The 288,358-nt window shown below is 46.9% G+C and overlaps 1 protein-coding gene across 1 annotated transcript; it reads left to right on the plus strand.

Moving 5' to 3' along the window:
* The first annotated feature begins 52,957 nt into the window (after window positions 1-52,957).
* On the plus strand, window positions 52,958-242,982 carry ALAD (aminolevulinate dehydratase). Its single transcript, XM_069609792.1, has 12 exons — window positions 52,958-53,093; window positions 118,861-119,006; window positions 128,157-128,207; window positions 130,157-130,253; window positions 151,781-151,916; window positions 155,135-155,218; window positions 190,714-190,802; window positions 191,131-191,186; window positions 218,169-218,256; window positions 235,865-235,951; window positions 239,430-239,559; window positions 241,748-242,982. Exons 2-12 carry the CDS (start codon window positions 118,894-118,896, stop codon window positions 241,804-241,806), a joined length of 990 nt encoding a protein of 329 aa, XP_069465893.1. The 5' UTR covers window positions 52,958-53,093; window positions 118,861-118,893; the 3' UTR covers window positions 241,807-242,982.
* The last annotated feature ends 45,376 nt before the right edge of the window (window positions 242,983-288,358 follow it).

Consider the following 288,358-nt stretch of genomic DNA (forward strand, 5'->3'; position numbering starts at 1 on the left):
GAAATTAATGCAGAACATTCTTTAGTACATGGTATGAGTGAAAGAACTTTTCTCTGGATTGCGTTTTGGTTAATAATCGTTTTGGGAATGTTTTGGAAATATATTCGTAACCTCAGTTTCATTGAGTATTTCTCAATGTATTCCAACATAGCACCCATCCTTTGAGTGGCTGAATGTAATGGTCTAGTGTTCAGGATGTATTCATACTGATTACCCTAATGAAAACGTTTTAATGTATTCCAACATGACATCCTCTGAGTAGGTGGATTGAAATGAGAGTAATGGTCTAGTGTTTTATTTGCATGACTGAGCATGTGTGAATGTATTTCAACATGGCACTCACTAAGTGAAGATTTGAAACTAAGAGCAACAGTCTAGTGTTTTAGTATTCCTGATGTGTGAACAACAGGAAGCTATATAAACATTCATAAGCAGTTAGGTAGGTTTGCATATTACAGTATTGGCTCAGTTGTACCTGAAAAGCATACAAACACGTATGTTAAGGCTGGTTAGGCTGATTGAGTGAGATGCTTATAGAAATTGGGACTTTTGGAACTTAGTGTTATAGATTTGGAAAACATATTTAGGACTACATTTGATTACTAGTGAAGTGATGTTTGTGGAATATAAGTATAATCGCACAGGTGCCCACAGGCTTGGTGTGCTTTACAAATGCTTAAACAAAATAAATAAATAAGCTAGGTTTTTAGGATATTCTCTTAAGGTACTGGGTGGAAGAATGGGTCCAAACTAAGGTAGGCGAGAGGATTTATAATATGTAAGGTTTTTTGTTTGAATCTTGACACAGTCTTATCACAAATGTAATTCTAATGTTGGTTTGTACAGTGTTATATATACTGAATGGAGGTAAAGGAGTGTCTGCTTGTTACAGTGGATTTGAAGTTGGTAAAATACAGTCTGTGCAGGAAATATATGGATTCAAGGTTAGTTGAGAAAAAAAATTGAAAAAGGACTGAGTGTTAATTTGTTATATTAGAATTTGTGACCATTGATTACTTATACCATTGTAGACTAATTATCAAGTGAATGATCTGCACTCCCGATGAAGGGCAAGTCCCGAAACGTGTAGAATTACACAGGACATCAATTAGTCTTGATTTTCTATCACAACTGAATTTGAATTTTGAGAAGAGGATGCTTTGAGTAGATTTGACTTCATGAATTTCAATTTTTTTCTTTTTTATAACTTGAAAGATTTGTATTTGTTTAGTGCAAGAATACACAGTTACAATCTGAGTTTGTGTGAGCCGTAAATTACATAACACAGCTTTAGGCTCATAAAATACAATTTGTGGTATAACAATTAAGAACAAATACAGCCTGAAACTAATTAACTTTGAAGATATCTTATGATGTAGAAACTAAGATATAAACAGTGTAAGATTTTTATCATATGAGCGAGTTACTCAGATTGACAAATAGAGAGAAAGGGGGATAATAGGGAGGGTAAAAATTGAGAGCGAAAAACAAAATGTTCAACAACAATCAGATGAGTAACAGAATAAAGGGAAATAGCAATATAGTTGTAAATTGGACTAACAATATATCAGTTAGGTAAACTAAACATGTGTGTTATTTAAGTAATCAACACAAAGATGCCATCTTTTATCATTTCTGAGAGAGAGTGAGGATGAATTGGCAAACATGTTTTCCATTCTATGAACATTGCATATATTATTCCACCAACCTTTTATAGAGATTTTGGTCAAATCTTTCCAATTTGATGTAATTAAGTGTATTGCTAGAAGTACAAACAGATCAAATATAACAAAGAATGACCTAATCTTGCCATCATTGAAGGCCAGACTTCTAAGTAGGATGTTGATCAAATTTAAGGGGATAGAGATCTTAAAGATTTGTTGAAGGGAGGCTCATACATGGTTCCAAAACGTGTTCACCATGGGACATTCCATAAGCATATGGCTAAAGGTCCCAGAAGCGAGATGACATGACCAGTATAGATCATTATCTGCCAATTAAGATAGGAAAAGCTTCCTAAGAGTTATAAATACTATATGGATAAAAAAGTAATGGTGGGAGTTAAATTTGCTGATATAGATATCATTTTAGTCTTCGACCAATTTGATGAATTGTGTGACCACATATCATCACCAAAGTGAATTCCACAGTCTCCTTCCCATTGTAATTTAGTTGACTATGGGTTATTAGGAGTTCGTTTAGACCGTATGACTTTGGAGATATTGGATGCTTTGATTTCCTCGGGGGAATATATGAAACGCATTCTCGGAGTGTCTACAAATAATTGCTGGGGGTCATCCCTACTGTTGGCATCCAGGCACGCAATCATTAAATTAAGTTATTGACTAAGAGGGAATGCTGGCAATGAACATTTCTTTTCAATTCTTCTGCAGAGAGGATATTGCCTTCCACAATTATTTGATCAATGAATTTAATTCCTTTGTTAATCCATATTTTGCAGAAGATACGCTTCTCATTTATGGTTATATGATTATTACACCAGATACAGGGAGGGAGGGCACCAGTTGATTTCTTAATTTTATGGAATAGAAAGTCCTTCAAGTAGGAACTAGTAGGACATGTTGGGCCTCATTACGACCCTGGCGCTAATGGGTTAAGGGCGCTGTAAAAGGCTGCGGCGTCGTTAATCCATTAGCGTCTGATTACGAGGTCCCTTTGCGGGACCCGACCTTAACGGCTGGTGTTCACCAGCCGTTAAAGTAGGGACCCGCAAAGGGACCTTGGTACTAAGTAATTATTTAGTACGCTACCGCAATTTGCAACCGACTCCCCATGTGCGCATCGAACGACAATCAGTTCATCCGTCCTCTCTCCAGGGTTTGCTAATCTCGGGCAAATCACTAGACAAATGTAAATTTGATCCGGTTGCTTGTACACTGCATGCGTGGAAGAGAGCCCTGAAAAGGTTGGGGGTGGACTGCCCGTTTGACCCAGGAATCTCACTCTGGAATATAGAAGCCCTGGCGCCTGTTAAGTATTTGTTATGCCCCCGAGACCCCCCCATTAGCAGGCCCAGCCCACCCATATCTGAAGAAGTGCACAGACACAGGTCAGCTCGTTATGGGTACCCGGCGCGCTCTGCCTGCCATGGGCTGCCCCTTTATTAAACGCGCATTCGCAACAGCGAACATTGCCGACACACTCGCGCACACACACGTGACTCTGTCACATCCCTCCTTTTTCATAACAAAACAACATATACATTTTCCAATAAACTTGTCAACGTGACATATATAACAGGTACCTAAAACACCAAACTGAATCACATCCCAACGTGGGCAAGTACCGTCCACTTCTGGTCGTCGTTAACTTGGGTCCAAAATGTAGTCCATGAACCTGGCCAGACACCTCCGGCCCTCACCGCGGGGGTAGCGCTCTTCCTCACGTTCATTGTCAGGGCTGCTTCCCCCTGGTTCAGGGTCCCAGAGACCTCTTCAGGCATCAGCCCCCTTGTCGCAGCTCGAACCGGAGACACATCTACGGCAGGCTCTTGCCGTGGATCTCGGATGTCAATCTTCTTGAAGAAATAGGAATTTCTTGTGACAGTTCACTGTTGGTCTGATACCGTCACCATGGACCTATTGACATGGGTTACCCCTATGGGGTAGGCTCATAGTTAAGGGACAGTTTCCCCTCTGGGTGTTGGTTCCTCACTAGGACAGTATCCCCTACTTCAATACCCGAGGGTTTCAACCACCGCCTGGCGTTCTCTAGCTCATTGTGCGCTCGCCGGTCTTCCAGTGTCTTTTGGTCATTAACGACACCTGGCGGTTGGCCCTCAGTCTCTTGTAGCAGCCCCCTCGGGCATCTGTTGAACAGGGTCTACGCTGAGGCCACACCAGTAGATTGATGGGACATTGATCGATACTCTCGAAGGAACTGATATAGGTTTCTCTTCCGTCCCCCCCCATGGCTCTGTGAGATCTGAAATATTTTGTTGAGGGTATGCATGAACCGCTCCACCTCCGCATTAGCTCTTGGCCAGGCAGGATTCACTTTCCTGTGTGTGATACCACAGTCGGTCATGAATTCCGCGAACTGCCTGCCGTGAAACGACAGTCTGTTGTCTGAACATATGACCCGTGGAAATCCGTGGGTTGCAAAGATCTTTTCCATCGCTTGCATGGTCTGGTCGCTTGATGTTTATTTGACTATCTCCACCTCTGGGTAGCATGACCACTGGTCGATTAATACAAAAAGGTACATGCCCCTCCCCGTGGACCCAAAGCCTGCATGCACTGCGCTCCATTGGCTTCCGCTCCGTACCATTGATTCAATGCACAGCTCTTTATTCACGGGCGCAGCCGCTTGGCACCAGATGCATAGACAAATGTATTCATCTACTCTTCCTTCGAGTTCCGGGAACCATACCTTGGTTTTCAGTCGTGCCTTGGTCTTGGCAGTGCCCTGATGGCCACTGTGGGCTAGTTCAAGCACTCATTAAGATTTGTCTCCCACGAAGTAGCAGGCCTTTGTCCGACCTCGACAGCTCGTGTTGGGCATGCAACAGCGACTATATATCGTGCTGAGTGTCTTTATGCATCCGGGACATGTCTCAGAGCGGGAATTCCCAGTCCCCGCTGTCAACAGCATTCTGGACCAGTCGGAAACATTCATCAGCCTGTGAGGCCTCAGCCAGTTCATTCAGTGTCAGGGCTATTGGCATGGCTGCATCGATCACTTGGCGGACGTACTCCTCACAGTCCCCAACTGACTGCCGTACCTGAGATCCGCTGCCACTGTGATGGCGGGATAGGTAGTCTGCCGGGTTGTGTGTGCCCAGCCTCTATTTCAGCTTCACACCATACCCCATAAGGGCAAACATCCACCTCTCTATCCTCGGTGGCGGTTTGGATGACAACCCCATTAGAATGGGAATCAGAGGCTTGTGGTCGGTGATGACAGAGACTGGTTTGCCCAAAATGTAAATGCGAAAATGTCTACAGCCCCACAGTATGGCCAGTGCTTCTCTCTCAATTTGGGAGTATCTTTGCTCCATGTCTGCTAGTGCCTTGCTGGCGTATGTGATGGGCTTCATTTGTCCTTGCAGATCGGGTTGGAGTAGCACAGCTCCAAGCCCCACTGGGCTGGCATCCACGACCAGCTCCAACTCTTTCTCCTGGTCGAAGAAAGCCATAGTCTTGTCGCCCGTAAGTGCAGCTTTAAGGGTGTCAAAGGCTGCTTGTTCGACAGTCAACCAGGTCCAGGTTGTATCCTTCGTGAGGGCCGTAGAGGTTCCGAGAGGGAGGCCAGATTTTGAATGAACCTCCCACAATAGTTCACCATCCCTAGGAAACTTTGCACCTCGGAGGGATTTTCTGGTGTTCTTGTGTCCCGAAGGTCCTTCATCTTCTTTGGGTCGGGTGAGATCCCGCCAGGGTGGATAATTAACCCACAAAATACAATACTCCCCTCAGAAACTCACATTTTTCACGATGTAAAGTCAAACCCAGATCTCGGATTCTCTCCAGCACCTTTTCCAGCCGGACCATGTCTTCTGTTTTGGATGTCGCGTACACCAAGATGTTGTCACTTAGGTTGATTACGCCCTCTAGACTGGCAAGGGCGCCCCTGATGACATTTTGGAATACCTCGGCGGCTGAGGAGATCCAAAGCTCAAACGTTTGTACTGGTATAGGCTGTTGTAGGTTGTGAATGTGATTATATATTGGGTGTTCAGGTGCAGTTCAAGTTGGTGATAGCCAGAGCACAAATCGAGCTTCGAAAAAACCTTGGCATCCTGTAGTTTACCTACTACATCGTTAAGCGTTGGTGTCAGATGGTATTCCCTTTTGATGGCAAGGTTGGGTAGCTGCATGTCCAGGCAAATGCGTACAGCTCCCGGCTGCTTTGGCTTGACCGCCACCACGATGGGGGACAACAGTGGGGTAGGGCCATCAAGCTTTTCAATAATGTCTGAGTCTACTACATTTTGTAGCTCCTGCTCCACTTGCGCTCGTAGGTGGAAAGGTATCCGTCTGTGCTTCAGTGCTGTTGGGCGCACCGACTCATCTATGTTAATTTGACTGTCTCTCCTTTTAGCTTCCCAACACCCTGAAAGATGTCCGCAAATCTGTTGGTAATGTCTTGGATGTCCGCTTTATACAGCAAGAGCGCAAAATTCACAATGTCTAGCTCCTCAGACGCGGTGCAACTCAGGAGCGTTTGTGGGCTGACGTCGGTCATGAAGAATTTTGCCCTGATAGTGTTATTGGCGTGAGAGACTGATGCTACAAACACCCCTTGGAGTGGAAGAGGATGGTGACCTCCAAACGAGTAGATTTTTGCTTTCGTTTCTGCCAGAGCCGGCGGCCCTGGTATTGACTAATAATGTCTTATCGCCATCACACATACTGATGCACCTGTTTCTATTAATACAGGAGTTGGAGTCTCACAAATGTCCACCATGCATGCAGGGTGCCTTCGTTTTTTTGTTTTGGAGTCAATGTTGGCTATGAAGAACACTTCTTCATCCTCTTCTTCCTCTGCAACCTCCAGCTCCTGGAACTCCTGTTCCCCCACGGCCACATTTCTCTGCTTGCGCTGCCCCACATTGTTAGCTGTACTCGGGCCTCTCGGGATAGCGACTGGATTTGCAGCCTGGCACATTCTGGCAAAGTGGCCTGACGTCCCACAACGACCACACACTCTCCCTTCTTCTGGGACCACCTCTGGTGTGACGGGCCGGTGTTCGCTGCCTGTCCTATGGCTCTTCTCCCTTCACCGACTTGACTGCAGCGTCCATCCTGGTGGCGCGGCTGTCTCCCAATTCATAGGACCTGCCCATGTTGAGGATCTCTGACAGCGTGAGTCCTGGTTCCCGGAGAACCTGTCACCGTAGCTTCCCCTGTTGCTCTGAAATGCATTTCCAGCTTCTTGACCCATAGCAGCCACTTCGGACCCAGTTTCGATGGAGGGCCTGACATATCAAATTCTGGCATGGGGGCCAGCGTGCCTTGGTGTCTGGGCATCATCCTGACTGGAAGATGTTCATCGACTGGAGGCTGTGCCAGTGCCCCTTGGGTGCCATCTGCACGGTTGCTCATGGCTGCGGACCGCACAGGCACCCATCACATTCGTGGAGGCCACAAGTCCGCAGAGGCAATGACTTCCTGAGGCCACAGAAGGTCCTGGCATAGCTGTGTCCCTCAAGGCACTGCGTAGGGCGTCCCTCTTCCTTGGCAGGAGTGGCAAGGAGGAGTGAAATGCAAAATGGCACTGTACTAGGGACGATGGAACCAGAGCGGAAGAAGAGAAGCACCCAATGAAATGTAGGCACTTCCTTGGATGTGCATCACCTGTGGGTCTTCACTACCGCATGAAGATGAGAAAAAAATAATTTGTTTTATTTCTTTCTAAAAAGTCTGAGTGCCCCTCAGCCCCTCCTGGTGGCACCACCAGCAAATGTCTTACTTTCGCCTTAGAAGGCTAAAGGCCAAAATAATGGGCCAAGACGGAGCACGAGCACCCCTTAAGGGGCCGCAACCGTCTGTGACACAAAATAGCGGTCAAATGTGCCCCGCACGGGTGATGCACCTAGTAGGCGTCAGGACAACCTTCCAGACACCAATCATGGAATCAGAGGTTGTCTCCCATACTCAGCGGCATCCCCCCCCCATGAGCAGGCCCAGCCCACCCGTACCTGAAGAAATACACGGACACAGGTCTGCTTGTTACAGGTTCCCGGCACGCTCTGCTCGCCACGGGCTGCCCCTTTATTAAACGCACATGCGTGCCGGCGAACATTGCCGTCACGCTTGCGCACTCACACGTGGCTCTGTCACAGTGCTTACCTGCGATGAGGCAATCATACAGGACTGGAGGGGGGCAGGCATTATCCGTATGGAAGATATGTACCCAGAAGGGACGTTTGTCACTAGGGAACAGTTTGTGGAAAAGATGGGCAGTGGTCTCCAATGCACGTTACAATACCTTACAATGAATGCAGCTTTTAAAGAATGTTCACCAGTGTTCCCGGATATTCCATGCACCACTCCGCTGCTACAATATATTAGGAACTCCCCCCAGTGTACAGGGATGATCTCAGCACTATATAAACTGCTTCAGAATGATACACCTCAAGGACCCTTAAAGGGCAGGAATAAATGGGAGAAGGATGCCAGGGTACAGTTTACGGACAAGCAGTAGGGGTGATTTGCGACACCACACACAGTGGCACCTTTAATTCGGGGCTACAATTAATCCAACTTAAGGCACTGCACAGAGTGTACACCTCCCCAGTATGCTCACACAAATACGACACCACGAAACCCTCCAACTGCCCGAGATGTAAGGCTGATGGGGCCGACCTGATACACATGCTTTGGGCCTGCAGCAAATTACGCTCCTTCTGGGAGGGAGTGGCAAGTGCCATGTCGGAAATGCTGGGGCAACTAGTGCCGTGTGAATTGATGTGCAGCATGTTTGGGTGGCTCCCTGGGACACCAAAACAGTACCGAAGGTTCCTCTCGACCTGCATGATAGTGGCAAGAACGTGTGCCTTGATGATGTGGACGAGTGCAGCGCCCCGGGGGTGAACGGGTGACTGAAAGATATAATATGGTTAAATAACGCGGACACGGAATATGCAAACCTATGTGGGTAGCAAAACCGTCCAAAAAACATGTGGAATCCTTTTACTGCATACCTTTTAACCCGAGAGGACTCCCCGGCCTGTCCATCCGATGCACTGTAATCCCCCTGTCAATCGCAAAAGTTCTATGTGTGGTCACCAGCTTGTCAGAGCGCTGTAATGATGGAAGTAAACTGGCATTTTGTAATTTAAAGTGTAGTTAAGATGCAGTGTATCATAACTGGTATCCAGTCATATTTTCGAAAACACATTTTCGACATGCCATTTTCCTGAAACAATTATGTAAAAAAAAAAAATCTGAATGTATTCTTTTTTTATTTTATATGTTTTATGTATGTTTCGGTAGTAAATAAAAGTGTTAATAAAAAAAACAGGAGGTTTGGGGGTTCCCCCATTAAAAAAATGTATTAAAAAAAAAAACATTCGAAATTTTTTTTCCCGACATAATTGTGTCGGAAAATGGCATTCGAAAATGTGACGTTCTAAAAAGTCACTATAAACCATCATAACTATGTTTGGCTATTATCGATGTGATGCGAATTGATCAATAAAGAAATAGATAAATGTACGTTGGGTGATGCTGTTTCACCCTTGGATCCCCCTCTTCCGGGCTTAGATCCACAAACAGTTCCTATCGCTATCATGACCTTCGGTTGTTGACCTTTCTTGCTTATGAGGGCCAAATATAACAAACAAAAAGTTCCTTTCGAATTACACTTGTGGTGATGATTCTTCACCCCTCGGTCCCCCTCTTCTGGGCGCAGACCCCTCTCAAATATCAGCCTCCCGTCGGGTTCACTCTGGCTTATATTCAAAATGACTTCTTGATTGCGTTTGATCAGCAGATAGCAGGACTGCATCTCCTTTCCTCCCTGCCTCACTCTACCTAGCTGACTGATACGGCGAACACGAGGAATCCAGCCAGTGGGCCCATTCCACGCAAGTGCATCTATGTGCACTAGAAGATGGCCGCTGTTCTTTACTGGAGGGAGAGTGCCTCGTTTGTGTGCCTCGGAGCCCTCCCTACAGCCCGATTGGCTGCTTATCTATCATGACCAATCGTGGGAGCCAGCGAGGCGAAGCCGCCCCCTGCTCGAAGGCCCACTGTAAGGCCTTTGTCTCTGTCTGGCCTATCCAGCCTGGATGGAGAGCCGTTGTAGTAAATTAATACTTGAAGGAAGACAGGAGCCAGGCAGGGTTTTCACCAGGGCTTTATTTTCCTGATAATGCTGGAACTAATCTTGCATAAATGCTGTCCAGAGTTACAAAGGCCAACGTGGCCAACTGGGGCTGGGCTGCAGCAGGAGAAACAGTGCAGCTGTAACATTAACTTTGTCCCGTGCTCGGAGGAGCCGGGAGGACGCAGCTGTCCGTGTCCTCAGCTCGTCCCGTAATGCGCGCGTAGCGCGCGGGGGCGGAGCCAAGGGCGCGAGCGAGATCTCGCGAGAGCGGGGCTCTCGCGACATCTCTACACACCTCCCCTTTTCCAATGCGGAACGGGTTCACTGTAACACATAGTCATTGTATCTCACCGGTCTTCTGTGCTCCCTTCGGGGCCTCTCACTGGTTGCAGGGCATGGTCTCTGCTGATCCGGTTCTGGACTCACATTGGGTTCTTCTCGTTCTGTTTCGGTCTCATCTCTTTCTCCATCGCTTCCTTCTGGTTCTCGTTCCTCGTTTCTCCGGTCCTCTCTTTCAGTCTCTAAGTGGGGTGTCTCTGGGGTTCTCGCTTCTTCTTGCCTTCGCTGGTATAATGCTACCCTTTCAAAGTTCCACGTGCGCCCGTCTTCTGTGCGGACATGATTTGTTCCTGTGTGAGTTACCTTTATGGGCCGACTATACCGGGATCCCTTGGCTAGGTCCTTTCTTGGCAGTTTGATTTTGACCCAGTCTCCTTCTTCTATGTTGGGCGCTTGCTTCGTCCTTCTTCTTTCATCACTCCACGATTTCATGCGTGTCTTGTTTCTCTCCATGCGCCATACCACTTCTGTCATGTTAACAGCTTCATCTTCCCTTACTTTCGCCAGCCAAGGTGGAATGAGGGTGGATGCCGCACTCCTCCCTCTCAACATTTTGAACGGGGATATTGGAGTATTTCCATTTGGCGTGAGCCTGTGGGCCGCTATGGCTTCTTTGGTGGTTTTGAGGGGGTCCATTCCCGACGCTGTTGCCAGTTGGATGGCCCCTTTTATGAACCTGTTCGCCCTCTCCACAAGTCCATTTGCTTGGGGGTGATACAAAGCCGCCTTCTTTTGTTTGATGTGGTTCTTTCTTAAAAATGCTTCCATGTCTTTTGAAACTAGTTGCACTCCATTGTCTGTGACGACTTCTTTGGGGAGGCCTTCCCTTTGGAATATCTCAGTGAGCACCTGTATGACCGTCTCTGTGGTTATGTTCGGGACGAACTCGGCTTCCACCCACTTGGATAGATAGTCGACCAGCACTATGCCGTATTTGTGTTCCGTTTCCATCGCCTCCAGGGGCCCTATGAAGTCTATGCCCACTTTGGACCATACTGCTTCTGGTATCTCCGTGGGTATGAGAGGTGCTTGTCGAACCTTCAGTCTTTTGTCACTGTTTAGGCATTCATGGCAGCGCTCAATCATGGCGCGTATTTCATGGTCCATAGACGGCCACCAGTAAGCTTCTCTCACCCTGCGGCGGGTCATCGTGTTCCCGAGGTGTCCTGCATGGGCCCTGCAGAGAATGGTGCGCCTCATTCCTGTGGGGGGGATGATTTGATCCATTTTCATGATTATCCCCTCCGTTTCCGACAACTCATCTTGCACCTTCCAATATGGTCTCATGCCTTCCGGCAGCATTTTCTCATTTGGCCAACCTTCTTTGATCCATTTGCGCATCTTGGCCATGGTTGGGTCATTCACGTCTTCTTCTTCCCAGTGTCTCTCACTGAGTTCCAGGTAGTCTGGGGCCCTTATGTCTGAGATAGATGCGACGATGCATTCTCCGTGTAGGAATGTGGTAGCCCTTTCCTTGTTTTCTGGCAGTCTCGACATGCAGTCGGCTTGCGAGTTTTTCCATCCAGAGATGTGATGGATTTCAAATGTGTATTCCTGTAGTTTCGCTGCAATGCGAGCTAGTCTGGGAGTGGATGTTTTGGTGCCTCCCGGGCTAAGCATGTGGATGAGCGGCTTGTGATCTGTCACCAGCTTGAATTTTGTGCCCCACACATATGTTCTGGAATGTTCGACTGCCCATGCGCATGCTAGCATTTCCTTTTCAATGGTGGAATAGTTCTGTTCCGCCTCCGATAGTGCCTTCGACGCAAAGGCCACCACATGTTCGGTGTCACCTCTCCTCTGCGTTAGCACTGCTCCTAGTCCGTACGCACTGGCGTCAGTGGTAATGACCGTATCCCACTCTGGGTTAAAGGGTTGAAGACATGGAGCTTTCATGATGTGTTGCTTAATGGTGTCCATCGCCTTCTTCTGGGGTTCACTCCACAAAAATTCTGTCCCTTTTTTGAGTAGATCGCGTAGGGGTGAAGTGGTTTCTGAAAACTTTGGTATGAATTTCGCATAGTACTCAGCCAATCCCAGAAAAGACCTCACCTCTTCTTTGGTGGTGGGTTCAGGAGCTTTGGTGATGGCTTGCATTAGATTTTGTTTAGGGCTGATGCCCTTTTCCGAAATCTTGTACCCCAGATATTCAACTTCTTTTACTCCAAATGAACATTTCTCGTGACGTAAACGCACTCCTGCTTCTTGTAGTTTGTTGAGAACCACTTTGAGGGTGGTGTCGTGCGTCTGCTTGTCCCTTGCATAAACCAATATGTCATCCTGAAAATATACCACATTTTTGACTTTCCTTAGTAGGACATCCATCATGCGCTGAAAGGCCGATGCAGCAGATGACAAACCGAAAGGCATTTTGGTGAATTGAAACGTGCCAAATGGCGTGATACATGCCGTAAGGGGTTTCGATTCTTCGTGGAGCTGTATCTGATGATATGCATTTCTCATGTCAAGTTTTGAGAATATTTCGGCCTCCTTCATTAATAATATGAGTTTGTTTATGCTTGGGAGCGGGTAATTGTCCGTGATGACTTCTAAGTTTAGGCTGCGTAGGTCTATGCACACCCTTAATTCCTGTGATTGGGGTTTCTTTATAAGGACGACTGGGCTCAACCATTCGGACTCTTCTATTTCCTCTATCACTCCTTCCTTCTTCATTTTGTCTAGCTGTTGCCTAAGGGTGTCCCTTGCTGTGGCCGGTACTGGTCTCACCCGGTGCTTGACAGGGACGGCATTTCTTTTGAGCACAATTTTGTGAATAAAACTTTTAATGTGCCCCGGCTCCTCCGAGAAAAGTGTTGGGTAGTCGCTCTTGACGACGGATTCGCTCCTCATATGGACTGATAGAACTTGATCTTCTGTGCTGGGATCCAGTCTGATTTTTAGTTTGTCTTGATCATCCCAGCCCAAAACAGCAGGCCCTTCATGGCTGAAGTAGACTCTGGTGATGGTTTCTCTTCCTTTGAATTTGCCGTTGATATACCCTAGCAGTTCGACTGATGCCCCCCCAAATACCGTGGGCTTGTGTCGTGTGGTGAGTACTTCCACTTTCTCTTTACCCAGCATGTCTTTGTATGTCTGAAGGGGTAAGATGGTGAGGTCCGACCCGGAATCAGGCATGACCCTTGTCTCTTTTCCATTGATTTTGATCACGCAGTGGGGCTTCTCTCTCCTGGCTCGTGTGCTGTTCACCATTATGACTGTGGGTCTACCCTCCTCATCTGAAGAGGATTCCCTTTCCCTTATGTGTTCTGAGGTGAGGCTAGTGACTTTCTTGTTCCTCCATCGACACACTATCGAGAAGTGTCCTATGCGTTTGTTTGCAGACGGAGAACTCCTTGTCTCTGGCTGGGCACTCTCTGTCAAATGCCAGGTGTTTGGTGCTGGTGCACCTATGACACTTGAGGGGTTCTTTCTTGCTGTTTCTTGCTTCTCTCGTGTCTGGTGCAAACTTTTCCTTTCTTGGACGGAATCCCACCGCTTGTATTTCGGTGGGAACTTGGGCCCCTGTAAACTCTTTCCTTCTTCCCGCTGTTTCCTCAACTGCTCTGGCAATTTCGACAGCTTTTTCTAACTGTAGCTCTTTTTCCAGGATGAACTTATCTTGGACTTTCCGACTGTTGGTGTGGACGACTAGCATGTCGCATATGCGGTTTTCCGCATTGGTGCCGAAGTTACACAGGGCTGCTAGTTCCCTTAATTTCGTGACGTAGTCATCGACGGGTTCAGACTGTTCTTGTTTTCAAGTGTAAAATCTTATTCTATGGAGTACTGTGTTCTCTTTGCTGGCGAACCTCTTAATTATTCTTCTAACGGCCTCCTTAAACACATCATCATTGTCGTCATCTACTAGTATCGGGGTAAGGCCCTCGAATATTCTTTGCCCTTCCACCCCTAAGGCATTGAGTAGCATGGCCCTGCGTCTCACCGCTGAAAATCCTGATCCACCCATAGCCTCCACGTACGTCGTGAACAGGGGCTGCCATTGTGGCCAAGGAATGGCAGGCCTACCTGGCGTTTGCAGAAAGGGTGGCGGCGGCGTGGCTCCCTGCATGTTTCTGCGTGGTTTCTCGTGGTGATCCTCGTCGCCAATTTATGTAGTAAATTAATACTTGAAGGAAGACAGGAGCCAGGCATGGTTTTCACCAGGGCTTTATTTTCCTGATAATGCTGGAACTAATCTTGCATAAATGCTGTCCAGAGTTACAAAGGCCAACGTGGCCAACTGGGGCTGGGCTGCAGCAGGAGAAACAGTGCAGCTGTAACATTAACTTTGTCCCGTGCTCGGAGGAGCCGGGAGGACGCAGCTGTCCGTGTCCTCAGCTCGTCCCGTAATGCGCGCGTAGCGCGCGGGGGCAGAGCCAAGGGCGCGAGCGAGATCTCACGAGAGAGGGGCTCTCGCGACATCTCTACAGCCATGCTGCAACCTTCTCCCCCGACCCACGGCCCTCTCCCTCGATTCTTCCCCCTTCTATGCCACTGGTGGCTCTCCTTCAAATGCCCACTTGCTGCCTATGTGCCATCCTGCTGCATCTCTAGCACTACATACCCTCTCCTGCATGCTTTACTTTTCACTCCGCCTGCTCGAGCCGGCAGCCTGACTACTTTTAACGGAAACAGAGGATTGCATTATGAGGTAATCAACACCATTGGGATTTGTATTGCATACATGTACTCTCCGGATATCTGAATTGTGGTGTGCTTCTACACCCTGCACCTTCCAATTTGTATTGCACACGTGTACTCTCCAGACATCTGAATTGTGGTGTGCTTCTACATCCTTGCACCTTCCAATTTATATGCACACGTGTACTCTCCGGACATCTGAATTGTGGTGTGCTTCTACATCCTTGCACATTCCAATTTATATTGAATATGTGTACTTCTGGTCGTCTGAATTGTGGTGTGCTTCTACATCCTGCACCTTCCAATTTCTATTGCACACATGTACTCTCCGGACATCTGAATTGTGGGGTGCTTCCACACCCTGCACCTTCCACTTTGTATTGCACACATGTACTCTCCAGACATCTGAATTGTGGGGTTCTTCTACATCCTTGAACCTTCCAATTTGTTTTGAATATGGGTATTTCTGGTCATCTGAATTGTGCTATTCTTCTACATCCTTGCACCTCCCATCCATTACTTCATATGCATGCTCCTACTTTCCTTTCCACTACCTTCATCTGCTCACTATCCATACATCCCTCCCTCCTTCATTCCTTCCTTTATGACACAGCACTTGCACTATCTGTATTGTCGTCAGGCCTAGTACGGTGGTCCTGTTCCATGTTCAGTCAGTTGTTTCCTCAATATCACCTTCTGTGCTGTTCCATGTTTTAAACGTTTTTAACACTTTAGCTCGAGCTCAATCTAAATGACTCAAGGCCTTGTAAGATTGTTGTTCAGCTGCATTTACCCTTGTCTCCTCCCCTGCCTTGAAGCGCCTTGAATCTCTTCTCTTGTGTATAGGTGCTATACAAATAACTAATATATAAATCCTCCTCCCTTTCCGTTTTCTCATCTTCTTCTATGCTCATGTACTGTTTGTTCTGACCCCCCCTATGTTTTCCACCCTGCTCCCTTTTTATCTCCCCCCTACCATCACATCCCTGTATTAGACTGCTACCTGTGTACTGCTTGAGTAACTTTGAGCGTAGTAGGGCCATGTACTCCACCTGTTCCCGCCTTTCTGCCTGCCTCACCCTTTCCCTCCGTACCCTAACCCCTTACCCCTCTTCCACCCTCCCCCACTCCCTGTCTTTGTCACACTGCCTTACAAGAACTGTCTGGCCTACTCTAACCTAGTATGTACAGTAACCATGTCTGTGCTACCTTTCACTTCCCCGCCCATCTTTATTGGCATCCCTCGGTCGGTTTCATGCTTGCCACTTCACAGTTCCTTTTTCTTTCTCTTGCTGTGGGATTCCCTTCCCTTGCGTTTCTCTATGGTTTGTCGGTCAAAGACTTTCGACTGTACAGGGATTTTGGTAGACCCCTGTATGACCACTTAGACCTTTCTTGGCGGCTCTCCTATGGCCTTCTGGTATCAGTAATTTCAATCAACACAGGATCAACCATAGTCTCTCGAGTGAGCACCCACGTGGTGCCGGACCCCTCTGCAGCTGGTCTTGGCTAAACAATTTACAGTTCTTTGAACTTTCCTCAATGTGCCACTTTGCGACTTTTATTCAACGCAGTTAGGTTTCTTAATCGGTTCTCACCTCAACTCACCGGCTGTGATGAACCGCTTGGATTTCTATGTATCGGGAGTCAAGGCCGGTACCACTGTAGCAGGCGTCTCCCTTAGTCCTGCTCATCAGCATAGGCACGCTCTGTGTACCGTTGACATCTGCTGCAACACACTTGGGCTATAGTTCGCAGTTTTACAATTCCTTCCACAGAGGTCTCACCTGTCTAGGTCTGAAAGGGCAAGGTCTTGTCTCTCCTTGTCAGCCTTTCGATTCTCACCACCTTTCTCCTCCTCTTGAACTGCCGTGCCTGGATAGCTGTCTCCTCATGCGGTCTGCTTTGCTCGTCCTGTGCTCTTGTGTTCCACCTTTTATCCCTGTGGGGGAGGGAAAGACTATCAGGTGTGTGAGGTTCTGGTCAATTGCCCAACTTTAACTGACCCCTGGGTTAGGACATATCAGGTAAACAGTTTTATTAGTCTGTTATCTTTCATGGGGTAAGACAGTGTTTGTGTCGGAAAGGGGGGGGGGGGGCGTTAGTGTGTCTGATTGTCCTATGCAGTAGGATGGGGAAAAGGTGCTAAATGGAATTACAACCCTCGTACCAGGGGGTTTGATAAACTCAGAAGGGTGAGATTGATAAGGTTTGTGAGACAGACGGGAATGACTGGGATTATTATCGTGAACGGAACAGGGGGTGTTGTGGGAACAATAGTGTTTATTCAAAGTAGACTGGGTGTTCGGAATAGAATAATCAAAGTGACGTGAGGAAGAATGATTGTGAACATTTGGATCTAAAACAGGAAAACCGGGATTCTGGGAATTGTGGTTTTTGAATGTACCAGGGTTTGGGGTCCTAGAGAATTTACCAGATATGGAGGGGTCGTTGGATTTGAATAAAGGAGATTCTTTAGGTGGAAGGGAGGTTGATTTGGTGTAGCCTATAAAAGCTTCAAGAGGCTCGTCTTACACATCCCTTTCTTCAGTATAATACCGTGCCTCACCTTGGATATTCCCCCCAAGCATAACCCCAGGCTCCCCTATCCAGGTGATCCTCCCTCGCTCGTCCATTCCCAGGGTTGGGATCGGAGAGTGGCACCCCACCCTGGCCACCTGAATAAGGGATTCTCGTGGTCTACTTGGGAGAATACCCACAGGTTTCTAACAGAAGGCACAAAGAACTGTCTGTGAAATCTTGGAGAGTAAAGAGGGATCCAGGGGAAGGGAACCTTCTGGAACAAGGACCTCTATCCGTTTGTGTTGGAGCCATTGTGTTGGAGCCATTCATTCTTCTTTTGTGAACACTTTTCTAAACCTCCCAAGGTTAAAGATATTTCCTGCTTCCCCTTAGAGTTTAGTTTGAGTGCGAGGGTCAGAATGGGAACTTTGGACACATGACTATGTTGGTTTTGACATCCTGACACAGACAGATCCTTAGTTTTAGTTTAGGTATGGAAGTTCTTCTTGGAGCAGGGCCCGGGAGGCGTTTTCCCACCCCTTTTATTTTTAATAAAAGGCTTTTACCAAAAACATGGCTAACTTGTCTGCGAGTTTCATTCCTGACTCCTCACAGTAGGGATGGATTATGGGGTAGCTTTGGGGGAAGAGGAAAGCAAAGGGGAAGAGGAGCAACACCAAGAAATCAACTTGGACAGAATGGAGAGTACCTACATTCTCTGGCCTGCAATTACTACAAGCAGGTGGTAAACCAGAAATATTACTGTCCATATAGATCCCAGGACAACCAGCCCCTCCCCTCCTAGGTAGAGCATCTTCCCAACCCCTAATGCACAAGATTGTACACCGGACAAAACAACAGCCCCAACCAGAAGGAGATCACTACAGATTTAGCCTGAAAGAACACATAGCTAAGTACCCCTTGATACCGGTAGATCGGGATGGACCATAGGTGCAGTGTGACGTTGATAGGCAAGTTGTCTCTTCTTTAGTAGGGCCAGTAGCCAGTTGATGCACTATTCAACTTGTCTGCATCCCAGATATTCTTTGTCCTCAAATATAGTAAATATGGTGGGCATTTCAAACATCCCATGTTCACATTCTGTTTCTGAACCAGTATATTTAACCCTTTGGCCAATTGCTTACAAACACACATCTCCTTAGTCCTCTCACACTTATCAAGACTGTTAAGGAGAGACCTGTTATATAAACTAAATTGTACCATTTACTGAGCTCTGGATGGAGTTTTCTTCAATGTTCCCAGAAAGAACACAGAGGCAGCCATGAATCTCATCCAGATAGTAGCTGGTCTCCAACCCTGCAATATTTAATTATTACAGTTCCCAAATCCCTTTTGTCATTACTCAACAATGAGGAAGGCTATATGATATGATAGGATATGATATGATAGGATAGATCAGTCAAAGAGGCTGCCGCTTATTCCCCAGTGCCAATTGCAACCAGAAGCCAAAGAGAGCAAAGGGCCCGTGATGGAGTCCTTGCTGAAACAAGGTGTCATAGTACCTACCTCTAACCCCAGTAACACTCCAATTCTGCTGGTCAAACAGCCAGAAATTAACATTTATAGATTTGTTCAAGACTTGAGGGTTGTAAATATAGCAGTTATTACTGCTTTCCCAGTGGTACCCAATTTAGCTACGATGATCTCCTGCATACTACCATCTGTTTGACACTTCAAGGTGGTAGACCTGTGTCCTGCTTTCTTCTCCTTTCCAATACACCCTGAAAGCTATCTTTTATTTGCATTTTCCTTTTGTGTAATTCAGTATACCTGGTCGAGGCTCCCAAAAGGTTACACAGAATCGTCCACTCTTTTCATTACAACTCAAGATGGATTATATGATATTAAGCTCCTGGATGATGAGCTTTGGTGCAATATACAATCTGTTTTTAGCCTCCCCATCATATGAAATATGCAAGCAAGATACCCAGGCACCATTAATTGCATTAGTGATGAAAGGACACAAAGCATTCAAACAGAAACTACAATAATGCAGGGAAATGGTACAGCATTTGGGACATGATATTGTATTGGGTCATAGGTTCATAGTTTACTTGCAAAAGGAAACGGTGGCTAGGATTCCTAAGCCTCAGGCTGACACAAATGAGTGCATTTCTAGGCATAGTAGATTACTGTAGACAGTGGGTGTTAGGCTATGCTGATATAGTGAAACCATCAATAACACAATTTGAATGCCAATACACCGGAACCACTTAAATAAGTTGATACCATCAAGAATGCCTCAACCTGTGCCCCTGCATTAGGCTCCCTGATTGAGAATGTCATCTGGTATGGTCATGAAAGAAATTGGTCTGCATCCGCAGTTCTCACACAAACACATTGTCAGCATCAGAGGCCCATTGCATATTATAGCAAGGGGTTAGTTACAGTGGCAGCAGGAATGCCTCTGTGCCTCCACACAGTAGCTGCTGCAGCCATTGCAGTGCAACTTTGTGAAATCATAGTCCTGGGTTCCCTTTTAGAAGTAGAAATTCTCCATTCAGTGGTTTCATTACTGTTGAAATCTAAAATGCAGAACAGGTCTGTATCACAAGCAAATGAATATGAAGTGTTCATGAGTTCTTCCAAACATAACCCTAACCCATTGTTCTGTGTTCAAAAATGATAGTGAGCCTCGCAAATGTTTAGTAGTTACTAATTATATTTTAACATCTAGAACGGATTTGTCAGACACACCGAACACAAAACGTAATTAGTGTTCTTTGTGGATGGTTGTTGTAATACGGATAAAGGGGATGAGTTGGAACCTGGGTATTGTGTGGGGTCATACATGAAATCCGGACACAATGGTGTCATATTCTTGTTATAGACTTTTATTAAACTTAAATGCGTAGGGAAACTGCCTCTCCGACTCTATAGGAGTTCCCTACCTAGAGCCAAAAAATAAGGATCTGTCTATGTCTTTGTCAGGATGTCATAAATCAAATGCTGTCCTTGTGTCCAAACATTCTATCCTGACTCCCACACTATAAACAAAATAATAAAGTGAAAAGGGAAATGCTTTTAACCTGGTATTTGCAAAAAGTGTTCTTAAATAAAAATAGAACAGCTCCAATGTACATATTCTCCAAAATGGAAAAGACCTTAGTTCCAGAGGGTGATTCCCTTCCCCTGTATTAAGTTACAAAGAAACTTTAACAATGCAAACTAAAACAAAACATTTCATTAGTATCAGACAATTAATATCATACAGTATCATACAGTTGCACGTAACACGTTTTACACTTACATTGTTCAACTATTTAATTCATTACATCATTTCATTACATCCTTACATCAGACTTTTCTAAAATTCTCTTAAAATAATACAGAGTAATAATAATAGTAGTTGCCCATTACACACATATTATCAACTCTGTTTTTTCCTACAATTATTGACCATTGTCCCCCAAATATTTCAGTACATTCAACCACACCCTATAAAGTGATATGTGAATTGTATTGGAGTCCGTATTAATGTAGTATGCCCAAAATTCTGGCGATTTTATACACACATAATTATGAGTCATCATCCCCAAAATAGTCATATAGATGGAACCTAACCTCGGGCATTCGGTTAGGAGGTGCTTCATTACTGGTCTGTAGATGACAGATTCTGCAGAAGCGTTCTTGGTGGGCCAGCTTCCATGTTGTCCCACAGGTTGGCTGAACCGGCAACTGGTTAGTACGTAGTTGTAATCGGAATGCATGCATACCCGGGGCTGGGTATTTCAAAAGATATAATTGTAGTTTCATATACTTATGCACCACCTGCGATACCTGTGGGTGGTTATGCACCTTCACCAGATGCTCAAAGTTCATCCCCCAATCCCATTTTACAATCCTTTTGCTAAATGCCCTCCTGAGTGTGGGATAGTGCTTGCTACGTTCAAAATCGGGGCGCCAATTCAACGTATCACACAACTCTCTGAACAGCGTAGTATAAGGATCACCCACATAAGGTGTAGATGATAAGTTAAAATTGGCTCCTATGATCCCTAGAAGGGGGCACATTGGAGATGCTTTAGCTTTCAGGAAAGATTTGCCTCCAGGTTTCAACAGCTGAGCCTTCAGGGAAAGAAGGCCCAGCTTGAGACGTATATACTCGATCGGGTAGAGCTAGGTAAACATAAAACTGTACGCCAAAAAAACCCTCAATAATATTGAGCCATTTCACATCTTTTAAACCAAATGCATCCAAACCATACAGCGTGGACGGGCAAAACCACTGTCGATACAGGACTGGTATACCCCAGAATGAAAACCCAGCATATTAATTTGCGAATCTTCGAACCAGCAGTGCGACCTGTTTAGCCCCCCTTGTTTAATCCTCTTATATTCTTGTGTCCCAGACCATTGGACATCTGGAGGCCCAGGTACCTGTAGGTATCCGTATATTCGATTGTGCCCCAAGTAGTATTTAACAAAGGTCTGTTTATCCTTTTTGGAGAAACCAGCATACCTTTGGTTTTAGACAGGTTAATCATTAAGCCATTTTCCTCTGCATAGTGACCCAGTCCCTCTAACATTGCTTTCATTCCCATAAATAATTGATCAAAGAGAACCAGGTCATCGGCGTTGAGCATGGATGACACTGTGGTCTGAACAATCTTTGGGGGACACTTTAACTTCACAGCCAAACGTGCAGGTAGGTCCGCAACATACAGGTTAAAGAGCATGCACCCTTGCTTTATGCCTCTATTTATTCTTATTGAATTACAAAGCAACCCCTCGAAGTTCAATCGAATCTGGCAGTTGTGTCGGAGTGCATAGCTTTAATTATCTGCAGCAGCCAGTGTGGGCAGCCCATCTGCCTTAATTTTATCCAAAGGACGTTGCAGTCCACCTTGTTGAACGCTGCCCTGATGTTGATAAACACAATGGATAGTGATGGACCGAGTCCTGACCTTGCACGTGATATAAAAGTGTCCAGTAATCGAATATTGTGTGTGATACTAAAACCTGTGCGAAACCCAGTTTGAAATGGGTAAAGAATGTTGCTGTGAGTAGCTCAGGCTTGAAGATGATCTAAGACGCAAGAGGCATGTACCTTACTAGTGGTATCTAGAAGTGACAACAATTGGTAGTTCTATGGGAGTAGCCGATCACCTGCTTTGTAAACAGGGACCAAAATTGACCGCCTCGACGATGCCGGAACCTGGCCTGTTTCACATACTTTACTAAATAATGTTACGAAAACTCTTGACCACAGCGCAAGGTCCTCTTTCAGCACTGCGCAGGCCAACACGTAAGGCCTGGGCACCCTGGAGTTTTTCAACTTTATAATGAGTAGCCTCACACTTTCTATACTGAATTGCAGTAGCCATGCTTGTGTTCCTTCAACTGTCATTGGCTCATCCCTACATGGCTGAAACATTCTAGATTCAATATACAACACCCAGGTCTCATCAGCAATTGGATTTAATACCCTGAGTACCAGTTCACTCAGGCAAGGTTCATTTGCTAGGGCAAGCTTCCATACCTTCCACATTGATCTAGAGATGCCGCTACTCATAGCCGTAATCATACGCTGCCATTTTCCATTAAGGCACTGCATGTGTCTTCTTTTCACAGAGTTACAGTATTTATTTTGTATTCTCTTTGCCTCAGCTAATTTTAATGATATAAGATTGTTATTCTTACCAATGTGCCTTAACTCTCTATGCAATGTCCACTTTGACTTCCAAATAACTGGGTCATAGGAGTGGGCAGCCTTCTTGCCCTTAACAGTTCCTATTCTATGTGCAATATGAGCCAGCCATAGCTCGATTTCTTTAGCTGTTAAGAAACATCTGGTATACATAACGTCTTCCACATTGCTACGCAGTACCCTACACACCTTAGGTATATTAATTGCTGACCATCAATATTATCTCAGGGGGAAATAGTTGCAATCTTATCAAAGAGTGGTCGCTAGAAGGGGTATCAAACACGTAAGTCTTTTACCACCTCCATTGTGGCCGGATTGCCACATAAATAGTCACGAGTGGCCTACTCATTTCCAGATTTCCAAGTAACCTTGCCAGGAGTGTCACTTAGAGTCCTCCCGTTTATGGTTAATAGATCCCACTCCTCTTGAAACCTCATACACCTTTTACCCCTCTTGTTGACATTATTTTTTATCGAAGGTGCTTTTGGATGCAACAGATTTATAATGACCATTAGAGGTGGATTCGCCACACCATGCGTTCAAATATTCCCCCGTCAGCAGTATTTTATCATTCTCACCATCCTACCCCAAGTTGTTACAATAGTATCCACATAGTCAAAGACCTTGACAGTACAGTGCTCATCAGGTGGATGGTATACATTGTGCCTCATTACAAGAATGGAGGTAATGAAAACAGGAAGGCGGAATGGTATTACCGGCATCGTTAACGGGTCCGGGCCATTACGACCGACAACCCGCCAATACCGCCACCGCCCGTACCGTTCCCCTTCATACCGGCCTGTGCGCGTACACGCGCCCCTTCGCGGAGGAAATACCGGGATGCCGGTAATAGGAGGACATCACAAGTAATGTGGGCATGCACTTACCGGCATCCCGAAGGCAGTTAATAGGGCCTGCATGACGGCGTTAATACAGGCATCGTGGACCACCCATAAATAGCAACCTGCAGTGAAGGCAACTGCCACAGGTGCACACAATCACCACAGGTGGAGTCAATGGAGCCTGTCCCAGCATAAAAGGAGTATACCCACACACCACACCCCTTCCCACACCAAAATGATACTGCTAGCTGTTGCAATCATGGGGCTGGAGGACACGCCTGTACTGCTATAAATACAGCAACAACAACAGCTACAACAACTACAGCAGCAACAACAGGCAGCAAAGAGGGGACGCAGGAGGAGAAGGAGGGTGAGACAGGCCCAGCAATTACCACCAGTGCAGCCAGTAGTACCCCGTAGGCAGCCACCAATCCCTCACATCAGACCCAGTCCATTCAATCTAACCCCAGATCCACACCATGTACCGGTTGGACCGGGCCACCATCACCTCCATTGTGGACATGATACATGATGACATTGTCAGCCTCATTGAAATACGCACTGCCATCCCCCCGCTACTAAAGGTGGTGTCTGTGCTCCACTTCCTGGCCACAGGCACCTACCAGGACACAGTGGGCCAGCTGCAAGGTATATCACAACTACTCTTTTCACGCATGCAGACCCAAGTCCTGGATGCCCTCCTGAAGCACGCTAGCACCCACATATCCCTACCACGGACTGCCCAGGATATTGCCGACACCAAAGTAGGTTTCCATGCACTGGCAGGCATGCCCAATTGCGTCGGTGCCCTCGACTGCACCCATGTTGAATTGGTAGTCCCTCATGCCATAGAGGCGGTGTACAGCAATCGCAAGCAATACCACTCCATCAATGTGCAGATGGTATGTGACTCCAGCAAGATCATCAAACATTGTTGTGTCCGATATCCCGGATCGACACATGATTCCATGGTGCTGCGTAACTCCACGCTACCCCGTCACATGGAGCGACATGCTGGACGACGTGCCTGGCTGCTTGGTGCGTTGCCAGCTGGCTGGCTCATGGCAGTGCATCTGGGTTGTGATGTGGTGGGATGCATATTCCACCTGGGTGGGAATGGGGCGGTGCATACTCCACCTGGGTGAGAATGGGGGGGGATGCATGATCCACCTGGGTGGGAATGGGGGGTGCATACTCCACCTGGGTGAGAATGGGGGGGTGCATGTTCCACCTGGGTGGGAATGGGGGGGATGCATACTCCACCAAGGTGGGAATGGGCGGTGAGTGGACAATGCACTCAGAGCTAAACACTTCTGACCTGAACCTCCCAACCCGAACATGATACATCACTGCCACACATTGGACCAATGCCGTACATCAATGACAACATGTAAGATGCACAACCAGGCCACGATGGGTCTGTCAAGCGATGCATGACTGTACACGATTACAACTGTGCCAATGTGGCTAGTGTGATTAGACACAATGTAGCATACACTGCAATCATGGGAGGCAAGACACCGCATCCGCAGTACATCCGCATCAGCATGCAAGTTAACACCCTGCATCATCTGTACAATGCCATCCAGACTAGCAGACCATATTGCAGTACACAATGCATCCAAATAATTTTTGTGCATACGTACAGGGACACGTGCATGTCAACAGCAAATAGTTGCGGCCATGGCTGTGAATCCTGAAGGTGGCAGCTCAGAATGACTCACACAGACCTCTCTGTACTCCCATGCAGGTGATGGAGGATATCCCTTGAAGCCGTGGCTACTTACCCCCGTGCGGAACCCACGTAACAGCCATGAAGAGGAGTACAATGGGGTACATATCCGTACTCGAGTTGTGATTGAGCAGACCTTTGGCCTTTTGAAGGCGCGATTCCGCTGCCTAAGCAGATCTGGCCGAGCACTCCTTTATAGGCCTGAGAAAGTGGCAAAGATCACCATGGCCTGTGTCATGCTGCACAACATGTGCGTCCGGAGAAATGTACCACTGCCACCTGACATTGACATGCATGCACCGGGTGAGGATGATGGGGATGAAGATGGAGGAGAAGCAGCACCCCGTACCACTGGCACCGGACATTGACATGCATGCACCGGGTGAGGATGATGAGGATGATGAGGATGAAGATGGAGGAGAAGCAGCACCCCTGCCAGTATGTGATGCGCAGGATGGCCGTGCTGTACAGCAATCACTGATTGACGAATACTTCTGACCCACAGGGACATTGATGGATATGTGTCAGAACTACACTGAACACTGGGTCCATGTGGACATGCACACAGGGAATGTGGGGAGTTGGGCACTGTGCATTGTCATGAATTAAATGAATACACACGAAATGAACAATGTCCAGGCATTGAATGATTTTGTACACAACGGGTGTATTAATGTAAACAACAGAAAAGTGCCTCACCCCTCCACCACTCACATCCCCTCCCCATTGGCCATTCCCCCAACACACCAAAACTCCCCATACCCCAATGAACTCCCCATACCCCCAATGAACTCCCCATACCCCCCATGAACACCCCCTTATTCCCCTACACACCACCTCCCCCACGCCCATTGTTGTCCCACACTATTTTCGTGCTTTCTTAGTGTCCGGGGGCAGCATTTCCGACTGCCTCGCACTACGCCTTGTCTGTTGCACAGGGCTGGAGGGCGCAGAGCATGCGGGCGTGGTGGATGTGGTGGATGCCGTAGTGATTGGCACGGCTGGCGCCGGTTGTTGCTGCTGCATTTGTTGCAGTATTGCGGTCAGGACCTGCGTGGCGGCCCCCAGACTGTCGTGCATCATTACTGCTGATGCATTTATGGCGGTAGTGTTCCCTGCTATGGCCTGCGCAATCTCTCGCCTAGTGTCCTCTCCCTCATCCACATATTGCCTATCAAGTTCCAGCATGGAGTCCTGCCTTGCCTCCACCCTTGATAGCCGTGCCCCAAAGTCAGTGGAAGCAGCAGAGGTTGAGGCTGCTGCGGCTGGGCGTCCAATTGCAGGGCTGTCCTCTGGGGTGGTGCTGAGGTCTGAACTGTGGAGTGCAGGATCCGCAATGGTGCTGGAGGGTGTGACCTGAGTGTGGGGTTGGGTGGGTGGACAGGGGGCTTGGGGTGTGTGGACATGGCACATGGATAAGGCCTTCCTCGTCCACATGCTCCTCCGCTCCAATGTCAATGTCGCTCAGTGGGGCTGTGGCTGCTGCCTCGCCCACGGAGCTTGTTGCAGCAGAATGGGTGCCACTGGCCTCCCCTTCCGCTAGTGTTGCCAGCTCTGTGGTTCCGGTCTCTTCCATGGCTGTGGGGCCCTCATGTGCCGGCATGGCCTTTGGACTCGCCCTGGCTTGTAGTGTGGGCTGCGAGGCTGCCCCGGAGGTGGTGTTGCCAGTGGCAGTTCTGGCCCGGACGTGGATGCCCTTGTGGCTGGATCTTCACTGCCATCTTCTCCATCAGTGCCTGGGGGGGTAGAAGTGATTCAGGGCATCAGTGATGGTGTTACATGCAATATGCATTATATGGTGTTGTGGAGATTTTCTTTTATCATGCATTCATATCTTACAGGTGTGTTACACAGGGTAGTTTGAAGGGGGGCATTTTGGCATTTGCCGTGATGTCTCAATTCAGGGATGCTGCATGGCAGGTGGCATGCCGTTGTATTGGGGTTTGTGTGATGTGTGACATGGGAATGGTCCCTGTGTGTTGGCTGTCTGTTGATAATGGGATTTGCACTCAGCATGCATTACAGTGTGGCAGTGTTTGGGCCTCCATCAGGACATGGATATGTTGATGTGTGTGTGTTGGGACATGCATTGCCTTGCCTAGGCTCTATTCCAGAGCACTTGTGCTACGTCATGGTTTGCCCTAGTGGGGTCTGTAGGGTCACTCACCTCCATCTCCAGATGTTGCAGCACCCGTCTCCATCTCCCCGAAGCCCTCGATAGACTCCATCTGGATGAAAGTACTACATGTCTCCTCCCAGCGCATTAGTTTGGTCGGGGAGTGGGCACCCCCGCCTGTGGACATGGCCTCCCTCTGATTGCTCGCCAGGATGTTGCGTACCCTAAGGCAGAGGTCATCCCACCTTTTCTTGCAGTATTTGACTGTCTGTGAGGTGGTGCCGACTGCAGATCCCTTGCGGGCTCCCTCCTCCCATATCTCCTTCTTCCTCTGCTGGGCCTCCCCTTTGAGGTTATGGGTGTTTATCTCCTCAGCATGGGCAGCAAGGGTGTCCGCCAACATGTTAAGTTCCTCATCAGAGAAAAGCTTCTTGCGCAGGCGGGGGTTGGATTTTCTAGTTGCCTTAGATATGTTGATTTGAAAGGCCCTGGTCTGTCCTGTGCAACACTGGTGGTTTGGGAGGAGTCCAATGGATTGTGTTTTTAAAGATGGCCGCCGGCGTATTTCCCGTTCCGACGCAATGACATTACTTCCGGGTCCGGTATTACGAGCCCGGTATTAGCATGATGTTATTACCGGGTCGGTATTAAGGGGTGCCTCCTAGGTGGAGGCGGTATCGGCGGGTCCCGTGATGGCGCTATCATGGGGTTGGAGGGCCTTTAGCGGCATGGCGGTATGGCATTACTGGCATGGGGGTTCGCGTGTGCTCGCGCACTCGTAATCAGCCGCTATTTGTGGCGTCAAACGAGCACGGACCCGCTAGTTCCTCCATGCCGGTAATGACCCAGTTTTTAGCGCACTTCTCGTAATGAGGCCCATTGACTATTAACATCCAGTGGACTCTAGCCAAAACAGTGACCCGTACTTCAACTGCAGGCACGTTCCCACAGGGATCAGGAGGTAGTATCATGGAGGAGCACAACTCATTGCGAACCCTCATAAACAAACCTCCATATAGGCGACCCTTTAGACCTTTTTTTTGCCAGAATTTGATATAACACATAGCCGTCCACATGAAAATTTGCACGCAACCATGTTTCCTGCAACATAAACACTGAACATTTAGTTAGCAAACTTAGAGAAGGCCCCTCCTTTATAACATATGAATGGCCTCTGGTGTTCCAAGAGGCCAATGGGAATTCTCACTTTTGCTTGCCCTGCATGCCTGGTAGTTAGCTCTTAAACCAGTGCAATCCCTTTTCATTATCAAAGACCTCTGATTGCACATGGTCCGGTGTTGACACACTGCTATTGCTACTAGCGATATTGCATTTTTTGCAGTGTATACACTCACCCACCTCAAGAAAAGAAGTGGGGGCTGCTCTAGCCAAATCATAGCCCAAAAAGCTGAGGGATTCATGTTGCTCTCTGATTAATGCGGCTGCTGCAGGTAATATACAATGAATATGGGACATTACGCCGAAGCCTAGCTTCAGGGGTTCAATAAATTCAAAGTGGCAGGATGTCAAAATCCATAAAACAGGGATTTTAGCAAACAAGCCAAGAAGTTTTGAACGGTGTATATGTCTTTATGTATGGACGTCCGTTTTTTCCCTTGTAGTCCATATCCGTGCATCCAAAGAAGAAGAGTTGCTCGTAGTTTTGATAGCTGCCAAGGGTGTTCCTGATGTTATGGAGGCTAATTCAATTGGGGGCAAAACAGGTTGCAAGACCATGGCCTCGTTTCCACCCCCCACCACTAGACAGCTGCTCGGGTAGAACACTTAGATTAACCATATTGGTTTCAACACCACCGTTCTGATTTTCCCTCAATAGCCAGCTGGTTAGCCTGCCAACTCCCGTCGGACACTTTTCCTGTGATGGGCCTCTCTTTTCTTAGCCTGCTTTGTTTTTGAGCACAGGGAAGCAACGGATGGAATTGTTGCATTCATGGGCTGGTCTATTCCTCCATTTATGGAAATTAAGTCCAATGCTATTAGTGGGGTAATCGTTTTTTTTGTTTTTGTTGTTGCTTCTTTCTCCTTCGGATCTCTTTATGCGTGCACATTATGTGAATACTTCTCCCTGCTGTCAACAAGCCAGCCACGAGATGCGGCTGCACTCGAGCTAGCCCCTAGAATGCAGGATACGTACTCGTGACTGAGGAACGCGAGCTAATTCGAATGACAACAGACAATGCAGCCGCCAGTTGGTGGGGCTATATATATATATATATATATATATATATATATATATGTAATAATAAATACGCCACTTATAAACATACCGCGTCAATCGTAATCCTTATCCACCACTTCAAGTGGCGACGAGGATAATTTCGAGCCCCACTGCCTCCTTTCTTTCGATCTGCTGTGCTTCGGCGATCCGGCGACCCAACGTTATCGCTGCCGCCCTGCTCCAAACTGTTTCCTGAGCGAATTGGGAACACCTGGCCGCTCCGTTCATGTGAATGTAGCAGCGGCCGCAACGGATGCCAAGTAAGTCGGCGCCGCATTGTTGTTTATGGACTCTATCCCTCCCGGCTTTCAGCCTTGCCGCACTGCCCCAGCCTTTTACGGCTCTTCCTGTGCACTTCCTGTGTACCGTAGTATACGGTATAGAGGCGCAGCCATTATCACCTGTCAGCAGAAAGGGAGAAGGGCTTGGAGAAATTATGTTATAAATTTCTTTTATGCATGACGCCACGGGGCAATACAAATGTTGCAGCTTGAACAATATCAATAGCTGCATGTTCACATTGAAGTATAAACAAAACTTGGCAATATAAAGGAGCAGACAAACACATATTGAAGATTGTTGTGCTGTGAAGACACCTTCATTGCCATTAGCTGCAAACTCATGAAAGAGAAACCTGTGAACTGTGCAAGCAATTTCACATTATAATCTGTTCCTACATAATTTCTTTGGGCACTTTTGAATCAGAATCAACAAATCCACTATGTCTTTTAGTGGTGTTCCCCCTCCCATGTTTTTCCTGTTGGATGTGGGAGAAACAGCTATTCCGTGGAAAAGGTGGATCAAGTCCTTTGAACATTATTCAGGCGTTGTATGTGGTCAAAATTGTAGTGTGGAAAAAAGAAAGTCACTATTATTACATTGTCTCGGCCCAGCTGGACAGGAGAAAGTTGAAGATTTACCTGATTTGCCTCCTGAGGAAAGTGCAGATTTAAATGAATATGAATGTTCTGTAAAGAAAATGAGCAAACATTATGAGAAGAAAGTAAGCACTATTCTTGAACGTTACAAATTTGGGAAAAGGGTACAAGAAGAAGGTGAGAGCGTCGAACAATACATAACTGAATTGAGAAAATTGGCTAGAACTTGTCAATTTAATGCACAGTTGGATGAGAGGCTATGTGACCAATTCATGTTGGAGTGCAGGAGTAGTAAAGTGAGAGAGAGGCTATGGACTGAGGATGATCCACCTCTGGGCATTGTTTTACGGATAGCCAAAGAAGTTGAACACACTGAAAAATGTGTTAAAGATTTGGAAAACAGGATGCATACTGTTGAAATTAGACAGGATGTCCCGAAAAGCAATGTTTCGATGATGAATACTAATAAAAGTAATGAATCTATAGCCCAAGTGGCAGAAATAACAAGCGGAAAAGGCAAGTCGGAAAGGACTTGCAGATCAACATGGGTTGAAGACAGGAAAGGCAGAGGGGTATCCAGGACGTATGCAAGGAAGAGAAGCCCACACAGACAGAGAAACAGTCCAAGGAGGAGGAACACTGGCAGGTGTTTCAGGTGTGATGGTACAGATCATTGGGCAGACAACCCAGATTGCCCGGCTTTAAACATTATATGTGGAAAATGCAAAGGCAAAGGGCACTATGCCAGGTGTTGTAGAATACAGAATGCCTCTGTGAATTGGATAGGTGATGACAACCATAGTGATGGAGATGAAGACAAAAGTGTATTTGTCATATCAGATGAGGAAAATGAAGAGATGGAGAGTCCCAAGGCCACAGTATGTGTGGATGGAGTGAACATGCACATGATGATTGACTCCGGTGCCAAGTATACTCTCGTGCCGCAGGCTATGTGGGACAAGAACAAACATGAATACCTGCATGAACCCGACATAAGGCCCAGAGTCTATGGTGGAGTTAAAATAGATGTCATTGGCTGGTTTTGGAGCACACTAAAATTCAAAGATAGAAAGGCGAATGGAAAAGTATACATCACAAGAGCTGGAAGGTCACCTTTATTGAGTTGGACTCATCAAAGCAAACTCAAAGTAAAATTGGATGCCAGTGCTGATGAGTCAGTATTGAATATTGAAAGTAATGCTATAAAATCTCAGATGGGCAAGGAGGCCAAGAACATTGACGAAGTAATGAAAGAAGGCGTTTTCAAGAATTAAGTTGGGTGTCTGTGAGGTTTTGCACATGAAATAAGAATGAAACCTGGATATGTTCCCGTGGCACAGAAATTACGCAATGTTCCCCTCTCTATGAGGGAAGAAGTAAAGAAGGAGATACAAAATTTAGAAGAACAGGGTGTCATAGAGAGTATCGACACCAGCGAATGGGTATCTCCGTTAGTTGTTCTAAGGAAGAAATCTGGAAATTAAGAATATGTGTGGACATGCGGGAGCTCAATAAGTGTGTGATTCCAGACAGACACCCGCTTCGTAATATCCAGGAAATAGTGTCCACTATAGGTCCTTCGAAACATTTCTCCACCCTCGATTTAACTTCAGCGTACCACCAGGTGAAGTTACATAAGGACTCTAGGAGTATGATAGCGTTCATTACGCCAGATGGGTTGTACCAATATAAAAGATTACCTTTTGGGTTAATATCTGCTGCCTCTGTTTTTTAGAGAATTATGCACAAATTGTTTGAAGGGGACCAGGGCATCATTTGTTTCCAGGATGACATCTTGGTGCATGCCGATTAATCAAAGATCACATGATGAAAGACTGCAGTATGTGTGCAAGAAATTATATGAGGCAGGCATGACTTTAAGAAGAGAGAAATGCAAAATGGATTGCCATGAGATTCAGTCCCTGGGACATACAATATCAGCTAAAGGCATACGGCCAAAGAAACAATTAGTAGATGCTATAGAAAATATGCCAAGACCCAAATCAAAAGAGGAAGTGCGTACTTTCATTGGTATGCAGAATACTACTCGAAATTCATACGAGATTTTGCCACACATACCATTCTCCTACGTGAACTTTAAAAAAAGAAAACATTTGAATGAAACATGGAATGTGTAGAGGAATTTGTATGGCTCAAACGAGAATTGAATAGAGCACCATCTTTGAAGAATTTCAGGAGTGGCAAGAAAACCGTGATCACCACAGACGCCAGTAATGTGGGTCTTGGAGCAGTCGTCACGCAGGAGATTGATGGGAATGAAATGTTGATTGCCTTTGCATCTAGGCTATTAAAAGGTGCAGAACAGTCCTATGCTGCCATAGAAAAGTAGACATTGGCCATTAAGTGGGCAGCAGAAAAGTTCCTGAACTTCATCTGGGGTGCAGAAGTAGAATTTCGCACGGATCACAAACCGTTGGTCCATGTCATTATGAGCAAAAGTTTAGATAATGTGTCCAATCGCATAAGAAGATGGGTGATACTCCTGCAAGAATATAATTGTATGGTGAGATATGTACCAGGCACAAGGAATCGAGCTGCTGACTGTCTATCATGGCTTACCAACATCTCTGAGATAGACGATGATGATGAAATGGAATCTGAAGTTGTTTTGAATGTTGACGCCCTTTCCATATCGGAGAAGGAATGGGAGGAAGCATAAGAGTCAGATAGTATGTTAATGCATTTGAGACAGATCATTCAAAGGGGAAACTCTTTAGTGAAGATCAAATATGAGGAGAGTAATCTCACAGAATATTGGAGAGTTGCTAATGAACTCAAGGTAGAAAATGACAGAGTTATGAGGAGCGACAGAATTATTCCACCTGCAAGCCTACGCCAAATAATCATTGAATTGGGTCATGAGGGCCACCAGGGAATAGTGAAGACGAAGCAAAGAATACATGATTAATTCTGGTGGCCGGGATGTGACCTGCAGATCAAGAGAGTTATATGAGAATGTATCCTTTGCAGGGAGAGTGATAGAGGTTGTGTGAATGTGAAGTATCCCATGGTAGTCACAGACATTCCAGGAAATATCTGGGATGATCTTGGTATGGATATATTAGGTCCGATTTACAGTGATGGTAAGCAACAGTATTGCTTAGTGGTTATTGACCTTTTGACTAGGTGGGTGGAGGTTATGATGAAACCATGTATGACTGCTAAAATGGTTGTTGAATTTCTATCTGAAATCTGTGGAAGGGAAGGTTTACCGAAGAGTATATTGACGGATAATAGAGTTCAATTCCGCTCAAAGGAAATGCAGAATTTCTATGCGGAGAATTCTATTATACACAAGAATTCTATTATACACAAGAAAAGTGCCATATATCACCCACAGACCAATGCAATGGGGTGGTTGAGCGCTTCAACAGAGTACTGAAGGAGGCCATACGATGGGCATGGGCAAATGGGTTGAAATGGGAAGAAAATGTCAAGCAGAAGATAAATGCTCACCGTTTCACACCACATTGCACAACAGGGTTATCTCCTTTTGAAATGAGTAGAGGTCGCAAGGCTAACACCAAGTTGACTCCATCTTGGATGAAGAGAATGACTGTTGGGAAGAAGGATTTTGGGGATGCATGCAAGAACATTAGGGCAATGCAGTTAAAGAACAAAAGAGCTTATGACAAATCTACAAGTGGTAACGTTAAGGGGGCATATCCCACAGTTAGAGGATTTGTGAGGATCAAACTTCCACCTGTTTTGAGGGATGGTCCGTGCAAATGCTCAAAATCTGTTGGTGTGGTTGAAGTTTTCAGACATGCAGTAAGGGTTGAGGATGGAAGAATTTGGAACATGGAGAGAGTATGTGTGGTGAAATCACTTGGAGTAAGTACATCAAATTATCATGGTCATGGAAGCTCTAAAAATATGGGTAGTGATGAAGGTGTTGGAGATGGTGAAGATTGTGGCAGAGATGTGGTGCATGGGAAAAGCTTGTCAAAAATGTCCTTGCCAAAACCCAAACCAGATTCTTCATGTAAATCAAAGAGTGGAAGAACCATTTACAATCCTCACCACATGAAAGATTTTGTGTGGGAACACGGAGCATGCAGGAAGACTGCAATGTAGATGTCTTATTGTTCAGAGAGGTTTAAGGAGGGGAGATGTGTAGTATGCACATTATGTGAATACTTCTCCCTGCTGTCAACAAGCCAGCCACGAGATGCGGCTGCACGAGAGCTAGCCCCTGGAATGCAGGAGGCGTACTCATGACTGAGGAAGGCGACCTAATTCGAATGACAACAGACAATGCAGCTGCCAGTTGGTGGGGCTCCACGTATCACCTCCTTTTCCCATATAGCTTTATATATATATCTATATATATATATATATATATATATATATATATATATATATATATATATATATATATATACATAATAAATACACCACTTATAAACATACCGCGTCAGTCATAATCCTTATCCACCACTTCAACCATGGCCTCGTTTCCACCCCCCACCACTAGACAGCTGCTCGGGTAGAACACTTAGATTAACCATACTGGTTTCAACACCATCCTTCTGATTTTCTCTCAATAGCCAGCTGGTTAGCTTGCCAACTCCCGTCGGACACGTTTCCTGTAATCGGCCTCTCTTTTTTTAGCGTGCTTTGTTTTTGGGCACATGGAAGCAACAGATGCAATTGTTGCATTCATGGGCTGGTCTATTCCTCCATTTATGGAAATTAAGTCCAATGTTATTAGTGGGGTAATCGTTTTTTGGTTTTTGTTGTTGCTTCTTTCTCCTTCGGATCTCTTTATGCGTAGGATATGTGAGCGGAGAACAAACTGTTGCCTATGTATCGATTAGGTCCTGTGCTGCTTGCTGCAAATCAATCACTATGGGCCTCAAGCTAACTTGATTTTCCAAGCAATATTTAGGAGTGCGAGCCCCTGTGTCTGGTGCAGCTTCTAGATGTAAATGAGAACATAGAAGATCTAACTGTTTGCCATGCTTTTGAATATTTGTGTGGATATGACCACAATGTTTCAGCAGGATTTTGATAGCAAAGTGGAGCATGCCTGGTGAGGGGACCACACCCAGATTAGATGAACATTCTGAATGTGAAGTAATCGCTTTTGTGGCTTCTACTCTTGACACATTAATTTGAAAATCATGTACTGAAATCTCCCAGAGGACAGGAGAAGAGGGAGCACAGTTTGACTCCGGGAACAAATTTGGGGAAACTGACAAACATTGTCATAAATGATCATTTGGCAATCATTTGGCGATAAATTAGATTTGTACCCTGTGGAAGAGTTATTTCGTTAAGAGCGGGAAGGTGGGCAGAATTACATGTAGAATAACATCATTTCAGTAAATAATTGTCATCTATGTCCCCGAACGATTCCCAAAAATCTGGACATAAGACTGTACCACTCCATATATCCCCTTCCTGGGCCACTGTGGTTTTTCTGCTAGGTACTACGGGGTGGTCATTCATAATGTAGAATGCAATAATGTCGAAAGTCAAAATGTCTAAAAAACATTTTAGAAAACAATAATGTCAAAAACCAAAAATAAATAAATATATATATAATTAAAATGTGTTGAGTATGAGGGGTGAGAGGGTGGTGGGGGGGTGGGAGGGGTGGCCGGGCGGTGTTGGGTGAGGGGGGTTGGGGGCGGACCCCCCCTAGTAAATGATACTCTACTTGTGTATGTATTTATTGATAGTGCTAATTGACATTTTTGTTTCGACATTTTTTTTTCTAAAAATTGACTCTTTTCATTATATGTATAGGTTTTCGACATTATTGTTTTCGACATTTTATTTCGACATTTTTGTAAGTCGACATTTTTTTTTCGACATTATGACTATAAACCGTACTACGGTATGCTACGGTGTGTGAAATACCTGAGGGTATCTCGCATAATGAACCTCGAGAAACCCTTATTCGGGTGGCCAATGAAGGGCTGAATAAGAAAGGCTCACCGTGATGGGGGAACCCGAAGTTGTACTCTGGTTAATAACCCAAGGTAGACACGGTATTGTACCAATGAGAAAACAGAGGAGAACGAAATCTCTGAGGCTTTTGTAGGATATAACACCTCTACTTCACCTCTTCAAATTAAATCGGTTCTACCCAAATCAAAAGACCCTCCGTCCAGAGCCAGTCCATAAGATCTCCAACCCGCTTGCACCCGATTATCCATCTCAGACTCCCTATTTTCCTACACCCTACCCAAATACTCCCAGTCCTTTTCTGTCCTGTCCCTCTGATTTTTATTTCCCGCACTCCCAACCTGCTCAGGCAAAATACTACTGTTCCCACAATCCCTCTTGTTTATTTTATGAACCTAGCTATTCCCGTTTGCATCACAAACCCTCCTACTCATTTCAAAATCCCTCCAAAACCCACCCTTCCCAGTTTACCAAAAACCTCTGTAATCCCATATAGCACTGTTTCCCCATCCTATCCCATAGAACAATCTAATACTCTAACCCCCCTTTCCGGCCCAAACACCTTTTCCCCCCACGAAAGACGACTGACTAATAAAAATGTGTACCTGACATGTTCCGACACAAGGGTCAGGCAAAGTCAGGCAATTGACTTAAATCACACACACCTGACGGCCCTCCCTTTTCGACACATGGATAAAAGGTGGAGCAAGAGAGCACAGTATGAGCAAGACAGACTGCACGATGAGACAGATATCAAGACCCAGCAATTCAAGAGGAGGAGAAAGGTGGCAAACATCGAGAGGCTGACGAGGAGAGACACGACCTTGCCCTTTTCGACAAAACCCTGCGAAACCTCTGCAGAAGGAATCGTAAGACTGAGGACAATAGTCCAAGTGTGTTGCAGCAGATGTCAACGGTACACGCAGTGTATCAACGCTGATAAGCCAGAGCGAGGAAGACTCCTGCTACCGTGGTACCGGCCTTGACTCCAACTACAAGGAAAGCCAAGCAGTTCATCACAGCCAGTGAGTCGAAGGGAGAACCGATCAACCACGCTGTGGTGAATCAAAGTCGCAAAATGAGAGAAGTTCAAAGAACTGTAAGATTGTAAAGGGGAGACCAGCTGCAGAAGGAGACCGGCACCACATGGGTGCTGCTCCGAGTAACTCTGGTCAATCCCCATCTGAGTAAAACTACAGATACCAGAAGGCTGTAGGAGAGCTGCCAAGATAGGTCAAAGTGGTCATACAGGAGGTCAAGCAAAATCCCTGTACAGTCGAAAGCCTTTGATTTAAGAACTATAAAGAAAGCAAGTGCAGTGAATCCAGCCACATGATAAAGCAAGGGAAGTGAATCCTGTAAACATTGAAAGTAAATGTGAAAGTGAAATTGGCAAGAGTGAACCATAGGGATGCTGATGAGAGGGGGCAAAGTCAAATGTCCCGAGAAACAGGGTGTTGACAAAAGTGAACCTGGCAGAGGGATGTCCACGAGAATTTTTTGAAAAGACATTAAGTCTGCTGAAAGTAAAAAGGTGCAAAGCCATAGTGAACCCAGAAGAAGGAGGCTGAGAGCCGAGACAAATATTCAAATATGCACACAGAAGAGGGGCGCCGAGGGGTGATGAATCCTCACCTCAAGTGAAAAAGGCCAGAGGTATTGCAAGACAAGGGGAAGGGCAGTGACCCCCTTATCATTTAGCCCGGCAGAGGGAGATCCATGGGTGGAAAGTTATCACCCAAAGTTCACTGAGAAAGGAACTGTCTTGTGGATTTGTTGAATATGATAGTGTGAAGGGTCTACGCTCGGAAGAAGGGGACCCAGGGGTGAAGCTGTCACCCGAAGTCTACGTGAAGTCTACGTGAAGCAGATCTTTGTGCTTGTTTGTTGAATACATCAAGCCTCGAAGGGAAGAGACTTTTATTGAAAAGACACTTTACCATCGAAGAACCTGATAGCTGGAATGGACCTGCCAGCTTGTGCTGAGAAGGCTTGAGTGTGTGCTCTGCCAGCTGGAATGGAACTGTCGGCTCGTGTTGGGAAGGCTCAAGCCTGTGCTGTGCTCCAAAGTCTCACTTTGTCTGGTGCTAAAAGCATGGGGAAGGGAGACATCAAGGCAATTACATCCTGAATTATTATTTGAACACTGTTTCCTTTATTTTGATACCCTAGCCAGCACTCTTTCTGTGATTAGTTTTAAGGATTTGGCAATAGATTTTTCTTAGTACAGGCCCTTTTATTTGACACAGTGCCACTGGGATTGCTTTATTTTCATTTGATGGTTGACGCTTGCTCCCATTTTAGGTTTAGGTTTAGATTAGGCATTTTTCCAACCTGCATACAGTTCAATAAACACCCTTGAACTGTGATCACTTGTGTCTGTATTTACTGTTGCCACCATGAGTTCCTTACAGGTGGCATTTGCACGTTTGTTAGGCTTTAAAGTAAGTAGTAATCTGACCCCTGACTGAGGCCGGTGGGAGCGGAGCCGCAACAGGGGTAATCGTTTCCTGCACCCGTTCCCCCTTGTGTGGACTCTCTAAACCTCTGCCACTCCGCACAGTCCTTTGGTAGCCATTTGCTTTCCCAGATGGCTTATTGTTACTTAACTAGTATTTTGATGCTCTGCACAAGGCCTTCCCAGGCATATTTTGTAAACAAAGGCCTTTGAAATGCAGTGGTAATCATTTTGTAAATGTCAGATCTTACCTTGCTTGTAAACTTTAATGTGTGCCGGCCTTCACCCCCAAACCCGCTGCCAGCAAACAGCCGAAAGAACTCAACCAAGCACTCGAGCCAATGTGTGCGCGCCAATGCGCATGTGCCGGTGCTTTTGAAGAATTTCCGGGATTGTGGGCGGGAGGTTCGTTAGTAGCCAATCGGATGAATAAACTCTGTGCACACAGCCTATAGCAGCACTTAGAGAGTGTTTGTTGCTTGTAAACACTGAGGTTTACTTCGTCGAAAGGATAAGCACCCCGACAGCACCCAACCGAGTACTTTAGCCAATGCGCACACCTTTGATGGAGGCACAAGGGTGCGAGCAAACTGATGGTAAAATAGCTCAAGCCCCCGTTGCATCAAAAATGAATGGGCAACTTGTGCTGGAATAATGTGGCTTTACCACTTAAAATAAGTCTGTTATTTCTACTAACCATTTGGGGCTCATTACAAGTTCCCTGGTATCCTGCCCATAATTCCAGAAGACTACCGTACCTTCTCTGCCACCCGATATTCCGGTGTTACCGGGATATTATGGGTGGCGGGGACGCCGGTAAATCCCCATTCCCATGGAGTCGCATAGTCCCATGGGATAGGGATGCCGCAATCACTATCACTGGTAATACCAGTTGTTACTGGCACCTCATTTCCGGAACGGCAAACTCATAATGAGGCCACCCAAACCTAAGGTATAGGGCTCCAGGGGCCTACTGGTTGTAAATGTCATGTTGTATTGGATGAGCTGGAGGCATTGAAGAAACTATCCTCTGTAAGGTTGCAGAAGGAGGAGACTGGCACACAGGTGGCTTGGCTGTTGGCATTAACTTTTATTGTACCAGAAATAAAGAGAAAACCCACCTCTCCCTAACTTTAAGAGGGGTTTCTCTACCTCAACTAAAAATACTAAGAATTTGGTCAGGGTGTCTGTGTAAATCAAGAGTCCACCGTCCTGTGTCCAAAACCTACTTCTGTCCCTTACACTTATAACTAAACTAAAGAGGTAGTGGATCTTCTTGGTCCAGAAGAAAGGCTCCCTTCTTCTGGACAGCAGAGCACAGTTCCAAATGTAAGGTTCAAACTTTACCAGAGGGAATTACTTCCTTCCCCAGGTCTCAATCCCTTCCCAAGGTACAAAACAAAATTCCAAGTTCTAATGCCAAAACGTAGTAAAGTTCTCATTCAAAATCAAAAGGTAAAGTTCGATTTTAAAAATCAACATTCCTTATTTCCCATAGTTGTTTCTTCACTAGTGGTTTCCTGGAGAATGCCTCCCTTCTCCAGGTATCTTGCTCTTAGTGTTTTCCCCACACAAATTCAGGGGTATTGACTCCCTTCCCCTCAACTCTCTTTTCACTTGGCTACATGATTTTACAATATCAGAGGAAGGACTCCCTTCCCCTGGCCTTTCTTGGCTTTGTTCTCACACTCTCCTGGCTTTCACTTTCACAGTTCACAACACCAGGGGCAATGACTCCCTTCCCTTGGCCCATCTTGGCTTTAGTTTCACAATTCACAATGCTAGGGAGAATGACTCTCTTCCCCTGGCCCTTTCTTGGCTTTACTTTCACAGTTCACAACACCAGCGGGAATATCTCCCTTCGTATGGTATTTTCTCAAGCTTATTTCACAGTTCCTAACACTAGGGGGAATGTCTCCGTTCTCCTGACCTCTTTACAATATTGGCACAGTTCACAATACTAGGGGGAATGCCTTTATTCCAGTGGTCTATTTCTATGATTTGTACACTTCTCCCCAATGTAGACTTGGCTCCCAGTCTTTTGGGTGTGGGTTCACTAACCTGCCAGGTACTGCAACTATGAAGAGGACTGATGAACTTTTCTTCTTGTGGGTGCGGGTTCCAGACCCGTATTGCTTAACACATTACTTCCCCACAGTCTTTCTGCCGGGCTATTTTCTCAGACCTTCTGCCCAGGCTATCTCCGCCCTTCTTATCTGGACCACTAGCCTCTCTTCTGTCCCCACCGGCCGGCCCGTGTGGCCCTTAGCTTCAGGGAGCTTTGCTCTGAGCTCCATTCGCTCCTGGGACTCGCCTTTGGTCCTGTCATGCCTTCCGCCATACTTCGATGCCAAATATGACAGCTCTGCAGCTGTTGATTCCCATTGGGCTGCTCTACTGATACAGACCCCGCAGTCCCTCTTCTTCCATCCGGTAAAACAGCTGCTTTTCAGTAGGGAGAAGGGTCTTTCCACTTCTGACCCTCGAGAGATGCTTCGTCTTCTCGCCTCATGTTCCGGTCCGCCCTGCTTCTCCCCGCCGCACTGCCAACTTGCTTGAGGCTCCTCCTGGGAGGGCTGAACTTCCTTTGCTGTTTTCCCTCTTCTATTTTGAATATGACTTGATCAATAGGAAGTCGGGAACCACTAGAATGTTCACTAGTGGTTCCAAGAGTGCTCTTCATGCTTCTGCATTGCCTCCTTGTCTCAGTACCTGTGCTATAGTCCTCCCTTGGATAGAATAGACTCTTCTTCATCCCAGTACTTATGTTTTGGCTACATTACACATGTACATGGAGTGGCAAGGCAAGGGTAGGGTAGGCAAGGATGATTGGAGTGGAGTATTCTGCGTTCTCCCTGAATAGTTATCCCTGCTCCTACAGGCGGGACCCATCCCCATGAGATCCTCCCCCTGAGTACCACCCCTCACCTACCTGGCCTCAAGGGAATGGACTGCCCCTTGGGGAGGAGTGACTACATCCAGGGAATCATACCACCTCCATCATTATTGAAATTCAAGGGACATTTTCCATGAATTCGGGACCGGCCTGTTGTACTAACTGCAAAAAGGGAGTACTTTTAAGTACAGGGCCATACAAAGTTAAATCCTTTCATGTTAGCATGAATACTTCATGTTTAGGCCCCTATCTTGGCAACCTGGGGAACACATTTCATGGGTCCCAGCCTTTATGAGGGCAGCAGTGCTCTATTGGCATGGCATCTTTTCCTCATACTATAAGGTCATTGCAGCATACAACACCTCCTAATGTTGATAGTGACACGGAAGAAGGTTATGGCAGCTGGAGCCCTCACCCCGGTTTGCTCTAGTACCCTAACACCATACATGTCAAACCCCAGGGATTATGTTAGCTTTGTCAATTGTGGAGTCCCTAAGCCTCTGCATAAACTACAAGATGTCAAACATACATCAGAGGCAAAGCCCATGCATAGCAAGCCCTACTTGCACAGTCATAGATCCCATAATTTCAGTAATAGGGTACTATTCTTGAACAAAGACCATAAATTAGCTTCAAATCAAATTGAAACAAAGAAGGGCCTAGTTAACAAATACATTTATTGGATTTGTTGTGTGCGTCGTTGTATGTCTGTTATACGTGATGATTTAGTGTCTTGCAATAGACCACCCTGAAAGTAAGATAGTGCCTTGGATTGCATCCAGATGGAATTTGGGTAAATGACTGTAGTCCAGGGCTTATAAGGTACTGATTTAAGATCCCTTCTGCCGTCTAACTGTACTATAGAAATTGAAGCCTATCCCCTGAATAGAGACAGTTACTCCTGAGCCACGGAACAGTGCCCTCCTCTGAGCCCAGCTAATTTGGCCCCCATAGGGAGGCGCAGATTGGATCACATCAACCCAGCTAGTATACTTGATTCTGCTGGTGGGGGTCTGGATTCAGTCGAGAAACTAGGGACTAGCCCCGTAACGCGTCCCCCTCTATACTGGTAGAACAGTTACCAGAAGAGGCAAGAGGGGCAAATAAATAAATATCCTGGAATATAGCGGGTTTGGCAAAGAATTTGGTCAACATCGAATGAGTAGAGTATATACGAAAATTCAATATTATCTGTTTGCGGGAAACTTGGGATGTAACTGAACATCACTTGCAGAGGTTCAAACCCTTTCATATTCCATGGGACTGCCTTACCACATGGGTTTCACACTAAATTTTATTGTGATATTTCATCTTTTCCTGCAGTCTCAGATGAATTGCAAGAGATCCATTTCCACAGGAGCTTTGCATGAGGAGAGGATTACCATTGTGTTTAACATTTATAATCGGCTGACCAGTAGAATAGGTAATTGCATAATCAACCTTTTAAAAAATAGAGTATGGTTGGCTAGCAATAAATATCTGACCAATCCCTGCATTATTCTAGTGGGAGACTTTAAATTGCAATTTGAGACTCTGAGGCCACTTGAGCATTTGCTGGAGGAGGAAGATGCCGCATGGGATTTTCCCACCTTGAAAGCTGATTTACATTGGCACTCACATATGCTTGCCCTCAGCGCCAGTCGAGTGCTTATCAATTTGGAGCTGAGGGCTAGCAATGGTAGGATGCCAAGTGACCAGCTGGCAAGGAGCACATTTGTTGGGGTATATGCGTTTTTACCGACGGACATTACAGAGTGGTACTTTTAATCGCGGTCAAAACACCGAAAAACACAGCCCCCCCATTTTGCATCCTTATAACGCCACCCCATCCCCTTCCCGGCCAATTTTAACCCCTTACCCCTCTACCTTTTATATATTTATTTAATGTTTTCAGTGTTTTTCGGTGTTATAATCCGCTTTGTTATGTACCACTCTGTAATGTTTTAGATAAATTGACTGGGTACCATTTGTTAGTGGTACTAAAACTTCACTCATAGATTATGCAGTTTTGAATATGAGGGGCTTGACTCTGTTGAAAGATATGTGAGTCGACACTAGATCAGATAGTGATCATAGGCCGCTATGCTTCATTTTATCTCTAAACGAGAACATTGCTGTTGGGACTCCACGCCATTTCATGGCAGAAGATGAAATGGCAGGAGATAGCTGACAAATGCCTCGAGCCCACCATTTACGAGAAGGTGATACCCAAGTTAGAATTGCTTCTTAATACGACAGTTACAGCGGACCGCGTACCTTTCTTATTTGAAGGAATGATGAGGAAGATAGCCCCACTGATAACAAAACCCTAAATTGGTTAAGGCGCTCTTTATTCGCCCTAATGCTTGGAATGACAAGGAATGCCGTAGGCTGAAAAAAGATATCGACTTAGTAAAAAAAGGGGCAGCCTGTGATATTATCGCGCTCCAATTTAGTAGGGCTCATTATAAGGGTTTACTTAAAACCCAAAAATATAGAACCTGGTGCTCAAGTTTGGCAGGGTCAAGTTCTGAAGATGGATCTCCGAGGCTAGATTGTATGTATGTATGTATGTATGTATGTATTTATTTATTTATTTAGTTATTTATTTATTTATTTATTTATTTATTTATTTATACAGAAGGAGCAATGCTCTTTTGATCACAAAAGAAGGTACAGTAGATAATAACTCAGATTTGACAGGAAACAGTGAGCTTCTTACAATGGGGTGAGTTTGAGGGATTTTCTTACTAGATTGTTGAGTGGGGTAAATGGACAATATGTAAGTGGGCATTCATGGATTAAGGGCCAGGTGTAATACTAATGCACATATGCCCTGCTGTATCTCTGAACGTGAATGGGTACGCCACTTCTCTAACCTCTGCACCTTCACTTCAAGGAGAGGAGGTTCAACATGCTCGGAGATCAGAGTATCCCCTCATTTACTGAAGTAGAAGTTCTGGCAGCCATCTTAAAGATCAAATCGTCCTCTCCTGAGGATTCTATTCCTGCCTCTATTATGAAGATGATTGCACCTGACATCCTGACTGATATTACATTGGCAATAAATAATTCTTGTCAGTCTGGGTTTGTTCCCCTGGAATTGAAATCCGCAAGGGTTATTCCTCTCCTTAAGAAGCCTTCTCTGGACCCTACTAACCCCACTAATTTCCGCTCCTATCTCTTTGCTCCCGTTTCTGTCTAAACTTCTGGAATCTTTGGTTACACCTCTCCTGTCTTCCTTTCTGGAATCCTCCAAAATCTTTAATCATGCCCAGGCGGGTTTTAGGCCTGGGAGAGGTACGGAAAGTGTCCTTGTCTCTGTACAAGATGACATGTCCAGACTTGTCGATGCTGGCGGAGTTGGGGCTCTGATCCTGTTAGATCTCTCTGCCGCATTCGACACGTTGGACCACTCCATCCTTCTCTCTCGCCTTTCACAGATTGGGATATCTGGCTCTGTTCTTGCTTGGTTTACTTCGTTTCTTTCAGATCGCACACAGACCCTTGCTATGCCACCCTTTCTCTCTCCTTCCTGTTCTCTCACCTGTGGTGTCCCTCAGGGATCCTTTTTATCGCCAATTCCGTTTAACATATACATCTGGGCCTTGATTTGTCTCATCCGCTCTTTTCGGCTTAATTGTTACTCATATGCGGATGACACACAAATCCTGATCCGTTTGGATCAGGATCAATCTGAGGCCTCAGTTTGCCTCCACGATTGCCTAAAGGCAGTCGGGATCTGGATGGATCAGAATTGGCTAAAGTTAAATGGTGATAAAACGGAGGTATTGTTGGTAGGTTGCACCCCTAACCCCTTACTGTGGACTTCTGCTTTCTGGCCTTCTTTCCTTGGCCTGTTACCTAATCCAGTTACTAAAGTACAGAACCTAGGCGTTACCCTTTCCGCTTCTTTGTCTATGTCTAACCAGGTCACGGCCGTGTGCCAGTCCACCCATCATCAGATCCGAATTCTATTGCAATTCACTCTATCTGTCTCAACCTATCAGCCTTATATATCATCTTCAGCGTATGCAGAACCTTGCTGCTAGGCTGGCCACTGGCTCCCCTTATGGTGCCCATATCACGCCAGTGCTTCGCCAACTACATTGGCTCCCGGTGAATCAGCGAATTCATTTTAAATCACTGTGCATTGTGCATCGGGCAATTCATGGTCAGGGAGCCGAATTCTTGCAGTTTAAATTGACCCTATACATCCCGGATCGGGACCTCCGTTCTGCTACTTCTAACTTTCTCATTGTCCCTAGGTTTAACCGGGAAAGGCTTGGTGGTAGAGCCTTTTCTGTTGCCACGACCAAACTTTGGAACAGCCCCCCTTCACCACTTAGGGCCACTACTAACCATCTTGGATATAGAAGAGCTTTGAAAACTAATCTATTTAAGTCCGGCCTTTCCATTGGTTTTTCTTTGACTGAGTAGTTTCCTTTCCAGCGCCATGATGCCTTTGGGGACCGTGCACTTTACAAGTGTTAATAACATAACATAACATAACATAACATAACATAGCATAACATAACATAACATCCCCCTGCCCTGAGATTCACACTGTTGGAGATTAGGAAGGCTATGGAGCTGCAGAAATCAGGCAAGGCCCATGGTCCTGATTTGGTCCCAATTGATTTATTTAAGAGTGCCCCAGATATTTGGGTACCGGTCCTGCATCATTTATTTAATGCAGTTTGCGAATCTAGCATGACCCTGGTATCTTGGACAAAGGCCATAATCATTCTGCTTTAGAAAAAAGGCAGGCGTGAATATCCTGGAATTATAGGCCTATCTCACTCCACAATGCCTCGGGTAAAATATACGTCAAGGTCCTACTGCTACGTTTGGATAAAGGGTGCTCAAGCAGAATATTATTAGTCCCCTTAAGGCCAGTTTCCAGCCTGGTCTGAGCACTGTAGATCCAGCTTTTAGATTCGATCTTCTAATACAGAAGTATGAACATTTGAGAAAGATGTGTCTGTACGCCACATTTATCGACCTTAAATGTGCTTTTAATGCTGCTCCAAGGTCAATGCTGTGGAAGGCCATGCAAGATCTTACTATCCACCCGCAGCTTCTCTGCAGAATTCAGGTTTTGTATGACGGTAACACAGCAAGCTTTAGATGGAATTCAGCAGGTGATTTATCGGCGTCAATTAATATCAAGCAAAGGAGCGAAACAAGAATGCGTTCTTGCACAAACCGTATTTTGTGTGTTCCTTAACAACATTATCCTCAGGCTTACAGATCTCCAAACAGACCCGCCCAAACTGGGCACAGATAGAATACCACTTTTATTATCTGTGGATGACACTGTTTTGCTGTCAATGACCCCTATGGGTCTTTACCACTAGACGGATACGTTTCATGCTCCCAGTAAGCAAAGCGGGTTGGTTATTAACTATGAGAAGACAACGTCCATGGTCTTCTGCATGTCTGGGAAGAGAGGTCCTACTAGGTTAAGGATCATGGTAGTAGGACATTCCATTGAGTAGGTGGACACATTTGTGTACCTGGGCATAAACCTTTCAGGAATTGGTAGTTGGGTTAGTTAGATGGACAGGGCTATGCTCATCTTGAACGAAAGAGTAAGGGCATATTGAACCTCGGCCAAAAGGATGGTAATGGCGCATACTCAGCAGTCCTACAACTCTATCATTTACAGGCCACAGCTTCTGTCACTGTTTATCTATGTCTAGGCTGGTAACATTTGAGAATAGTTTTGTTAAAAAGGGACTGTGCCTTCCTGTATCAACCCCGAATTCTATGCTACAGATGGAACTCAGAGTTCCATTTCTGATCTAATTGCAATTTCCCTAATTCATTACTGGCTTCGGTTATGCCCCCCCCTCACCCTCCACTTGGGCAAATATAGAGAGGCAATAGCAGACTTGCAGACTTGCTTTTGCAAAGTGGGGGCCAGGACCTGACATAGTGCTTTCATGTCTGCCCCCTGTTACAGGAGTTGGATTTAGAAGAGCTTAAGCTTTGGAAACATCCCCATCAAATAGTTCTAAGCACATACTTGTACGTAGGCATGACCTTGTACTGGGAGTGAGGGCAAACATAGCATAGCTTGGGTCTAACCTTTTGACCGAGTACTGGGCGATCAAGGTGGATTGTAGCTATCAAAATCATTTAGACCAATTGACACCTAGGTTTTCTTCGGGCTCTATATGTCACATTTCGGCTAGGTGCTTTACCACTGTATGATAGGCTGTTTATATGACGCAAGAGCAGTGCGTATCTTTGCCCTGTAACTCAGCTCCATGGTGAGAACTTGGCACATGTTCTTTCTTATGCCCCCTTTATAAAGAATTTAGGGCACACTTTCTCAAGCCTCTTTTGCGGACGTGTGCCATCCATAACCTTAAGGATGCATTGGCCCTATGCAAATCTACATCCAGCCTCTTGAGTATTTCTGAACTGTCTTCTTATTTGCATAAGGCCTGGGCCAAAGGAGCAGGGGCGCTGGTGGTCTTGGCTCAAAGTACAGAGGGCAATGGTGTTTCTCAGTGTCTTGTAGGCAGTCGTTGTGCTACATATGTTTTTGGCGAGCCCAACTAGTGATACACAGGGGAACATTTACTTCATATTGCACCCGCCCCCTTGGGGTGCTTTTAAAATGTACTTCTTTTATGAAATGTTATCGGAATGATACATTCTATGTAAACCAGACAGATATTAATATTGATATGTCATGTTGTACAGCTATAATGATTCTTTTAGTCTATTTTGTGCTTTTTTAATTCATGAGTTGGCTGCCCTTATGCTTTTATGTGATATGACAATATGTTTGCACAATTATTTAAATTGTGGTATATATCATAATTGTATTTGAAAGGTTGCATTTCTTGATTTATGTAAGGAATTTGGCCGTATATGACGAGGATCTATCACTTTGTTGAAATTTCTGTTCACGGTCTTTCTTCAATATAACATTTTGACAAAACATTTTAGAACCTAATGGTGGAAGTCTTACCTGGTGTGTTAAAGCCCCTCAATCAGGAGGATGGGTGAAATACACAAGGGTGGTTCATAAACTTGAACCGGGTCAGCCAACCCAGCCCTTTAAGACGAGGTAGCAATACTTTGAGATGAATGGGGATGCAGAAGATACTCAAACATCAATAATCAGATTAACTCAGAATGTTGGCAAAAGGTTGACTGTTTAAATGATAATTATCTAAAACAGGGAGTACAACAGGCATCAACGGACGTCTCACAGCATGATCTCAATTAAATTAATAAAAAACATCACTTTTATAACAAAAACTCGTCATTGCTGACGTTAACCTATGTATTTTCTAACGTCATAGTTCGTGGCAAACTACAAAAACCTAGTAGCAAATGTGATTGGGTCTACATGAGCATCTAAGTATACGTTCCATACTAGTCTAAGAAAGTGATAGGCTCTTTAACATTAGGTGGGGCAACTAAGCCCTCCCCTCAAACAGGTCAATATGAATGTCACTAAATACATGACGTCCTATTGGTTATACAAGCTATAGTCCCCTTAACTACACAGTCCCCTATGATTGGTTGGCACTTTTACATCCGTCAGTACTTTTCCACCTACGCTAGCAGCACGTAGGCTGGTCTTCCAGGTGCTGGTGGGTTGGTCTTGACCACAGCTTCCCACCAATTAGCAGATCATCCATCATCCCCTCAGTGGTCTGCACGTCAATTAAGCCTTTGAACTCGGCCTTGGAAATGTTCCTTGCTCTGGCGAATTTGAGGGAGTGGAGTAGGTGTGGTTCATCATGATCGTCCATTTTCATCCGTCCTCATGACTGAAGACCACAAATTTGAGCTCTGGTACATTTAAAATACTATTTTTTTTAATGAACCTCTGACGTCTTCCTTGTTTTTATGCACGTCTTCTGAACAGGAGTTTTGTTCTTTCACACAATTGTAACTAATGTCTGCTCATCCCAGCCTAACACGGCCTTGGCTTCCTGGGGCTGGTCCAGCCTCACCCTTCTGAGATTCACTCCTGTAATTCAATTGCTTTCTTAACTGCGGCACACTGGAAAAGGACTTCTTTTTCTGGTCCAGCTCTGCTATCATGCATTGTGGAATCGTACACAATTCACTCACTCGTAAATATGTATACGTTGGCGCTTGTCGCAATGTATTCACTATATTGATAGCCTCAAGAATACTTTGTCTGCTTGCGTTTCTTTGGATCTGTAAAGGTGTAAAATAACTTGATATCTTCATCGTTTCTGCAGCATAAGCCTCTTCATTTCAAACCCAAAATGTTACTTATCTTCGATGCTTATAGAATATCTATATTCTCTTGTCTCTGCATCTCTTCTGAGTGCATCAGTCTTGCTTCATGTGATGTCACCAATCTGCTCTTTTGCTCATCTCTGACTCTTCTTCTGGGATTTCATTCAAATGACGTCATAATGTCTCATATGCAGGTATGGCTTTCTTAATGGGAACCTTGCTTCCAGGATTCTTCTTGGTATTGGTATCTTTACTGGTACTGCACGTAATTTACACTCTGGTTTCCAACATATAGGCAATATGGGCGAGATGCTTGAGGTGGAGTTACTTGGCCCCTTCTCTACAAACTCATAGATGTGGCACCAGGGACTGGGAAGCTTCATATCTTGACCTGCTGGAGAAGAACTGGACACAGTGGCGTACCAAGCAGGGGGGGGGGTGTTTGAGAGCCTGATCGGGATTTTTGTCAGTGGACCACCTATCCTGTTCGGCACCTCAATGAGGGTGCCCAATGGGAAAGGTGTCCCGCTGGCAGGATGATGTGTGCTGAGCAATTCCTGCTCAGCAGGGTCATTGTCCTGGCAGCAAGACACCTTACCCTTTATGAAACCTCTGCCAGGACAATGTACCGAGGAGCTCCGAACAGCAGCAGAGGAGCTCTCAAGTTGCTCTGTGTCAACAGAGCATTTCAATGTGAGGCATTAGGCACTAATGGGAGGGAGGGGGGCCTATTAGCAGGGACTTTTGTCCCTTTAGAAATGTGCATGGGAGGGAGTGGTCAGAAGTGAGAAAGGGTGCATAATGCTGCAGGCTTTATGACTATGGCTTTACCCAAGGGGTATTTGTTAGGCTCACTTTAATCTGCATGATGCTCTTGTGACTTTGCATGCAGGATGGGGAGAATAAAAGTAAAGCCATCCTCTTATTACTCAACATATTTCTATGACGTATATAGTGTAAATTTAATTATGAGAGGCTTTGCTTCCAAGGCATTCCTATAAATAAAGTATTATATAAGCACATAAAATGCAAAGGGAAACCTCAATAAATATCTATTGCTTAAATTTTGCACATCCCGGTTTCACCATTTAATCAAAGTGTGTGATCCTGGGCAGATCATGTAATCACACTGTGTTTTATCTGCAGCTCTGTTAGTGATTCACTTCAAAGCGTATGTGTTAATATATCATGTTGTTACTTTAAAGCCTGACTATAGAGTTGCTCCATATATAATAGTGCAATTTAGGTATTTTGCACCACAAAATTATTTGCCACTTGACTTACTTATGGCAACTTATTCTAAAGTCACTTCCATGGGGCCTCCTAGTATCAAGGACTGATGATGCTCCTTTTCTGTGAAGTGATTTCCTTTGGAGCAATCCATATGCAAATTAGGAGGTTTGTATGTATTTTTCCCCAGAGCGCCTGGACAGAGCTGTAAAAGACGAGTTCCCTGCATCTGTAATGATTCTGCAGTTTTATTCTTTTGTTGTGTTAAAATGCCATATCATAGCTTTCAAGGTTTTGTCACCCCATGGCGGGGGAAAACACACGATTTTGCTTTTGGCGGGTGAAAGCCCATTCATTTACATGGAAGGGTAGAGAGCTTGGCGGGTGAGATAGATGCTTTCCGTGCGGGTGACACCCGCTGAGTTGAGAGGTATGCCATATGCCACTAATGTTACCAAAAAAGATTGGGGCAGGGGTGGGCGGTTTGTGGGCATGAATGTGACCATATGGCATAGCTCTCAACCATTTGTGTGGCCAGGCGGGTGAAAACACCCGATTTTGTTTTTGGCGGGTGAGAGCACATTGCCTCGACATAGCTCTCAACTCACACGCTTTTGGCGGGTGTCACCCGCCTTGTAAACAGCTGCCTCACCCGCCAAGCCTCCAGCACGCCCATTCGTTTCAATGGGCCTCTCACCCGCCAAAAATAAAATCGGGTGTTTTCACCCGCCTTTGCAACACAAATGGTTGAGAGCTATGCCTCGAATGGGCATTCAGGAGGCTTGGTGGGTGAGTCAGCTGTTTACAAGGTGCGTGATACCTGCCAAAAGCGTGTGAGTTGAGAGTTATGATATGGAATTGCGCACAGCATTTGGGGGGGAAAGTGGCAGGACTTTTATTGTTGTTCGACCCCCAGAAGCCCACCCCCCCCCCCCCAACTCTTGCAATGTTGGATACTCCACTGACTGGTCAATAGGATATTCTTCACCACTAGGAGAGAATCTATAGTGAGCCTTAAAAACATTTCATAAGCTGTAACTTAGTTGTCTTTACCACAACGGAGCGCACGTTTTATGAACGGTAAGGAGTCATTAATGGCTTTCCCAGTCGAAGCCTAGTATTTTAATGACGAGTTACAGTTTATGAAATGCCGAGCTTTGTTCCGTTGTAGGTATAGATGAAACACTGTTTATTATTCAGAGAGAAAGCTTAACACCAACGGCTTCCTCCGAGGTAGCCTCGCATTTGAATACAAAGCTTTCTCTCAGATAAATGGTGTTTATCTATTACTAAAACGGACTGGACGCAGCTGGCTCGGTACTCTGCTGCCTTGGTCTGTGACTGCTCGGAAGAGGGGCCGGTGCTCAGGATCACGGGGGCGGTGCTAAGGCTTAATGCAGCCAATCAGGAAGACCAGGGGATACCGGAACGGCATGGGACACCAAATAATACATAACACCGGCTCATGCAGTGAAACGTGGGTTTGGCTCCCGAGGCTCGCAGTGGTTCTTGCTCATAACTTTCCCAGCGCGCTCTTGTCACGACTGCAGAAGTTGGATTTGTGGCTCGATTTCAGGTGAGTACCCGGGGAGCTGCACGCTTTGGTCAGATGGGAGCGCTGATACGGATCCCCGCAGTTGAAGTTATAAGTTAGCTTCCGGGTGCCAATTCATTTGTGGTCAAGGTCGATCGTGCCCAAAAGCAGCATGGGTGGCAGCAGTATTCGTGTTGCTGAGATTACATCACTTCAGAGGCTAACGCTCAAAAACAGAAGTGGGCTTGACTGTGGCTGCTCGCATTAGAATGCTCAATAATAAGACAGGACTATACGTTTGGTAATTGTAATTGGTTATTTATAGCGCTTAATACCCAGAGGTTTCTATGCGCGGACCCGGGGATCGAACATGTGTTACTCCACGTCGTTTTGCTTCTAATGCGAGCACGTTACCCCCAAGCTATCCTCCTGAGACTAATGACAGGTTTATTTAATATCAGTTAATTCGGTGTATGCCCAGTGCTGCATATAAATTAGCCCAAATATGTATTGTTTGGCCAAGTTCAAGAGGGTGCATTGCAATACCCACCACCCTCATTGCTTGCTTTCCTTATGGTCTATGGGTAAGATGGCTTCAGAATCAGAGAGTAGTGATCTCAAATCTGCAACAAGCTTGAGGATGTCAATTCGCACTTCGGTGAGTAGTAACAACACACTGCTTAATCCTTTTCTGTTGCTCTCCATCAAGACGAGATGTGAACACTGTGTGGGGCTCAAGCCCTGCGGGTCTAATGGCACTGCTCCATGTGGAAAGGTGAAGACATTTTCAACATTGGCATACCTATCAACTTGCCAATTCCGCAGCGTTGATGATATACAATGGTTATTCTGGATGAGAGCCCACTGGAATCTCTGGAAGGCTTTCTATGAGGGTAAACTGAGTACAGGCAGCACTGCAAAATCTTCCACCAAATAAACAAACAAAAAAACACAAACCCAGGATCACTGTGTAATATGATATTGCCTACCTTTAGACAAAGCATGGTTTTACCAAACAAGTGGACATAGGCATTCTAAGGCAGTTTAAGGGTGTCAATCCCTCTGCAGTTTAGGCACATTTTTTATCAGTTGCATTGGCCCATAAAACCCAAATCCCTGCAAACCCACAGAGCAATAAAAACGTCGAATAGGATAAGCAAGTGTGCCCATCAAGCAGGAATTGCAATGTTCACCAGCAAGCAAGAGATCAGTGACAGTAACAGCAGCCAGGGGTTTAGCAATACAGACCTTAGGTAAAATTGGCAATTCTGATGAGCTGCCAGCCAGTATACAATTTGCAGAGGATTAGCAATATTGTTCTTATGCAACATTTATTAATAACGACCACCAATTTGGATTAGGCATACAGATCTCATGTTTCATTAGCAATAATTATGACTCCGCTCAGATATTGTATTGCAGAAGTATCCAGCTCTCCAACCCTTTCGTCCTGACAGAACTCCCTCCCACGCATACCCTGCACCTTTACCAAGAACCCCTCATACACATCTCTGCACTCTATCCAACCTATCCCATGGACTCCGTCCAACATTCCACTGACTCGACACTAACCCCTCGGATTTTTCCCCACTCAACACTTCCCACCACACTCCAAAGGCATAGCACTAAACTCTGGCTATACCTCCCAAGCACATTTGTCCCATAACAGTACCACATACATGCAATCCCCAATCTAACCCTTAGAGGTGCATCACCGCCCTTTATCTAACTGGCAAAACTGCCAGACGAAGCACCACGATCCATACATGTTCGCACATGGGAATAGTGGGAATCAAGGAGAGAATGGGGGAACTCGGACGAAAATAGAGAGATGTGGTAGATACGTTGCCATGTTTAGAACCTGAAGATGAGTGTATTATCGCTGGCAAATCATTTGATCTCATCATTATGCTTTTTGTTTGCATATCTGCCAAATGTGGGGCGAGTGGGTGGGTTAGACATAAAACAAAGCCTTAACTTGAATTATAATTTCTACCAAAGAGAACATTGAGGCAATCTAGTGGGTAAACTGCACATTTTGGGACAAGATGAATGGAAATAAAATCCAGGCATTAATACCCAACCAAATGTGCGTTGTCCAGGATGCACCTCTAGCTGTCTTCCAATTTCTGTATCTGCCACATGCATGAATGCACAGAGATAAACTTACCACCAGTATAATGAGCATCAATAAATCAAATGGAAACAAGACTGATGAAGCCTAGCAGACCAATTGCTGACTTTAGAATGAGAAACACCAAATTCTAATCTCTGCTTCTTCATTTGACCAACACTGTTTGATCCTGGGCAAATCACTTAATCTTCATGGTTTCAAATATGTCTTATTTTAGAATGCTTAGAAACAAACTGAACATCATTATCAGTCTTTGTTATTACCATACCGAATCTTTAAATTACAAATAAACCTTGTTAAAAGCATACAATTGCTGCTGATTTGGGGTGTAAATTATTAGATGCCAATTTTTGTTAAGGGATTGACAGATCAAGGGTGTGCAATGTCAGGTTTGCTTTTGCAATGATTTTGGTTAAGTAATGCAACAATTTATAATCTTGGTTTCAGCAGCTGCTTGAAATTGTTCTACTACGTGAATATCTTTTCCACCTTCTTGTTTTCTTGTCTGATAAATACCATGCATTGTAATAAACTGGACATCCTGTCCGAACTGCTATATTAAATTGAAATTTGCAGAGTAAAGGAAGATTTGGTCAACTACCAAGTTAGTGATTTTAAAAGCAGAATATCAACACTGTAATTTCAGTTTTCATACTTGACCAGTTTGATATCGTGCAAATAACTCCGTGATTCAGTTACCTTATCACTTTTTCCCGTGTAAAATAAGATTTATTTAGTGCAATTGTAACCTCTGAGTTTTACAACAGTCGCTCTCTCTAGGAACAAACCCATTCAGAGGTGAACATGCATTAAATTGGATGCTAGCTAGGTTTTCTGTCTTTTCTTTATTTGATGACACGCAATGTGTGATTTTGCTCATACATTGCCTGTGTTCCTTTAAATCCTGGAGTCCAAGGGTTGACAAACCTGTGGAATTTCTCACGAAACTGGTTCACGTGTTGAGGCATATTGTGCACACCTGCCAAATGCTGGTGGGTGCAAAGGTATGACTTGGGTGTCCTGCGTTGAATCATGCACATGTTGTATCACAGTGTTCTAAGATCCCTCAAGGCCACACTTTGTAGCCCATTACAAGCTCAAATACAGTTTTAAACCAACATGAGCTCTCAGAATAGGTGTAAAAAGAGATCATTAAGGGGAAATGATGAATGTTACGAAGGTGTGGCAAAGGGATAAGAACAAAAAATTTGGCGAATCGGGGTTAAATGAACTCCCCCTCCCCCACCCTCGTGTCTATTCAAAGAGGAACTGTTATGATGCTAGAATTCATTCTCACCAACTCTTGGGGCCATCAGTTTTTTTTTTTAATGCAGTCTTACTGTCTGCAGGTCAGAAGTTTGGATCAGTATCGTGAGGCCCAAACATGGTCACCTGGGACCAGATTGCAAAGTGTATGTAAAGTTACACAGTATTCTCACTAGGGCAAAGTTTGCCCTATTTTTAAAAACAATGGGATACATTAGAAAACCATTGCACCATGACAAGTGCAGTTTGGCATATTGTAAGCACCTGGGCAAAAATTGCTCTAGTGCAAAAAAGATGCATTTTCACAGCTTTTTTGCTTCAGGGCAAAGTTTGCCCTAGTGCTAATATGCAATGGCTTTAGCACTAGGGCAAACCTTTGTATCTTTTTTGCACTTGGTCAATTTTTGCCCTGGTGTTTATACCGTGCCAAACTGCACTTGTCATTTTGCAATGGTTTTCTAATGTGTCCCAGTGTTTTTAAAAATAGGACACATTTTGCCCTAGTGTTAATACCGTGCAACTTTGCACTTGCCCCGATGCAATGTTTCTGTAATCCAGCCCCAGACGTGCCTTGCCATTTCAAGTGCCGTGGCAATGGATTCGAGACTGGGAGCTGGTGGCCAAAGCTGGTCTATTCTGTATGCCTTATTGTTGGCTAGTTTCCAAGTTAGTCATTTTACCCACTTCCCCAACGCTTTTGATTTTCCTCTGACCTCGGTAGTCGGATGATATGTTGTCTGCCATACGTTTACAAGTCTCTTACCTCCTTGCTGCTCTGTTCTAGCACTAATCCTTGTTCTATTGGAGGGGCCCCGAGACTTAAGTGGCTAGCTCCCCCTGGAAACGGTCTTCTCTCTTCCTCCACGCCTTAATAAGGTATCCTGCATTTGCCTTGCTGATATGTAGAAATCCCTCTTATGTGGGTGTGGTCTGTGCCTGACTCTAAATAGTGGGCTTCTGCCCAACCAAAGCATGGCACTTAGTCAAAGTGTCCAGGGAATGGGCACCTCAGTAAGGTATGACTGTTGGCACTAGAGCAATGCCGGGAAATGCCTGCTAAAGGCTAGGACCCCTTGTGTGATATTGGGAAAGACTGTGTCTCATTGTGAAAAGATGCTGCTGATAACTTCTTTTATCTTTGTGCAAACCTGCTCTTGATGACACTTGGGCTTGTATGTCGGGCTGCTGGCAGTGACCAGCCGGTGGGCTGCCCAAGTCAGGATTTTGTGTTTGTGTTCACAGCTGGGCATGGTAGGGAGTGTTGAAAGGGGTATTTATACTCATGTACATTCAAGTCCCAAGAATCTAGGGTGGATAATACCTAATATTCTTGGGACAATATGTACAATGGGTTTTGGACACTATATTTGCCAATGTGTGTATTTCTAAAAATGTGATTTGGACCATAAGATTTTACCAGAAAGTTGAACATTTTTTAATGTTTATATAATAAAAATAATAGTATTTTTTGGGGTAAATTGATACTGTGAAAGTCCATTATGTCAGGAAATTGAGTGGGACACCTGGGACACCTGAGTGGCTAGTGTCATTAACCTCTCTTTTAGATGGTATACACAGCTGGTGGCCACCATTTGAGGACCCTGTGTGCCAGCCAGCTTGTACCCACTTGGGGTCGTCCTGTTGAAGACTAGGGAATGGGTGGTTGTGTTAAAAGCTGCCAGTGTTTAGATTGGATCGCAATGTGCATCTCCTCATAACCAAACTTCTAACAACATACATATTTATATGAATGAAGCTCGGAACCTTTTGTGCAGTCACTCTTGGACCTCCGCGACTTGATATAGCATAAAAGTGTTACAGTGTCGCATTGGTGGGAACGGAGACATAGAGTTCCCCCACTCCGTTTGCAAAAAGTGAAAAAGGGTTTCTGTGCCCATCTATTACTGCGCCACAGTGAAGTTCAGGTATCAACCAAAACCAGTTTTTCTTAACTCATCTTATATTTATTGATAGCCCATAAGGATGACACGTGTTTCGGCACCCTAAGTGTGCCTTTTTCAAATCTGGGCATTAAGGGTCGCTTGATAACTATATACAAGATAGCAGAATTTAAAATAAAATTAAAAAGCAATTTTTGTGATGTATAGATAAAACAGATTCCCAGGGGTTCCCAAAAGACCAAATGCATATCAATCATATTATCCAGCATATGACCAGAACAGATCAGCATTTTTGTTAATAACACAAAGCAAAAACCAAAATATATCACCCGTTTGTTTCCACACCATTATAATTCAGAGAAAACGTGTGTAAATCCATCAAAACATAAAAACATAGAACATACCATCATGGCGCCCAAACGTAGTGACGGGACATGAGCAATCACCGTGGGAGAGGAAGGGGAGGAGGGAAACATTGGTAGAACAGGAAAAAAAAGAACAGAAAAGAACTAAAGATTAGTTTATATTTCTCTTGCTAGTTAAATTTAAAATAGATCTGTCTCCAGATAGGGCTTACCTATCATCGGAAATGCGTGCACTGATCTCGTGTTGTTAGAGAGAGTCCCATCAGACTCATAAGCGCTGCAAGCACTTCAACAAGAAAAAGAAGACAGTGGGAGAATATGTTAATTTCCCCTGCTTGATACCGTATCGAAGTTTTAATTTTTATGTTGGAGTTTTATTTCTATCAGGATTTGGCTATCTGACAATCCTCCTGTTTTTTATAAAATGTTTAATTGTTCATACTAAAGTGCCCGACCTGGAGATGTTGCATTTAGATCTTAACTAGGTTACGTTTTCTCCAAGTTCAAAATAGGAGCAGAAACTCCAGCATAACGATTAAACTTGGTCATTAAAAGAGACGTATGTTCATAAAGCATGCATGTCTTGTATTCCTCATTCAGGTGGATGAGCGTTCATGTAGTAAACGAACACCAGGAGTTGTAACAAGTGTTCCGTGCGTATGCATATCGCAGCGTCCACAAAACAAAGCGGCATTAGTAAACCCGCCTGTTTAGCTGCGGACCTGTTTGTGATTGGGAGGCTATTTGGGTGGACTTCAGCTGCCCTTCAGTGCTTACCTTAACAATCTGGTTTCCTGCTTCACGCGTCGGGTTCTACTAAGAGCCCTTTACGGCAGCCGCAGAGCGCATATGTAGTGTTGCCTAGGCAACTGTGTTGTCCTACTTTCACTTCTGTCTCGGTAGGTCAGTCGGCCATGTTTTGGGATAAAAGCTCAGTGAGAGTCTAAATTGCATTAAGTCACAGTCTATTCTTTACCATTTGAGCATACACTTGTCCTTTTTGATATTTAAAGGAAAAAGGTGAACCAGAGGTGCACGGGTGAGAAATGGGCTCCCGTAATTTTACTGCCAGTGCCACATGTATTTAGGAAAAATTTCTCCCAGAGATACATGGGAAATGTAGTTTTCCACCGAGGGGGAGAGAAATTAAGCCAATATCAAACCGTATATCTGACTCTAGATATGTCCTCTAAGTCTAATTAACATTTATTCGTGCTCCTTTCTGAGGTTTATTATCCACTTATTTCATAATTAATTCATTTAATTGTGCACATGTGTTCAAACCAGTTTCTATGCATCTAAAATAGTTTATAAGTTTAGCTTCTTCCTGACGAAGTCGCAATTCTTGATTTCCCCCCCTGCGTCCCAGGGTCACCTTCTTGAGTCAAATAAATGTAACGTTTTGCTTGAGTTCCATCTGATGATGCCTCTGCCAGTGTTCAGCTAGTGGCATATTTCTGTCTTGGCTTCCGATAGCTGCTAAGTGTTCCCGAATCCTGGTATGGAGTTCTCGAATTGTACTTCCAATGTACATTTTCCCGCAGGTGCATATGATAGCATATATCACATACCTAGTACGACAATTGATCTGTTCTCTTATTTGCATCTGAATTCCATTCTTGTTTTTGAAGTTATCTGTCATAGTAACCGCATGTTTACACAGGGAGCACATTCCAGATTTCCTGAGACCTGGTCGAGATTCGTGAAGCCAGGTGCCTGGCGTTTCTTTGTTGTCGTTGGGTAATAATGAAGGGCTAAGGCTCCTCTTCAGAGTTCTTGCCCTTCTGTAAACAAATGAAGGATAGTCATCGATAAATGGTCCTATATGAGGATCCAGTTTAAGCAGATCCCAATGTCTTTTAAGGGTTTTCCGAATCACATGGTTGTTAGCACAGTAGGTTGTAATAAATTGGACCTTATTTTCTTGGGTTGGTCTGTCTTGCTGGCTAAGTGTTTGTAACCTAGGTGTCTGTTTCGCTTTGTTGTGGGCCGTTAGAATGCTTGTTCTAGAGTAGCCACTGGCTTCAAATCTTGTAGACAGAGTTTCACATTCTTTCTTGAAACTCCTTTGATCGTAACAGTTCCTTCTTGCTCTAATATACTCTCCTTTGGGGATGTTACGAATTATGGGTTCATAATGGCAACTGGTGGCAAGTAATGTTGAATTTACTTCTGTACTCTTCCGGTACGTTCTGGTTTCGAGATGGTCTCCTGACACATAGATTGTCAAATCCAAAAAGTTAATCTCTGCATTGCTGCATTCTCCTGAAAATTCAATACCTAAGTCATTATTGTTGATTTCTTGCCTGAACAGTTCCAGTTCTTGTGGTGTGCCTTTCCATATGAACTGGACATCGTCAATATAGCGGGTCCATTTTACAACATTTTGCCTGTATGTTTCCTTAGTATAAATTTGTAAGTCCTCGAACATGCCCATCACCAGGTTTGCTAAGGCTGGTGCATACTTCACACCCATGGCTACTCCACGTTTTTGCTTGAAGAAGGTGTTATTAAACGTAAAAATACTGTTGTCCAATGTAGCCATGAGCATTTCTTTAAGCATACAAACGAACAGGAAATGTGATGCCGATTCTTGTTTGAATGTATAGTCAATTGTGTCCAGGGCAAGGTCATGACCGATGGAGGTGTACAGGGCCCTGACATCCCAATTTGCTAAGTAATAAGACGGATGCCATTGTACGCTTTCAATAATGTTGATTGCTGAGGTTGAATCCTTAAAATATGCCTGTACCATTTTTACCTTGGGTCTCAGTATATTATCTATATACTCTGAAATGGATTCCGTGGCCCAGCCTATTCCACTCAGTATGGGTCTGCCTTCCGGGATGGTTGTGAATGGTTTGTGTATTTTAGGAAGAAAATAGATTGTAGGTAATATTGGTTTTGGTATAAACGGGAATCTTTTTTCCTCATCAGTGATGAGGCCTTGTCTGTACCAGCCATCTATTGAGTCCTTAAGGTCTTCAACAATCTGAATCTTGGGATTGCCTGGTAGTATTTCATAGCAATTTGGTGTGTCCAGATGGTTTTGAGCCATTTTAATATAGTCTGGGCGGTTCATGATGACTATATTTCTGCCTTTATCAGCTTCTTTGATAACAATTGTATGGTCTTTCTCCAATTTCCTTAAAGCGGTTTTCTTCTGAGCTGTTAGATTTTCCCGTTCGTTGTTTCTGCCCATCCTCTTCTGATTGTCCTCTATTTTTTGTAGATCTTTCGTTACTGATTTATAGAAGGCAACAATCATATTGTCCGGCGAAAATTGAGGTAGGAATTTAGAAGTTGGTTTGAGTTCTTTTTGGGTTAAGCTGATCGGTGCAATTGTTTTTTGCATTGTTTGGTGAATTGGAAAAGTTTCTGTCTCTTGTAATGATCTTAAGAGATGAATATTACCTAGTTCTTCAATTGTAACTTCGCTCCTTGTGGGTACATCTCTTGGTTGTTTATATGTGGTTATTTGAGTCGCAAAAAACATTTTACGTTTAAGTTTGCGCACAAATTTAAAAAGATCAATATGCACCTGCATGGATTCCATGTATGCTGTAGGAGTAAATGATAGTCCTTTATTCAGCAGACTGATTTCATCTTGATTTAGTTCAACGTCTGATAGGTTCATCACTAGGTTAGTTATTGACTCTTCTTGGCTGCTTCCCTTGTTGCAGCTCTTGTTAATCTTTGGTAATCTTCTAAGTTGTCTGGGTTGCCTTTTTCCTTTAAATATCAAAAGGACAAGTGTATGCTCAAATGGTAAAGAATAGACTGTGACTTAATGCAATTTAGACTCTCACTGAGCTTTTATCCCAAAACATGGCCGACAGACCTACCGAGACAGAAGAGACAGTTGTCTAGGCAACACTACATATGCGCTCCGCGGCTGCCGTAAAGGGCTCTTAGTAGAACACGACGTGTGAAGCAGGAAACCAGATTCTTAAGGTAAGCACTGAAGGGCAGCAGAAGCCCACCCAAATAGCCTCCCAATCACAAACAGGTCAGCAGCTAAACAGGCAGGTTTACTAATGCCGATTTGTTTTGTGGACGCTGCGATATGCATACGCACGGAACACTCGTTACAAGTCCTGGTGTTCATTTACTACATGAACGCTCATCCACCTGAATGAGGAATGCAAGACATGCATGCTTTATGAACATACGTCTCTTTTAATGACCAAGTTTAATCGTTATGTTGGAGTTTCTACTCCTATTTTGAACCTGGAGAAAACGTAACCTAGTTAGGATCTAAATGCAACATCTCCAGGTCGGGCACTTTAGTATGAACAATTAATTAAACATTTTATAAAAAACAGGAGGATTGTCAGATACCCGAATCCTGATAGAAATAAAACTCTAACATGAAAATTAAAACTTCGATACGGTATCAAGCAGGGGAAATTAACATATTCTCCCACTGTTTTCTTTTTCTTGTTGAAGTGCTTGCAGCGCTTATGAGTCTGATGGGACTCTCTCTAACAACACGAGATCAGTGCACGCATTTCCGACGATAGGTAAGCCCTATCTGGAGACAGATCTATTTTAAATTTAACTAGCAAGAGAAATATAAACTAATCTTTAGTTCTTTTCTGTTATTTTTTTTTCCTGTTCTACCAATGTTTCCCTCCCTCCCCTTCCTCTCCCACGGTGATTGCTCATGTCCCGTCACTACGTTTGGGCGCCATGATGGTATGTTCTATGTTTTTATGTTTTTATGTTTTGATGGATTTACACACGTTTTCTCGGAATTATAATGGTGTGGAAACAAACGGGTGATATATTTTGGTTTTTGCTTTGTGTTATTAACAAAAATGCTGATCTGTTCTGGTCATATGCTGGATAATATGATTGATATGCATTTGGTCTTTTGGGAACCCCTGAAAATCTGTTTTATCTATACATCACAAAAATTGCTTTTTAATTTTATTTTAAATTCTGCTATCTTGTGTATAGTTTATCAAGTGACCCTTAATGCCCAGATTTGAAAAAGGCACACTTAGGGTGCCGAAACACGTGTCATCCTTATGGGCTATCAATAAATATAAGATGATTTAAGAAAAACTGGTTTTGGTTGATACCGGAACTTCACTGTAGTGCAGTAATAGATGGGCGCAGAAACCTTTTTTTACATATTTATATGGCGGGGAGCTGGATAGCAAAGACTCTTCTCTACGCTAATGCAGGGTTTGTAATTGAGGGGAGCTGGAAGGTATTTAGCTCCTGCTTGTAGCTTCGAAGAGCCTGGTTAGCTTGACAGCAACAGCTATCAGGAGCTACTTTTGGCTCCCTAGGCACGCAAATGCTGAACAAGCGCACCTATCTGAATTTAACTGTGTGCATTTGGGACAATCTAAAAATAAACATTAGGACACCTCTATACACCATTTAAATCAAAAGTGGTCATAAAATGATGCACACAATGACCCGTTTACATCGTATGTGGACGTTAAATTTCGGGGAACGCTGTGTACTAGTTCCTTGTTCCCCAGTGGTAGCTCGTAGTCACTGGTCCATGCTTGATAATCAGGCGCTGCTTTTTGCTCCTGCTTGTCCAAACTTAATTTCGAGACCTGTAATGATGTTACTTTAATGAATGCCCCAGATAATTACTTGGCGCAGCTGCTGCATCTTCTAAAACGCTTTTTGGGGAAAATATATGGATACAAGGTTACGAATAGTGGGGTATTACCATTTTGTAAGACCTGATCTAGGGGATGTCTTGAGAGGATAGCTCAGGGGTAATGTAAGACGACACGCAGCAACACAGGTTCGATCCCCGGGTCCGCGTTTAGAAACCTGGGTATTAAGCGCATTATAAATAACCTATCATATCATATTTCATACTGAGAGATTTTAAGTGGTGGGAGGGTGGTCTGAAGTACTTGGGAGGGACAGAGTTGAGGGACCTGGTCAGATGGATGCAGCTGGATGTCTTCAGAAGGTTGAAAGGTTTGTGGAAGGATATTAGTAGGTGGTGTAATATTTTTGGGGTAAGATCGGAGTAATCAAAATCATAATCCTTCCCATTCTTTGTTATGTTTTCAAGGCTTTGCCTCGGAGTAATAGGGAATGAAGGATGATATACTACATATTTGGATGGCAATTGTTGAAGAGGAGTGTGCTGAAAGGTGGATTTGGCTTGCTAATGCTAAAAAGAATTACCACATGGCGTACTTGCTGCATGCTACCAGATGTTGGGCTAAGCCCACTGGGGGAAATGATCCAGATGAGATAGCTTGGGAGAAGAAGCACGCTAGGCCCTATGAACTGGAACGTCTTTTGTCAATGCAGAGTCCCATATGTCAAAGCACAGTCCCCCCCCACCCCCCCCCGATGCTATGTTCGGCTTTTAGCTGCTGGAATGAGTGCATGCCTTTGTTGGGGCCTATCTACCATATGCATGCTGAGGCATTCCTAGGGGGTAATCCGACATTGCGACTGCTTTAAAGTAAGTTGAACTGGAAGTAATGGTGGAAAGCGAAGTCTTGAAGAATGACGATGTCACCACAGGGCTATCAATCCAAATGTTTGAGGTTATGAAATTAAAATATAGATATTCGATAGGGAGGGGAAGGGGGTACCACCAATTGAAAGACCTACTTTGTGCGTTGAAAGGAATGTCCGCTATAGGAATAGGTGATATTCCCCAGATATATCCAGCCTTCGAAATTTCCCTTGGCTAGGTATAATCTCATGTTGTGTAACAAAATGGGGGTCAAAGGGGGGGCGGGGTGTGTGTGTGTGTGTGTGCGTTTTTATACCTGGTTAGGAGCTCGCACCTTTCCTCCCTTTATGTGCTCTTTAGGTAGGGCTGATGCCTTGCTTGCACTCTACAATTAATGTTGCTTTGTGCCCATGACCATTCTGAATGCGTGTGTAAACCTGCGAGAAGCTTAAGTGCATATGCGTTGCTTGTTTTCTGACGATTTGTTGTGCTTTTGCCCCGTGTGTCCCCCAGCCACAGCCCTTTTTCAGTCGTTTCCCTCTGCCTCCCCACCCCGCTCCCACTTCCTGATTCTCATCCCTCCCGCCTCCCAGCCCGCCCACCACCCCCGTGATTGGCTGAGTGGCCAGCCCTGTGCAGGTCTAGCGATCCGTTTCACCCTCAGCTCGCTTCTTTGTAGCTGAGCGTGGGTGAGTGAATCTCATGGCCGCAGGCACCCGTGTGCCTTTGTTGTGCTTTTGCCCCGTGTCTCGCCTAGCAACAGGCCCTTTTCCAGTCGCTTCCCCCTGCCTCCCCACCCCGCTCACACTTCCTGATTCTCATCCCTCCCGCCCCCCAGCCCGCCCACCACCCCCGTGATTGGCTGAGTGGCCAGCCCTGTGCAGGCCGTGCCCTGATTGGCTTGCAGGCCCTGAGTCACCAGCCATTACAGACCCTCCCAGGGCAGCCCTCTGCCCGGCAGCCCACTGCGACTAAGGACCCTGGGACAAAGGACAGCTCATACAGAGACAGCTCCTGACCGTATCTGCAGGTATCCGCAGGAGAAGCAAGAAGCCAACAATAAGTGTGGGAAGGGCAGGGCCTGAGGCAATCACCTCACGCCATACTACCCAACCACGCATCTAACAAAGCATTACCACTGTAATCCAATCATAGCTGTAGCATATTTGCACTTGGAATCTCTAATCTATACGTATGAGTAGATTTAAATGTGCGCCCAATAGCCTCCCTTGAAAGTTACTAGAAGTGTGCCCAATAGCCTATCTGAGAAAGTTGAATTTAGAAGTGTACCCAATAGCATTTAGAAGCTAAAGAGTTGCTGCAGACCTTCCCGAGCGTGTCCCTGCTAAAACCCGCCCACCACCCGTGATTGGTTCTGTTGCTTCCATGTTTGGGGTCTAGCGACCCGCGCTGCAGGCGCTCACTGCCTTCCTCCAACCAAGGCTCCCCTCCCACCTCCCGACCCACCCAGCACCGCTTTCATTGGTCCCCCCAGCCTTATCACCGGTCCCCCCAGGGCAGCCCTTCTGCCCGTGCAGCCCTGCGGCTAAGGGCCCCAAGGCCAAGGGCAGCTCCATTATTGGCGGCTCCAAGATGTGTCTGCAGGTGTCCGCAGGGGACGCCAAGGAAGCCAGCAGCTAACAGACACCACCAAAACCGTGAGTGTGGGATGGGTGGGGAGTAGAGCAATCACTCCACTCCAGAAAGCCCATGCCACTCTATCTTACCTCCAAATAACATAGACTACCATAATATTAGCATGTCCGCACCTAGATGGAATTGAGAAATGTTAGCATGTCCACTCTTAGATGGAATTGTGAATGTTAGCTTGTCCACACTTAGATGGAATTGTGATATATCAGCATGTCAAATCTTAGATAGAACTGTGAATGTTAGCATGTCCACACTCTTAGATGGAATTGTGAATGTTAGCATGTCCGCACCAAGATGGAATTGAGAAATGTTAGCATGTCCACTCTTAGATGGAATTGTGAATGTTAGCATGTCCGCACCTAGATGGAATTGAGAAATGTTAGCATGTCCACTCTTAGATGGAATTGTGAAAGTTAGCATGTCCGCACCAAGATGGAATTGAGAAATGTTAGTATGTCCACTCTTAGATGGAATTGTGAATGTTAGCATGTCCGCACCTAGATGGAATTGAGAAATGTTAGCATGTCCACTCTTAGATGGAATTGTGAAAGTTAGCATGTCCGCACCTAGATGGAATTGAGAAATGTTAGCATGTCCACTCTTAGATGGAATTGTGAAAGTTAGCATGTCCTCACCTAGATGGAATTGAGAAATGTTAGCATGTCCACTCTTAGATGGAATTGAGAAATGTTAGCATGTCCACTCTTAGATGGAATTGTAAATGTTAGCATGTCCGCACCTAGATGGAATTGTGAATATTGGCCTGCTTCGCATCTAGATGGAATTGTGAATGTTAGCATGTGAAAGTTGCATTTAGAAAGTGTGCCCTATAGCCTCTCCTTGAATTTTAGAAATGTGCCCAATAGCCTCTCTGGTAAATGGAATTTAGAAATGTGTCCAAGATCCTCTGTGAAAGTTGCATTAGAAATGTGCCCAATAGCCCCTCTGGTAAATTGAATTTAGAAATGTTCCCAATAGCCTCGCTGGAAAACTGATTTTAATAGTGCACCCAATAGCCTCTCTGTGGAAAATTGAATTTAGATATGGGCCCAATATCCTCTGTGAAAGCTGCATTTAGAAGTATGCCCAATAGCCACGCTGTGAAAGTTGCATTTAGAAGTGCTACCAATAGCATCTGTGAAAGTTGATTATAGAAGTATATCCAATAGACACTCTGGAAAGTTGCATTTAGAAGTTTGCCCAATAACCTCTCTGGAAACTTGAATTTAGAAGTGTGCCCAGTAGACGCTCTGTGAAAATTGCATTTATAAGTGTACCCAATAACCTCTGTGAGAGTTACATTTAGAAGTGTGCCAAATAGCCTCTCTGATAAATTGAATTTAGAAGTGTACCCAATAGCCTCTGTGTGGAACATTGTACTTAGAAGTTTGCCCAGTAGCCTCTATGGGAAAGTTGCATTTAGAAGTTTGCACATTGAAAAGCATATAACCCATCATATCTCACCACCACGCTTACTCTCTCCTTTACATCACCACTCAACTGGAACACAGAGATACTATGACACCATTCGGTTTAACTGTTCTCATACAAACATCCGCCACTTACTCCACATCATTCTATGTAAACCCTGCTGGTCTCACACACCCAGCCAGGCGTTTTCCTCAGGCCTAACGCAGCCACATCGGTTCCGGATAAATCCTGCCAGAACAAACACATTCTCCTGATCTCTCAACCACCACACCTACCGATGAGAAGCAGCTATTACACGAGTACCGCACGAGCTGCACACACATCTGGTGCTCACGAACCTTTTGACTCTCCCTAATCTCTCTACTGATCTGAACTTCGGTTCCCAAGGGCGTTCAACCTACCAGCGCCTTCAGACCATACCAATGGTATATAAGGCGCAATATAAGTGCAAAATAACATAACATAACATAAAATAACAAGGAAATCTAAGGTTGAACCAAAGTCTTAACACGGTTCCTGATAAAATCAATTTTTCTCCACCACTTCACAGTTCAACCCAGAAAAGGTCCTTCTCCTCCAGAAAATATAGTTCACACAAAAGAAAAGTTATAACTTCAGTGCCAATAGACTTGCATAATAGACTGGCACTTAAGGGGTAAACAGTGTGTCTTGTTTTTCTTGCCACACCACGGAACACATTAACTTCTTGATTCAGAAAACACTCACAGTGCTTGTCTCCGGGCACCATGAAACATAACTCCAACTGCAAGGCTTTCTCCACAGTGCTCTCTCCTGGCACTATGAAACACAGGGTTCTCCTCACAGTGCTTTTCTCTGGGCACCATTTATCCCCAAGAACTTCTACTGGGGTGGTCCGCTGTCTGTGTGATACCTCCACTTCTGTCTGGTCCACTCGCCTGCCAGGACTAACTTCTTCAGATTGGCTTCATGCCATTTTTTTCTGCTTGGCATTTGAAGTTTCAGTTCCACTGACACTTCCAAAGACTAGTACTTCTTCCACTCCAAAGACTACTACTACTTCCATTTCAACCAGCTTTAAACATTTCTTCACAGCATTTTAATAAAGACATGATGTTCACCAGTGTCCCTTTTAAGTGTCTCTGCTGGTTGTGAGAAGGCTTTGTGCAACAGATGGAATTAACTTGATGAAATGTGGAATGCACACATTTTATGACTGATGATGCCCAAGTGCATTCCTTTTATGTGGTGCTTCCAGAGCGTAATTATACTGGAAATCTATTTATCCCCCTTCCTGTCGTCGTCCTGATTATGTGTCCCTGGACAAGATGTGGTCTTCGAGACGAAAAGTTTGGTTGTGGACCAAGCCATCATGTCCTGGTCCTGTTTGTCCTACCTTTCTCTTGTGCTGTCCTTTTTTCTGTATGCATTTGAAGGCAGGTTTTGCAGAGTGCTGGATAAGGTATTTTTTGTTGATGAATATTGTCTGTGGTGTTACTTTTCTAATGCGCTGCATTGATGGTAGCTATCTGTACTGAGATGTTATCTGTTGTCGTGTATAGCTTTCAATAAAAATTAGAGTAAAGGAATATTTAAATCCTCACACAGGCCTCCTTAATCGATCACCATCAGATGCCATTTTAGACTTATGAAGAAGGCACACACATCAACACCCACTCATGGACACAGTATCAAACTCTTATCTCTGGGCTGTGCAACCTATGCCTGAAATGCTAATGGTCGAGATGTTATTTTATGTTCTGGGGATGTCACCTGTAAACCACTGCCTTTTGCTTTGTCTCCAGGCTCTTTGGTGAATCTGAAAGAAGTGGAGGGTGGGAGGGGTGGCTTAGGTTAGTGAGGAAGAGAGGCAAACAAATGCAAGATAGCTTTGCTGTTGTTTTGATGCATTCAGATCGGAAGTGTCATGGCTCTGCCTGAAGGTATGTTCGCAGGTGTCCTCTATCAAAAGCATTCAGCTGTACAGAAGGGCGCTTTGTGTGCCTGTGGTGCTAGGGTGCCTTGGCGGGGACTGTGGTATGTAAGCTGATTTTTATCAGTGTAGCTCTGTTTGTCTGTCTCCTCTATTTGTGAATTCAAGAGCAGTTCAACAAAAGCAAGAGAAGCTGCAATTGCTGAGTGTTAATGGACCAAGAGGTTGGAACAAAGTTAATCCTGTGCAGATGGGCCTCTAAGCAACTTAACCCAAAGCAGGCCCAACACTTAAGAAGCGAGTACACGTTCGTACATAAAGCAAGTTTATTGTATAATTAGTTGGGAGGAGCAAGATGACACCATGGAGTCAAACTAACCCGAGTCTCTCTGAAGAACTCGGGTCTCTCTGAAGAATTATATACATTTTTGCAACTGTTGGACACTCCCATCTATTTTGTTACAAACCACACCCCACACATGATTGGTTAAAACCTATACAAAGAAATCCAATCTTTCTTCAATTCCCCCATTCTCATTGGTTGCAGTTATCTTAACTACCATCTTCAGCTCATGTGTACAACACAGCCATTTTTAGGATTTGTCTGTGCCAGGTCATGACCTAATCATACAACTAGCTACACATTCACACACAAACATAATTCATTACAAGTCCTAGCTGGCCTCAGACCTCCTAACCCTGAACGTAATTGCACGTGGTTTTCAAGAGTACTTCAAACAATATGAGGCAGAGATGAATAAACAGGTTCCCTTTGAACTGGCGATAGCCATCTTGCCCACCCTGATTTACTGGCGTTGTTGGAACATTCTAATCTAAACGACTACCAATTCAACATGCATGGCCTCTGGCCACACCCTGATAAAACAATTGAAACACAAGGAGCATCTATCAACTCTGGCCTCAGGCGTCCTTCACTCCAGGTTTATTGCTGGTGAAAAAACAAATCATTGAATCCCCCTGAACAATCCATAAGAAGCTCCCATGCACTTATCAGATTACATCTTCCTCCCTGATCCTGCCAAGCCATAAAAACCATGGGCCCGCCTGTTGGCTAACTGTCTGCTAAGTTCCTAGTTACTGATTACCTCTCCTCTGCCTTCTGAAACCCTGCAAACCCAGTTTTTCTCAGCCACTCAGAATTTTCCCCTTGCAAACCATGACTGCAAAGTTTTACCAAATTATGAAAAGAGCACATTGCATATAGATTAGTAAATTCCCCATGTATGTAATATGAGTGCATTTCATGTTTTAAAAACGATTGTCTCCTTCACAGTGGGTTCTTCGTGACTAATCCCCTTCCTCGCATGAACATTATGAAGCTCCCCGTTGCCCAGCTATCAGGTGCTTCGTAACACACGAGGTCCAGATAGTATTTATATTTCATTGGTGATTTTGATATTTATCTTGCTGCGCACGTGCACATCTTAAATGTATCAATTTAAACACAAAGTAACACATCCCATTCGCAATAACTATGCTAGATGCATATAAAATTGCAACACCGCTACAACTTCGCGCTCCCCCAGTCATAAATAAGGTGTGCGGCACACAAACCCCTCTTTCTCATTGGGACCTTTCCTGACCACCCACATTCCACTCAGCATTGAGATTTCATGAAGATCACTTCAGATTCTCAAATCATTTGAAGACTGTCCTAGTACATCAAGACCTAAGGCCCAGAACTAGATTATTTTCTGGAGTCCCAATGGTGGACGCCTACGACTGATGTTTGGAACATGTCTGAAAGAGGACTTTCAAACTTATAAAAGGATTGCCTTTTTTTATATTGGTAACTAGTTATTTCCATTTCTCTATCTTATTACCAAAACGTGCCCTGGAAATCTACTTTTGTTTTAGCTGCGGTTGCTAGTGACCCTAACCTCTGCTTCAGTCTTCCTTGTTTCAGTGCCTCTATCAGATGAACCATTTTACAACCTTTTTTTGTTTCGTCCCTTCACCCTAATGGAGATCTAAAGGCTTCCCGTATCCCAAGATCCCTTAGTTAAAGTGTAACTTTTTTTTCCAGAAAGCATCAGGCAAAAGCAGGGATACGGCAACCACATGAAAAAAAGTTCCCTAGCATGGCGGAGCCCTGCAGGTCTAGGGTCTCGCTGGAATTTCGGAACATCCCCCTCTTGGAATAATGGACGGATTGTTGTGGAGCCCAGAACTCGGTAGCCTGTCTCTCTGCTATGAACCTCACGGGCTTCACAGCAGCTGACCACCTGCCTCAAGTCCCTTGGGTCGGCACCGACCAACCTTTCTCCTTCAAGCAGCACATAGCAAGGAAGACACAAACGACTTGGTACTAACTTTAGATCCTGTGGAAAATCAATCCCTTCACCCCATAAAACCACTTCAGATCTGCTTTCCAAGCCTTGGGCCCCTTCCACTTGGATGGTGGTAGTGCCCTTCCGGTGACTCGCTGGCACCCTTGAGATGTGCCCTACATGCTGCAGCACAATTAGTCAAAGGATTCCTCAAGTTCATACACATCACCCAGACTCATCGAATTGCACTGACTCCCTCTTCACATCCTCCTGTGTCATCTATAAGGCTGTAGCCCTGAAGCTACCTCAGTGACAAACTCTGCATTTCTGGAGGCATATGACACACTAGACGCAAGGATGTGCAGACTTGAACTCCCCCGCTGCAAAAAAGGAAAGAACAAGACAGGGCATCTATATACACCCCAGACTCTGTAAACAAACACCACCATGTCCCCGGGTCAACACCTGACTCGCTCACTTGCTTGCGTCTACATTACATGAAGGAGCTCAAGATCCTTCTCTTCAAGGAATGGCTCCTCCCTAACATGGAGGCCCACACACTCTCCACTGCCTTCCTACCCTGAGACTAGGCAAACTGCTCCCCCTGTTTGCAGAGCCCTTGATGCCAAATTGGCTGCATCCCCCCTTTAGCTCCATACTCCCGTCTGTCCTTTTCTCCCTGTGGCTGCTAAAGCGCTCCGTGGCTTCTCAAAGTTAGGTCCGCGCTGGATAAACACTCCAAATAATTAAAAAAAAAAAAGCCTGGAACAAAGAATTGCTCCCAGTTCAGGCGCAGGAAGGTGGAAGCATGTCCACCTCAGTAGAGGATATCGGCAGGTGATTGTGACATGCGTGCATGGAATAATATTCTGGCCTCTGACTTCTAGGTGAAGTCCATGTCCAGGCGGCTGACGCACGTGGGGGTAGGCAGGAATGTGTGAGGCAAGCTTCCTGAATAGCGACTCTGCCTGGGATATAGAGAATCCTATGTTGCAGATACAAACAAATGAGGCACTGCTAGGAATGTGCGCAGTATAATCCTGCATTGGAACATGTATGTGGGCACAGAGAGAGCATAAAAGCTAACTTTTCCCCCATGCTGTGTTGTGGCTCGACAAGGATGGCTACCGCTGCTTGGCTTCAGTCTCTCCCCGGGTAAATGACCGGTTAAGAGCGTAAACGGCTGAGACTGCAAAATATGTAAGGAATCTTCTCTGAGCAGCATTGCACCCTGAACAAGTGTGCACCCTTGTTGGATTTGGAATAATGAATATTCTCTGAGCACTATGCAGGGAAGCTTAAGTGGTCAATATAATCTGATTGATAACACTGAACAGCTGGATTTCGTTCAGTGTTGCAGTGAATGTTCCAGAGTGTAATGACTCCACGGGGCAAATATAGGAGGTAAGTTCTTTTGCAGATACTGATTCCTTCTTGCCTCTCAGAAATTGAAGGCAAGCTGGGCCAGTGCCTCAATGGACTGAGGCATTCACAGTAGTGATCTGTGCTCCACCTCTGGAGCATAGGTTCCAATAACAGTGGGTCCTCCCTTCCCTTCTGAGGTTTGCAGGAATCTGCACTATTGAGTTGAGTGAAAATCTTTTATTGGTACCAAGACTTGCACTTTAAAAGAAAAGTTGAATTTCATCTCCATGGGAAGGGCATTATGTTAAACTCTTTCCTCCTCTTAGTCTTGCTCCTCCATCATCGTCTGTTTCCTCCAGTGAGACAAAGTCCTTTTTAGGGGCGGCCTGATGAGAAGGATTTGGCATTTATGAAGTGGAAGAAAAGGATGAGTTAAGTTCTTCTGTTTCTCTGGGAACTGCTGGAAAGTTCTCGAGAATGGGGCCCCGATTTGTGTCACACCCTATCCTTGCAGGGAAGAGGTAATAGCAAGGCCAGGGAGTTTGCAGATAGAGGACATCTACCTACGTAATGGGGGAGATACTTGATGGCAGACTAAGTTGCAGCAGACGTACACAACCTATATCCTAGGCGATACTCCACGGCTTTCAGAACCTTCATCGGACAGTTTATGAATGGTAAGATGCGCTCTTATACTGGGAGCCATGCAAAGGCATGTGGCGTGTCCCTGCCCTCCCCATCGAGGTAAGGGGCATCAGCTATGTCAGTGGTTGCAGCAGTTTTTGGTAGACTGCACAACTAGCTTGCAATGCATTCTTAGATGTCTTCTGGTGTGAACAAGCCATTGGACACTATTATGTGTTGACTACCTAGATGTGTAGGCGGAGCCAGTAAGATGGCTCTGGACTAATGCATCCATTCCAGAGATGTGTGTGTAACCTGAAGGTTAATGGTTTGGATCTTTGTAGCTTTGCTTAGCATTTCATCCTTCCGAGGTTGATGGAGTGAGTGCCATTGAGTTGGGTTAAATCACATGCTTCTGATCTAGTCTGTGTCAGATGCTCCGGTGGGAGTGAACTTTATGCTAAAGCACTCTGGCAAGCTGTGAATAAAACAAACACCCCTTGAAACCAAACCAGTGAGCTATGACGGCATTACTAAGGTTCCATCCCTTCCATATGAGGTTTCATCGGAAACCACAAGATCAGTCATGTTGCACTCCCAGCAAAGCAGCTTCTCTGCAAAGTTATGAGTGACGCCAACAGCTGCAGAGATGAGGAGGAGGATGACCAGTGTGGGGGGGCTTTCAGAAGAACTGGGAGCTGATAATCAAGAATCGGGGAGCTATAATTTACTATCCTAAAATTGGGATTCAAAATTGAATTCCTGATTTCCCCTTCTCCAGCCAAGGAGATATTTCACCTTTGCTCAAAGATGAGGTTTTAAGTACAAAACTAGTGATTTTGGCAGTTTCTAAAGGGGAGCAAAGGGTAATGGTTGAGATTTCAGGAGGGATTATCTGGCATCCTTTGACCTCCAAGATATGCACTGCACATTCCCATAAGAAGGGCCTATCCCCCATCTTTCATGGATCTGGCTCCCCCAGGATAGGGCGGAGAGACGCTGAGGTCTCCTTTTTGGAGTATATTGGAGATGGAATACTTGAGGCATGATGCTTAATCCACCTCCTGCAACACAGACGCTTATGTTCACGTTGCACCGTGGGTAAAATGGCATCTCTGGTCACTTGTGGACTTAATCCACATACCCTAAATTCCAGCCTCAGTGGATGAAGACACTATCCATGGTGGGACACGAGGAACATTTGACCAAAGGGTTCCTTTGAGCAGGGCATCACTGATCATTTTTACAACAGATGGCAGCAGATTGGGACAGGAGGTGGGCAACCCTGTAACTGGCATAACAGCAGTAATGATGTGGGTCAGCAGTGAATCTTCCAACCTCTAACTGGTAGGTTCTGCTGGGTCTCTCAGACGAAAAACCATACTAATAGGTGAGCGGGTGGGGGGGTAATACCTCTGATATGCCCACCAAACAATATATGGTAGTGAATTAGCTTCTTGACTCCCACCACTTGTCTGATTTCCGATCACTTTATGGAACGGAAACTTTGCTTGTAGCCGCCTGGGATGATATCCTCAGATATGCGGATGAAGGCGCCTTTGCCCTGTTTCTCATGCTAGAGCTATTGGCAGCGTTCAGCATGGATTATCTAGGCCGACTGAAGTAGCCTGCATTTCCCAGAAGTCCCTCAATTATTGGTTCAAATCCTTTCTAACGGACTGGACTCAGCAGGTTAAGATTGGACTCTGTTGGGACTCGGCAGGTGAGCCTACTTATTTTTTTATTTTTTATTTATTTATTTGCAGTTGGTTTACAACAAACCTTTACAAAATCGAGCTCGAAAAACAAATCAATACATCCTTCCAGAAATGCAAACATATTGAGCACAAATATTGTTAAAAGGTCCAAACAATGATTACAACCAAAATGATAAAGATCCCGCTGATACAGAAGAAATGAGAATTAAAATTCTGCCGCTGCCAAACCCTCCCTTGCGGAGTTGATGTTTACACATCTGTTCCATATGTAGTCAAAGTTAATCGACCACCAATGACTAGCTTGACTTGTTGCATTAAAAAAATACTTCCATCTTAATGAATTTAAAGTTGTGCAGTCCAAAACCAAATTTCGGGCGGTCACAATCTGGTCAGATTTACAAAATCTGCAATTAATATCCACAGCTTGCAGTCTTCCCCTTCTTCCCAAAACTCCTTTGTCAATAGGAGGTATTGTCCTCCTAGGGGACAGGGCAAGCTGGATTCCACTAGAAGTGAACCCCCTCTCCCCCGCCCCAATCCCCTCACTTAGGGACAAGGAATAAAGAAAAAAACGACATCTCCATCTTCCCGAAAATCCCAAGTATTCATTTGTTACATAGGGGTGGAACAATTTGATAATGTACATACCCCTTTAAGACTGAATGTATTAGTTCCGGACCCCTTTGGCTCGCAGGGGAATTCTAAGGAAGCATGGACTGCATTAAAGATAGACCGCCGAGAGCGGGGAAACAAGGTCCTCAGGACGATCTTGCCTTTTGTTCCTCTGGAGTCTTGTGCTAAGGTAGTGACCTCTTTTATTATGCGGTCCTTGAATATCTGTAATGGAATCTACCTGGGCCAACCATCTTCTCTGATGCAACGTATGCAGATCCCACAAAACTCTGCAGCTTGTCTGACTTTGGGGGCATAGAGGTTTTCTCATTCTCTGGGTCTTCTACGCCAGCTGCACTGGCTTCCTGTAAGTAGCCGGATTGATTTTAAGGTACTTTGCATCACGCACTGTCAGTGCTCCAGATAATATTTGGAAGTGGGAGTATTTTACCCACTATTTTTTAAAATTAGGGGTAAAATGATTTTTAGGGAGTAGAAATGTAAGTCCAATTCTCAGTGGGGGTATTTTATAAGCAAGTACAAATGTTTTAACTGGAGACGGAAATGTTTTTGTAATAATAATTTCTTTGCACCTAGTTATTCATACACATTAATAGATACATATTTACTTCTTCCCATCAGGCAGTAATAACAGTAGTTTTGTCATCTGGTACTACATGCACTGCTGTTCCAAACATGGTCATATAGCTGTGTGAGTGAAAGCAGCTGCAGAAGGTCCGACGCGTCTGTTTCCCATTTTATTGTTGGGAGTATTTTTACTCCCTATTTTTATCTTTTGGGAGTATTTGCCTATTTTTGGGGAGTAAATGTGGCTGATGCGCACCTTACCTGTATGGCTGCGCACTGTGCCATTTACGTCTGTGCCAATTATCTCAGCTCTAAGCTGACTCTTTACAGTCCCGCAGAACTCTTCATTCATCTTCACAAGTTTTGTTGCGAATTACAAGTCCTGGACCCTACTCTGTGGAATTTTCTTTTGCCAGGAAGATGAACACCCTACAAAGGGTTACAGAATTGATAGACAGAACTGATTGAAGTTCAAAACTAATATTTAAGACTGGTACCGAGCCAGAAGAGACATTGGGGAACTCATATGTGAGGAGTCAGAAAACCAGTCACCTCCTGATACACTTCACGGGAGCAACGACCCCTGTTATCCTTGGAATTTATGCTGTTTCTTTGTATAGTGGTAGGATAAATGTTAGGCTAGATAGCTTTGGACCGAGGACTGTTTTCTTTGTATGACGTTCGGATGAGCACCTATTTGTTTTTTTTTTAGAATAGGGTCATGCTATATATGTATGATTTAGATGAGGCCATATTTAATTAGAAATAGGTTTTCTTGGTCCATCTTTTATCTTTGACCTACCATAGTATCTTCGCAAAGTTACTGTTTCAACAATGGGCATCTTCGTTTTTCATCATGGCCGCCGAATCTGTTTGTCCTCCAGGTACCGGAGTGTCTCACCATCGTCGAGCACTGCAGCTGCAGGGTTTGGCTCATTTTTCCCCATCAAAGGGCCAATGGAGAACCGGCAGGCGATAGTCAGCCCACCCCCGAAGTCCCACACAAAGTCCCCTGTCTGAGCCACTTCCCCTTCTTCACTCCACCCTTCTACTGGTCCTGCTTCTTCTCCTCCGCCATCGGGCTCCATGAGGCAGCATCGGATGACTTTGAATCTATAGCACAACTAGGTAAGCCCATCTGGGCTTTCTGTTTAATTTCACTGCCTTTTGCCTGCGTTCCGTTCGGGAGAGCATTTGGGGTCATTATGTGCTGTCTTGAATCTGTGCACATTGCAATCACACACAAGCATGTCACAACCATTTCCATTGCTGTGTGCATTTTCTCTGGTTAGCTGGGCCTGCTAAAACAATGGGCACTTAAGTTTTTCATTATGACCACTGCATCTGTTTTTCCTCCAAGCACCGAGTGCCTCACCATCCTCGAGCACTGCAGCTGCAGGGATTGGGCCATTGGGAGAACCCACAGGTGTAAGTCCCACACAAAGTCCCCTGTCTGAGCCTGGCTGGACTAGGTGGACCCCCTCTCGTCCCCCACCACTGCAGTACCTCCAGATGAAGACTCCTGAACTTGGGGGTGACAGTGATCCCTCGCACCTGGCCCACTAGAACGTCAGGCACCCATACAGATTGTCTTTTGAGTAGGCAGCTCAACTAATTGGGATTACCCTTGACTTTACATCTGCAGTCACTTCGTTTTTGTTGTGTTTAGCTTGCCTTGCTTAAAATCGAATTAGGTGACTTTACATCTGCAGCCACTTTCGCTTTTGGTGTGCCGCTCCCTGAGACCCTTCCTCTCCTACCTTGTGTCCCTTACACTTATCTTGCTCTGTTCGCTTAATCTACCCCCCCCCACACCATCTTTCCCTTGTTCATGTTTAGCTCTTGCATTATTGTAACGACTGTCCGGCATGTGCAACAATTTGTTGTCATATGTTGTAACAATTTGTATTCCCCCCATGTCCTATGTTGTGCCATTAAACGCACAGCACTTGTCCATTCTGAATGTTCCAATGCCTATTATGAATGTAATGTTTTTTTTGCTATTCCCCTCCCTGCGCTTGGGCGCTTTGAAACGCTTATTTAAGTGTATAGGCGCTGTATAAATGACCAATAAATAAATAAATCTGTATCAGCAACTCTTCTGATTCCCTTCAGTGCATGGTGGATTGCGCCTCTGAAGAAAGAAGCTGGATGGCTTTTTTAACAGACTGTCATGAACTGTCGTCTACATCCTTTCTGGACTTCGTGGTCCCTGAATCATAGGGGATTGAATGCAGTAATCCTTCCAACATGGCCGCCTGCTACGGAACGCTGCTTGCCAGTCCTTGCGCTCCACGCTCTGCATTCTACTAAACAGACACGCCCCCGCAGCTCTGCGCGTCTCAACGCTACTGCTTGCTGTAGTTGGACATGTGTTGCCGGAGTTCGCTCGGGGCTTTCTTCTGAATCCTGTTTCCCGGTTCCTTGAACCCCCACCCCTTCCTTCCTTCCTTCCTTTCCTCAAAACTTATCTTCGAACTTCCTGGATTTTCACCCACGCTCAGGTCACGGCGTTCCGTGTCTCCGAGCTCCGACATTGTTCCTTCCTGGTCTCCGTCCTGGACATCTGAACATATCCTGGAGCTGGATTGTATTCCTCACGTTGGAATCCGAAGACCAGCACAAGGGTTTATACAAATCCCGGACCGTGCGAAAGAAGTCACAAAAGAGGTCTCAAGCAAACAACAAAAACAGTTGAGAAGGGGAGAGACTTGTGATAGATTGAGACGCCTAAAAAACGATGCAGATACAGAGATGGAAGCCGTGGTTCAAGACCTCATGCCAGGCATGCAGGAACTAACCGCAGAAGTTCAGAACCTTAAGGCTGAGAATGCTGCATTAAAGCAGCTAGTCTTGTCACGTGACTCTGCAACTAAGGAAAGCGTGTTATTGGGAGGAGTAGTGGACAAATTTGATGGTTCTTCAAAGACCCTCCGTGCCTTCCTCGATTCATGTTTGGTACACTTCACCTTCAAGCCCTACTACTTTTCCACTCCTCGAGCAAAGGTGGGGTTTATGATCTCACATCTCACTGGTAATGCCTTGACCTGGGCAACCCCCCCTAGTCAATTCGGGCGACGCCCTCCTGGATAATTATGATGGGTTCGTGGAAGCCTTAAAAGCCATGTTTGATCGCCCAGAGCGGGTTTACAGCGCTCAAGAACGTTTACTTGAATTTCAACAAGGATCCCAGGATATTCTTACCTTTGTGACCCGCTTTAAACAACCTGTGAAGGAAGCTGATTGCTCTCAAGAAGCCAACTTCACCCTCTTCCGAAGAGGCCTGAATGAAGAAATAAAGGACGAGTTAGCCAGGGTAGCTCGCCCAAACTCCTTCCAGGCTCTTATGGACCTTTCCTTGCAAATCGACTTTCGAATCCAGGAAAAAAGGCGTAAAAAAAGAAGTCTAAGTCAACCTTCCAAAAGGCTGCCACAGACCACTCAACCAGACCAGAGCCCACAGCTTCTCCAACCTCGGATCCAGAACCCATGCAACTGGGGTCCTTCTGTGGACCCATTACCCCACAAGAAAGAATGTGCCGGATTCACACTGGTCTATGCATGTATTGCGCCTCCGATAAACATCTCATGAGAGAGTGCCCTATTGCTCCTCCACGGCGTTCGGGACACGCCAGCTCCCGATCCTAGATGGGGCACAGTTTCGGGAGAGAGATGTCTGCTCCACATCAATTCCTTCCTTGAACTCTCCTGGACAAAATAATCTTGTGATTCTACAGGCATTCCTATCGCCTTCCAAGAAAGAATCTTACCCCATCCTGGCATTAGTGGATTGCGGAGCCATGGGCATATTCATAGATCATTATTGGGTCACTTCTCACAACATTCCACATGAAACTCGAGAGACAATGCAACCTGTAGAAGCTATTGATGGAAGACACCTGTCTTCGGGACCCATAATCCTTCAAACTAAAGAGATCCTACTTTCCATAAATCACCATCAAGAGAGGATTAAATTTGACATTATAAGATCGGCCCACTATCCGATGGATCTAGGCATGCCCTGGTTACAGAAGCATAACCCCTACATCAATTGGACAGCAGGCTCCTTGTTTCTTGGTTCTGAACATTGTATGTCCCATTGCTTATCCTTAGATACCTTACCAAGGTCCTCTGAGGACTCTCAAGAAACTCAGCAAATTCCAGTCCCTGTTTCAAACATCATCTGGATTCCCAGGGCCTATCAGGCTTACACAGATGTATTCTCGACAGCCATTGTTCAAGCTCTTCCACCACACAGACCTGAGGATTGTGCCATCGATACTGAACCGTCAGCAGTAATCCCTTTTGGGAGAATGTTTATTTTGTCAGAACCCGAAAAAAGGGCCCTCTGGGAATACGTGGATACCAACTTGGAAAATGGAACTATACGACCATCCAAGTCCCTGGCGGGCGTTTCTCTATTTTTTGTTCCCAAGAAGGATTCCAAGGAGCTTAGACCATGCCTAGATTACCGTGGCCTTAACCAGTGTACTCTCAAGGATCGTTACCCATTGCCTCTCAACTCGGACATCCTGGAAGCAGTCAGAGGTGCAGTCGTCTTCACAAAATTAGATCTCATGGGTGCCTATCATCTTATTCTTATAAAGGAAGGTGACGAATGGAAAACAGCCTTTAGAACACCCTTTAGCCACTTTGAATACTTGGTTATGCCCTTTGGACTTGCTAATGCCCCAGCGATCTTCCAACGTTTTATGGATCGGGTGTTTTCTGATATGCTGTTCCTCTTGGTCATTGTATATCTGGACGACATACTGATATACTCCAAGGACCACCTGAAACATGAAGAGCACGTAAAGACATTCTTACAACGTCTACGTGAACATAAGCTCCTGGCTAAACCCGAGAAGTGTCTTTTCCATGTATCAACTGTTCACTATCTCGGATTCGTTCTTAGCCCAGAAGGAATTGGAATGGACCCCTCAAAGGTTAATTCCATTCTATCCTGGCCTGTTCCAACCACTGTAAAACAAATTCAATCCTTCCTAGGGTTTGCTAACTTCTACTGGAAATTTATACCAGCATTTTCTGAGATTGTGCATCCTATTGTTACATTGTTAAAGAAAGATACCCCCTTTCGGTGGACCTCAGCCCAAGATTCAGCGTTTCTGCAGTTGAAGTGGGAGTTCACACAAGCTCCCATCCTAGCTCAACCCGACATTGATCGACCTTTTCTTGTCGAAACTGATACCTCCAACTACGCCATTGGTGCAGTCCTGAAACAGGAACTTGGCGACAAGTTAGAACACCCCATCGCCTATCTCTCTCGCACCTTGACCCCCAGTGAAACTCATTATTCCGTCCTGGAAAAGGAATTGCTAGCCATCCGTCAAACCTTCACTGATTGGCGTCATCTTCTTTTGGGAGCCAAACACCCAGTACAAGTCCGCACGGACCATCGGAATCTTCAAGTCCTGCAATCCCTAGAATGTAGAAACAGTCGTCAAGCCCGTTGGGCCTTCTTTTTTGCCCACTACCAATTTCAAATCCATCATGTCCCTGGAACACAACATTCTCCAACATGGGATCTGGCATGGATTCACATGCTCATGAATATTCCCCGTCGTCAGGCTGGGAATCCTCGGTAAAGAAAAATCAGTATCAGTTTCGTTTCTGATCTGTCTTTCGTAGCAGTAACAATCACTGATCTCTGCGTCATACTGACCACAGCCAATGACTGCCATCTCCCTAAGCCCCGCCTCTGGCAGCCATCTTTAGATTTTTACCGCACGTTCAAGTGTTGGGATCCTCGTGCTATTGCTCTCGAGCGTTAGTGCTTTTTTCGCACTTTTTCTTAGGAAATGTTTCTCTTTTTCGGTCAAAAGAGCCTCAAGCTCCACCGTTTGTTTATCCGATCGGGGACCCATGTCGGATTCTTCTACGCCCCTCAAAGGTGAAGATTTCGTCGAGCCACGCTTTTGGAGGACTCCAGAAGTTTCTCAGGCCCTTCTCGAGCATGGCCCAGGAGAAGGGAAGCTCGACGCCCGGAAAGCTGTTCAGGGTCTGCCCTGGATGCCAGCTTCAGAATGTCTTTAAGGAGGACGAACACTCCCTTTGCCTTTACTGCCTGCATGAAGACAAGACGCACATGGAGAAGGACTGTGCGTTTTGTGGCAATATGTCGGAGCGGACCATGAAGGACCGCCATCAGCGTCGCACCAACTGGCTGGAAGGGAAGAGCCTGTCAGGTGAGAAGAAGAAGAAGTCCGAGCGGTCTTCTAAGACCTTTGAGGGCGCCCCGGCAACGGGGGTCCAACAGAAGGCCAAGCACCGCGAGTCCGCTGGTACCGGGAGCACCGAACGGTCAGGCTCTACGGGCGCCAGGCAGGGCGCATCCTCCCCAGCGCCATCAACCACGAGCCAACGCTCTGGCTCGGGTAAGAGAAGGCCGAGCACCCGGCGAAGCTCCTGGAGAGACCCCGGTCATGCTCGAAGGCCCCATCGGAGGGGGAGCGAGGTGGTGACCCTCCCCCCCCAAGGAGAAGGCGGTGAGCGCACCTAAGGTGGTGAAAGCCTTGATCCATCCAGCCAAGGCCTCTATCGAGACAGTCGCGGCGGCCCGGTCTCAGCCTGTGGAGGCTTCACCAATGGTGGCGACCTCGGGGCCCAGAATCTCCCTGCCACCGCGGATGGAGTCCTCTTTCATGCCCATCGACAGGACCCCCGTGAAACCTCCGACGGAGAAGAAAAAGGGGGGGCAGGAGGTCGTCGTGGATTCGGCCTCAACCTCTGAGGAGGAGCTGATCGAAGTCTTAGGCCATGGCGCTGGTCTGGAAGAAGACCATCCTGTCGGGAGGGACCCCGACGTGGGAGACGACGAGAACGTCGAGGGTGCCGACGGGGCTCCTGATCGCCCATCGGAACCCCCTCAACCAGTGCCGCAAGACAACTCGGCGGCCATTTTGTTGGCTATACAGTCCTTATGCTCGGAGATAAGGACGAGACTGCCGTTACCACCAACGGAGGAACCGCTCCCGACGGGGGACCCGGAGCCAGGCCCTTCTGGGAGCCCTCCTCTTAAGAGAAGGATTCATCCTCCACCTCCTTTTCAACCATCGCGCCCTGCTCAGCCCTCCTCCCTGTCCACGACACGTGGGGATGATACGGGGACTGACACGGCCGCGACGGGTACAGACGACGAGGTTTACGACGAGGATCTCCTGTCGTCACCTCCCACCCGGGCTTCCCCGCCCGACGAGATTGGATCGTTTCACACCATGATCGCCGGGGCATCTGAACTTTTCCAGCTCTACCCGGAAGAGAAGAAGGAAGGTTTCCTTTATCAACGGCGCGAGACCAAGAGGAAGACGGTCCTCGCTGTACCTCTACTGGACGATATCTGGGATGAGGGTCTCTCCCTCCTCAAGAACCCATCCACAACGCCGGCTAGAAGGGATCGGTACGAGAAGAAGTACCAGGTCCCGGACGCGGCCCCCTTGTGCCTTCGGGCACAGCCGACCCCGGACTCGGTCTTCTCCGCGGCGGCCAGGAAGAACGCGGTGGGGGGGCGCGGCCTCTACGTCAACCTCCCCGCCGGACGGCGAGGGAAAGAAATTGGACACGATGGGACGCAGAGTCATCTCATCGGCAGCAACGACAATTAAGGCTGCCAACGCCTTGGCTATCGTAGCCCGCTAAGACAGGGAATTGTGGTACAAACTCGCCCCCCTGCTGGACTTCCTACCAGACGACAAGTGGGCGGAGGCCCTAGAGATCTTGCAGGAAGGAGAAGTGGCGTCGGACCACACCATTACGATAGCGACGGACATCGCTGACACTGGATTTCGCCAGATGGGCAACGGCGTGTGCCTTAGGCGGCGTGGATGGCTCAAGGCTACTGACTTCTGTCAGGACGTGCAGACCAGAGTCTTGGACATGCCGTTCGACGGGAGCAACCTGTTTGGGAAAACCGTGGACGATTCCCTACAAGCCATCAAGGCGGACACGGAGACGGCCCGGGCTCTTGGTTTCTTCAGCAACGCCGGCCGCCCTTTCGGAGCGGCGGAGGCAAACAGGGTGCCTCCAAAGGTTCCAGCGGCGGATTTTCCACCTATCGTCAAGCGGCCCATTCGTCGTCACAGGAAGCCTACAGGGGACGAGACAAGTCGGGTGGACCCCGCCGTCGTCGCCAAGGAGGACAAGGCGGCAAAGCCTCGTCGAAGCAGGACTGAACCGGCCGTGGGGTCGGGCCCCCACCGAAGCACCCTGGTGGGAGGCCGGCTGGCGAGCTTCGTCACCTTATGGGAGTCCATCTCCACCGACCGTTGGCTGCTGGACGCCCTGGATCAGGGTCACGCGCTCGAGTTTCCAAAGAGGTGCCCGTGCGTCCCCCCTGTGGCCAGGAAGGAACATCACGTCCCTCAACTTCTCTTGGAGGTAAAGGCGATGCTCAGGAAGGGCGCCATTGAGCTCGTCCCAAAGAGGCTTCGGGGCTCCGGAGTTTACTCAAGATACTTCCTCGTGAAGAAGAAGATGGGAGGATGGCGTCCCATCCTGGACCTACGACGACTGAACAAATTCATCAAGGCACAGAAGTTCCGAATGGTCACCCTCCAACACGTCCTGGGTCAACTGGAGGAGGGCGATTTCCTGTCGTCTTTGGATTTGGAGGATGCCTACTTCCATATCCCCATCCTAAAGGGACACCGAAAGTTTCTCAGATTCGTGGTCCAAGGGCATCACTACCAGTTCAGAGCCCTTCCCTTCGGATTGAGGTCGGCACCCAGGGTGTTCACCAAGTGCCTCGCACCGGTGGCGGCGAGGCTGCGCCTAGAGGGGATCCACGTCTACCCCTACCTGGACGACTGGCTCATCCGAGCAAAGACGAAGGAGCTCGCCGTGGAGCACACGGCAAGGACCGTCCAACTACTCCCGGACCTGGGATTCTCCATAAACTACGCCAAGTCCCACCTGGTGCCCGCGCAAGACGCACTGTTTCTGGGAGCGAAGCTCGACACAGTGTCGCTTCTGGCCTCTCCGTCGGAGGAAAGGACGAGGGCCATCTTGGGCAAGGTGCAGCGGATGCTGATTGCGGACGCGGCCAGGGTGAGGTCCATCAAGTCCCTCCTCGGAATGATGTCTTCTTGCATTTATCTCATCCGACTGTGCAGGCTCCGGATGCGCCTGTTGCAGGAGTTCCTGGACGCGCACTGGATCCAGACGACGGGCAGCTTCGAGGAGAGGATCACACTCGACGAGAGTTTCCAACAAGCGATCCGGTGGTGGGGCACCCGCGCGCATCCGACGGCGGGCATGGACTTCCAGACCCCGGGCCACCAGAAGACAGTGACCACGGATGCCTCCTTGGAGGGGTGGGGAGCGCACACCGAAAACCTGCACGCGAGGGGTCTTTGGCTGCCGGCGGAGAGGTTCCTCCATATCAACGTCCTGGAACTCCGTGCAGTGTTTTGGGCCCTCAGGTCCTTTCTTCCGTCCCTCAAGGGCAAGGTGGTGAGGATCTTCACCGACAACACCACCACCATGTTCTACATCAGGAAGCAGGGCGGTACCAGATCCCCAGCCCTGTCCAAGGAGGCACAGGATCTGTGGCATTGGGCCGTCGCCCAAGGGATGTTTCTGGTGCCGTTTCATCTGGCAGGAATAAAAAACACCATCGCCGACTCGCTCAGCAGAGAGCTGCGCTCGTGCCACGAGTGGGAACTACGACAGGATCTAGTGGACCGCGTCTTCCGACGGTGGGGCACACCCCAGACGGCGACGAACTCCAAGTGCCGGAGGTTCGCCAGCAGGTTTCCCCAGCCGAGGAGCATGGGCGATGCTTTCTCGCTCCCCTGGGAGGGCCTGTTCCTATATGCGTTCCCTCCATTGCCGCTGCTGATCCGGCTCATCAACCAGCTCAAGAGGTCACGGTGCAGGATGATCCTCGTCGCACCTGCGTGGCCGAGGCAGATATGGTTCCCGGACCTTCTGGACTTGTCAGCGTCCCCGTCAATCAAACTGCCAGTGGACGCGGATCTTCTCTCCAGGGAAGGAGGCGCCATCCTCCATCACGACCCGAAGTCGCTGAACTTGCAGGCCTGGCTCCTGCAGCATTAGAGTTTGGAGGTTACGACCTACCGGCCGACTGCAGAGAGGTCCTTGCAAAGGCCAGGGCGTCCTCAACTCTTAAATGCTACGGACACAAATGGAAGAGGTTCTCTGTCTGGTGCCACGCACAGAAGATTAACCCTCTACGGATTACGGCTCCCCAAGTACTGCCGTACCTGCTGACGCTGGCCAAGGCTGGACTGGCGCACGCTTCCATCAAGATTCATCTTGCTGCGATCTCCCGATACACCAGAACCACGGGACGGTCGTCTTTGTGGTCTCATCGTCTGGTGAAAGAATTCATGAAGGGACTGTTCAGATCGTTCCCGCTGGTGAAGGCCCCGGCCCCGGCGTGGGTGCTCAACGTGGTGCTGACCAAGCTTATGGGACCTCCGTTCGAGCCTCTGCACTCGGCTCCGTTGAAGTTCTTGTCGTGGAAAACAGCGTTTCTTGTGGCCATCACCTCCGCACGATGGGTGGGAGAGATCCAGGCCCTTTCCTGCAAGCCCCCGTACTTGACTTTTCACGACACGAGGGTAGTGCTCAGGACGCACCCCTCCTTCATACCCAAGGTGCCGTCGGACTTCCACCTCAACGAACCCTTGGTGTTGCCTGTTTTCTTCCCGTCGCCTTCGTCGCCGGCTGAAAGGACTTTGCACTCGCTGGATGTGGCTAGAGCGCTGAAGTTCTACGTGGACCGCACAAAGTGTTTTCGGAAGACGTCACAACTTTTTGTGAACTTTGGACCTGTCAATCAGGGGAAGGCTCTCTCGAAGGCTTCCATTTCCAGATGGCTCTCCGGGTGTATCATGTACTGCCATCGGTTGGCAAACTGACCGCTGCCTGGCCGTCCGAGAGCCCATTCCACCAGAGCGATCGCAGCTACCACGGCGTTCCTATCTGGTTTGCCCATGCTGGACATCTGCAGGGCTGCTACGTGGAGGTCGACGCACACCTTCACGAAATTCTACTGCGTCGATTGGGATTCCAGGGAGGAGTCCAGGGTCAACCAAGCAGTGCTGCGCAACCTGTTCGCCTAAGGTGAGCCTACTGAGGAGGTAAGAATTGCTTAATGTTGAGTTTTGATGTAATGCTTAATGTTGAGCCTTTGCCACCTCCCGTGGTTGTGCATGTGTGTACTGCTATGTATTCTTTTATTCATGAGCATGTGAATCCATGCCAGACCCCATGCTGGAGAAGGAACAAGTTACTTACCTGTAACTGTTGTTCTCCAGCATGGGTCTGGCATGGATTCACATGCGAACCCTCCCGCCTACCCCTCTGTGGCTCTTCACTTGGACATACTGCCTCTTCACGTGCTACCAAATCTGAAGATGGCTGCTAGAGACGGGGCTTAGGGAGATGGCAGTAATTGGCTGTGGTCAGTATGACGCAGAGATCAGTGATTGGTTACTGCTACGAAAGACAGATCAGAAACGAAACTGATACTGATTTTTCTTTACCGAGGATTCCCAGCCTGACGACGGGGAATATTCATGAGCATGTGAATCCATGCCAGAACCATGCTGGAGAACAACAGTTACAGGTAAGTAACTTGTTCCTTATAGCCGATGCCTTATCCAGACATCCTGATTATGAACCTCTGGAAGATCGGACCTTTCCTAAGATGTTTCCCCACACAATATTTGTTGCCCAAGCAATTACCCTCCTGGAGGATATTCAAATTCAAACCCAGTCCTCTGAACCTTGGAAGGAGTTTAAGAGAAACAATCGATGGAATCTCAATGCAAAGGACGGATACCTGTTCAAGGACAATCGCTTGGTCATTCCCACTCCTGGACTGAGACAAAAGATCACAAGCCTATGGCATGATACCCTCCATTCAGGACATTGTGCCATCACCAACACTCTCCATCTAATACAAAGACAGTTTTGGTGGCCAAAGATGAAGGATGATATCAAGATCCATATCCAGACATGTGCAGTCTGCAATCAGAACAAACATGATAACAAAAGACCAGCAGGCCTCTTCCTCCAACCAGCAATACCAACAAGACCCTGGGAAATCATTGCCACGGATTTTATCGTGGAACTACCCTCTTCCAGGGGCTACACAACTATAATGGTTACCATTGATTTGTTCCCTCATATGGCTCATTTTACACCTTTATACAAACTGCCATCCTCATCTGAACTTGCTGGAATTTTCCTGGAACACATATTCCGCCTTCATGGGCTACCTTCCAAGATCATTTCTGACCGAGGACCCCAGTACATATCCCAGTTCTGGAAACAGTTATGTCGTATACTGGGAATCCAACGTGCCTTGTCTTCGGGTTATCACCCACAGACCAATGGAGCCGCTGAACGAGTAAACCAAACCCTGGAACAGTATCTTCGTTGCTTTGCCACCAAGGTCCAGGATGATTGGTCACTCTTAATAACTGTGGCCGAATTTGCATACAACAATTTGGATCATTCAGCTATCAAAACCAGTCCTTTCTTCTGTAGTCAAGGATTTCATCCTTCAGTCCTACCGTCCATTCTTCCACACCCTACCCCAGTTCCTGCGGTTGAATTGAAACACTTATCAATGTGCACAAAGAAGCAAAGGAACACCTAGAAAAGGCCCGAAGAGACGTTAAACATTATGCTGACTCCAAAAGAAGACCTGGGCCTTCCTATTCAGTAGGCGATAAAGTCTGGTTATCCTCGAAACTCATTCCCCGTCACCTACGACCAAATAAATTGGCTCCCAGGTATTACGGGCCCTTTTCTATAAAAGAAATCGTCAATCCAGTGGCCTTTCGACTCCGACTACCAGAATCATGGAAAAGGATCCATCCAGTCTTCCACACCTCTCTGCTAAAACCATATGTTCAGCCCTCTCGAACTGCTCCAAGATCTACCCCAGTGATTGTCAATGGCCAACTCGAATATGAGGTCTCCAGAATCTGTGACTCTTAAGTACTGACGTGGTCAATTACAATATTTGGTCGAGTGGAAAGGTTATCCTCCCAGTGAGCGCACTTGGGAACCCGTGTCAAACATGAATGCCCCCAGGCTGATTCGTAGATACCATCTTATCCATCCAGGCAAACCCGGAGGACCTGGGCTTCAGAGGAGGCATACTGTCATGAACCGTCGTCTACGTCCTTTCTGGACTTCGTGGTCCCTGACTCATAGGGGATTGAATGCAGTAATCCTTCCAACATGGCCACCTGCTACGAGAATGCTGCTTGCCAGTACTTGCGCTCCACGCTCTGCGTTCTACTAAACAGACACGCCCCCGTGGCTCTGCGCGTCTCAACGCTACCGCTTGCTGTAGTTGGACGTGTGTTGCCGGAGTTCGCTCGGGGCTTTCTTCTGAATCCTGTTTCTCGGTTCCTTGAACCCCCCCCTTCCTTCCTTTCCTCAAAACTTATCTTCGAACTTCCTGGATTTTCACCCACGCTCGGGTTACGGCGTTCTGTGTCACTGAGCTCGGACATTGTTCCTTCCTGGTCTCTGTCCTGGACATCTGAACGTATCCTGGAGCTGGATTGTATTCCTCACGCTGGAATCCGAAGACTAGCACACGGGTTTATACAAATCCCGGACCGTGCGAAAGAAGTCACAAAAGAAGGTCTCAAGCAAACAACAAAAACAGGTGAGAAGGGGAGAGACTTGTGACCCAGACTGTAACTTAATCCTTAAACTGTGATAATGCCCTGAAGCTACCAATAGCATATCAAAGCTCTCTGCACTTTACCCTCTCAAACCCACTAAGCCCTGTTAACCCCACTTCTTTTTCAGATCCACCAAAGAGCATGGACACCATGAAAATGGCAGCAGTGTGCGGTATAAATCACAATAACATAACACCATCCTCTTAGGCCCAACAAATTGTTTGAATGACTCATCACGGCATCTAGCTTGCCCTATGTTTGACCTTTCATAGATTCTATTTACAGAAGGTAACAAATCTTGGCTGCATCTGACAATCTAATTTGGATGGTGACCTTCGGGTAGGGGAAATGGTTACCTTTCATGTCTGCCTCGGTCTTCTACGGCCAATCCTTTTTCTTATCCCTGTGGCAGGCCAACCATTTCTGGTTGGATCACTGATTAATTCCATATTAGCACCCTGGGTGGGGGAGCCAGCCAATCAGGTGACTAGGAATGTGGGCAGACACTACCAGTGAAAGCCTGCGTTCCACGCCGCCTGATGGCTGGTAGGGGTCCCTACCTTTGTTTTTGGCTCCCCGGCTAACTTTTTTTTTTTCCCCCTCTCCCTTTTCCCCCATGCGTGGCCACCATGGAAATGGAAGAGGGGCTCTGTATGGAGCACCACCTTGCAATTCCCTGGTGGCCATGTTGGTATAGTATTTTCTCTCCGAGAACAGGACCCTGCGAGGCATTATGTTCACGGAGAGAAAATACTTCTTTTTTTTTTTTTAAAGCATTTAGCACCCGTGTAGTGCACTACACAGGTGCTAATGGCGATATGCCCCTCGGTGGCTGGGCCCAAGCTGTGGGTAACGGCCCGCCGCCCTCTTGGCATTGAAAACTTGAAATGGCACCTTTTATAATCTTCCTTTCATTTAAACCCTCTTGGGCGGCGGGCCATTACCCACAGCGTGAGCCCGCCACCTTGGGGCATATTGCCTCATTAGACTATGGTAACACTATGCTAACAGGAATCTCAGAGAGGCAATTCTCAGGAATACAAATGGTATAAATTGAACTGTTTGGCTACTGTTCAACTACCAAACTTGTTCTCGATCTCACAATACCATAGGTCTCGGCTGTTGGTAAAGGAGAGCGAAGCTTTTAAGGATCCCTGCCTTGTTCTTAAATGCATAACTGGACTTGCCCCAACCTATTTAACCAATAAAATGCAACTATACCACACTGCCGTTCTTTACAATCCTCAAATCAACGTTTGTGAGTGATTCCACAGAGGAGACGGGTGCTTTTAGGTCCTGGGTGCTTGCCTATAGAACCTACATCCTAAGGAACCTAGACTGCCCAATGCATATTAGCTGTTTCTGAAAATATTTAAGCAATATGCCCCGAGCCGCGGGCCATTACCGAGTCAGGTAATGCCCCGGGGCCCATAGGTACAGGCCCGAGCGAAGCAAAACAAGTACCTGAATCCCTGGTGGGGAGAATGGCAGCCTACAGCCGTGTGGAGCCTCTGAGCGGGGATGCCCTGTTTCGAGCCTCCTCATTGGCTGAGGGGCTACAATGCCCCCTGCTGGGGACAAAGGAATGGAATCCCAGGCGAGGGATTGCCGGTGAGGTATGGACCTGGCGAGGTCCAATCAGAATGTTTGTTTCATTTGGGTTGACCCTTGCCGGTTACTAATAAAACTTATGACTGAATAATATAGTAGCACCTGCATGCAGGTGCAGTTCATGCGCAAGACAAATGAAACTGGATGTTTTTCAATCTCTATGGAATTGACATTTCATCCCTGAGTCTTCGTGGGAAATCTGCTCAAGATTCGGGAACCCTTTTCTGGACAAGTTCACATCCCGGGAGAATACAGTACGTCCAGGCTCTAATGTAGTGAAGCGTGGGTGGTGGGACCAATGTTTATGGCATGGATGCCACCTGTTCCATCTCTTTTGCCGGTTTTCTGGAGAAACTGTAATTCCGTGGCAGAGGTCATGTGGGTGGTTCCTCATTGGTCAGGAAGGACTTGGTTCCACTGCTCGTGGATGTGGCGGTAGCTCAAGTCTGCTAGATTCCATGTATCTTTTTCAATAGCAGGACAGATGGAAAGGAAGAGCTTACATAATGGGGTTCTTTCAGCACAAATAGCACTATCGGTACAAAGATTCTTGTGGCTCTGAGACCCTAAATAACGTGCATAACGTGCTATTAAAACTGGCCAAGATGGGTTCTCGGAGGAGGGGAGGTGGTAGTAGTTAATTCTCTATAGAAACACTGGGCAGCTAATTAGGCTATCCGGGATTCCTAGAAGGAGTTTTGCAAAACGAGGGTCTAGTGAACCGCATTTGGATCTTTTTGTTTTGTTCTCAAGGCCCATTCGACATGATGGGGTTTCTCTATTTGGCTCATTGGCCCGTCACAGTTTGATAATCTGACCCCTTTTTGTTCAGATTGATACCTATGACCTAAAATGTCTAACACTAACCAGGAGTGGCCATTATGTTTGCCTGGTGGTTGGGTGAGATGGGGGGCGGAACTCTTGTCTGTGGACCTACCTTACTGATGGCATTGGCAGAGGCGCTCGTACTACATACAGGTGATTTTGAATCCATATATCGCGGGACGTCATTTTAATCCCTCCCCCGCCTCCCATGCACCCCCTCCCCCACCCACCCACCATTGTTCGAAGAGCCGGCCATACCGGAAAATATATGTGCTGGGCAGGTCTGCCTTTACAGCAGCGTCGTAGACGGGTGTTTCCTTAGAATAGGCTATGGCTTCGAAAAGCAGGGCTGCCCGCTGGAGAGGCGAGGCCTGGTTATCTCAGAAACCAGCCCAGAGCGCGACCCCAGAGCTGGGTGTGGAGCTTCTGGAAGCGAAGCCGCCGAATGGTCCAAGGGATTCCTGTGGGTCGCAGCAGTGACCAGATACGGTTATCAAGGGCGTCTGCGTCACGCGGCTGTCTCCACATCTTTCCCGCCATCTTCGCAGCCTCTGCACCTTGGAGATATAGGCTGTGTCCAATGCGATAACTGCAGCTGTTCCCTCACACAGAGGGCAGGACCTCGCCTCACGTATAAGGAATGCACGAGGCTTAGCATTGCTGTGAATTAATACCCCCCCCCCCCCCGCCAATCTCTAATGGCTGTCGTGTGACGTGACACCCACTCACAACCTGGTTGAGCCTGGCAGCACTGCTTACGCGCCCCTCCAAAACCCATGGGCTTGCCATTTTTTTTTAACAAAAAAATCCTTAGGAAAGTTACTGGTTTCATTCTTTACTCAACTGTTAGAAAACAACCAAAAAGAGAGCCCGGAATCCTAGGTACACGCGAGGGCATACTGGTACAGAAACATTGCATTGGGGCATTCATGTTTGCAACGTATGTAATAAAAAGAACGGCGCTAAACCATTGTGCGCCTCCCACCCATTGGCAATGCCACTAGTTTTGGCGTGAACTGATGTTCTTTGCATATTGCATTTATAGGTACCATGGTGCAAGGAAGAGGGTGTAAAGTCTTAAAGGAGGATACGATAAGGGGCGCGTGTGTGCTAGAGAAGGGAAATGATGTGGAATGGAGCAATAGCCCAATATGAAATTACTGTAGCTGGGAAATGGAAAGCCAGGCGCCAGACTTGCTTCTTACAAAGCTGCTGATTGTAGCAAATATTGTTAGGGAACCTTCTCAAGTGCCGTACATACATGTTCATATACAATTATCACCCCATTCACAACCGGTAATCATTTAACAACCTCGGAAAATTGAAAGGCTCAGTTGTCTTTGCAAGGATCTGAACCTGAGATCTACTGATCTCACACACATGGCTGCAGCAAGCACTTAACCCACTGAGCTATCTCACCTCTAACAAAACCCTGCTGTTCCCCAACCTCAGCATAGAACCTACGTGCACCAACCCTGGTCAGGGCTTTCACACACCACAGCCAGTGCTCAACCCACTGAGCTATCTTACTGCTTTAAGTAACTACGCGTTTCCTAAACACCCCAGCACATATGCCAGCGCACTGGTAAGCTTTTCACACTATGATCGATTCCCACTAATTTGATATTGAAGAAATGAATGCTTAGGCGGTGCATATTTTACGGTATTGCTCCAAGGGCATAACTAAGAGTGCCTAGTTACAATGGATGCTCCATTGGGCTTGTGTCGTGATAAACCCTGCAAACAGCAAAGCATCCTACAAATGTACACCTTCTTGCTTCAGCGGCTTCTCAGACGCTGCCCCAAATGTGCTGCAAAGCAAAGCCGGCCCGATCTGATTGAGAGCTAATTAAAATCAGCACTGAAAACTTGAAATGCCACCTGTATAATCTTCCTTTCATTTAAACCCGATTACCAAGGGATTACAATATAATAAAAATATGCAGTACCAACACAAACCCAAGGACTGTCGAACACACAGTTTGCATATTTTACATATTCTGTTTGCTAATGTAACCCAAGTTGCCAATCGGCAACAGTAGAATGGCACAATAAGGACCGAATGGAGCTTTTGGCCTGCCCTGGCCAGTGCATTACGTGAGGTGAGAAATGAAGGGGGGCGGGAGGGTGGGGCAGGGACGTAATTTCACCAAAATGCCGGGGGTAGCGGAAGTGACATCACACAACCCTTGAGCCCCTGATGACATCACAGGAAGTGATGTCATTTGCCCCTAACCCGAAGTGATATCGGGGGAAGCGATAGAACACGACCTTTCACCCGTTGACAAAATAGGAAGTGGCATCACATAGCATTGAACACTATGAAAAATATGGTTATGATATCACTATAATGTGATGTACATTTCATATAAGAATGGATCACCATATGCATCGTTAAGCTCAGTGTGTATAGGCCCATATTACCAAATGACTGTGAATGCAAGCAGACATCCATGACCAAATGATAATGATGTGTTATTATATAGCACTTATGCTTAAGCCCTTTGTATAGAAAAAATATATACCCAATATCACCCAACCTGTGTTGGTTCTCATTTATCGACCTCCGAAGAATGAAAGATTGAGTTGAGGCGTTTAAGAACAGACTAAATCAGTAACTCACCCCCTGAAGTGTGCCTGAAATAAACCTTTAATGAGTCTAGCAATTATTGTATAGAATTCCAGGAAGACACATTATTTGGTATTCCTATTCTTTCTTATTTAGGGTCAGTGCTGAAAGTGTTAGACTTGGGTCACAACCCCCCCCCCCCCAAAAAACAATTTAAAAAAAATATATTTTAGAGGTTGCAAGGGAGACCACAGAGGTCGCAAGGGAAGGGAGACTTCAGAGGTCGCAGTTGCGACCTCTGGCGACCCCTAAATGACATCCCTGGGGGGATGGCTCTAATGAGGGGCGTGACCTAAAAGAGTTGTGTTACAAAAAGAAAGTGGCTTTTCTTGCCGTTGGGTTGCTTTTATGCTTATAGTCCCGCGCTGGGGATGCTGCAAACCAGGCAGTGCCCCCGTGCGCTGTTCTATTTCATCAGTACTCGGTTTCCTTTGTTTCATTTAATAGACTATGTGGTACATAGAGCTCGTGAAGGGTTTTACGTGGCAAGCAGTTCATTAAATGAAACAGAAGAAATCGAGTGCTGAAATATCTCAGTGCAATGAAACATTGGCTTGTTATTAGCTGGCCTCTGGTTCAAACCCCCACTACGGGACAATCATTTTTTTTTCCTTTCGTCCCGTCCTGGGTTTTCCAACCAGAGCCCTCCGCTCACTCGCCAGTGTCATGCATTAAGATGGTCAATTAGTTTTTTCAGTAAACTGCTTGATACATATAGCCCGTCATTGGCGTTATGTGTCAAACTTTCTATCGAATGAAGCAACGAACACCCCATACTTCTGCAAAAGCACAGTGCTACGTGACCCTGGCTTAGAAGTGGAAAGGCTGGGAGGTCAAATCTCCCCCACGGATTTTTTTTTTTAAAGTGACTTTCCTCATGGTGGGCCCATTGCTCTTTTGCTCCCCGTCTGCAGGGGTGCTCCGGCACGTCCATAGCAGGGAGCAAACCGCCTATCCAGCGGTATTTCTCTTCGTTGCAATCTATCCACCCCCTGGGGGCCTGAGACTGTTTTCCACTCTAAGTAAGGGGAAGGTAGGGCAGCCATCATGTTGAAATGGGCCCCACACATCTTCAACCAGGCCAGCGTGAATCCCTTCAAATGGCTGGTTACTACAGAGCAGTAGGGGGGATTTCCGGCAACCTGATTGCGTGCAGCATATTATCTGCCAGATGCTATTGTAAAGTAACACCTTGTGGATTGTATGGTGTGTAAAATCTTATCATACCTTGCATACTATCATTGTTATTTCAGTCGTTTACCTGGTAGAAATCCGTAATATCGCCAAGTTATTGGCCAAGACGTAAAAAGTGTTGCCATGTTTGAGTTTCATGTTCAGAGAGAACTTTGCCACGTTGATTTGGACAGCACAGAATAACCGCAAACACAGGGATGTCATTTGGGAGCCGCCAGGGGTTGCAGGGCCCTTCAGGGCCTTCCCTCAAAACCAAAGGAGAGCCAAACATGCAGCCCCAAAGCTGCCAGCACACCAGGCATGGAACACCGTCCACCTGGTACCCGGGGCGAGGGGGGGGGACTTTACACATGGCTCACAGATTGATTTAAAAGGCTGGGCAAATACTTTCTTTACATGTGTCTTTTCTCATATGTAAATGTTTTATTAATTGGAGTTGTGATGGAACCTTTTTGGACTGAAACCCAGCACAGAGCTCCAGTTACCTACCAAATTCCGCCACTGGAAGAGAGCAATACTAAAACGCCCCTTTTAAAGGTGCTATGACATCTGCTAGTTTGACACGCAAAAAAGAAAGTCGATTTTTTATGGATATTGAAATTTGCTTGAAACAGTGTTTAACAAGAAACTGGGAGTTTGTGTGAAAGATTCCCAAATGTACTGCTTAACCATAGTGTGTGCTCCTTGGCAAATCATTTAATTTAATTTCATTGCATTGCCTGCAAACACTGTCCCAAAGCCTGCCATTTTCATACATATCAATACTGGTGTAAAAACAGGTCAAAATCAGTCTGTGAGTGATGCATGTCTTTGAGAGATAGTTGCATTGGATGCACAGAATCAAATTTAAAGGTAATGAGTAAACAATTCTACTCAGATTTCACTTGGAAACACTGAGGTGTTTCAGCAGAGCATTCTCCCAGGGCCAGACTCCACAGACAGTAAATGAGGATGTAAGAAAATAACTGAAATGGGAGCGTGGGGAGAGATGTATACAGAAATGGACACAGAAAGAGAGTGAGACCCAAAGAGCGAGACAGGCATAGAAAGTGAAACAAATAAAGAACTAGGAAAATGGAGTTGGAAAAGGACACACAGAGTGAGATTAATTGAAATGGGTCTTTGAGCCTCGGCTGGGCGCCAGAGTTGGAGGGATTTTAAGACCCTCCCAGTCTGAGCCCCATTCCACTTAAAGTCTAGATTGGTGAGTACCTGCACTTCTTTTTTCCCATTTAAAGCACTGGCTTGAACCCTAGAGTGTGGCAAGCTTTGTAGCTCAAGCTCCCGTGTTGAGGAAGAGCAGCTTTGCGAGGGGTTAGGAAAATGAATAGTGTTTTTAACTAATGCCCTTCTGCTGGCAGAGCAAGGAGCTGGCAGTCGCCAAAGCTCACGATGGGGTCATGGCAGTGAGGGTGGATGTGCCCCTGGAGTGCGAAGAAACAACCAGCGACAGCAGTCTAGGTGGCACCTGCTGAGTGAGGCAGTGAGTGACCATCTCAGCTCACTACGCTGCAAGCTCATTGGCTTCAGAAGCTCGCCCTGCTCCGACAATTGCAGATTCAATGTGGGGTGCAAAGAAGCAGCACGGGGGCCAGCAGAACTTCTACTAGAAGCGCTATGCATTAGAGTAAATATAACAAATCTGCGGCAGTGGTAAGGACACTGCAACACAGAATTTTGACACTGGCTGATTTTTGTACATTCTGGACAGAATGTTCTTTAAGGATGAGAAGTGAGGGAGGAGGGGCAGCTTAATTTGAGCACAGCTTCTGTGGTAGCTATCCCGGCTGTGGTGGCCACAGCACATCGATCTACTGCCCCTGGGGTGGGGGCAGACTACCCAAAGTAGAGCCACGAAATCGGTATGAAAATGTTTAATGTTAAGTATAGTTGGCTTGGAGATGGCCAACACCTGCCTCATTGATATTGAGGCTGTCAAAACCCTGGGAGTCTTCCTTGACTCCACCCTCAACATGTCACGACAAATCAATCCCAACGCCTTGTCCACTGCCTACACCATTAAACGTATAAATGGCAGTAAACCTTTCCTCTCCACACAAAACCGCCCCTTCATAGCTCGTGCCACCATCTGCTCAAGGCTTGACTACTGCAACGCCCTGCTCACGGCCACCTCAAAACTGTACAATAATAAAACTCCAGGTCATCCAGAACAACGCCCTCCTTGCAGCCCTGGATCTCCCCTGATGTGACTGTGGTCACAGCACCCAGTAGAGAAGTCCACTGGCTCCCCGTTCAGTACTGCATCAACTTCAAAACCCTCACTATTACACACTGCTACCTCTCCAACTCTGCCCCCTCTTACCTTGCTCAAAGGTTCATCAAAGCCACCTGAACTCCACCCATACACTCCACCTTCTGCCATCGCGTCACTGAACTGAGATACAAACGCAGCAAAGTTGGAGGCTCCAGCTTCCCTGTCACCTCTGCCACCCTCTGGAAATCGCTACTACCGGTACTATGTGCTGAATCATCTTATTGGCCCTTCAGCCGACAACTACAATTTGGCTCTTCAATTCATTTCTCTACTGGACCTTTTTGCCTATGACTGTTGCACTTTCTCACCCGTCCTCCATACGCTTCCCCCCCTAAGCCGCACCTCGTGTCTCACTATGTAACTTGCGCCTAGCTGCCTCAGGGTTTTAGCACACTTTATAAATGTAAAAATAAATCAATTAATGGCCCTGCTCCTCCATTTTCATGAATGATTTTTTTTGAGCCAACAGTAGGCAGCGGGCTGTAGCCGGTTCTGCACTTCTGTGCAACTACTGCTGCGGAATAAGAAACACCATTGGCAAGTGGCTGCATTGTAGCATACAAAGGATCGACTTTTTAATTTAATGCATGTGCTCATTCATATTAATATAATACTGCATCATTTTGAAGTCAACCTTATTCTTTCTTCCAACATCCTGCAGTAGTTAGTGCTCTTTTTATTTATTAAGTGCAAACACTATCTCGCACTTTAACCCTATTCCATGCCTCGTGTGATGGGCCAGTGTGTATGGGATAAATTATCCTAACCCTAATTCAAATACTAACTTCTAGACTCATTTTGACACGAAGTAACAAGCTATTGAAAAAGCTAAGCTGGTCATCCGCAAGGGTTGTCCAACTCCAGGCTTCGAGGGCCGGAATACTGGATATCCCTCATAAAACATTCACGAAAAACAATTTGCATACATTTAGACTCATTGTGTGCACATTTACCTCATGAATATTAATGAAGGATATCCTGAAAACCCATAAGGATTGCGGCCCTCGAGGCCTGGAGTTGGACAACCCTGCATGGTACTTCAGATGTTTGATTTGATTCATTTGTAAACGTGCACAAAGACGAACCAAATCGTATAGAGGTGCAGATGATATCGGTCAAGCAAATGAGTGCATATTAAGAGGGGAATTAGAACAGAAAGGAGGGCTGAAAAGGGGGGACAGAGATTAGAGCATCAAAGGTCACATTATCTGAAAAGGGAGGTTTTCAGAGCTTTACAAAACCTATAGATCGTTTCCAAGGTCTTGATTTCTCGGGGGATGCTATTCCAGAGCCGAGAGCCATAGACTGCAAATCACACCTCCTCGCAACTCTCTTATCACCCCTTGTCCCACATCGAGAGCGGGGAATATTCAGCAACAATTGGGCCGCTGAATGCAGAGGTTTAGGTGGTTGATGTTGGCTGAGCTTATTTACCAAATATGTAGGAGTAAGCCCATTGAGACTCTTGTTTATAAGACATGCAATCTTAAACGTAATCCTGTCTCCCACCGCCAACCAGTGCAGAGTGACGTGCACCAGAAACATGATCATATTTTTTCAGGCCACAAATTAATCTAACTGCTGCATTCTGGGCCCTTTGCAATCTCTGGAGTTGTTTGGTGGGAATTCCAGCAAGGAGACTGTTACAATAGTCCAAATGCAAATTTATCAGTGACCCCACCACCTAAGGATGGTCCCTGCTTGGAACATATGGCAGTACTTGTCGTAGCATACAAAGGGAGTAGAAAACTGCCTGAATTTTGTCACTAACCTGGCTTTCACTTCCCCAAGATTTCTTATCTTGGGGGCAAATTTAAGATCGACCCCCAGACAGTGAAACTGCTGGGGGCAGTTATCTGCCCTAAGCAGATGCTGTGGTCCAAACAGGGCAACCTCAGTCTTTGCTGGATTTAGTAGTAACTGGTTAGCTGACATCCACTGGCTGACTTCCTCCAAACATTGAATCAAAGAAATGTCTGTTCGCCAGCCCTCATTTTGATGAAGACCTGAGTATCATTGGCGTATGAATGAAAATGAATCCCATGCCCTCTCAGAATATTCAACAGAGGCTGCAGGTAAAGATTAAAAAGTAGGGGCGAGAGGGAAGAGCCCTGAGGAATCCCACATCCAATGTAAGTGGGATCAGAAAGGAAACCCCCCACATTTTCACCTGCTGATAACGATCAGACAGAAAGAAGGCAAACCATTTCAGGGCATGATCAGACACGTTGCCAATTACCTTAAGGCGGCTGAACAATATAGAATGGTCGACAGTGTCGAAAGCTGCAGAGAGATCCAGCATAACAAGTAATGAGAGATCTCCATTATCCGCTGCTTCCAACAAGTCATCCTGCACTGCCAAGAGTGCTGTCTCAGTCCCAAATCTAGGTCTAAAGCCCGACTGCAAAGGGTCCAGCAGAGACTCCTTTTCCACAAAGGGCTGCAATTGATTAACAACAACCTTGTCTAAAAGTTTGCCTGGGCAAGGAATACCAGCAATTTGGCGATAATTCTGCAGAACTGATATATCCAAATTCAACTTTTTTAGAAGTGGTGAAATTACCGTTCTTTTGAGATCTAAAGGCACATAACCTTGTTCTAGTGATTTACTGATAGTTTGTCATAGAAGGACCGATCTCCAAGGACAGCTCCTTCGCTGTTCAAGCTGGCAGTGGAAATAGCAAATCGTTTGTCGGTTTTAACTGTGCGATCAGTGCCACCACTTCGTCCTCTCACACAATTCTGAAATCAAAAGGCACCGAGTGAGCCCTCTGTAATCATCAAAACTTCCAATGACCCCTGTTCCACTGCATCAGGGTTCTTATCGGGGGATAGGAGGCTCATGGAGATGTTTCTTTGAATATTTTCTATCTTCTCCTAAAAGAATATGTTAAATATATCAGCCTGCCTCTACGATGGTTCCAAAAAGGGGAGATGCATATAATATGGCAAAGATTTGAGACAACTTGATATATCTCTCTAGGATGATTCTCTGCAGTGGCAATTTTTTCATGGGTATAAGCTGATTTGCCTGATTTATATATTTTAAAAGACATTTTTGACCTATGATGACTATCCCGAGTAATAGCCTCTCTCCATTTCCGCTCAGCATTTCTACTTTGTCTCCCTAAAATCAATAGATCCTGAGTAAACCATGGATTGGAATTTCTTAATTTAGGGATTTTCAATGGTGCTGCTGTGGAGCAAATATTTTCCAGAATGGTAGCACCGCAAGCATAAAAGTCGTCTCAGTGCAATGTTGAACCAACAGTAGCTAATGCCTGTTGTACTTCCACACCCAAGATGTTTGCTAAATCCCTAGCACTGCGAACGAACGCAGCTGGAGTATCATGTAAAGGCTGTGAATGCTCAGCGGTATGCTCCAGCACAAACAGCCGACCATAGTGGCCTGACCAGTAAACTGGGATAGTATCCTTCAGAGTCACCATATTTCCACGTAACAATAGAATGTCAAGACAATGGCCCATAACATGGGACGAGGAGGAGGTCAAAGAGAGAAGGCATGATTGTCCATGATCTCCCACAGTTCCCTGGGATCCAAGTTGGTTTGATCATCCAGCCAAATAATAATAAAATCTTGCAAAAACAAAATCTTTGTATTTACCTCCTGGTATAGCAAGGAATAGATCTAGCTGTTCTAGAAAGCAATTTGCTGGGCCAGGGGGTCTGTAACCAAAAACCACTTTGGGTAGTCCATATAACCAACAGACCCACTTGAGACACCCCATAATGAGGACTTGTTTTAAAAACTGTATTAAGAAACAGTCGGGGATCCTATTATGAAAAGAAGCTTGAGAGCTATCTGGAGACAATGTCTCTGTCACAAATAGCATCTCATGGGCGTGCTCCTCCATGTAATCATGGAGTTCTGTGCCATGAGCCTTTGCCGACCTGGCATTGATCAAGGCAGCCCTAATAGCTCCCTTCCCAAGGTGTATGTATTGTGGGCTGTCCATCATCCATTTTCAAAATCCCCTGCGTGCGTAATTTATCAAGCAGGCAAAGGGAAAAGAAGTTGTTATCATTATTAAGGGCCAGTAGGGCTGCCCTTCCATAATGGCAACACATGGTGGTCAATACTCCCTTTTAGAAGGGGCTATAGTAAAGAAAAAAACCTGGCTGCAGACAGGAGAGATAAACCCCTCTTCAATCAAACCGCCAGCGTTTCTGGCCAACCGCCAACTCGGGCCACAACAGGCCAAAACAGGCTTCGCACTGACACAGGCCTGTTATGCCTGCGGCGCGGGGTGCTTGCGTCGCAGGCTGTGGGCCAGCAAGTCACTGCTGGGAGATGAAGTCACGGAGTCAGTGGAAAGGGGAAACGTTCACACGCGGATGAACGACGCGGGTGAGCAGTTACTCTAAGTCACACTTTAAACAGTACAATCACGAAACAAGTAATGTGGTCAAAAGCCTGACAATACTTTAAAAGCTAATTTCGCTAAAGGCTGCAACTAGTATTCAGCAGTAAAACCAAAGGCTAATAGAAGGGAGTATTCTATCAAATTCATGGAAGGCGTGCTCATTCATTATATTTATCAAGGTCTAGATGTGGGGGAAGGTTGTACTCACTGCGGTCTATACGAAATTGTGTTCCAAAAAAGTTGATATATAAAGGTACATATTTCACGTTGCAAGCTGATAGGCAGGCATAGCGCTGCTTGCCCCCTCGGTTACTCACATACACACAGCATACCATTTCTTACTTACCAAAAGTAATTTACCACTTGCCAATGGATGGCTAGTGGCAAGTGCACGTTTTGAACCCTGTTCCAACGTGTCCAGGAGGAGGCTAATCATTTTGAGAAGGTACATGAACATTGCTGCTAATTAGGGGTGTCCTAAACTTTAGGTTAAAGTAAATATTTGGTCTCAATCTGGCTGCAAAATGGCTGTTTGGCACCTCCTTAATATTTGTTTGCTATTTGGCTCCAGCTGAATTCTTTGTTTTCCCATTTTAATGTAATGTAACAGTTCAGAGAGGCAAATATCAGGTGCAGAATTCCAAAGGGAATGGAATTAAACCATGTCTGAAAGCATCCCTGAATGAGTACGACACCCAGGTGCATATATTAGTGCATTGCAGAGGAGTGGTGAGGATGAGTGAGAGGTGAGCATGGTTTGTTCCTAGTGGAAATGCCTGCTGAGAAACTTGCTTTCATAACAGGTAGTGGAGAGCAGGAGGGCTGGGATAGTCCATAATATGTTGTGTAGAGTGACATGCCCCACCCAAGAGTCCTCTGAGAAACTTCATAATGGGGAATCTCTCCAGGTCCCCTCTGCCAGAGGAAGGATGGAGAGATGGAGAGATTGGTCTGAAGACTCTGTATGGGGCATAGTCCAATACAATGTTTGAGCTGGAAGGTATTTTAAGAGAGCCTGTGAGCTTGAACCCAACAGCTACCAGGAGCTAAATGTACCTGCCCAGGCTAGCCTGTGTCTTTTTAACATGCATATATGACATCAAATTTAAGTATGTGAGAATGTTAATAAAGAAGAATTAGGAAATATCTAGTATCCATTTAAACATAATGGATCATACCTAATGGGCAAAAATGTTAAGTGTGGAAGTTAGATTTGCGGTGTACTGGGTACTCGCTCCTGGTTGCCCAGTGGCCCCTGCCTATTGGGTGATGCCAGACACCCAGGAGCTTGTTATAGCTCCAGCTTATCAAATCAGAATTTCGTACCCTGAAATAGCTATGCTCTGTTCATGAAAAGTGGAGAATGTTTGGAGTTTTGGAAATCGGAAGACTTCCAAACAGGTGGGCTGTCTTTTTCTATATGAAAAAGGTCTGGGGACGAGCCAGTTTCATGTCGGGCAGCTCAAGATGCGGCTGACATTTCCCAATCCATTTTGGCCTCTTGGGGGAACTTGCCTATTGGGAAGTGCCTTGAATAACATCGTAGGCCAGTCTTTCCCTACAGGGAATGACTGAGAGGACAGAGTGGTAGAGAGCACTGGTGTTGTGTGATGGAGGGGTGAAGCGTGAGAGCACCCTGCATCCTCCCGTGGGGTGGGGAGGAGATGGGTTACGTGGATGTGGATTGAGATTTGGTGGAATTGAGCTGCTGCCCAACAGGCTGGTGCTTTTAGCCTTTGTACAGTTTGGGTGGAGTCAGTCAAATGCCCGCGCTTCCTATTGCTCCACCCATATCTGTCTCTGGCAGAGTCCTCCCCAGAGGGGTAGCCAGGGTTGTTTAACAAGTTGTAATTTTGCCCAGCCTAAGGGGAGCCCACAGAGGGAAGGTGGGGGGGGGGGGTGTTCTGCATGTCTAATAAGATGAGGGCACAAACCTTTAGTCACACAATCGGTTATAAAAAAAAACCCATCAAAATCATAGTTTAAAAATGATTAAATGACCCCGGTTTGTAACTAGACTATTTGCTCTGCAAATGGAATTGTGCGCCTCTACTTTTCCTGGGTAAAAGGAGCAGAATTTTACACTGAGCAGTGGTGGGTAGTGGCCGCCAGTGGTGTGTTTTTAACAAAAAAAATCTTATTTGTGTATTGGAGTGGTGCTAAAAAAAGAAATCCATGAATGAGCAGGAATGCCCGCACATCGCAAGGGTGCCAGGATCAACCAATGGAGGGAGCGGGTGGGGGGGGCAAGGAGGGGGCCGAGGGTAATCGGTTAGGTTCTCCCTCAGAGAAAATATTTTAAATAACGTATTGAAAGGGTGCATTTTACAGTGCACTTTCATTAGACAATTGGGTAAAAAGCCATTCACTTTACTATCTGTCTTGAAGGGTAAGTCCCGAAAAAATGCCAAGTGCCCAACAGTGCACTGGAGTATTTCTCAATGCATTTCCACAATGCCTTTTCTCACTATATGCCAATGCAAAATTGTCATGCTCAATGTGCCCGTACATGTCAATGATGGCGGCACCAATAAATGACAGTATTTCCACATAAGAACATGCTCCTGTTTGCTGTGCCCATAATGCCAGTAATGATGTTCTAAGAAAACTTGTCCATTCTTTCTCTGCCAATATATGCCAATATACCCACTTAAGAACATACTCCTATTGATTTTCCCTTAATGTGAATAGAACATTCTATGCCACAGTGAGAAAACATGTCCTTGCTGGCTGCATAAATGTAATCCTGCACCAATGTAAGAACACTCATCATGTTGGCTTTGTCCTTAACGCCAGCAAAAAATGCCATGCCACAGTATGAGAACATCTGCCTGCCCCAATGTAGTACCTTCCTGCACGTAATAACTAATAATAATATAATAATTCTTTAATGTGATATAGTATGAAAATAAATTCAAACTTTACACATAATATCAAAAAACCAAAAAGTTATACATATAAAATCATACATAAAAATAAAAACTCATAAGATCAACAAGCATTAGTCACTAAAATAGCATCTAATACAAAATACACAATCTAAGTTCGACGAAACTAACTTCCTTCTTTACTAATATTTACAACTGCTTTCACAAGTTAGCAAATGAACCTACGCCACTTTATGCTAATTAATAGTGGGGTGAGCTAAAATTCCCAATCCAAGTTCTATCTGTTGCCAGACGTTATAGAGGGCTATGAATAGGTGCATATTGGATGTATTAGTACAATACAGCCAAAATGAAAATTTAGATATAGTACAAGGATCATGCACGCAGCCAAAAACTTAACAATAATCGTCTTAAGTGCAGTGCATTGAGTTAGAACGTGTCTGGCTGTTTCAGGGCACAAGGGAGATTTACACATGCGGCAGGTTCGCTCTGCAGTAGGAATGTTTTCCCTAGCTCCTGTGATCGACAAGGTAGGTAGTTGGCCTAGACGGAACAGAATAATGAATCGGCGGAGTCTTCTGGTGGGACAGAGAAAAAGGTAGTCCTGCGGTTTCATGAACTTGAATATTCTATAGTTCACAAAACGATAAGATTTAAGAGTATCCAGATGGGCGAAGTTCTCCAGCCAATCCCATAGGTCCACCTTTTTCCCTAGGACATTTAACATTTCCTTGGTCACCGTAGACCCTTTGTGTATCCAGCCAATTTCGTTGAGGAATTTTCCCATGTCTTTATACAGAGATGAGGAAGTAAGATTTTTACTAAATTCCTGATGTAAGACTGCTAAGAGGGGATTGGCCGATCCACTTGTCATTTTCAGATAGAGCCCAGTTCTTCTTTTCAATACCATGGCCTTCAATGATGGCAGGCCCAATTCTAATCTTATCAGGGCCATCGGCACCCCCGGGGGAAGCCCCAAAATGCGTCGCCAGAACTTTCCCTCTAGCACTTGGAGCCAAGCCAGGTTCACCGTCAGCAGAGATTCTAGTCCATAGATGACCATTGGTGCAAAGACTTGCATGTAGAGGTGACGTGTTCCCCACAGAGTGAAACCCCCTTGTTTGCTGGTGAAAGATGCAATAAGTGAGATCACTTGGAGGGCCCTGGTGGTACGGCCCTGTTTACATAGTTCATAATCACCTAGGGGCTCTATTTCCACTCCTAGGTAGCGATAGGACGGAACATACATAATTATGTGTTTGAGTACTGTTAGATTCACACGGGTCACCCTTTTCCTAGTGAATCGCAGGACATTAGTTTTCTCTAGGTTAATGGTCAGGCCATTGGTCTTTGCATATTCCCAGAGGGCATGGGCAGAACGCCTGAGGCCACCGATGGTGTTATCGAGGACTACTAGGTCGTCTGCATACGCCAAGACCGCACATAACATATCCCCTATTTTTGGTGGACAGTTGTTAACCTCCGCTAGAGTCGCCGGGATGTCGTGTACATACAGGTTATAGATGAGAGGCGCTGTAACGCAGCCCTGCTTTACCCCTCTATTTTGTGGTACATTTTTGAGTCGATTGGCCCTCCTGATTAAGACGAAGGCGCACTGAGGTATCACAGTGCAAAAGTCTGAGGTAATACAGCAAACCAGGGGGGCACCCCAATGCTTCAAGCTTGTTCCAAAGCCTTGCTCTTGGGATCGAGTCAAATGCGGCCTTAAAGTCAATAAATAGTGCATATAGAGGGGGCTGATCCCTACTAAGTGCCCTCGTACGCAGTACGTCCATTACAAGGAGATTATGCGTTGTTGAGAAATCCCGCCTAAAACCGCACTGGAATGTACTGAGTATTTGCTTATCATTCACCCATTTTTGCATTTCACTTAGCAGAAGTGAGGCAAAGAGTTTCCCAGTGACGTCCAACATGGATAGGAGTCTGTAATTATTTGGATCTGTGCGATTGCCTTTTTTAAACACCGGGATCAAAATAGCAGTTTGCCAAGTTCGAGGAATTTCCCCCGATGCAAAGACCTTATTGAACAGTATGGAAAGTAACTCTGCCCAGAAGGGCGGGTTGCTTTTTATCACCACATTAGCTAGCCCATTGGGGCCTGGGGCTCTCGATGACTTAAGGATAACAATTTTGTTGAGAATAGCCCCCGGGGAAACATCAAAAGGTTGTAAAATAGGGGGCTTCCCCATGGGACAGCTTGTAGATCCATCCTCTTCCATATTGCGATTTAGGAGGAATAGTTCCCAGATTTTCTCATTGATAGGATTGACAATAGTGCCTTTGCCCTTGGTTCTATTCTCATTTAAGAGTACCCAAATGCTACGCGAGTTTTTAGAGCAGATAGTTTTGACAAGTCGCTGGTAACAATTGTTCTTCTCAGTTCTCCTGATACTCTTCACCTCTGCTCTATAACGACTTTTAATCGTTCTTAATTTCTCAAGATATAAAGCTCCTGTGAAATTCTGGTATTTTAGGCTGCGTATCCCTTTTCTAAGTCCTCTCTTGGCATCCCGGATTTGCCCGTTATATCGAGGAGGGGCGGTTCCTTCTTTTATGAGATATCCCTTTTTGATAGCTGCATGGTGACCTGAGAATCCCAGTATCCATTCTTCTATTTCATTAGCAGTCATAGCCAGAAAATCATTACCGCCCTCTTCTGTGACCAGTTTAAGAGCTTCTGCGGCAGCTCTAACATTCTTCTCCGACCAAACTATTCTAGTTCCTGGGCAATTAGTTGAAATATTTCCAATATTCAACTTCGGAATGTCAGGAATTAAGGTCAGGAGTGAGCATATTACTGCCGCATGGTCACTCCAACTGTTAGGCTTAACCCACAGGTCCTCCACTCTAGTTCGCATCAAGGGGCACATGAATATATAGTCCAGTGTGCTCCGAGACGATCCATTGGACCAGGTATGCTTCCCCGGCCTATCACCCAGGGTGCGGCCGTTGATCATTGCCAAGTCCCAAGATTCAAACAGTTGCAGCCACCCCAGCCCTTCCTTCTCTCTCTTTTTATGTGTCATCATACAACTGGTGCTGAGGCCCGGATTGGAGGAAATAGAAGTTTCGTCGGTCATGTGACAGTTAAAATCTCCAACAACCACAGCTGCAGTATTACTAGATCCCAATGACCAGGAAGACAATAAATTCTGTAAAGCCTCTTGGAGAGAGTCTCTTGCAATTGCTCCGGGGGGGTTATATAGGTTAATAAGAAGAAACTTAGTACTTCCCTGATCTTGGGGGTAAGCAACTTCTACTGCCAGTAGTAGGTCCTCAGCTCCACATTGAATTTTACGCGACATCAAGGAATTGACGATCCCCGTAAGAAGGCCGCCAAATGGGCGTCCTTTGGGTCCACAACATAGCCATCCATAAAAAGAGGGTCCAATGCCCAAGTCTCTTGTAGACAGATACAGTTCTGCTGGAATTGAAGATCAGCCGAGCCCTCCTCTCTCAGAAGATGGGAGAAGCCTCTGCAATTCCAGGATAATAATGATAAGCTTCAATGCTTCTGTATCAACTGGGGAAGGGACTCCAGTAGGGATTTGATTGCCTGTTGCACTTCACACAGTAGGGGATTCTCCCCTAAAACTGACTTGTTTTCAATTTCCAAGTTCGGTGTAATCTCTGGGGCCTCGGGGATTGTTGAGAGGTCAATTTCTTGCAAATCCACATCAATGGCGATATCCACTGCTCTCAGCTCTTCTTTATGGTCTCTTAGTAATTGTGCTGTGTTCAAAAACACACAGTGTAACGCAGATACATTCGGGTTAGGCCCCGATAGTGGCTCAAGAAACAGAAAGTCATCTGATTTTAGCACTCGGAGTTGCGGGATATGATAGAGCCTGGTCAATAGCTCTGAGCGTACCAGCCAGGAATGGTTATCCCTAGTATATAGGTTCTTTATGAAGACGATGCGGTTAGTATGATTTTCCTGTGCATCCATCGTTTTCTCTGGTAATAGCGGCTCCGAAAGTTCACTCAATGGGTGTCCCTCATATACAGGCTCTGCCGGGATAAGCAGGCTTAATTCACCCTCTGATTCCGAAACCTCCCCCTTATTGGAGTCTAGGTCCACCTCGCTTTCCTTTTCTTTGGGCATCAGCCATCCTGTAAGAGGGCCTTTTTTTCCTGCCGCCCGGGCTGCTGCTCTCATCATCCTTTTCCGGGCTTTTTTTGAACGGGTTTCAATAGCGGGGCCACTTCCTATAGAGGACGGTAGGGGGCCCGTTTTTGGAGGCATATTTTTAAGAGCCTTTTTCGCCCGTCTCCTCTGTTTCCGTGTGCAGGGGCTCCGAGGGCTGAGGTTCAACTCAAGGTCTACTTCCTCAATGGGAGCCTCTAGAATCGAGATGTTAGTCTCCCGTGCCTCTTGGGCCCTGCTCTCCTCCCTCTCGGCTGCCTTATCTTCCATCTCTTTGGCAATTAGGAGGGCATCTGATAAATTTTCTTCCGTCTCCTCTTGCAGTGTGTTCTTCATATCCAGTGCTAGTGCAATGGCATTGGAATTTGCCAGAATACGCCCTGTCATCTGTAGCAATATTTTTAAAGCAAATTGTAGAGCTCCGACAGATGTTTGTAACTCTGCCAATTGAGTGGAGCTAGCTACTGATCCCGTGCCCCCGTTTATCTCATGTTCCGGCTCGTCCTCCATCGAAACCATTACCAGATTTGGAGATGCAGAGAGACGATCGCGGTATCCTGCCGCAATGTGCTCCTCCACTACATCATTCAGGTTGTTGTCTTTCTGGATCGGTAGACCACTTACAGTGGGTTGTAAGGTATACGGCTGCATTCCTCTCTTTATTGACAGACACAGGTCCAGAAGGGAGTTGTTATCGATGTCCTCATAGTTGGAAGAAGTGATGGATTGACAATCCCTGGGCACTTGTACTGACCCTTCTGACCCTTCATCGATTATGGTGGAGTTAATCTCGGGAGGAGGGTTCACCGGAAAGAACTTGGTAATGGCACCTTGTACTACGGGAAGAACGTGTTTGGCGTTTTTCCTACGTTTAATCCTCTTTCTGTTGGACTCCTTTTGCTCCTTTTGCTCTTTCGAAGCTTGCGGCTTGTTGTTCCTCAGGTTGTATATAGAGTGCGTGGCTCTCTTCCCCCGATGCATCTCTACACTGCTGCCGCCTTACTAAGCTAGGTAGGGTTTAAGGGCTCCTTCCAATCACTTAACCTACTCCGTTGAGCCCACAGTCTGTAAGCAGACAAGGTACCCCGGGCCACACAGACACAAAGTCAACAGGCACCCTGGGCAAGTCAGACACTGGAATTAATCCCAGGCCAACCTTGGCGAGACCCTAGGGCACAGCCAGAACCCGTGGCCCCCTTGGCCCCTCCACTTACTTGTCCACAGTCGAGGAGCCGCCTTGGAGCTGCCGTCCTAGCCCCTCCGGCTTCTCTGGTGCACACGGAGGCGGTCACAGCACAGACACGCACGCCACAGATGTAATAAATAATGGGGGGAAGCACAGCTTTCCGTGCACTGCTGTCTCGCCTTCCCAGGGCACCTCTGTGTCACACCAGGGGGGGATCCGGTATCCGGTTAACACCGGACAGCACCTCGCACTCGCGGGCCCTGCTGCCGCTAGCTCCGCTCGCCTCTAACTCTTTCGGGTCCCGTGCTAGAGGAAAGGACCTGCCGGCGCTTACTGATCACGCACTGTCGGCTCGTACCGTGTCAAGCCGCACCTCAAACTCGTCTCGTCACGTCTCTCCTGAGGCCGCTTCCGACACTCATCATGTTGGCTTTGCCCAAACATAAAAGTAAAACATGCCATGTGATTGTGAGAAAAAAAAATGTCCATGCACCCTGCACTGGTGCCACCTAGCCACTCTCTCACTCGGTCTCCCTATCTCTCACACATTCATACCCAATCTCCCACCAGTCACACACCCATACAGCTCTGTTTGCTCATACATGCACCCAGAACATTCACACTGCACATGCATTCATATGCAAATACGTTCAGAACTAAACATGCAGGGAGGTGCAGAATCGCCCCCACGCTGATTTGGGCCTGCACTTCCGCAGCTTGCATCCTCTATAGGCCATGCAAGGCTGAGGAAGCCAAACTCCTCTGCCTCGCATGGTCCATTGGGCATGCGCCATGCGGGCTGGGGCTGCTTGAGTGGGTGGGCATTTAGAGACTTTGGATGGCCCCTATTATGTCTATGCCCCAAGCACTAGTGTATAGGCGCATAACAAATGAACAATAAATGCAAAATACAAGGTTTAGTGGATGGGGCACTATCTACTAGTGCCCCATCCACTAAACCTAACCTTGCATGTTTTCTTGACTTGCCCCTTGCATTGGCAGACAGAAACCATTTATGCGTTTTTGTGTGAGATGGAGGGAAGGTTTGAAATAAACTTTGTCAAAAAGCTACCCTACAACTTACAAGAGATGAAAATGTTCGATTGCCAATGGCAAGTGTACATTGCACTATCAAAGTTGTTAATTGCAATGTACCACTTTGCATTCGTGAAGCCTAGTACTTTTTAAGAATCACTGGTTAGTTTGGGCAAGTGCCACCTACAAGCCCAAACAATTGGATTACAGTACAGATGGGGAGAAATGGCATATGATGAGGGACACAAAACTTGTAGGTATTGTTTGGGTATTTTCCCACCCATTGACTGCCCATTGCCATGCTAATCCCTATGGCAGTTCTCACTCAGTTCCTGCCCCTCCCCGCCCAAGCACTGCATCTTGAGTTTGCTTTAATCAAGCCGTACCATCAAACTTTGTACTGGAAGTGCCTACCACGTTGTTTTTCAAAGCTGTCTTCTGAGAGTTATTGGAGCTGTAAACCCGCTACGAGTGCAATAAAAATGTGTATTTATAAGCACTATGCACGTTCTTCACCGAAGTCCTGTTAAAAACCAGCATTGGCAAAGCCAACCGTTTTTGGCTTGTTTTATATGTTTTGGGCATTTGCCAGGCACTGCTTTTAAATGCCAGGTATTCACACCCTTTCTAACCTGCTACCATTAATGGCCAGTTAATACCACCATGGCATTGCCTGCAAGTGCCTTACCCATGCCTACACAAAGGCCCAAACTGTTGGCATTATCAATGCTTGCTTTTTCAAATGTAACCGCCTTCCATAAATATGCTCCTGGTCCTTTTGTTAATCTGTTCTTTTCTGGATTGTGTCCATCAAGTAAAGAATAGATATTGACTATATTAAAGAGAAATAAATGAAGCATTCGAACACATTTAAAATAGTGTTTTTTATCTTTCCAGATTGGAACATAATTTCTTAAATAAAACAATTAGCCAAATACTTGACAAACTAGTCGTTATTCGGCTAAAAACTAAATATTGCTTTTCGGTACACCCATAAGAAAAACAGGTTTCATGAGAGGAATTTGTGGAATTTGGGAAGAGCTGTCTACAATCTGGCCTTCCTGACTGCACTAAGTGCCTGGGTCTGCATGCCCTCCCTTCCTTCCTCCCTTCCGCTATCGGGGTGCATTCCGGCTGTTTTGACTGCCACCTCGTGAGGAAGTCGAGGAATGTGTGTAGGTTGGACCAATGACAAGCCTTCTCTCGTGCTGGCGGCCTCTTCACCGCCTGTTCTGAAAGCATTTATCATTTCATGAAATTCCAGAGGATCACATTAACTCTCCTCAGGACAATAAGGTTAGAGGCGGCAGACCGAGTACACATCGGCCATCTAAACACAGGCTGGCCCACTCAGCACTCTGAAGGTCGGCTATACTGCGAGCTAAAACATGTTTGGTTTGTTGTGCCTGCGCAGTTTGGTCCATGATTAAGTGCCTATATTGCAGTTACGTCACCTGTATACCTAGGCCCCTGGCCATAATAGCTGAAACAGGCCGGTGCAAATGAACTGGAGACGCTACTCATTGCAAGCCCTTCTTGATAACGTCACAGGCAGCGTTGAATATTGTTGCTTTGGACAAAAGTAACTATTATGGACTCGTGACCACGTTTCACTGGATCGAGCGGTGCATGTGGTCACCGAGAATGGCCCGAGACTTTGCGACCACAATGTGTCCATAGTTGTGTCTTCGTGTACACGCTGTCTTGGGGTATCTGCTTAGAGGCCTTGGTGAGGTTGGACTCATTACTAGAGGCAAGAAAATTGACTGATGAATTAAATATGATGTATAGACAGGCGTACACATTTCAAGTTGCAAGCCATAAATGGCCACTCTCCGCCGTAGTTATATACATACAGACAGCACATCATTTCTTCATCCCAAAGAATCATTGGCTAGTGTCGAGTGCACATTTTGCGTCCCGATGTAGGATCTAACTGCATATATATGAGAAGCGTAAGCTGGGGATCGCTGCCTCTTTGCGCTGGCTATTGTACTGTAATTTAGGTTTTTGCATCCTAGAGACATTGTTTCTCTCATGTGCAATGAAAGTGTTCCTGAAAGAGAGACGCCTGGTGCTTTACGGACACTAACCTGGACGTTTTAGGTTCTCATGTAGCATGCAGGGAACCCAATGCAGTCTACCAACATGGGGACTTTTTTTTAGTTTGGGCTATTGGTCTTTAGCCCTTAGATCCTCTCTGATGTGAGCATTGTCCTGTGTGTTCGAGGGATTTTGCTTGCATTCAGGATTTGTAGTTCCCCGCTGCTGGCACCGCGTTGCTGACAGCAGGGAGCTAGAAATCCAAAGTGCAAGCAAAATAATGCGAACACAGGGAGGCAGTGCTCACTTTGGATTTCTAGCTCCTCGCTGCCGGCAACATGGCACATGCCGGCAGCGGGGAGCTAGAAATCCGAAGTGCAAGCAAAATCCTACGAACACACAGAGGACAGTGCTCGCAGATTTTCAGCACTGTCCTCTGTGTGTTTGCCGGATTTTGTACACAAATCACATTATAAACTGAAATGACAAATATATAAATACTTATGTGAACGTAAAATAGTATGACAGTAACTTTGTTTTCCCTATTTGGAACAGAAGATTACAAGTATATGACTGCAAAATGATGTCTGCCTAAAAGAATCTTCTATGCGTTATGCCGCTTTTCAGTCAAGTCCTAAAGACCCACAAAAACAACACTGTGTGGCAATTCTATCAGTTGGCAAACATTATGTACCTTATTTGAAAAAGTGTTTTCAATGGGATAATCAATGTCCATGCTTTCAGAATAAATTAACTGCTTGTAGAAGTGCTTTCTTACCGCTTGCAAACTGTCATTTAAACATTCCACCTGCTTGAGAAATGTTAAGCAAGCATTTCTGTTGATTTAGGGCAATTTTGACCTTATTGGGTAGCTCCCCTTTTCTCGGCAAGTGAGCTCCCCTTTTCTCGGCAAGTGGGTCTGTTGGCTAGGATGGCTTTTCACCTGTTCAGAAGCACAAAGACCACATAACGGAGATGCAAGGTGTGGCTGTCAGTCTTGCAGGTAGGGCAGGACAGCCCTGGGACATGTTTGCAAGTTACGCTTGATTTTTGTGTATCATTGATTAGCCACCTCCTTGATTGAAACATAATAGTGCTTAAATGTTCATCTTCCCCTTGCCCCTCCCATGGTGAGCAAGGTGTGTCCCTCCACGCCCAACCCCCCGGTGACTCTGAGAACCCGACAAAGACACGAGGTTGAACTCTTGTTGTGTCTTCACTTGAAGACACAGGAGACTTCAACTCTCCTCCAATACCCTCCACGGGACAGTAGAACAGAATGCCAGTATGTGTGCGGGCTCAGCTCCCAGAAAGTATTTCCGGGTCAACCAAAGGTGGTTACTTGTCCTTTCTGTGATGAAGCTACGCTTTATGCCAGTTACCTGCACTAACAATCTGCAGTGAGACTTGAGTGTCTCCCAATGCGCCCCTCCGCCCCAATCTTATTGGCTTGCTTGTGCAGCAGTTGCCTCTGGTGAAGCGCTTTCCTGGAAGAGACACTCTCGAAGTAGGCGCTACATGCATCTTGTTTTTTCCTTGACAGGAGAACACTCAGGATTGCTTTTGTTCCAGTCAGCAGGCATTGCTGGCCAATCTGGAGGCTTGTCAGCGTTTTAGGCTTATGTCCAACCCACTTAAAACGAGGACAAGAATTCCCCCCACACTACCTATGCACCTTAGCTGCTGCTCCAAGACCGCACCCCGATAAGTGGACATACATAGATTAAGGACAGCCAACATTGGACATTTGTAAGTGCAGGTAGGCAGTACGGCCAGCTGCGCTTATGTTGTGACCATGATGGGAGAAGTGCTAGAGTGGAGGCAGAGTGAGTGAGGGAGAGACAGAGGCAGGTTAGAGGCCAGGGGAAAATGTTAGCTTTGCTTGCTAGGATAGATGGCTGGTCTGAGCGAATGCTGCTGACTGAGCACAGAATGTAATCTATAGGTCACATGTTTGAACCCCATTGAGGTGGAATCCGGATGTCATCCATCTGTGATGGACCAGAATCAGGACAATCATGTTTTGGAATATTTTTTTCTTTTTAGTAGTGCAGAGCTGAAACATATGTTTTCCTTGCAGGCACAGTGGCAGGTACTCTTTTGGTTGCTAGCTCTTGCAGCCAAGCAGAGCACAGAACTGATTACTTGAAGTTACGGGCACTTCCGTTTTGGTGTATTTTGTTGTATCTCTTCGGATTGTGTGAGTACCGTTTCTTGGAGACGGCACAACATTTGTATGTGTTTGGTTATTTGCCCACCCGCTGATTGGCCATGTGTATAAAGAATTAGGCATTTCACAGGCACACAGATACCCACAAAAGCCCTAACTGTTGGCATTGCCAATGCTTGTTTTTCTTGGCCAGGAGCTCTTGTTTATTTTCTTTTCTGTGGAGGGAAGGAGGAACGATTACGAGAGATTCATTTTTCAGTTTTGTAATTATGAAGTTGTCAAATTTGTCCGTATGTTTCTTAGCCCTTCCGGTCCTTTAAGTTTACATCCGCTTTTCTGCCTAATCTAGGCTTTACCAATCTTTGCCCCTTTTTGGAGGCATCTGCTGTACCGTTGTTAGGCTTGTGTCTGCCTCTCCAGGCGTAGGGCATGAGTGAGACTCCAGCTGTGGCAATGGTTTCCTCGCCCTCTTCCCACGCTCTTTTGCATGTGCAAGAGTCGGGAGAAGCCCTGCAGGCGCTCGGGAAGTTTCACCATCTCCAGTGGTCTCTTCTGTCGGTTCCTAAACTCCAATGTCTTGCTGACTGCCCTGGCCTTCTATATGCTCCTGGGATTTTAAACCCACCCTCTTGTGGCTTCATAATTTGATGTCATCGCAGTAGGTGGCAGACATGAAGGGATTAAAACTTGTGCATCATTTTCGATTTCACTCTATATTCTTAACCAGCAGCATTCAGGCTCCCAGCTTCCCACTCTGAAAGCACAACTGTGACCCTTGGCGCAAAGCATGCTCTGTGCGAACCACACCAATCCCTCACGTGTGTCTGCATTTTTAGGTAAGCGCAGGGTTTTGTCATTGTTGTCACCACTATACTTTGCTTATTTTGGTGCTGCACTAGGAACATTTTTTTCCCACTTTATTTGTATATTTATTAATAAATCGTCCGCTCCATATAAACCTTAATGAACAGAGAACACGCGGTGAGTTTTTAAGAGAAAGGGTGGAATCTGCCTTATTGTTGTAATGCAGTAGTTTTGGGTCGTGGTCTCTATAATACTCACAGTCGACTTCTGAACTGGGTTTTGTAGGGGTTTGCGTCCTCGGACAGTGCAAAATGGTGTGATACCTTACCAACCCCCATGCCCCAAAAAAACTCTCGACTGCATCACTACAATTCTAGATCAAAGGCACACCTCTTAAACAGGAAGTTTGAGGCACTGTATTCTTACGCCAACTCAGTGAGCTATGCTGGATTCAGAACCGAATTCTCAGGTGATGTAGGGCACCTGGGGGTGAGGGAGAGGGAGACCCCCTCACAAGCACACTGTTAATGCTGCCTTGCCTCTGTGTTCTACTCTTTGCTTAACCCTTGTCCTTGTTTTCTTCCGTAGTGTTGCACACACCGACAGCGCACAACTTGAAAGATGCAGGCCGAGTCTCTCCTGCACAGTGGCTACTTCCACCCGGTGCTGAGGAGCTGGCAGACCGCTGCCACCAGCTTTGATGCCAGGAACCTCATGTACCCAATCTTTGTCACGTAAGTATGCATAGAATAGACCCTGCAAGGGGCTGGCGGAGGGGGGGGGGGGGGCATCTTCATTGGTTACATAAGTTTGTCCTAGCCAGAGTGCCACAGGTGCTACTGCACATTTCCTAAAAAGCCATGTTGTCATTTCATTTGGACTGTTCAATACCAGTGCAAGAGTGAATGTCATACCATGCTACAGGTCCTGCCGTCCCCCAATTACAAACGACATATCCCAAAGATATGTCTTGTCATTAACCAAAGGTGGATAGTTACACGAGTACAGCGTTGGTCACTGACATGAGGGCATTTTGCACTTCGCAAGTTCGAATCACGAGGTAGGGCCTAGTTGGTCTTTCCTCCTTGTAAAGTTATTCCATGACGTGCCCTTCAGAATGGGGGTAATAACACCTGTTACTACATTTCTTAGCTGGAGGAGTCCATAAAACGACGATATTCAGGTTATGTTATATCTTATATAGCTTGATCTTTGCCTATTTCATGTCCTTTTGGGGCCTAAGGACCTAAACAGGGTGGGATAGGCTTTGGCTCAGGTGTGAAGTAAATAAGAGTGGTAGGAGTTGTGAAGGCATCATGAAGTAGACACAGACAACCGATTCAAATGTGTACTAAAAAGTTGTATTTAACTTAAAAGGCAGGCTGGAGTAAGAAATTGCCCTATGCTAAGGTGGGATTTCCCTAGCTAAAGAAAACTTAGGCTAGTCTGTGTCGGAATGCCCAAATCAAATGTCTGTCTGTGTCCAAAACCTATACTTGCCCTCACAACTAACTGTATACAATGTTTAGGGTTATCAGCCTCAAAATGATAGTGTTCAAAAGAAAGTCCAGAGCTTCTTCCCACTCTCTGCTTCTAATCAGCTTCCCGATCCCCAAGTTCAAGACAGTTCACAAGATATTGGGGTTCCCTTCCCAAGAGTTCAAATCGTCTAGCTTTTTTAAAACAATACAATTCCTTGGGACACTTCCCAGCTCTCTTGCCATCAGTACTTTTGACTGGTTCACAAAAATAAGGTTGTTTCTTGACTTTAACATCACATAAGCGGCTGATGCAAAACACAAGCTTTTTTGATGGATACTTTCATAGGCTTTATCCATAAAGGGGTTCCCTGGTCTTGGCGCAGTTGTTGGACCACACGGTCCACCCATAACAGGTCACGCAACCAATATCCCTTCTTTCTTAGCTGCTTTTCACCAACAATTGTCCACTGTTTTCCTCTGTCAGTGAAGCTTGTCTCTTTCATCACTGTCACACTCTTCCAACACTTTACCGTTGCTTGGTTGGCCCCATGCACTTTGCTACACCTTCTGTATTCTGCTGGCGTTTGCCAATACAAGTTTTCCCTTAACCTGCAGTTCCTTGTATTGTGTTAGCTTTGCTCAATACTTGGTTTCTTCTCTCATACCCTTCTTGGTATTCTCTTGGCTTTGCCAACACTTGTGTCCCAAACAATTAATTCTGTGGTATCTGCTACTTGCACCACTTGGCTTCCATTGTATTCCCAAGTACTCACAACTTGCTTTTGCTGTGTGCGGCATTCAAAATGTGCTTATGTTTTCCCATTCATTCGGTATTCAAAAGTATCTGTTTGAGCCTTCAATATTGCTAATAACTTTCAGTTTGTTCAATTCTCTAAAGCACTTGTTTCAGCATTCAAAAGTGCTTTTCACCATTTTCAGTTCATTCGATTTTCAAGAGTGCATGTGTCAGGCTCCCGGAACGCCCTGGTAAGAGTGTTTCCCTGTTTTCGCTCGCCGGCTCCACACGGCAGCTCCCTTCAGCCTCCCTCGGCTCCTCGCACTGCTTTCTAGCTTCCTGTGACTCTGCTCTTCCTTTTCAGCGGTAATGGAGAGCACTTCTGGCTCCGTTGGCACTTCTGGCTACTGGAGTGCTTCACCGCCAGCCAGTGCTTGCTGTGTGTGCCCGCCAGGGAAGCGTTGCAGGGTTTCCAGACCCTTTTGTAGCCAGCCTCTGTCACGGCATCCCTCTCTCCTGCTGCACACGCCTCCTGGTTCCTGTGTCTCCCGCTCCTCTTTCTCCAGCCAGCTTCTCTCCAGCCCGCTTCTGTGTTCCCTTTCTTGCTGTGTGGCACAGCTTTTAATACTCATTAGAATTGTAAAATGACCACAGATGTGGGTCATCAAGTTCTTTTGCTTGACCATAGTGACACATATTAACTGGACAAGCCTGGCTGTTCCATCTGTGCAACTCCATAGCCCTCTTCCTCTCAGTATCAGAGTGGTGTTTGAGGCTATCTGAATTAAAGGAAGTTTGTATAACTCTGTGTAGATTCTTCCTTGTCATGGTAGTATTTGATATGCGTTTGGATTTACGATATAAGGCTGACATGTGTTTCTCTCACCCAAATGAGCACTAGGAGAACCTAGTTGGTCTCTTTCTCGTCCCAGTGTTAAGGTGGTGCTTTTGGAGGTCATTTTAGAAGGAAGAAAAGAGAAAGGTGTCAGGTTTTTTGCTCACCTCTGTGACGGAGCGTGAGGAAGATGAGGCTTGTCTCTGGCAGTGTTTCTGGCATAAATTGAAGTTCTGAAGAAATTGACGTCCCTCTCCAGTTGCCACACTGCCCAATAATAAATAGCAGACCGTGTAACAGCTGGAGCAGGACTCTGTAGAGTGTGGGGTGGGGGGAACTTTGCAGGGAAAAACCCACGGTAGTGATGTTGATTGCCAAATCCCGGAAAATAACACAGAAGATCCTGTTCCGAATATGGTCTGAACCGGGCAAGAAACGGCAAGAAATGGAATAAAAGTCTGAGAAGTTCGGGAGCACAAAGTCCACGCAGGGCCACCGGATAACAGATGCAGAATGAACATTGAGGTAAGTAGGTAGGAACAAATTAATAACAAGAGGCCGAAGACAGAGAACGAGGGAAGGGATGCAGCGAAACAAGGAGGGACAGGGAATCCAGCAAGGGAAAGGGGAGGCACGGAAGGCAAGAAAACTAGAGGACAGCTGAACTAAGGTTCAAGCAATTACTTCAACGTTGAGAGGCACTGCGAGTTCTGCGGCAGTATGCTTTGCAGCGGGCACAGAGAGGGTTGCTACGGATGACAAACCCTTATTACTCTGCACATTGGCGGCCATCTTAACAGGGAGTAGCTGAGATGATCCGGCGAAAAGGGAAACGCCATCTATTCCACAGAGACCAGGAAGGCCGAGCCATAACAAAAGGGCTGACCATAGCCTACAAAGGCTTGAGGGATAGAGGGTTCAGTCTGAAATGGGAATGGGGATACCATGTCACATCTAAGTACGTCCTCTCCCCACTCCCCAAGTTCCCCTCTATCCCGGTGATCCTCCCTCGTATATCCACCCCTAGGGTCTGGATCCAAAAGCAATGGCCTTTCCCTGGCCTCCTGAGGGGAGGATCCTGGGCAAAAGAAGTGAGGATGCCCTTAGCTTCCTCACAGAGTGCAAGGTAGCTGTTGCTGCAGCGTTGATGCGTGCATAGTAGAGGGAGCAAGGCTTCATCTGTGGGTGAGCATCTAGGTGGTCTTGGAGATGCATTGTCCTGTGAGACTCGGTACCGTGGGAGAGTGTTGGGTAACTAGTGAGACTTTGTGGTGACCTGGTCTGGTTCATGCCTGTTGTGTGCTTTAGGATTGGGTTTTTGGGCGTTTTGCCTGGAGTATTATGGATGGGATGGATGGAGTGGTTAAAGTGAGAGATTCATTGTTCACAACCATCAAATAAAGAAATAAAACCACTTTCTCAGGAAATATTGTTTTTTCTTAATTTTCAACAGATTCATCTTGCTAGCAAGGAATGCTCTTGCATACCGGCGCCTTCACGTTACGTGTTTTGGGTTCCTTTTAGCCTTCACCAGGAGCCTTTCTACCATACCTTCCAACCTCAGATATCCCTCCTGCAATTTCTTTAAAGTGTTCGAGTTCCTCACTTGGTATTTCATTCATTTTCATTGATCCTTAAACGATTTGAATCTTAAGGTGCCTTTGGTATTTTCCCATTTTGTTTCAGGGTGTCACTAAGCAACGATTCCAACGTTCAGTGAAGGGTGGGCTTTGTGTCTGTTTGGCACACCTGACTGAGTGTTGGTTTACTTGCTTGGCGAAAAGTGAGATGAATTACAAGCCAGTGATACTTGAATCAAACACGAAGTGAGGAACGCCATTGATTTTGCGAATTGGAGGAAGGATTTTTGAGGTTGGAAGGCATTGACGATTAGAAAGTTGAATTGATGAAGAGTAAGGAACCCGAAACGCATAGAGTGAACGCAGCTGTACAAGAACCTTCATTACGGGCAAAATCAAACTGGAAAAACCAGATTTGTACCAAAAGGAGTTTTATTTCGTAATTGGATAGTGAACAAAAGTTTTACTTTATCTGAAACATTTACTTAGTGCTTTGTGACTGCATCAAAAAAGTGTACGTTTACATTGTATGTTTTTATATTCAGTACCATATTCCTTTACGCAAGATGTATCATTGGGATTGTTGATGAAATTGAAATGTTAGAAAACATATTTTTGGGATCAAATTGGAAGATACTAAAACATTGAGTACATACTAGACTCTAAGAGAGTAGTGTTGAGTTGGCAGGGAGTAAACGACTTGCAGAATGGTGAACATTTGGCATGTTTATACCTCGCACATGGCCATGTAAATAACCTTGCAACGCATGACACATGGCAGAACCTAGAAGACTACCCTTTCCCCATGCTTGTGAGCATACTGATGCTGCGATGACGATGTTTGTGCTCAGCTTTGTCGATTACTAGTATACGTGCACGTCCTGCTGTGTTGTACTGTCAACACCTGTAAGGCTGAGGTGTGCTCTGCTTGAAATATCTGACGGGTGTTATTTGGCAATCAGATCAGAGGCCCACAAAGTGCCGGCCCATAGTTACAATTCAACATAGTCTGCAGGCTTTGGTTGCTGCTCTAATAGATCCTAGTAGCATCCCCCCCCATCTATAACGTGTGTCGTACCTTAGTAGATGGCGTCTCCCAGGCGGGCTTATTCGCGCGGCTGTGTGTCAGAGGGACAGACCATTGCCTGCGTCGGTGCATCCCAAGCGGCTGCGTCTATGCTCAACTCTCTCATCCCGCTATACACTGCTCCGTGCCAGGTTGTGGTATAATCGCCCGGTCTGCCCACCAAGCTTCGATTCTGGGTCCCTCAGCTGACTTCCAAGCCATTGCAATTCTGCGTTTGGCTAAGACGCACACATTGGATCCTTCATTCTGGTGAGGTGCGCAGTGTGTTTTTTCCCTCTCGGGAACAACGCCAGCAATTGGGCATCTGGGGGCCAGGTGTGCATCTGTATCCCTCCCCTGACCACTTTGTCTGCAATCACCAGCCAGAACTTTCTGATCACTGGGCAGTTCCAAAACGTGTATAAAGGCAGCCATGTCATGGGCACACCTGGGGCAATTCATTTCCCCGCTCTTCGGAACAGTGATGTCCTGTGTGATGTACAATTGTATAAGTTTAAATCTGGAGTTCCTGCAGGCCTTTTTAGTGTATAGCAGAACTCTAGTGCATTCAACATCTGTAAGTAAATGTCTTTCCCAGGTTTTCCTTCAACTTTGAGTGTACAGCTAGACCATATGCACTGAGTTTATTCATAAGTAATTTGTAAAACCTAGTAATCGCCTGGCCGCCTTCTGCCACTTCGTACATGGTCCCAAGCACCGGGTCACTCTCGGTGCCTTCGGGAAGGTCTGCCCATCTCGCTTTTATTTCTCTTACTAAGCCAGAGTACATCAAGAATTGGCCACTGTGTAAACCAAAGTCCTGTGCCAATGTTGTCAAGTCCATTAGTTTCCCTTCTTGCAGTTGCAGCAAAACCTCTAATGCGACTATGCCTTTGTTCTGCCAGTACCTCCTCTGGAAGATCTAATGGTATTACTGCCTGACTTTTAAAGGAACTTCAAGGTAAAAACACATATTTTGATTTGAATTGGCACCTGAGTGTGCGGGGGCAGGAGGGCTGGTGCCAGCTGATCAGGAGGCAAGGAACACGGGCTTGCACAGATTGTATGAGCCAGCATTCCTTTTAAGCCTACGGCTCCATTTCCCCCAGTGCTACCTTCCCTTACCCCTGTCTCTGCACCCCATTTCACCTCCATTACCTTCTTCCTGCACCCTAATTACCTGCTGCACATCACTCCAGTACCTTGTAGCCCACTCTGGCCGGACGCGAAGGCAACCATCAACCTAGGAAAGTGCCTTAGGCCCTTTTCTATGTTGTGTGGCGGCCATCTTCCTTTTTTTTATTATAATGAAGGAAATCTGACTTGCGATGTCCGTATGAGCAGGAATCCCTAAAAAAACGGTGAACACTGCAGGCGCGTTCTCTGGGTTCTAGTACTGGGCTACTGCTGGGATCGGCCCGTTAGAGGTGTAGCGAGTCGTGGGGAGTCCTCGCTTCACTCGGGAACACCATGTCTTGGGCTTGCAGGCCTTTAGCAGGTGCTTAACTGTACACGAATTGCTCTGTGCTGTGAAACCTGGTTTACAAAAAAGATATTGGTTTTTTAGATAACTTTTTTTTTACTTGTCTGAAAGGATCAATGTTGAAAATGGCATTCTTCAAACACCCGCAACCCCCATAATAACATACTTCTATTCACAATCCTATTCGCAGCCCTGGCGTTACCTCCATATTGCTCTGCTCACTGCTGCCATGTTCACTGGTTCTGCTCGTGTCGGTCCCTCTTTCCCCAAATTCACATCGTGTCTTTGCCCTGCCTCATGGAGATGCAAGTACTGCCAGATCTTGCTTGGCTGGCATAGTGTAGACAATGTGTTGCATGTGGGATCTGGAGTCTCGGGTGGTTTTGCAGGCTCTAAGTGCTGTGGAGCTTTTTCTACTGCCTCTGGGGATTCCCCTATCAGGATTGATTTTTTTGGATCATCTTTGAGTGTAGCCATGTGTCGTTCTGGTTCTTTCTTCTCTGGCTGGTAAGATAGCTCAGCGGGCTAAGCGCTCGCTGCTGGGATCTGAGTATGATCTGCAGGTCAGAGGATCGAATTCCAGCAAGGACAACTCAGCCTTTCGTCCTTTCAGTTGGGTGATGTATGTAAATGTGTGCTCTGTAATGTGCTTTGGATTAAGCTGCTATATAAACAACCACATCATTATCGTTAGTGTGTTTACTTGTTGATTCCTATCGAGAGCAGTGTAAGGGAAGCGGGCCGTGTTTTCCACCAGCCACATGACACATTGACAGAGCTTCCTGTGCAGCCCCATTGCAGTCCCGGTCAGTGACCTTGTAGTTGGTCTTTGTCTATAACAAGCTGGTGTGCCACAGTGTATCTTCTGTTCAGTGCCCTGGAGCACATTGTTTTGTGCCCGAGTCTGGGCATCCCACTGGGTGATACCTGTTTGCTTCTTCTGAGAGTAGGTCTAGGTCGAGTGAATCCGGGCCCCTTACCTTTCTCTGGATGGCAGGGGTTAGGGGGGTAGGGGGTTTCTGATTCTTCATTGGTAGGAGGATTTCTTTGGGTTACTTTGCAAGGGGGCATACTTTCGGTGATGCTGGTGTCCCATTTGGTGTAGTCTAACTTCACCCAGAGTTTCACCAGGGGACGTATGCTATGGAACTGGGATTTGATGGTCAAGAGCTCTCGCTTGGCCTGTTCCTGCAGTGACATTTCCAGATGCCTTGAGTGTTATTCCGAGGCAGGTGTGTGTAGACGTTTGTTCAGTGATGTTGGCTGTGGGTCTCATTCACACATTGATGGCTCTCGTCCCATATGCACGGGCAGGCTGCCTGACATTGGTCACTTCAGCATGGAAAACAGATGAAGCTGAAAGGACATGCATGGGGGTGCAGGCGATGCGCCTCCATTCTCTCTGGGTCCGCTTCCTGCGACTACCAGCCATTACGGTCACACGTTCAGTAGATCTATGAATAACAATAGGGAAAGGCATGAATGCGACAAATGAGCTCAACAACTATCGCACAAAAGGGAGTCCCCTAAATGAACCACTTCAGATTCTGATTTACTGAAGCCACTCCCTTGCTAGAGCACGTGGCTGTCATGAATTCTACATCTGTTGGAAGGCACACAGTGGGTCCTACAAGCATTCATAAATAAGTGTACTGTATTTCAAATTATACAAGTAAAGCAATTCAGTAAAAAAACAATGATAACTCCCACCTAGAGCTTGTTGTTCGGTGCAAAATCTTACATGCTGGTAGACACCTATATAGCGGTCAGTTACACCTATACATGATTGATGCCAAATACAAAAAACAAAGGGAATCGACCCTTCTATGTTGTACAACAGGTTAGAGTGAGGATATTCAAACAGACAAAGTAATTTATAAGCAAACAAAAAATAACATGTTTAGATTTTTGTGGCTGTAGATAAAGAGTGAATCCAATTATCACAGGAAATTGGACCCAATCCTTCACTGCGGGCCCTATCTAACTACTTGAAACAGTACCACATAAAGGAAAAATGTAAACTATTGATAGAACGAATACACCTCCCAGTAGAGCTATGAAGCCACTGTTGGCAGCTCTTCGTGCCATTGTCTGCAGAAGCGCGTGATTGGCTGGTGTTGCTCCCCTTCATTAATGGGCATTTCTTTTGTGTGTCCAAAGTATTGGGTGTTCAGTTACCGTCACAGGCCAATCTTTTGTTGAGAAAGATGGATTTTTAGATCCATTCTGAACCCGGTCCGGCGGTGCTAAGTCCAGGAATGGGAGTGTGTCTGATACAGGCTTGTCCATTATCCCGGATCGGCCTAACTTGAGAGGCCCCCCTCCACATAAAGCCATGGGCAGGGGGCAGGATGAATCGGTGTGACGTTGCAAGCTCTGGAACTCCATGGCTCTGTGCCAGGTAGGAGCACGCAAAGCTTTGGGTCATGGGTGCGATGGCACAGTAAGCGTTTGTCATCACACATGCTAGTCTCAGGAGATGTTACTGGGGGACAGGGGTCCACATTTAGCAGTACAGAAACGTGTGATTTTTAGGACCCTTTGACATTGGCCGTATACACTCCTTAATGACAATCTGTTAGATAGAATTATAAAGTCATTGTTCTTGGAGCATAGCACTCCTTGCTGACCCCGCTAGACCATGGGCATAGCGACATCGATGCATTTACTCGCTTTGACTTGGTCTCCATTTTACTCTTTCAGGGACAGCCCGGACGGAGTGGAACACATCGCCAGTCTCCCCGGACAGGCCAGGTATGTAGTAACGGGAATCTGCTCCACATGAAGGGAGGGGGCTGGCTGAGTGGCGTGCTGTAGCCTGCCTATCTATTGGCAGTTCCTGGGAGCACTGGGAGGTGCCCGCTGCAGTGTGGGAGCGGGCGAGTGAGGCTACATGTGACAGTCATTCTGTCCTTCCATTTCTGTCCCGGCTTTAGTGTTTTTTGTGTGTCCATTTTGCATTGCTAGGTTATCCCATCGTGCGAATCTACACTCCTCTCACTGCACCTGCCCCCAGCACCCCACGAGTTGAAGGCCTTCCATATTGTGTAATCCTTCAGTGGTTTTGTTTGCTCTCTGTGCTCCAATGAGTCTTCTTCTTTGACTCCCACCCACCGACTGTGTGGCAGTGCCTTGTTTTACAGACCAGGCCATCGACTTCTTGGCAGGCTCGGACTGGCCCATAGGGCAATAGGCCCATGGTCGAACCAAAAACACAAAATGATGGTGTGGGTCACTTTTTGGAACAATCTGGGCCAGTTTGATGAGTTAATCCACTATGCGGCTAGTAGTTTTGACTACTGTTGCTGAATAAATGATCTTTAAAATGCACAATTTACATCACACTTCATCAAAAAAACACCCCCTTGGGTACTATGCGAACAGTGTCCCAAAGGGAATGAATAGCCGCTTGCAACTGTGGGCCACGTTTTCATTGGTGCCCAAGACAATTTTATGGCCCAGCCCGACCCTGCTGCTTGCCATAGATAGAAGGCCTCCTGTAGCTCTGAAGGAGTCTCGGCGCACCTAGGCGGGGACCTGCTCCTCTGCTCTGTGCTTCCATCGTTCTCTGCAAGCCGAGTGGGCCCAGCCTGTCTGTGCCAGACTGGAGACCCTTAGACAGCAGCATGACACAAGGTGAGACCTAATGGCTAATGCTCGTGAGCTCCTGCATTGGCACTTCCCCTGATGCTTCCTCAAGGATTGGTCGGTAGTGACTTACTTTGCCACTTTGAGGTGGAATGTGGCGGGTGGTGGGCTGTTTGAGCATGAGGGTTGGCCTGTTTGAGGGGAGGTGACCATAAAGGGTGGCCACTTAGGTGGGTGGCTAAGCTCAGAGGTTGCTCCTTGAAGGAGGGAGCTCTTCCTTTCAGAGTATCCCCTTTGTGTACTGATTGTCTCTTGAGGTGTCTGAAGTATTGCCCCTTTGGGGTGCGAATGACTATGAAAGGAGATTGGTCCCTCTGGTTGGGGCTGGTAACTGCTGAGTGCACAGGGTGGTCCTTTTGAGACTGGTTTGAGCACCTAAAATGGCCGCTTTGGAGGCTGGGGTTGAGCGCAGAGGTTTAAACTTGTGGGGCATCTTTGTGGGAGCTAGTAACGGCTCCCTTGCAGAGGGTGAGCGTGTGGATTGGCTCCCTCGTTGCAAGAGGAGGGAGTGGGCGCATAGGTTCTCGTTCTTTGGGGATGGCATGCACAGGTGAGGCTTGCGAATTACGTTTGAGTGGGCTGAGGGCGGCCCAGTGCTGCTTTAGATTCCCTCCACATGACGGCGATTTCCAAACGTGCGCAATCGCGCGAGACCCAGGCGCTGTCACTTCGGGAGGTTCACAGGCTGCTGACTGTGCAGAATACTTTGGCACCAGCAGGTGTAAGCGCTCTTGGTTTGGCCAGTTAATGTTTTCCAGCCACTGAAAGAATGTCCCATGCCAGAATCGATATACTCTTTCTCAATCTGATCATACAAATAAGCGAGCTGTTTCGCAATGGCATGTCTGATTAACCATTGCGTTGAAAATGCATATGTGTCAAGAAGAATGGAGATTTTTATGAACTGTCGACATTGAGGAAATCTCTCTTAATAACAAGAGGCAGAGTTTCGCCCCCAGCCTGCTGTTTTTAGGTAGTGTCATGGGGAGAGAACAGGCCACCCCGTTAGTGGCGAAATCTAACGTATGTTTTCTACCTCATTTTGTTTTTTTCAGATACGGTGTCAACAAACTGGAGGGGATGCTGCGCCCCCTGGTGGACGAAGGTCTGAAATGTGTGCTGATCTTTGGCGTTCCAAGCAGAGTGACAAAGGTCAGGCAGATAAGCTGACACTCTTTTGTTTAATAAAGTGGGTATTTTTAACATGGAAAAAGGGCAGGGGAGTGGGCAGGAGGTTGGGTGTTTAGATGACCATTGTTGTACTCCCTCACCATGGGGTACATTGGATGCAGCCCACAGAACCACAGTTGAATTTCATTTCCTGTTCTGCCGGTCAAATGTGTAATTTGAGTGCCGCATCTGGACTGCTCAAGCATTATTCAGTTTGGAAAAGCCTAGATGTCACTTTGTCTTGCAAGTACAGGGATCGAATTTAAGATTGGATAAGCAGGAGCTAAAAGCAGCTCCTGGGTATCCAGCATTAACCAGTGACCAGGAGCTACGACAGGGGCATAAGGAGCTAGTACATCGCACAGGCGCGCAACGTCATTCAGCTGACCGCGCTGCATCCCCTGAAATGTTAGCATAGGGACGGGGCATCCGTGCCCTTTAACAGTTCCAAGTATCAGGAGCATGCTGCTTCTGGGCGCATTTTGTTTCTTCCGAGGCAAATCTACTATCTGCTCGGCCTGAATTAACAAGCACTGCCCGGTTCCCCCGGTCACAGCCCCCTGAGATACACGGTCTACGTCCCTGGCTCTGCAGCCAGTGCTGTAATGAACTTGACAACACCTTTCTTGTGTCACCAGCAGCACAGCCTTTCTAATGCATGATGGTGAATTGCCAACTGAAAGACCACCAGTCACCTTGCACATCTGTGACAGTTAAAGCGAGCAACACAATAACGCACCCTGTGAAAATGTGTTCATATCCATCATGTCTAGTAGCTTGATGTGCTAAAAAGTAAAGTTTACTTTTATGTCCTTAGTTGAAAGTTCTTAAAACCATACATAACACGCTTGACAAATCTCTAAACCTAAGCGACTTTATGACGCAACTTATTTTATTGACTGTCTTAAAGCGCTGAAAATAAAGGGGGTAAATAAATATTTTGCCTTTTGCATCTTAGTTTGCCATTCAGGATGTGGAAAATAAAGGTACACTGATATTATTTTGGCCCAAAATGCTGCTATAAGGATTTACATGTTGTCTTGATGCTTTACTATGCAATTTGTGAATTTTGAAGTAAACTCTATAGGACAGTATTATTGTAGGTCTTGACACCCAAAACTTAAATATTTCTTCCAAGTAAAGCGTGGAAGAAGGTGGCCGTGCCCAAATTGCAGAGTGGGTTAAAATCCCTGCATGGCTGTTTACCTTAAGTGTGCGATCCTGGGCAAATAATGTAATCTCACCCTGACTTCAACTGCAAAAATGGGAGTGCTTATAAATGATTACGTGTACACCCTTACAATAGGACAGCTTTAATAAGTGGAGGGACAAATTGGTGTACCCTGGTGCTCCTCGATTAGTGGCTCCAATAAGCTACATAAAATTGCATTATTGCTGCACTGGCCCTCCCCCAATCTCGTATCACTTGATTTGACAGGTAGACAGTCTCACCATCCAGTGGGTGCACCAGAGATTCTAGTATAGTGGACTAACTGTGGTAGAACCAACATTACATGTTCTCCCCTGTTGCTCCCAGCAAATGAAGTTGCTTGGGCCATCCCGAGTACTGCCCCCCCACTGCAATGTCCTGTTATGCTATGATATTGAGTCTTTCATAGCACGCCATCTGCCATTTTCAGACTTTCTAGGACCTTCAAGATCTGCAAGAAATTGGTGTTTTCAGACTTGAAGGAGAGAGTTAACTGATTGTAACATTGATGCTGCACTAGAATAGTCTCATTACAATGAGTAATGAAGTTAGATGCCCCTACACAAGTAAGTTTGCCAATCCTCCACTGTCTCTGAAGTTAGCACCTCTCCCAACATTTGAAGGGTTAGCTCCCCGCCTAAATTTTAGCCTAGTAGCACCCCTGGATGTGCGCACTTGCATTTGGTTACTCGGAGAGTTCAGAAAAATGTACTTCAACAAACCCAGTAAAACTTTAAAGCTGCTACTTTCAAGAAAGACTTCCATCGCCACTCTGCATATTGCACTTTCAAAACTACTATTTGATAGTTGGTCCCCACACCAGACCATGGCGGGCGGGGGGAGAGAACAGTGGGGGCAGAACCTCTAAGTTTGCCCTACCTATTTTCTGAAGTGGCACCTCCCATCACCACTTAGCCCCCCCAAAATGTAGGTTTTGTTCCACCCCTGACTTGGCGTTCCCTGACTCTAACTTCCCAATAAGATGCAAACCTGTCATTGTGTTCATTATGTATGACCCCCTTATGCTTTACATTTCATATAGCGGTCTCCCAAGGCCTGTTTATGGATTATCCTAAACGCACAGTGTTAAATTCACATATGTGTGTGCATTCAGCATCAGTTGACCTGGGGAGCCAAAAGTAGCTCCTGGTAGCTGTTGGTCCTAAGCTAACCAGGCACTTGTAGGCTACAATCAGGCGCTATAAACTCCCAGCTCCCCTCATTTTCGAACCCTGAAGTCTTTTTTTCTGTATTTTGTACCTTTGCAGCTAAGCCCTTAATGGTTCGTGCTTCTCTGTCCTTGCATTTCAAAGTTCGGTTGTTCAGTATGTTGCATGTCCAATCTTCAGCCTCGTGATGAACGGTAGATGCAGGAGGGTTGAGGCTATTCTTAACTGTTATATGAGTGGGGGGCCTCCAAAGAGGGGTTCACAGTAACCACTCAACTGAAACAGCATATACCCAAGTCCCTCACCACCTCCTCCCATTCTAAACTCTTTGAAATTCTCATCCACTTCAAGCTTTCTGCCGCTTTTAGTGCTGTTCGCCATCCTTATCTCCATACCACGCTCTCCTGGGCTTCCATAATGCTGCCCTTGGAAAATATTGGCTACTACCTGCCTATCCCCCCGTCTCCCTCCCTCTGAACCGCAGACCCTCCTTTGCAGTGCCCTCCCAGTGGAAGTTCCCCACAAGGGTCAGTCCTTGCCAATACTTGCTACACCTTCTCTCCCTCTCCCACATTCACCCTCTCCCTTTCTCTCTCTAAGCAAGCGTGTTGGGTTCTCATATCACCTTTTTTTGCTGACAGCACCCAGATGTTTTTCTCCTTCTCCTCCCTCATCCCTGAACGATCTAATCCTGCTTCTTACTACCTCTTCATCACTGGATTACACTCTGTTCTGCAATACCCTACTCTTTTCGGAAACTGAAGTGCTCTTCCTCCGAGCTCCCAATATTTCAACCGTTGACCCATTCCCTGTCTCATTTGTACGTATTCTATTCTAACCCATTGTCCAACACTTCCAACAAGAGGGTTCTCTTTGATAGTGGCAGCAAACTCCAGCAGTTCAGCATCTCCATGGCAACAGCAGCCTGTCTTAACCTACTCACCATCTGAAAAGCCTTCTCCACCTCGCCTTTATACTCTGCTAGAAACCTGATTTCCTGTCTGGTCCTCAGCAGGCTTCATTAGGGCTGCAGCCTCCTTATGGGTACTCCACTCTCCTCCAGTTCTACCCAACTGAACCTTTGCACACACATGCTGTCCAACCTCCCATTATCCGCCCCCACTGACACCCATTGCCTCAGTATTGTCTGGCTATTCAGCACCTCTCCCACGTTTAGTTCCTCCTTCTGGTTTTAGATCTATCAATGGGATGCACCACCCACCTAGCTAATTATTTATGTCACTTACCCTCTACCTTGTGGTCGCAAACCTTCCTCACCCACTATGCTCACTACCTATCCTGTGCTGCCTCCCACTTTAATACCCCACCCTCCTATTTTTGGAACACAGTCCTCTCTGAAATTGAACACATTAACAAACTAACCGACCTTCAGTGCCTTGTATGTATATTTGCTTTGTTTCATGTATCTTTTTTTCCCCGATCTCCCCACAAGTGTAACTGGTTGCAAAAGGGCCTTGATCCCTCAGGGTTTAGGCGCTTTACAAATTCAAAAATAAATGAATAACCTTCAACATGGCCAACATTCCTAGAAGTGGGCATTGTTTTTGGTTATTTATTTTGGTACCTAACAGTGCAAGGCTATATTGTGCTCATAGTCCACACATGAGTATCCTGCTAGAAGGCCTGGAGGCGTCCACGCTTCAGTCAGTCAGTCTGGCCTCACTAGAGACTCAGAGACTGGCTTATGTAGTCCTTCTCTTCTGGTGCCTGTTTGATTCTGTATTGTGACTTCAGTTCCTTGGGAGGGCGAAACATGTTAAGGTGTCTTGAGGTTGTGGGTTAGGGTAACATCCTCTAGTGACATGACATGATAGGTTATTTATAATGCGCTTAATACCCAGAGGTTTCTAAGCACAGACCCGGGGATCAAACCTGTGTTGCTCCGCATCGTCTTGCTTTCAAGGCAAGCTCGTTGCCACTGAGCTATCCTCCCGAGACAAAGTGCACCAGTCTGCAATCTTGGGCTCTCCTAACGTCTTGGACTACAAATCCCATCAGCCCCAGCAGCATAGTCCGTTTGCAGGGATCATGGGAGACTTGGTCCACAAATTGTCCCTGCTCTAATGTGCAATTCCATCAGTAGGAGACCAAACTGCTAGCTTTTCACTCTTGGTCTGCTAGGTTTACACTAGGAGTTATTTGCCAATTTCTTTTGAGCTATTTCTACCATTAAACTCTTTTAGGCTCACTATGACACTCTGCGTGTACTTTGAATGTGTCCATCTTGCTTTCTTTGCGTGGTCTGTGGAGTGTGTGTGTGTCTCCCAGTGTCCACAGAGCTAGTTCCGATCTAGTCTTAATGCATATGCGACACGGCCCTTTAAGGTGGAGGCGCAGTGTTTACAGGGAGCAGGAGCACGCTGACTGCCAACATCTCAGTTGTTTATGCTAGGCCTTGAAGCACTCTCCGCCAGAGGATGCCCCCTGGCTTTCGCCTCCGGCTCCGCTACGCTGTAGGATATCAACTTCTGCACACTCTCGTACAGTGGATGGTTCTCTTTGGGATCTGGTTATGGCTTGCTAGGCTCACATGCGCTCCACGGTTTGGCTGCTTGTCCCTGCTTGCAGAGCACTGCTGGCCCTAGCGGAGCTCTCCCACAGCTCCATTTTTCTGGCCAGCATGACCAGACTTTTTTACGAGGGCCTAGTAGCATCTCCTTTTTACTGTAGCCAAAGGGCAAGCACCCCTGCTAGGATGTTAGTTTGATTTGCCTGAGATCGAAATGGAAGTGTGCGTCGTGCCGAATAGCTCCTGCCAGAACTAATGAATCCACCTGGCTCTCTGTGGAAGAGTGCATGCGCTCGTGTGAGCACGTGCCATATAAAGTGCAATGTGTAGTGCAAACAACTGGCAGCTTCGGAAAATGAAGTTAGGCCAGCGTGGGAGTGCAGCCGGAGGGGAGCTGTGAAGAGCAGGAGAAGTCACAGCAGTGCAGAAGTGCCCACCGTTCTGCCATGAGTCCACTGGGTCAGGAGACCTTTGGTGTGGGCTGAGTGGAGGGAGCTACTATGTTTGTAGACAGCACTGCGGAGGGGGCACCCCGCAGCTAAAAAGCGGGGGCCAGCAACCTGTGGGGCAAGGAGGTCAGAAAGGGAGAGAGGTAGAACACTGGCAGGTAGGTTACCAGGCAAGGACACAAAGAAAAGCACAACACCTCTCCCTCTCACCTCCTTCAGACTCCTGGAGCCAGTCAGGAGAAGGGACCATGCAGGTACTACAACATAATGGGAAGGTGCAAAGCACCAAAATCATGGAGTCAGGAAACACATAGGCAGGAAACAAAGAGCCGTCAAGGTGCAAAATAGCCGTCTGCACCATCAGGCCGGGGCTGGACATGCCCCCACACAGGTAGACGGAGTCCAGGGCTAGTCCATGGGCAATATAAGGAGCTGACCAAGCAGCAAATAAGTACAATTAGTTTGGTACTCCGCACGAAGCACCAAACAAGTAGTCTGCGTACGAAGAATACTTTTTTGTTTAGGAGACATTGGCCTGTTTCCCATAACTCTTCGTAGACCGTGAGCTTTGCCTTGCTCCGGTTTCAAGTGGCTGTTTGCAAAGTTTTGTTCTTGTTGGTGGCGGGACCGCAAGCTTTGTTTTGCTCCATGGTCAAGTTTGCATAGTGCGACAAAAGCCCAAGGCTGTGAGCTTCACCGTGCTCTGGCGAAAGCACAGAAAACGAAGAGAAGAGACTTGCTGGTGGTCCTGCGAAGCGGAACGGCAGCCGGGAACCACAGCTAGCGAAGCAGGGAGCTGCATCTTGGAGGAAACTAAGGGCCTCATTACACGGAAGGCGGTGATCCAGGGTGCTATTAGCACCCTGGACCATACCGGTAAATTACCGGCACCGCCTTGGCGGAAAGGGGATTTACCGCCCCATTCCAAGGTTGGTGGGGCGGTAAATACCCCTTCAGCCATTGCCCTTCCCCATTCCCATTTCTGCCCCATAGAGCTCTATGGGAATGGGGAAGGCGCTAATTACGGCACCGCAATTTTGCGGTGCCGTAATTAGCTCCGAGGTCCCTTAGCGGGTTGGTTTTTAACGCCTGCAAAAAGCAGGCGTTAAAGCACCAACCCGCTAAGGGACCTCGTAGTAAGGCGGTAATGGTTAACGGTCACCGTTACCATTAACGGTGGCCGTTAACCATTACCGCCTTCCGTGTAATGAGGCCCTAAGTCTGGGCTGCGAGGGAGGAGCTGAACGCAGAAAGAAGGTACCAGCTAGGGGGTTGAAGCAGCAACTATTTAGTAATTGACACAAGGGGCCTCATTACGACCCTGGCGTTAAGGGTTTAACGGCGCCGTAAAAGGTGTCGGCGCCGTTAAACCCTTAACGCCTGATTATGAGGTCCCTTTGCGGGACCCGACCTTAACGGCTGGTTTTTCCAGCCGTTAAAGTAGGGACCCGTAAAGGGACTTTGGTGCTAATAACGGTACCGCAATTTGCGGTACCGTTATTAGCGCCTTCCCCATTCCCATTGAGCCCTATGGGGCAAAAATGGGAATGGGGAAGGGCCATGGCGGCATGGGGAATTACCGCCCCACCAACTTCAGAATGGGGTGGTAATCCCCCATTCCACCATGGCGGACACCGGCATGGACCATGGTGCTAATAGCACCATGGTCCTCCGCCTGGGTCGTAATGAGGCCCAAGTTTTGCGAAGACAGGTGACTCAGTTGCAATTAATAATCCTTCTACTACGAACTCCACGGTGCACGCAGAGCACGGATTTGGTGGAATGTATAGCACAGAGGCAGCATTTGATATATTTGCGCAAATAGAAAAGGCAAACTCCAGAAGGGGAGTAATTGACACAGGCTGCTGATAGGGAGAGAAACCTGTGGCTTGCAATCCCTACGGTGCTCGCAGTGCTCAGAGTGAGGGCTTTTTGGTACTTTTTGATAAAATAAACACAAACAAGGAAATAAATAACACTTGCCATGAACTCACAGCGACCAGAAAGGGAGCCGACGAGAAGCCCGAAGATCAAGGGAAAGAAGTTTTGGTCACATAATACGGGGCGCAGAAGCAATTTAATAGAAAACTACAGGACTGCACAGCAGAACAAAACCATGGAAATTACAGGCAAGAAGAAAACGAAACTCATGCAATGGGCGCATGAAGCCGAGCTCATACACGGCTGGCCATGGGTGAGGAAACGCTAAGCTCCCATGAGGAGGAGTTGGACATTGCTGGGCTCGAGGAAACGGCGACACCAGCAAACAAGAAAGCCAAAGGGAAACCCAAAAAACAGCCACAGGCGAAAAGCAGACCGCACCAGGACCCGGAAAGAAGAACGACAATCACGGTAAAAAGAAAGCTTTCATGACTGAAATGTTGGATGAATTTGCAAACAAGTATGAAATACAGCAAGAATCAGTAGTAAATGCAAAATTTGATGAGTTGGAGCAAATGATGGCTTATTTGGGGGAGAAACAACAACAGCCCATAGAGGCGGAACTAACTGTGGAACAAGGGGCAGAGGGGAAGGGCCACTAAGGGCGTGGTTGGGCCCCAATCCCACCCTGAGCCAGACAGACTTGACAGGGCCCAGCGTTACAGGGCCCCTAGTGACAACCCCAGCAATACAGGGGGGGGGCTTTCAGCAGCAGACAACAGTGATACAAGCAGTGCAGCAGCAGCATCACAAAATCAGCACGCGGTGGTCACAAACACGCAGTTAGTGGAAAGGTTGAAAGCACTAGAAAGTGGCATTTTAAACAGGCTCAAGATGTCACTAGTATGGAACAATGAGCACGCAGTCAAAGAGACAATGTGGAAAAGGGGATATATGGAAATATTTTCGCTTCTAGAAGCACAACGGAAGGGGTATGATGCTTTTAAGGACCACAGAAAGATTGAGGAGAAAGTTCTAGCAAGAAAATCTCATGGGGACAAATTCTGCGCAAGCATGGGTATTCACTTCATTAAGCATAGCGCAATATCCCTGGCAAACCCAGAGCTTTTTCACAAAGATGGGACCCATCTATCTGAAAAAGGGATGGAACCGTTCTACAGAGAAATAATAGACTACCTGGCGGAAAGAGGATGTCGGTAGCAACTTTTGGGGGGGAACCTGGAAGGCCGGTAACCATCCAGGTGTGGCAGCACGGGCCAGAAGCCGCAACCCTGGACCTCATGCCAAAAAGTGTACATTATGTATTATTACGTGATGTGCAATAAAAACTATGGCCTTTTATTGCCAACACTTACACAATGTGTTTTTGTTATCTGGAGGGAAGAGGGGCCGGTCACCAACCTCTTAGGTCCACAGGTTGTAGACAGTGCTGCAGAGGGGGCACCCTGCAGCTAAAAAGCAGGGCCAGTAACCTGTGGGGCAGGGACGTCGGGAAGGGAGAGGGGCAGAACACTGGCTGGCAGGTCACCAGCCAGAGACACAAAGAAAAGCACAACACCTCTCCCTCTCACCTCCCTCAGACTCCTGGAGCCAGTCAGGAGAAGGGACCATGCAGGTACTACAACATAATGGGAAGGTGCAAATCACCAAAATCAGGGAGGCAGGAAACGCATGAGCAGGAAACAAAGAGCCACCAAGGTGCGAAATAGTCGTCGGCGCCATCCGGCCGGGGCTGGACATGCCCCCACACAGGCAGACAGAGTCCAGGGCTAGTCCATGGCCAATATAAGGAGCTGCCCAAGCAGCGAAGAAGTACAATCAGTTTGGTACTCCGCACGGAGCACGAAACAAGTAGTCTGCGTACGCAGAATACTTTTTCTTTACCCAGGAACCCTCCCACCCAAGAAAAAGGGAGAAAAGATAAGAAAAGAGATACAGGGCAACGAATGGGGCCCACGTCGTCGTGTGAAGAGGAAGGCGGCACAGGCCAGAGGGTGCAACCCTGGACCTCATGCCGAAATGTGTACATTATGTATTATTATGATGATTGTGTATTATTACCTGATGTGCAATAAAAATGACATCCTTTTATTGCCTACACTTACACAATGTGTTTTTTGGTATCTGGGGGGGTGGGGGGGAGTGGCCGGTCACCAACCTCTTGGGTCCACAGGTTCCAATAGCCGCATGTAGCTGGAAGACCGTGCCGCAGCGGAACTCCGATATCCTATTCCCTGCATGCAGAGCCCATGATGTGGCTCCTGGCAGCAGCATTGTCTGCAGTCTCGTGAGCACTGCAGCCGGTGGGAGGGGGTGGAATTTCCTTACAGTCCCTGTTATACAACAGAGCGAGGCTTCAGAGCAGGCTCTCGGCAGCACGTCCCTACAGTCCTGGTACGATGTTCTTAGATCATCAAGCATTTCAAAGCCTGCAGTTTAAACATGTTTCACAGTTCATCTAATTTTTTTGGGGGGGTGGGAAAGGGCAGCTAAGTGGTTGGGGGGGTTGGGTATAGGTAAAATAGGTGCATGATGGGGGGGTTTGAGTGGGCGGACCCCCCCCAAAAAAATATTCGATGAACTGTCAAACACGTTTAGATTATATACTTTGAAATGCCTGATGATTAAATTACATGGAACCACAGACCTGGCTGCACAGAGGTCCCAGCTTGGTTCCAAGCCACGCCCTGATTGGCTCATCTTGCACCTGCATTGTGAGCCTCTGGACTGCATTTAAATGGGACAATTAAGGGCGCAGGATCCAGCAAGCAAAGGAAAAACAGGACTGATTGCACCACTCCTGCAGTGCGTGTGAAAGAATGAGCACCGAGGCGCACCACACCAGACCGATGCCTGTTAAAACATGTTGCTGCTCTGTGCCGCAGCATGAAATGACTCGCAGCAGCACGCCCTGTAGTTCATGCTGCGCTGCTTCAAATGGCATCCCGTGGCAGTAACCCCCCTGCAACTCAAATAGCTAGAAGATGTCCCTCTTAGAACAGGCTCCCTGTTTTCCCTTCTGGGCTTTTACATGGAGAATGATTTTCAGTTGTATTCGTCCAAGCGTTTTACGTGAGTTGTTCCAACGCGCCGTTTTCCAGAGGTGGCGCCTGGGTGACATGACGGTGTCTGGACCAGGGCTGCATGCAGGAGGCGGGGTCTCGCACGGTGCACCATAACGCTCCCGTGGTGCCTCCTGCCTGCCCCCCCCCACGCCAGGCAAGGCTTCGGAGCAGCGGGCCTTCTATACACCATGAAGACTGACCCCTTCAGAATAACCCCTCTCTGGTCTCCTTGCTGTCATTGCATCTAATCGGACTCGCACATAACCCCTGACATTCCTGCTGTCCCTGCCCTTGACGGGGTGACGTACAGCATCGTACACGTTGCTCAAGTCTGTTCTCTGGAGACTGCAGGGGCGGCTGCACCGCCGATGCGGGCGGGGAGTGTCTAGCATGCGGGCTTCTTCAATGGCACTGATGTCAGAATTATGTGGTTGCGTCCTTCATTGCAGCAAGTCTTTGAAATGCTGGAACTATAGCGCTTCTACTAACTGCTCTTTAGCAGTGCAGGTGTTGGCAGCGTCGTGCATTATTTTCTCTCCAGGTTGTACTAAGCGACATTGAGTTAACTTGTCAACATCTAATTTTTTGATATTTACACACATTTATTTTGTTCGTTTCTTATGTCTTAAAGTGCGTCGGTGGGGAGTTTGGAGAATAGTGATGCACGCGCCATCAGAAAAGATGTAACACAAAGCTAGTTTACGTTGGATTTGCTCAAAGATGGGATTAAGATGATTCTTAAGCACACCTGAGACGGGTGTGTTTATGCAGTTAATCTTGACATGGGCACCGGAAAAGTGACATCAACAAGGTTCAATTTCACCTCTTCCCTGCTGTGTGGAGATGCGACCCTCATTTGTTGCTGACCCTCTGTCGCCAGGCCAGCTCCCACACATTCAACTTATATTGGAGACTTAGGGCCTCATTACACGGTAGGCGGTGAGCCATGGCGCTATTAGCGCCATGGCTCATGCCGGTAAAATACCGGCACTGCCTTGGCGGAAAGGGGATTTACCGCCCATTCCAAGGTTGGAGGGGGGGTAAATCCCCTTTCCGCCATTGCCCTTCCCATTTCTGCCCCATAGGGCTCTATGGGACTGGGGAAGGCGCTAATTACGCCACCGCAATTTTGCGCCTGCAAGAAGCAGGCGTAAAATCCTCCAACCCGCAAAGGGACCTCGTAGTACGGCGGTAAGGGTTAACGGTCACCGTTGCCATTAACGGTGACCGTTAACCCTTACCACCGTCCGTGTAATGAGGCCCTTATTGTTTTCTGTTGGGCACATGTGGGGGAAATTCTGTGTGGATTTCATATGTGTGTATGTGACGTTTCTTCACGTGTTAGCTTGTTTTCAGTTGGTATTGGCAAAACAGAAAGGTGATGGCTGGAAGGTTTTGAATAAATCATAACCACGGGCAAAGCTCTGGGCAACCCTACAGACCATCGTTTTTCAGCCTGCCAAGCCATTACAGAAGTGGAAAAAACCATATGCAAATCAGGCTTGGTCCTACCCCAAAAGGGGCAGTCCAACCCGAACTGCTAGGTCACATCCCTTCTGTACGAGACCACAAGCATCCCCAGACATGTTTCAGCCTTGTTGGGCGTCATCTGTGAGGAGTAGCTTGGGTCTGGCCTAGCAGTTCGGGCTGGGCTTCTAACATTGGTGGCAGTACCTGACTGATTTGCATATGGCTGGACCCCTTTTGCAATGGTGCAGATGGGCTAAAAACAGTGGTGTGGAAGGTTGCCCAGAGCAATGCCAGTGGTTCAGATTCATTCAAAACCTTCCACCCATCACTTGTGTGCTTACTGTTTGTCTCACTATGTGAGAGAGGGTATGCTCAGACGTGGGTCCCTTGCTCGCTGCATCATAGTGAACCAAGCTGTACCTCACTGAGGAGGCCCAACGAGGCCGAAACATGTCTGGGGTTGCTTGTTTTTCCGTGCAGGCAGTAGTACAGTCACCAGTTTGTGTCGTCTGGTGTTGACAGTGCATCCAGTGTGAGATGCCAGGAGGGAGACCAATGTAGACTAAGTGCCAGAAAGGAGCTACTGATCAAGATCCTGAATGCACACCGTCCTATTGAAAATCTGAGATCCAGGAGGAAAAGCCATTAGGTGGTCTGCAGTCTGGTGCAAGAGGGCAGACCAGGATAAAACAACCTAGTCCATGAAGCCAGTCTAGGGTCTGGCAACAAATGAGCAGGCAGGTGATCGGGAGGCAGGCAAGATTCCTTTATCAGGTGATTGGAGGTCTGAACGCAGCCAAGTATTGCAGAGAATGAGTAAGCCGACTGGCCCATGAGGATTTCCAACATGTGTCAACTGGGGAGTGTGCCAGCAGACTAGCAGTTACAGGATGGATACAGAATCGATTCAAGAAATTATCGCTGTTGGTAGGGAGCACTTGGAGGAATAACTAAACACCCTGAAGGTGATCTCACCGAGGAGCATGGCACTGCAGGAAAGGCGGCAGAAATATATCCAAGCATGTAGACTTTACCTGCGGGTCAATGGGAAGACCCGGAATCCCTGCGGCTGCAAGAAAAACGAAAGACTGCAGTCTTCCCCGCAGACCCAACACCACATATAGAAGGGCTGGACCTCTACCACCTCTCCGCTGAGCCACGTGACCTGGAACAATGACAGCTGAATTCTTGTTTGCTCCCTTTTTCTTTAAGGTGTGATTACAATTTTTCCTGCTTCTGCGTCCAATGCATTAGTCTAGACAATGAATGGTAAACTGTTGTGCAGATCTTTGCTTTCTCTTCTGGGGCATCACACAGGGCACCCTTCCGCCCTTGTTTAGTACTCCTGTGTCCAAAAGCAAAGTTTTGCAAATTAGTTGGGAGGCGAGTGCAGCTCAGGGTGTGGCTCTTGTACTCCAATCAGCAACCAAGTTCCTGTAGTACACCGCGTGGTCAATAAAAACATTTACTTGGCTCGGTTTGGTAGATGATTCCCATTCACTGATTGGACCTTGCGCTGCAGAGGCTAAGCCTTCCCCCATCAATCTAATTTCTAAAGTACAGCACTGAGCTCAGACCTATTTGCTGCTTGGCTGCCTTGATGGTGAGCTTGGCCTGCAACTCCTTTAAGGTGGCTAGGTTGCCATGTACGTTGGCCACACAGTCCTTCAATCCATAGAGGGCAGCTTTAATCAATCTTTGAAAAGTGGAAGGGGCATTCTTCCAGACAGAAGGGCATTGCACTGAATGGCTACATGCCCTTAGAGTAATGAATTCAGTCTTCTCTTTGGCATACTTGGTAAAGGCATTCTTCCAGTAAGTAGAGGTCATATCAAAGGTGCTCAGAAACCATCTCACTGTGTGTGGGTGATCTGTCTTCCTAACTGCACTAAGCATTCTGTAGGTAAGGTGTAAAGAACCTGAGCTCTGTGGTTTCTGGATCACGAGGGGACTGGACAAAAGACCTTTGGGATGGATAATAACGTAGGAATAACATCCTTCAAAACTGGGGAAAAACATGGAAACTGGGGAAAAACGTGGAAGCGCGCCATTTTCTGACATTCATCCAGTTTCCGGAACAAGTTATCAATGCAGCTAAGACTGCCCTCTCAATCCTCTGCTCTGTGAAAGACCCTACTCTTCAAAGAATATCTTGCCAATCGCTATTTCCTCCACGTAACCCTACTTCTCCGCCTCTGGAGCTCCCCTGATTTCTTTGCTCCCTCTTCCTGTTTCAATTTCTCTGCTACCACAGCTCCTTACCTCTAATCCCTAGGGTGTGTCCCCTATGTATAAAGCTTTGTACACACAGATGCCTCCACCGTCCATTTGTACTTGTTCTGGTCACTCTCGTTGAACTTCATAATTGCATCAATCCGTCTCGGAGTCCAGCAACTGATTAAGCATTTAACGTGGCCTCCCGAATACCAAGTGCACACCAAATCAAAAAGATAACCCAAGAAAGGCTCTATGTACCAATCACATTTATTCCCACCAATTGGTTTCAGGCACTTGGGAGAGTAAGGAGAGCCATGCTTGCACTGTTCGCTTTGGCTGCATTCATTTCAAATGTCCATCTGATGTGCACACTCCTGCACGCTCTTATCATGGTCGGAGTCCCATGTGGTGCCTTTCTAATTCTATATATTCCTGGTATAGCTCTTGTCTGTTCTCTGTTCAAGCAGCTGGGCTCCAAAGTTCCAGTTCACTCTTTGCATCCAGGGTGGTTATGCAGTTTCTGGCATGGTCTGGCCCGGTTAGATCTTTCCAGCCTCTTGTCAGTCCCACACTGGCCATTGTGGTTGCTTATTCACAGTTCTAGGTGTTTCCTGAGGTCTTATCCAATGTCCAGCTGCTGCCTCTGCCGCCGCCAGATGCACTGACTTGGTGCTTGGTTGCATGATTTCCCTGGCTTACCTAATGGTGATGATGGCGGAGCAGTGCCGGCCACTTCATAGGAGAGATGAACATAGTTCAAGATACAACAAAACATTAAGTAAGGGAATGTCCACACATGTATGTTAATAAATGTATACCCTATTGTCTGAAGGCAATAGAAAATTGTACATGTTACTGGTATGAAGTCTTTTCAGAGTTTAGAATTGTGATCCTATCTGTTAGGTTCACAAGCATTGTCCAAAGTCAAACTGTTCCTTCTGTTTCAAATTTTTGCTAGAAATATCTCTGGGGAACTTTGTGACCTGTATCTGCTAATCAAAATCATTGGGGGTGATGGATTTATTCTGATTGGCTGGGCAGGATACTGGTCTTGTTGTACCCACAATGTTAATGGTGGGGACGAGGTTTGGTATTTTCGGTGCCTCTTGTTGAAAGGACTTTCCTAGACCCTACAGTTGCGGTACAGGAAGACCAAAATACATCTAAATGGCAAGCTTATCTGTTTATGCCTTACTTCTCCCAAGGGTAGGCATGTCTGAGCACTCACATCTATATCCTCAGGAGGGGAAGCAGGGCAGTGAAAAGGCACAACATACGATAAGGTAATGGCCACACAGTACATGTTATAAACTCCTTATGCTGTGCAAGCCTTTATATAGACTTTAAGGCAGGTGAAATATGCAGTAGGTTACAGTGTAGAACTAGTTTGTATAGGGTAGTCACTTTGCAGAGGTCATAATCTAATGTTCTAGATAGTCAAGAGGATGTGCCATGGTTATTGGGAAATATAGCCGTCAACGCTTTTCATAGTCAGAACAGGTGTGGGTTTTGGATCTCTTGGACCCAATTGTTTTCTATGGGCCAAATCCAAGTTGAAAGCCTTGCATGTGTATCCTGAATAGCAATTGCCAGTGTTGTGGTTGAGCAACCAAAATGTATGGCGCACAGGGGGCAAACCGCAGCAAGGAGGATGAAATCTTCCAGCTGGGGCAGGCATGCCGCAAAAAATCATGTTGGTTTTTTATTCACTGACCTTTTTTCTTGAACACTCTGACAGGGGAATTTCGTAGAACTAGTAGCATTATCTGCGGGGGATATCTTCCTTGTCTATGCTCTTTGCAGTTTTGTTTTATTGAACTGCAATCTACATGATTCGTGAAACCAAGCTTTGTCATACCGATGTTTCAAAAAAGGTAGCAGGCGCTCCTCTCCAGAAAGAACATTTCATGATAACCTGTTCTGAGATGAGAGTTTGTGGCACACGCTTTTTGCTCACTGTACCTTTCACAGATGGGAAATATCCATTTGCATATCAGTCTTTGTCCCGCTCACATGGGCAGTCCAGCACCGAAATGCTATGGCAATTCCTCTCTGAACAAGAGTACCAAAAGCAACCCCATACACGTGTTTCATCAATTCCATACCGATGTTGCCTCGATACCTCCACCTTCATCCAGACGCAACAGATTTAATTGTCCCTGGAACACCCATCACTACTAAACCCCACAAGCAGATCGGATATTGTCCTATAACCAGCTGCCTTTGTATCAAATTTGGTCTCTGCTGGACAGCGAAGAACTTCCGAATTGTCTTCTTGGCAGATGAAACACTTGTCCACTCTGTTTTTGTGATTTGTCTAGAAGTATCAGGCTTGAACAAATTCATCAGCTCAATTACTTTCGCCATATTTTTATCTTTTCTTCTTAAATTGTCATAAAAATCTCCATCTGTGAACATAAAAATTATATTGCACTACTTTTATTTCGCACCCTTGTTTTGTGTGTGCATTTTTATGAACTATTGGATGTTTTGCACACATTTATAGCATAAAGGCAATGAAAATCGCACATTTAATATGGAATTAACAGCCTCAAATAACATACAAAAGAGCAGATTAACAATTTTCTGAGGCCGCCATTATGAATGTCTGCCATTCTGTCTGCCATTCGGGGAGGGAAACCTTGAATGGCCTCATAGCCAAAATAAAACCTTTAAATATGCAATATGTGTGCCCCAAGTTTCATGCTTCTATCTTCAATAGCACAATTCTTCCAAATATTTGACCTATCGGCTGAACTAAATCAATGTTGCTTAGAGCACAGCCCGAGGGTGAATTACAGTGCAGCTCCTTCCTTCAAGTTGCTGCATTGAGTATGTCAAATCTACTTCCAGTTCTTTGCAGGAGATTTGAGGTTCCAGGCACAAGATGAGCCATTTGGGGTCCAAAAGGTGCTCCTTCAGTGGAAGCAGGAATCCTCAAGGTAAGTAACCCGGCACTGCCCACAGAGTCAAATGAAGGAAGCCATGACGTGGTTCCCTCTGGTCATGTGGAATGAAATCTGGATTGAGCAGAACACAGCACTACTAGGGTTCCAGATGGCAGCATCAGATTTTTCTGTGGATCCTTAGTATTTTTTGAGAAAGTTCTTCATCCAGCTGTTTCGAGACAAGTCACAGGGATTGATAGAGGTATGGTGCAGGCACCCTAATTTCAGTTCTTGGAAGCTGGATGTGCAGTGAGTTTCCAATCCATTTCAATGCACCTTTCTTATATGTGGTGGTCACTCTGAGAATTGGTGTAGACTTGCGAGAACTAGAGCTTGGGCTAGGTCAGTATTCTGGTGCAGAGTTCGTAGAGGTAGATGTTCCTTGAGCACTTGATTTTGTTTAATTTGTTGAGCCCCCCAGTTGAATTGGGGTGGAGGGGAGTCAGATTGTTGGCAAACACAATGGCCAGTGTGCCGGCATTGTGGGAAGGTGCAGGGTATCCCAAGAGGCAGGAATTTAAAAAGGAAGGGAGAACGGAGTCGAGGTATCAAATCCGACAATTTCAGTTTAGGCAGATTTAAGCAAATGTTGGCAATGGTCCAGGGACTTCTTTTTGTAGAGGAAGGTATTTATCCAAGTCTTTATCCTCCGACTCCAGGGGAGCCTGAGTCATCAGCATAAATCTGAAAGTAAGGGATGAAGGCATTGATCAGATAGGCAAAGGGGCTGACCTATACACTAAACATCAAATGTGAAATAACACTATCTTGAAGAACAGCACTTGGGATGTTGGGGAGAGGAATTGCCTGTTTTGACATGGTGAGAATGTTCCTGAAGGTAGTCCGTGTCCAGTCGAGTGAAGCAGCCCGATGCTGGTGTGCGCTCTGTTTAGGGGACTATTGCTGTGTCGATCCCTGTAGAGATGGATGAGAGAAAAATGGGTGTTCTTGGCTACTGCTTCAAGGATGTTCTCTTACCGACAGGAGACTGGATTTAGTACTTCTCAGTGTTAGGAAGCCGGATTGGTCATCATGAAGGAGGCCGTTCATCTTGGTGCACCATATGCCATGTGTTTGTGGTTTTCTACAGGATTTTAACCCAAATGGACAATTTTGGAGGTGAGATGAAACATTTCTATAATAGTGGGCCAACCTGGTGTTTTTAAAATGTTGGATAGAAATGCAGTGGAAGGGGCCACGTAGTGAGGAAACCAGTTTTGCGGTTTTAATTCTAAAGGCGGGAAAGGCTGAACATGTGAAAAGCAGGTGAGTGATTGCTGTGGAGGGCCAGCTGGACAAAACTGTCCAGCTGGACAAAGCTGTGAACATAATGCGTAGCAAGCGCACAGGACTGTTGTCAGGAGCAGTGTGATGTGAAGGGCGTGGGCAGTACTACAAAGGAGCAGCTAGAAAGCCTTTGGGGCGATCTGATGCAAGTCACAGGCATGAAAGCATCGAGAATTAAGTGTCATTGACTTCCATATAGGTTCGCAAATGGAGCGGCACACTGGTCGCAGGCAAAGTACATAGAGAAGCTGTTGATGTGAACCAGAGCAAAGAAATTGTAGAGCATTTATGCCTGTTTAGTATTACTTAACTGGTATTATTTAGTATTTGGTACAAGTTTATGTAAAGGTGGACTGGTTGCCTGTAACAGAGGAAGTGCCGATGGATTGGCTACAGTGTGGACAGTGGAGATGGAACAGTCTAATAGGTACAATGCGTAATGATGCAAGCAAATATCAAGCACTGCATAACATTTGGAGGTGCTATTTTAGGCACAGGAGATGCGATCATAAACGATGAGGATCGGTAGCACATAAGCTAGGTGTGGAGAAATGACGCAAACTATGCAGTTTAATGCTGAAGATATAGGCACTGAGCCCAATATACGGCAACGTGTGGCAAACCCAGTGGGCTAGTAGCAGAAAATAGGAGGTTAGAGGGAAATGCAAACCCCACACAACCACCACATGCACTGTGAACCATCGTGTTGGTACCATGGGGCAGATACAATAAAGGGTAAGACTGAGGCGGGGCAGGAATAGCGCAAGGTAGGAGTAGAGGTAGGAGGAACAGAGGCTCAAGAAGGGCAGAAGTGAAAATTGCAGGGGGATTTTGGCTACGAGGAGGAAGCGGCAGGGCATGAAGGCAATAACAGGAAGTTGGTGGGTGAGAGGGCAAGTGCTGAGAAGATTGAGAGAAGAGAAGGGACTTACTGCTCAAAGACTTAATGGTCAGCGGCGTGAATGTGAATTTTGCTAAGAGGCTTTACACTTTGCTAGGTCTCCGTGGCAGAGCGGTCTAGGTTTCCCCTAACCCCAGTGATTAATTGGTAGCTATAAGCTGGACCACGTGGCTACCTTACACCAATGGGTGGGGGAGCAGCAGTAAGGAGGCAGAAACCCTCATTTAAAAGTTGCCATATTGGCTCCTTATTTCATGTTTTCACAAAGACACAGGTATTGAAATATGATATCCACTTTTCAATCTGGTTATTTTCCAATTTCTTAGTATGATTTTCTTATACATCACTAAGCCTCTGGATATGCATGAAGATCACTTGATGACCTGGCATTTAGAATGACTTTGAGGGAGGCCTGTATTTTTCCTAAGGGTATGAAAAGGGGAGGGGGTGAATTTATTTAAGATGCCTATATCTCAAAAACCGAAGATGTTACAGGCGTGAAATTTGGTATTTAGATTCTTCTTCAAAAAGTAGATGAACACTTGTTTTACCATTTTTTTCGGAAAATTCAGTTAAGGGAGGTGGAAAACGGGGTGAATCATTTTTGAAGGCTACCCATATCTCACAAATGAAGACGTTAGAAAAGTAAAAATTCACATTTTAAATCTTCATTATTAAGTTAGTTTCCGAACTTCTTCTTAAAATTGGTAATGGAGAGTATCCTTTATTTGAGAAAAAAAACTGTCACCCCTTCTGACATAGGCACAATTGTCAATTCCCTAGCAGACCTTGGATCCAAAATGTACCCTGACTTAAAAAATCAAATGGAGAAATCGACAGAATGGTTATGTGAGCGTGACATTTTAACACCAAAGAACAGCATGGCTGCCGTAATCAATAAGATACTTATTAATTCTTTCGGAGGAGTCCATATGGAGTACAAATCTGTAAACTCAGTGGTTCAAAGTGATGACGCAGTCCACAACCCTGTTGAGTTCTTGAACACTTTAAATCCTCCTGGTCTTCCCGAACACAAACTTCTTCTCGAAGTGGAAGCACCTGTGATATTATTGCGGAACCTCAACCCACCTAATCTCTAATTGCACCGGATTGTGAGTGAAAGCTCTCCACAGAAATGTGATTGAGGCTACAGTGCTAACCGGTTCTGACCAGGTTGAGTCCGTGTTCTTACCATGAATACCTCTTATACCTTTAGAATATCCGTTTGAATTCAAAAGACTTCAGTTCCTCTTAAAGGTTTGTTTCACCATGACATGACCTACAACACCTTTTAGGGGCAGTCTTTAAAGGTAGCAGGCATTTACCTAAGGGAAGACTGCTTATCGCATGGGCAGTTTTGCGTGGCCTGTTCCAGAGTGAGCTCACGTAACTCTCTGGTAATCCTAGCACCCGAAGGGAAAACCACTATTGTACCAAATCCATGAGAGCGAAGCCACGGGCAAAAGCTTGTATAATTATATATTCACTTGCTTAGCTTGGTCTGGTTTTAAATTTGTATCCATTGTAAATCCCAATAAAATTAATTTAAAGTGGCAGTGTTAACTTTTAATATGAAATGTCCGTATACATTACAGGAAACTACATTTTTAGGGGCAAAGAATGTAATGGTGTATCCTTTTATTTAAAAATGTTTCCCAATCCATGCAAGTGGCAAATTCCCAATGAAGTTGGTACTAGCTAATTAATAACTAGGGATATGCATAGAGGCTCTCAACTTTTATGCCACCTCTGTCCCATAGAAACATTACGGGGTGATTGCTACCCGAAATGGACTTCCAATAACACATCTGCTGCCCTTTCATGTTACAGGGTTTTAAATTGACATCTTTTTGGAGGAGTTGTCTTTTAGTCGGTCTTCCCCACGGTGAGCTGTTCAGCTGCAAATGTTGGTCTTCAGATGCTTCGGCCTCCCTTCCAGATTGCACAGTAACCCATTCTTCCCTTATGCTATTATTTTGCTTCAGCTTAGACTCCTTTTAGTGCAGCACCTCAACCTGCTCTTCTGGCAGTGAGCAGAGTTAACCTGCCATTCCACTGATGCAGCACTTTGTCCTCCCCTTCTTCCGGCGGTGGACCACTGTGGCTTTTCTTCCTGGCTTTGCCATGCTGCAGAACTTGCATGACCTGCCAAATGGTCAGCAATAAGCTCTATTTATAGGCTCACTCGGGATAAGTAACTCAAGGTTTTTATTCACGTTACTGTGTCCATTTCATCAGAGCAAGAGCAGTTCAGACCTGACTTATGTCCTCTTCCCTCTACTGTTGAGGTGGCCATTGTTCTCCTGGCTGTTTTCATGCATAATTTCACTGTAAACCATTAATGTTTCCATCGTCCTTTAGGATGACCGTGGTTCGGCCGCTGACTCTGAGGACACACCAGCAATCCAAGCTGTGCGGAAGATACGATCAACGTTCCCTGACCTGGTGATTGCTTGCGATGTCTGCTTGTGCCCCTACACGTCCCACGGTCATTGTGGTGAGCACGATCAACTCCTTGCTCGTGGAACTCTATTATAGTGACATGTTGACCAACAAAGTGAATATCCCCGTTTTAATTGAATCTGGTGGAGTGAATCATTCATGAAAGCCCTTCCTCTATCTAGGAATTCTCATCAATCTGTTATCCTTCTCCTCTGTTGGTGAAAGAAGGTTGAACGCTCACTTGCTGGGCTACGTTATCCTACTCTGGCGTCCCTGTCACGCTGAGTGTGGGCTTGCTGGTCAACGGCTCAGCTGGGAAGGCATCCAGGGTTTGATCTGCGCATTTTTGAGTCTTATTCAACTGTAGTAATGGCATTGTCCGATTGCGAAATACCTTGATGGCCTTTGATGCTGGCAAGACCCTTGTACTTAGTCATGAATTAGACATGTTTCACCAACAAAATAATTGTTAAATGCTTGTCCTTCATCGTACTCTAGCTTCCTTCCATGCCAACGTCTGTAGCGTCAAGCTTTAGTTCATACCACGTGCCCGTTCTGTTGGGCTGTGCTATTTTGAACAGCATGGTAGGTTGCAACACTAGCCTTGATGGCCTCACTAGACCTACAATTAGATGCAGGGAGGTTGCATTTTAATCCTGGCTTCTCCCACTTGAACAGAATGTGTGATCCTGAGGTCCCAGAAACCCAAAACATGCAGATTGAAGTGCTATTTGAATAATGCGACATGTACATGGGCATTGTCTACATGCCTCTCCTCCTCCTTGCCCAACTTCAGTGGCCCCAGTGCACAGATTCGTTCCAGGCCAGTCCCGTCGGAATTGATAGTTGGGATAAGAAGAGAAGATGGCCAGACGGCTCTGCGGTGTTGTGTAAAGCATGCCGGCCACAGCCCATCCAGACCGTTCCCACTCCCTTTTGAAATGTATTTGTGAGCCACAGTTTACACACTTCTCTCCGTAATTGTCCAAGATAGCATTACCCTCTGCTTCATATTATTCAAACTCGATTTAAAGTTCATATCTCCAATATTTAAATTCAAAATTAAATCTTTTTTTATATACTTTGACTTGCTGTGCCTTTAACTTCGAGTTTGATCTGAGAAAATAGCACTTGACATCCCTCTCCCGTCCCATTCGCTTTACTATCCTCTGTTCATGTGCCCCCTCACTTTGTAGTCAGGTTGATTTAATTAAATTTAACATTAAGAGGGGACAACACCAGTTGCTCCCCTTTTACCCTACAGACATACCGTCTGCTTTAGTCGAAACTGTCCTACTGCCCTTTATGTAAAAAAACTAAACAAAAAAAACAAAAAACTGTTAATAGTAACATGTTTATGCAACCCCATGACCTATTTCAATTATTTCTAATACTTGCTTCTTTTTTCCTCACTTTCTTTTCGCATTTTGTCTTAAATTCTTTTTTCACAATCTGACTTTTTTTATTTTCTCATTCAAAATCGGCTCTACACTGATTATGACCACCAGTTTCAGTGGCACTCGGTGCCTACATTGCTACATTACACTCTGTGCAGACACACAGGTGCACCTTTTGTTTACATAATCATGTATTCTACTTGTTTGAGGTTTATGTGGCCCCAATGTTTGCATTTGGGGAAGGGACAATTGTGCTCGTTTGAAAATGAAATTGTTAAATGTCCACAGTTTCTGTGTCGAAAGATAGGTTACAGAAAAAATGGACTGCCTGTTTTCTTTTGTTTCTTTGTTTTTCTTTTTGTACTTCTTTAATTCACATTCTTATCTGCCGTCCCCAATAGTCACCTATGCCCTCCACTTATCATGTAGTCCCTACATATACCCGGACCCCCTGCCGACTTGTTTTAAGTAACAATATCCACCCCTCTTATGCTGGTGACCCCCACCCCCTGCATGCTTCCATGTAGCAAACCAATCTCTAGACCTCCCTTTGCAACATACATAGTTTTTTTTTTTTAAGGTGAATTTTGTAGATCTTTATTTTTTGGTCAATCCTATTAATAGATGTGGTTGTATCAGGTGACCACAATCCACACAATTGTCCGGGTGGCTTTGCAAATGTTTTGGGATTGCAGGAACCACACTTTCTACGTCATCACCAGAGGATGCATTCACAGAGGATCATTCCCTCAGGAGTGAGCCCCGAGCAGAGTTTTGCAAACCAGAACATGCATGCCCTGTTGCAAACAATATTGGGAATATTTATTTGGTGTTAAAAATGGGAACCTCTGCAGGTCCAGCATATTTAGGACGGTCTATAAATGCACGGTGTATCTAAGCTCCACCAGGTCTAACCTGAAATTCCAGTTCTCCCAAAGACGGAGCAGGTCCTGAAAGCGGTGGGAAAGGAAAAAGAAAGGTTTCCCTGGAGCACTTCATGCTGCTCACCCTTCGATTGCGTCATTTCTTTTTCCTTAATCCTGCCAGATTGTGTTTCTTGCTCCACTGACAGAATGACAGATTTCCTGCTAGTGGAATTCAAATGCAGTAGCACCCGGGCGGGGGGAGCCAGCCAATCAGATGACTAAGAATGACTAGGAACGCAGGCTTGAAGCGCCGGTACCAGCCTACGTTCCAAGGCGTGTGACGGCCGGCTCCCCCGCCGCCATCTTCCCCCACCATGCTCCATCCCATTTTTTTGAAGAATCCCCCCACCCCCTACCCACCTTATTTCGGCACTGCAACCTCTCCTTTCCTTCACGTCCCGCATGTCTCCATGGAAAGGGAAGTGCGGCTCCATTTTCCTTCCTACAGCGGGTTGCCGCTCGCGTCCTGTTGTAGGAAGAAAAAACGTTTTTTTTAGCACCCAGGGTTACCGCCTTGGCAACCTCGGGTGCTAATGGACTTAATCCCCCATTCCAGTGGCTGGAGCGGGGAGTGAGCACCACATTAGCAAATTCCTAACACGAAAGAGGGCCCCAGCCGTACTGTTCATTCAGTCAGTGGTATGTTGCAACCTCTCCCAGTTTCCTTTTAGGCCAATCTCCTGTCTGCTTCTATGAAAGGGCGCAGGTAAAAGTGCATTTATTCCTTGCTTGTAGGTTCCATATTAAGTGCATCATTACCAGTTGTAAAGTCCAGGTGCTCTGGAGCACATCCCAACCCCCTAACTCATTGAAGAGTTCCCTTAACCTTTCCCACTTCCTCCACAGCTGGTTGTTCGGATCAGTCCTTGCTGTTTGTGTTCGCAATTTCAATAAGGGGATAAAGAAAATGTAAAAGTGACTGGTCCCATCTATATCCGTGTGTTTTCTAGGAATTCTCCGGGCGGATGGGACGATCCAGAACGAGGCCAGCTGTCAAAGGTTAGCGGAGGTGGCGCTGGCATACGCCAAGGCAGGTGAGTCTCTCTCAACAGACAGACATTGGTGTGTACTGTGTTGTTTTGCCATCTTGTATTTCATGCTTTATATGATCGAGTGATTTTTGTATATTTGAAGCATGGATTTGTTCTGGATTCACATTAGTTGTCTGGTCAAAATCACTTGTAAAAGTTAGAAAAACAACCTATGAGGAATGACTGAGGGTCGGTTAGCATAACCTGTTGTCATTCCGAAAAAGACTCCAGCCTCCTCCTGGACTGAACTCCATTTTCAGAGGTTTTTGTCTGCCCTCATGTCCGGTTGAAAAAATGAGCTGTGCTTTTCATACATTGAGGTTTAGTGCTAATTATATTTTTGTTTTATTGCTGTTGGATCAGAAATGTTAAGATTCCATTTGAATGGAAACTATTTTGCGTGGCAATTAAAGGGCACGTTTCCTTTACATCATGTGAATCTCGCACACACTATTTGCAGCTTTAACTGCTTAAAGACCCTTGTGTTCTCTCTAGCCAGTGTGATGAATCAGGTGGTGTCTTCACTGCTTTCCCAAGAGCGTCTTTCTCGCATGTGGCCAGGGGACCACAGCCATTTCCTGATCGTGACCCTGGGTGTGGCTATATGAGGGAGGATCACATGGGGTGGGGAGGCAACTCACAGGGGAGTCTCACAACATCATTGGATGAGTCATGGAATTCCCCTTTTCCTTTTAAAGATGTCCCTTCCATTCCTCATTCCTTAATGGCATGCTGTTTTAGTTCTCCTCATCCTCCCTTATTCCTACTAAAGACATCTCCTCAGACTCCACTTGTAAGTTTTCCCATAATGACTTTCCTTTTTCTAATCTTGGAAATACTGCCACGAGGAAGAGGAGCAGAACAATGAAGATCACGAAAGACTGGGAGCACACGCCATCTCTAGTTGTTGTGAGCGTGTAATTGGAGGCGGGACATTTAAACAGTAGAATCGGCTGACGAGCGAGACCTGTCCGGAGCACTTCTGGCTGCTCAGTGCTGACCGAGAGACTGCCGGGGCTAAGCGAGGTTCGTGGAGCCGACTAGCTCGTAAAGGGAACCAAAGGAGGCAAACCACTGAAGCTGGTGAACTGCGGGAATGCCACAGCAGAGTAAACTGCTTCCTGGCGTGCAGCGATAATAGAAAGGAGCGTCCATGCTACAGAAGCCCAGAGCAGTATGCAGCAGACGCGAGAAAGTCACGAGGCAGACAGTGAACCACAAGGTACATGCAGCAAACCTGAAAAGAGTGAGCGCGTCGCCGACAGGATGCTGTAACATTCCTGTAACAGAAGCCCGGTGAGTCTGCCCAAAGGCAGAGGGGATACGACGGCGTACCGAAAATGGTGCCATAAGGATACCGAATTAAATGTTATGAACAAGACGAAGCAAAGATTGCTGTATGTCTTAAAGAAGCAAAACAATATAATGCAACGAGACTGTCAAGTTTGCAGGTGTGCGTAGAGAACACGTGGACAGTCCTGGCAGGGGATACTGCAGGCATTTCAAGTCACAAGTGTGTGAGAACAAGTCAGAACATTTGAAATAAGCCCCGGCAAGAGAGTATGCCAGGCCAGATCAATCTGAACAATATATGAAACAAGGTTACACAAAAAACTCCTGACAAAGAAATGAGAAATAATCAAAGAGTGTGAATGAAACATATCCAGAAGTGGAAGAAGCCTGGCAGGAAAGTACACCAGGCAGCCTACTAACATTGCAATTGTTAACCGAGTTACTTTGTATTCTAATTCTGTTCCTTCAAGGCAACTCAAGGAACTGATACTGAATGAAGAGAAATCCAGGGTATTGAGTTACCCCGAGCCTGTGACTCGTATCTACCTGGAACTTTTGTGTTGGAGTGAAATATTTTTTCTTTTTAACATTTCAACCCTTTTCAAGGCCAGACACTTTTCTCGTGCACTTTAGAGTTGATTTTAGCATGTGAGGGTCAGAATAGGACTTTGGACACTTGGCTGGTTGTTACAGACATTCAGACAAAGGAACGACCCACTAGTTTTGGTTTGATAGGGAAAATACCACTCGGAGCAGGGTAAGAGAGGTATGTCCCAAACCCCTTTTTGTTTAATAAAAGTCTATGGCCAAAAATATAAAACCACTGTGTCAGTTTCATTCCTGACTCATCACACCTGGTTCTGTTGGATCACGTGTTTCGTTCCTAAAAAATACAGAAAAAGTCCTCCTCCCACTTTTGGCCAATTACCTTCATTTCGAAAGCTTAATTCTGCATCATCAAAACTATTGTGCATTCCATTTTTCAAACCATTACTTTTTGTTTCATGTTCTTCCTTTCTTGGACAGTAGCTTTCACTGAGCGGAGATCGGTTTGGGGTTAAGAGCCAGTGAAGTATGCGTTCATAAGCCTTTCAGTTTTCCACCTAGTTAATATTTGATCCCACCTGTCCTTACCAATAGCCGTTTTCACAGTGATCAGTGTCTTTCTGCCAGTCTTCTTGTGCCTGCAGCTCAAAGCTCCAGGAATTCTACACGCGGAGAATTCTAACTATGCACTAAGGTGCGTTACCAGAGCTCCTTTCACAGGAAGCCGGGCCCCACCTAAGCAGGGTACCTGCAATCTTAAACATCAGGTTATTGCTCTCAACAAAGGGAAAATATGGATGAACAGGTACACATGTCTGACCCTTGTTGGAATCTGCTCTGCTCTGCTTAGGTGTCCAGACCAATGGCCCGTAACACCTTCTGCAAAGCAGACTTCTGCAATAGTGCGGCCAGATGTGCAGAGGGCCTGTTTCATGATCATGCTTCAGGACTTGCCTACCTACATAGAATTCTGGAATTACATGAAAAACGCCCACGTTTCAAAAGGATGAACACATTTTTACTTGTATAAAAACACGCCTTTTGGGTATACGGTCCATGTTGTTCTTCCCAAGTAAAATGAAACATCTGTTGCTCCTAACTGCACGAAATGGGGCTAAGTGCTCTTATCTCAAATTATGATATTGAACCCTGAAAGTGTTTATTCCTTGCTGGTTTGGGATGCGTTACATATGCAGAGCAGGCTGGTTCCAAGCACTAGCGGTGGGAGATAAAGGGAGGCTCTAGGAGTAGGGATAAGGCTAAACGTCTTTCACAGCCAAGCAAAACGTGCATCCAAGATTCAAAAACAAACCTACACGGGAGTGGTGATGATTAACTGTGTGTAACCCAGCAGCATTGGGATCTAGAATCTGTCTATTTAATGTGTCCATCAGGGGATGGTTGTGGGGCCTGAATTGGTCATTATTGGATCCTTGGTGCAGAAGTTGACGACGTGGCACCTGAATGAATGAATGAATGAATGAATGAATGAATGAATGAATGAATGAAGGACACTGAGGAGGTCTATTAGTCCCGAGTAAAGGCGGCCCTCTGAATTTGGCGTGGGATGGCCTTTTGAAATAGACATTTTGGGATGGTTTAAAGCATTGGTGGTTTATTTTCTGCCCTAGGCTGTGTGTATTTTGGAGCTGTGACCTACAGTGGATGTTGAGGCCCGCCCTCTGCTATTGTATTGGATAAAGACTAAAGCTCTAAGACTAATGAAGAGAAGATTAAAGGTTCTCTCCTTTATGGTGGATGTCAAGCGGAGTAGTATTTTCTTAAGGTGCGAATCTTATAGTGGACAGATTTCAGTTTCCCAGTGTCTTTTCTAGGGGTTGATGGTTAAGCCTGTATTGAGAAGGACTCCTCGACTCCTTGTTCACTGTAGGGGTGGCGAGGGAGCAGGGCCCCATGGCCATGGAAAGAGGCCTGCTTCTGAGGTGGGCATTCCACACAGGTTACACTTCAGCTTTGCACCTGTTGAGGCAGAGGCTGCCGATGATCATTCAGTCGGCGCCTTCCTAAAGCGCTTGGGTTTTGGTAGGCTGTTGCCACTGTCCAGGCGCATCAGGTTTTGAGTTGTTCATGCTTCGATGGAAGGGCCTATCGAACTCTGAACAATGCAAGGGCCTGATGTAGGCATTAAAGAGCCACGGGAATGGAGCAGAGTCTTGTGGGAGCCCCCTTATAGCTGGTTTCTGATCTTTGAAGTGGCCCAATTGTGAGGTCTGGTTTTGTAGGAAGGAGGCCGCACTTTCTAGTTGGTGAAAATCACTCAAAAGTTAAGCACTCGCCTCTAAGGGAAAGCCTGTACGGCATGCCTTTTGAGATTGTTAAACCGAGTGCCATTGAGTTGGGTAAAAACAGCTAACATTACATTACTTAGAATCTGGAGGAATCTACCATGAGGGCCTATATAAAACCTGTTATGTTATTTGTTATTGGGTGTTGTACAGGAATTGGCCATTAAGGATGCTGGGAATGATGCAGAATCTTCGGTCACCATGTCAATAGCAACTCTGTGTCTAGAAGAATGTTGTCATCTGCATTTCTTTTCTGGTGCATTCATGGGTTGTTTCAGTACCCGATTGGTCTGAATGCACTGGTAGCCTTGCAGGAGAGACCTTTCTCTGTTTTGCTGTTAGGCAGTGACTAGTCATTTCAGAAAGGCTTGAAGTTGGATAGATCTTTTCTGTACCCGTTTGGTTTCCCAAGGATTTGTCTGATGACCGCTGTTTCCAAAAGGACCAACGGTCGGGGGAAGTCGGCCAGAGCGGCCTTTGGTATTAAGCGATGATTCGTCGGCCTGTAAGGCATGGCACTCTTTGGGGGCGCAGTCACTTACTGTTCTTGTATCGTTTACCGGGGTCAGAATGGAGGTGGTGAAGTGTCCCCTTGTTGCAAGGGAAGGTAGCGGAGGAGGAGTGGGATTTTAGAGCTGACGTCTGTCTTAATGGTTTGAATTATCTTATTTGAAATTGAAAAAAGGGGAAGATGTGGTCATCTAATGCCAATTCCAGTTGCATTTGTTTACCATGTAGTACGGAGATTAAAATGTGGCCCTGTTTCCTTTCTGACAGGAAATTGCCTTCAGTATTTTTTTAACAGTTGCCAAAGAGTAGCAACGATTCAATGTAAAATGGCTCCTCGCACGAGTCAATTTGAGGACCCATTTTGGGGTCTGATGTACATATATACATAGCGGCTGTTCGTGTTATTCATCTTTCAACTTTATGAATTACATCTGTGTTTTTAAAATAAAGTTATGCACAGAACCACTACTGGGCAGGTATATGGTAGCAGGTATATGGTAGCAGGTGTAATACTGAGCTTCTCATACACCTTCTAATTTGCGCCATAGCAAATCTTATGTCGCGCAGTTTGCATGAAGGTAAATTGGGGTTTGATTTCCCAGCTTTTTGGTCTATCCATGGCACCCTCCTCAGTGGGCAAACGTATCACCTGCTTTGGTTTCTCCTACTACCTATTTATTAATACCCACATAATCACTTTCCTCCCTCCTACCCTCACCCCGTAGCCTTCCGCTTGCTTCTCCAACTGTTTTCTGCCACCCGTCCCAGGTTGGCACTTTTCTTCCTTAGCCTAAAGTCCCCTGGGGTTCTCACCCCCCACCCCCGCACCACAAGTCTCTCAACCGTGGAGGGCTCTTTGAAAACAAACATAAATGTCAACTCTTTTTCTCGCCACCTCTGCCATGGCAGCCAGGATTAACCTTGTGAACCTCTGCAAAGTCTGTCCCCACCTCGCTGCCTCAGAGAGGCGAATCACCAATCGGGAGGCGATGGGGCGCTGCTCCTCTTAAATGCTCCAAAAAGTGTTCCAGCCAGAAAAAAGTGCATTATGGAGCAAGTGATTGCCCTCGTTCCGTAATGCAAATGTAGTGTTTGCATTTGCAAAGGATCTAATGCAAAGGTTGTCTCGCGCAGAAGGGATGTGACCTAGCAGTTAGGGCTGGACTGCTCCTTTTGGGGTGGGGCCAAGCCAGATTTGCATGTGGTCTTTCCCCTTTTGTAATGGCTAGGCAGGCGAAGCACGATGGTCTGGAGGGTCGCCCAGAGCAACGCCAGAAGTTGAGATGAATTCTAAACCTTCCAGCCATCACCTCTTGTTTTGTGTACTCCCCCCACAGCACTATGCATGGTTACTTACGTGCTGGTGCATTAGATGCCCCTGCCTTCACTGAGCACAGCTTTGCAAACGCGTTGGGGAGACCTTCCTTGGCGTCCTTCAGTCGCCTCAGGACCGCAGGGAAACCGCTTCAGAATGCTGCCCCTGACCCTGGCCCTGGCCCAGCTCAACAGCAGGGAGCGAGGGGGGTGGAGGGGTGAAGGAAGGCTCTGCATTTGTGGTGGGGGAGAGGAAAGACAGCCTTGTACCACGGAACCGTGTTTTACAGGCAACACAGCGTTATTGGGGACATCCAACACACACATCTGTTATTACAGTTCTCATACTGTCAAGCAAAGACCAGTATTTTCTTGGAGTGGCTGCTACTGCCAACATGGCAGTACTGGTTGTGTTCCCCTTGGTCAAAGCCATCATTGTTGTGTTCTTCTTACAATGGAAATTGTGGCATTTCCTCGCTTCCTGAGCAATCCGATTTTGTTGTTGTGGGACTCACGTGCTTCGTGACCCCGGCTTGGGGGCTGGGAGTAGGGTGTATGGATGCTCAGAGGGATCCGTGTGTTGTGAGTGGAAGGATGCGGTCAGGGACAGCACCTACAAGACGGTCTGCATAAGACGTGGCACCATACACACCCCAAATTTTCTTTCCTCTAAAAAGTGTAATAAGAAAGGGAACCTGTTCAAGCATTGTCCATGGGCCTCATTACACGGATGGCGGAGAACCATGGCGCTATTAGCGCCATGGTTCATGCCGGTAAAATACCGGCACCGCCTTGGCGGAAAGGGGATTTACCGCCCCATTCCAAGGTTGGCGGGGCGGTAAGTCCCCCTTCCACCATTGCCCTTCCCCATTCCCATTTTTGCCCCATAGGGCTCAATGGGAATGGGGAAGGTGCTAATTACGGTACCGCAAATTGCGGTACCGTAATTAGCTCCCTGGGTCCCTTTGCCGGTTGGTTTTTAACGCCTGCAAGAAGCAGGCGTTAAATCCCCCAACCCGCAAAGGGACCTCGTAGTAAGGCGTTAAGGATGTACCGGTATTTTACCGGTACCGGTAAATCCTTACCGCCATCCGTGTAATGAGGCCCTATATGTGGATTGTCACGTGGTTAAATCCCCCATACTCTCCTACACTTTCTTTTGGCCCAGAATGTACATGAGTTTGGCAATCGCTACACCCAGACTAGCTTTTTACTGTCCTCATCGGGCTAGCTGGGGCCACTGCCGCCCCATCTTTTCCCCTCGCGTGCTCCTGGTTCTTGTTATGCCAGTGGCTGCCCTGGCTGCTAGGGAGGACTTGGTGGTCACCGCTGTTGGCACCAACTCCCACTGCCCTTTAGCACAACTTGCCCAACCCACCTGGGCACAGTGGGGTGGGGGGGACAGGAAAGATAATGTGATTGCAGGTGCGCTACCAGAAGTACTGCGCTACCAGTACAATGTGCCTACGGCAGAGGGAGGAGGAGCAAAATGCAAGGCAAAACACACTACTCGTGTCAGTAACGGGGGCTAATGGGGTCACTATAGCGCAGAGAGACTGTGGCGGGGTGAGAACATTTCAAATCAAAATGGTGGAAGGGTGGGTAGTCCATGCACCAGTGTAATGGGTCTCTCGGTGTAGAGAGACACCTCGATCGTAAGTTGTCTGTAGGAGGGTTCTTTATATGTAGTGGAAGAGGGGATTTGAAAAAATGGGTGTAGGACACACCGCTGCACTCCGTAGTAGGCCTGGGGGTAACATGCCGCTGGATGGCTTAGTTGCTGGGGGCGATTGAGGTACTCCAGCATAGAGATGCACACTATAGGGGTGGAGGCGACTGGAGGATTGGTTGAAGTTTTCCTTCCAGATGTCACATGGCCGGTTGGTATTGTCGCTGGCTGGGGTATCACCTTAAAGGGGGCAGAGGGGAGATGACGCAGACTGGGCTAAGGGCGACAACTTGCTCAATTTGAGGGTTCAGTACGTCCGGAATGGTGTTGGCTGTTTTCAGGAATGTGGGCAGAGAGGCCACAGCTCAGTGTAATGAGAAGAGTGCAACAACTTCCTTCAGGGATTTGTGGCGCAGTTACAGGGGTGCATCCGTTCCAAAATAGCTGGTAGGAATCACGAGGAGCTGCGCAGTCCCAAGCTTTGAACAATGGCCAGTGGCAGATATGAGACCTCTGATGGGCCTTGCTGCAAAAAAGACACAAGATGGCAAAGTGTGACTTAGAAATGGGCACGAAGCCTGAATAAAGAATGAAATGAGGAGGTAGGGACACGAGGGCCCAATAAAGAAAGTAAGAAAAGAGAAGTGGCGGGCACGAGGCCTCGTCACTAAAAGATTGTAGGTGGTCATGTGACCAGGGGCCGAGTAGAACGACAATTTGAGAGAGATTTTAGGGAGGAACTCTGGGTAAAGGTTAGCGGCTCCATGGTCAGTGTTTGTGCACCAACCCGTGTGACTGAGAGGAGTTTCAGCTAGGACCCCAGCCCAGCGTAGAATCCTGAGAGTGTGCCGTCGTTGTGACTGAGCACCTGTAAATTAACCACCCCTGCCGGAACAAAGCAGTTGTGGTACCCTTCTGCCCCCACACAGAGTTGTCTTGTGTTTTTTTTGGGGTTGGTGAAGGAATGGAAGGTGGAGTTTGACGAGTGGTGGAAGGCCTGGGGCTGTTTGGTAAGACGCAATTTCTGCTAATTGTGCCAGGGACTAAGTGTGGGGTGTCACTGCAATTAACTGTTTTGCCATTGGCTTGCCCCCCAGAATAGCAGGCTACCCCTGTTAGTGAACTAAAGAGACCTTCTCTCTGCAGATTCCTTTAGGGGGGCCTCAGGCTTGCCTTTCTAATTAGACCGGCTTCATTAGGCAATAAACCAAAACATTTAAGCTTCCATCTGTTTTTTCACCCTCACAGACTTCCCCGACTGCACAGAGCCCAAAAGGGGGAACCGAGGGATGACGTGTTCTGTCGGTATCGAGCACAGGCCCGAATGCTTTGACCCGATCCCACTAGTGCGCCTGGTCGATCTATTCCCTACATTACAGAGGAGCGACTAAGTACACGAGATCAGCGCCTCGGAGTCACTCGTGTAGACCAGTTTCTTAATAACACCTTTTAAACATAAATACAGTGTTCCCAAAATCTACTAGCCCCCTTGCCTAGGTGTGGAGATTTTAAGATAGTTTATTTTAGGGAAGTAAGTAGAAAGGCTCTGCTGTCTGTCTTCTTGGGCAAAGCTCCGACATGCCTTGGTTCTCCATGGCACTGGAAGGCTCAAAGTCTGACCACTGCAGAGCCACAAACAGGCTTTGCATCCTTAAGCTCCTTGCATAGAGGTGTAAGCCTAGTGTTTTGCCAAAATATCCTTTTGGTAACCACGACATAAATGAGGAAGCCCCAAAAAAGTCAAGATTGTTTTTGCTTGCTTTTCAGGGACCTTTTTTTTAAACTTGGCAAATCCAGATTTCTGACATGCCACCCCTCCTGAATGTTTGTCGGGGGCCCTATAAGGGCTTTGCCGTCTGCTACTTGGTCATGGATTCAACATGCCTTTGCTCACCATGAGATGAGTAAATTCCATACATACTCCCTGACGTGGCGAGCACCTCTTGTAATTCAGCGCTGCACACGACGGAACACAGTGGAGTCCCGTGATCAATTCGGTCCAATTGGACACATAGCTCCTTTCCGCCCCCTTTTCCTCCCCATAACTTCCAGTGCTTCTTATCTATCCCTTACACTCTTCCCAATGATCTACCCATCTTTGCTCCTCCCTACCACTACTGAATGTTCTAAAACACTCCCCCTTTGCCTCTCTGACAGGAAAAAAGTGCTTTGATGCTATAATTCATGGCAGGAGGCACTATACAAATGCAAGCTAACATAGATCATATTTCATGAAGGGCAAGTAGCATTTGCATGGTACTTGACCTTCCTGGGGAGTATTGGGATGTTTTCAAATTTGTATTTTTCATTTACTGCAAGCAAACTTTGCTTGCAGAAAATGGCAAATGCACGTTTGCTTAAGTGTACTTATGGTTACATCCACCATTTTACAGAAATCACTGGTAAATGTAACTTGTCAGCATGGGGCGAGTGCATTGCTCCTAGGTCGACTATGTAAACTAAGGGACTTTCCCTGGAGGTCTAGTGTGAATTATTAAAAAAAGTAAAAAGAAAATATATATATATATATTTTAATCATTTGTAAGCCCTGACACATTAAAAAATGGAATTGTTTGCAGTGCTTGCCTGAGATGCACTCAGACAATGGGTTGCTCCTTTGAAAAACCCTTTGGATCGGTACCAGCAGATAACTCTAAACAACTGTCATACAGCAGCGTCATGAGTTAGGCGTGCCAAAGAGACTGTTGTTCTCTGTGTAAGGGTAAAACTGGAGACCATATACTGAGGCAGGCAAGACTCCACGGACTAGATGAAGGCAAAAGAAGTCTTTTCCTTATCTGATCTCAATGAAGACCAACCCAGGGTCACACTGTCAATGGATACAGAGCGGAGGCACAAAAGTGGACCAAGGTGTAATCCAAGCAAAAAGCAGCATTGAAAGAAATAACCAGGTAAAGGACAGGTGAATAAAGTACAAAGCAAAGACTGGAATATCAGGACACACAAAGCAATGGGTTTAGACAAGACAGATCACTGCGAATACATGTGGTTCAGGAAACTCGGAGCACTAAGAACAGGCACTAGAACTCTGGTAATTATGCAAGTAAGAAACAACAGGAAAACTTCATACTGGAGTGAGCTACTAACTCAGCACATTTGTGGTGTAGAGTAACAGGAATGAATGACAGTAAAGCAAAAGACTGGAATTGTGAGAACACCGTTTAGACAGAAACAGGACAAGTCTGTGAAGCAGAATTGCATCCAAAAAGACAGGGTGTTTGCAGAAAGGCAGAAAAGATATCAGTATAGAACTGGATGTCCTTGAAAGCAAAACACGACAGGTTGAAACACAGGAGCTACGGCAGGCAGGGTTCAGAAGTCAAAAACAGGGTTTCAAGGAAAGGATAAATAACAGGCAGGCTTTAAAAGAAGACTGGAAAAGGCGCTGCAAGGCAGCAACAACAAACCAGATTCAGAAGCGAAGATCAGGAAAGAGAAGGTTCAAAAACTGGTCACAGAAGCACGAACTCCCCGCGGAAACAGTTGACTGAACAGCTGCTTCTGTTCAAAGTGAGCTTATAAAGGTCCTCCAAGCCCACAGCCCAACAGGGTTGAGCTGATTGCAGTCTCAGGCAGCTGTGTTAAATCAACCCTAGTCCCAGCTTCAGTAGCCTGCAGCAGTGGATTGTAATTAAGGCCTGTAATGCTCCCAGCAACCTAGCTTGCAGTAGTTTAGAACTGGAGAATGCAATCAGGGCCTCTCTAGTTCTTAGTAGCTTGCTGCAAGCAAATGTACTTTGTATGCCTACTCCAGCCCTCTTCCTTTTGGAGAGCATACATATCCAAGAGCGCATCTGCTGGTTTAACCCAAAACCTGAAATAGCAAATGAAATTAGGTTGGTCCAAAACTGCAGCAATAAAGGAAATGAATGCAGGGGCAGTTTTCTAGTTTTATATTCACAATTATGCCAAAACAGTCTCTGAATGTGCGCATGTAGCAGTACTGCGTGGCAGATGGGTAGGATCCTGACACACACTTACGTTCTGATGAATCTGCTATAGACGTCAAACGTTTGTTAAGTGGAAGTAAATTTAAATGTATCTTTAACACAGTCCTATGACTGGATGGGGATCTGGTTTGGTAAAAGTTGACAACTGACAAAGGAAAATCTCGAAGCTCAGAGTATGTCCTAAAAGAGGCCAGCGTGTGTATATTTTGCATATCTAACTCGTTGACCCTACAGCCCATCATATCTTTAATAGCTGATTTAAGATTGGTCAATGAGCCAGGATTCAAAAAGGCCCCCTCATGACCGAAACAAAAAGTATTTAGAGTATTATCCCACTTGCATTTATTTACTGCATGGTGTGTATTTCATCTATAGGAACTCCTTTCACATTGTGGTTAACTCAAAAATATTTTCGAGAAATAGGTTGGGTAACACACATACAACATAGATTCCATACTCGACAACCCCAGCTTGGTCCTAAGGGGCACTCCCTGGCGTTCCTGGCAGGAGACCTGTTATTTTACGCAAGGATATATTCTGGACAGACTCCAACTTTGCAGTTCTCATATCCCCAAAGTTCACTGCCATAGAGCATCATAGAAAAACTTTGGACTTATACACTTCCAGGCACTAATCCAGTCTGTAACCTCTATACAAGCAGTACAAACCAACAAGTCCAAGTGTAGCTCTCTTGGCAAGCTGCGTTATATGTCTAGCTCAAGATCCGTTGCTGCAAAACAGTCTGAGGCACAGATAAGAATCAACCTCTTTATTCGGTATCCCATTTATGGACCACTTCAAAGGTTTATGTGGCTTGCCAAGAACCGCTATTTTAGTCTTGGGCTTACTTCATTTCAGACCATGTTTCTCTAGGTAATTATTGGCACATTTGACCCCTTGTTTGGTGTTGGGTCAATAATGGATGTATCATCCACATAGAGAAGTGCACTGTGTTCAAAATGGGTTGATACATATCTGCTGGTGCCCCAGAGAGATCAAAATTGAACATAAATAAAATAATAAGGGGGGGGTGCTAACAGGTAGCCCTGTTTATCCCCCTGGTTGGTAGAAAATAACGGCTTTACAGAGCCCGACCTGGAATATTTTACTGAGGCCTCGGTGTCCACGTACCTCGCTTGGACATGCTTCAACAGGCCACCTGGCATGTCTATTTCAGGGGAGCCGACTTATGAATTTCCCGGGGGAGTGCCCAAATATAGGAAGTGATATCACCAGCAGTTATATGACCTCAGTTGCACGTAGTCGCCAACTTGGTGCGAGGGGGGGCAGGGGGGCGCAGTACAGTGGAAACATTGGCTAGCATATACTAAAGTCAAGTAGAAGGAGGTTTAAGCCTTCCAGTTGCATTCCAGTAGGCCAGCACTGCCCCTACTCCACCCCTCTATAGTCATCCAGGTTGTAGTAGCCCTCAAAAGGCAGAGCAACACAACTAGGATGGGAGAAGCAAATGCCATCCCATCCTGTGAGTATGTCAAACATCAGAGCAAAGGCTGTGCGTGTGCCTCCTACCTTGGAGCACAATCTCACTCATTTGGTGCAAATCTCGCAAGTGGGTGCATGGGAATCCCATGCGTTTGTGTGGGCTACAGACCGCGGATCACATGCTCACTTCTTCAGTGTGAAACTCTTGCCAAGGCTCTTTGGGCAAGCATTCAGGATGGGTCTCACACCTTTAAACAGTGTGATATATTGAGGGGGCACCTCACTCCGTGCAGCATATTATCACCTGTTGCTGCTAATCTCACAACTGAACGTACAGTTTCACTCTTGGTCATTTGAGTGACCCCATATATATTAATGGAGTCAGTCTTTCATCTGGGAAGACAATTATATTGCTGTTAAAAACACTCTAATCACTCCAGTTTTCTCGATCTATAGATCCATACCATATTCATTCATTGTGTGTGCAGGGGTGATAACTTGTGTCTGAGGGAGCTCATTCTTTCATTCAGGAGAGATAAAGGGGTAATAACCCCTGTATGTGGGATCAGGCTAATTTTGCCTCATGGCCCCGGACTCCAGAATGAATGAGCAGGTTTTAAGACTCTGTTGATTCTGCTATACTACAGGCTCGAGCCTTCTATCCCTTGCCCCATCACGGCTTCCAACATTCTGAGCGGCAGCTTATGTACAGCAGGCAGCTCGGGACATGCCTGTTGCCAATTGAATGTAGCCAGATCTACTATTTCGACACTGGAAGAGTGCCATGAACACACATTGGTTGTGAAGAAGCACTCAACATACAGAATGCAATGGTATAGTGTTGCAGTCCTGCTGAGAAATGACAATTCGGTCTGTTTAAATGTAAAGCAGAGTGGCTGAGAAATACATGCACTGTACCATTAAAAATAAAGCAGCTGTGTTGGGTGGAAATGCTGCTTTGGAAGCATTAAAAGTATGCAATTCCCTGCGTGGTAGTGTTGGTCATTTTCCTATTGAAGTATAGCAGTCCTATTGAGAAGTGCCATTAAAAGTGAAGCTGTCCACAAGGCTGGATCAGTGCTTCCCCATAAAAGTTGTAGACGCCTCTGTGAGAAGTGGCAGTACTGTCCCAATACTGAGAAGTGTAGTATTTTCACATTAACTATGTTTAAGCACTTTGGGGTAATGAATAGGGCTGCTACATTCTGAGTAATTCCATCCCTTTAAATATAATGGGGGTCATTACAACCTTGGAGGTAACGTGCGGCATGGTTACCCCCTTACCGAGTACCGGGTCCAGGTTCCTTAAATGAGGAATTACTGGGCCATTCCAACCTTGGAGGACCCGGTAATTCCTCATTCGAGGAACCCGGACCCGGTACATCCCCCATTCCCATTCGAACCCCCATAGGGCTCAATGGGAATGGGGAGGGAGCTAACAATGGGCCCCTTAATAATGGGCCTGTTGTTAGTTCCCTGGTCTGCTAGCGGGACCCTCTAAGGGCTCCTGGTTTTACCAGGCGCCCTTTGCAGGTCACACGAGCAAACCTCGTAATGCAGCGGTTTAACGGGGCCCGCAGCTCTACCGGCCCCGTTAAACCCCTACCGCCAACCTCGTAATGACCCTCATTCTCCAGCATGGGGTCTGGCATGGATTCACATGCTCATGAATATTCCCCGTCGTCAGGCTGGGAATCCTCGGTAAAGAAAAAACCAGTATCAGTTTCGTTTCTGATCTGTCTTTCGTAGTAATAACCAATCACTGGTCTCTGCGTCATACTGACCACAGCCAATGACTGCCCTCTACCTAAGCACCGCCTCTGGCAGCCATCTTCAGATTTTTACCGCACGTTCATGTGTTGGGATCCTCGTGCTATTGCTCTCGAGCGTTAGTGCTATTTTTTTCACGTTTTTTCTCAAAAACTTCGTTTTTTCGGTCAAAAGAGCCTCAAGCTCCACCGACTCTCCATCCGATCAATTGGGACCCGTGTCGGATTCGTCTGCGCCCCTCAAGGGTGAAGATTTCGTCGAGCTACGCTTTTGGAGGATTCCAGAAGCTTCTCAAGCCCGGACATGGCCCAGGAGAAGGGAAGCTCGACGCCCTGGATGCCAGCTGCAGAACGTCTTTAAGGAGGACGAACACTCCTTTTGTCTCTACTGCTTACATGAGGACAAGACGCACGTGGAGAAGGACTGTGCGTTTTGCGGCAATATGTCGGAGCGGACCATGAAGGACCGCCATCAACGTCTCGCCAACTGGCTGGAAGGGAAGAGCCCGTCAGGCGAGAAGAAGAGGAAGAAATCCGAGCGGTCTTCTAAGACCTTTGAGGACGCCCCGGCAACGGGGGTCCAACACAAGGCCAAGCACCGTGAGTCCGCTGGCACCGAGAGCGCCGAACGGTCTGGCTCTACGGGCGCCAGGCAGGGCGCACCCTCCCCGGCACCTTCAGCCACGAGCCAACGCTCTGGGTCGGGTAAGAGGAAGGGCGAGCACCCGGCGAAGCTCCTGGAGAGGCCCCGGTCGAGCTCGAAGGCCCCATCGGAGGGGGAGCGAGGCAGTGTCCCCCCCCTCAAGGATAAGGCGGTGAGCGCACCTAAGGTGGTGAAGGCCTTAATCCATCCGGCCAAGCCCTCTATCGATAATGTCGCGGCGGCCCTGGCTCAGCCTGTGGAGGCTACACCAGTGGTGGCGACCTCGGGGCTCAGAGTCTCCCTGCCACCTCGGAGGGAGTCCTCTTTTGTGCCCATCGATAGGACCCCCGTGAAATCCCCGGCGGGGAAGAAAAAGGGGGGGCAGGGCATCGTCGTAGATTCGGCCTCAACCTCGGAGGAAGAGCTGATCGAGGTCTTAAGCCACGGCCTTGGCGTGGAAGAAGACCGGCCCGTCGGGATGGATCCCGACGAGGGTGCCGACGGGGCCCCTTATCGCCCGTCGGATTCCCCTCTGCCAGCGCCGCAAGACAACTCGGCGGCCATTTTGTTGGCTATACAGTCCTTATGCTCAGAGATAAGGACGAGACTACCGTTGCCGACGGAGGAACCTCTCCCGTCGGGGGATCCTGAACCGGGACCTTCTGGTGTTCCCCCGCCCAAGAAAAGAAGGATTCACCCTCCACCTCCTTTTCAGCCGTCGCGCCCCGTCCAGCCCTCCTCCCCGTCCACCCGAGGGGATGATACGGGGACTGACACGGCAGCGACGGGTACGGACGACGAGGTATACGACGAGGATCTACCGTCGTCACCTCCCACCAGGGCTTCTCCGCCCGACGAGATTGGATCGTTCCACTCCATGATCGCCAGGGCATCCGAGCTTTTCCAACTCTGCCCTGATTCCTTTATCAACGGCGCGAGGCCAGGAGGAAGACGGTCCTCGCGGTGCCTCTACTGGACGACATTTGGGATGAGGGCCTCGCCCTCCTCAAGAACCCTTCCACGACGCCAGCTAGAAGAGACCGGTACGAGAAGAAGTACCGGGTCCCGGACGCGGCCCCCCTGTGCCTCCGGGCGCAGCCTACCCCGGACTCCGTCGTCTCCGCGGCGGCCAGGAAGAAAGCGGGGGGGGTGCGGCCTCCACATCGACTTCCCCACCGGACGGCGAGGGAAAGAAATTGGACGCTATGGGACGCAGGGTCATCTCGTCTGCAGCGACGACGATTAAAGCGGCCAACGCCTTGGCTATCGTGGCCCGCTACGACAGGGAGCTATGGTACAAACTGGCACCCCTGCTGGACTTCCTACCGGACGACAAGAGGGCGGATGCCCTGGAGATCCTACAGGAAGGTGAGGTGGCGTCGGACCACGCCATCACCATTGCAACGGACATCGCCGACACTGGGTTTCGCCAGTTGGGCAACGGCGTGTGCCTTAGGCGGCGTGGATGGCTCAAGGCTACGGACTTCCGTCAAGACGTACAGACCAGAGTCCTGGACATGCCGTTCGATGGGAACAACCTTCAGGCCATTAAAGCGGACACTGAGACGGCCCAGGCCCTTGGGGTTCTGCAGCAACGACGGACGCCCTTTCGGAGCAGCGGAGGCAAGGGCGCCTCCAAAGGTTCCGGCGGCGGTTTCTCCACCTACCGTCAAGCGGCCCGCTCGTCGTCTCAGGAGGCCTACAGAGGACGAGGCAAGTCTGGCGGACCCCACCGTCGTCGCCAAGGAGGTCAAGGCGGCAAAGCCTCGTCGAAACAGGATTGAACCTGCCGTGGGGTCGGGCCCCCACCGAAGCACCCCGGTGGGAGGCCGGCTGGCGAGCTTCGTCAGCGTGTGGGAGTCCATCTCCACCGACCGTTGGGTGCTGGACGCCTTAGCCCGGGGCCACGCGCTCGAGTTTCAAAGAAGGTGCCCGCGCGTCCCCCCCGTGGCCAGGAAAGAGCTTCACGTCCCTCAGCTTCTCCTGGAGGTAAAGGCGATGCTCAGGAAGGGCGCCATCGAACTCGTCCCAAAGAGGCTTCGGGGCTCCGGAGTTTACTCGAGATACTTCCTCGTGAAGAAGAAGACGGGAGGATGGCGCCCCATCCTAGACCTGCGACGTCTGAACAAGTTCATCAAGGCGCAGAAGTTCCGGATGGTCACCCTCCAGCACGTCCTGGGTCAGCTGGAGGAAGGAGACTTCCTGTCGTCGTTGGATTTGGAGGATGCCTACTTCCATATTCCCATCCTAAAGGGGCACCGAAAATTCCTCAGGTTTGTGGTCCAAGGGCGTCACTACCAGTTCAAAGCCCTCCCCTTCGGACTACGGTCGGCACCCAGGGTATTCACCAAGTGCCTTGCACCGGTGGCGGCGCAGCTGCGCCGTGAGGGGATCCACGTCTACCCCTACCTGGACGACTGGCTCAACCGAGCCAAGACGAGGGAGCTCGCCGTGGAGCACACGGCAAGGACCGTCCAACTTCTCACGGACCTGGGATTCTCCGTGAACTACGCCAAGTCCCACCTGGTACCCGCGCAAAACGCACTGTTTCTGGGAGCGAAGCTCGACACAGTGTCCCTTCTGGCCTCCCCGTCGGAGGAAAGGCCCAGGTCCATCCTGGGCAAGGTACAGCAGATGTTGGTTTCCGACGCGGCCAAGGTGAGGTCCATCAAGTCCCTCCTCGGAATGATGTCTTCTTGCATCTACCTCATTCCCATGTGCAGGCTCCGGATGCGCCCGTTGCAGGAGTTCCTGGACGCGCGCTGGATCCAAACGACGGGCGGCTTCGAGGAGAGGATCACACTCGACGAGAGTTTCCGCCGAGCGGTCCGGTGGTGGGGCAACCGCGCGCATCTGACGGCGGGCATGGACTTCCAGACCCCAGACCACCAGGAGACAGTGACCACGGATGCCTCCCTGGAAGGGTGGGGAGCGCACACCGAAAATCTGCATGCGAGAGGCCTTTGGCTCCCGACGGAGAAGTCCCTCCATATCAACGTCCTGGAGCTCCGTGCAGTGTTCTGGGCCCTCAGGTCCTTCCTTCCGTCCCTCAAGGGCAAGGTGGTGAGGATCTTCACCGACAACACCACCACCATGTTTTACATCAGGAAACAGGGCGGAACCAGGTCCCCAGCACTGTCCAAGGAGGCGCAGGACCTGTGGCATTGGGCCGTCGCCCAAAGGATGTTTCTGGTGCCATTTCATCTGGCAGGGATAAAAAACACCATCGCCGACTCACTCAGCAGGGAGCTGCGCTCGTGCCACGAGTGGGAACTACGGCAGGATCTAGTGGATCGCCTCTTCCAACGGTGGGGCACACCCCAGATCGACCTGTTCGCGACGGCGACGAACTCCAAGTGCCGGAGGTTCGCCAGCAGGTTTCCCCAGCCGAGGAGCATGGGCGATGCTTTCTCGTTCCCCTGGGAGGGCCTGTTCCTCTACGCGTTCCCTCCTTTGCCACTGCTAATCCGGCTCGTCAACCAGCTCAAGAGGTCACGGTGCAGGATGATCCTCGTTGCACCTGCGTGGCCGAGGCAGATATGGTTCCCGGACCTTCTGGACTTCAAGCTGCCGGTGGACGCGGATCTACTCTCCAGGGAAGGAGGCGCCATCCTCCACCACGACCCGAAATCGCTGAACTTGCAGGCCTGGCTCCTGCAGCGCTAGAGTTTGGAGGATACGACATACCGGCCGACTGCAGAGAGGTTCTTGCAAAGGCCAGGGCGTCCTCGACTCTTAAATGCTACGGACACAAATGGAAGAGGTTCTCTGTCTGGTGCCACGCACAGAAGATTAACCCTCTACGGATTACGGCTCCCCAGGTACTGCCGTACCTGCTGACGCTGGCCAAAGCTGGACTGGCACACGCGTCCATCAAGATTCATCTTGCTGCGATCTCCCGATACACCAGAACCACGGGCCGGACGTCCTTGTGGTCTCATCGTCTGGTGAAAGAGTTCATGAAGGGACTGTTCAGATCGTTCCCGCCGGTGAAGGCTCCGGCCCCGGCGTGGGAGCTCAACGTGGTGCTGACCAAGCTCATGGGACCTCCGTTCGAGCCTCTGCACTCGGCCCCGTTGAAGTTTCTGTCGTGGAAAACAGCGTTTCTTGTGGCCATCACCTCCGCACGACGGGTGGGAGAGATCCAGGCCCTTTCCTGCAAGGCCCCGTACTTGACTTTTCACGACACGAGGGTAGTGCTCAGGACGCACCCCTCCTTCATGCCCAAGGTACCGTCGGACTTCCATCTCAACGAACCCTTGGTGTTGCCTGTGTTCTTCCCGTCGCCTTCGTCGCCGGCTGAGAGGACTTTGCACTCGCTGGATGTGGCTAGAGCGCTGAAGTTCTACGTGGACCGCACGAAGTGTTTTCGGAAGACGTCACAACTCTTTGTGAACTTTGGACCTGTCAATCGGGGGAAGGCTCTCTCGAAGGCTTCCATTTCCAGATGGCTCTCCGGCTGTATCATGTACTGTCATCGGTTGGCAAACCGACCACTGCCTGGCCGTCCGAGAGCCCATTCCACCAGAGCGATCGCAGCTACCACGGCGTTCCTTTCTGGTGTGCCCCTGCTGGACATATGCAGGGCTGCTACGTGGAGGTCGACGCACACCTTCACGAAATTCTACTGCGTCGATCGGGATTCCAGGGAGGAGTCCAGGGTCGGCCAAGCAGTGCTGCGCAACCTGTTCGCCTGAGGTGAGCCTGGTGAGGAGGTAAGATGCTTAATGTTGAGTTTGATGTACTGCTTAATGTTGAGCCTTTGCCACCTCCCGTGGTTGTGCATGTGTGTACTGCTATGTATTCTTTATTCATGAGCATGTGAATCCATGCCAGACCCCATGCTGGAGAAGGAACAAGTTACTTACCTGTAACTGTTGTTCTCCAGCATGGGTCTGGCATGGATTCACATGCGAACCCTCCCGCCTACCCCTCTGCGGCTCTTCACTTGGTCATACTGCCACTTCACGTGCTTCCAAATCTGAAGATGGCTGCCAGAGGCGGTGCTTAGGTAGAGGGCAGTCATTGGCTGTGGTCAGTATGACGCAGAGACCAGTGATTGGTTATTACTACGAAAGACAGATCAGAAACAAAACTGATACTGGTTTTTTCTTTACCGAGGATTCCCAGCCTGACGACGGGGAATATTCATGAGCATGTGAATCCATGCCAGACCCATGCTGGAGAACAACAGTTACAGGTAAGTAACTTGTTCCTTAGCTCTTGTATAAGCACAACAGTGTTGAGTTGTTCTGATGATGATGAAGATGATGTTAGACTTGCTCAATAGTTCTGGTTCTGTATCATTGAATGTACTTCAGATCTTCAGAGTCTCGAAAGGATAGCTCAGCGGCAACGTGCTCGCCTTGGAAGCAAGACGACATGGAGCAACACAGGTCCACGCAACACAGGTTCGATCCCTCAGTCCGTGCTTAGAAACCTCTGGGTATTACGCGCATTATAAATAACCAATAAAAATAACAAAATCTGCTGAGAAGTGCTGGGGCCTTGTCAGTAAGAGTGTAGCAGCTCAACTGAGAACTGCTGATGTTGTCCCATCAAAAGTATAGCAGCCCCACTAAGATGAACTAGCATTGCCTCAACAAAAGCATAGTATTAAAATTATAGAGAGAAGGTATAGAAGCCCTGTTAGCGAGCTAACTGAGGAGTACCAGCATTGCCCCATTTCAAATATGGCAGCTCTAGTAGAAAATAGATTACACAGCCCTGCTGAGAAGTGCTGTTACTGTCTCTTTAAAAATATAGAAGCCCATTAGTTCTGCACCATTAGGCTCTGCAAGTACTGTCCCATTGAATGCTATTACACTGAACAAGGTCAACAGTATGGCAAGGTCCATACTGGGTTCTTTGTGATAATTCTGCATTTTGAAGAACAAATGCAAAAAAGACAGATTTATTTCAGCCGATTTGTGTGGTCTTCAAAAGGCCCGATTATCACAATCTAATGCCCTCCACCCCGCTAACCCCACCCAAGAAGGTGATCCCACCTCACCCCACACTCCCACCCTCTCCCATGCTGTTACCTTCCTTAGAATTCAGGGGAGTTACCTCCCTCAACGCCTCCGTTCCCCGCCCATAGCATAGCATTCACCCTCACCATGTACACACTCGGATACATGCAAACAGTCTCATTTGCCCTCTCCCTGCCACCTCCCTCAGCAGATGCAATGCAAGAGGGGTGCACAGATGTAAAAATACATCCAACCCAAAAAGATTTTTAGAAATTGAAGGACAGGCTTGCTTTGCATCTGTGCCTCCATTTCTAAAAATCGTTTTGGGTTGGTTGTACCTCTACATCTGTGCACCCTTCTTTCCAAGAGAGGTGCACAGATGTACAAATACACCCAACCCAAAACCATTTTGAGAAATTGAGGGACAGACTTGCATCTGTGCCTCCATTTCTAAAAATTGCTTTGGGTTGGGTGTACCTCTACATCCGTGCACACAGATGTAGAAGTATACCCAAACCAAAACGACTTTTAGAAATTGAGGGACAGATGCAAATCAAGAGCATCTTGCTTTGAAAACGTCCCTCAATTGTTAAACATCGTTTTTTACCCTGGCCAGAGAGAGACACAGTATGGATGGAACAAAGGGCCATCCATACTGTGTCTCTTCTCTACGGCCCGGCGGGGGGGGCGCTCAGCCCCGACTTCATTCTGCCAGCGGGTGCCCGGGGCCTGGCGCACCCGCGTACTCGCCGCCCCATGTCTATTTCATGGAGTTTACGCATGAGATATTTCCATCAATGCAATCAAATGCCTTTTCAAGTCGGAGGAATGCTGTGTAGATTCCAACTCCTCCTTAATCCTACAGTATTTCTTGATTAAAGGAGTGAAAATAAAACAATGATCCAACTTACTAAAACCACCTATAAGACCGTCTGAAACCTCCCTGCAAAAGTTTCAGAATGTTGTGAGCCAGTGCCCGCTTCTCCACTCACCAACGTTTTACTGATATTATCCAATAAGGAAATGGGACTATAGCAGTGCGGGTCCTCCAAGGACTCCTTTTTTAACTATTAGACTATCACACTATGTCTCCAGGACTTTGGAATCAAATCTGACTTTACAACAGCTTCAAAAGATCTTGCTTCAAAGCATTTTCAGAAAAATTGGGACATTTCAGTGTTTTCCAAAAGTTTGTTGAGCTAGGGAGACATCTTGTGAAAAACCGGGACTCTCGCCCACAAAACTGGGGCATCTGGCCACCCTGCTTTAGGTCCCTTTGAGGGACACATAAATCGCTGCCACATTTTGGATGGATAGGCGACCAAAGAGTTTTCAATATTTTTAGGACTTTGGCCTAAATATGTTTGAGGTCCTCCTAGGAGTGTGCTGTGGGGGAATGCCGGTTTGTGCCCCATGGCTTGCCCCACACACTGCCCTACTGAGACCTATTAGGCAATGCAGTGCAGCTAGGCATGTTGCTTTTTTCCATTTTCAACACACTTCTACCAGAATTACAAAGGGCTTCCTATTTTCAGCCCAAGCAGGTCTGCTTGCACTGCAGAAGAACACCATGCAGAAGGCACTGCAACCAAAAATATGGCGTTTTACATGTAAAGCATTTTTCCCCAAACAGGCTCAGATGAACATATCGCAGTTTCCCCATAGTCTTGCCCTGAAAAATCTTTAAATCCTACCAGATCTGTTAGCCCAGTAACTTAGTTTACTTAGTCGACCTAAGAGATAGTTTGATGGCATCATATTTATTTGTATTGAACAGACCTGGCGAAACATGAAGAAACACTACCAGCAATGTTAATGTGCCTTTTATATACTCTACTCCTCCTGCACACACAACACAATCCCCTACATGTGAAGTACAATTAGGCGAGGCTAATATGAGGGTTGTTATACATTTGGGTGACAGGATTAGACTTTACAAAAGCTTGTTGGTTAGAGTTCAAATAAGTTTAAAAGCTAGGATTTGGGTTGGGGTTAGGATATCCCATACACGGTTGACCATCAGCCTAGGCCCAGGATAGTGTTAGAGAAACAGTTAGTGTTGCTCCTTATTAACCAAAAGGAGCACTAAATAGTGCCAGAATTTACCAGAAAGAATATGGTTGACTGAAAACTGATGTAGAATGATATATATGTGTCTTATTGCACACCAGTGGTGGCAGAGACGTGCAGAGCGGGTTACATCCCACTGCATACTGTTCGCTCAATATACACTCATGAAAATGGATAAGCAGGGCTATTCATGAGAATAAAGGAACTGGGAGTCCGATGTCTCCAACAAAACTATACTTGAAGGAAAAAAAGGACATAGCTATTTTGATTCTCCACAATGGGTAACTCGTCTGCTCACTACCCGCGGTGGGGACCTGGTATGTTGTGGCCACAATAGACAGGGGTAGCACAGGCACTGGATGCCAAACCAGCTGCCTCTCCTCCCCAGCCCCTCACTTCTCATCTATCCTGTCATGAATGTATTCAAATAGAGCCCACATGCCCAAAGTCCATCAACATTGCCTTGTCCTTTCCGCTGCCTCAGATTTCTTCTATTCTCACTATGGAATAGTACTTCCGATGACAGCTCAGCTCGCCTCCACTCTGGGTCCTTGCTCCCCACAATGAACCTCTAGCGATTGATCTGGTGCTTGTTGCTAAAGCTGTTGAGCTTGGAGCCTAGGGAACTGAGATTGCCACTTTATGCCTCACTCAGGTTCTGTTCAATGCCACCTATATTTTTCCACCTCTCCCTGTTAGGTAAGAATTTGGTGCAGTCGCACTGTGTGAGACTACACAAAACTTATCGGCTTGGTATTAGGTAACCCACCTTTTGGTATAGGTCTGTACTACACAAGTTGGTAGTGTGACTGAGCAGCCAGGCCTATCTCAAGAGGGGTAAATGTGAGCTGTAGAGCTGTACAGATGAAATCATCTGTCAATACAAATAACCAAGTAACACTTAAACTCACGGTTTCAGTCATACATAATGATGTATTTTATTAACATCAGTTTTAAATAAGCATTCTTTAAAAAGGCAATTGGTTGTAACAATTCAAGTAAACTTTGAAATTACTTTTCAGAATAAATAAAGCTAGTGAATAATCTTTGGATATGGTTCATATACTTTTCTTACAACCGCAGATGGCTTCAATCACAAGGATAGTATTTGTATTTATATATCACACAATACACTTTTGTAGACTTTGAGTTGCAGAAAGGAAGGATTAGGGAAGTAAAAAGGTTACAACAGTTTCTCAGAAAAATGTGAGGAAAACTGAATCCTCCAATGAAGCCTATATAAGCCTTTCCCAGCAGTAACAGTATACAACAAGCTACAACCTATGAGGGACAAGCAATGCCAAAGTCAATGGATTTAGAAGAGTGCCTTTAGGGAGCCAGGACAAAGTCATCTGGATGAAGTCTATAGTTAGAGAGTTCAGAAAAGTCCCTTGTAGGAATACAAGTTGTTAAACCTGTGCAAAGGGAGTTGAAATCAACTCAAAGTAATCAGGTGCAAGCCTCAAGTGTGACAGCACGACTTCAGGCTAGAAGGTAAGTACCCCAAGCCCAGAAAAGTACCTTTGGTAAGAAGAAGGTGTTCCAGCTGGATTCCGTCTTGCTACAGCCAAGCAGGCTCTGGTTCCTGAGCCTCAGTCTTGGGGACAAGAGGGAGGTTGTCTAGAGGGCTCCTGCGGTGGTACTCTGGATAGTCGTCAGCAGCTACGGGTTTTCTTAATTTCCGCTGCACTTTGCGATTTCAGCGCTTCGCAAACAGCACTGATGCATAATGGTGGACACTGGTTGAACTTTCCTTGCTCCCTCGGTCCTGCACTCTGGTGAGGGGACTCTGGATCAGGATTTCCTGCTTTTCGAGGGCCCTTAGGAGGCTCCTGGAGCTTTTGTCCGGATTTGTTCTGCAGCAGACGTTGCACTCCGTTATGGACACTCGACCCCTGGCATTGGGCTTACACAGCAACGGAGAGACACAGCAAGTCGGGATGGCGCCCAAGTGGAGTTCGTCTCACGGTTAGTTGGTCCCTCTAACCCAAGGGGAGAAGTTGTTCCATCCGGAGCTTCTCTGTCGAGGTGAAATAGGAGGTCAGCACAGCAGCAGGGCTTCACCGGGCAATTCAAGGTCCAGTAGGTTGCAGCAAGCTTGTCTTCTCAGTTTCTTCATTGGATGCTTCTTCCAGTGGTCGACTCTGCCTGTAGTCCCAAGAACCTCGCCTTTTAAGCAAGCTTTTCCCATTCATGTACAGCCTAGGCTGTCCATCACCCAGCAGGGTGGCTGTCCTTGCAGGGCAGCCAGCCAGCCGATCAGGACTAGTTTCGTTCAGGCACACCTAGAGACAAAGGACAGGGGAGTTTCGGGACCCTCCCTTACACCCTGTCCTTCCAGACACACAGCATCCAGGTGCAGGCTACAGGGCTGAAGCCTGCCAAAGGCAGAACAAAGAAAGGGCTCAAAGCTGTCTCAACGCACAGAGTAAAAGCTAAGAAAGACCTCACAAACAGAAAATTGTGAAAAAAGAAGACAGGGGCCATTTAGACAAAGTAGTGAGGGTAACAAAAATGTTAAGAAAGTAGGATATGGGGCTACAAAGAGAAAAAGGTAAGTAAAGCCAATTTCACCTTACTGTTCTTGGGAACTGTAGTTCACCCAAGAAAAGGTATTTAAACCTTAAGAGAAATCCAAAGGACTTCTCAGTGACACTTCACTGAAGGTGCTGTGTCACCATACAAAAGCACATGCCTATGGAGTTTGTCAGACTCCAAAAACAGTGAAAACACAAAATCCAAATCGGGTAAAAACACAGGAGAGTGTGAAAAAGCTCTCACTTACTCCAGGGTTAAAATAAAAAAAGTCCTAAGTCCAGCAAAAGAGCTGGGGGTCTCTAAGGTGTTTTTTTGTCTTCTCAGTGCTAGAACATGACAAATGTACCTCCCTGAAGGCCTGGCTCGCATAGCCAAAAATGCCATCCAGCAAGTTGCAGTGTGACACTGGGGGTCTGCTGTGGAGTTTGACATATTGACTGCTTTAATGTAGGATCTTCTTTGTACCACACCAGTTCTAGATAACATGGATACCATTTATTTGGTGCTCACTACTTGCAGGTCTTAGTGACCACTCATCTGGGATCTTTTTAGATATAGCAGAAGCAGGCTGACCCTCCTGCTGGTAGACTCCTTAGTTCATTTTCAAAGCTACAAGTTGGACAATGATCAGAGCAATCTTTTTTCTTTTACTTTTTTTTAAAACTTGTGGGGAAGCAACCTTTTTATCACACAGATAACAATGAAGCCCTTGGGGAAAATATAAAGTTGTCCTATTTACCAACTACACCATTAAATAATTATAATTGATTCTGGAACCATAAAAAAATTGGATATTTTAATTTGATGGCAATTGGGTATTCCAAATTTCAGTTAACTCTGCTATTCTTTAACTAGACCATGCAATCACATGCTTTTGAAAACTTTGCATTATGGGAGTAGAAGTGACCTTTCCCCAATAGAACTTGAACGGACCAGTGTTTGTTGGATGATCATTGGAATACAAAGTTATTTGATCAAGGAGTGTGTTCGGATCTTCTTCAATAAGCAGCTACATTTAATTCTTCAGTCTTGTAACTTTGGGAATCCAATAACTAAATTGCTATTTTTTGTATACATGGTCCAGAAGTAAATACTGTAAGAGGATTCAATTCAACACTACAGCCAAGTCAACGCCTAGTCTATAATACTGAATGAAAACCCTTATTGATATATCTTTATGTCCAGTTCCTGCGTTCTGGATGACTACCCCTATATAACACCCCTCTCTTGGAATCCCCCTGACCCCACTGAGCCAAGAAGTAGTTCTGTTTTGCAAGTTAAAAGGTTTATTTGATAATTTAAACAATAGATATATATATGTCACACCTTATAATAAATTAATAATTGAATAGCACACTTAATCTGATATGATAAAGATCAACAACGGAGAATCTGGCACTAGCACACTTCTTATAATCACTAATGAGTTGACATGAAATGGATAAGGTAGCACACTGGTAAATAGGAACAAAAGTATAATGTGGTAGAGGATGCTTTATGTAAGCTCAGGTGGATGCAATATTCAATGAATGCAGTACAGAAAATACTCAATATGATTTCAACCAAACAATGTAATCACTTTTCTCTGGCAATACCCTCCCCCCCTTGATGCAAGGCAAGGAAATGGAAGGAAAACACACTTCTCAGAAATGCAATCAATGTAAATCAGTTCACCCCAGCAAGCTTAGACTACAGAAGTTTGAAAACACAGGCCCAAATTGCTTTGATATGTGCTGGCAATGAATTGAAAAATATGCTAAAATACTTTTAATTCCCTTTCAGAGGTTCAGGGTGAGTGGTATCTAGTTAATATTAGTCCAGGCTCACTCATGCAATGATTCAGGGATACTTAGCAGGTTAAACGAATTTCTGGCAAATGGAAGGCAAGCAGCAGCAGTTTTTACATGTGAAGAAATTTGCAAATCGCGGTAAAATTCGCGAATGCGTGTTCCGCGATTGCGGTAAAACTATAAGGGGTATGAATGTGGTTCTAGGTTCGTGGGAAAGCCACGATTCTAACCTTTCAGATGAAAGTTATTGCAAGTCTCTAGCACAAACGGTTGCGGAGATATGAGCGATTTTGTGAAGGTCGTTTTTCAGATTTGCAAATTTTAAACGCAACACTTTTTCAGCTTTAAAAATGATGGCAGAATAACACAATTTCTAAGATGCAGTTCTACTTAGATTAAAATAGGATTGAATTATATTATTTTAACTAGGAGATTGGTTCTGCACAGTTTTCTAGGTACTCACACTATATTCTTGAGTGAAATGGGCCTCGCCATGGATCTGGTCAGGTTTTAAACTCGCCTCTGGTCTCTGCACTTCACAGTGATCTGGGTCAGCTCTCTCTGGTTCTCTGGTCTGGGTCTCTAGTTCTGGATAGATTGAAGTCTCTAGTTTGGCTCTCTGGAGGTTTGATGGAGGTAAAGTCTGGATCTCTGGATGTTGTATGGTCCGGCAGAGCGCGTTGCAGCAAATGGAATTGAAGGTCCCTATCTGTCCTGTCTGTCTGCTTTTATGTGTTTAGAATGTGGGTGTGTTCTAGCATCACTGACCCTACCTCTCTCTCAGCTTCTAATTGGTCAAACTTCCGTTTATCATTTGATTGGGGAATGAACTGTGAGTCAGAGGGATGTCATTTTATGGCTTGCAGATAGGACACTCCCCTGTCATCTGTGCACCCAAATCTATATATGATCAAAATCCATATTTCAGAGTTACACAGTTGTTTGAAATTACATATACATGGTGTGGCTGAATTTAGCTATGTCTCTGTCCAAATCTGCTGTTTCTAAGAGCTTGCATTCAGAAATGGCACATAATTGACTTTTTAACTGATTTTTCAATTTCTGACATTGACCCAACTTTACATACATGTGCGCAGGGGGTAGGGGCATTAATTGATGAAGTTTCAGATTTTTAACATGCATACATTTAGAGTAATATCCACTTTTCCGCTGACACCCCCCTGAACACACCACCGGGTCGAAAAACCTCTTAAAATGTGGGCAGAAAAATCACAAGAATTATGGTATCATTTATAAAATTTTCACATGTCCGTACTATGAGTTATTCATCTTTTTCTAAACAATATTCTGGCTACAAAGGGGTGTGGTTTTCTCTCAGCACAAGGTAGAAATACTGGTTAATCCAGTTCTGCCAAGCCAGCTTGCTCTCACAGGCAGTGCCCCTCCCAGCTCCTGCCAAGAGGAAGCTACATTTTACGACTGCGTAATAAAACCTTTGCCTGAGTGAAGAGGGCTTTGTTCACTCTCCTGCAGAGCACAGGTAATTCAATTATCAGATAGATGGCATATCCTTAGTGTGAGCAGCAAAAGGGCAGCTAGGCCTGGGAACACAGCTGTGACTCAAGTTTCACTCCTGATGGGGGTAGTTGCCAGGCAAATTGGAATCTCTTTAAGCTGTCATTTCTGTTCCCCAGTTTCTGCATTCAAATAAAACTAAACATTTTTACATATGCAGCTAGAATGCTGATTCTAAGTGCAAAACTATGGCATTTCAACAGTTACAAAGGCATGTGACACCAAACATAGGTCACTCATTTAATCTAAACATTTTCGATTTTAGTGTCTTTAAATCCAGTGCAACTTAAACTGCTGACTCCATAGCAGTTTTGTTATAAGCATTGTTTTGGGCTCTTCATTTCCCAGATTTTGTAGGCACACAACACTCCATTCTACCAAATGTCTGCTGGTGTCCAGTGAGTTTTTAGATGTGTTGCAATGTTTAAAATAGACAGTTTGAGCCTGCCTTCAGAGAAACACAGGGTGGTTTTAAACTGCCGGCTTTTGGATAGTGGTGAGTACTGGTACTGCACCCATTTTTGGGATTTAAAAAAATGAATTCCCAACAGTTATGGGTTTGCTTTTGGCAATCAGCATTGCCATTCCCAATGGTTTCAGACTACTGTGTGGGTAGTCCAATGGTGGTTTTAGGCAGTTTCCTTCTGTGCCCATAACATCGGCAAAAATGAGTGGCAGCCTATTCTTCATGCATTTCCCTGTGCATTTTCTGGGAAGCTCTGGCCATCATGAGGTTTTCCATGTCAGTACTGCACAGTTTTGAGGTAGGGCTCGGATGCATGGGTAAATACATCCCACAATACCTATTCAGGGGAATGTAACATATATGTGCTATTTCAGTTTACATCACATTGAGGTATGAAAATGTCCGAAAATAACCACTAGATGGCAGAGTGGACCTTGCTTTTATTTTTCATTGAATACAAGAATGCATGTGTAGCAAGGTTAGAGTTGCTGCCTGGTGGACATTTTCAGATAAACCGCTTGAAGGGAATAATTCTTTCCCTGGGACCGAAAATAAATTAAATCTGATTTTACTCAAATGAAAAAACCTAGTGGTAAAAAAAATTTGATCAATGCAAGGTGCTTACTTCATCAGTGCTATGCTGCAGCTCCATGGATATGTTCGGTTCCAAAGGAGAGACCTTCTTTGGCCTTGTGATCAATTTAAATCTTTTTTAACTGCAAGAACTCCAGGGTTCTCTCAATTCCTACTTTGTGAAAATCAAAACCATCTAACCTGCTGTCTCTGCCATCTCCAGACTATTGTGCACCACTCACTCCCTTCTGGCATTGACAAGTCAAACCAAAAAATGGTGATTGTTACCACCCTTATAATGATACCTGGCCTGGAACACACTGACATCTCCACTTTTTGACCCATTGTAAATTCCTCTTTCACTGCTAAGATCCTTGAGCCTGGTGTTTGTGACAACCTGAAAACAGTCTTCAGAAGCAACGTCCATGCTTTACTGGCAGGCTCCCACTTCAGTCAGCCAGAGAATCCATCTTAGTTTCCTTACTGGACAATCTTAGGATGGTAGCAGATGCTGAATGTGGCCGTGCTCTGGCACTCATTGACTTCTCAGCTGCAGGAACACCGGCGACCATCAAATCCTTCTGGAACATGGTCTGCTCCTACCTGATCTCCATGAGTCTACCCCAAAACATGCAAATGTCTTTCCTGACAATCCCCTCACAAAAAGGCTACTATGCCCCTTGCTCTTCGCCTCCCACATCACACATGGAATTCCTCAAGGCCCCTCCTTACTAAAGGAATGCCACTTACACCAGAATTCTCCTTGGATTCCAGAGAAATTCCAGAGAAATTACTGTAATGCAGTCTCTTAACCTCTCAACTCCTGTCCCTGGACGTTTTAACTGGCTTTCAATTGAACCGTTACAACCCTCCTTGGCAATGGTGCTTCAATCTTGCCTTCAGCCAGCCAAATGCAAGAAAGAAGTTGGATTATTACCCAACAAATAATCGCAGCATCCACATAGCCACAGCACATATCCACACAGCACATATCCACAGAAGCTCTCCTAGGAAGGAGCCTCTATGGCACTGAGCACCTGGAAGGACCCTGTGCACCCGTGCGTTCCAGTTTACTAAGGTAAGCCCCCACAGGCAATTGCTAGACGGCAACCTATAGTGCATTTCCAAGAATCGTAATTTCTTCATTTATGCTCACTGGAGCTCGTCTTTAATTACTGCAGATTTATACAGTAGTAGTGCATAACCCGAAATCTGCTGCACTGCAATAGAATATGAAAGTTCTATTTGATCATTTCCAGCACAAAGCTCCTCTTCAAAATGTCCACTTCAACGGCATAGAAGTGTTACACCGAAGGCCCCCACTTGAGGCCCTGTTTGCCCCTGTTCGCCTCAGAGAGCGTTTCTGGAGCCACGTAACATTGTAGACCAGCTAATTGCCTCCACTGGCACTCCTCATTCCCAAATGTCCTTCTCATCCACGCATCTATATACCACTACCAAAGCAGAGCCTGCTCATGATCGAGCTGTGCCTGTAAGTCACGTGGCCTCTCCTATCCTTCTACCATTTATCTGCCGCCATCGACAACTCACTGACTTTCACAATGGCTTCATTCAGCCAAAGTCCACCCCAATGGACGCCTGTTACACGTGTACCCAATACGCGCATGTCTCCATGTCCGTATATCCCGCCCTCTACTGTTATTATTGTTGTATAGCTGTGTCGTTTTCCCTTAACAATCTGAGTTTAATGTCTGCAACTTAAGATGGTATATTCAGCATCATATTGCCTATCTATGTGCACCACATGCTGCCCACTGTGAAATTAGCATTGTACAACCTATCCAAGTGTACCGCATTATCCCATTGTGATCTCGGTATTGAAATTGCCTAATTGTACCTCATCTCAGCACTGAACTGCATTTTTAGTGGACTGTATCTAACATATAGTGCACCTATCACTGAACTTCATATCATTTTATGCCACACCTAGCTCACAGTGTTATACTAAGTTTCTCACTGTGTACATTCCATAGTGCTGATCCAAAGGACCCTGCACCCCAACCAAGGTCATCTTACTCCTGTCCACATGACCACCCTATGAAGAGTTACGCTCACTATTTCTACCATCTTACCTTTGTTTCATACAATTGCCCCAATTAACTTCCTACCTTCCGCTCACCCATACATACATTACACGGATTTCAACTCTGTCCCAGAGAATAATAACCCTTGTCCCTTCAGCCTTGCTAATGGATCCGGCACTTCGCCTCCCCACCCACGCCACTGGTCCCATGCTCATTAAGTTCAAGGAATGAGAGACTGGTTTCTCGCTTCCTGAGCATTAAGTCCATAACCAGGTCCCATGGTCCGCCGGCCCTGAATAATCCGACTACTACCCAGCCTTCTGCCCAACCTATAGTGTCCTCGGAATCCAGCAAAAATCTCAGCCCAATTTTATAGACAACTCACTGACATGGAGCACCAGATCTAGATACTCCAGCAATCAAAGGAGCTCTCATCAATGCACGATCTGTTAGCTCATGCACTTGACATTGCCAACCTCCTCTCCATTAACCAATGAGACTTCCTTGCCATTACCGAAACGTGGCTACACCATGCAGCAGGTCCCGCCCTATCCTTAGCTTTCCCCGATGATTACACTATCATCCGAGTGGATAGAGACATTGGCAAAGGCGGGGGAGTGGCGTTCATAGCCAACACATCTTGACCTCAGAGCCGTCCCCAATTCTTGCTTCCCCTACGCTGAACTATTTTTCAGTTAAACTTCCCCTCTCAGCTACCTGCACCATTTTACTTAACTTAATATGCCAGCCCCCTGGCTCTATCTCCTCCTTTGAGGCAGATATTGTCTTCCTCCTGACCCAAAACACGAATCCTGGGTCTCAAATAATTTTTTGGAAGACCTCAATTTAGGCCTTCATGACCCTAACAACACTAACGCTAGCTTCATTGAAAATTCTATCTCTCAGCTAAGCTTTAAACACTGCATCAGTGGGCCCACTCACAACAAGGGCAGATCTTTGGATTGGCGGCAGACCTTAACTGTACTACCACAATCCTTAATCATGAGCCTTGTGCCTGGTCAGACCACCACTGTATTACCTTCACTGTACAGGAGAGCGCTCACCCTAATACCAGCATCGCCATTGCCCCACAAACCCTATCCAGAAATAACCGGAACATAACATTAGATTACCTACGACCCTTACTCCACCCTATCGCGGACCTACCAAAAAACCTCGAACTGGACCCTACCAAACTGGTTGACCTGTACAACGGTACTCTAGAACAAGCCTTAAACAATATTTCCCCCGTCAAACTAAGAAAGGCTAAACCTGCAACTCGCCTAAATAAATGGTTCACTGCCAATCCAAAAACCCTCTGTAATGCCAAAAGAACCGGTGAAGCCACTTGGAGAAAATCACCCTCAACCCCTAACAAGGAAATGTTCTCGTCTGCCGCTACTACATATAAAACAGCCAATCTTAAAACAAACTTAAAAAGGCATGGGTTATGCCCATCCTCAAAAAACCCAATTCAGACCCTAACATCCTGACCAATTACAGACCTATTACAACAGTCCCATTCCTCCTACACATTCTAGATAGAGCGGCCTATCTACAAATTCAAAAACACCTGGAGGATAACCTTCTAGGTCTGCGCTAATCTGGCTTCAGACCTAGGCACGGTACTGAAACGGCTCTCCTGGACCTAAAAATCCAAATGGATGAAGCAAAAGATAAAGGCAATCTGGCCACCCTTCTCTTATTGGACATTTCAGCAGCGTTCGATCTCGTTGACCATCAGATCCTTACCAAACATTTGACTGTAGATGCTGCGTTCTCTACGAACGTCGCTAGCTGGATCCAATCCTTTCTTTGAAACCGAACAACAAGGGTCTTTGAACCTTCAGCATCCGCAGATCCAGTCCCTATCTATTGCAGAGTTACACAGGGTTCTTGCGTCTTACCTACGCTTTACAACATTTTCACAAAGCTCCTCTTTGATCGTCTTGATAACATGGGTGTCACCTACACAAATTATTCAGATGACACCCAGGTCCTCATTACGCTCACTGGCTGCTACGACAAAGATTCTAAATTGCTAAATGAAATCTACTTAGAAATACAGGCGTGGATGGCTGCCCACAGCCTTTGTCTAAATGCCGATAAAATGGAGCTTCTGATCATTGGCTCCCAAACACGTCTAAACACATTTGACACACGATACAAGACGTTCAATATTGACGGGAACATCATTATAGTTGCCAATGAGGTCAAAACTCCAAGCCATAGCGAGCGTGGTTGTTCACTCCGGCTTCTGCCTCCTCATGGTACTCCAGTGCATCTGCCCTTCCGAGGCAGTCACAACCATCTTCAAAGCATTCGATAAATGTGGCCCGACTTGCGTTCCAAATTATCTCCATATACCCCACAGACCTCTTTGCTCAGCAGATGCCACTCTCATCAGCATCCCACACATCACAGTTACAACAGGAAGCATGTCTGTTATATCCTGTACTTCTAGTCTCCCTGAGCAGATGAAAACCTACATGCATGAGGTGTTTGTAGGGTGTGGTTTGTGGCTGTGGATTCTTGGTTTCTCTGTTCTAAGTCTCCATTCCAGAGGTGACCATTACAACATTTGGATCCAACATCTCTAGGGTGAGAATTCCTGGCATCTTCCGCCTTATGTTTACCTCTCTGCCTCTGTCCTGCTGTACCTTGGATCCTACAATGAAACCACCTACTTTCTAAGAAGCCACCTCCTGTTGTCCTTAACTCTCATCTTCATTTACAACAATCGCCTGCTCATGTCATCGGGCCAAGCTGGGGTACTTACTACAATCTCCCTAAAACATGCAATACCTACAAAAAAAAAGAGTAGTTTGAAAATGCTTATTTTAATCTTTGATAATTGGAGGGGTTTAATCTTTGGTAATTGGAGGGGAGAATGGCAAACAGGTGATGCCAGACTGTGCTGTATGTTTTTTCTAGTGTTGCCTTGCTCCCCTTTGCCATTTTGTTGCAGATGTTTGACACCATTGATTCTCATTGGCTCTGGAAGTGTCACAATAGATTTATGTTTCGCTTTTTGCCAATTCCAGGATGCCATATCGTGGCCCCATCTGACATGATGGACGGGCGCATTGGTTCTATAAAAAATGCTCTAATTTCAAATGACTTGGGAAACAAGGTAAGATACCAGGAGATTTCTGTCAACAAATTTGATATTTGAAACACTTAATTGAGAATTGTGTTAATTCAGATTATAATATGAAAAAAAGAATGGACAGAATTATTGGGTTATAATAATAAACTGTACATTTCCTGAAGTAGATGCATTTCAAAAGGGTATATTGTCAGATGTGGTAATGTGGCAAGGCGCGGGGTCATTGATTTTCAGCATAGAAATCAAGATGAAATTGGAGCCTCCCATTAATACAAAGCTAGACTGAGAGAACATATCTTTTTTGTATTTTTTTGTTTGTTTTTAAAGCATGCTCTCTTCCCCATGTGTGCAGGTTTCGGTAATGAGCTACAGTGCCAAGTTTGCCTCCTGTTTCTATGGACCTTTCAGGTCAGTGATGTTGGCCGGTTTGGCCATTTTACCTACAGTTGTCAAAGTTGCAAACATACCTTTCCTATGATTTGTGAGAGATGGGGTGGTGGCTAGACTAGCCCCGGTACATGCTTTAACATTGACAGTATTGCATGTTTATTTTAGTGAAATGCTGAGTGAATCCGATAGTTGGCTGCTTTGAAACACAATTCCATGATGTATAAGCGCCTTACAAATGCACAATAAAATGAAAATAAAAAATGGTGTTGCTATGTTGATCAATTTCTGTATCTAACTGGGGTGTATTGCATTGATAACTCTGGGATCTCATGTACGGGGAACCCCAGTAGTTTTTATTTTTTTGTATACATTAAACAATTGAAATTCTCACAAGTGATCCATGCAGGGTAAGACTTGAGATCCTAATAGCACAGACTGATGGAATTTATAAATCACCATGTACTCGCCATACCAAAATGTCGACACCTCTTGGTATTCAATTGGACAGTTGACATTGCCTAGTTAATAGAACAAAATGGAGATACCCTAAAAGTCATCAATTCATACACAAGACTTCAAATTGTGATCCTAAATGTCATCAAACCGAGCATTCCCAAAACGAAATGGCAATAAAGCACAGAATGCTTGTCTATTAAAATTGTATAAACAATGAGAACCGTATTTGCTTGTGAGTGATTGGAGCCAAGAGAGAGAGAAGGCGAGAGGCAGAATGCAAAAGAGAGAGAGAGAAAGAAGGAGCGAATACGATGAAGGGTCATTTAGATGGGAACAAAGCAGGATCCAGAGGGATCAAAGAATAAAAATGTGAGTAAAGGAAGTGACTGATAGAAGCAACAGACAGATTGAGATACAGAGGGAGAGTAGGTGTTGCATATTCTATGTAATCTTGCAAGGTAATTCAAAGCAGGCTCTTGTAAGGGTGTCCCTAATTATGCTCACACCAGAAAAAATACACCCTCTCGGGGAATAAGGCAAAAAGTCCATCTTGTAAGGATAACTAGTTTAATTTTACAAAATGAAGATTTATTTATTTGCATTTGTATAGCCCACTTGCAGCCCAGAGGCATCAGGGCGCTGTTACATGAAATTGTACGTAGGCTTGATTAAATGGTTACATATGACACAGGTGGTCCCAAAGGACTCTGCTGCCTGAACTGTCTTCTCAGGTCCCTCTTTCGTTCCTTCCTGCCAAAGTGGTGCCAGGCAGGGGTTTATTTAGTCCTGCCTTGCTGTAGTGGCGTCACTGGATATGGACCATAGCTTCATCCCAAACCATCCTTCTTCCATGTAAGGGATGCTCCAAAGCCGCCTTTACTTCATTATCAGCGGTTTTGTCAGAACATGCTGCTCTAAACTTTGCTACCTTATTCAGAAATGCACTGCAGCCCTGCAGACTTTTACAAACCTTGAGGCCTAGCCCAAGAAAAAAACTAAACATTTTTATAACTAATTTTCATCCATTCTGTCCATATTTCACTTTTCCAGCTAATGTTATCTTGGACGAGTAGTTTCATTCAAACCTTATTTTCATAATCTGTCCCATTCTGCATTTTGTCACACAGAACATATAAAACCCATGTTTAGCCTGCATGGGCCCTTGACGGACAGTAGACAGCTGGTGAGTCACTTCGTGTGCTACCAGTGCTAGCCTTAGTGACAAACACAGTGGAAGCGCCTGTGGTCCGTTTTTTAGAAAAGGCCACATTCTTTCCGGGAAAGATGGGGAGTTTGCATCTACCGCACTAAGATTGTAGAATGCCTAGGATCTAACATTACAAATCTATCCAGTTAATAGTTCATTGTGCTTTATATTTAAACAATATCTGCCTTTTCCAGTGCCTGCCCATGTCTGTGTATATGATTATAGTTGCATGAGAGAGCCTTCCCAGTGCCCCGGCCCCCTAGACCATTATAGCGCCTAAACAAGGTCTTGCCTAATTCTACAGTGCTTGGGGGGGGTGCGGGAGGATCCTGGTTCCTTCCCAACACTATTAGCATGAGCTTAGGGAATGAACACTATTGGTTGAACATACTTTAACACACATACATGTCTGCTGCTATTGAAAAGTTCCAGTTGGTTGGTTCAAAATGCTTTTTTAATACAGGCTCTGCTGAACACAACACAGATTTGAATGTGTCCTTGCTCTTCGGTTACACATTGTTTCGTGAGCTGTGCCAATAGAATATGCATTTGGTGGAAGCTGTATCTTCATTTTGTTAAAACTGTTTACAGAATCAAAGCCTAAACTGTACAAATATGTGGGTTTTCACCTACAAGCACTAAGTACGTGAACATCTTTTTAGATTATTCATTCCTTTGGAATAGTGTTCTATTTTAATTACCAGTGGTAAAGTAGAACACAGACACATATATCATTATCATCTTGTAAATGTGTTATTTTTGTTTGTTGTCGCATTCATAAAGCAAACTAAATAGTTTTTAATTTAACACAAATAATTTGTGGCTTTAAAGAACTCAGCTGCATTTTGATGACTTGATGCATTGTTTATATTTCATAAAGCATCCAGCTCATGCCCTTGAACAGAACACATTTTAATGTTTGCTGGACTTCCCCATTTAACAGATTCATCTTAAGCTTCAATTTGATATTTTCACTATTTTGGAATGTTCACTGCATAGAAAAACATGTTCATCAGATTGGCTATGATAACTGTGGGATTTCTCAGAGGAGAAAACCCTAGATTAGACTCTGACATCATCACGATTGATATTTTCATTGTTGGCTTTCCAGTGATTGCAAAAATGATGTGAGGAAAAATACATCCCAGCTGCTTATGTTTTTGTTTGTGGGCAGTCTGAGCTTTGCTGTGAGCCGGCTCGGTTTTGGGATAGAAGATTGGTTTTGGAGAGGTGATTCCAGATTACACACCATGATTGACATTTGCCATGTTCATTTTTTAAATCAATGGAAAAGAAACCTCCAAGCTGTTTTTAAAGACCAGAAGATTAAGACACTGACTTCCCCCAGCTGAGCAGGGGACAAATGGGGTTTAAATAAACTTGAATGTCAATTTATTAAGCCAAGTTCCAAAGAGCAGTAGATCTACATTTCCTTTACTGCCTGGTGAGCAGATTCCATGCGGGACGGCAGAGCTGGCAGGCAGACCTTATCCACGTGGCATTAAAGGATTGCTGATTGGCTTTGATAATTGCTGCTGCGGCTTCTTCTCCTTATCTATTGTAATACATTTACCAGAGCAGAGTAAATCTGCTTTCTGCGATTAAATGTCATTTTTTGTCTGCATCTGTTCTTTTAGGCTGAATTAAGCCTATGTGCGGCCTTCTTAAGCCTTTTAAGGAACATTCTTCTTACTGTGGTATGTGATAAACACTAGGGACCCTGATGGATTTTTATCAGACTAGCTTCCAACTGTTGCCTAGAGCATGGGTTGACACAGCGTTTGGTGTGTGGTATTGCTGGGCAGATCGCACTGAGAAGGGAGCCCAGACAACGATCCTACTAGGCCAGGTGTCATTCAGATCGCAAGTGCATGGGAAGGGGGGAGGAGGAAGGAAAAGTGTGCGGGGGAAGGGAGAGGGGAAAGTGCAGTACATGGGGAAAGTGGAATAAATATGATAAACGGCCAGCTGGTGGCAAGTGCAAGGAAGTGCAGACATAAGTGCTGGTAGGGGTACTGTAGGGATACAGACAAACGGTCCCCAGGTGCAGGGGTTGCCGGGGAGGCAGTGCAGGTGGGTAATTGACGGGGCCTGGGCCAGGGATCAGAAAGGGTGGCCAGGTAACCAGTGCAGTTTCAGTCAGGAATTCAGCAGGGGAGAGGGGTAGAGGAGGAGAGAAAGCAGAAGCAAAGAGGAAGGTTTTGAGGTGCTTCCTGAACCGGAGATGGTTCTCCTCGAGTTTCAGGGAGGCAGGAAGGGTGTTCCAGAGAGAGGCCCCTGCCGAAAAGAGTGATCTGCCACCAACTCGTTGCTTGGAGAAGCGACTGACCCTGAGTGAGTTGAAGGCGGATGAGCGAAGAGCTTGAGAAGGAAGATATTTAGGAAGAGAGAGTTGAAGGTATTGCGGCCCCAGACCCCAGAAGGCCTTGTGTACAGTGCAGAGGGTTTTGAACTTCATCCTCGCAGCCACTGGGAGCCAGTGCAGAGATTTCAGTCCTGGAGAGATGCGATACCTGGGCTTGAGGCCAAGGACAAGTCTCGCAGTCCTGTTCTGGATAAGTTGCAGAGGGCGGAGAGTAGAGGCAGGCAGATTTAGATAGAGGCTGTTAGAATAATCCAGCATAGAGAGGACCAGGGCTCTGGAGACAGTGAGCTTCTAGGGGAAGGAGAGGAAAGGAAGAATATCTCTTAAGGAGGTGCAGCTGGTAGTGTGACTTTTTAGAGACGTCAGAGATGTGAGGGGAGAAGGAGAGTGCGGAGTCGAAGATGACCCCGAGGTCTTTTGCCTTGCAGTTGGGAGTAGGAAGAGGGCCAAGAGAGGCCGGCCAGAGAGCTGCAGGGAAGGAGGGAGTGGGTGTGCCGATGAGTAGAATCTCAGTCTTACTGGCAGTAAGGCAGAGGCACACACCTCCTGTATGGCAGACAGACAGTCAGATGAGGGAAGGAGAGGAGGAGGCCGAGGGTAGCCTGAAGATGAGCTGGGTATCATCCGCATAGCACTCAAAGTTGGGACAGTAAGCGGCGATGCGTTGGGCAAGGAGTGCCAGGTATTTGTTGAACAGCCAGGGAGAGAGGTTAGACCTGGGGACACCATAGCTAGAGAAAAAGATGTCGGAGAGGAAGGACCCAAGTTGGACCTGGGAGGGTCGCTTGGAGAGGAAAGAAGTCAGCCACGCCAGAGCCTGACCAGTGATAGCAGACGGTTGAGCAGGATGGCATGGTTCACAGTGTCAAAGGCAGAGGAGAGCTCAAGCAACATGAGAACGCACAGGGTGTTAGAGTCAAGGTTGTTGAGCAGGTCTTTGTGGATGTTCAGGAGAGCAGTTTCCATGCTTCTGGCAGCTCTGAAGCCAGACTGATGGTCATGAAGACAACCAACAGATTCAGTGTGGAGATTGAGCTGGGAGATGGCCAGTTTTTCCAGGAGCTTGCCCAGGAAGGGAGTGATGGAGATTGAGACGAGGAAGACGGATGGAGTAATGAAGAAGACCAGAAGCAGTAGGCCAACACCACGTTCTAGTCTTTGGAAGGAGTTCCATTGTGCTTGGAGGTTTAAAGTTGACACAGCTGAGAGAACACCAGAAGGAAGAGCGAGGTAGAGGCTGGCTCTGTCTATGACTTGTTCTGACACCGGTTAGAACGCGGAAGACTAGCAGACTGTCAGAAGCAGTGCTGTGGCTGACACAAACAGTGTTCAGGAGAGGCGAACCAAAGGAAGCTTAATGCTTGAGTGCCCGAAGCAGCGAGAGCCGTGCGCAGCAGAGGAGGGCAAAGCAAAAGTTTACCAGCTCACATGAAACACTCTTGAGTCAGCAACCCGCTGAAGACAGAGAAGGGAAGACCCGAGGAACACCAAAGCCGCCCGGTAAGCCCACAGAAAGCGAACAGGTGAATGCTGTGTCGTGTTAATTAACACCATTGAAGAAGTTGATGCGGATGCAAGCACTATTAGAAAAGGGTCAGTGACCCAACGGTTCAAAACAGGAATTGGTGCGAGTGTGAACAGTGGTGGAAAAGGGTTGAGAACCCCATATCTGAAGGAAGAAGTGAAAACAGAAACAAACTGTAATGAGAAAGGGCCAGTGACCCAGCATATGAAAAAAGATTGTTTTGTGGATAACAAAAAAAATAGTTTGGAGAATGGAAAAGTCTTGGCAGGTTAGTGAACCAGGCAAATGGTGAGTCTGGGGCTGAAATCCTCAGTAGAAGTAAAACTTAAGAAACAGTGTGATATCCTGGCAGGAGAGTAAACCAGGAGTGAACCTGAAGTTGGGAAAAGTGTCAAACCGAGCCACCAGGGGGCGCCAAGATGTTCTGACGCATCTCCGTCGGTCTCCTCCCTAGGGCAGGTAAAAAGGGACTTGAGTACCCCCTAACCTCCCAGGAGAGTGACCTTGAACCCCCCCCTAACCCTCCTGGGGCTGTGTGAAACCCCTGCGCATCGTCCGAGGAAAAATCTCTGTCTTCAGGGTTGGTGTATGACCAGCGATCCAGCCCTGTTTATCTCAGAGGAGGTGAGCGTATCCTGTCTCCCGCCTGTGGCTCCATGACTACTGTGCTGCTTCCGAGGTGGGGGAGGGGTCGGAGGCCTTCTCTTTGCCTACGCGGTTGATCCCCCTCGTTGTAGGCCGTGTGCCCCACGGTCGCCGCCCTCCTCCCATCTCCACCAAAACGGTCATGTTCGCCTGTTTCCCCCGGCCGACCGGGGTAAATGAAGCCTGATCAGGGTGGCACTGCAAGTACGTGTTGTGCAGCGGGAGACGGACCGCAGCCGCTCTCTCTGTGCATCCGGACGGAGGAGCCTGTCACCCGCTTGGCTGCAGAGTCCCTTCCTGTCCTTGAGCCGCCGAACTGCGAACCAGAGGAGATGCCGCAGCCGTGCCCCCCCTACTGCCGTCAGGGTTTCCTACCGCCCCTGGGGTTGCCCTGCTGTTTAGCCTCTGAGGATCCTGACTGGGCCCAGGGCCGCCTCAAACCCCCGGCCCAGATTGATGCCAGAGGCCTCGTCTGCAGGGCCAGGGGACTCTGCCTTCAGGAGAACAACATTGTCACATTGAGGAGCTGCCGGCCCCCATCGAGCAACAGGTCAGTGCTCTGGCCCCCCTCACCCTGTATCGTCCGGGGGGGCTCTCCTGGCCTCCTCAACACCTGCTGCCTCTGGGGTGGGGAGGGGCCCGGGGTCGAGGCGCCTGTCCTCTGCCGGTTCTGTGGGGTCTGGCCCCCATGGTGGAGTCACTACTTTAGAGACGTGGAGAGGTACACAGCGTGGGCAAACCTCAGTGTACCAATACCGCTATCAATGCAGGAGTGCTGTGCCGTATGCCCTGGGATCCCCGGCACCTACTCCACTCCTGGACTGCAGCCCTGCGGCCCTGTGGAGCGTGCTTTACCCCTCATCCAGTTGGCCTGCATAACTTCTCCTGAGCTCCTGCCTGTGGGGCTGTTCCCCTCGCCACCTCTTCCTCCCCGCCTGCTCTCTCTCCACCTGGCGATCCTCCTTCACTCAACCACTGCCCCGTGAGAACTTTTAAGGTCGGAGAGGCTGTGTTCTTCGTCCCTCCCCGGTCTGAGGGTCCTGTAGGAACAATAGTGCCTAGTGCGCCACACGCCTGCGGAGGGACCCCCCCCACCCGCCCAGAGGTGACGTATTTGCCGCTCCTCCGATCTTGCTTTTCCTGATGGTGTGGATCCTTCTTGGGCTGTCTTGCTACTCCTCCATTGGCCTGATCAGGCCCTCCACGCCGTTATCTCCCGCCGGCACTCAATAAGAGACCTGGTTAGCGTTCTGAGCTGCTGGACCTTCCATGAGCTGGACTGAATCTCTTCAGAAGTTCCGCCGTACGCCAGCCTGCCCACCTCCACCCACCAGTATGGCGACCCCATCGTAGTCGGAGCCAATGGACGCCAACTCGGTCGCCAAGGGCATGGCAGCCCTTCTGGAGGAAATTGGCGGCTTTAGAGCGGACATCGCTGGAAGGCTAGATACTTAGGACAAAAAGGTTGATGCCATTGACGATTGGCTTAAAGGTCTGGAAGCAAACATATCATCAATCGATATACTTGAAACCCAGTTTGATATGCGTCTAGCGGAACTTGAGCGAAGGGAAGAGAAGTGCACTCTAAAGCTTGATGACCTGGAAAATCGAGAGCGCCGCTGTAATCTACGATTCATGGGCTTTCCTGAGCAAGAAGGCGAGACGCAGTTGGACATTATCAGAGCTGTCAACGCTGTTGGGTCACTCTTCGACGATGACAACACTAATGAACCATCTTTTGCAGAGCACACAGGGCAGTTGATTCCAACAGGGGTCCCAGATCTATCGTGGTGAAGTTCCATTACTTGTCTGAGAAGAGTAAAATCTTGGAGCTGGCTCGGAGGAAGGGCACGATTTGCTGGGAAAATGCACAAATTTAGATCTATCAAGATTTGTTAGCCTTTATCTTAGCGAGGCGCTGACTTTGTGCCCCACTGACAAAAATGCTCCAATCTAAGGGGGTGCAGTACAGGTGTAGATACCCCTTTTCGCTCTCTTTTGAACTGGAGGGCCATAAATATGCCTTGGTCACGGAGGACGACATACACAGAGTGTCTCAGGAGCTTCTGAGTGACCCCGGTATGGAACCTGCTGAGGCTGGTCGGGGGAGAGAATTGACTGGTCCCTGAAAGACTAATATCCCCACGGAGAGACGTAAGGTTCGGGGCCACAGAAAGTTCAGAAGGGTTGCACCAGCATCTCCAAGATCTGCTAATGATGGATGAGCTTACAGCTGCGGCCTGATCTACCCCATAGGGTTGAATGACTTCTTCCTGTACCTGGTTGGCTTGTTGACCTTTGTGGGGTCCTTACGACCTAACTCCTTCAAGCTCTCTCTGTTGAAGAAATTATATTTTTTCTCTTTCACAGTTTTTTTGTTTCTTCCACTGTGGCACGCGGCTGAGATGGGAGAGGGGGACTGAGGATTCTGTCTGTGTTAACTGATGAGGGGCGCGGGAGGTTCCCGATGTTGTTATTGTGGAGCTTAGTAGGCCAAAGGTGGCCTGGCCTAGCGACAGTGATTGCGTTCTTTCGAATCCTGCCACTCTGGGAAGGGGGGGTCGGGGATTTCTGCTTTGATTAGTTTACTCATGTTGTGTTCTACTATTGCCAAGTCACACAGGGTGTTGCAAGGTTACAGGCTTTTTCAAATGTAATTATTATTCATGGAAGCAAGACAGTGTGAGGGATTTACTGTGCTCCTTATGTGGTGCTTTAGGATGTTTGCTTCCCCCTGATGGTTGATTTGACTCACCCACCGATGGTGGCGTCATTAAATGTATGTGGGCTAAACTCGCCTACCTAAAGGTCGATGGTGGTGAAAGAATTGAACAGGCTCCAACTGCACTTCCTTTTTATACAGGAGACATACTGGGTTAAGGGGAAGCAGCCGAAGCTGAGGGCTCGGTCTATACAGCATACATTGTTCTCACCATATGCAGCAAAGAAACGTGGGGTTGCGCTCTTGGTATCTCCCAAAGCTCACTTTACACCAAAAGCTCAATGTTCCCACCCGGAAGGGCGATACATTATGGTTAAGGGGGAAGTGAGAGGTAGGTTGCTCACAGCAGTTTGTATATATGGCCCGAACGAGGCCCAGGATTATTTCTGGGAGGAAATGAACGAGAAAGTTATGGCCTTTACAGAGGGTATCCTTCTGGTGGGAGGGGATTTTTGTTGTTGTTGAAAATTCGTTTTTTATTAAAGTTTTTATGGTTATTACAGAAATAAAACAATGATACAACCAGCAAAGTAAATGGAAAAATAATCACAACTCCCCCCAACCCCTACCGCTCACTCTCCCCCCACCTCCCACACCATGGTTCATTGGATGATGATAACAGCATGGTCCAACACATTATTTTACCAAGATGCGTCGCGAGCATAAGGGTGAGTAAAAAGTAAAAAAGGGTGCTCAAACCGTAAGGTCCAACATGTAGGGACAGCATCTCCCGTTCTAACAGATCCCTCCATGCTCAGGGCGGGGGGGTGTCCAGACGGCAATGTTGAGATCTAGGAGTCCGTCTAAAGTATTTCTTGTGTCTTAAGCTGTTCTCCCATATTTATCAAAGAAGGGAAGCCATAGGCCCTCAATGTTAGACTTAGATTCATCGATCAGGTGGGTCAAGAATTCCATATCGTATATTGCCCGTATTTTAGAAACCCACTCTCCTTCCCCCAGGGGTCGGGGTGATTTCCATTTTTGGGCCCAACCGCATCTAGCCGCAACAAGCATAACATGCAGCATGTGGTCGTGTTTCACCTTTGGACCCCCCTCCACCTCAATGCCAAACAACATTAGCCAAGGGGATAGAGTTCTTTCAATTCCATCTACCTCTTTTATCCATGACAAGACTTCTCTCCAATAGGTTTGTACAACATGACACTTCCACCACATATGTACATAGTCCCCTTTTCCAGTGTGACACTTCCAGCAGTGAGGATCATAGCCCTTTCTCATTCTGGCTATCCTCTGTGGCGGGTAGTGCCATCTATGGATCAGCTTCAGGGCCTGATGGCGGTATTGGGGCGCGGCTGTGGAGCGATTGGCCTGTCTACAAATCTTGGTCCATCTTTTTTCGGTTATGGGAGTGTCTAGGTCCTTTTCCCATTGTACTTGGGAGGATGGGGGATCCCGTGGGGTGGAGAACAGCAAAAAGCCGTAGAGCCGTGATATCACCCCTTTAGTACCTTTGTGTGTGATGAGGAATTTCTCGAAGTCTGTTAGATCTCTCCTAAGAGTGTCTCCCCATCTGCTCTCAAAGGCAGAGAGGTTGGGGAGGCCCAGGGCGTCCTTCAGATCTCCCAAGGATATAAACACCCTCTCCACCCAGAGTTGCCTGGCTCTACAAAGACCTGCCTCATACCATTGTTGGAAGGCTAATGGCTCGTTGATCCCATCCTAGAGTGGGGGAGCCCAGATGCAGCTCAGGGGCGAGGGCCATGTTGTGAGCCACCTAAGATAACCCCACACCCCTCTTTCCATATGGACCATAGCACCCCCAACTGGATGTTTCAAAACTCTTCTCGGGATACGTGCCTTAGGGACCCATAGCCACTCATCTAATGTGACCGGGGAGAAAAGCAAATTGTCCAAACCTACCCACTGTTTCTTCGGGCCCATCACCAAGTGGTCTACCAGGATTCGCAGCTGTGATGCCTTATAGTATGTGTCTAAGTCTAGGAAATTAACTCCACCCTCGTCTTTGGGCCTTATCAAAGTGTTGTAGGCAATTTTATGGGATTTTCCCGCCCAAAGGTAGCAGAGAAGGGTCCGCCTAATCTCTAGGAGGAACGGCTTTGGTATCTGGGTCGGCAGCATTTGAAACAGATATAGGAATTTAGGGAGGATCACCATCTTAATGGAGTTAAGGCGCGCCATCCATGAGAGGGCAGATTTCGTCCAACGCTCCAGGTCTCGTTTGATCGCCGGCCAGAGAGGAGTGTAATTTGCCTTAAAAAGATCTGCTAGATCTGATGGTATCTGGATCCCCAGGTGACAAAATCTCTGGTTTGTTTACAAAACGGGAGGTCCTCAATATATTGCCTCTCTACGTCATTGAGTTGGCCTGCTGGAAATGCAACTGATTTGTCTAGATTTACCTTGTAGCCTGCAAGGACCCCGTATCGTTCTAAGCTATTCAGCACATCAGGGACTGATTGGGATGGATTAGAGAGATATAATAGGACGTCGTCGGCAAACAGGGTTATTTTCTAGTCGGTTTCCCCCATTTTGATGCCCTGGATTTTGTAATTTCCCCTGATCGCTATGGCCCAGGGCTCCATTACTAATGCGTATATGAGGGGGGATAATGGGCACCCCTGTCTTGTGCCCCTTTCCAGTGGAAGGGCTTCAGATTCGCCCCCGTTCACTACCACTTTTGCTGAGGGGTTAGAGTAGAGAGCTGTCATCCACCCCCGCCATTTAGGTCCCATCCCCAAAGACGATAGAACACCCTCCATGAAGGCCCAGTTTACCCTGTCGAACGCCTTCTCTGCGTCTAGGGAAAGGAGAAGAGCACCCTCCGTTCTAGCTCCTTTTGAACTCCGTATATGTAGGGTTTTGCGAATACTGTCGGCCCCCTGTCTGTTCATTACAAAGCCAACTTGATTAAGGTGGATCAGTCGGGGAAGAAATTTTTCTAAGCGTGTTGCCAGGATCCTGGTGAAGATCTTCGTGTCTGTGTTCAGAAGCGAGATGGGCCTATACGAGCTACATTCACCGGGTCTTTGCCGGGCTTAGGGATTACTGTGATCATGGCCTGTAAGAATGTCGGTGGGATGGTGTGCAAGGTTTTAATTTGATTAAAGAATTTGGTCGGCAGTTGTATCAGCACCGATTGGTATTGTTTTTAAAAGTCGGCTGTGTATCCACCCCCACCCGGGGTCTTGCCTACTTTCAGCCTCTTAATGGCCCCCCTCCACCTCTTCCTCTGTTATTTCCCTTTCCAGTGCTTCCCTCTCTAAGTCTGTGAGCTTGGGTAGGGGGTGGTCCTTGAGATATCCTCGAATATCGTCTAATGATTTGCCATCTTGTTTAGTATAGAGTGCCTTATAGAAGCCTGCAAAGGATTCGGCTATGTGCCCGGTTTTGTCTGGATGTTACCCGCCGCATCCCTGACCTTCTCTATCCGTCTACCCGCCCTATTTCCCCTCAGCCTGTGTGCCAATAGGGTTCCAACCTTGTCTCCCTTTTCGTAATATCGCTCATTTTTTTGACCACCTCACCAATTAAAATTGTGTGTAGGGCTTGTCTCTTATCTTTCATTTCACTCAGGAGGTTTTCACGGTCTACATTGCCTTTTTTGAGCTGTGCCCTCATAGAATCCAAACTTCGCGAGGACCTACGGGCTATCAGCTCTCTCTCCCATTTTTTAGTCGAGCCCTCTGCAATAAGGAGACCCCTGAAGGTGACCTTTGCCGCCTCCCAAACTGTAGCCATTGGGATTCCCCCTGTGTCATTCGTTACAAAGAAAGCTTCTATTTCTTTCCGTAGGAATTCCCTAAATACCTGGTCCCTCATGAGGGTGTCATTACAGCACCACCTGTATGATTTCGGGGTGTCTTGCAATCGCCATTCCATAACGAGAAGTTCATGGTCCGACCAGGTCACTGATTCAACCGTAGGGTTTCCAACTTCCCCTCCTCCTTCCTCCGATACCAGTAATGAGTCAATTCTGGTATATGTTTGATGAGGGGGGGGGAACAACGTGTAACCCCCAGGAGTTTGCCAGCATTTTCGCCATACATCCATCCAGTAATATTCTTGTAAGAGGTCCCTCATGGCTAGGTTATCCTTATTGGGGGCTTTCGGCCCCGCCCCTCTGGCCGACCACCAGTCTAGTTGGAAGTCTGTGATGAGATTAAAATCTCCACCCAAGATCATAGCTCCCTCCGCCCATTCGTCCATGACTTTAAGGACTTTATGAATAAACTTGATTTGGCCAACGTTGGGTGCGTACTAAGTAGCCAACGTGACACGTGTGCCCTGAGACAGGCCTTTGATCCCCAGAAATCTATCCCCAAAGCCTCTTTTCGTCTCAATGTCAGTAAGGTGCAGTGATTTACCAAGGAGAATACCTACTCCCTCCTTCTTCGAGGATTTGTGCGAGGCCCAGAAGTTTCTGCCTATCTCTTTTCCTTTTATCGTTGACTCCGCCCCCCTCCTATAGTGTGTTTCTTGTAGGAAGAGGACTAGCAGTTTTTGTTTGCGAAACATGTTGCTTGTGAGAGATCGCTTGTTTTGTGAGTTTAGGCCCGTAACGTTGAGCGTACCAATCCATCTTTCAACCATGGTCGTCGCTGCTCTTGCCCTGTAAAGTTTCAGTGAGTTCCCCCCGTATCATCCATATGCTTAAGTCCCAGTTCCATGGTATGGTGTCCCCGTTTCCTTTGTCCCTCCCCCCGTGTTCCCTGTCTTCCTTACCCGTTTTGTAAGGCGTTCGTCTCCATCGCCCGACAAACATCGGGGTTAGTCAACAAACCACCAGGGCCGCTGCCCAGGTCCCGGGAGATTAAGTGGTACGGAACGTACCCTCCACCTTTTCGTTCAAGTACTTTTCCCGAACTTGGTTGGGATTTAGGTCCCCGTGTGGGACCCCATTCAACTCTCCCCTCCCTTTACCCACAACTTGTATTGTGTCCCATACATCGTGAGACTCAGCATACATTAACTTTCAATATGAGCCGGAGCGGGACCCCCCAATATCGGAGGTTAAGCACAAATACCCTCCAGAGAGACCAAGGTCCCTTGGGCCTCCAACTTTCTGGTGTCGATTAAACATAAACCTCGCCAAGTGTGGCAACACCCAAAGGCAACATGCGTTTACCCCCAACATGGGGGGGAGCCCCCAAGGGTCGTGTAAGCAATTGCATTACAGAAAATAACATCATATTTCTTTTCTTTTCCCTCCATCCCTTTGCGGTCATGTGGGTCCACCACGACCCATCGGGGGATGTCTAGTTTTCTGGAATTTCCACGTGGCCTTCACTTTATGCTTCCCCTGGCTTAGATCAGGGCCTCGTGGGGCCCGGCTTGGGTCCCTGTCAGTCCCATTCTGTTCCCCCGAAGTTCCTGGGGAGTCCCCAACCAGCTCATCGATGGCTCTTTGAATGTCTTCTTCCATCACGAGCTGGTGGTTCTCGCCTTGCCATTCGAATGCTAAATAAAATGGGTGTCCCCAGGGGTATCGGACTCCCTTCTCCTGTAGCCATCTGGTGATTGCCCCACATTTTTTCCTCATTTGCAGCGTGAGGGCGGACAGGTTTTGGTAGATTGCCACCCTGGAATTGCTGTATTGTATGTCTCTTAGAGTTCTCGCTCTCTCCAGTATCCTTGCTTTGTCTCTATAATAATGGAATCTTGCCAGCACTGATCACGGGCCCCTACCTCCTCCACCAGCTCGATGGACCCTATCGATCATGACGGTTTCCCCAGAATCAGTTCCCAGGACAATCCTGATGATCTCCTGCACCTTGCCCTCCAGACCAGCCTGGGTCTCCCCCTCCACCTCCGCCAGGCCAAAGATTTGCAGGTTGCTTCTCCGTTCACGATTTTCCATGTCGTCCACCCTGAGACGAAGCTCCCCCTCCCATATCTGCATCTCCCTGAACCTTGCCTCCATCTGTGTTTCCAGGACGTCAGTGGACGCCTGATTGTTCTCCACCCCCTCTATTCGGTCCTCCAGTGTGGAGACTTTGGCTGTGAGGTCGGCTAACTTGGCACCCATGTCCGTTCTCATCTCCCTAATTTCGTCTAGGATGGTCTGGATGATATTCTGCATGCTGGTCATATCTGGGGCCGGAGTAGATGAGGCGCCGGTTTCCATCGCTAGGTCTCTGGGTGTGAATTGATATTTTTCTAGGGTTTCTTTCCAACTCATGAGGTGTTTATGTCCCTTGGTCTCTGTGATTTCTTGGTGTCCTCAGTGGTGTCTCCCGGGAGTGAGAGCTTGTGTGTGGTGTTGCGTAATAGGCAAGTCCTAGTGGTTTGTTTCACTTGTGGAGGGCTCCCACGTATCTCGGGGCCCAGCTTTAGGATCGCCGGTGTACCTTGCTCCTTCTATCTTTGGGTTCGTCTCTGTGCCCGAGGGGTACTCTGGTGCCTTAAATGTTGGTCTATTTAGAGCTTCGGGGAGTTGTGTGTTTGTGTCTCTAAGTTCGATGTCGGAGGTCTCTTCCTGTTTTGGCACTCCCCTGTCAGTGGTCCCCAAGTATGGTGGAAGGGGGGGCAGTAGCCCGGGGGGAGGGCAGTGTTTGGTCCTGCTGGTTATTAGTACTCACAGTTGAGCCCCCAAGGGTCTGGGGGATCAGTTGTGGGGTCGCCGGGGTAGCAGCCCCTAGAGCGTTCACTTGAGTCTGGCAGGCCGTGCTGTGGATAGAGGCTGTATCCCAAGAGGGGAGGCAGGACCGTGCAGTGAGGAATTCCCTCGTGGGAGTATAGCGTGTTCCCCGTCACTGAGGAGGGCTGGGTCCGGCAAATCCTGTTTCCCTAAGTAATGGCCTCCAGTAGGTCAGGGGGGGCCCAGGCGTGCTCCCGCTTCGGCCAGGGCCTGTGAAGAGGCGGCCCCAGGCAGCCCTGCCTTTATGGTGGCTCAGGGGACTCCTTTAGGGCTCTCAGTGCTGTTGGGCCCCAGGCTGGGAGGGGGATAGGCGGGGGGGCTCGGGCGCGCTCCCGCGATGGCCCGAGCCAATCAGAAGAATTACTGGTGGGGGGTCAGGGGGCGAAGCGTTGCCAACGGGGCCCCCGGCTTTCAGAGCCCGGGTGCGCCACCGGCTGCCTTGCCTCTTAGTTTGCCCCTCTCCTCCGCGCTGCACCAGGTGTGGAAGGTAGGCGGGCTGTGTAGGCCAGGGAGATCGCGATCCGGGACCATGAGGGATTTCCGCCTCCTCAGCTGGAATTGCCGGCAGAGCTGTAGAGCGCAGGATCGGCTGGCTTGCTGCGGTGGAGAGTAGCTCCGCGTCTCCGGCCTGTATGCGATGCCAGTCTGGAAAGGGGGAGGGGGAGCGTGAGCGCTCCTAATCAAATCTATCTGGTTTAGAAGCTCCTCCAAGGCTCGGGAGGGTGTCTCTGGGGTCCTTGGGAGTTCCGACGGCCGTTTCTTCTTGTTTGAGGAGGGTAACATTCCTTTATCTTGTACTTCTCCGCAGTTATCCCGAGGCCATGTGGGGAGCAGATAGATCAGGCAGCCATCTTGCCTGCGCCCCCTGGTGGCCTCTTACCGGGAGGGGATTTTAACATGGTTCTCGATCCGGAGAGGGACAGAAGGTCAGCGACTCTGCATACTGATTCACGTGTCCAGAAGAGGATGGCTGCCACATTCCAAAGGGTCAACGAGGAATTGGGTTTTTTCGACTCGCACATGCCGAAGCATGGACATGACCCTTACTTCATGTTCTTCTCCAAACCCCATGCAGACTTCTCCAGGATAGATTATATTTTAATTGATACCTCGCTTCGAGAGCACCTCTCCGATTTGAAGGTCGAATCTATCCCTTGGTCCGACCATGACCTGCTTGGGTCTCCCACCACACCCCCAACAGATCATGCTGGTCATGTAACGGCCTCCTGCTGCAAGATAAAGAGCTGTCCCAGTCCCTCTTGGCCACCATAAAAGAATATTTTGCCATTAACGATAATGGAGAAGTGAGAGTAATGGGGGTCTGGGATGCGTTCAAAGCCACGATCCGGTGCACCCTCATGGACATGGGGTCGTGGAGGAAGAGGGAGAGGGTCAGGGAGGAGAAAAAGTTGAGGGAGAAAATAAGTGCTATTCAACCTGGAGGGAAATTAAAAACACAAATGTTCCCGGGCAAGTGAGCAAAGCTTCAACAGTTTAGGATTAAGCTTGCAGCCCTTCTTTTGGGCCAGACCGAAAGGAAGCTTTCCTTCCTAAAACAGAAGCATATGGAGAAAGGGGAAAAAGCAGATAGGATATTACCCTGGAAGTTGAGGGAACTTAGAAACAACAGGAGAGTAGACTCCATCCACTCATCCGAGGGGGAGAAATTTGTAAGCAATGCCTCGATAGCGGAACAGTTCCGCCAATATTACAAGCACCTGTATACGTCCGGATACTCGGGAGATGGTCCAGACATTGACCGCTTCCTGCACTCTATGCCCATTCCCTGCCTCCCTCCCAAAACTGCTGACCCACTCAAACTCCCCACCACGCCACAGGAGATAATAGATACCATTGCCACTCTCAAGGGAGGCACCACGCCGCAAGATGATGGCTTCACGGTTCACTTTTATAAATCCTTCCGCTCTACCCTGGCCCTGTTCATGTCCAAAATGTTCAATGTAGCCCTTGAAACAGGAGCCCTCCCCCGCTCAATGATGTTGGCCCTTCTTGTGATTCCCAAGGAGGGAAAGGACCCTGCCCAGTGTCAGTCCTATCACCCCATACAAATGTCAAGATTCTGGCCAAGCTCCTCGCCACGGGGATCAGGTCGGTTTCATCCCCGGAAGGCAAGGTGCAGACAATATAAGAAAGACCCTGGACCTCATGCATGAGGATTCGAACCGTGACTTAGAGGCTTATCTCCTCTCGTTGGACTCGGAGAAGGCTTTTGACAGTCTCAAATGGCCTTATATGTGTAGAGTCCTCTTAAAAATGGGTCTGGGAGATAGGTTTTGTGGATGGATCTCTGCCTTGTATAGTGGCCCCTCTGCAAGGGTTTCGGTCAATGTCACCACTTCAGCACCCCTATACCTCTCTAGAGGTACCCACCAGGGGTATCCCATTTCTCCCCTTCTGTACGCCTTGGCGATGGAGCCCCTGGCCATTGCTATTAGGTCAGACCACAGGATCACTGGGGTTCAATGTGGCGAATATGACTTCAAATTGTTGCTCTTTGCAGATGACATTCTGGCTTATTTGACCAATCTATGTGACTCTCTCACGTGGCTCCTCAATCTAATTCATACCTTTGGGGTCTTCTCCGGTCTCAAGATTAACCTATCGAAGTCGTGCATAATGCTTATGGGAAGTAAGGACCACGAAACCAGAGGAAAATATGAACGGGGGGGGGATGAGAATAGAGCATAGGGCCACCACGTATTTGGGAGTTTCCATCCCTAGGTACCTAAGTACGCTATACAAATCCAATTTCCGCCTAGCTATGGCGAAAATTACTAAAGACCTCTTACCTTCCGCAACGCTAACTCTCTCATGGTTTGGTCATATGGTCACGGTTAAAATGAATATCCTACCCCGCCTCCTTTACCTTTTCTCTGCCCTTCCCATTATTATCCTGGAATCATTCTTTGCGACATTGCATGCTTGGGTTCAACGCTTTATCTGGGGTGGCAAAAGGGCAAGAATTAAGCACTCGATCCTAACATTACCGAAATCCTACAGGGGATTTGGGCTCCCTGACTTTAGGCTATATCACAAGGCGACCCAGCTTCGAGTGATGTTAGAGCACATGAGACTACATGGGCACTTACTGGACTTACATCGAAGACAATCACTCCCATCCCAAAATAAATTGGGTCCTCTTGTGGGCCCCTCCCAAATTCCTGCCTGCCTAAGAACTCACCCGACCCTGGCGGTGTTATGGGCGTCTTGGAAACCAGTCAGGGATAATTTCATATCATCCTGGCAGTCCCCCCTGACCTCCATCTGGGGGCCCCCCTTCAACCTAGGAGCTAAGGGATTCCGTGATACTCAGTCATGGTCTGACAAGGGCCTGGAAAAGGCATCCCAACTTTTTCACCAGGGTGCTTTCATTGAATATGACCAATTGTCTGATGCCATAGGGGACAACCCACCTACGATGTTCGAATACCTGTGCCTTGAGGGGATTCTCACTCACCCCGAATGGATTGCTGACTTGACCCGCCCCCTTAAACCCTTTGAGAAAATCTTGGTGGAATCAGTGACTAGAAGGTGTTCCCTCTCCAAGATTCATAAAACGCTAGTTACGGCCAACCTAGAGGGTAGACAGCCTTTCTGGGAGGAGAGACTGGGGTTGACCCTCGACGAGCAAACATGGAGGGCGATCGTTAGGTCTGTCTTTTCTGGGTCCCTCTACACCTCGGCTATGGAACATGGTTTCAAGATGCTTCACTCCTGGCATCGCCTACCAGCTACCCTATCCAAGATGTTTGAGGGAACATCGCTTCTCTGTCCTAGGAAGTGCACTCAGCGTGGAACCTGGTACCACATGTGGTGAGATTGTCCAGTGGTTCGGGTCTATTGGTCCGAGCTACTTAGTTGGATCAAGGGGGTTGTGGGCACTGGGCCTTCCCTCCACCCTTTGGAGGTTCTTTTGGGTACGCCAGCCCCAGACTCCGATGTGAACGCATTCCCAAAAGAGGTTGAAGCGATGCTGAGAGCTGGTAGACTAGCCCTCACCCAGAAATGGAAGAGCTCCTCTACTCCCGCTAAAGCTCAGTGGCTCACTAAACGATGGGCCATTTTTACAAACGACAAACTATCAGCAATATCTAACAACAAAATGGACTCCTCCTTACTGAACTGGTCTGTTGTTCTCCTGAGTGATGAATGTTGTGCTTTTAAGTTGTAGCCCCCCCGGTGCTGAAGGAGTTCACGCATCTTTTGTAACCTACCTTATTTTGTGTTTTAATCTTTGGCCTCACTTGTCAGTTATTTGAGATTGTCCTGCCCCATGGCTTGTTTCTTCACAAGGCTATCTGTTCTCAACACCCGGTTAGACTTGGTAATGTTATGAGTGGGGGAAAGGGGAGGGAGGGGATTGGGGGCTGCGAATTAATGTTCAGCATTTTTTTTATTGGTTTTGTTTATGGTTGCCGCCAGGTCTCTACTGGCGGTTCTTGTCTGTTGAAATGCACAATTAAAAAAAAAAAAAAGTATTAAAAGAAAGTGTCAAACCAATACATAAAAGTGAAGAATTGTACCTCTTTTTGGAACCAATGAGAAAGGACTAAAATACCCTGGCAGGAGAGTACACCAGGGACATAGAGAGGAGCAATCAGCGGAGAAGGATAGAGTGATACCCCCAGAAAGCAAGTAGAACATACTGAGTGTGATGAACTGGAATGATTAAAAGGAATTGTGTATTTAAAGGGAGCTGCAAGGGAAGGCCAATCCCCTTGAAATTGTGAAGTAAAGAGCATATGTGTAAAAGAAACTCATAAAAAGGTTCATATCATTTAAGATTGTGAATACCTAAAGTAAGGCATTGAAGGTTGATGGAATGCAAGGGAAAAGAGGATTTTTTCCTTAAAAAGCATGAAGGCCCAAAGAAAGATAGAGACGCTCACTGGATAATTCATTCACGTTGAACTTGTAAAGTGAAGCCTTAAACACGGAAGAGAAACCCAGGGAATGAGCCCAACTTTTGTTGAACAGTGAAACTTTGTGGAACTTTACTGGATAGAGACAGAAGGGATAAGAAGAAACATAGGGGCACGGAAGATCCCTTTTCCTGGCGGAACTTACTTTCTTTTTTTTCTGCACCTTCAACTTTATATTTTTGGAATTCTGAAAGGAGGCTATCACATTATATTAAGTTTAGAGTGTAGGGGTCAGATTAGGTTTTTTGGATGTAGGCCATTCTTTTAATATCCTGATGCAGGCGTTTCTTAGTTTCTTAGACAGGGAAACCCCTTTTAGGATTAGGGATGGATAGGACTTTCCCCAAACATCTTGTTATTATGAAAATAAAAGTCATCTTGAAACCTATTACTGTGTCCGAGTCTTACTCTTGATCCCTTAAACTACACATTCACAAGTGTATGGAAGGGAAGAATTCAGCGGGTGGATTTCAATGGTTCAACCTGATTTATTTAATCCATGGCTTACATTGTTTTAGGCAATTTCCTACAAAAGCCATGGGTTTTTGATAGTTTCTTTTAGCCCTTGTCTTTAATAGGTTTTCACTGGTTGTTATAACCTCACGTGCCTGATTGCTCATCGATCCCCTCTGCACCCACTGTGAGTATAATGTTGAGCTTTACTATGCCATGTTTGAAATTGCTATATACATTTAGTGATCATATACTTTAGATATACAGAAGTGAATAGGAGAAGAGTAGGATTGTAGGATTACATATTGGGGACTGCATATTGCTTGCTTAAACTATGTTTTGGCTCTTATACGATCTCTCAAAGAAAGCAAATTTACATAAAAAGCTTAACATGCATTTCTTTGTGTTTCTACTCATGAGTGCAGCGATTCCCATTATTGCAAGTGTAAATACTCTTGTTTTGGTTATAACTATGTAGGGAAGTTATAGATGGCCTCCTAATGGTAACCTATTAAACAAGGGTAATACGAATTGGTTATAAATGTTCTAGTAGGCCCACAACAATATTGTTATCCAGTAGTAAACCTACCGCAGTGAGTGGTTTCTCATCAAGATCCAACTCTCTCCAGAGCCTTGCCTCGGTTATAAAACTTTCTCTGCCGCCAGACCTGCCAAAGCCTCCAGTGGGCATTTACACTGCTCCTATGGCCGAGTTTAGACTGTCATGATTTTCAACATATCCCTCTTGCCAAAAGAAGTGTCAGATTGCCGAGCAAATTGAAAGAAGACAAAATAAGTACCTTCAAACTGAAATTAACATGGAGCCAATAAGGTGATTCAGTAAGCTCGTGATACCTTGAAATTTGGGCTATCAAAAATAGTTAATGTGGCATAAAATATCCCGCAGCCGTTTCTTTGATGAAACTTCCCCCGAAGAAAATAGGAGGCAGATTCTTAGAAGAATAAGTAAAAAGAAAGTCAGAACAGTCATGAGTACCTAGTAGAAGACTGACGTGTGTCTTGTTTCTCCACACATGCTGAAATGGTGGTGAGAAGTCTACACAGGCTAAATTGAGTTTAATGTACTCTCTTTGTCAACAGACGGCTTGGTTTAATCCACAGTCCAGGGCTCCAGGCAGGCGCGACACCCTTCGTGGGTTACCAAGGGACAGACTGAGAGGCACAGCTGCTGTTCACTTCACATGGTTCTCTACTAGTCCTCCAGTCAAGCTCCTAGGACTGGCGGCCGAACTATTAGACACACAGGATACAGAAAATAACTGGGTCCACATCTGATAACCTGGCCTCTTTTGCAGCAAAGTGAGAGCAGGCCTCCTGAAGCTAGGCCCATTTGTATGTGCTTCAAAGATGTTCAAAAGATGTGTATCCCAGTTCAGGCTTTTATTCATAATTCAAGCTCTGGTTTCAAGCCTCCTGTAAAGTACTAATCCTAAACCTTCTCTAACCTGATAAAGACACTCATTTTACCACAGTGTAACAATGCCAAATATTTCAAGATTTGATTTGTGGCAGCAGAATTCCTCTTTCTACTTGCTCTCAATTAAAACATGACAAGTGGCTCACTTTGCGAGCGAGATCTTTGACATTTGTTTCTATCTGAAATATGACATATAGGCAAGAATGCACACAATTAATTACAACTGGGGTTCCTCCCTTGCTGGAATTGGTGGACTCATTCTAAGAAAAATAGATCCTTTTAGAAAAAATGCTGACTACTTAACTTTTTGTGCTTGGAGGGACTTCGGATGCAATAGATTATTATAGATCGGGTCCTATCCCACCTGGATGGGGGAAATGCACTCCTCTAAGGCTTCCTGTCGTCCTCTGTTGTGCCCCTGAGATGTGTCCTACATGCGGCCGTACGCCTTATCAAGGGTCTACGCAGATATGACCACATGACCCTGGCCCTTATCAACCTTCATTGGCTCCCACTGCACACATGAATCACCAAGTCTTGATGTATCATCTATAAGGCAGTCACCCTCAAGTCATCGAATTACCTTGCGGAGAAACTCAGCATCTCCAGTGGACAGTGCACCACCAGAAGCCAGGACACATGTAGACTTGAAATACAAAACAAGCCTTCTCTGCCTACGCCCCAAGACTGTGGAACCTCCTCCCCATCGGCATCAGACCCGCCCACACGCTCCTACAATTTAGAAAGGAACTCAAGACTCACCTCTTCAAGGAGTCTCTCCTTCTCAACAGCTAGGCCATCATGTTGCCCCTCGTGCCACTGACTCTCTAGATGCTGCCCACCCCTCTCCTCCCCGCCACCAGTACAGCTGTACCCCTCCTGTGTGCCCCTCTGTATCCTACCCCCCACTGTATATCTGTTCTGTTGTTACCTCTGAAATGTGCTCTGTTATGCATCTGTAATGTTGTACATCTCAGTAAAAAGCTTTGTTATGTATCTGTATTGGTGTGTAGCTCTGTAAAGCACTGTGTTGATTTTCAAGCCTGGGTCTGCGCTCAATAAATACCATAATAATAATAATAAAAGAAATTACTTGCTGCCAGACAATATTCTTTAAATTGGAGCTATCCGAATTTAGTCTGTAAAACTTCAACCTATGCAAGGGTATATTTTAGGAACCCGATTTCACCTACTCATTTCAGATTTTGGTGTTTTATCACACATTACATATACCTTCAGATTTTTGTACTCTTTGATCTCCCACCAGAAAGATCTGAATTGATGTGTTTGAATACATAATCAGAGATGTATTTATGTCACAGGTGTTAAGTGTAAATCTTTGTGTCTTTGATAGGGGGGTTGAAGGCACGCCCCTGGATGCTCACGCCAGAAGAAATACAACCCGCTAGGGTACAAAGGCCAAGAGATTCTTTGCAAGGATAACATGTTTTAATAACACAAAATAGGTATGCCAGCAAGGAACTCTGCTGCTCGAGAATGTTCTGCCGAAAAATAGTGCAAGCAGTAGGTTTTACTGATGTCACATATACAGTAAAAGCCTGCGTGGCTGGTTGGTGAGACCCTATACATGGGTGGACCGCTCCATAGGGGATGCCAGGCTGCTTATTGGTCCCAGTCCTGTCCTCCGTCTTCCATCACGTGGGATCAGCTGAGCTCATCGTCTCCAGGGAATTAAGGTCACGTTCCTCATTAGTTACTATTGTAAGACAATGATATTCTATCATTATGGCAGACACCCGGGAAGCTGTATGACTGGCACACGGGGAGGCTTAAGATTATGCTGACCCACACATTCTTCTCGCATTCCATATCTCACTATCTGCACCCAAGGTTTCTACTCTCGCTCTGGACTATCATTTATTCCTCCCTGTTCCTTGTATTACAAAGTGTCTCTTTATGAAATAAGGTGAAATGGTTGTTTTCTTTTAAATCTTGTATGACCACTGGGTTCATGGTTGGTGGTCTGAGGTCACCTACTATCGCGGAATTCAAGGGTCTTGGACTGGGGCAGTTGTGGGTGTTATAACTCCTGGTGGGCTGGGTGGGCGTTGGAGGTCTGCTTTTGGCCTGGCTTTGATGAATGTGCATGGCGAGGTGCCTGGTGCTGTCTCGTGGCCTTGCAGGGCGCAATCCTTCTTGGGATAACCTGTATTTGCAACAGTTAAGGAACAAAGGGAGGTTTCTATGGGAATTGGCAGCGCTGGTCTATCTACCATGAGTGCTTGGGCCTGTTCAGGTTTCTTCATCGGGCCTGTGTTTATTTCTACCATCACTAGAAAAATGGCGCTTATTTGTATATACGCACTAAATCTATGCTTTTACATTTAATGTTGTGTTGGTGCAAGGTTTTTTAGCACTCCCCCCCCTGGTACATCACAAGTGTATCTATGGGAGTCACCTAACTCTAATGCGCCTATGGGGTGGGAGAGGTTAAATTCCTTCCCAAAAGGGTTCTAGAACAACATGGAAGTAGGAAGATGAATGGGGAGAAGTACCGTTTCTTCCCTTTAGCCTTTAAAAGTAGCCCAGTTCTCTGCCTGAGTTAGGCCCATGTGCACAAAATGCTACACAGTTAATTCAAATTAAAAACCAAAATCCCTGTGTACAGATGCACAACAGGGGTGAAAGGCCCTTATTAACTGAAACACATGGAGATGGGTTAATAGTGCAGTGCTCAGGCAAAAGTGACAGTAAAAATAATGCATAAAACAGCTTAAAGGTTCTAAGATTGCCAAAAAAAAAAAACAGATTGGATGTCTGGCACTGGTATTACCCAGGAGTTATTGGGAATTTGAAAGCACGTGATCAAAGTATGATGCACTTCTTGTTTGACAATATAAGCTACAGTCCATCTTTCTTGGAGTAACCGTATGTACCCTCTTCTTCATCGAATTTATTTTAATTGGTCCGTGCTCCTGTCTGCATTTACTGCCTTCAATATTGCACATTTCATGGTTCTTCCATTGACTATCCCCCTGAGTAAACTCTGAGTAAAAGTGACGGATCTGTCCTCAAGCAGGCTGCACAATTTGCACATGTGCGAGTGCTAACTAACTCTTTGGTGAGTAAAGGAAAGTGGTGTGGTGTGGTGTGCTGTGTGCATGTGGAGAATTGGCATTCACAAGGGAGAGCAAGTGACTTTTCTTTTAATGCATTACTTGCAACTTCCGATTTTTCCTGTAACCTGCATCTTGCTTTGTTTGCTGTGCTGTGGGCATTGCCATAGCACCGGTATTGTAGACCGAAGTGAGATTAACGCAAATAAAAGGCGACGCGACCCAGGCTGGAACAGATGATGGAACGGAATAGATGCTTAGATTTCACAGTAGGTGGTTGGTACAATGTGCAAAAGGTGTTCCTTGGGATGTTTTTCTTGTTACACTAGACACCTGTGCAGTAATCAGGCAATAATCACCTGTTTCAAGGGCTGGAACGGGTGAAAATCGGGGCCTTTACCGAGGGTCACTGGTGCCGTTTATCACCCATTGCAGCCCTTGGAACAGGTGATTGTTGCTATTAGTACTCCGGGTTTCAAATCCGGAAACCCAGGGGGCTAAGAACAAAGGGCCTCATCATGAGTTGGGTGGTATCCCGGCGGTATTACCGTAGGGATTCTGACAGGGCTAATAGCGTTACAGCCAAACCCCCCAGCACTGTTAGCGCCGGATCACGGGTGTGACGGAACGCTAATTCCCCATTCCTTATTGGGCCCATTGGGGAATTCCCCATTCGATCCAATTACCGTCGGCGGTATTACTGTGCGGTAATTGCACCAAAAATCGCCAAATTCCCGGCGTATTTACCCCCAGCTCAGAGCTGGAGGTAAATGCTGCCAAACCCGTGATTTGGCAGACCCTTAAATGCAGCAGTAATGGCGTTACCGCCGCATTTAAAGGTTACCGCCAAACTCGTGATGAGGCCGAAGTATTTTCTTTCAATGAACGGGACGCCTCGTGGAGTACAGTTCATTGAAAGAAATTACTTACACAAGATGGCCGCCACTAAGCTGGAAGGTGGGGCTCCATATGGAGTCCCTCTTCCTTTTCGATGGCGGCCAGCAGCAGGGAGACTGAGCAAAGCAGCAGCGGTCCTCGGGAGGGGAATTGGGGCTGGCGAGAGGGATTTGGGCAAAATTAGAATTAAAGGGAAGGGGAGGATGGGGCTTGGATCCTGGGATTCAGCCCACGATCCAAGCAACTGGAATGGTTGCTCAAACCCGCCCACCCTCCCAGCCCCCACCTAGACCCGGGTGCTAATTGTAAAGCAGGACTGGTGTCTTGAGCCTTCCATGATCCCAAGTCTGACCCTGTTTCCAAGGTGCGACTGGGTTTGGTGTGTTCAGGGAAAATCTGTTCATGAAGTAAAACAGTTGTTCAGTTCTTTGCTGCATTAGGATTCCTCTTCGGCTCCCGATTTCACCTGTGTCAAAGGAGTCGGTTCTCATTCTATGCTTCTATTCGCCAGTCCACTAGCATGCTTGTTTCCATGACTATTCTCATATGGTTTGCCTATTTTTCGTACGACATTTACATGCGTCTGCTCTATTACAAGCGTTCCTTCAAAGTGGAATGCGCATTTTCTCTTAACACATGTATTGGTCTTCCAGAGATGCCGCTCTTTCCAAACCCTCCTTCGGAAACAGGCAATGCTACCAGCTGCCACCTGGAGCCCGGGGCCTCGCACGCAGAGCTGTGGTAAGTAGGACATGCTACGGCATCCGCATAGATTGATACTTCGTAGTTTTAGGCTCAGTTCTAGGCAAAGGGAACTGGCTTAGAGGATTGTTTTGATGTGTGATGCCTGTGTGTGTGTTTACGGAACTGAAATGCCACTGTTGCTTGTGATAGCGGGTCCATTCTGTCTCAAAGTCCCTCCATGTAGTCCTCTAATGTTAAGCACAGTAGAGGTCAAGAGAAGGGGTTTTGCTTTTGAGGTTTGGCATTCTTCTCCTTGCCAGTTGGCACAGATGAGGCTGTGAGGCCTGGAACTTAAACATATTAAATTGCGATAATTCTGAGTCTGTGGCAGAATGACCTGCAGCGTCTGCTTAATCTCCCTGATTCAATCCATGTTTTCTTTTTCTACTAAGTGCGGATAGAAGTAAGGAAGTTGCTCTGTTGTGATCTATAATGTCCTCAATCGGATACATGTCTGTGCAGCACTGCACTTGCATCCAGTGTCTTCACATCAGTATACTTTCATCCATGCATTTGCTTTGATTTTGCTCCTTTTCAGGGAGCAAGCAGTATTACATTGTAAGTGGACATACATTAAAGAAAAGGGGTTGGGGAATTGGATATAAATAATGCTAAGCAAATGCACCAGTGTAAGTGCAGCAATGAAAAGCTGTGGAACTGCTCAATCCTTGGTAGAGCCACAGCCTTTGAAGCCTGTGGCTACATGACTTCTAATAATACACGTTTATAACATGTGTGTTTCACTATTTTACTGGCAAGTTCACTTATTCCGCAGCTCTATTAAGTGTGTGATGAAAAGGGCTTCGAAGGGAGCCAGTCTTCTTCATAGGGCAATCGGGCAATGGTTCTGCAGGTGATGTAAGGAGCAAAGCTCTCCACGTGCAACTTAGCACTTACTTGGTTTAACTCCTCCTATTGTGGCACTTCACATAATGCCCCTCAAATGGGTATGATGCTCTGAGACATGGCCTCCTACAGCATAGCCAACTCTAAATGTGCTTCAAAAGCACAGCTGTTCTTCACTCATTTTGATGCACACCTACATTTCACCCCACTTTTTTTCAATGCAATGTATATGGTTTCGAGGATCCCTGTTGACCATATAAGGGTTTGTGCTTGAACTTCATACAGAAATGTGGCCCCAGAGCTGATTGAGCTGTTCTCGGGCTGTAAAGTCAATAAGGCCTTGAAGGTCAACTGTGTTGACTCCAAAGGGTGAGTTTCTGTCTTAACCCTTGTGAGAAATTCAGCAGCGCTTTACTGCTGGAATGACTTTGCACTTTTTGAGCGCCATGGCACTAGAGCCAGTCCATTCCTGTTTGGACACTTGCAGCAGCTTGCTTTCTGACTGGAGGCCAGAAATGCAGCAACTGAATGGATCATTCGGCTCTTTGCTGCTTCCTAATCTGTTCAGTAGATATCTGTCTGTTTTGGATCCATTTGAAACCTACGGGAGCGCTCACGTGCCACTCCCTCATGCATAACCCCGCCACCCATTACTTTGCTGTTTGGCAGGGTAAAGTCGAATGCTTTGACTGGGGGTTTTATTGCTGACATTCTAATGCCGGCATGAAAACTCAACAACAATCTATTTGCACTCTTCATTGACCTGTAGGTTTCTGCTTTCAGCAGAACCTTCCACGTTACTACTTTCATGTTGGCAGCAGGCACAGTCTTCATGATGTTCACTCCAAGATGGTAATCCTGCGGACCCATAAAAGTAAGGACATGGATACACATGAACTACACAGTTGGCACCTTTAATGCAACTTCAACGTTGCATTCGGCCAAGCATGACCCAATTACTTCAATTTCTGCAATGAATGGAAATTAAGCATACTAAATCTCGCAGCCTAACGCGGTAATAAGAACAATCTTAGAACGTCTTCTGATCTGAAAAGACTGAGGGCTTCTTTTTGGTATGCATGAAATCCAGGCAGGCATTTCCTCGGGCTACTAAACCAATGTTGCTCCACTTGTCTTCAGGTCCTGACGGTCTCCATTGATTTAGGGGCAGCTGTGATTAATCCTACTCAGAATCCCAGCACAACCTCCACAAATATGGTACTTTCATCTGCTTCAATGTTTAGCTTCCCATGTGTCATTTAGGAGCCCTGCTGGCAGCTGAGAAGGTCTCCAGAGTTGCAGCACAATTGGCTAAGATTCTGCTACTGGGTTTTAGGGAATTAGTTTAATTATACCATTCTTGGTCAACCGTGCCAGTCAGACATACCAAAGGGATACCGGAAAGACCTTGCAACAATCAAAACTGCGCAGTTTCTATCTTTTTCTTCTCCAACAAGCCATTGTGTTGTTTTGATGGCCTACTTCCTACGTTTCAGTGATGGGAGATCCTCTTCCAAATTCTACCTCCCTTTTGTTTGCTACTTGTGTTATGAATTGTGAGGAATAATACCCATGTTTAAGGCTAGAGGGTGGGACTGGGGAGTTGGAACCATTGCTTGCTCAATGTTTTAGGCAGATTGCTTGTCCAGCACTAGCCTGGTCTGTGCCTCACACCATGTCAGCCCGAATCATCCAAGGGGGCGTGATTACATACCAGCAATATAGCCGATTACCAGAGCAGGGCCATGCAGTTCAGAGCCGGCACCTTTGGTGTCTGAGAGTTTACCTTGAGCGAGGTCTGGTTTGTGAAAAGGCAGCACTATCCGAACATGGCGGTCCAGATTATGTGGGCATCCGTGTTCTGTCCATGAGCCTTCAGGGTTAGGATGATGGAAGTGCAGGAGGCCCGGGCCTTGGACAGACAAATCTTGTTCAGTTGCCATGTAGTAACTAAAACAAAGACGGCATCTGGGCATTGTGATAGATTTGCCTTCATAGCTGCGTGGGTGGGCTAATGGCTGGGCAAATGTAGGTGCTGATTCTGTTGTTCCAACAAATATTAGCCAAATATTAGCCAATTGTATAAGTGCATAACATCAACTTGTCCAATACAGATCCTAAGCTGGATCTGGAAGAGGAGTGGGAGTTATGAGTGCAGAGATGTTTAAAGTATGGTCAGTGCAGCAAGGAGGAACTGTAGTGGGATAGCAGGGCGGAGGAGCAAGCAGACGAGCAGAAAAGGGAGCAGAGTTGAAAAAGAGGAGTGGTGCAACTAGTATGATAAATGAAGGTGGGAGATAGGAAAGGAGGTGAAGAGAAGAGCAGACGAAGGTGAAAGAGAATCTGTGATGGAGAGAATAGGAAAGCTGTGAGTTTGGAAGTTGAAATGCAGGAAAGGCCAAAGAAATGAGCGAAATTAATACGGGGCGAGCAGTAGGAAACAGCAAACTGTATGAGAGAAGGAGATCAAGGAAGTAGGGTATTCATTGGAAGGAGCAGTGGAAAGGTGAGGGGAAGAAAGGAGCTGCATGGAGAAATGGTGTGGCGGATAGAGAGGGGGTGTAACAAAGGGTGTTAACTGAGAAAGCTGGAGAACAAAGACTGAGGAGGAAGGGACTGAAGGGGAGAGGAAAGGGGGAATGTCCCAGAGCCTCAGTCCAGAACCTAATTATACAGTGTTGACTGAACTGTAGAGCCTAGAGGAGAGACGAGACGAGTTGAGCCAGGCCCACCCCAATGCATGTTTTGGGAGAAGAAGCAAATTATACCGGGCCCAACAGCAGCTAACATGTCTGCTGTCCGGCCCGTCTTAAGGTGACCCAAGGCAATATGGTGGTGATGCCAGGTACTATGGGAATCCGGGAGGACCAGCAAGACATCCTGAAAAGTCCAGCCAGGTCAAGAGGTGCCAAGAAAGAATTGCTGGGCACTCTCAATGCCAGAGACTGGGAGTGACGTTTGCTGGCAGGAAAGCGCCCTGGTCCCTTCCTTTCTTCCCTGAATGAGAGCACCTGCCCTAAAGCAAAGTTACTCCATTTGTATAATGCTCCTAAACCTCCCCAGTGGTCAGAGTCGGGCCCACCTCCTGACCTTTCTGTTGTATCCAATGAAAAGTTAAATCAACATGTTTGCTTCATGTGTGAACATCACACAACCATAATAGTACTTTCATTTGAATCAGAGGATCTGCCTTCTTACATGTATTATACTTTCTTGGACTGGCAGACAGATGCACGGCGGCATGTAAGGTGGGCCTTTGGGGTTTTACCTAGAATGCACCAAATTCACCCAGATTACAGATGGACCTTTTCTCACATGATGACTTGTTACTTCTGAACCTCCCATGGGACTGTTTTCTGCATCTTGGAATGCCATTCTGGTAAGAGTCTCCCATCCCCAAAAGATATACTAGCACACATGTTCAGGGCCAGGGCGGTGTCTGTGACTTCTCAGCAACCCATCCTTTTGGAGGTCATCTTCAAGTCTTCTGATTAGAATACTCTGCACCTTTTCTGGTAGCAAACACTTTGGACACCAACTCTCGACCAGATGTTCCCTTTGTCAGTCCTCACTCGAAAGTCATTTGACTAGATATTCTAGCCGATGTTCATGCTGCCTCCACCCTAAACTATTCATGGGCTCTATTTAATCTTCCCATTTATATAAAGGAATGTGGGTAGGATCTAGATGTAAGGTCAAGTTAGTTGCTGTGTGGTGTTTGTTCTCCTTGTTCCTGTTAATATATTTATGGGGGCGACAATCAATTCGGGGAGTTTCATTTCTCTTCCCACCCCCCCCCCCCCCTGCAATCAAGCGCAACACTATTTGATAATGTAATCAGGTTCTTGACTAACTCTGCTTTTGATTCATGTAATCCTTAATACTTTCTGCAATATATCAGCCAAGAAACAGGCCGGTGGTCAGAAAGAATATATATTTATTTCTCCTTAATTAGTAGACAAAATCCTTATTCACTCAATGATTATCGAGAGGTACGCCACTTCCCTCTGTGGCACAAAACCTCTCACTGCCAACCAGTACAACGTTTAAAACAATCACACGTGGAGTTTTAATTTATGGTCTATATTTTAGCACGACAAACATTTTATAAAATATACTTCTCAGTAAATAATTAAAACCTTTTCTTTGGCACTATACGATGAGAATGTTCCCCTTCAATTCGGAGTTCCTTGCTCACTCTCTATAGAGAGTGTGCTTTCAAATTAGCTATTTTCCCTTTGCTGAACCATGAAGGCACTTTTCTGCACAGCACAGACCCAGAGATTCAGTTTCCCATTGGGATCCCATCTGCTTTAATTTAGTCTTCAGGGAGTGTTGAACAGTTTGGAATTCCGGTTTAGGGGATTTTTGGGCTTGGCAAAAGGGATATAAGTGATCCGCGATTACTTTAAACAATTATCTCATTATCAGCACTGGGAGAGATTTCGGAGATTTCAAATTTCCCAGAGATCGCCCCGTGTCCCTTTGGCTATTGTGGTAGGTCAGAAGAAGGAGGCGGACAAAGAGGTGTCATTTATGCCTGTGATTTTATTCAAATAATACATTTTTGTTATTCAAATAGTAAACAAAAGGGCTACCTACCCCTACCAAACAGGGGTTTCCCTACCTAACGGAATCTAACTAGGGTGCTTGTTGTCAGTGAGATAGTAAAAATCTGTCATCCATCCAAAAACTACCCTACTCTGACCCTACCACTAATTATCAACTAACAAAACAAAAAGGGGTTCCAGGAGAATGACTCCCTTCTCCTGGGCAGGCATTCGCAGCCTTAATAGTCTATCTTGTGATAGTTCCTTGTGAAGTAGTTAATCAGTTCTTTCAAAGGGACTCTTCCACCTTCTCCCAAGTATCCCCTGTCTTGACTTATTTACAGTTCCTGGTTTCCTTACTTGCGGGTCTTGGCCTGTATTCTTCTGGATTTCCATTACATCAATATCTCTCTTTTACTTGTTTCACAGTCTTTCATTCCCTGGAGACCATTGTCCCCGGTTTCTTTTACCACTGCGTTATCTTGTAGGTACTTCCCTTATTGGGAACCACTATGTATGTTCTTCTCTTCCGCTTTGCTTTTGTCTTACCAACCACTGAGACAAGTATTACCAGTCTTTTGACTTACTTCACTATCTTTACTGCTTTTGTAATCCAGGGGATAAGTGTAAGGAGTCCCTCTGGATTCAATATATACTCTGCTGCTTTCACACTTACTGGGATGAGTAAGATGAGCCCTTTGGGATTTGTTATATGTTCTGCAGCTTTCACAGTTACTGAGACAAATATGATGAGTCCCTCAATATTCGTTATACTCTCTGCTGTTTTCACGTTTACTGAGATGAGCATAATGAGTGTTTCAGCATTCATTATACTCTTGGCTGCTTTTATCATTACTGAGATGAGTATAATTAATCTCTCAGTATTCGTGATACTCTGCTGTTTAATGTATGCCTGTGGCCCCTCCTGGGTCTTCCACCGTTCCGGTTACCTCTAGCTTATTGGGTTGGCGTCACCGGTTCTTCCTGTGGAGGTGGCATTACGCTGGCTCGATAAATGTTTGCAGCGTCTTCCTTTCCTTCTCTGCGGCTCAGCAAAGTATTCTGCTGGATGGTCTCAGCGTTGTTGTCGGACCATGTGGTCCACCTCCATGAGGTTACACCACCACTTGGCAAGGCTTGCCACACACGAGTCAGCTTCCTGACGGCTCCTGCACCGCTTTCCTCCTTCCTTCTCCATGTCCTCTTGACCAAGGACCTCCCGGAATGCCTTGGCTTCTCTCTCCCAGGAATGCCTTGGCTTTCTCTCCCATGTTATGAACTTCCGGGCTTCACCTGCTCGATGACCACAACTGCCTAATGCAATCCTTCTTTAGTTTTTATGCATTGTAGCTGGGCCCTCCCAAGCAGAGGATCTTTATCCTTCTCTTTCTCTGGGGTATTTTTTTTTTTTTACTCCATACTTCCCACTCTTCACAATATTCTCTATTTGCCAAAGAGGAGTGATCAGCATTACTCCTCCACTCTTCTTCTCAGTGGATTTGTGTTGGGTTTTCATATTGGAAGTTGTATCACAATAGCACACAATGGTCTGTTCAGGTTGTCTTCTGAGGCAGTGATGGTCTGAGGGGTTCATGCGAAAGTGGGGCAGAGAGTTATTTCACGGAATGGGAGTCCTTGTCCCTAAGAGGGTTGTCTCTCCCTATGAGGTCCCGTTAACTGCCACCCCTAGGGCCAAGTTTGCATAGCCGGCTCACCTCCTTAGCCTAAAAGGAAAGGGCTCCTATCTATGGAGTAGTGACAAGATCATGTGAATCGTCCCAAGATGTGGGAATTAAGTAAATTATTTATTAATCAGGAAATGCTGGAGATCTGCCTCTGGATGCCCACCCCATTGATGTCCATATAGGGGGAAGATATTAATTCAAATAGATCCCCACCAATGATTTGTTCTGCTGGAATAATGCACTTACTTTGAAGCTCTCTAGGTTCTGCACAGGAGCATTGGGAAGCCATCCTGGGCCATCTAATGGGATGCATAGGGCCCTGGCCGGACTGCCTCTCCTGTTCTCCGTCATGGATGACACTCCAGACTCAACCCTTCTGTCTATTTGTCTCTCCAGAGTTTAGTTCCACCTTTCTCCTCTTCGCTCTCTGCCCATGTCCATGTCTGATCCCATTTTTCCACTGTGCGCACAGTTGTAAAACCTCCTTGCCACCACCCAAAATATCTAAATTGGGTTGAACCGGCTCATTGGCTAATAATTCTGAATGGATATCTATTGTTCATCCCCCTAAACAAGACACACCTCTTCCCAGTGATTGGTCATTGGGTCTCTGTGTCCCATTTCTGGGAGTTCTTACTCTACCCATCTGAGATTGCATTTCTGAGCAACTTGAATATGAAGTTAAAAAACTTCAACATGGCACTTTTCTCAAATTTTCAAATAAGGGTCACAACCCATATATTTCGAATCGCAATGAACTGTGTCTGGTGTCGGGAAGGTGGTTGCCTGTGCCAATGACAGATTTATGTGATTTCCACAAAAACGATTACAATTAGAATCCTGATATCTTACAGACAGGTGTTTGATTACATAAACTGCCAGACACCTGGCTCTCTTATCTGTAATTTATTCTAGGAAGCTGCAGACATATTTTACCATATAACTTTGGTTCCCATGGTCGAATTTTGAGGGGAGTCCTGTCATGCCCCGGTGTTCGATTCCCCTGTATAGCTGTGGGATCAAGAACAACTGGAGATTGGCGTGGCGCTTGTTACAGCTAAAAGCTCAAAAAAACGACATCGCCCATCATTCCCTGTCTAAGCACGGTCACGTGATGCAGAAGCGACGTGCCTCCGGGCTTCCTGATGGGAACACTACTAGTAGCAGTGAGAAACGTTCCTCAGATGCTCCTTAACTGTGTTGCTGTTTCACGTTAAGTCTCATCCGTATCTACGACTTCCTGGTATCCTGATTCTTGGTTAATTTAAAAGGACTGCTTTTTGTCTGTTCCCTGTCCGGTCTCTGATGCCGGGTTCCCCTTTCCCCTAAGTGCTAGTTTCCTCAGCTATCGAAATCCTGGACTACATTTCCTCTGTCGGCCTTTGGTCTTTCCTGATGCTACTACTAAGGCGGCTTTTGTCTTATCTCATTTAGGTGGCACGGCCGCAGCCTGGGGCAACCCAGTCTTGGAGGCTGACGACCCAGCCTTATACGATTTCGATGCCCTGATACAGGCCATGAATGCCGTCTTTGGTGCCCGGTATAAGGCCCAAGCATCCAACTTGGGGTTCCTTGCTCTTACCCAAGGCAAACAGGAACTGTTACCGTATCTCACCTGCTTTAATCTGCTGGCCACGGAAACATGGCCAGAACAAAAAAAGGCTGCAGAGTTCTACAAAGGGTTATCAGAGGAATTAAAAGATGCATTAGCCTTTGTACCTTCTATTCCTTCAGTGTTTTCTGAATTGGTGGACCTGGTCTTACAGGTGGATGCTCGGCTTCGACAAAGACTGGGAGAAGGCCGAGTTCCCGACTTGCGCCCCACTAAATTGGCTCCTTCTGCTCCGACTTTGTTAGGGATGTAGAACCCATGCAAATTGGTGCAACCAGAGGCCCCCTAACTAAATCAGAGAGAGAAAGAAAGAAAGAGAGAGAAGAGAGAGAGAGAGAGAGAGAGAGAGAGAGAGAGAGAGAGAGAGAGAGAGAGAGAGAGAGACGGAGACGGACGGGAAACAATTTGTGCTTCTATTGTGGCCAGGCTGGCCATTACATCCGTGTGCCCAAAAAAAACAGTAAAGACAGTGGGAATCGCCAATACTTGTCCTTGAACCGAACCGGAAAGATGAGTCTGTCCACAGACGGTTCGGGTGGTTCTTCCCCTTCATCCCATATTTACCTTTTTATGTGTTTTTTTGAGGCTTCATCCAATGTCTCCTTTTCTTGTCTGGTCATGGTAGACTCCGGTGCCAGTGGCTATTTCATGGACGTTCACCTGGCCAAACAACATGGGTTGCCTACATATCCGAAATCCAGGCCCGAAGAGGTACAAGCTGTGGACGGTTTGTGCCTGGTGTCGGGGCATATCACCGAACATACGGGCCCTATTCATATGTCCACTTCTGAGGGGCACTCTGAATGTGTTTTTTTGATCTAATTTCCACCCCTCAGTTTGGGGTGTTACTTGCTCTCTCGCGAGTAAAAAGGCATAACCCCGTCATTGACTGGGTTCAACAAACGGTGCAGTTCACATCTGACTTTTGTGCCAAACAATGTTTGCAACATCATCCGATGGCAGTGCGCTCACCCTGCCTAGCTATGGTGGCTAATGTTTCTTCCACAAGCGCCACATTGCATAACCCTGCTCTGGAGCTGCCCTCTGTGTATTCGGAATGCAAAGACGTTTTTGACAAAGGCCTCTCAGAACAACTTCTGCCACATCAGAGTTATGATTGCCCTATAGACCTGGTACTCGGGGTGGTAATTCCCCATGGTCGTATATACTCCCTGACTCAAAATGAGGAAGATCTGCGGGAGTACATAGACAAAGGCCTGAGGTTGGGTCATATCGGACATTCCCAGGCCCCTGCGGCCTCCCCAATATTCTTTGTGCCCAAGAAGGAGGGCGATCTTCGTCCCTGTGTGGGTTACCGCGCCCTCAACAAAATCACTGTCAAGGACCAGTACCCGTTATCGCTTATTTCCGAATTGTTGGATAAACTGTCCTCTTCTACAGTGTTCACTAAGCTATATTTAAGGGGTGCGTACAATCTTGTACGTATGCGGCAGGGCGATGAATGGAAGACTGCTTTCAAAACCAAGTTTGGTCTTTACGAATATCTCGTCATGCCCTTCGGCTTGTGCAACGCCCCTGCTACATTCCAGCACTTTGTCAACGACATATTTCGTGACATGTTGGACTGTTACATGGTGGTCTACCTAGACGATATTTTGATTTTCTCTTACACATTACCACATCATGTGGAACATGTCAGTTCTGTCTTGCAACGTCTTCGGGAACATTAATTGTTCGCCAAATTGGAGAAATGTCTTTCATACCTCTTCGGTGGAATTCTTAGGGTTTCGAATATCAGACAAAGGGGTACACATGTTGTCCTCTAAAGTACAAGCTGTATTAGATTGGCCCGTCCCGTCTAACGTGAAAGCCCTTCAATCATTCCTGGGCTTCTCCAACTTTTACAGCCGGTTCATCGCTTCCTTTTCAGAAATAGCGGCTCCCCTCACTCGTCTTACGAGTCCGTCCGTCCCGTTTTGTTGGGATCAGCAAATGCAGTCGGCTTTTCAGACGCTCTAGGAAGCATTCACCTCTGCCCCTGTCTTGCAACATCCTAATCCGTCTCTTCCTTTTACGGTGGAAGCGGATGCATCTGCCATCACTGTGGGGGCTATCCTCTCACAGGTTTGTCCCTCCACACGACGGTTACATCCTATGGCATATTATTCCAGGGCTCTGTCTCCTGCTGAACGCAATTATACGATCATGGAAAGAGAATTACTTGCTATCGAAGCCGCATTCAAGGAATGGAGACATCATCTTTTGGGCGCCCGCCATCCTGTTATTGTGTACACTGATCATCGTAACCTTCAGGCTTTATCTCAAGCTAAGTGTACCAACGCCCGCCAAGTACGATGGCATTTGTTTTTCTCCTTGTTTGATTTTACAGTCACTTACCGACCCGGTCCATTACATGGTAAAGCTGATGCCTTGTCCTGCATTGGCATGGACATAGATACACCCAAACCACAGCCTTCTATATTACCCACTGGGTCGGTGGTCTGTGTCTGTTCGGTCTCTTCTTCTCTCCTAAGCCAACTAAAGCAATGGGCCATAGATCACCCTTCTCTTCTAGATGGCCTGGGCATTAAATTGGTGGCAGGACTCCCCAACATCAAGGGGTTATTGTATCTCCCCAAGAAAACTCGCCTTAGAATGGTCTCATGATTCACGATTGGGCGCACAACCAGGCCAAGCCAAGACTTACGACCTGTTAGGACGTTGGTGTTCCTAACCTGGGATGAAAGAAGATGTGAACCATTATGTCTCTCGGTGCGCCATCTGCACACAGTGCAAGAGATTGACGGGAAAACCAGTGGGGTTGTTGATGCAAATGCCCTTACCACCTTGCCCTTGGCACACTGTGACTCTGGACTTTGTGGTTGAATTGCCTATTGTAAAGAACAAGTCTACCATATTAGTGGTGGTGGATGTTTTTACCAAAATTGCACGTTTTATACTATGTCAGGGTATTCCCACGGCCACTCAGGTAGCGGCTTTATTTTTAGATCATGTGGTTCGGTATTTTGGGCTCTGAACGGTGATGATATCAGACCGAGGGCCTCAATTCACGTCTCGTTGTTGGCGTGCTTTAACTACTTCTTTGGGCAATTATGCACGCCTCTCCTCAGCCTACCACCCACAGACCGACTGACAAACCGAACGCACCAATGCCATTATGGAACAATACCTACGTTGTCTCTGTTTGCAACATCAATCGGATTGGCTGTCGGTTATGGGGGGGCGCTGAGCTTGCGTATAATAACTTCAGACACTCCTCAGTGGGTTGTTCTCCTTTCTATGCCTTGTATGGGCAGAATCCCAGGATCCTCCCTCTCACTATGCCCTCTCTGAAACATGTACCAGCGGCGAAATCCATACGGGATTCTTTGGTGAACGTCGGGTCGACAGTTGCTACCCATCTGCGCCTTGCTCAGGAATGGGCTACGAGGCAGGCGGATAAACAGCGTGTTCCTGCACCCGTTTACCATCCTGGTGATCTGGTGTGGCTGTCAACGAAACATCTATCCATCCATGGAAAATGCAAGTTGCTACCCTGTTAGGTTGGCCCATATAAAGTGTTGCACTGTCTCAAGCCGGTAGCTGTCCGTCTGGATATCCCGGCGCGTTGGCGGGTGCACCCCGGTGTTCCATGTTTCTCTCCTCTGCCCTTGTGTGCCAGGCAGTCGGTTCTCTATTTCCCCTGCTCCGATATTGGTGCAGGGTGAGGAGGAATATGAGGTCCACGCTATTCTGGATACTCGTATTTGCTCTGGTATTCGCCAATACGTAGTGGATTGGAAGGGCTATGGCCTGGAGGATAGGCCTTGGGAACCCGCCTCTAACATTCACACCCCACGTGTCTTGCGCTCATTTTGGTTGGAACGCTTGCGTGGTGCCCGGGGTAGTAGTCCTTTGCGGAGGGGTACTGTCATGCCCCGGTGTTCGATTCCCCTGAATAGCCGTGGGATCAAGAACAACTGGAGGTTGCCGTGGTGCTTGTTACAGCTAAAAGCTAAAAAGAAACTACATCGCCCAGCATTCCCGGTCTAAACACGGTCACGTAATGCGGAAGCGACATACCTCCCAGCTTCCTGATGGGAACACTACTAGTAGCGGTGAGAAACGTTCCTCAGATGCTCCTTAACTGTGTTGCTGTTTCACGTTAAGTCGCATCCGTATCTATGGCTTCCTGGTATCCTGATTCTTTTTGTCTGTCCCCTGTCCGGTCTCTGACGCCTGGTTCCCCTTTCCCCTAAATGCTGGTTTCCTCGGCTATCGAAATCCTGGACTTCCTCCCAACGCCGCTCTTCTTTCTGCCCTTGGATTTGTTTGTTGCATTGGGAATTATTATTGCTGGCTCAACATCACGTCTGTGCACTAACTTTCTGCCAACCATTCCACTTTGTGCACTGTCCTGTTTTCTCCTCGCGCTCCTAATTTACGCCTCGGAACCTGTATAGTGACCGCTGTTTTTTCCACTGCAGTTTGGTCCCCTCCTACGCTACCTGCAGTGTGCTTACCTGCTATTTCCTTCCTCCTTCTCGCGACCGCATGACGCTCTGCTGCATTCTACTTCAGCCAAATACCCGCTGCACAATCACCTTCTTGTAACTGCTGGACGTTCTGCTGCATTCCACTCCGGTTACTCACCTGCTGCACCATGACGCCCATGTGACCCCTGGACGCTCTGCTGTTCTCTCCTCCTGGGTCACTCACCAGCAGCTCACCTGGATTTCTTGGCTCCTTCTCTACTTGGATGTGTTGGAACTTCTTAGACGCGCCCTCGTGCCGTTTGGGTTAGGTTGTTGGAACTTTTTCACGTGGATTAAGACTATCTTTGGACCTGGTTCTTCTTTTCTGCAACTACTTCTCACAAGTCACGTAGGTTCTTCACATTTTCACCTGACTCAGCAGGTAAGAGTGGGGCGTAGTTGGGGTGTTGCGGAGTGTTTGGACCAGAGGTTTGTTACTTATATTGTGGTATTGTTTTCCTTCCCCCTAGCTCTGTTACTGCTCCTGACTTTTCGCTCAAGCCCCTGGCCTGCCAGGTATCACTTCTACCCTGCAGGCAGCACTCTTGGGAGAAAGGTTTTTCTGTCTTCGGTCTACTGTTTTTGGTGGTTTTTAGCCGGCTCACCCTCATTTGCCTTAGAGATCACGACAAGTCCTATCAACAGATGTTGCTGTTCTTTATGGGCTTTTCGTGAAAAAATGAACCATCTCTGTATCTTTTATGGTTCCCCAGTTTATGGACAAAATAGAATTTTCCATAGATACCTATGGTATCCTCTTAAGTATATACATCAATAAAACTGCACATTTCTGTTCCCAAGCCCTGTGACACATCCTGGATTTCTCCTCTATTGACATAGTCTGCAATAAAACCTCTTTACATTCTTCCATGGCCAATGACCAAAACAGGTGTACTTATCTCTTTGGGCAGAGGGACTACAACTCCGGCCTTTGGGGTCACATTATCTGCTTTTGCATGTCAAATGGGTTTCAGATCCTAGACCCCAGCACAAAACTGAATTCTATGTTGGGTATTTTAGAAAGTTCAGATCCATGGGTTGCACTTTTGTTTACTCAGTGGACACCAGTCCACCGCAGTAAGCATCTGTCCCAGGCCCAATTTGAGCCACCTTCCTGACTTCAAAGGGGTTTGACCATATGGTTCTGGTAAGTGTAGGGGGGAGGTAAACGGTGCTTGAACTTTGTGATTTCATGGGTGGGGGGTCCTTTTGTGTCCAGGCACCGCTTTTAAAGTTGGCTTCTCAGGAACAGAAATTATGCTTTTTAAAATGGATACTGTTACATTAGGCCTGTCTTCAGATCTTGCATTAAATACAACACATTTCGCTGCATCTTCATTCTTGCTGCTTAATATAAATTGTTTTCCATTTTCTAACAGTGTGAAATCCTTCATTAATGTGTGCCTTTGAATTACCTCTGGCACATGGAGTTTTCATTTTGATATTGTGCTAGTTTAATCAATGCTGCAGAATGCACAGAGTTCTCCCCTAACAGTTAATTGTCTCTTTGGCAAAGCCGTACTCCAGTGCATCAGTCATCTGTTTGAAAAATGCATGTAACTTTTGACCCTGTCGGGTGAGCATGGTGCCCAGTTAGTTTTCCATATTTCTGCACCTTAGGGCCTAACTTAGCCTGATGTAGTTCACTTGTACCCTGGGGCTTAATACCCCACATTCCCCTTTTGTACAGATTAGTAAACCATGGATATGATATGATGTGGCATTTATAACGCGCCTATACACAAGTGTTTCAAGGCGCGATTAGGCAAGGGAGGAGAAAGGAAGGGGACATACAACGATCCTACTAGGCCAGGTGTAATTTAGATCGCGCAAGTGCGTGGGAAGGGAGGAAGGAAAGTGCAGTACATGGGAATAGATAATAGCAATAAGTAAAATGGCGGCCAGCATGTGGCAAGTGCATGAGTAAGTGCGGACATAAGCTATCGAGGTCTGGTGGGGGACTGTAGGGATACAGGACAGTCTCCAAGTACGGGGATTGCCAGGGGGGCAGTGCAGGTGTGTGACGCTGGTGGGAGAGGGACCTGGGCCTGGGATCAGAGGGTGTCCAGGTAGCCAGTGCAGTGCCAGTATCCTCCAGGAGGTCAGCAGAGGAGAGGAAGAGAGAAAGCAGAGGCAAAGGGAAAGGTTTTGAGGTATTTCTGGAACCGGAGATGGTTCTCAAGTTTAAGGGAGGCAGGGAGGCTGTTCCAGAGGGAGGCACCAGCTGAGGAGAGAGATCTACCACCAACTCGTTGATTGGAGAAGCAAATGACCCCGAGGGAGTTGGAGGCAGATGAGTGAAGAGCTTGAGAAGGAAGATATTTAGGAAGAGCGAGTTGAAGGTATTGAAGCCCCAGACCCCAGAAGGCCTTGTGGACGATGCAGAGGGTTTTGAACTTAATCCTCTCAGCCACTGGGAGCCAGTGCAGAGTTTTCAGTCCTGGAGAGATACGATCCCTGGGCTTGAGGCCAAGAACAAGTCTTGCAGTCCTGTTCTGGATGAGTTTCAGAGGGCGGAGAGTAGAAGCAGACAGAATTTAGAAAAAGGCTGTTGCAATAGTCCAGCCTAGAGAGAACCAGATCTCTGGGGACAGTGAGCTTCTGGGGGAAGGAGAGGAAAAGCAGAATACCTCTGAGGAGGAGCAGCTGGTAGTGTGACTTCTTTGAGACATCAGAGATGTGAGGAGAGAAGGAGAGTGTGGAGTCGAAGATGACCCCGAGGTTTCTGACTTCACAGGATGGAACGGGAAGAGGACCAAGAGAGGAAAGGAGGGAGCGGGTGTGGCGATGAGGAGAATCTTAGTCTTAGTGGCATTAAGGCAGAGGTCATTGGCGGCACACCACTCCTGGATAGCAGACAGACAGAGATGAGGGAAGGAGAGGAGGAGGCAGAGGGTATCCAGAAAATGAGCTGGGTGTCATCTGCATAGAATTGAAAGTTGGGGCAGAGAGCAGCGATGCAGTGGGCAAGGAGTGCCAGGTATTGGTTGAACAGCCACGGAGAGAGGTTAGACCCCTGGGGGACACCACAGGTAGAGCAAAAGGTAGTGGAGAGGAAGGACCCAAGTTGGACCTGGGAGGGTCGGTCAGAGAGGAAAGAAGTCATCCACGCCAGAGCCTAACCAGTTATGCCCAGGTTATCACGGAGACAGTTGAGCAGGATGGCATGGTTGACCGTGTCAAAGGCAGATGAGAAATCAAGCAGGATGAGGACACAAGGGGTGTTAGAGTCGAGGTTGGAGAGCAGATCTTCACGGATGTTCAGGAGAGCAGTTTCCGTGCTTCTGGCAGCTCTGATATTAGACTGATGGCCATGAAGACAACCAACAGATTCAGTATGGAGATTAAGCTGGGAGATGGCCTGTTTCTCCAGGAGCTTACCCAGGAAAGGAGTGATGGAGATTGGGTGATAATTAGCCGGGCATGTGGGGTCGGCAGAGGGTTTCTTAAGAAGGGAGTGCTTTATGGGGGATGGGAATTATCCCATGGATTATCATCGGAGGCACTCCTTAACTTAACCAGATGAATATATAGCCAGGTTGTTTCTCCCCAGACCCACTCATGTGCGGAATCCGAGCAATAAACCGTTTGCTTAATGTTCTGGTTTGCAATTCAGTTTTAGAAATGATATGAATATTGTCAGCTCATGGTACATTTTTCTAGACTCTCGACTAGATATCCTCAGGAATGAGAGGGAAAGATGGAGAAATAGAAAGACAGAAACCAAATATGTACACTTTGTACAAGATCAGTTGCTATGTTTGTCATCTTCTTATGATTCAAAGGGTCAAATGAGATATGGAGTGTCTGGGGCGGGAGGGTTGGGGGGCATTGCAGGCTCTCCACTGTCTGCCATGGTAGTGCCACTAGTGGTAAGACCTGGCAGGCTTAAGATGACCTGGTGCGGGAAGGAAAGAACCAGAAGACAAGCTATCTATGTCTACACCTCAAGACTGTAGAACCTCCTCCCCGTCTACATCAGACTTGCCCCATCGCTTCTACAGTTCAGGAAAGAGCTCGGGAGCTTCCTCTTCAAGGAATGTCTCTTTCCTAACACCTAGCTCCACACACCCTCCACTCCCCACCCTACCTGAGACTCTGTGATCTGCTCATTACCATTTCCTCCCCTAGTTGCTTGTAGATCGCTTGCTGCAAATTGCCTGCCCTCCCTCTGTTAGCTCCCAACCCCGTTTTTCTCTTCTTCCCTCACTGTGTTTCTCCCCACTAGCATTGTAAAGCGTGCCATTGCTTCCCGAAGCTAGATCCAAGGTCAATAAATAACATAATAATAATTACCTTGTTCTGCATTGCAAGTACATCAAAGTCATCTTGAATTAATTAATCTCTGTACACCAACAATTGCTGCAGATTTCTTGCCCGTGTAACATTTGTTATGTTTTTTTATTTTTATTTAAGGACCGTGATGTTCGGGAGGGTGCCGATATGCTGATGGTGAAGCCGGGAATGCCGTATCTGGATTTGGTCAGGGAGGTGAAGGACCGAGTAAGTGTGAATGTTAATAACAGGGACACATTGTGCTTCCTGCGTGCCTTTTCTGGGAAGAGAGGAACCTCTTTGCTTGCTGTTCCTACAGCGGTGCCTCTTAATCACTTGGAGCTATTTGCCATAAACTTGTCTACAAAATTTTGACTTGACCGCCAGCTGCATACCTTCCCACCCCCAAATAGTCACTCAGTGCTGCAGATCTGCTTATGGCCAGAAACTCACCCATGCCTCACTTGCACCTACCCGCAACACCTTGCCACTGTCTCCACTCCCCATCTCCAACAAACCTATCCCAGTGTGAAACACATATTGACCCCATTATTGAACTGTCTACCCCAACTTTCACAAAGACCCCCCACAGTCTCTTGCCGCCACACTCCCTCACCCAATGTCTCTCACACTGTCACTCTCACATGCTTCATCAACCAGCACTGCACCTACAGCCACCAATCACTTGCAACCGGCCTAAACACTTGCTTTTCAGTATAAACGTAGATTCATATTGACACAGCTGTAGATTATCATGGATGAGTCTTTGGGCCCTACCAGCTCACCCATACAAAGTGACAGCCAACATGACATACCTGCACACCTTCACAAATTGCCACCATCCCACACATGACCGTAAAGCGGCAAACCCTACCCCATACCGAGCTGCATACTGAAAGTTCTAGCTTGCGTCACTCTCCAAGGCCCCTGGATAGGGCCCCTGTAAGCACCAGTGCTGAGACTAGCCAACTCTCCTTCATGAAAACCCATAATCCACCATTTCTGAATTTGGCATGCATATACTATTTCAGAGCAGAAACGACCTGGAGGTGATTTAGATTTCAGAGCTGTGGTATAAAAGTATATTCATTCATCTCTCTAAGGCTGATTCCCAGCTGTGCACGACTGTCCATCTCTTGCACTGCCACCCGAGTGCCCAACTGATCTTTCTGTAAAATTGTACCTCTGCGTCATACACCAGTCCAACCTTGTAAGGCTGGTGCCATTGCTAGTCTCCTGCTTGCACAGTAAACCAGTCTTCCCCCACCATGCATTATATTTTTCCCATTACTGGTGTTGTATGACAATTTCTTTCACTCCTTTCTGTATTACAATAACCCCAGCACCCCTCATGGCAACCATTTAATAGAACATCTTTACTCCTTTTGTGAGCCCCTGGAACTTTGTATATATGTTTGCAATGCTCCGGACACATTTTCCTATTGAGTCCCATCCAGGTCTCACTGGAACTCCAATCTAAAGTCTTTACCTCCTTGGGAGCCTTATCACTTATCCCGGTTCTTTCTGATCTCATTGAAACGCTATGTCATGGCTGCACGTCTCTGTGTCTCCTTGTTGCTCAAGTCCAACAACTTCCACCTTCTAGTGACCATAAGGAACCACCTGCAGTACTCCTGCCCTTGGTCCAGCAGAATCATTGGGTTGTGCAGCCTTGATGAAGGCCATTGCATACCTAATGCTCCTTGTTGTGCCTGTAGCCACTCCCAGGAGCACCATTTTGCTCCAGAGGCCCAATGTGGCGATTGCAGAGCACCTCATTGTCATAAACACTCTTCTAGAAGGCCCTGTATCCTTTCCAATGTGGAGATCTAGAGTGTCTTGACCTGCCAGTGCAGCGAGCAGTGCTCATCTGACTGAGATCACCACTCTGCATTCTCAAACGCAAGGCAGCTGCAATGTATCTTGTCTTCAGGAATCATCTTTGGGGACAGGGGAAGCCTCTGAATTCACCTGCGTTCTTTGTTCCGTACTTCCAGCGCGATGGTCGTCCACTATAGACCCTACATAGCCAGCAGAGAAGTGGGATTTGTTGTGATGCATTTTCAGGACGCCACGCTGCAATTTACAAATGGACATTACTGCGACACATTTTGTCTTCAAGCGATCTTCTTTGGGGTCCGTTGACTTGGTCCTGTTTCTTGGTTCCATTCTCCGTGCCCTGGGGTCCTCTGCTGCAGACCCTGCATCTCCAATGAAGAACCGTGAATGAGCCAGACACTGATTCTGAACAGCACTGTGCAAACTCAGTTGACGTTGCTGCTATGCTTTTTTTGGTGAATGCATTGCATTTTTAAGGTCCCCTCAACCTCTCCACGATTGTCATTCTTTTCCCCCAGTGCATGGTGCTCCATCTGGAGACCATGAATCTTCACCATTAACATAAATTAGGCCATTGGAATAAATTGGGTAATCTATGCATCCTGATGAACCAATCATAACGTAACCTGAAAATAAAAACAATTCCTGTGAGCCCTGGCTCAGTTGATTTTGTTAGGTAGGCCTGTGGGTCCCTTTATAGAAAATGGGCATTTCTCCTCTGGGATGGGTCAGAATGCCAAAGCCTGACTGTAGACCCCCCTGATTGGTCATGTAGGCTTGCTTATTCTTAGTAGTGGGGCGCTTGCACTTTTGGGCAACTGTTAGAATTCATAACGTTTGTTGAGCGACTTTGTTTTTTTTAAGTTCATTACCCCTGTTTTATTCTCGAAAGAAGACGGGTGATCTGTCTTGGGTGTTTCTTTTAATCCATTCAATATCTTTTCCTGAGGAGTCTTGTGTACCCGTTCTCTGTTGCCCAGGTGTAATGGAGAGTGAAGCACGCTTGGTGAATTGGGATCATGCACAAGTCATATCAGGATTTCTCTAAATGTGGATGTAGTGCCAACATTGAAGATAGATAAACTACTATTTTAAATCATACATTTATAATCAATGTTCAATATGTGCTGCCTGCAACTGCACCTTGTTGAGCCTTTGAGCAGCACTTGTGTGGTCTTCCAGTTTGACTTGATTGTCTTTACACCATTCTGTCCCCACAATGCAATGTACAGTTCAAAATGTGTTAATGCCAAGTTAATGCGTTCGGACCATATCCTCCTCTATCGATGGGCCCAACCCTATCACCTAGGTCCTGCTGGTCATGTTCAGCTGAATGTATCCCCTTAGCGATGTTGAGTTGAATTTAGCCCCTTAGCAATGTTCAGTTGAATGTATTCCCTTAGCAATGTTGAGTTGAATGTATTCCCTTAGCAATGTTGAGTTGAATGTATCCCCTTAGCGATGTTGAGTTGAATTTAGCCCCTTAGCGAGGTTGAGTTGAATTTAGTCCCTTAGCGATGTTGAGTTGAATTTAGCCCCTTAGCGATGTTGAGTTGAATTTAGCCCCTTAGCGATGTTGAGTTGAATTTAGCCCCTTAGCGATGTTGAGTTGAATTTAGCCCCTTAGCGATGTTCAGTTGAATGTATCCCCTTAGCGATGTTCAGTTGAATGTATCCCCTTAGCGATGTTGAGTTGAATTTAGCCCCTTAGCGATGTTCAGTTGAATTTAGTCCCTTAGCGATGTTCAGTTGAATGTATCCCCTTAGCGATGTTCAGGTGAATGTCTCCCCTTAGCGATGTTCAGTTAAATTTATCCCCACAGTGGCAGGAGAATGATTGCTGACCTTATTCCACCTTAATTTTCAGCACCCAGATCACCCTCTGGCTGTATACCACGTGTCTGGTGAATATGCTATGCTGTGGCACGGCGCACAGGCAGGGGCCTTTGACCTCAAAGTTGCAGTACTGGAGTCCATGACTGGCTTTAGGAGGGCAGGTAAGAACAATGAGCAGAGCGCAGTTTCCCAGCACCCCACGAAAAGTACCTGGCTGCCACAGCCTCTGTGGCCATGTGTCAACATCTGAGAATTAACCTCTGCACTGCAGAATAAGCCAACGCGGCATCAGCAAACAATGTATGTACTTGCTTTCCGTCCATGGGCAACTTCCCCCTTCTAATCTTCCTATTTCCAACCATGATCATAGTCTTGGCATTTACTTTGACTCTTCCCTCTCCTTTACTCATATCTCCCTCACCTCTCGGGCATGTCGCTACCATCTCTTTAACATCTGTAAAGTCCGTCCCTCTCTCACCTTTCATACTACCAAACTTTTAATCTCCTCCTTCATCTTTTCTCGCCTTTTCTATTGTTCTTCTCTCTTCTTAGTTCTCCCTGCTTCCCATCTTGCCCCCCCCCCTCAAATCCCTTTACCACTCCGCCATCTGCACCCTCTGTCTTCTCTCCCCTCACAACTCCATTTCCAACTCACTTTCTCACTTAGGATGGCTTCCTTTCCACTCCCAACTTAAATTTCACTTCCTTTGTCTTGTCTTTAAATCTCTTCACGACCTTGCTCCTCCTTACCTGTCCTCTCTTCTCTCATTCTACACCCCCTCTCGCTCTCTTCGTTCTGCTGATCTCTTCTTATTCTCTGTTCCCCCACCCCCTTGTGCCTCCTTTCATTTCCGCTCTTTTCAGCTCCTTGCCCTGGAACTCCCTACCTTTTTCTATCCGTTCCTCCCTCACCTATTCCTCCTTCCGCTCCTCATTGAAATCACTCCTTCATTATCCTCCCTGACACTCTTCCCCCTCTCACCCTTCTCTCCCTCCCTCTAGTACCCTTCTCTTTGTTCTCTTTATCTTTCCCCTTCTCTCCTAAATTCTCCTTCCTCCTACTACTCACTTTACTCGCTACTCTCTCTTCCTCTTCCCCACCCCACCCCATTCCTCTCCTTTCCTTTCTCATATGCAAATTGTTCTACATGTCGATTTTCTGGTTTGATTCATGTATACTGTTATTGCTTCTACTGTTCCAGGTTTAATGTGTTCTTGTTGTTAACTGTAAAGCGCCTTGGATTAAGGCGCTATATAAAACAATAAATACAAATACAAACATAAGAGACAGACAACCTAGGAATTTTGCAACTAACAGATAATCAAGAATAGCATTAAGTAACGATGAAGTGCGAGGAGGAGGCACTTGTGAAGTCTTCTCCGGATCCTCTATCGTAAGCACTGGCGAGCAGAAGGCCACGGAAACCTTCTTTAGTTTAGAACATGGTGAAGCTGTAACTGGAGCAAGTTCCATTTCTCTGTCCCTCTTGCTGCAAGCCGGCACCACCGCTGTGATAATTACTGTCAACAAACACATTGTATTGGCTAAACCTGGATGCCTTGTGGTGCGATGCTTTGCCAAAACATGTATGTTCTTGTGCCTCTTGGCCACTAGCAATTAGTCAACCCACATGTGCATTAATCATTGAGTCACTGCAACTTTACCAGCATTCTCTTGACTGATTTACAACCTGCCCCATAGACATAGAATCTGTGGTTTTGAACATGAGATGAAAGTACAATGCATGACAATGACTTGCCATTCATTCAAACTATCTTCTGCACTTGGGCTCCTCCGTGTTAGATATACACCTCTGGCACCTGGTCTAGATGGGCACTGGCTTCCCTTGCCTCTATTTGTGTCTCGATGATGGAAGGTCTTGTTCTGTCAAACTGGTTAGCCAGGATATGCATTCTCTGTCATCTAGACCCAATGTAGTGTTTCGTATCGTGGTGTGGAAAGGTGGTGGGGGGATTCGCTAGGTCTCGCCAGAACATCTTTAGTTTAAGCACCAGGAGCTCTGCAGAGAGTGAGGCTAGCCAAGGTGAATGCCCATGGTTTTCATTCTAAAGCACAGTTGTCAGTGGTAGAGAATTGCTGGAGCTACCATTAGAAGCACTGGAGAGGTTTCAAATGGTGCCTGCATAATTATTCTCTCCAGGCAACAAAACGAAACTGGGAACCAGGAACACAAAGTTAAATAAAGAAAATGTACACATGATATTTTAAATTTTATTGAGATGTTGGATTTTCGAAGACCCAAAAGAGTACTTAACAGTTGCGGTGTGAATCCCAGCTGTGTTTGCTGTTTCTGTGACATTCTAATCTGCTTGCACCTTCTTTTGCAGGGGCTGATATCATCATAACATACTATGTGCCTCAGCTTCTGAAGTGGCTCAAGGAATGAGTGGAGGGAAGCCTGGAGCACCAGCGACCATCGTCCTTTTCTCCAGCTCCATAAAAACCAAAGCAATGAAAACCATAATATCAAGAGAAGCTAAAGAGTGGAAACGCCATGGGAAAAAAAAAACAATTGTGACCTTTCCGTACTGGCACTCCCCAAGCTCTGCATAGAATAATTTCAGCGAATATGGTATATGTTGCACCAACATTACACACCCGTTACCCAACCCTTTTGTTCTAGTTTGCTCAGTGGAATTAATGTGACCACCCCTTCTACGATGCGTTTTAGGTCTTTACGATTTTATATGTGGTCAGGGGTCCCTTGTTTATAAAAATATGCCTAATTTTAGAATTGGGTGAAAAAATAAGACCTGATTTAATTGTAATTGCAGTGTCTTGTGGGTTCTGCAAAGGGTGGCAGGTGGCTTGGCCTGGAGCTCTAGGGTGCGATTTCTTGGAAGGACGGTAGTCCTACCACACAGTCCGCCACAATGCTGACAGAACGGAAATAAGACTCTCTTCTGTTCAAACTGGCCTCCTTCACCGCCCTACCGCCGGGTGCAGCCTTTCCTCACTTTTGACTAGCAACCAACCCACCCCCTCTCATCTTAACTTTATGCAGCTTTGCTCTGCCTCGTGCCATGCCCTCCCCACCTTCCATTTCCTCCCCATATGTGTACCATTACAGCATAGAAAGGCACGTGGCACTATATAAAAGGAAGATCTCTGCACAAAACCCCAGTCCTAATGTGTCTGCTCCATATATTGTTCTGTGTGTTTGAGATGTGGGTGAGATGGCTAGCACCCCGAATAACCAGGTTTATTTGTATTTGAAAGTTCAGTTTCAGAAACTGGGAATGGCTTATTTAAGATCGATGTGAAAAAGTAGCTCATTATTATGAAAATTGCATTATTTTGATGAATGTTTTCAATATGCATACATATTGATCTGCTCCTCATCTGTAGACTGTTTAAAATGCATCCACGATGAACTGGCATAGAACGTCACTTGCATGTCCGCTCTTTATTAGAAGGGGCCATTTAGGGACCATAGCTCCTGTTTGACTTTTTTTAAATTCTCAATTGTTATTGGGATTTTAGAAACATTCTTTGTACGCATATCAATTTTAAATGAAGATTGAACATTTTAATTAAACTTATTTTATCACATGACATAAAATCATGACTGACAAACTCTTTCTATTTGTTCTAGTGTAGATTCAAAACAAGAAATGGCTGCCTCAGACCCCCTCATGAGATTGGCAGCATTGTTCCTTTCGTATGCCTGTCCTTGAGTTCAGGGAACATCCACAGTTAAAAAATTGTTAAATGAGTTTCACAGCCAGTAGCAGAGACCAATGCATGCCTTTTCAGAAGGCTAACATGCCAGTTTGGGCATTCCCTGGTGTTTATTGCGCATTGTAATGACACATCATGGACAAAGACAGCAACTCCCATAATTCTGCGGCCACATTCCAGTGTGATATTGAGCTGCGTGTAACACCCTCCATGATGTCAGTGATTGTCCTATCATTGTGAAATGTTGGGAAATGATTATCTTTAGAAGTAATAGATGAATGAGAGGAATTTCATTGATGATCTTTTTTTATTTAAACACCTAACTTTATTCCAGAAATAAGGAATATGTTTGCAGTTAAATTCAGTCTTGGGTAAAGAATCAAATTGATTGCACTTGAATGCATAGAGCGCTTTTGCCAACACATTGTACTAATAAGCCATAACCAATATTTGTGGCACATAATGGCAGTCAAAAATTATTTTGAATAATATTGTTTTTTTGCACGATTTCTGATGCATTTTACAAATGCCACTTTTCTACATAAAACTATTCATGTGAGCATTAAGGAAGTAGTGGCTACACCATTGCAAAAAAAGAAGGGACAAGGCCCTATGGCAGAAAATAATTTGAGGCCCTTTACGAACGTCCCATTTCTTCTAAAGATTATAGACAAGGTTTCCATGATACAGTTTCAGAAACTTCTAGATCAGAAAAATATCTGAAACTCTAATCTAGACAATCAGGGTTTAGGTCCAATCATGGAACTGAGAGTGCGTTATTGGCTTTACAGCCCCAGATGTTGGGAATTGTGGATCAGAGTAATACAGCTCTGCTGATGCTGCTTGATTTGTCAGCAGCTTTTGATCTTTGAGATCATCAAAAGCTTTTAACTACCCTGTCAAAGCTTTTGCCGGTCAAGTGGCACAGCGAGTAGAGCGCTCGCTTTGACATCCGGGCAGAGCCTGCTAACGCAGGTTTGAATCCTGGCGGGGCCAAACTCAGCCTTTCATCCTTCCGAGGTCGATAAATGAGCACCACACACCGTGGGTAATAATAAGCAGCGCTCAGATACCTGAGGGTTCGTAGCGCTATATAAATGCCAAATTATTATTATTATTATTAAACGTGGGTTGTTGTTCAAAGTATGCTATTGGGTGGACATTCGCCCACTGTGCAATCTCTTGGATAAGGTAGGTGAAAAGTTTACAAATGATGCTGACGATATACAGCTTTTGATCGAGCTGTGTGGTGATTACACTGATGATAGAATAAATATTCAAAGTATTTACAAGCTGGTGAAAGACTGGATGACCGCGAATTGGTTATGTCTAAATAGTGGAAAAACTGAGATTTTGATTTTTGGATGGCCACAAGCCGGAATAAAATTGGATCCAGGTTTCTCAAGTTTCAGTTTTGGTGGGAATGGTATTAAGTACAGGATAAGGTGAAGACATTGGGTGTGGTTTTGGACTTAAGTCTTGGTGCCGATGCTCAAGTAGAGTGTGGTAAAGAAATCCCAGTACCATCCCAGATTGTTGAGATTGGTGAAACCATATGTCGCTAATAAGAATTGTGAAATTCTAATCTGGGCAATTATTATGCCCAGACTAGACTACTGCAATGTGCTTCTGGGGGGCACTAATAAAAGCTGCATAAGTAAATTACACATTTTGCAGAATGATGCCATGCACATTGTCAAGAATATATCAAGAAGGGACCATGTTGCCACTGCCAAAAAGGAATTGCATTGGTTACCAGTTGCATCTAGGATCCTTTTTAAAGTTATTACTATGACGCACAAATGTCTATGTTGATCTGCACCATCCTATCTCAAAGAAAGCATTGTTCTACAAGCATATAGGAGAGATACGAGGTCAAGTAATACTTTCCGGCTTATATGCCCAAAGGTCAAGAGAACAAGAGGGAGTGGTTGTTCTTTTCCATTCCAAGCAGCTATTGCCTAGAATTGACTACCGGTGGACCTACGAACAGATCATTCTCTCCTCACGTTCCGCAAACGATTGAAGGCACTGCTATTTAATTGAAATAGTCCCACCTGTGATTAGGACTCCAGGTCGGAATTGTCTGTCTTCTGTGCGTGTGTCTTCTTTGTACGCCCTGATGCCTGCGGACTGCGGCGCATAAGAAATAGATAAACCGGATGCACATGTTTACACAGTGCGGAGTAACTCTATTGTGAGCTTTCAAACAAGAGTGGAAAGAAGCAAGATTGATGCAGAGCATAATGTGAAAGGCAGGGTGTTGGATTTGGGGCAATATGTGAAAATAATAAAAAATGGGACTGAGCACAAGGATGCCATGTGTCAGCGAATAGGAAAAGAGTCTTTGTGGAGTCCTAATAGGAGAGTACACAGCAGAAACAAGGGAGGAAACCTAAGGAGGCACAAGGCCTTTAGCACTGTTAAAAACAATACATAGGTACTTAAACTGAAGCAAGCTGGGAAGGAAAGCCAACAGGGGGCAGTGAGGGTAAAATATAAGAAGAGGGGCAATATAAGAAGACAAATCAGTATTAAATAGATGGAAGCGTAGAGCGCATTAGTAGGGAGACTCCGAAGGAATGAAGAGCAGTAATCAAGTCATTGATAAAGTGGGCAATGGCTGGGTTTTGCAACTGCTAAAGAGTAGAAACCGGGACCAAGCATGACACGGATCGTGACCATTAAAGGAAAAAGTGGAGTATAAAATGACAGATTCCAGCCAGAAATAGATAATTGGCAGGAAAACATAAATAGGAGGTGGTAGAGGGTTTTGACGGAAGGGGCAGGGGAAGACTGTTTAAAAACGTTGAGATGAAAGAGGGGGTGAGCATCCAGAACCTAAAACAGAAAGGGAAGTTGGAAGGAGATAGAAAAGTCGGAAAAGTGAAGTATTTGAAGATGTAAGAGAGGGCATTCTTGTAAAGAGAGAATGATAAAGGGCAACTCTGGTGCATGAACAGCTATACCAAGGTGAGGCAGCGAACCACCCATAGTGATCCATAATGTCCAAATCTGCAGAGAAGTTTAAATTAAAGAAAAGAGATGAGCGTTGGAATGATGGGAAGAACTGAAACACATTTTAACAAGCAGAAGGGTAGTTTCTTTAGAGTGAGCATTACAGAAGCCAGGTTTCAGAGGTGGCAAAATAGAATTCGAATAGGTGGGAGATAGTTGAGAGTAGACCAAATTCTCAAAGTTTAGAAAGAAAGGAAATAAGAGCTATAGGGCCGTAGTTGGACAAAGCAGGGTCAAGAGTGTTTAGGAATTGGAAGACTAGTGGCATGATTAATGAAAAGTGGGAGGCTACCTGTGGCGACAGAGGCGTTTGAGGTAATAGGGAAGATAGTGAGGGTATAGTGAGGTTACAGTGGTCGATGGAAGAATGTAGGCAATCAAGTGGCAGTGGCTTAGCTGAAAATATCAGAGCTGAGGTGGAATTGGGGTGGAGAACAAATATGACAACAAGGGGTGGGAGGAATTAGTGAATGTCAGTAGAGAACAGTAGCACCTCCAAAGCAATGAAGGTTACAATGCAAAAAGGAGGAAGAGGAAGGGGAATGAGAGGAAGGGAGGTTATAGGAAAATGGCCAAAACAAATGATCAGCAGAGGGAAAAGGAAATGCATAAATAGGGGATAATTAGATCGAGAGGAGCTGTATATATTCGAACGGGAGGTGCAAAGAGTTTAGACAGATTTAAATTAATCAAGATTATGAACAAAGGATCAGAATGAATGAGTAGAATGCAGATGGAGATTGAAGTCACTGGAGTGAAGGAAAGGAGTCAGAGGGAAGAAGGGTCGGTGGGGAGTCCATATCAGGACCTGTAGGACAATAAACAGGATAGAAACCGAAGGTTGTAAGAGACATTTAATGGTACCCAAAGGAAGAGAATCCTTGGATAGAAGAGGGGGTCGAGGGATCCATCCAGGAGGAATGAAAGAATAGCTGCATCATCTCTGGTACATTTTAGACAAGGGGAGTGAGATAACAGTAGTATCAGTTGTTAAAATGTCCTACATCACCCTTGTTCATTGTACAGCTTTTCTGGTCCCAGATTGTTAACTGAAAGCTAGTGAAGCACGTTTTATTAACTGAGGCTATTTGGGGTCTGCTTTTCCAGTTGCGAAATGATTCTCTATGTCAGCAAGTATGATCTGCGTAATTTGTTCCCTTATTATTTCTTAGCTCTTTTGTCCATGCCCCAGGTGAATTCCAGATTTATTTTTAAATTGAAAAGACTGTTTACACCTGGCTTGTTTTTAGTTTGGGCTATTAGGTGTCGCAGACGACACCTATAATAGCCCAAACTATTCCATTCAAATACTGTTTCATGTGTCCATAGGGAGAAGGGCAAGTGACAAGGGGCACACACAAATGACATTTGAGGAGGGATACAGTGTATTTTGGTGTTTGGTTATTGATCCCTGCCATTCCCTGCCCATAGCCCTGCTAATCCACCCATTCCTGCCCATCTCAGGAACTCTTTTAGCCTTGAGCTCTTTCATGGTCATGGCCATCTTGGATTACTGTCTCTAAGGAAGCTCTCTGGAAACAAGCCGAAACTAGCGGCCATGATTGAATGGGAAATATTTCTATACAGGAGTGCGCTGCAAATAATACCATCATACAATGGTTCCGAATGACTGAAAGCTATGGATGGCCATGATGCACGTGATGCACTCATCCATCACTATTTTTGAACACTTCTCACAGCCTCATGGTGTAGGACTGGTGACACAAACTGCAGATCACATGACATTAAACACATTATACTCACAATGAAAAGGAATGTCCAGTTGTGATTTTTATGCAACACCAAGTGTATTTAAACTCAAGTAAAGTAACTGCAGGTGGCCCAAATCACCCTCCCCAACTATCCCTCCTCCCGCCCCCTCCCCAACTATCCCGCCCCCTTTCCCCTATTTTCCCTCCCCTCACGCTCTCCCCACCTATCCCCTCCCCAAGTAGTCACACGTTGTCCAAGAGTTCCCTGGCCATGTGACATCCATGCCATCTGGATTAGGTAGCCCTACCTGCATCCACGCCTGGAAACATGGCCCGAACTGGGTGTCATGCCTGACAGGTGCATGGATCGCCTCCTTGGGGAGCCCTGTTGCGAGCTCGAAGGCGTGGTGCTGGTGGAGGTCGACTGTGTCTGCCCGCTGCCCCATCTGTCCATGCACGCCTGGAGGCCCAGTACCATTTGTGGACATTACGCTGTTCCCCTCACGGACCCTTCTGGCCAACAAAACTATGGCAACAGTTGACCGCCCAAGTGCACGAGCAGTGCAACGTCCTGTGGCCTGTGTACTTTCCCTCATCAGATGGGCCTCCTGTAGGTGCTCCTACACCAGGGCAGTGAGGGTGTCCTGCCATTCCTCCACGAGTCTCAGTAGCCTCTCCATTTCCCTGAGGCAGGGGTAAGGTGAGCGCTGAGGGCTGGACATGCCAATGGGGCTGAATGCATCCGGCACATCTAGGGTATGGTCTGTGGCATCCCCCACGTCGACACTGGCATCTCCTGCTGCACCCTCATCACTGAAGTCAGTGACATGGTAGATGGGCTTCTGGGGTGTGGGTTGTGACTGCCCCCCTGCAATTGCCCTTGTGGGAAATCCTTGTATAGTGCCCACTGCCTGTTGGCCTGTAGCAGCTGGGGTGTCCTCCACGGGAGCTGCTTGTTGGTCTGTGGCAGATGGGGTGTCCTCCACGGCAGCTGCCTGTTGGACTGTGGCAACTGTGGTGTCCTCCACGGGAGCTGCCTGTTGGACTGTGGCAGCTGAGGTGTCATCCATGGGAGCTGACTGTTGGACTGTGGCAGCTGTGGCAGTCACAGTGGACGTATCCTAGGATGTGGATGGACGTTGTCTGGTCCGCCTTGCACGTCTGGTGCCCCTTGACGTGTCCGGTTGGCCCCCATCTGTGTCATATGATGTGCCTGTGGGTTGATGAAAGGCATGATGTCAGTGACCAGCATGGCTACCAATTGGACAGTTACATGCAAAATGGTGGCCATGCAGATGTGGGTATACAATGTACATCTCGTACATTTTCTTATGAAACATTTATATGGCAAAACTTATACAACAACGACTTTTTAAATGCACTATCCAGTACTTTGCACACATATTTTAGGACTGGAGTTTAAATATATTATCACCCCAGTCGTAGTATCTGGGGTGGGGTGGTGTTTGGTGCTTTTTCATACATTGTTTCGGCATGTACGTTTTGACATGTGTCGCTATGAGTTATTCTTTGTGAATACATGGACCAGCAGGTGTGTATGGGGGTGCCTAAAGAGGGTGTGTGCGTGCGATGCAGTGTGCAGGTGACACTGCGCCTCATTGAGTGGTTGGCCATATTCAGCTGGTGCATCGGGTGGGATGTGGCTGTCCACATGACTGTGGATCTGCCGCTTGACTTCAACATACAACAGGGTCATTGGTAGTCACGGTTCTCCAGCATGGGGTCTGGCATGGATTCACATGCTCATGAATATTCCCTGTCGTCAGGCTGGGAATCCTCGGTAAAGAAAAAACCAGTATCAGTTTCGTTTCTGATCTGTCTTTCGTAGTAATAACCAATCACTGGTCTCTGCGTCATACTGACCACAGCCAATGACTGCCCTCTACCTAAGCACCGCCTCTGGCAGCCATCTTCAGATTTTTACCGCACGTTCATGTGTTGGGATCCTCGTGCTATTGCTCTCGAGCGTTAGTGCTATTTTTTTTTCACGTTTTTTCTTAAAACTTTGTTTTTTCGGTCAAAAAGAGCCTCAAGCTCCACCGATTCTCCATCCGATCAACGGGGACCCGTGTCGGATTCGTCTGCGCCCCTCAAGGGTGAAGATTTCGTCGAGCTACGCTTTTGGAGGACTCCAGAAGTTTCTCAGGCCCGGTCATGGCCCAGGAGAAGGGAAGCTCGACGCCCGGAAAGCTGTTCAGGGTCTGCCCTGGATGCCAGCTGCAGAACGTCTTCAAGGAGGACGAACACTCTTTTTGTCTTTACTGCCTACATGAGGACAAGACGCACGTGGAGAAGGACTGTGCGTTTTGCGGCAACATGTCGGAGCGGACCATGAAGGACCGCCATCAACGTCTCGCCAACTGGCTGGAAGGGAAGAGCCCGTCCGGCGAGAAGAAGAGGAAGAAAGCCGAGCGGTCTTCTAAGACCTTTGAGGACGCCCCGGCGACGGGGGTCCAACATAAGGCCAAGCACCGCGAGTCCGCTGGCACCGGGAGCGCCGAACGGTCGGGCTCTACGGGCGCCACGCAGGGCACACCCTCCCCGGCACCATCAACCACGAGCCAACGCTCGGGGTCGGGTAAGAGGAAGGCCGAGCACCCGGCGAAGCTCCTGGAGAGGCCCCGGTCGAGCTCGAAGGCGGAGGGGGAGCGAGGCAGTGTCCCCCCCCTCAAGGATAAGGCGGTGAGCGCACCTAAGGTGGTGAAGGCCTTAATCCATCCGTCCAAGCCCTCTATCGAAACTGTCGCGGCGGCCCTGGCTCAGCCTGTGGAGGCTACACCAGTGGTCGCGACCTCGGGGCTCAGAGTCTCCCTGCCACCTCGGAGGGAGTCCTCTTTTGTGCCCATCGATAGGACCCCCGTGAAATCCCCCGTGGGGAAGAAAAAGGGGGGGCAGGGCGTCGTCGTAGATTCGGCCTCAACCTCGGAGGAGGAGCTGGTTGAAGTCTTAAGCCACGGCCTCGGCGTGGAAGAAGACCGACCCGTCGGGATGGATCCCGACGCAGGTGACGACGACATTGTCGAGGGTACCGACGGGGCCCCTGATCGCCCGTCGGATTCCCCTCTGCCAGCGCCGCGAGACAACTCGGCGGCCATTTTGGTGGCTATACAGTCCTTATGCTCAGAGATAAGGACGAGACTACCGTTGCCGACGGAACCTCTCCCGTCGGGGGACCCAGAACCGGGACCTTCTGGTGTTCCCCCTACCAAGAAAAGAAGGATCCACCCTCCGCCTCCTTTTCAGCCGTCGCGCCCCTTCCAGCCCTCCTCCCCGTCCACCCGAGGGGATGATACGGGGACTGACACGGCGGCGACGGGTACGGACGACGAGGTATACGACGAGGATGTTATGTCGTCGCCTCCCACCAGGGCTTCTCCGCCCGATGAGATTGGATCGTTCCACTCCATGATCACCAGGGCATCCGAGCTTTTCCAACTCTGCCCTGAGGAGAAGAAGAAGGAAGGCTTCCTTTATCAGCGGCGCGAGGCCAAGAGGAAGACGGTCCTCTCAGTGCCTCTATTGGACGACATTTGGGATGAGGGCCTCACCCTCCTCAAGAACCCTTCCACGACGCCAGCTAGAAGAGACCGGTACGAGAAGAAGTACCGGGTCCCGGACACGGCCCCCTGTGCCTCCGGGCGCAGCCCACCCCGGACTCCGTCGTCTCCGCGGCGGCCAGGAAAAAAGCGGGGGGGGGTGCGGCCTCCACATCGACTTCCCCACCGGACGGCGAGGGAAAGAAATTGGACGCTATGGGACGCAGAGTCATCTCGTCTGCGGCGACGACGATTAAAGTGGCCAACGCCTTGGCTATCGTAGCCCGCTACGACAGGGAGCTCTGGTACAAACTGGCTCCCCTGCTGGACTTCTTGCCGGACGACAAGAGGGCAGAGGCCCTGGAGATCCTGCAGGAAGGTGAGGTGGCTTCGGACCACGCCATTACCGTTGCGACGGACATCGCCGACACTGGGTTCCGCCAGTTGGGCAACGGCGTTTGCCTTAGGCGGCGTGGATGGCTCAAGGCTACGGACTTCCGTCAAGACGTTCAGACCAGAGTCCTGGACATGCCCTTCGATGGGAACAACCTGTTTGGGAAAACAGTGGACGATTCCCTTCAGGCCATTAAAGCGGACACCGAGACGGCCCGGGCCCTTGGAGTTCTGCAACAACGACGGACGCCCTTTCGGAGCAGCGGAGGCAAGGGCGCCTCCAAAAGTTCCGGCGGCGGTTTCTCCACCTACCGTCAAGCGGCCCGCTCGTCGGCTCAGGAGGCCTACAGAGGACGAGGCAAGTCTGGCGGACCCCGCCGTCGTCGCCAAGGAGGTCAAGGCGGCAAAGCCTCGTCGAAGCAGGATTGAACCGGTGGGAGGCCGGCTGGCGAGCTTCGTCAGCGTGTGGGAGTCCATCTCCACCGACCGTTGGGTGCTGGACGCCTTGGCCCGGGGCCACGCGCTCGAGTTTCAAATAAGGTGCCCGCGCGTCCCCCCCGTGGCCAGGAAAGAACTTCACGTCCCTCAACTTCTCCTGGAGGTAAAGGCGATGCTCAGAAAGGGCGCCATCGAACTCGTCCCAAAGAGGCTTCGGGGCTCCGGAGTTTACTCGAGATACTTCCTCGTGAAGAAGAAGACGGGGGGATGGCGCCCCATCCTGGACCTGCGACGTCTGAACAAGTTCATCAAGGCGCAGAAGTTCCGGATGGTCACCCTCCAGCACGTCCTGGGTCAGCTGGAGGAAGGAGACTTCCTGTCGTCGTTGGATTTGGAGGATGCCTACTTCCATATTCCCATCCTAAAGGGGCACCGAAAATTCCTCAGGTTTGTGGTCCAAGGGCGTCACTACCAGTTCAAAGCCCTCCCCTTCGGACTACGGTCGGCACCCAGGGTATTCACCAAGTGCCTTGCACCGGTGGCGGCGCAGCTGCGCCGCGAGGGGATCCACGTCTACCCCTACCTGGACGACTGGCTCATCCGAGCCAAGACGAGGGAGCTCGCCGTGGATCACACGGCAAGGACCGTCCAACTTCTCACGGACCTGGGATTCTCCGTGAACTACGCCAAGTCCCACCTGGTACCCGCGCAAAACGCACTGTTTCTGGGAGCGAAGCTCGACACAGTGTCCCTTCTGGCCTCCCCGTCGGAGGAAAGGACCAGGTCCATCCTGGGCAAGGTACAGCGGATGTTGGTTTCCGACGCGGCCAAGGTGAGGTCCATCAAGTCCCTCCTCGGAATGATGTCTTCTTGCATCTACCTCATTCCCATGTGCAGGCTCCGGATGCGCCCGTTGCAGGAGTTCCTGGACGCGCGCTGGATCCAAACGACGGGCGGCTTCGAGGAGAGGATCACACTCGACGAGAGTTTCCGCCGAGCGGTCCGGTGGTGGGGCATCCGCGCGCATCTGACGGCGGGCATGGACTTCCAGACCCCAGACCACCAGGAGACAGTGACCACGGATGCCTCCCTGGAAGGATGGGGAGCGCACACTGAAAATCTGCACGCGAGAGGCCTTTGGCTCCCGACGGAGAAGTCCCTCCATATCAACGTCCTGGAGCTCCGTGCAGTGTTCTGGGCCCTCAGGTCCTTCCTTCCGTCCCTCAAGGGCAAGGTGGTGAGGATCTTCACCGACAACACCACCACCATGTTTTACATCAGGAAACAGGGCGGAACCAGGTCCCCAGCACTGTCCAAGGAGGCGCAGGACCTGTGGCATTGGGCCGTCGCCCAAAGGATGTTTCTGGTGCCGTTTCATCTGGCAGGGATGAAAAACACCATCGCCGACTCACTCAGCAGGGAGCTGCGCTCGTGCCACGAGTGGGAACTACGGCAGGATCTAGTGGATCGCCTCTTCCGACGGTGGGGCACACCCCAGATCGACCTGTTCGCGACGGCGACGAACTCCAAGTGCCGGAGGTTCGCCAGCAGGTTTCCCCAGGCGAGGAGCATGGGCGATGCTTTCTCGTTCCCCTGGGAGGGCCTGTTCCTCTACGCGTTCCCTCCTTTGCCACTGCTAATCCGGCTCGTCAACCAGCTCAAGAGGTCACGGTGCAGGATGATCCTCGTCGCACCTGCGTGGCCGAGGCAGATATGGTTCCCGGACCTTCTGGACTTGTCAGCGTCCCCGCCAATCAAGCTGCCGGTGGACGCGGATCTACTCTCCAGGGAAGGAGGCGCCATCCTCCACCACGACCCGAAATCGCTGAACTTACAGGCCTGGCTCCTGCAGCGCTAGAGTTTGGAGGATACGACATACCGGCCGACTGCAGAGAGGTTCTTGCAAAGGCCAGGGCGTCCTCGACTCTTAAATGCTACGGACACAAATGGAAGAGGTTCTCTGTCTGGTGCCACGCACAGAAGATTAACCCTCTACGGATTACGGCTCCCCAGGTACTGCCGTACCTGCTGACGCTGGCCAAAGCTGGACTGGCACACGCGTCCATCAAGATTCATCTTGCTGCGATCTCCCGATACACCAGAACCACGGGGCGGACGTCCTTGTGGTCTCATCGTCTGGTGAAAGAGTTCATGAAGGGACTGTTCAGATTGTTCCCGCCGGTGAAGGCTCCGGCCCCGGCGTGGGAGCTCAACGTGGTGCTGACCAAGCTCATGGGACCTCCGTTCGAGCCTCTGCACTCGGCCCCATTGAAGTTTCTGTCGTGGAAAACAGCGTTTCTTGTGGCCATCACCTCCGCACGACGGGTGGGAGAGATCCAGGCCCTTTCCTGCAAGGCCCCGTACTTGACTTTTCACGACACGAGGGTAGTGCTCAGGACGCACCCCTCCTTCATGCCCAAGGTACCGTCGGACTTCCATCTCAACGAACCCTTGGTGTTGCCTGTGTTCTTCCCGTCGCCTTCGTCGCCGGCTGAGAGGACTTTGCACTCGCTGGATGTGGCTAGAGCGCTGAAGTTCTACGTGGACCGCACGAAGTGTTTTCGGAAGACGTCACAACTCTTTGTGAACTTTGGACCTGTCAATCGGGGGAAGGCTCTCTCGAAGGCTTCCATTTCCAGATGGCTCTCCGGCTGTATCATGTACTGTCATCGGTTGGCAAACCGACCGCTGCCTGGCCGTCCGAGAGCCCATTCCACCAGAGCGATCGCAGCTACCACGGCGTTCCTTTCTGGTGTGCCCCTGCTGGACATATGCAGGGCTGCTACGTGGAGGTCGACGCACACCTTCACGAAATTCTACTGCGTCGACCGGGATTCCAGGGAGGAGTCCAGGGTCGGCCAAGCAGTGCTGCGCAACCTGTTCGCCTGAGGTGAGCCTGGTGAGGAGGTAAGATGCTTAATGTTGAGTTTGATGTAATGCTTAATGTTGAGCCTTTGCCACCTCCCGTGGTTGTGCATGTGTGTACTGCTATGTATTCTTTATTCATGAGCATGTGAATCCATGCCAGACCCCATGCTGGAGAAGGAACAAGTTACTTACCTGTAACTGTTGTTCTCCAGCATGGGTCTGGCATGGATTCACATGCGAACCCTCCCGCCTACCCCTCTGCGGCTCTTCACTTGGTCATACTGCCACTTCACGTGCTTCCAAATCTGAAGATGGCTGCCAGAGGCGGTGCTTAGGTAGAGGGCAGTCATTGGCTGTGGTCAGTATGACGCAGAGACCAGTGATTGGTTATTACTACGAAAGACAGATCAGAAACGAAACTGATACTGGTTTTTTCTTTACCGAGGATTCCCAGCCTGACGACGGGGAATATTCATGAGCATGTGAATCCATGCAGGTGTTCAGGTGCAGACTTGGTGAGTCTCCATTCCCATGGAATAGTGAGTTTGAGACACCAGCAGCTTTGCTAGCAGTGCTTCCATGCCAGCTCAGCCTGCCAGGGCCGCTGCACCCACCAGGGACATGGCTGTTGGGCAGTGCGGCCCTGGCAGTCAGTGTGATGGGTCTTCATGCTGAGTGTGCCGGTCCAGTGACGTGTGCCAGTGACCTTACAGCCAACCTTGTTTCGGGACTGCCACACTCAGGATGTGGGCCACTGTGTGGTGCCTTGTCATGTGGTTGGTTATGGGGCCCTGCATGGGAGGGAGGGCATGTGACTTGCACCCTTTCAAATTGTTGGGTGGGGGGCAATGCTAGTGCTGGCTCGGATCTGGGTGATCTGGCCAGTGCTATGGCCATTTCAGTGCAGTGGTGGTACAGGGGGGTGCAGGTGTGTAGTTTTGTGTATTCATCGCCTCGACAAGTGTCCCAGCTCCTGCCTCTGCTGCACCTACTCCCCCTAACTCCTCCATATGCAGCACACTGCTGCACCTCTCCCTCCAGGGCAGCAGCTTCAGGGGGAGGATGGTCCGCTGTCTGTGGACGTGCAGAGTCTGCAGTGTGCTGCCATGATGTTACATACCCTCAAGCGGAGGTCATCCCACCGCTTGGGGCAGTCCTTCACACTACGTGGGGTCATACCCACGGCAGCCACCTTCCGTGCCACTTCCTCCCACATGGCCTTTCTCCTGAGCTGTGTGCTGCGACGGTGGTCTAGCAAGAAGAGGTCGACGGCATGCCCAACTATGCAGTCGGCAAGCATGTTCAGCTCTGCCTCTCCGAAGTGTTGCTTGCGCTGGCAGGTTTGTGGGATGCATGTCCTCTTCCTCACTAGGTTCCAGCACTCAGTAGGGGTGGATGGCTTCCAGAACAGGCAGATTAGAGTGGATTGTGATTTTTGAGATGGCCGCCAGTCTCTTTCCAGTTCCGGTGATCACAGAATTTCTTTTTATAGTGTTTCCATGGTGCCCCTATGTCCGGCATGCATGCGGCAGAAGCGGATGCACTGGACACTTTGGTGGCGGTGCAGCCCTCTCCGCCGGTCTTACCGTGATGGTGGTCACACCGGTTGCGCGCATCCCGGATTTGCGGGACCGTCAAGGCGTAATGCAACCTTTTTTCCGGCGGTGTGCACCGGCCGGAACCGGTGGGACCGCCATCACAGTAACACAGGAACGTTTGCACATTATTCATAATGAGGCCCATTGTCTATTTTTTTTAAAGAACGCATTAGAGTACAGTTAGGCAAACATGCCACATGGGGAGAGGCACACAGTCTGCAGTTTGTTTATTTTCCCAGCCATTGACTGGCCATGCTAATCCCTTTGGCCATTCTCACCCAGTTCCCACCCCTCCCCACCCAAAACACCTCATCGTGGGAAACCTTTGAGCTTACTTTAATCCAGTCTTACTATCAAACATTGTGCCCAAAGTGCCTGCCAGTGTTTTTTTAAAACAGTCATGTGAGAGTTGATGGCTTCATTTGGAGTTGTAAACCCGCTATTGGTGTGATAAAACCAGGTCTGCTTCAGCCACTCAATTTATGAGCACTGTGTCCTTCTCTGGAGTCTTGTTACAAACATTGCTCAAGCCAATAGTTTTGGCTAGTGTAGAAGTATAAGGAATTTGACAGGTAACAAAAGCCCAACCTGTTGGCATTGCCAAAGCTTGTTCTAGAATGCCATGGAAATTACGTAGCTATTGGGGCTTTTCCCATGGTAACCTCCTTTGAATCTACTCTCTGGATGTGTTTCAGGGTTCTCCATGTGCCTCAGATGTTCACTCAGATGAAGTCTTGGAGAAGAGCTCCTTCCTGGAGGCCAGCATGATTGTGGATTATCATACTCTCAATGCCTTGTGCAGATAGATGGTGGGAACAACCAACAATCTGGCAGTGGATACAGCAGTGCACCCACTTCCAGCACTAATTGTTCCACCGGAAACACCAAATTCTGCGACAATCTGTGAGGCTAAACATGACCGTACAAATGTTAATGTCACTTATCTTACTATGTTCTGTCCCCGTAATCCATATTTGTAGGATCTATCACAAGCCAGGGGTTGGAGAATATTGCAAAGCAGCTTTACTATTTTAAAAAATAAAACCTATGCTGTGTGCATACTCTGATATGCAACTTTTGGCACAGCTAGATGTCCAAGAATGTTCAAGTATCAGGTTTACAAACTGGGAATCTGGTAAACTTTGTCCTCATCAAACAGTGCTCTGAGTAACCAGAAAGGAGAAATTGATTCCAAAATGACAGAACGGCCAGAAAAAGGCGTGGCCTAGCTCCTAAACCCCAGATTAAACTCTTGTTTACCTATGAAGTGTAGCCAATCTCAGCCCAACACCAATTCCAAGACACGGATGCAGGAGTTTCTTTGCAGAACAGAGTAAGAGGCTAAGCAAGACCTACAGTCTGAAGAAGAGGTCGAGGGAGGTGGTCAATGCTGAGGCATCAAGGCTGGAGGCGAGACCCTAGAGACCAGATCAAGGATGCAAGGGGACTGGAGCAAAAAGTGAGACACGAAAGAATGGGAGCCAAATAAGGTGTCATTAGTGAATGGAGGGTGGTGCTTACAAGGTCCAAGGAGATGCCCTAATGTGTGAGGAAGATTAGATGTTTTGATATATGTGGTGGTGAAAATAAGGAAGGAGATGGTGTTCAGAGGTTCAAAGAAAGTGCCCAAAGGGGTGATGGTGAGAGAGCGATGAGAAACCTGGAGAGTTATGACACTAGTACCCAAAGTTGTGAAAAAGGTGAGGGAGGGAAGAGCGATTTTGAAGACTAGTCGCCAGGAAGCGGAGTGTAATGGGAATAGTGCCCAAGGCATAGAGGTGGTTACAGAGAGGTTGAGAACTATAAAAATTAATCTGAGATAGTCCAAGAATTGATAAAGAATACTGGAGAGCTGGGGTACAGTTAGGCGAACAAGAGGTGGAACAGGTACAGGAGTTGCTGAGAGAGGGTGAAGGAATTGTGGTTGGGAACCATTGGAAGGAAAAAATCCCAAAGAAGGAAAGTCACTGGGGGTGAGTTCAGAAGGGAAGCGATACCCAAATGGGGAAGAACAGCTATAGACGTGAAGGAGCCTCCAGAGAATGTGAGGAAGAAGACTGTAGTATAAATCACATTAACATAACTATCCTCCACACAGCTGCCATTTCATTGTCTCCAAGCGCTGGGGCAGATCTAAAATGAAAGGGGGCCAGTGGTGGGTTTGTTAGGTGGAGGAGAAGGAGAGCGCAAGAGTGCTTTGCTTTTTGTTGGTAGTTTCAGTTTGGAAAAACTGGTCACTGTTGGTTTGCTTCTATATTGTATGGGTTTGTGGGCGTTCGGGTGTCTGAGTTTGCATAGATTGTTTTGAGTGTCTGGCATGGGCTTGGAATTGAGCATGTTGTGATTGTTCAAGTTCTTGGAGGAGGTGTGCATTTTGCTGTATGATTTTAGAGTTGGTGTTGCACTTGGTAGGTGTGTGGTGTGTTTGCAGGAGTGTGGAGAGTTTTAGGATTAAGGGTAGGAAGGGGGAGATCTTTATGCCCATGTCATATAGATTGTTTGGTGTTTGGACTGCAATTCCTTGTGCAGTGGTTATCGATTTTTTTAATTCATTTGGGCCTATCCAGCTTGGTTGCCTTGTCCTTGGGAGTCCTAGAAACGGGATCCCATCATTTGTGGAGTACCTCATTGGATTGAGCTTGCGTATATCTTAGACCGTGGTTTGGCTTTTAAGGCTGGCAAATCAAAGAGTAGGGGTTTTAGTAATTACTATAAAGTGTGATGTTCCTCTATTTCGCATATTTCCTTGTGGAGTGAGTTCCAGATGTGTGTTGAGATGTATGAGAAGGTTGATCCACCTTATTTCATTTTCGTATATTGTGTGAGTTCAAGACTTATGTCATTGCTGGATCTCAGGGTTCGTTCTGCGCTATAGATGGAGATAGTTTGGCATTCCTAGGTAGATGCTCTTAGCATAGTCTAGTCTTGACATGACAAGATAAATGATGGTAAGTGTCCTGCGTGGAAAGCTGAGAAAGGGAAGTATCGGATTGTGCATAGATAGTAGAATAATTTCTGAACTACTGAATTGACTTGGGGTTCTAATGTTGGATCGTTGTCCATCAATATTCTAGGATTAACTACTGTGGATGCTTCCGGTCTATTTCCCATTTTGGTAGGCCATGGTCTATGCTGTTGAATGGAGAGGTTGTTGGGCATGACCATAATTTCTGTTTTGTCCGGATTGAGTTTAAGGCTGTTGCTGTTCATCCAGCTGTTGTTTTGTGAGAGGCATTTGGTAAGGGTTTGGTCCATCTCTCCACTGGGATTGATTTTGTAGATGAATTACGTGTCATCTGCATTGTTGTAGCAAGCAAGACCATGGCCTTTGAGGAGTTTCATAAGTGGGGTCATAAAAATGTTGAAGTGTAGTGGTGAGAGGGATGAGCCTTGTGGAATACCCACAGGTGGATATGTGAGGTGTTGAGCTGAAGGGTGTTTAACCAAGTGATGTTTGTTCTTTCTGTCTGGAAGGATTTCATCACTAGTAGTGCTTTGTTGTCTATCTGTATTTCTGGATTCTTTTGATGAGGGTTGCATGGTTGACTGTGTCAAAGTGCGCTAAAAGGTCTATTCAGGGCCGAAATAATGTTGGAGTCAGAGTTCATGTTTAGGTCATCCGAGGTGGATAGTAGTGATGATTCCATTTGTCTCATAGGCCTAAAGCCGAACTGTGCCTGTCCAGTAGGTGGTTGGTTCCTACGTATGTCAGAATTTATCCACACACATAGGTTTCTAGCAGTGTGACCGGCCAGGGGATTTTTGGTATGGGCTGGTAGTTGGTGGTGTTGTCTGTGTTTCCTAAGGGATCATTGAGACATGGTTTAACATTGGCAACTTTGAAACTCCTAGGTACTGTTCCTGTTTTCAGTGAATGGTTCAGGAGGTTTTGGAAGGTTTCTGCAGGTTTTTCTTTTTTTTTTTTTGTTGCTGAGGATTTTCTTGTAGATGTCTGCTAGGTAAGGGTCTACTGGTAATCCATATTTGTTACTTTCCTTTAGTAATTTAGTGAAGTCTTCTGTCGATCGTGTTAAGTAGTTCAGTCTTGTGGTTGCCTCTGGAGTTTGGTGGTTAGTTTTTGAAGTGGTTTGTAAGGTCATCATAGTTTCTACAAGGGATTGGGTGCATTATTGCAAGCTGTCGGGTTTCTTATCTCATTGATGATGATGACACGTGTCATTTTTTTCTCGCTTTCAGAATTTCAGCTTTATAGAGGCGTATCTGTGCTTGTTCATGTTTCCTGGTTACTTTTTTCATGGTTCTGAGGTGCTGCATGGACCATTTGGTAGCCATTTTCTTTTGTGAGGGTTTAAAAGGTGTCTTCGGTGTGACAGCATCTAGTGCTTCAGTGATCCAATTTTGGAGTGTTTCAGTTCTTTCTTCTGTTGGGAGTGTGTCCAGGAGAGCGTTTGGTGTTTTTGTGCATTTCAGTCTGGTGTTGAGATCCATGTTGTTGAGGGATTTACAGTTTCTTTTCTGAATTTGAGTTCTGTTTATGTGGGAGGCCTTGGATCACGAAAGGTATCATAAAGTGGTCTCTCCAGAGAATGTGTATTGGGGTGCAGCTGTGAGTAGTTTTTTGTGTTCAGAAGATTGCATCCAAAACGTGCCGAGCTGAGTGGGTTGCTCCCTTCACCAATTGTAGGCGCATCATGGATAGTGGTGAGGTGAGTGATTTGGCAGAGTTGGCATTTATTTCTTCGTATCAGATATTAAAATCTTTTAGTATGATCAGGTGGTTGTGTTTTTCATAGCGATTGGTTAAGGCGTCTTGAAATGAATCTGTGAAAAACTATGTATGTAGGCATTTACAGGCATCTATCTCGTATATCTATTTCCCTGCACCCGCGGTTAATGAGGGTAGCCTACTTCTCAAGTTTTCCTTGTCTATATGTTTCCATGTTATGTATTGAGGTCGCCCCCTCCCTTTTCTACTAGGTGCAACTGTGTAAACCCAATCTCCCTATTCGCCCCTCGTGTCAGCCGGATATTCCTATCTGGTCTCTCAGCATCTTTAATGCCAGTATATGCCTTTCCATGCTCTCCCTTCTTTTGTCTGGGAAGGTCCCTAAGCCTCTGCACATATGGGATTAGGTCATCCATACTGCGGGATGCGTCTCTGGACTGTTGTGATCGATTGTCCTTGTCCCACCTGAATCGCCCTGTATCCTTTCCTACTTCCCACGTCATGCTTCTATCTGCACTTCTCCCCATCGATTGACGCTTGGGTCACCCTCTTCCTCACTTCCCTCTGCATCCCCGTCTGAGTCAGTGTCCCCCATGTCACTGTCAAAATCATCTGCAAAGCTTAGCCTCCTTGAGGTCATGTCCTTGCTTACCTTCCCTTCAAAATCAATCAAGTTCCTGCTACCCCTTCTCCAGGAAGATCCCACGTCTGTCCTGTCCGATGGTCGGGAAGTCCTGACATGTGTGATTCTGCTGTCTTGCTCTTTTCGCCTACCTCCTCCTAATTTGCCATCCATCGTGCCCACTCCCCACTTTGTCCTTATGTCTCTCACTGTGTGCTTCTCCTCCTTGCATTTGCCCTCTCTTACAAGTCGCTCTATTTCCCACTTGCTCAGTTCCCTTCTTGCTAAAACATGCCTTTCCTTCTCGTCTTCCTCCCTTCGCCTCTAAAGTTCCCTCCTCCTTCGTCTCTCGCTGATCCCACTCCTTCTTTTCTTCCCTTTGCTAGACTCTTCGCATCCGTTCACATCTCTCCTCTTCTTCCTTCTCCTTTCTTTCTACTACTTCCATTATCTCTGCCCAACTTTGCTGCTACCCTTGTGATCCTCCATTTCTTTACTAAACCCTGCTGATTCTCCCGCTGTCTTCCCATCCATTTTCGGGAGTAGCTGCCCTCCACCCATTCGTTCAATGCTATGCTCTCTAGCCCCTACTTAGTGTTCATCTGGGTCTCGCAGCATGCTCCTTTCCCAACATCTGTCTGTGCGATCCCTTTATACCCCTCCTCCTTGGTTTATGGTGGAGGCTGGAATGTTCGATTTGTGTACCCCTCCTCTGCCTTTAGCTCCTGTATAGGGTAAAGCCGTTGCGCTTCAGCTACAGCCCCTTCTTTTTCGGGGTCAGGAGGAGGTGAGGGAGCGGGGGCCAAGGGTGCTGTACCCGTTGTCTCCTGCTGGCTCAGCATCCATTGACACCTTGCCTTCTACCCCTCGTCCCCCTGGAAAATATTCCAGAGTTCGAATATCACCGTACGATTGCCCAACTTCTTCCTCTTATAAGTGTCTTTTATGTGTGTCTGTAATGGTTGCTGCACATTTTTGGAGATTACCCTCTGTGTTTCTCATCCATTCCGCGCTATTTTTACAAATCTTGTCCTTATATAGTGCAAGGGCTTTACATAGGTGCTGTAGGGGTGTAACCCCCACACTTCCCTTGATACCTTGCATTTATACTTACTTAACCTCAAGTTGGAGGCTTTCCATACTCCTGTTATTATACAAACAAAGCATACTTTCAGTTCAGATTTTTTCATTTCACAAATACCAGTTCTCAACAATCCTTCCCAGATTCTCTGGCTCCTAAGCAACCTGTCGTGCGTGCTCCATGCACCACCCTTCTACAACTCTCTGCCTCCTCAGGCACACCCACCAATCTCGTGCACCGCCACTGAACAGCCTCCTCTGTCAATTTTAAGTTTCTCAACACCAACTTATGTAGCTCCTCGTGCTATCCGAGTGCTATGCATAGACCTGATGGGTAACGTCACCACTTCACTAAGCTAGGGAGTGCTAGAGATCACTTGCAACGCTCACAATGCTGATGTCCCATTACACACACACTTACAAAACACCAACATGAACCCACAGCTGTCTGTCTGCCTCCTAACGGGATACCAATATTTCTTGTGTTCGATCTGTACCTACAGCGTCGCCTTGTAGATAAAACGATCCGCGGGAGTTAACCAGAAGAACACCTTCTGCAATCTGGGCTAGCTCCCTTTGCTAAGCCTTTACACAGGGATACCATCAGCCATGACGAGAGCTTAAATGCCCACTTCACTGGGAATCCAATATTCACATAACTTCTGTCATCCGTACCCTTAAGTAAATAGGCTAGGTTATTCCCTAGAATCTTTTACCTCAAGACTGAATGGTCCCTAACCAAAAAAGTGCCATCTACCTCTGCTCCTTTACCTACTATGCTTCACAATACACTCCACTACTAGACAATACTCAACACTACTTCAAAGATACTCAACACTACTCCTTACCACCGCTACTTTCCGACACCCGTTAGTTGTTGTCTGGTTGAGTCAATACTTGCACTCCGTGATTCACTGATGCTGTTCGTCTACCGGCTCCCCCAAAGCTGCCACGCCACCCTTGTGGTCTGCTGGTCTCCTCACGGACCGTGGGCAGGATATTTCGGAGCTGGCTCCTGACGGTCTTTGCATGGGGATGAACTTCCCTGTCGGCTCGCTTTCCACGAGGCGACCCGCAGCCCCCCAGGCGCTGTGGCGGAAGAGGCAACTTATGCTGAACGGGCTTTTTAAACCATCCTTTGCTACCAACCTGTTAGCTTACGTATGCCAGAGGTCTGGGGGTTACTATGAGTGTACCCGTTCAGCTCCCAGGGCCAAACAACCTTCCCCCAGTAACAAACAGAGGACTCAGCCAAGGGCAAGTAAGAACTGTCATTTATTTAGGGATCATACAGGACATTTTAGCATTCCCAGAATCATTGCTTCCAAGCCCGTGTTGGGCCGTTTTGTTGTCCCCTCACTTCACAACATGGGCTCTTCCCCAAAAAACCTATTGGTCTTTTTGATTGGGTGATCGCAGTGGTATCCCTCATGGATAACCCCTAAAGATCTTAGTTGATTGGCCCTTGCATGTCAGGTGGCTGGCCTGCCCCTTCCCCAATAAACTATCTATTACATTGTTGCAGGGTCATAGGATTACCATTGGCCCTTGACCCCTGCCATCCACCCCTGGATTTCTGTTCCCTGATTGGCTGGAACTGATCTCTCCAGGCCTGGGACCCAGCTCTGTTCTCAGTGCTCTGTGCACCTCTTCAAGGTGATGAGAATGAATGTGTTCCCAATGTAACTGTTAGCAATATTACTTATGCTTGTGAGAGTGCCCTCTACGTTGCAACGTCGTTGACAAGTCCATGTTTCACTTCATGTCTGTGTTGCTGTGAACCGTTCATCTTCCCAACGCGGGTGAATATCCATTGTCTAGCTCTGCTGCATCACATGCTTGAGGACCGCGGAATCTAGCTCTTCTGGTCTGCCATTCATGAGTATTTATTCAAGTTTTCCTTCAGATGGCCCCTTGTCAATTTAGGTTTGTCTCCGACCTTGGCTGTGAGCCCTGGCCCTGGCCTGCTGTTCTGTGCAGCCTGGTTCTGCTTTCCCTCGTCTCTCGTCCTGCGGCTTGTGGCCTCCATGTAATCCTCATTATACTTATACTATGATTTCTACATATCTATACCGTGCTATGTTTTCCATAGATTAGTCGTATTTGGTCCTTCCAGGCTCCTTATGAGATCCTGTAGTTCTATAGGGTTAGTTGCATAAGCATCTGCAAGCTTGCTCTACGGTATCCAGTTAAAAAGTCGAAAACGTTTGGTCGAATTACAAAAATGTGGAAAAAATGATGTCTAAAAAAAATAAATTTAAAATGCTTTATTTTTTATTTACATGTTTTTTGGGTTCCGAAAGTAAAAAAAAAAGGGTTAAAACAGAAGAAAAAAATTAAAAAGGGGGGTCGGGTGGGGGGAACCCCCCATTTCGAACAAGAAACAAACAAAAAAAGACATTCAAAATTTTTTTTTCGACATTTTTTTCAACATTTTAACCAAATGTAATTCGAAATAGTCACTATAAACCTTGCGCTACATCTCTTTGTTGCTTTGCGTTCTGCGTTTCTGCACTTCGTTAATGAGGAAAATAATAAAAGCTTTTGACAGTATGTACATGTATCTGTCCACTATCTACAGAACTGTGTAAGCATGTTCTTGGTGCGTTCACGTGTATATTTCTATTTTCCGAGCACTCTCTATTTTTTGTTCCGTTGCATTAATAAAGATTTTATTTTTTGGTTGGTCAATTTCGACGGTGCCTTTCATTGCAGCCTGCCCATTATGGCAGATTGCTGCTCTCTGGAGTGCAGTCCGGTCTTGTGTACATTTTTGTTTTTCGATCACGTGTATGTTTGCTTAACTTCGTGCATGGCTGCGAGTTTACTTTGTGACTAACGTTGCTATGTCATGGTGTCACTAATGACGTCAGCACATTGGTTTCTCGGCAGTAGTCAGTGTCATCCATCGAGGCGTTTGGATCCATGACCAATGTTGAAGCACCTGTATCCATAAAGACAATGAATGGGTAAGGTTTGAATGGTTGTCTGAGAGAATATCCTTCTGCATACGTGCATGTCACTGGACCTCCTGGGGGCTGTCCGAATAGTGAGTGGCTTCCTGTGTTTTTGACTCTTCGGGCCGTCATGTTCATGCGGGTGAGGAGGGGCATTGCAGGGACCCTCTCTTCACCACTGTATGCGGATAAAAGGGTGACAAAAGGAAATGGTGCAAAGGTTGTAGGCAGAGGAAGCGAAACTGGTACATTAAAAACTGTTTAAAATAGCATTTGAAGGGGTGGTAACAACTATCACTCAAACAGAACCATTAGGGCAGGCAGCATTGCGGCCGGATGCAAGAATAGCAGCGCTTTGGCCAGGCAGAGGACAAGGACAGTGGAATGGTGGACTGCAGCCACAATACTCTGAATGGCATCAAGGAGGTCAGAAACGCAGTAGAGGGGAGTTCTAAGGTGGGCAGATGCGGATTTGGAGGGATGGGGCCAAGAGGGGGAGCAGAACCAGTTCAGTGCTGGGGATGCAGGAAATTGGGTCATTTTGTAAGCGAATGTAGAAGTAGGATGTAAGTGGGATACGATCCATATGCACCTGCCAGCACAGTACAACAACAGCAACACTTCCCTGCGCCCCCAATAGCCACATCGATACATACAAAATATACCAGGCCTACACGCATTTACCACCGCGACCACCACAAATGCAACCAGTGGCACCCCACACCAGGCGTACCACTGAACCAATCATATGGCACTCCTATGCCCGGAAGAAATGCGGTCCCAATTGGGACAGTGGCACCTTATCGGGCGTGAGCGTCTTGGGAGGTAATACTTTCATGTTCCCAGGCACAAACCCATATCTTGATTAGGACAGCCTACAGGCTTGCCTGCCCGGTCCTGTCCATGACTACACACCCTGATGAGCAAACCTTGGTGGATGCTGAGATGGGTAACAAACAGTTAATCTTTATGGTCGACACAGATGCCACTTAGTGAAAGCAATTTCCCATTATCAGGTGAAACTCTCGACACGCAAGGATTCTTGGGGGCTGTAGCAATGGTTCCATATACAGAAGAGGTAGTTCTCAAGATAGGAGGAAAAGTGGTGCGTGCACCCATAGTATACTCCGAATCCTCCCTAGTAAATTTGCTGGGGTGTGACCTCCACAGCAAATTGAATGTGACCATTTCTTTCACAGATTAGTCTGTGCTACCAAAGCAATCTGTGCCATGAGGGTGATGGTAAATATACATGCGATGGGGGGAGAGGTGGTAGTTCGCTGCATCCCCGTCGACTCTGACATGTTTGTGTACGGGATTACAGTTTTGCTTGATGGAGTGCCCCAGATTGGTAAGGCATGCTGGCGTGTACCATCTGATTTCATCTTTAGGCCCATTGTGATTCCAGAGCTTATGGCAGGGACTTTTCTATCATTGGATCAGCAAGGGTTGGTGGTGTCTGCGAAAACAATTGTTGTAGTGGGAAACTGATTCAGATAGGTGTGAGTGGTGCATTGTATTGTGTATTGAGCCAACCGTGCCCCTATAGGAAGTGACTGATGCAGAATTGTTTGAGGATCAGGTTGATAATGAAGAAATTGTGTTGGCTATCTGCATCCCCTGCGAGATGGGTGGTGCAGTACCGAATTTATTATTATTATTAATCTTTATTAGGATTTTCCAGATTATTAAACATGATACAGCTGGTTCTAAAACATTTGCCCAACAATAGACCTGTCACAAAGTCACTTAACAATGGGCCAAAATCACACCCAATGGCTGTCTTGGACCCTTCGCCCCCTCCCGCCCTCCATCAAACACTAACACACGATCCATGTGGAAGCCCCGATTTTAAGGTCAGCCTAGTCTGATCCACCTGAAGACCTTATTAGCCATCTCGATCCTATTTATAACTGACCGTCCATTTCATGCTCATTCCAGGGTTGGGTGCACCTCTCTACATCATGTCACTTTCCAATCAGCATCCTTCACATCCCTCGCTCTCCTGTATCCCCCCCACAGGTATATACCTGGTTCAGAATTCTTCCCATTCCGTTTCAATATTCCCACCTGTGCTGTGTATGTCCGGCGTAATCCTCTCCATCACATATATATTCTTTCCTGTGTTTACTCATTCCTTCTTGCTCAGGATCGTTTCCCTCTTCCAATGCATTGCTAAACACGCTCTACCCGCCAATAGCAAGACATGCAGAGTTGCGGCAGGTAGCTATGTTCCCCCTCCCCGCCTTCAAATAAGACCAGTGGCAGTGACTTTCTTCTGTGGACTCCATCCAGGTCTTAGATCCAGCCAGCACCTCATCCCAGAACATCTGGACTCTCACACAGCCCCACCACATATGCCAATAATCTGCCCTTTCCCCAAATTCATGCCAGCATAGAGGGCTCCACCCGGGGAACATCTTGTGGAGACACACTGGGTCATACTGCCATCTGTGGAGTAGTTTAATCATGTGAAGTTCGTACTGGGATGCGATTGAGACTCTGTATGCCCTGCTGCACATTTTCTGCCATAGCATTTCATCCACTTCCAGACCTAAATCCCCTTGCCACAAAGCATCTCCATGTTCCCCTTCCCCACCTCCACCAAGGCGCCGTACATGGAGATCAGCCCTTTCATATCCCCTCTTGAGTCCAAGACTTTCTCAAAGGGGGTGAGCTCCCTCTGTACCAATTCCCTCCAGGACTCGGCCTTGACCAACCCCTTCAACTGGAAATATGAGAACGACAAATTCCCAGTGCCCAGTTCCTCCTCTAGGTTCACCAATGGGATAAACTGATCATCCCTCCACAGTTTTCCCACCCTTTCCAGCCTGCCTCATACCATGTTGAAACCTATCCAGATTGAGGATCTGCTGCCTAACTCCCGGGTCCCAATGATGACTTGGGGGAGGGGGGGGGATGGAAGGAGGAGGGGGGAGTAGGGCCGCATCGTAATGCCCTTCATGCCTTGGCCCTTTTTGCCAAATAGTCCAAATAAATCCTAAGATAGGGTGTTCTTTAATCCTTCTCGGGAGACCTCAGCACTCATATCCATTCCCCCACTGTAGCCGGTTGGAGATGAAAATTGTCCAGTGCTACCCATTGGCGGTTCCTCTGGTCCCTTAAATGTGGAAGAAGGACCCTGAGATGCGCTGCCTTTTATAGTATAGATATATGCTGGGAATCCTACTCCATCTCTCTCCTTTGGGAGCACTAAGGTTTCATACGCCACCCTGGCCTTTTTCCCATGCCAAAAGAATCTCAGGAGACAACCCTTAACCTTGGGGAACATACATAATTCTAGGGAGAAAGTTAATCTTTATAATATTTAGTCGCCCCAACCACGAGATTGTTAGTTTACCCCATTTCTCCAAATCTCTGAGTAGGTTCTCGAGGAGAGGTGGGAAATCTGCTTCATATAGGCCACCCCTTTCTCTCGTGAGGTTTATGCCCTGATAAAGTAACTGTTCTGCACCAACCTTCATCCCCAGCGTGGCCAGACTGCACAGTTGTCTCCCAACCGGTCAACGGGGAATAAAATGGACTTCCCTTTATTAAATTAAAAGCCTGATAGTGCTCCATATTTCTTCACAATTTTCCCCACCGCTGTGACCGAGGACAGGAGGTTCCTGAGGTGTAGCATGATATCATCCACATATAGCCCCAATTTGTGTTCCACCCCCCATGAGAATCCCTACCACTCAGGGGTCCACCCTCAAGCTCTTGGCTAGAGGCTCCAATGAGAGGGTGAAGAGGAGTGGCGAAAGGGGACAACCCTGCCTTGCACCCCTCCCCAACCCAAACCAGTGTGAGAATTTCCCCTTAACAGCTACTCAAGCCTTCAGCGCACAATAAAGCACCATAATACCTCGCAGAAATGTGGTCCCTATCCCAAACATCACTAACACCAACCTCCAAAAGTCCCAATCCACTCTGTCAAATTCTTTTTCAGCATCAACAGAAAGAAGCATAGGGTCCCCCCCTCTGCCTCGGCCTCTTCAATTAACTGTAAAGGTTTCCACATCATATCTGCTCCTTGTCTCCCCCTTATAGAACCCACCTGATCGGAGTGCACCAACCGCAGCATATGCTCATCAAGTCTTGAGGCCACGACTCGCATGAATAATTTTGCATCCCCATTGAACAGCGAGATTGGCCGTTACGAACCGCATGTCTGTGAGTCTCTGCCCTCTTTGTGTATCACTGAAATGAGAGCCTGTACAAATGTTTTGGGGGCCCGCCCAGGATCCAGGATGCTATTAAACAACTTAACTAAGTGAGGGGCCATGGAGCCTGCAAACATCTTATAGAATCCAGCGATATACCCATCCTCCCCAGGTGCCTTCCCCAATTGTAATTTATCGATTGCCAGCAAGATCTCGTCTTGTCATAAGTCCCGGGGGTTGTAGGTTGTTTTCACGATGAAGAAGCCGACTCCATTAGTTTACCCTTCTCGTTCTCCCGTGTTTCTCCAGACGTGGTCTAGTCTTTTTTCAACATGTCCACCGCTGGTGGCTTTTAGCCATTCAGCAACTGACAGCCGACGCGTTGCAACTGTGTAGGTTTCCTTGCTTTGTTGCTTTGCTCCAGGTATCATTTACCTCTGCGGCGCTCAGCTTCTGTCCATTTTCCTTTCTTATCTCTGTCTTTTTCTTCCGCTTTTCCCGTTTTAGGGTCGGATCTCGCTCCGGCTACCCTCTCTTTGAGTTGTTTTGTCTTTCTGTTCCTCACATTTCACTGCTTTCTCTTCCTGCAATCTTCGCCTTTTCTCGCTCCGTCTTCCTCTTTGTATGAATTTATTCTGCTCACCACTACCTTCCGTCTGCCTGTTAGTCTTTGTTTATTTCATTCCGCTCTCTCTTTCCTCTTTCCATTTTCAGGGATATTCGTATCCTGTCTGGCCGCGCTGCCGCCTGCTCTATCCATTTCCTATTTTGGCCTCTGTGGCGCTTCACTTGTTGCCCTGCTCTCTGTTACCTACACCTATGAATTCTTTGTGTCTTTTCCATGCTTTGCATGATTGGGGTTCTTCCACTCCTATAGTGTGCTTGTGGGTCCTCTTAAGGGTCCATTCTTATTTTGCATCTCAAGCCGTGCTCTCAGCTGACTAGGAGTTATAGGTGTAACTTTTGCCAGGTTCCCCCACCGCAGTATCTCTTCACTCTACTTACTCTGGATCCCTTCCCAGTCTTACTCCATTGGAACACCAGCTCTACTCTGCAATCCCCCCTGTTTTTTTTTATGCCGAATGGCTTTTTCCCCACGCTATCGGCTGTCCCGGGAGCGAGGTCCCTTGTCTGTCTGGTCCAGCAGGCAAGGATGCTTCGTTCCGTGGCAGACCCTATCTTCTAAAAAAAAGGGAGACTTCCACAAGAAGAAAGAAGATTCCTTCGCCGAAACCCAGTTCATCAGGTGAGGAGGAAGAGGGGGATTTCAAAACAGAGTCTTCAGTGTCTGTGAAAAGCGAAGTTGACATGTCTCCTGTAATGGGTTTATCCACTTCCGAGGCTTGCTCAGGGGTCAGTGATGGTCTTTGCCCTTAAATAGATTTTCATAGAAACCTGCAAATGTCTCCCCTATTCCCCCAGTTGATGTCTCCAGGGCGCCCCCCAGACCCCTCCATCCACTTCCGCTACCCACCTATCAGCCCGGTGGCCCGCAGTCTTGCGGGCAGGAGTGCATCCGCCTTGTCCCTTTTCTCATAGTATTTCTGCTTCAGGAACTGAGAGTTTCTGCGTTTTCCTTCCCTCTTACTGTAACGCTCACCTGGTTCCCACGGAGGCGCAGGTCTAGTCTGGATTGCTGTGGCCTCTTCAAGCGTGATGCGCAGAGTCCGGAACACCGATTGAACTGGTTCCCCAAATCATGCTTGACTGGCCCGTAGGAATATCCTTCTGCAGATGAGAAAGGGAATTAACCGTCTGCAGAATAGTGTGCTTGATTCCCCCTTGTTCCCCTTCGTTCTCCTCTAACTTCCTCCTCCAAACCCCCGGTTTAAGCTCACCTTATGGTTTGGAAGGATGAACTCTCCATCCTGCGTCTGGTGCAGGGGCGCACGTTAGTCCAGTTACTTCACTGGTTTTCAGAATGGCGCTGACAAAATCCTCTTGACTTTTTTGAGCGAAACGCCGTAAGTATGAAGATTCAAAAGTTCAAGAGTGAGCCCCCTTTTATGTTGTCTTCCTAACTTGTGATCTGTCCTTTATTTCAGATGCAGAATGAAGACGATGCGTTGAAGGGGTTAATTGCCGATGGTAAACTCAGGTGAGTTAGTGAGGGCGATTCCTCTAAATGTCTATCATTTCCCAATAATGTCTTTTGTCCTTTCCCCATAGGGGCCGGATTGCGGTACCTGCCAACGGAGCGGCGCCGACCCGAAATATGGGATGACACCAAGAAAAGCTGGTAAGTATTATGGCTGTAAATTAGGCTTTCCTCCGGTGTTCCCTTTGCTCACCTTTTGTCTCTTCTTCTCTCCCCTAGGCGCAGAGATGTGGCGACATGTGCTGACAGCCGCGATGGAGCCGGGAGATGTCTCGAGGACAGGTGAGTGAAGAACGCGCTGCAGCGAGCAACGCAATGCTTTTAAATGGAAGTCCTTCTTCAGGGATGCTGGAGTGAAGATTCCCGGTGCAGGTAAGAAGTTTGAAATAGTTCGTGGTTTTCACCTTTCTCTTCTCTTCTTTCCTAACAGGAGTTCCAGGTTCGAGGCGGGCGTGGCTGGAGTCCAGGAGCAGGAGCAGACACGGTGATCGTTCAGCTGCTGGAATGCAGAACAACGCGAAGCATGAGCTGCTGTCTGGGCATGGCTTAAATAGCCTCCAAAGAAGTCCCAGGTATGCATTCTTCTCCAACTAGGTATGTATCCTTCCCTGGCCACGCCCGAGTGAAAAAATAGTCCCTATGAAAAAATAGTCCCTTTCAGGTCTCAGGGAGGCCTGAAGCGTGCAGCATGGTCTGCATCAGGTAAGTGCACCAAACACCTCCCTTTATGAGCCTGGTGCCTATGGCGCCAGGACTGATATCCAACATGAGCCTGGCGCCAAAGGCGCCAGGACTGAGTCCAAAGAGCCCCTATAAGGGGCCGCTGGGCTTTTACCCGAGGGCATGATGCCTGCTTCCGGGGGTGCTGGGCCTGGCCTGGTGCTCCGGGGGCAGGCATCATGACAGCACTCCCCCTCAAGGCCCCTCCCAAGGTCGTTCCTTCTGGAGGTTTCGGTTTGTTTGGGAAATTCCGATGGAACCTTTTTACCAGCCGAGGTGCATGTACGTGGTCACTGGGTTCCCAAGACCTTTCCTGAGGCCCGTACCCTTTCCAATCAATTAGATAGAAAAGTTTTGATTTTGAGATCTTAGAATCCAAAATGTTCTTAACCTCGAATTCAGGCTCCCCATCTATCTGAATCGGTTAAGGTGGCTTTGTTAATCTGGTTCCTGGGTGCACTGGTTTCAAAAGTGACACATGAAAAACGGGGTGAATCCGCATGTTAGCTGGTAGATCGAGCTTGACTGCCACTGGGTTGATTATAGCTTTGATCGAGTAAGGGCCTAAATACCTTGGATTAAAAGTTTGAGGCCCCTTGAGTGATAGGTGTTTGGTAGCCAACCATACTTGATCCCCTATTTGGTATGGAGGCGCCTCTCTTCGATGCAGATCCGCATTGTTTTTGTATTTCCCTTTCGCATGTTGCAAATGTGCAGTTGCATTCTTGAAGGCTTGAGTAATCGTAGAATGCAAATGGTCCACTGCGGGCATTTCAAGGCTCAGAGGTGAGTCCAAGTCTGAAGTACGAGGGTGATGTCCATATAGGGTATAAAAGGGGCTCTGACCAGTTCCAGAGTGTATCGAGTTATTGTATGCATATTCAGCCACCCATAAAATGTCCTTCCAATTACCCTCCGATTGGTGCAATATACATCGTAGATATTGTTCAAGGGTCTGGTTCGTTCTCTCCGTCTGACCATCGGTCTGTGGGTGGTGGCTGGTTGAGAGTCTTACGTCGATTTGTGCCAGTTGACAACACTTTTTCCAAAAATGAGAAATAAACTGGCTTCCCCGATCTGAGACTAGTATGGACGGGAATCCATGCAATCGGATGATATTTTCGAGGAATTCCTTGGCAAGAACAAAAGCTGTAGGTAATCCTTTCAATGGAATAAAATGGGCCATTTTGGAAAATAAATCCACCACGACCAGAATAGTATTGTATCCATTACAGGAGGGCAGGTCCGTGCTGGTGGAATGTTTAAGGGCTGAAGAAAACCGGCGGGTTTTGTTTTCTGACCTTTGTTTTGGGCGCAAACTCCACAGGACATCACGAAAGATTTAATATCCTTTCACCAGGAAGGCCACCAGAATTGTCATTTAATCTTTTCCTCTGTTTTGGCAATGCCAGGATGTCCTTCCATCAAGGTATCATGGTGACGGGAAATAACCAGTTCTTGCAATTCCTTTTCTGGCAGAAATAAGCATCCTTGGAAGTAAGGTAAGCCATCGGTTACTGAAAAGTAAGACCCCCTTTTGATCCAATCCTGCAAGGCTGAAGAGTCCAGGAATTGTTTTACTCGTGCTTGAATGTCTTCAAGGGATTGTAAAATCCCCAAAATTCTTTGTTCGGGAATTATCGGCACAGGCTCTGAGTTTGTGTCTATTTCTCCCATTCCAATTCGAGATAGAGCGTCCGCCTTGCCATTCTTACAGCCGGGGCGGTAGGTGATTACAAAATCGAACTCAGCAAAGAATAAAGCCCATTGGAGCTGTCGAGACGATTGAGCCTTGGCAGTTTTTAAATATTGCAAATTTCGGTGATCAGTGATCACGGTGATGGTATGCCGGGCGCCAAGAAGGTAATGCCGCCAAGCCTTAAAGGCGGACTTAATGGCTAATAATTCCTTATCGGTGATTGCATAATTTATCTCCGGCGGCGAGAACTTCCTGGACCAAAATGCTACGGGGTGCAGTTGGTTAGTTTCAGGGTCTCTCTGAGACAGGACAGCTCCGATGGCTAAACTGGAGGCATCGGTTTCAACTATATATGGGCGATCGGGACGTGGATGCTTCAAAATAGGTGCGGACGTAAATTTAGCTTTCAATTCCTGAAAGGCCTGTTCGGCTTCCTTGGTCCATTCAAAACGTTTATTTTTCCGCAAGAGTGCAGTGATGGGTTGCACCACACGTGAAAATTCAGGGATAAACCTGCGATAAAAATTGGCAAAACCAAGCATGCTTTGGACGCCTTTCACCGAACTAGGTGATGGCCATTTGAGGATGGCATCCACTTTCCGTGAGTCCATTCGGACCCCTTTAGGTGTCATGATGAATCCAAGAAACTCAACCTCGGTGGTATGGAAAATGCATTTTTCCAGCTTTGCAAACAGTTTGTGCAGGCGCAATTTCTCTAGAACGGCCCTGACATGCTTTCTGTGATCAGATTCCGAAGAGGAGTACACAAGAATGTCATCGATATACACGACAACACAGACATCGATGAGTTCCCGAAGGACATCGTTCATGAAGAATTGGAAGGCAGCAGGCGCGTTGCACAACCCGAAAGGCATCACCTGGTATTCGAATAGTCCATATTTTGTACGGAAGGCCGTTTTCCATTCGTCGCCTTCTTTTACTCGTACCAGATAAGCCCCCCGGAGATCTAACTTGGTGTATATGCAAGCGTCCTTCACCTGGTCAAGGAGTTCAGGGATCAGAGGCAGAGGGTAACGATTTTTAACAGTTATCTGGTTCAATGTGCGGTAATCGATACAAGTTCTAAGGTCGCCTTCTTTTTAAGGCACGAAGAACAAAGCCGAGGATGCCGGAGACTTTGACGGGTGAATGAAACCATTGGCTAGGTATTGATCTAAATATTGTCTCAAATGCAGATTTTCCGGTTCTATAAGGGCGTAAATCCTGCTACAAGGGGGTTGAGCATCGGGCACCAGATCGATTTGGCAATCGTACGATCGGTGGGGAGGTAACGTGTTGGCCTGTTCCTTTTGGAAGACGTCCTGAAAGTCTTGGTATTCTGGAGGTAGTTGCATGGAGTCAGAGGTTACTGATGCTAGACTAATTTTCAGATTTTCTGGGTAGCAGGTTTGTGCACAATCCGGGAAGGTTATTCTCTTCGCTCGCCAATCAATTCGAGGGTTATGTGTCTCTAACTAAGGAATTCAAAGAATAACCTGAAACTGTGGAGCCTTGGTTACGTCAAACACAACTGCCTCCCGATGGCCGTCTGGACCAATAAGAGTCACCTCAGTAGTGGAATGTGTTACCGGTCCAGAGGCAATTTCAGTTCCATCGACTGTGGTGATGACATCTTTGCTGGTTTTAGGACGCAGAGGGAGGTTAATCCTAGAGACCAATTCACGATCCACATAGTTTCCTATAGCCCCACTATCGATGTATGCCTTTATTGCATGCAACCGCTTAGGCTGTTCCGGATCTACGAGAACCATTGGCACAATGAAATGCGAGGTCTGAGAGTTAGTTTTCAAGCTCGGCAAGCGGACCCCTACGCTTGTCGGGCGTGGTCGTTTCCCAAAACAGAGTCTTCATGGTTTTTATCAGCGGCTCCTACCACCTTCTTGGGCGGTTTTGCTGGGTAATCTCGTAGAAAGTGTCCAGAGTTCCCACAATAAAGACATAATTTTAACTGCCGCCTCCTTTCACATTCCTTTTGGGTTAAAGGTCCTTTAACCTCTCCAATTTGCATAGGCTCGGAGATATCGGCACCCTTGGGATTCATGTGGGTCTTGACCAACGGCCGGGTTTCAAACTTGGACCGATCTGCTTTTCTGTTTTGTAGTCTGTGATCCAATTGGATCACTAAGTCTATATATTCTGTGCATTCTTGGGGCGGATTCACAACTTGGGCCAGGACATCTTTAAGTTCTCTGCGTAAACCTCGATAAAATAACGTGATTCTCTTATCCTCTGGCCACCCAGTTTCCACAATTAGTCTATTAAAGGTTGCAATGTAGGATAGGAGGTCCTGCTTGCCCTGTCGCAGGGATAGAAGTTCATCATCCAGAGCCTGCCCCTGAGAGTGTCGAGCAAATAACCTTTCCATGCTTGCTTAAAATCCTTGAAAGTCACAGAGAATCGGGTCATCTTGAGTAACCAGTGGGACTGACCAATCGGCAGCACAGCCGCTGAGATATGACAATACAAAGGCTACCTTAGTCTGGTCATTAGGGAACGCCCCAGGTCTGCATAGGAAGTGCAAACGACACTGATTCATGAATACGGCAAATCGTTTGGGGTCCCCTGCAAAGCGTTCGGGTGGGGCCAGCGGCATGTTTCCAGGTAGATTAATCTGTACAGGGTTACTGGAAACCACAGGAGTGGGGTTCCCCCCGGAACCGGGTAAAGGAGTTTGTCCAGCTTGACCTTGCAAAAGCTGTCTAGCCAGGTCATCAGTTCTTTCCCTTGTTACAATCACTTCTCTCCTGAGGGCATTAGTCTCTTGACGAGCGGCGTGTACCTCGGCCCGTAATTCCCCCAGTAGTTGGGCCAGTTGGTCAGTCTCTGAAGTTTCCATAGCGCCTGGGTGGGAATTTGTAGGGAGGCTTTGCGTTCTGTAACGCTCGCCTGGTTCCCATGGAGGCGCAGGTCTAGTCTGGATTGCTGTGGCCTCTTCAAGCGTGATACGCAGAGCCCGGAACACCGATTGAACTGGTTCCCCAAATCTTGCTTGACTGGCCCGTTGGAATATCCTTCCGCAGATGAGAAGGGGAATTAACCGTCTGCAGAATAGTGTGCTTGGGCGCCAGGACTGAGTCCAAAGAGCCCCTATAAGGGGGCGCTGGGCTTTTACCCGAGGGCATGATTCCTGCTTCCGGGGGTGCTGGGCCTGGCCTGGTGCTCCGGGGGCAGGCATCATGACACTTACCCTTTGCTTCCTCTCATCATGCACCTCCTTTCCCCTCTGAACTGTGTATTCTCTGTTCTAGTGCACCTAACTCCTTCTGCAGCCTATTCTCCAATAACATCCTCTCTCTCTCTCTTCTTGCGTGCGCTTTCTCTGATCAACAGCTCCCGCCAAGTCGCCTTCCACGCATCCCAAACCGTGACAGAACCACTCCCGTATCGCCTCCTCCAATACCTCCCTAAACCCTGGATCCTTCCAGAGGGACTCATTACACCTCCACCTACAAATATTCGAGCCCAGATCCGTCCATGCCAAATCCAGGGACACCATATCGTGATCAGACGAGGCAATCGGGTGGATGTTACCTTGCCTCGCGACCTCCAAGAGATCCCTTGATATACAGAGGTAGGCTATGCAGGTGTAGGTCCCATGAGACACAGAATAAAAAGTAAATGTCCGTGTGATTCAAGGCACATCTGCAAACTTTGCCCCCCTCCCTTCGAAATGGGCCCGACAGCAGCTGATCCGATGGAACATCTGTCCTGCTGTGGATTTGCCCACATATTCAGGTCCCCTCCCAGAATCCGATGTCCCCTCGTTCAAAGCCCTTTCCAACATGGGCTTCAGAAAATGCAGCTGGCCTTAATTGGCGGTGTATAGTACCACCAGCGTAACTCTGGCCACCTCATAGAGCCAGTCAGAAAGATGGCCATCCCCTCCGCCACTCTCCACACCTTTGTTACTTCCATTCTCAATCTCTTATGAATCAGAATGCCCACAACTCCTTTTCTCGCCTTCACCGAGCCCAAGTTGACCTCCCCCACGAGCCCATAGTGAATCTTTCTTTCCTCACTTTTGGAGAACCAAGTTTCCTGAAGGAAGAGAATATCCATACCCCGTCTACGAAACTCTCTGGCTACCAAAGACCTCCTGGTCAGTGAATTCAACCCATGGACATTAAGTGTACATATCCTCAGACGGTCCCGCCCTGTCCCCTCTATACTTGTCTGCCATTGTCATACTTCGGTTTCGAGGAGGTATTAGAGCCCCCCCCTTCTTAAACTTAATGCAGAAAACCTAATAGGTTGAGCAATGGTCCCAGCATTGTAAAAATCACAATTACAGTGTTTTAGGGCGACATATATTTTTAGGGTCAGAATGGGCGGGGGGTGGAGGGGTTCTCAGATATTGTACCTACATCATATCTAAACATTTAGTCTGTAAACCTGAACAGTGACCGAGTTATGCCCAAAAGTGAATAACAAACTCCCCATTGGTAGCTGCACAGAACATTTCAGGCTAGAGAAAGTCAAATAAATTCTAATGTGGATGCCAGGAAACAAAATGGCTGAGAGTCCAGGTGTCCAGGGGATGACTCATCTCTGTTCTAGGATGTTCTTTGGCAGCTGTTCACTGTAGACAAATATGTCTGGTGGCAAAAAAGAGAATGTAAGCAGTCCCCGACAGACTTATTGTGGTGGCAGGAAACAGACAAAGCAGTAATGCTGCATGAGTTGCTGCTGGTCGCTTTCGAACAGCTGCACCATCCCATCTCACGTGTCGAAACATCATATTGATACAGATTTACAGGAGGACTTGTTTGTCCCCAATCTGCAGGAGATGCTGACTAAAATGATTAACTGTACCACCTACCAATCTTACAGTATTGCCACGCCCTGAGAACCATTCGAGGTACCCTGCCCCCTCCCAATTGAACTATTCTGCAGGTTGCATATAGACTACACGGCCATGGGAGGAAGATGTAATGGGTGCAACTATTTGATTGTAATTGTGTGTCCCTTTTCTCGATAGGTGGAAGCAGGTCCGTGTGCACATCAAGATGCTAAGTGTGCAGCCAAATTTTTGGTGAGAGGTTTTTCTTCACTGGAGAGAGTACTTAAATCTGACAATGACACCCACTTTTTCAATGAGCTGTTCAAAGAGATGACAGCATTATTGGGTATCAAGCATCGGATGTGCACAATTGGCCAACACCAGGCCAACAAGGTCATAGAAAAGATAAATGGTCTATTAAAGAGCACATTATCAAAACTATACACCACATTAAAAAAGAACTGGGTGCACTGTTTGCCCCTAGCCTTGTTCAGTATGCACACATTTTAGGGGGAGACTTACGTGATTACCTTTCTGCCTTAACAAAAGCAATAAAATGTATTGCTCAACAGATTTCACCATCGCGGTCTGATGATCTAACCAGCGCTGCATCTACCCCAGTGACTTCACCACCACTCCAGCTCCTTCCAGGAGACCAGATCTACATCACGAACGGTGCTTTGTGGAAATAAATCTTGTTTTCATTGCAATAGGTGTGTTGGGTCTTTTTCCCTAGCGGGTTGTATTTTCTTCTGGCGTGAGCCTTGAGAAGCTTCTCTACCATGGTTGTTTTTTTAGTAGTTTTCAAGGCTGTGGTTTTGAGTGTCCTGTTTCTCAGAGATCTTCTTGTTGGAGGGTTTTCTCCATAACATTTTGTGTCTATAGATAGTGTGCTGGCTGTCAATGGGTTACTGTGTATAGCAGGTTTTGGAATGCTTATGTTTGTTGAGTCTAAGCTTCAGAGATGTATGGTTGTTGGTGGTCTTCAGAGTGTGGTTGAGTGTTCTGAGCTAGTTGTGTACATTTTGAAAGGGGTCAGACATGGAGGCCAAGGTGGTGAGGTTTCCTTCGAGTTTTTCCACTGAGAAGTTTTTGAAAAGTGGTGAGATACCTTGGATGATTTGGGTTCCCCAGCAGGGAGAGAGTGTGGTGGAGAACAATGGGTATGGCTGCATGGTCTATACCGTGTAAAGGTAGGGGGACCGGAAAGGTTGTGAGTACCAGGTCAATTGTGTTGACCTTTTTGTGGATTGGTTCCCCAAAACATTTCTTGATGTCCAGGATGTCGATCAGTCCAAGTACATTCTCTCTAATTTTTTTGGTGGCTCAGCTCCAAGGCAGGTTGAGTTCTCACAGGAAGATATTAGTTGATGGATACTGATGTGATGAGCTCTGTAATGTTGTGGAGAAATACCTTGTTTGATTTGGGGCAGTTGATAGATCTGGTTGAAGTTAGCTATCTGAGTCTGGGTGATCGGGAAGGCAGGTGAGGGGTTTAGTGGCTGATAAGGTATGGTACTGGAGACTGCATGTCCATGAGATCTTGTGGATAATAGCGAGCTCTCCACCTGTTAAGTATTTCAATCAGGTGTTACACCCTGGTCTCAGCTTAGTATGCAGCGCACAGCTGAAATGCTTATTTTATTATGTCTATAGGTTCAATATTCTGAGTGATATACCACTCATATCACAACCCTTCTCAAAATACCTCAGGTCACAATGGACCAGGAATCAGGCTGGTTGGTAAAGGTAATATTTATTTATTTAAAATTCAAATCAACATATACTTTGTAATAGGGAGCAGCAATCACCAATATGGTGACAATAACAGATAATAAGGTATGTAAGGCAGTTACATTCACTTTTAGCAACACAAAATATAAAACACAAAGAAAAGAACACTTTTGGCTTGTTTGGAAGGGTAGCCCTTAAATTAGGATTTGCCCCTGCAATACTCCTCAACCCACAAATAAGCAATTCTGAATAGATATAAGGAAGCAGCAGGTATTCAGGAATAAAGAACAGGAAACAGAATTTGAATACAACCTTCGCTCCCCAAACAAGAGAGAAAAAACGGATTTGAAATCTTACACTTTTTAAATTGACATTTGTAAAATGATGAATGTGTGCAAAAATCCTTCAATCAATACAAATTTCGATGGGAGCAACATTGGAAAGATGCTAACAATAATGAGCTATAATTTGAGCAAAAGTAACCACTTTAAATCTTAATGGAAGTTTGAAAATAATTTTAAAATGAAAATCACACGCGTAAAGCTTTGCAGAAATGCGGTTTCCCGCCTAAAATTAACCAAACGGTTTTAAAGAAAAACGGGTGAAATATACTGAGTGGAGTGTTGGGATGTAGCTATAGGTCTTAGGTATACTCCAGAGTTGAAATGAAGTCTCTAGCTATTAAATTGAGTGAGTTATGCAATGTTGAATGAGAGGCGTTTTTGGAAAATAAATGCGCGAAAAAGAACAGATACATTTTTACAAGGATAGTTATACTTTACACTAGGGCATTCAGGCTAGGTTACCAGATTGAAACACAGTAAGCTCTAGAGTTGATCCGTGGAACCAACACCAGCACCTCCGCTCCCGCCCTGGCGGACCCAGTCCGATTACCCGAGGGAGGATTAAGGGTTCAGGATTTCACAAGACAAAATTATTTAAAGAAGTTAGCACTAGCGCAAAGATTCAAAGGCAGGGTGGCAATAAGGATTCTGACAATGTTACAAGTTGTTAAGGTAAGGATAGTTTGACTTGGAGATTGGGATGGAACAAGGCAAGGTATGCTATGATTTTCTATGCTTCCTATTAATACTTAGTCCACTTACATTTAGGATTTTGAACCGTCAAGGGTTCTGGTCATCACACGGATCGGTCTAATCAAGGACAGCTGGGCTACTTGGGCAGAACAGGATCAGGTGGGCGGTTCTGGTCATTGGACTGCAATTCTGGTCACTGGAGACTGGAGATCAGTGTGGTGGTGGGTTTGCAGCAGGCATGCATTTAGTAGCAGCAAGCCAGACTGGATCAAGATGCTTCCCTTGGGATTTTGGGATTATTTTAGAAATTGAGACCTAGCGGAAAAGGGTTCAGCAATGCATAGGCCTTGGCTTTGCAATGAAATCAGGAATCAGGAACAAAGATGAAGAAATCAGGAACAAGATGCCGCACAGGATTTCAGGAAGAAAGTCAGGAATCTGTCTGTGTGTGTGTGCTGTCAGGTTCGCTTATTTATCATGCCAAATGACATCACTAAAGTATATGGCATGGGCAGGCCTACAGTCCACACCCCCTAATGCCAGGACTGGACAAGAGCATAGTTTCTGCCTTGCTTTTCGCTGATTGGATCACAAAAAAGGATGTCATGTTTATGGTGTTACTTTTAAAATGTCTGGAAACCTCCCCAAGCTATTTGTACCAAAATCTAACTTTCCCACAAATAAATATTTATACAGTTATCACCTCTAAGAAAATCAGATGCACAGGTTACATATATTGTGGGTCACATTTCAATCCAAAACCCAAGTCTGTGGGAGCTGATTTAGCCTTTTTACTACATTTTGGCAATTTTAACCATGAAAGATTTGGCCTAAAAATTCCCAATTTTCTACATAGATGCGCTTTTACCCCTAGAATATGTGTATAAAATGTTAAAGTTTGCAACATTAAAACTTTCCGCGCAATCGGTCATTCTTTATAACTTATGTTCCTTATGCAGTAATATGTTCTACCAAGTTTTCAAATGAATAGCATAAAATTAGATTTAAAACTACACACTTTCATATTTTTCCTCATTCTTGTTGCAAAGTTAAATGTTTTCAAAGTTCAGTTGCAAAATAGGCATTTTAAAACCAAAAGGAAGTTTAAGCAGTTGTTTTTCTTTCTTTCAACTGCAAGCAAATGTCAATTCCTTTGAAGCAGGGTGATGGGCCTCTCCCTCTTGACTGAAGTTTCTTGCCCCTCCCACTTGAAAGGTGAGAGTCTTAGCCTGCTATTGTCTCAGCCTGGGGCAAAGACGAATGTCTGATGACTGGGAAGTCCAATTATCCTGGGTATTCAAAGCCTCCAAGCTAGAAATTAGCCTTTCCTGTGCGAGCAGTTTGAGGTGTCACCCTTTATCAGGGCTACCAACTTGCAGAGCAGGTTTTTTTTATATAGTTTACCAACTCAGCCTGGGTTTTGGCTTTGATTTTCACATTTTAAATCTTGTCTTTAAACCTATAGAATTAAAACAGTTTATAGGTGTATTTCTAATAGTAGCAAATCCTTTTACATTCTTAAATAATCAAGCCTTTACACAATAATATATTTAAAAAATAGGCGATTTTGCTCTTCATTTAGGAAAAAGCAGATTTATCTTATTTCTTTAAATTCGGTTTTCATCTGCAGCAAATACACACTTTGGGCAGCTCTAGTTCTTTCCTTGAGTGCTGGAGTTGTTTGCAGCATGGATACAAGTATCATGCATCTTTTTAGAGTCTTTCTCTGGACAGCTTATTTTTGATACTTGTTGCAAAGAAATAGCAACGTTTTCCTGTGTAAAATAAGAACATAGTACATGGGTTGCTTTTCCAAAGATACTTTTGCCAGGAGCTGTCATTCAAATGAGGTCCAGTTCCTCTGAGACTCAAGTCTGATCCTGGGCATTACAGGGCCCTTTAATCACAGTGGTTCAGGAGGAATTGATGAATTTAGTGCCAAACAGCACTTTGAAGGTTGAAAAGATGACATTTTAACGAGGCATTTTGGGTTTACAGCAAAGTAATGCTGCCTCTTTCACTTTGCTCCATGTAAAATGTTGCAGAGTACACTGGCATACTCCTGCAGTGAGTACTCTGTTGCACCCCACCTGAAATGTTTTTTGGCAGGGTGGTGCAGCCATTTTCTGGTTATTACAAAATGAAGTTTCAAGATCTTTGTGCGCACAGGGGTCAGCGCAGCCATTTTGTGCTGTTTCTTGCAATAATGCAGTAAAGTGATGTAGTGAAGCATAGCTGAGTGGGTCAAAATATTCCACACACCAGTCCTCTTTTTCCGGTCCTTGTATAGGATACTGTAGCCTGTGGGATTGTAGATATCCAGGGTGTGTGTATGTGAAGCTGGGTGACTTTAGCAAAACAGAAAGGTGATGGCTGGAAGGTTTTTGAATAAATCATAACCATGGACACGGCTCTGAGCAACCCTCCATCGTTTTTCAGCCTGCCAAGCCATTACAGAAGAGGAAAAACAATATGCAAATCAGGTTTGGTGCTACCTCAAAAGGGGCAGTGCAGCCCGAACTGCTAGGTCACATCCCTCCTGCATGAGACCACAAGCATCCCCAGACATGTTTCAGCCTTGTTGGGCGTCATCAGTGAGGAGTAGCTTGGGTCTCTAGGCCCGGCATACTCAGGACCCACGTCTCGGCATACCTGTCATACTAGAGACCCAAGCTACTCCTCACTGATGATGCCCAACAAGGCTGAAACATGTCTGGGGATGCTTGTGGTCTCATGCTGAAGGGATGTGACCTAGCAGTTCTGGCTGGACTACCCTTTTCGGGGTGGGGCCAAGCCTGATTTGCATATGGTCTTTCCCCTTTTGTAATGGCTTGGCATGCGAAGACCAATGGTCTGGAGGGTTGCCCAGAGCAATGCCAGAGGTTAAGATGTATTCTAAACCTTCCAGCCATCACCTCTTTTGTTTTGCTATTGTCACCACGAGTGGGATGGGTATGGCCAGACGTGGGTCCCTTGCCTGCTGGGTCTAGAGACCCAAGCTACTCCTCATTGATGACATCCAACAAGGCTGAAACATGTCTGGGGATGCTTGTGGTCTCGTGCAGAAGGGATATGACCTAGCAGTTCGGGCTGGACTACCCCTATGGGGGTGGGACCAAACCTGATTTGCATATGGTATTTCCCCTTTTGTAATGGCTTGGCAAGTGAAGAACGATGGTCTTGAAGATTGCCCAGAGCAATGCCAGAGGTTAAGATTTATTCTAAACCTTCCAGCCGTCACCTCTTTTGTTTTGTGAAGCTGGGTGAGCCATTTTTCTCAGAGAAGACTAGGTAGAGGTTGTGAGTGGCATTGAGATCATTGTTCATGAGAGAATTGCAATGCATCTTCTCTGCTCTTGCCAGAGCATTCCTTCACCCAATACCTTTCAATAAAAAGTTCAAGTTGGACTAGTATTTCAGTGTAGGCCCCTGAATACAAGTTAAAAATGTCGACAATCTGCCTGATGCCCACATTGAAACAACTGTCAGGCCGATTCATGGAATTAATGTGCACGGAAAATCGCAGCGCAAGCGTGAAAATCGCAGGGCAAGCTTGAAAATCGCAGCGCAAGTGTGCCAAAGCCGCGCACATCGATTCATGGAAGTCCGTGCGCGTGTAAATCCTGGGATGTGTGCTAAAATCGTGGGTGGCGCATGCGGGCGCACACGTTATCAAACGGCGTGCACTACGCGCACAGCGAAAGCACACATAGCGCGGCGCACACAACAAATGTGGGCGTAACACGGGGCGTAACACGCGGAATGGGAAACAACGCGTGAAAATGTGGGCGTTATGGGGGAAGTACAGGAGGCAAATGCATAGAACGCCCACAAGCGCACCTACAACACGTATTCATGGAATAGAACAGGGAAAACGCATGCACCAAAAAAGACGCGCTAATCTGGTAACACGTACGCCAGCAGGAAGCAGGCGTACACGGCCCCGTGCAGCATAAAAGTGCACGCAAACAACAAACAAGCTCAGACGCTACGATGAATATACCGATCCTCGCAGCAGTGGTCATGGGACACCGCAGGAGGAGGAGGATAGCCAGGCCCCACATTTTTACACCCAGGACCAGCCTTTTTGGGATGCCTGATGACCAGGTGTATGGGAGGTACAGGTTTCCACCACACATAATACTCAACCTGGTGAGTGAGTGGGAGGATGACCTCACATCCCCAACCCTGTGCACCCAAGCACTGAGCCCCTTGGAAAAGGTGCTCAATGTACTGCACTTCTGGTGTTGGCCATCATGACTGCACGCCCCTCAGTCCGCAGGCACATATACATGCCCAGAACACCTGCAGAAAGGCAGGCTGCCGTCCAGGACTTTTACGGGGTGGCACATTTCCCCAAAGTGCCAGGTGCCATTGATTGCACCCATGTGGCTCTGCGTCCACCCAGGGCAACTGAGCACATCTATAGAAACTGCAAGCACTGGCATTCCATCAACGTACAGGTAGTGATGCCAAGGGATTCATCACCTCAGTATATGCCAACTACCCAGGCTCCACCCATAATAGTTTCATTTTCAGAATGTCATCCCTAAACCGGGACCTATAAGCTGGGCGGCATGGCAATACATGGCTGCTTGGTGAGTATAATTGCCTCTGCACATGCATGCATGTCAGATACGGAGTAATGTCACAACCCCACTAATGATACCCATCATCACCTCCCCAGGGGACAGTGCCTACCCTCTGAGCACCCAAATGATGACGCCAATTCGGAACCCCACCACAGCACCTGAGGTAAGATACAACAGAGCCCATATTGCAACCCGGGGCATAGTGGAGCGCACATTCGGAGTGCTCAAGTCACGCTTTCGCTCCCTTGACCGGTCTGGTGGGCAGCTGCTATATGCGCCCCCAGTAGTGTGCAGGATCATAGTGGCAGCATGTGTCCTGCACAACGTTGCAACCCGCCGGGGGCTGCGGGTGGTCATGGTGGTGCCCCCACATCTCAAACCACATGCACGGCCGCTGCGCATGGGAGGTGAAAGGTCACGTGGTTAGGCAGCCCGTACACAGCTGGTGGCTAAATACGTCACCTAAAATACTACCCCTGTGGAGTGCACACAGCGCTGGCACATACCAGCTGACAATCAATGATGATGACATAAGGGACAGTCAACTGTCACAACCATACCAGCCTGAGATTGGACACCTGGAAGTGTTACATTGTGTGCATCCCTACCTACTTAAATACAACCAATGCCGTGTGAAAAAAGAGACACACATTCATGCTGCATGAATTACTACACCCTTGAAAAATACACCATGAAAATAGTGCCATGTCACCCAAACCCTCCCCATCTCAGCTACACAACACACAATGGCAAGTAATGCAATGTGAAAGCTACAAAATGAATGCACAACACATGACACAAGTGTCACAAAGTGCACTGTTCCAAATGTAAACAGACCCCAGACAATATGCGCCCAGTAATCAATAAGAAACAGCACACATGAACAAATACTTACCAGCAACACAGAACAGCAACACACGATGAAACGGCGTCAAAATACGAAAGTACAAAATCAAAGTAGTGCAAGTCTCACAACCTGACTAAGCCAGCACATCGACCCCTTCCAACTGCAGAGTGTTGCTGTCCGGCAAATGTGTCAGTGTACTGCATACAACATGACCTGCATCTGCAAAGGAGACGGCCTTGTAAAGACATGAAGAAGGTACATGTGAATAAGGAGAAAGACATGGATGCACAAGCACATATCAATACACCATGCAGTGTTCAATCTAACAACAATCCCCACTAGGGATGTACACACAGTTTTGACTACAGACTGCCCACTCAGCTCATGGGAGCCCAATGTCACTGTGTAAGTTACTGTCACTTGGTCACACCCTTTGCAAGCCCATGGAAAGGGGAAGCAGGAGGGGTGTGTGTGTCAGGAACCCAAGCATCTAACCCAAAGACAGGACAAGCCTGCATGTGCCCAGCTGGAATACACAGTGGATGCCCACGGAAGCCACTGGGCTCATGGCCTGCACGGCTACGCTAATGTGGGAGAACTGCTGTCGCTCTCTTCACCCTCTGCTGCTACATC

Source organism: Ambystoma mexicanum, chromosome 8 (assembly GCF_040938575.1).
Source record: "Ambystoma mexicanum isolate Mex_15411 chromosome 8, UKY_AmexF1_1, whole genome shotgun sequence".
NCBI classification, from domain to species: Eukaryota; Metazoa; Chordata; class Amphibia; order Caudata; family Ambystomatidae; genus Ambystoma; species Ambystoma mexicanum.

What these genes read in the sequence shown, in the direction of transcription:
- ALAD (XM_069609792.1), top strand. Translation starts at nt 118,894, where the DNA reads ATGCAGGCCGAGTCTCTCCTGCACAGTGGCTACTTCCACCCGGTGCTG. An exon ending in ATGTACCCAATCTTTGTCAC is followed by an intron (nt 119,007 to 128,156) that starts GTAAGTATGCAT and finishes TTACTCTTTCAG; the next exon opens with GGACAGCCCGGACGGAGTGG. An exon ending in CAAATGACTTGGGAAACAAG is followed by an intron (nt 190,803 to 191,130) that starts GTAAGATACCAG and finishes CCATGTGTGCAG; the next exon opens with GTTTCGGTAATGAGCTACAG.